This window comes from Sarcophilus harrisii, chromosome 6, assembly GCF_902635505.1.
Source record: "Sarcophilus harrisii chromosome 6, mSarHar1.11, whole genome shotgun sequence".
In the NCBI taxonomy this organism is placed as follows: Eukaryota; Metazoa; Chordata; class Mammalia; order Dasyuromorphia; family Dasyuridae; genus Sarcophilus; species Sarcophilus harrisii.
In genome coordinates this window covers 162960040-163248397 of record NC_045431.1, presented here as the reverse complement: position 1 = coordinate 163248397, position 288358 = coordinate 162960040, and the positions used below count along the sequence as shown (strand labels likewise).

The following is a 288358-nucleotide window of genomic DNA, read 5'->3' as shown; positions in this document are numbered from 1 at the left end:
TTCTAGATGTAAGAGACAAAGAGAAAATAAGGAAAACTTTCCAATTTTTCTAAAGAGTAATATTTTAAAGCAGGAATGACTAGTTGCATGCTTAATTCCCTTCAATTAGAATTTTGGCTGTTCTGTAATTTAAACATTTATTTATGATGCAGCTACCAGAAAGGAATTTTGCAGGTCACCTGGGTCATTCGGTAAGTACACATTTTAATGGCAAAATTTATTAAGATATATTCTTATTGAAAGAGAGAAAGTAAAGAGTTTTAAATGTAAGCCCCTTATCCCCCATAGTCTGCAATGAAACAAAATTATTTTTCTTTGGGTGACTAGTTTTCTTGCTTCCATCCTGGGCAATTTATTTTATATAACTTAAAATATTTTTGAGAGTTGTGTTACACTAAATATTTATTCTGCTTTCTGTAAAGATGTTTCCAATGGGACGTTTGATCGCTGAAGGACCAACTCAAAAAACAGAGAAAGCCCCAGTAAGTTTTGGTGATGGTGGTTTGTTTTGTTTGTTTGTCCTCTGCCCATAACAGCTTAACATTCTCTTCTTGGGGGGAAAAAAAAAACTTTTCTAACAACCATTTCATTCATGTCTAGCTTTATCCAAGAATGGTTTACATGCCCTATGGAGCAAATCAATTGGTAAGTACATGTTATCTAGAGACATCATCCCAAGTAGGTGTATAATCAACATTTGTTGAAAACTGTTGAATGTCTTAATCAGCAAAGTGAAGTAGAAAAGTCTGTTTTTCTAAGAGAAGAAGATCTGAAGTCAGGAAGCTTAAATTCTGATTCAAATACATACTAGCTATGTGATTCTAGACAGATCACTTTAAAACTCTAGTTTTATTTAGAGGGAATTCTAGTAATTCCCTTATAAGGTTATTGAGAGACTAGAATAAGATAAAAATGTCTGTAAAACCACCAGAAACCTTAAGGTAATAAATGAATTTTGATTGAATAATTGTATTATTTCTATATAATGCATCATATTTATATCTATAATAGTATCTATTCTAATATATATAAATGTATATAAAATCTATTATTATATGACATTGTTATTGTATATAATTGTGTTATTTTATATCTTATAAAATTTTCTATTAATATAGTATCTCATTCAACAAGCATTTATTATTAAATTTTTACTCTGGTAGTTTTGAGAGTACTATGATAGACATGGAAAGAGATACAAAGTTTATATAAAATAAGGTCCCTTGCCTCATCAGTCAATAAGTATTTATTAGATATTTAGCAAAGTACCTGACACATACTAAGTATTTAATAAATGTTGACTGACTGACTGATTGAAATAATCATTTCAAAGTATTATGTGTACTTGACTGGAAATACAGAAGTAAATGGCTCTTATCCTTGGGGAGCTTACAGCTAGTCAAGGAGTAATATATAAACTCATACAACTAAAGTATTAAAAAGGATATAATAATTACATTAAGAAGTACCCAAAAAGTTAGGTCTGAAGAGACAATGAGGCAAAAGTTAACTTTGAGTTCTAATCTTTTCAAGAAGATCATTCAGCAAATAATTCCTCAACTTCCATTTGCCACTGTACAAAATAAATCAGTTAATCAATTCAAATATTAATATGTTATATTGTATAGTGGTATCTGCTCTCTATCCAGAGAGAAAGTGTAAACCTGCATTAATAGAGTTCCCTCACTTGGGAGTTCCCTATATCAATGAATTACAGATAAATCACCAGGCAGTGATTCCTTATCATTGCAGACAGGATTCCTTATCATTAAACTAGATGAGGCACTGGGATACCGAGGTTAAAATGTTGGAGGCTTATCCCTGCCCTCAAGGAGCTTCTTCTTTATGCTAGTCTACCTAAACAACTTCCATATTAAAGTCCAAGCAAAAGTGAAATAGTTTCCAATCTTCACTCTTCAGTGACTAAGAATCAATCCCTTGAGCAGCTGACAAGATTGTTTCATTATTTTCTTTGAACAGAATGCCCCAGGAAGATTTGGCATGCTAAGCTCTGAAGAAATGATGGTAAGTGATTCCCTCCTCCTTAAGTCAACATTCAGATGAATCTTGTCAGCAATTTGGAACTTCAGACCATGGTCAGCCGTGTTCTCATTTCTATTAAGCCTCAAACTTGCAGCTATCGGAGTATATCTATGTTTTCCCTCCCGCCCACAAGAGTTCACCCAGACGTCCAAGAAAGCTGACAAAGGATTTTATGTTGCTATTTGATTGGATATCCTGTTGTTATATCTGTCAGGTGCTCCAGATCTATGGAGCTATGGATGTCTAGAATTCCCCCTTTATCCTAAAGATCTCAGATTTCAGATATTTTCTTCATAACCAAAGGAAACATTTGTCTCAATGCAGCTCAAAGCAAAAAGGGGAAGATTTAAAATCGCTCAAAAAAAAAAAAAAAAAAAAAGTTTGTCTTCCTGTCAATTTGCAAACATTGGTTTACATGATTTGATACCTATAGTTAAAATGTCCCAAATGAGCAAGATATATCTTGGTTGTCAACAGGCCAAGTCAACAAGCATTTTTGAAGCACCAACTAGGTGCCAGACCTGTGCTAAGACATGGGAATACAAAGACAAAAAATAGTCAAGTCCTTGATAACAAGATACTCACAATTTAATGGAGAAAATATGATGCTAGAAAAGAGATTCCCTGTTTTGTGTCATATGCAAATTAGGCAGGATCAAATGAAAATGCTTTGTGAACTCTAAAGCTATATAAATGCTAACTATTATTACTATGTAATAGAAAAAGAAAACAATGAATCAAAAAAATTAAAATCACCTAATTTTGGCTTGAGTTGTTAAGCCTATTTGGTTTAATCTATTTGAATACATTATTGAGGACCCCCAAAATTAAATTTCAAGATAATCACTAAAGTTAAAAAGATAGTTTACTAGTGAGGGAGCAACACTGAGAGAATCAGTATTTCTGAGTATAAGGTCAAACTAACTTTTCTAAAGAGTTTTTTTTGTACTAACAAAAATAGAAAAAGCAAAGGAAATGCTTAGTCTCTTCTGAGAGGCTACATCAACAAGGTATTTTTCCATAACAAAGCATTTTACTAACAGGATTCAGGAATAAAAAATCTTCTCCTTCTTAAGAAACATCTGAAATAATTGGGAGTAAAAATTTTCTCATTATTAAGAAACCCCTGCTTAAGTGAAACATAAGATAGTGTTCAGAGAATGATATCAGGCTGTATATTATATCTCTAAGTGACTAATTATAGCTAGGATTTGGGGTAGAGAAAGTTTTTTTCACAGATAAACATTGCTATGCATTCTATTTCCCCAACAAATTAATAGCACTTTTTTTTTGAGATTTCTTAAAAATCAAAATGGAGTTTATTGATCCAAAGTTAAATTCCTTTTCACCATTAACTTCAGATCATAAAGAAAAAATAGGAAAAATTTAAAAAAGAAATGTGTTTACACATTATAATTGTTCAAAGAAACTAACATATATATACAGATGTGTTGATTGTGTGCATAAACCTGAGCTCTACCTAATAATATTATTTATCACTTTTGACCCATTTTCTACAGGAGGGCGCTGAGTAGTCAAGTCACTTAACCTCAGTGCCCCCAAACAATGCTCTGTGTACAAAGAAATTATCAGTCTACATTGATAACAAAAATTCTTCACTTGGATGTAAGGAATATTGATAAACTCACAGTCCAATTTTTTTAAATGGTCTCTGCCAGGCTTTTTGTAAATGTATGTACCATCCAGTTTGATAGGAAATGTGCTTTATAGAGCCCTTTATTAGAGAATCTAAGACTTTGAAATACAACATTTATTGCACTCTTCCAAGTGGATTTCCTGACCTTCAGATTGAATATTAGCCAAGGCATGGCGTGGTAGGATGTGATACAATTATCTTTGTCCTCTGATTCTTTTCAGGGAGGAAGAGGTTCCCCCATGGGTTATGGTGCCATGTTTCCAGGAATGAAATCTGGCTTTGGGGAGATGACACCAAACCCAGCCACGGGAGGAGACTTCACTCTTGAACATGACTTACCAACTGGCAACAACAAAACCCCTGGTGCAGCGGAGGGTGGTGCCCAAGGCTCCCCCGTGGCTGAAGCCAACCCAGAAAATCTTGACAATCCAGATTTCCTTCCAGAAGACTTCCCCTGGGTGCAGGGAGGGATCCTGAATTTCCCTAAAGGGAGAATGTCTAAGCTGGGGAGAGGTCCAGCTGGGCAGATTAAGAGACCCCTCAAAGGCACTCCACCAACCTCTGAACCTGGGATGACTCTGGGTACAGCTGATTTTACGGATACCTTTGGCACTGATGTAACTACTCCCCTGGCCAACCTGGAGGAAGGTCCTTTGGATGTTACTGTGGAACCAGATACCCACCACACATCAGTACAAGGGACTGGGGTTCGCCAGTCACAGATTATGGAAGATGTATGGCATTTCCAAGAACCCTGAAAGGCTTGAGAAGTCAATCACCCTCTGTATTTATGGGCATGTTTCCCAGTTATGTCTGATACAAGATCTTTTGTCTAGAACATTTATTATTCTACTGCTATGGCAATTAGCAATAATGGAATTAAATATCCAAATAACATATGCAAATATCTAATGATAGCTGTGGACTGAGAGGATTTAATGATCTTTGTGGTTCACACCAGAATGAATAAAAGGGCTCTGTCTTTAATATTTTCTTTTGATTTTCAACTATTTGAAAATAAAACAATTCCTAATGCATTATAAAACTCTTAGTATTAGAATGGTATTAGCTATCATATCCAATTACAAAGCTGCTTTTAAAATTTTTTCCCGTAAGCAACCTGGAATATTCTCAGAAGTAAATAATATTTTATCCAAACCCATTTAAGTGGGGATTCATGGGAATTCTTTTACTGGTGTGGGTGTTTAGGTGTACTGTATGGATTATAATATAACACTTTATAGAATATGTCATTTCATTGGATTAAAAGTGCCTTACTCATTTAAAATAAAGATTTACTCACTGATCACAGAAAGTTGTTCTCATTCATCCCAATTCAACAAGCATTACTCAGCAGCTACTTTAGCTGTTTGGGATACAAATACAAAATCTTTTAAAATGCCTCTCTTCAAGAAGATTACTCAAAAAATGATTTTTTAAATAACAGAGAACATCATATGTAAAATAAAAAGGCAAGAAACAACTGGAGAAAAATTTTTGTGATAAATGTGGCAGCTAGCAGCCTTTGAGCCTAGGGCAATCTAAACAAAAACTGATACACCTTTGCTCTGACCAGGCTAAGTCGAATGCAATGGGTTTGAATTCACTTTAGATTAAATTCTCTGCAAGACTCTCTAGTTGGGTGGGCTCTCCCACGCAGGATCAAAAGGCTTATACCTCAGGGATTTGGGCAATGACATCCATCAACAATGTCCTTCAGACACTGACTTGGCCTAGTAAAGAATAAGTATCTCAGAAGGGGGGAGGGACCTCCAATACTTGGTTATTTAATAATCATTTGTCTAAGTTTTAGTATTTATTAATTGTTCCTTTATTTACATTATGCTATATCATCTTCTCCTGGGCTACTTCCCCAATTCTCAAATACACTAGCCACCCAAAACAAATACTTCAAATACTTCTCCTTTGAGGATTCTATGAGTATCTATGAGTGCAAAGGATATGAACTTTTCCAGGACTGAGATCATGAGCACAAGCTTGCTTTTCATTATTCATGAACTTTCTAGCCAGCTCTAATTAGCTTTAGAAAAAGAATTTAATATCACCCTCCCCATTACCAAAAAAGCAAACAAACAAAAAACAACCAGAAGTACACTCTCCCTCATCCACAAATAAGGTCCTTGAGAAAGTAGGCTCAAATGGAGCTAATGCATGAAGTCATCTAGTTCTTGATAACTGAAAGTCTTTTTCTTCATTCATGGAGTTCTCAGGAAATTCCCCTTAGGTGTAACTCTCTGAAAGACTCTGTGGATTCCTCAGTATATTTAGGTTGTCCTCAATGTGTGGTAGATCCTCTCAACATGCTATTGCTGGGAGGACATTGCCAGAGTACCTAATGGTCACAGCTTTGAAAGTCTGAGAGCTGGTCAGACTACCTGGAGTTTCCCCTTTTCCAAGGGTCTTGCTCTTGATGTTTAATAGACTCTGAAATAAATCCAGTATGGTGGCTTCCAGGGAGAGAGCACGCAGAACTAGTCAAGGTAAGAATAGAGTATTTCTGGGATTTCATTTCAGAATGTTTAAGTGACAAAGGAGAGGTACAGAAAAGACAATGCAGGAGGGAGGGGGGGATAAGGAATCTCATGTCAACTATGCACCCTCACTCTTTTGCCTCAATCTGATCATCTCTCCTAAAATGACCATAAATGAACCAGGTAATACATGAATAAAGGTATGATTGATTGCCAGGGATGCCCAGTCATTTTTTTAAATTATGAATTGAAAATCAACAACAAACAAATGTTTAAACATACAAAGAACAGAAAAGAAGTGTGTATAAAGTGGAATCTCTTTTAAATATACCTCCATAAGTATATATTGCCCTTCTTTTTTATCAAACTAGGTAATGGTTTATTTCTTTTACTGTGCTTAAAAACACTCCTTGTTTCTTTCATGTATTTTTTGGGGGAGCCAGCTGTTAAACATTTATCAACACACCACTGACATTCCTTTATGTGGGGATTTGCCATGTATATTACAGGGGAGGGAAGGGTATGTCTTAACTTTACAAAGAGATGAATTTCAGAAAAATGGGCTAAAAAATTAATCTTCCTTTCTCATCTCTATCTCTCAGACTCCTTAATATTTACTTTGTGGTTCAGCTCACATGCTACATTCTCTGTGAAGCCTTTCTTCACTACTAATGTTGTTAGAGATCTTTTCCTCCTCAAATCACTATTACTTATCTTTGAATACATCTACATATATGATTTCTCCTCTTCACAACAGTAGAATTTAAACTTTTTGAAGTCAGGTACTGGTTAGTTTTTAATCTTCATATCCTCAGCATAGCACAGTGCAAATTTAAAATGTTTAATGACTGTTTGTGGAACAAATAAATGGATTTTTTCTTTTGGAAAAAAAAAACTCCTAGTTTTGTTTATTAAATTAGTGATATTTTGTCTTATTTTCAGAATTTCTATTTGTTATTTAATTGAGTTTTATAGTAATTGATTCCCTAAGGGTTTTTTGTTGTTGTTGTTATGTTAGATCCATTAATCTCTTATGTAGGGTATATGTGGCGTAGACAAATAGCTGTTTTCGGAACCTGCCCAACCGGTCTCCAAGGTAAACTGTAATTTCTACCTTTTAGAGAAGTAGAAAAAGGGCCTTGGCAGAAGTGCTATAAAGGGTATTAGAACAGGATTATATATATTTATCATATTTCAAATATTGGTAGTCTGGGAGTACAATACTTTGAAGTGCAAGAAAATGTCAATTTCCCTGATTGCTCTCAGGAAAAAGGTAATACTTAGCTCATTGTGGCCAGCTTAATTTTCTCCCATCAAGTGCTAATTATACAAGTAACCATCATAATGAGTTAATGAATCTCTTCCCCAAAGTAGGCAGCAGAAGTTACATAAATTCTGGAAGAAAATAGAATATGTCAAGTCAATAAACTTTTCAGTTTGGGAAAGAGATAAAGCATTCCTCAGATGAAAAGGAATGTCTTTCTTAGGCAGTCTATAGAGTTTCAAGGACTGGAAGTCAAAGGACACTCTGGTAACTGGCTCCCCACACATCTACAGCTCCAGGAAGATCTGCCCACCATTCAGAAAGCCACCTTTTTCAAGACTACCTCAAGACAATGTCCTCCAGCTATCTAAGGAAATCCCTCCTGCAGTCATACAATGTTGTGACTCAACATTTTCTGTCAATCAGAATTCACATCTCCCTTCATATACACAGCATACAGAATCATTTCTTTGGGCTTTTTCTTAGAAATCTGTTTATCCCAAGAGGATTGAAGTATTACATTTGTTTCTATGTTTTATAAATGAAAATGTTTTGAGGTATAAATTTTCCTTGTTGCTTTGGTTATGAGCAATGTGATTTAGTATACTGTCTCCTTGAACACTATGATAAAATTATTTATTATTTCTATGATTTATTCTTTGCCTCATACATTCTTTAGAATTTATTCTCCACTTAAGTTGGAATACTTGTTTCAAATTTCTCATTAAAATTTCTGGGAAAATTGAACAGCAATATGGCAGAGTTCACATCATACACCACAAAAAGCTCTAACTAGATACAAGGCCTAATTTTTAAAATGTCATATCATCATCAGAATAAGATAAAGAGATACTTTTCACAACCACAGAGAAGAATGCTTGACTTTCAATCAAGGAATAGAGATAGTTATAAAGGATGAATTGAACTCTAGCCCAGGGCAAAATTGAAAGGAAAAAAAGATTGCACAAGCATAAAAATTAGTTATAGTAATAATAACACTCATAATAGTGTCATATTGTCAAGCTACATGAAGGATACTTAATTGCATTAATAACAACTTGTCTTAAGAGCATAACTGTTAAATGTCTTAAGAGCAGTAAATGTTAACTGCAGAAAATCTTTGTACCAAGATTCTTTGATAAATGTTTGATAGCCAAGATATTAAGGAATTTCATACAAATACATAAAAAAACCAATCTCAATATAAAACAGATCTGAGGATTTGAAAAAAAAAGAGCAATTTTCGAAAGAGGAAATGTAAACTCTCAGAAACCACATGAAAACTGTTCCAAATCCATGATAAAAAGAGAAATTTATATTAAAATGACTTTGATGTTCTATCTCACATTCATCAGATTGGAAAAGATAACAAAAGAGAAAAATAGCATTTTTTAGAGAGTTATGAAAGGACAGTCCCACTATTGTATTGTTGGTGGATCTGTTAAGTGAGTCAACCATTTTGCAAATAAATTTGGAGTTATATCCAGAAAGTCAATCCTAGACATATACCTTAAAAAAATTAGAGACCAGAAAATGACCTATATATACAAAAATATTTATAGCTACACTTTATATTGTGACAAATAGCTAACAATAAATTAGGTACTCATCAATTGGGAAATGGCTAAGAAATAATGGCATATGAAAATGGAATGTTATTGTGATATAAAAAATGACAAATAGATTTGGCAACTATATATATCCTTTTATGCCTCATGTATTATCTAGTATTAAAGGATCATTATAAAGGATTATTTTTGTTGTTATATATTTTAAGAAATTTTTCATGAATGAGACACACTTCGTTGTAAAAGACACCTTATTGTAAAAAAGCAAATCTTGTTTTACCATGTTGGATGCTTTTTTGGTAATCAATAAAAAATAAATAAAATGAGACCATTTCGTGTGAAGAACAAAAATGAGCATCACACAAAGGGCCATGATGCATTTGAGCAAGTTAATTGGAACACACAACAAATGAAGTACTCTAAAGACTATCACCCAGACTACTCCATAGCCACCACCATTACCATCACTATCATCACCATTACTACTACTGCTAGTTCAACTAAAATAATAATAATAATGAAATTTTTATAACATTTTAAGGTTTTCAAGGCAATTTTCAAAAATTGTATCATTTTTATCCTTACAACAACCTTGGCAGGTAGATGATTTTATCATCCCCATTTTACAAATGAAGAAATTGAGGAAGGTAGAAAGTTAGTGACTTGTCTTAAGTCACAAAGTTAGTAAATGTCTGAAGTTACATTTGAACTTGGATCTTTCCGACTCCAAACCTGTCTGTCCACTACCTCTAATATTGTATATCATTAGATAATTGTATATAATTAGATAATTAATTAATTCCCAAATTAACGAGATTTCTTTAATACTCAGTAATCTCTGTGTACTGAGAAAGGATATGACAAATTTTGAGAAACCTAGCTAGTGTAATATGAACTCATACAGAATTGAAGTGAACAAAATTAAGAGAGCAATTTATGTAATGTTTACAATATTATAAAGGAAGTCAACTTTTTAACTAACCAGCCAAGATGGTGGAGTAGAAGGAAACAATGTATCCAAAATCATCCAGTACTCAACAAAGAGAACTTTCAAGCATTTCTAATTAAAAAAAAAACTACAGCTGAATCAAAAATTTGATATTCAAATACAAGACTCGAGTAGTATTAAAGAGGTATACAGAAAAGAGATATCATAAGGGAGTCAATAAAGTTAAACTTTATAATTCTATATGAGAAGATGATACTTTTAAGAACTTTCTCATTATTAGATCTCTAGAAGAAGTATACATAGATGATGTTGCAAGTTGAATATGATGGAATAATTATCTTTTTAAAAAATTAAGGAGTGAGAAAGAGGAGTGCACTGAAGAAAGAAAAACAAATTATCTCACATAAAAAAGGCACAAAAGAGCTTTTACAGTGGTGGGGGAAAGAGGGATGATGGGAAGGAGTACATAAATTTTGCTCTCATCAGAACTTCTTAATAGAGGGAGTAACATATACACTTAGTTGGGTATAGAAATCTGCCTTACCCTACAGAAAAATAGGAGGGGAAGGGAATAGAGATAAGGGAAGGGAGTGGGAGGCTGAAAGAAGGGATGGTGGATTAGGGAAGGTGGTAGTCAGAAGCAAAACAGTTTTCAAGGGACTGAGTGGAAGAAAAGAGAGAGTAGGATAAATAGGGGGGAAATATTATGAAAGAAAATACAATTAATCATAACTGTGAAAAACTTTTATAGCAAGTTTTTCTGATAAATGCTTCATTTCTCAGCTATATAGAGATTCTCCAACTGAAAAATGGTCAAAGGATATAAACAAGCAATTTTAAGGCAAAGCAGTAAGGGCTATCTATAGTTACTTGAAAAAATATTCTAAATCACTATTGACTAGAAAACAAATAAATACAAACAAAAGAGTTAAGAGAGAATATTTCTCTCAACTCTTTTGTTTATATTATTAAGAACAGTAAGATATTTTATAAGGATGAACTAATTACATCCTCATGGAAGAGAAAAGAGACCAAGGCCCCTTTGAATCTTAATATTATATTAATCAAACAGGGAAATGAATAAGACCAAGGACTTGGGAATAGTTTTTATTATGTTTCAATAATCATGAAAATAGAATGTAAATGGAGGAGGAAGGATTTATGTTAGGGCAAAAAGGGGAGAAAGGGTAAACAATTTTATCTCACATAATCAGGGACACAAATAAAAAGTTATAAAAAACATGGAAGGGGAAGTGGGAAGAAGAGGATGCATCACTGGAGCCTTACTTTCATCTCATCTGAACTGGCCTAAGGAAGATAGAACATACATACATATATACATTGCATAAAAATGCATGCATTTACTAGGAAAATAGGAGAGAACAAGAAGAGAGGAAAAGGAAGAGATAAAGAGAGAGTAGATTTAGGGAGGGATTTTGAAGAGTTTTGAAGAGAGGTTCAAAAAAAAAGAAAAGAGCTTTGATAAAAAGGCAGTGGGGAACAAAGACAAGAAAAAACAAAAATAAGATGGAGGGAAATATGCTATTAAAAATCATAATTGAATAAGAATTGGATCATCTCATTCATCAAGAATGACTTAGAAAGCAGAGTCCAACATACCATTTACAAAAAAAAAATTGAAACATGAAAATTCACACTAAGTTAAAATAAACGTATGGAACAAAGTTTATCATACCATAGTGGATTTCAAAAGAACAGAGTCAAAGGTACATCAAAATACTTTAAAGGAAAAAATAAATTAATTACAGGAAGAAATAGTAAAATATAACATTAGCAGATTTCAATATACCCCATTAAAGCTAATAAAATATAAACAGGAAAGAAGTTAAAGACCTAAGTAGAATTTTAGAAAAGTAGTAAGACTTGATAGGTAGATAGTTAGACTGATATGATATGACATGACATGATATGACATGATTTGATATATGTTATGATATAATAACCACTGGATATTGTTAAATGGGAGTAGTAAAGAGAATACATATAACACAACAATGCATAGCACTGTAATAAAAATTTATTATTTTAAGGCTTAAAAACTTTACAGATAAATGCAGAAAAGTAGAAATATTAAATATATCTTTTGAAATTCATAATGCAATAAAAATTTTATTCAATAAAGGGCCTTTAAAGCAAAAATTAAACATTATTTAGGGACTAACGATATTTTTTTTAAATGGATAAGAACAAATCCCAAAGAATAAATCATAGAAACAATTAACAATTCATTAAAGATAATGGGAAAAAATGAAGCAAGATACTCAAAATTGGTAGATGCAGTCAAACCAGTCCTTAGGAGAAAATACATAGCATTTTCAACAATAAAAGTATAAAGGAATAGCTTAATGATTTAAGCATGAAGTTTTTTTTAAAAAAAAGTTTTAATAGTATTTTTCTAGTTTCATGTAAATTTAACATTCACTTTTTATAAAATTTTAAGTGCCAAATTTTTTTCCCTTCCTCCCTAAGGAGGCGCGAATTTTTAAAAATATACCCAAAAAGAAAGTGAAAATAGTAGGCTCTGATCTGTATTCAGCCTCCATCAGTTCTTTCTCTGGGTGGGGATAACATTTTATTTCATGAGTCTTTTGGAATTTTCTTGGATCATTGTATTGTTGAGAAGAGCTAAATCAATTCTAGTTGAATATTACAGTGTTACTGTTAATGTGTACCATGGTCTCCTGATGCTGTTTACTTCCACTTGGCATCAATTGATTAAAGTCTTACAAGGTTCTTCTTAAGTCATCCTGCTTGTCATTTTTTATACCACTGCAGTATTCAACGACATTCATATTCCACAGCATGTTCAGACATTACCTAATTGATCATTCCCTCAATTTCCAATTCTTTGCCAACACAAGAACTGTCATAAATATTTATGTACATGTAGGTCCTTTTTCTTTTTTATGATTACTTACTATGATTTTATGATACAGACCAAGTAATAAGTATTGAGGAATCAGTATGCCCTTGAGCATAGTTCCAAATTTCTCTCCAGAATGGTTGGATCAGTTCACAACTCCACCAACAGCATATTAGTGTTGCAATTTTCCACATCCCCTCCAATATCTATTATTTTTCTATTCTATCATAATAACAAATCTAATAGGTGTGAGGTGATACCTCAGAGTTGTTTTCATTTGCATTTCTCTAATCAGTATAGATTCATATTTTTTATATGACTATAGATAGGTTTTGACTTCATCTGAAAACTGCCTTTTCATATCCTTTGACCATTTATCAATTGGGGAATGGTTTGTTTTCTTATAAATTTGATTCTATTTTCTATCTATTTGAGAAATGGGGCCTTTATCAGAAATTCTGGCTATAAAAATTGTTACCCAGTTTTCTGCTTTCCTTTTTATCTTGGTTGCATTGGTTTGTTTGTGAAAAACTCTTTTAACTTAACATAATCAAAATTACCCATTTTATATCTGATAATGTTCTCTATCTTTTTTTTTTTTTTGGTCATGAATTCTTCTTTTCTACATAGATCTGACAATAAATTATTCCTTGCTCTCCTAATTTGTTTATGGCATCAACCTTTATGTCTAAATCATGCACCCATTTTGAACTTATCTTTTTATACAATATAAGATGTTGGTCCATTCAGTTTTCCATTTCCCCAGAAGTTTTTGTCAAATAACAAGTTCTTATTCTAGAAACTGATGTCTTTGGGTTAATCAAACACTAGTTTACAATGGACATTTAATACTATTTCTTATCTTTATTTCTTAACCAATACCAGATAATTTTGATGATTGCTCTTTTATGATATAGATCAAGCTCTAATATGACTAAATCACCTTCCTTTCCTTTTTTTTCATTAATTCCCTTGATATTCTTCTCCTTTTTGTTCTTTAGGATAAATTTTGTTAATGATTTTTTTCTAGCTCCACAAAATAATTTTTTGATAGTTTGGGTATGGCAATGAATAAATAGATTAATTTAGGCCAAAATGTCATTTTTATTATATTGTCTCAGTCTACCCATAAACAACAGATTTTCTTCTAGTTGTTTAGATCTGACTTGATTTGTGTGAAAAATATTTTGCAATTCATGAAACATTTAAAAAGTTAGAGAACCAATTTTTTTGAAACTTAATTTTTTTGAAACTTAAATCAAATACCAAAATAAAAATCCTAAAAGCCAAGAAAGGATTAATAAAATTGAAAGCAAAAAAGTTAAACAATAAATAATATTGAAAATTGATTTTAAATTAAAACAGCAAGATAGATAATCAAGTAATTTGAATAAAAAGAAGAAAAAATTAAACCAAATGCTAGTATCAAAAAGGGAAATTCACAACAAATTAAGAATATTATTAAAGACTGCTTTTCCCAAGTATATGCCAACAAAACTGAAACCCTAAATGAAATGAATATTTTTTTAAAATATATAAATTACTCAGATTAACACAGCAAAAAAAATTAAAATATCTAATATTAGAAAAAATAAGTAAGCTATATCAAACTCCAAAAAGAAAAATCCTGGGACTAAATAGGTTTACAAGTAAATTCTATCAAACATTCAAAAAAAACAATTAAAATATTGCAAAAACTGCATGCAAAAATTGGAAAAGAAGGGATCCTAACAACTTCCTCGTAGATACAAATATGATCTTGAAAATAAACAAAACTATTAACTAACTTCATTTTAAAAAAAAAAAACTAATATAAATTAAATTAATGAATATTTTTACACAAATATTTTTAAACAGGAAATAGAAGATGCAAGTGACCTAATTAAAAAAAAAAATTGAACAAACCATGAGCACACACACACACACACACACACACACACAAAATGTCTTTACTTACAAACAATATTCAATTACAATACTACTCAAATTTTGAAAAAACAAAGAAAAAATCCTTCTATTACTTATATGGACTTTTTACCTAATATCAAAGAAAAAAACAACTATAGACCATTGTCACTAATGAATAATATTGTGGAGATTTTAAACAAGAAGAATATAACAATATGTCAAAAGGTCCCCAGAGAAGAAGAGATCTGTGATTCACCCTCAAGCAAGAAACAGGGCTTCACTTCAGTCACTCTGATCCTGGATAGGATAAATTTATAACAAGAATGCAAGGCTGATTCAGTATTAAGGAAACTATGAAAATAGTTGAACATGTTAATTTAAAAAACAAGAAAATCATATGATAGTGTCAGTAGATACCAAAAAAAAAAAAAAAAACCACCTAGAAAACAGGAATAAATTGAGCTTTCTATAATGACTTAAATCAAAAGCATTATCTGTAATAAATCTGTAAAAAAAAATTATCTGTAATTATCTGTAAATAATCTGGGCTTATTTCCAGTGGGCCTTTCCAATAAGTTCAAGGACAAAGCAAGATATACATAACCACCACTATTCAATATAGTGCTTAAAATGTTATCTATACCAATAAAACAAGAAAAGAAAATTGAGGGATAAGCATAGGCAATGGAGAAATAATATTATTATTTTTTTCAGAGATGATGGTTCATTTAAAGAACCCTAGAAAGTCAGCTAAAAAACTAATTTAAACAATTAACAACTTTAGCAAAGTTTCAGAATATTAAAAAAGATTTATAGATAATTAGCACTTCTGTCTATTACCAATAAAATCCAACAGGAGGAGATAGAAAAATTCCTATAATTTAAAATTCCGAATTACTTATAGAAGGTATAAAATATTGGGAATGTGCTCCCAAGATCCACATGGAAACTATATGAGAAAAACCTACAAAACAGTCTATAAACAAAATATTAAGAGAAATATTAATTGTCGCCTGAACCAATATAATAAAAATAAAACATTACCTAAATTAATTTACTTAATCCATGTCATACCAACCAAAATACCAAAGGATTACTAGGAAAAATTAATAACAAAATGTATTGGTGGGGGGGAATCAAGAATAGCAAAGAAATTAATGGGGGGGGAGGAAGAGAGAAGTGAGAAACAAAGAGGACTTAGCAATACTAGATCTCAAACTATACTACAACGCAGTATATAAAAGCAATCTAGTATTGAGTAAGAAGAAATAGAAAAGTTAATCAATGGAACATATTAGGCATGTAATGCAGATAGAACCAAACTAGCACAGTAACTTAATATTTGATAAACCCAGATCCTAGTTATTGAGGCAAAAACTTAATATTCAACAAAACAGAAAGCAGAATGGAAGAAACTAGATATAGGTCAACATCTGAAACTGTACACTAAAACAAGCTAAATGGATGATTCAGATATAAATGATTACATGAGCAAATTAGAAGAATGTGGAAGAAATTACCTGTAAGATCAGAGGGAACATTCATAAGAATAGAGACAAAAAGATTCACACAGGTTACTTGGACTATTTTGCTTTTATAAAATTTAAAAGTTTTGCATGATCAGAACAAACTTGAAATTAGGAGAAGCAAATAAATGGGGAGTGGGGAATCTTTGCAGCAAGTTTCTTTAATAAATAGGTGGCACAGTGGATAGAGCACCAAATCTGAAGTCAAGAGGATCTGAGTTCAAATGTGACCTCAGACACTTAACACTTCCTAGCTGTGTGACCCTGGGCAAGTCATTTAATCCCAATTGCCTGAGCAAAAATAAATATGTATAATATTTATATATACTATATATATATATATATATATATATATAATAAAATAAGGTCTCATTCCTAAGACTTCTAGGGAATTTACTCAAATTTATAAGAATAAGAGCCATTCCACAACTGATGACTCCCAAGGTAGGACCTTTATGTCAGGAAGTGTTCCAACCACTTTTCACCTCAAATGATATGAATAGGCAGCTTTCAGAGAAAAAAATCCAATCTCTAAGTAATTACATTTTTAAATGTTCTAAATAACTGAAAATTAGAGAAATGCAAATTAATACAACTTAAGTTTTTACAGCACACTTCTCAGATTGGCATAGATGATGAAATAGAAAAATGAAAAATGTTAGCAGGATTATGGAACTGTGAATTGAACTAATGATTCTGGAAAGCAATTTGGAAACTATTAAATGGTGGATACTCTGATCCAGCAAATATTATTATTAGGTCTGTATACCAAAGAGATCAAAAGAAAAGGAAAAGAATATATATATGTAATATACATATTATATAAATATATTTATTAAAGCACTTTTTGTGGTGTAAAAAAATTGGAAACCGAAAAGAAATGGGTGACATGGTATATGAATGTGATAGAATACTATAACACTGTAATTAATGATGAAGAGGATCGTTTCAGAGAAACTGGGAAAGACTTGTATGAACTAATGCAAAGTGAAGTGAGCAGAACCAGAAGAACAATTTAAACAGAAACAGCAAAATCATAAAGATAAATAATTTTTTAAAATGTTGGTACTCTGATCAATTCTATGTTCAACCACAGTTCCAGAGGAAACTATGATGAAAAAAGATTATTATCCTCTAGATGAAGAAATGATGAACCCAAACTACAGAATGAAACATACTGTTGGTTTGAGATTTTTTTGAACGGGATTAATGGGAGGATTTGTTATGCTTGATTATTCTTGATTGTGACAGTATTTTTTTTTCCTCAGTGGGAAAAAAGGAAAGTAGGTGGAAGGTGAGGGAGGAAATGCAAATCTGAAAATTATTTTAAAATTCAAGAAGAAAAACTATGAGATATTATCAAGGCTAGAATAAGAAATATAGACTACCCCCCAAAAGTATACTTAATGTCCAATAAAATCAAAGTATCATTTTATGATTAAAGAAAGTATTAAAACTTGAGAATCCAAATGATATAAAACAAGTGATTCAGGAAAAGGAGGATATATTACATGTGGAAAATATTTAAAGATGTTAAGGTTTAATTTGACTCACTCCTTTTCTCAGTCACTAGACTTTTTGTTACTGGCTGCCTTTCTACCCTGGAGAAAACTCTGCCCTTCTCCCTAATTGATGACTCCCTAACTGGGACATTTATTTCAGGAAATCTTCAACCATTCTTCATTTTGCTCTCCAGATATTGAACTCCTCTCCTCCACTCAGGTGCCTTTCTCCTCCATCCCTATTTTCCTGATCCCCTTTACATGTTGTCATCCTCCATTAGAATATTAACTTCCTGAGAGTGGGGACTATTTTGTTTGTATTTGTATCTCCAACTCCCCTCTAATTTATCTAATTTATTGTTCTCTTGCTGTTCTTCCTTTCGCTCCAGTTCATTTTGTACAATTCTTCCCAAGTATTAATCTATTCCTGATACTCATTAATTCTTACAGAAAAAAATTGTATATTTGAAGAGAGATCTGGAAGTAAAAGTCTAGATCTAATACATTGGTTGTCAAATTTAATTAGTTATCAGCAGACTTTTAGACTCTTAAAAATTATTGAGGACCCCAAGGAGCTTTTGTTTATATGATTTATACCTAGATATATTTATCATATTAACATTTTTAATGTTTTAGTATTATGATGATGATGATAAAAATGGCTTTAACCTTCTGAACCCCCTGATAAAGGAAGTCCTTGGACCACAGTTTGAGAACCACTGAACTAACTTCATCCATTCCAGGAACTCCAACTCTAGGAACAAATCCTTTGAATCCTGTGTGAATCCATGAGCAAATATTTAACCATGAGCAAATATTTGATAAGTATGAGACTAAAATATTTTGGTGTCACCAATTTCCTAAATGTGTGATGAAATATAATTTGATGTCTACATATAAGTTGATTATGCCAATTTTGGAAGAGGAAGTACACAATTTAGTGTCTGGGGAAAATGAAGCACATAAAAATGTACTGAACACATTATTAAGATAAATTATATACTATATATATAATTTTAAATATTTCAATCATGCATTTTGTGGCTTCTTTGTTTAGAATATGCTGTGTTGACTTTTTAAATGATTTCCAAAAGATTAGTACTATGTATTTATAATGCCAGTTAATAAAAGAATTTACAATTTTGTAAAATTGCTGTGAAACAATCATAGGATCACAATCTTTAATAAACAAACATCAAAAAAAGATGAATGAGCTTTAGGTTTCTAATATGTCTATTTAATAATGCAATAGCAACAGTTCCCTTAGTTTTACATCCTAAATTTAGAATAGTCTAGAAAATTCCATATTATAAATTCAGGCTAACCCATTGCCCATTTGTGAAATACTTTTTTCAAATTCTGTTCATGAATTTTGACATGTGAGTACAAAGATTACGTGTATACCCAAATATAAAAGCAAGTACAGTATTAGTATTAGTAAGCAATCTTACTCTGCTGCACAACATGCGTAAAAACTTTGTTTTCTGGATTTACAAAAGTAGACCCCAACAAGTTTTGTATACTTCATGGTAAAAATACTAAGGCAAATAAATGCTTATTCCACTGAGAAGCACTGGAACAGATTATTGAAAACTGCATCCTTTGGTTTCCATTTCTGGTGCTGTCAATTGACCTGGGATATATCACTTATTTTCAAATTTTTCAAAAAAACACCAATAGTATTTTATTTTCCAGTTATATGTAGAGTTTTCAACATTCATTTTTGTAAGATTTTAAGTTCCAAATTTTTTTTCTCCTTTACCTTTCCCTTCCTCAAAATGGCAAACAATCTGATATAGGTTTTATATATACACAACACACATACATACATATACATATGTACATTTGTATGTATATGTATGTATGTATGTATATATATATTCTAATACTTTTAATAACAAATTGCATATATCCATCATAAGTGTTTGAGCTTCCTCAAAGTACCATATAAATATTGAGAATTATTTAACAAGGTGCTGTCTAAGTTACTTGTATTTTCTTAAACTTTCATAGATCAAACCCAAAGAGTAAAAGCTGTTCCAAAGTGAATGCCATCTTATTGTTAAAGTTTGTATTGTTAAATTGGATGTAAAGTCAGGCTCAGAATCAGAAAAAGAACTAGGTTGAAATCCTATCTCTGAAAAATATTAGCAATCTGACCCTGAGTAAGTTAAGTAAGATCTTTATTCTTATAGAGGATGACAACACATGGAAGGAACCTAAAAAGGGAGAGCTGGAAGATGAGAGGGAGAAGGTACCCTTCAGGGCCCTTATGGAGAAAGCCTAGGGAATCAAGAGTAGAATGCGGTAAGAATTAAAACATGTCTGGCTTGGGTATTCTCCTTAAATCAAAAGTTTTGGGAGAAATCAGTAGACCAGAAGAAGGTGCTTCAGGCACAGAGTAAACTTCCAGGGTAAGAAATGTAATTGTAACGATCAGTCTTAACCTAGAAAGAAGATGAGAAAACAAATCTCCTTTCATTGGAAAGGTGGGGGACTATGGATATAAAATGTCATATACATTATTAAACATAATCTCCATGTAAACTAATTTTTTTGTTGCAAAAGAAACCTCACAGGGTGAGGGATAGAATATGAAACAGAACAACTGCTCTCTTATACTGGGAGAGAGTTTCCTCACTCTAAGTTCCTATACCTATAATATTACAAATCTAATTTTTTTTTAAATTGAACTCATTTTTTACTATCCTTTTTCCACCACATGAGAAGATGACATGTTACCAAGGGATGGATGATATTAACAGGTTTTTCTCTCCAAGATCGCCTCACCTGGCGATTAAGACTCTGAGTGAGTCCTTGTCAACACTGAGAAAGCCTTTCTGAGACTTAAACGTGGTTAAATAACTCCAATCATATTTCCTCATCTTATTTGTGAGCAGAATGGATCTGCTCTCAGCACTTCAAGTCATCCCAGATGTTTCTGAAACATTTCTCTATAATCCTTAGCTATAGAGTTCTCCTTCTGCCATTTCCCTTAACTTCCAAAAGTACACAGCCTTTCAAGGATTAATTCTGAAGGTAGCACATGACTACTGAGATGATGATTCAAAGCAACAGACCAACCAGTCTGTACTTTTGAGAAGAAATGAGTTGTAGTTTACTGAACTCCTTTGAGCCATAACAATAGAGATGGAAAGGAAAGAAGGATAGAAGCAACAGCAGCTTAGCCCCACAGAAGCCAGACATATAAATTAGAAACAAAAATTCCTGGTTTCGAGAAATAATTATTACCAAACATGTTTGTTGGATTCCTTTTGCTGATGCCTTTAGTTCCTCACTTTGATCTTTCCCTACATTTCAGCATCTTTCTGACTACCCTGACAGTGGTTTAACTATCACTTTTGTAATGACAACACCAAGCTGGAGAAAGCCTATTCAAGGAAATCACTGTGGGCTTGCTAAAGCCCAGGAGGATTTACTTTCTAATTTATTCACCAACTAGGAAAGTGTAGGTGTCATCCACAGTCAGTCTTTGCAAAGCATAGAGAAAAGAATTAAATTCAAAACTACAGTTATATCTAGGGTGGTTCTATCATTATCTCAGTAACTGTCTTAGGTTGGACAGACTATAAAATAAGCAGACAAATTTCAATGATGTCAGAGATGGCAGAGTACCACAGTGGATAACAATGGTAGGTCATTACTGGGAGCCCTCCAACTCATCCTCTAAAAAAAGGAGGGGGAGCAATTTGGATAAAGAGGTGTCTGGATGTACTGAGCCACTAGACAAGTGCCTAGCTATTTTCTAGTGTAGTCCAGTAATGTGTATATTGAAAGATGGCATGGTATAGTGGATAAAACGCTGGACTTGGAGTCTAGAAAATGTGGGTTCAAACTCTATCTCAGACATTTATTATTTCTGTAATCTTCATTGGGTCAAAAAACCTCTCTCAGTCTCTGTTATCTCCCTTTGTAAAGGGGGATTTTACTCAATGGCTTTCAAAGATCTAAATCTATGATCTTTTCCTCATACATTTTATTTCCTGTCTATCTTTCTGTGATGTTTCCAGTAGGACTGAAAAAACACCATTGGATTCAATAGGGAAGAGATCATGTGGATTACTTGGACAAAACAGTTCTAATTCAGTACTTGAGTTAGAAACTAAACTGAAGGCTATTGAGGTTTAAGAAGTTAAAAGATGAACTCAAATATTATAGATGCTATATAGAAATTGCCTCTGAAATGGAAAAAATACATGATATGATAGGGAAAATCAAGTGAAGGATTTAGAAAGCTGGAGGAGACCTGGGCAATGTAAGGAAATAGGGACTGAAAATTACCCTGGCATGGGTTCTGTCAATAAAACTTATAATTATTTTTTTTAAAAAAAAGGAAATAGGGACTGAAGATTAGAGAAAGGCCAAGACTTTTGCTTTGCCTACAATCTCTTCCTTTTGCATTCTCAGCTCCTTGGCGAATCAGGTCATCTCTGCACTATTGGGTCCCTCAGGATTACTAATGAGCACATTTTATCAAACCTAAAACTTGTATTACTGCCACCATTCATCTCCTTCACTCCTCATATATATATATATATGGAGATGATGGAATGGAGGTAAAGGAAGTCACAAAACAGTACTAACAGGGTACACTATAAATTTATGCTACTTAATCTCAATCAAGGTGATATGGTGGGTACCAAGTCTGGAGTCAGGAAGACTCATCTTCCTGAGTTCAAATTCAGTCTTAGACACTTGCTAGGTATATGATATTAAGCAAGTCATTTAATACTGCCTTAGTTTCCTGGTGTGTTGGAGAAGGAAATAGAGATCCCCACCAATATTTCTGCCAAGAAAACTCCTACAAATTGGGTCACAAAAAATAGGGCACAACTGAAAATGACTATACAACAGCAACAACAACAATATCATCTGGGTCCTTACAGCATCAAGGTAATCCTTCTACTCCTCTCCCCCAGTAGATTCTCCATCCCACTATCAAAAGCAGCACCAAATTCTGTTTTCTCCTTCAGTTTCAAGTGGCACCCCAGAATATTTATTGAAAATTCTCTTTTCTCCCCTTCTCTTCATCTCACATCTCCTAATATGATAATGAGCCCATCTATCTCTTCCTTCACCCCCCCCCATTCTTGAAAGAAAAAAAAATTTTTAAATAATAAATCAACTAATTTTCTTATCTTTTCTTACCCTCCCCAGCTGATGCAGAATCAGACTGTCCAATTTAACCCCTTAATTATATTGGTGAGAAATTTGAGGTTCAGAAAAATTAACTAACTTCCCCAAGATCTCAGTTATTAAGTCATAGAGCTCAAGCTTGAACTCGGATCCTCTTGGTCCATTTTCCTTTGCATTAACTGAACACCTTGAAAAAGCCATTTATCCTCAACTTCCTTTCTTGTCATGCTTTTTTTTCTTATCCTTCTACCCTCTAACTTGTAACAACATTTGAAAAGAAACTTCTCTTCCAATTCACCAGTAATCTCTTAACTGTCAAATCTAATGGCCTTTTTTCAATCCTCATCCTTCTTGGTCAGTCTCAAACTGCTGGCCCTGCTGATCACCTTCTTCTTTTGGAGATTCTCTTTGGGTTTTCATGATATCACATTCTCTTGACCATTCTTTCTCCATCTTCTTAGCTGAATCTTAAATCATTATCACATCTGCTAACTGTGGTTGGCCCCCTGAGGCTATGTCCTGATCCCTTGTTTCTTCTCCCTTTAAAACTATATTGATTGACATTATCATTGGCTAGCTCTAGTGGGTTCAATTGTATTTCTATGTTAATAAATCCCAAGTCCATCTTACTGCCAGACATCTGGATATCTCAAAGCCTACTGAACTCAGCACACTCATTTAGCATTCTCCCCTCCCCCCCACCCCTCCACCTCTCCATCTCCTCATCTTCCCCACACCCACCTAAGCTAGGTGGATAGTGTCAGTCCTGGAGTCTGCAAGACCTGAGTTCAAATTTGACTTCATATTTATCACCTTGGGCAAGTCATTTAATCCTATTTGCCTCAATTTCCTCACCTATAAAATGAGTTGGTGAAGAACATGGTAAACTACTCTAGTTGCTTCATCAAGAAAACCCCAAAAAGGGGTCATGAAGAAACAGACAGAATTGTAAATGACTAAACAACAACATTTTGGGACTGTATTTACAATATTCTCCCAGACGTCCTTATTTCTGTCAATAAGATTGCCATCTTTCCAGTTATCTAGGTTCACAACCTTAATTCTGCTTTCACCCCTGATATTCTATCATTTGGCAAATGTTGTTGTTTATATGTCCATATCATCTCTCTGACTCACTTTAGTAAGACCACCATCTTAGTAAGACCCTCATCACCTCTTATAATTGGATATTGCAATAGCCTCTTTCTTGATTTCCCTTAAATCTCTTCCCAATCTGATCCATCCTCCATACATCAACTAAAGTGATCATACTTTGTCACTCTCTTAGTAAATTTTGGTAGCTCCCTATTATTTCCAGGATTCTATGTTTGACATTGAAAACTCTTCACAACCTGGTTCCTTCTTATCTGTCAATTCTTCTTACATATTACCCACATCCTTCCCCTATGAACTCTATGGTCCAGCCATGCTGGGATACTTGCAGTTCCTCACATACAACACTCCATTTCTCATGCCCATGCCTTTGTAAGGGCTCACTTTTATCGTATCTATTTTTGTCACGCTTTTTTTTCTTATCCCTCTACCATCTAACTTATAACAACATTTGAAAAGAAACTTCTCTTCCAATTCACCAGTAAGCTCTTAACTGTCAAATCTAATGGCCTTTTCTCAATCCTCATCCTTTTTGGTCAGTCTCAAACTCCTGGCCCTGCTGATCACCTTCTTTTATTGTATATTTTATTTATATTTATCTTATTTTTTCTTTTTCTTTTTTTGCTGAGTCAATTGGGGTTAAGTGACTTGCCCAGGGTCATATAGCCAGGAAGTGTTAAGTGTCTGAGGCCAAATTTGAACTCAGGTTCTCCTGACTTAAGGGAGGGTGCTCTATCCACTGTGCCATCTAGCTGCCCCCAGTTTCTCTTAGAATCCCAGAATTCTTTAAAAACTCAGTCTAAAAACATTTTTAAAAGAAAAGATTCAACCTAAATATGAAATTCTTCAAGAAGTCTATCAAGTGTCTCAACTGCTGGTGCTTCCCATTCAAGGTTACTTTCCACATATTCCATATAGATCTTGCATATATTCCTTTATTTACCTGTTGTTTTCCTCATTATAAAATAAGTTCCTTGAAGGAAGGAATGAATGTTTTACTTTTTCTTTGTATTTCTGAGCTTAGTACAGTACTTACTACATGGTAAGGACTTAATAACTTTTTGTTGATTGATTGATCTAAAAGGCCATATAGAGATCTATTAGCATCAATAAAGGGCCACTTCTTCCTCAGAGAGAGAGATGATAGCAAAGGAGAAGTGAATTGGAGATACTGAATACAGTTTCAGGTATAGAGCAGGGAAGAAGAGAAAGCTCAGTTAGGTTAATCTCTGGTTTTTTGTTTGTTTGTTTTTTGGTTTTTGTAAGGATGGAGGCAAAGTCTTCTTACATAAAAGCTCAGGGAGAGGTGGTATATAAGAGATAGGAAAAGAACCTCTAGAAAGAGAATTGATGACCTTTGAATGAAAACTGAAATATAATTTTCTTACTTCATTTTTCTTGTTTTTTAAATGTAACTAATATGTTTTTACATGACTTCATATGTATAATTAATATCATATTACATGCCTTCTCAGTGAGTGAGAAGGGTAAGAATTTGAAACAAAATTTAAAAAAATGTCAAAAACAAATAAATAAGTTTAAAAAGAGAGAGAAAGATGGGAAAGGAGTAAAGTATTTAAGATAACTACTATTTAAAGTGTGATAGTTAAACAGGGAAGATAGAAAGTTGAAGATCAAATTAAGATTTGAAAACATAAATTTATAATTAATTCAGTTCACACACTAGCATGATTTTCTCTAAGAGAATTTAGCAGTACATCAGCAAAAATGGGAAAAAAAACTGCTTCTGAGTTTCTGAGATTCTAAAATTGACATTTTCTACTTCTGTTTTTTTCTCTCTTCCCCACTTCTTTTTCTTTCTTTTCTTTTTCTTTCTCTCTCCTCTACTGGCCCAATGGTCTGTATCTATTGTACCACCTAGCTGCCTCTAAAAAAGGGGTAGGGGGCAGGAATAAACTTAATACTATGTGATTATAATGACCAAGCTTATTTCCCCCAAAAAGAGATAAAAAGATGCATTTCCCTTTCTTCTTTGTGAAGTTAAAGAAATTATGAGTGTGGGGCATCATATAACCTGCCAGACTTAGTTAAAATATGAGTTAGTTTTGATGAAGTGTAGTAATGAGTGAGGTTCCTTCTCCTTGGAGACTCGAGTTGGGAAACTAAAGTATTCGCTAAACCCAGAGGTTATGGCAAAAGAGGGGGCTTTATCGGTTAAAAAACACCAAGAGGCATTCTCTTAGCAGGCATATCTTTCTCAATGGAGAAAGACCTGCAAAGAATCAGTTTTAGGAGACCTATTTTATGTGTAAGTCTAGGGAAGTTTGATAATTCTCAATTGAATATGAAATTTTTTCTGGGATTGTGACTTCCCGACAAGATCAATAGGAGTTTGATTTGCTCTTGAATGGTACAACTTATCACACTCTGAGAGGATATGAGACCATTTGGAGCTATAGATCAAAGGGGACATGGTTTCTGTGATTTTTCATAATTTTACAGAGTTCACTCAGGTCATACAGAATTCCCTCACTCAGTTTTACTGAACTACTTTTTTTAGTTCTTTCTTTTTTAATTTTTTGTTACAAGACATGGATCACTAAGTAGAGGAGGAAGAACAAATATATTTGGAAATGAAGGTAACATAAAATCAAAATATACCAGTAACATTATTTTTAGGTAGCTACCCATCAGTTGGGGAATGGCTAAACAAACTATTCCATACAAATGTAATAGTATATTATTGTGCAATAAAAATGAGAAATATGAGTAATTCAGAGAATCATGGTAAGATGTAAATTAATCTGATGCAAAAGGAAATGTTAATGCAGAAAAGCAATATATATGATGAATACAACTATGAAAGTAAAAAGATCACTGAAAAAAGGAGGCAAATATATTTTCTCATATCTTATTTGGAGATAAAACACTGATCCTTCCGGTATCAATGATCCCAGCTAAAACTCAAGCACAGAGGAGTGAGAACATGTCTTTGTCTAGATGACAATGAGACTCCATCTCAAATACTTAGCTTCATCTTTCATTTCTTGGGTTTTTTCTCTCCTGAGATCAGGTTGCTGGATGTTATATCTGAAAAATGGATTCTTTCATTAGCCTTGAAGGTAACATCATGAATCTGAATGTTTGGGAGTGTCTGAGATGATAACTGGTCAGCAGGAAGCATTTTCTATAACTATACCTTTTCTAAGAGGAAAAAGAAATGATCACCAACAGAATCATCTTATATCTAGTCATTTGAGGGTTTCACCTAACTAATTAGAAGATCTGACTGTAGATCAGGCTGTAGTGAGAAATATGAAGATTTTATTCATCAGTTCCACAAAATTGTCTTGCTTCCCAGAAGAATATAATAGGTGTGATAAGGGTTTTCTTTAATGTTTTAAGTATTTGTTAATATGTACTTATGAATCTTTTGTGTATCAAGTATTTCTTTTGTTCTGGAGAAATAAATAGCTATATTTTTTGAAACTCAAAATTAAAAAAGAAAAGAATATAAAAAATAAATAATAAGTTTAAAAAGAGAGAGAAAGATGGGAAAAGGGTAAAGTGTATCTATTTTGTACATCAAACCTTTTTTTTTCTAGAAGAGGCCTAGTTAATCCCTTTTTAGGGAAATTCTAGACATGACATGCCTAGCTTTTTGTTAGAGATTTCTCCCAGAGTCCATCTCTGATATGGGAGCATAACAAGTCCTCTCTTAGAAACCAGATCACATTTTTCTTTGCCTTTGCATCGACCCAGTTTTACAATCATGCTTAATTATTTTCTATCACCTCACTTCAATAATTCAAAAGTTTGTTTATGTTTTTGTTGTTTTTTTTTACTTCATCCATGTACATATTTCCTTCACTGGCAGAGACAAAATAGTGCACTGGAAAAGGCATTGAATTTTGAAGTCAGAGGAACCAGATCCTAATTCTGTTATTCACTCAACCATTCAGTGACTTAGGAAAAGACTTTTAAACAATGTGACTGAGTAATGGATACCACTGCCATTAACCTGAGCAAAACAGGGCAACTGAGGACTTCTCAGAATAATCACTTTTGTGAGGGATTGTGTGGTTTCTCATAAAATCACTAACTAAGGTAGACTAAATCTACTATTAATGTATGAAGTAAATTGATGAGTTTGGGACATGATATTCTTTGTATAAATATCATGATAAAGAACTTAAAATAGTTTAAGTATTGTGACCAGCTAAGCTTGAGCAAACATTTGTAATAAGTCAACCATATTGGTTTGAGTGAGCATTGTAACAAACTGGAATGTACCAAACATTGTAACACTTTAACTATGGGTGAAATGGGAAACTGAGGACTTCTCAGAATAATAAGACTGAACACCAGGGATTTAGTCATTAGGCTCTGGGAAAAAGAACAAAGACTTTCCAAGAGAAAACATTTAAGAGAGAACTGCTTAGAGAAGAATCTGACAAACTATTTAAAGGCCTGGAGATTTTCAAGAAGTCTACAAACTGGCTAATCTCTATTTGTTGATGGAGGAAAGCCTGAAGTAAAAAACCAGATCTTCTTAGAAACCACTAAATTGATTATTAACCTTAGAAGCAAAACAAACTCTTTCTTTCTTTTGAAACAGGTAACCAAGACCCTAGTACCCACCTATATTCCAGATACAAATAAAGGAATAAAGATCAAGTTTGCTAATGATTTTAGGAGGATGAACACAAGATAGATGGGTGAATAGTTTCTGTAATTTTTTTCCTGACCATTTAAATGATCTCTCAGACTTTGTGAAACTGACCTCTTCTCTCAGAGACTCTGTCCACTTCTCACAAGATTCTAATAAAGCTTCTGTTCTTCATTTCGAGATCCGTGAGTAGTTATTTTGAGTCAAGACTTGCCATCTCACAGAAACCTGATGACAAAACATCAGTGAAAATGGCACTGAAATTTGGAGTCTATGGACATGGATTTGAATTGTGGCTCTGACTCTGCCTGTATTATCTTGAGAACATTATTTACTGTTTCTAGGACACACGGCATATTTTACAGCAGCTACAAGAATCATCACTATTCCTACCAGCGTTAAAGTATTTAATTGACTAGCTACACTATACAGAGGGAATATTAAATGATCTCCAGCCATACTATGATCCTAGGCTTCATTTTCCTCTTTACAATCTCTTAGTTTTCTTATCTATAAAATGAAGAAATCAAACATGGATAAGGTCTTTCCAGCTCTAATTCTATGATTCATTGGTGATCCTCTGAGCCTTCCTGAACTTTCCTAGTGTACTTGAATGAAAGATATGTGGTCATCATTGGACATGTATTTGAAGCCTTTCTAATTTGAAGAACATTTCACAGATTAGCATCCATTAGCAAAACATAGAGTCACCTATGATGACACATTAGAAGAGGCCATCTGTGAAAGTTCTAGGTCACTACCAAGGAAGGGTTGAATTCTTCAGATCTTAGGAAGCAAAGACTAGCAGTCTGAACCCACCAAAACCAGTTTTACAGAGAGGTCAATGGAGAAAGAGAAAATCATAAGCAAGTGTACAAGATCATTAGCAAAGATACTGAGTGGGATAGGTAACCTGAGATATGAGAATTGTTTAGGGGGAAAAAACATTAACAGCTCTGCAAAAAATGATTAGATGCTGTCTGGGAGAAATGATGAGATGAGCTTAAATTGGTTAGACTTACTGTTATTTAGTAATCTGCTCTTAAGTAAACAGACTGGCTGTTAAAGTTGATTCATCCATCCAAGTCTGTGCTGCAGTAAATTGCTCTTCTTCCAAAGTCCCTCTCATCTGTATTCTACTGGACACTTCACAAAATGCTGTAGCCTGTTTCAGAGTTGAAGAAATTGATTCATAGAAATGTGAAGTAATTTACCCAAATACACACAGGTAATTTAGGGAAAGAGTCAAGTTTTGAGGAAAGAAAAAAGGATGACTCTTTAGAGGAACATTTTTTGTTTGACTATGCATACTTATTATATGGGCTATATTTTTATTATTCAATGGGAAGAGTAGATGGACAGGAAAATAAATGCTTATAAATGGGAAATTTAAATTAATTGAAGGAGAGAAAAGAAGGAAGAATGAGAGCAGTTCCTGGAAAGGTTGCAATGACTGGTGTTTCATTATTTGGTTTGGAAAAAGCTTGTAAAAAAGTGAGCCTCCTGGAGATTTGGGTTTGATTTGGTTTGATTTTAATAAAAACAAATGTCACAGAAGTCTGTATACTATTATAATACCATAAAAATAATCAAAAGAATGAAAAGAAGCATGTGGAACAGATTGCAGCCAATAAACTATAACAAAGGAAAAAAAGGTACTGCCTTCTCAGTAGCTTCTGACTTCATTGACCATACACTTCTAGTTAAAAATGATTTGTTACATTGAAACTGTCTCCTTTTTACTATGTTTCAATAAAGTTGTTTGCTTGACTTCTTTTCAGAATCTCCTTCACTTCATCCAGTGTTGGATCTATGTACCCATCAAATCCAAATATAGATATTCATAGAGACACATCTGAATTCAAGACCGGTTATCCCAAAAGATGGAGTTGATGGGTTGTAGCACTATTTTCTGTATTTTCTGGTCCCGATCATAGTTCCGAGTTCTCCATGTGGAAGAAGTGGAACACACTCAAAGAATTTTGAAAAAAGAAAAAGATATTTCTCTCTTTCTCTCTATACCCACCATTCCCTCACAAAATTTGTCTAATCCAATACCTCACCTGAACTGTAGAAATGGATGGATTATCATTTCTTGACCACTAACAGTATCTGTTACTAAACAAATAGTGGGAACCAATGTGAAGCTTAGGGGCAAAGGTTGATCTAGCCTGTGTAGACAAGGCCAGAATAAGAGATTAAGCTATGCTACCATCCCCAAGGCACTCCTAACAGCATTTGGAAGGCAATAAAGAGGTGCATTTTGTAGTAAGGTGCATTTAGCTCTGCTAAAGCCATAAAGCACCCTGAAGGAAAGACAGGAGACTGTGTTAACAAGCTGGTCAACTATTACTACCCCTTCCCCAGGAAAGAATAGCAACATCCATTAGATCACCAGCCCTGCTTCTAGGCAAATAGTTACAACCATCATCCAGGGGTCAATAACCAAGGAGATATAACCTGATTTTGCAGGTGCTATAGCTCCCGCATCCTTAGTTTTTAAAGACTATTTTAAAAGAAAATTCTTCCCCCAAAAGTTTGGTATTGTCAAATGATTCAATACCAGACATTGATGTAGTTTTTATTGTGGAAATGCACTGCAGTCTACTCTGCCTCTGTGCCGTAGGCCTTTCTATCTGTCTTTCAGCTGAACTGAATTGCTATATTACTGGTACTATTCTAGGCTCTAGGAATTCAAAGAAAGGCTAAAAGTCCTGTTCTCAAACGGCTCACACTCTAGTAGGGGAGATATACATACAACATATATTCAGAGTAAATGGAAGGCTGGGTTAGGGGGAAAGGCATTATTAGTTAGAGGAACTGGGAAAGGCATCCTGCAAAAAGTGGGATTTGAAGAAGCCAGCAAAACTGGCTCTCCTTTTAGAATGGGAGCTTTTTGAGGACAGGGATAGCTTGCTTTTCTCCTTATATACCTAAACAGGGGTCTTCAAACTACGGCCTGCCAGCCAGATGTGGCAGCTGAGGACGATTATTCCCCTCACCCAGGGCCATGAAGTTTCTTTATTTAAAGGCCCACAAAACAGTTTTTGTTTTTACCATAGTCCAGCCCTCCAACAGTCTGAGGGACAGTGAACTGGCCCTCTATTTAAAAAGTTTGAGGACCCCTGCATGCTTTAGACATTGTAAGCTCTTAATAAATGCTTTTTTCATTCACAGACATATATGTATACACATATATGAATCATTTGTATAGTGAAAATTATTCCCATATGCCCTACAATCCAACTGCACTGGCCTATTTGCAGTCCCACTCCTATCTCCATGTCTTTGCACTGGCTATAACCCAAACTTGGAATTCTCTTCTTTCTTCCTAATCTTTTTTAGTTTTGCTGGCTTCTTCAAATCCCACTTTTTGCAGGATGCCTTTCCCAGTACCAAAAATGGGCAATAGAACTCAAAATTAATAGAAAGAGTGAGTTAGTTTATCTTTTCAAAATTGCCCAATTTTTTTCTTGTGAACCCCTCCACAAACTTCTCCCAAAACAAAAAACATATTGTATGTCAATATTCTTGCACTGATATTGTAATTGTCACTTTTCAAACATTGTTGAGTCTGTCTTCACTTGCTATTTTATCAATTGCTACTGCTTCTATCTTCCAGGAGACCAAACACCTTTTAAGAATCTCTGTGTTCTGTGTCATTTCTGTGGCAAACCAAAGCAAGAGAAAAATTGGCTGACCCAAAGAAATAAAAACATAGAACAAAGAATATCATGTCCCTTAATCCAAATGCATCCATGGCAACAAGTTTTATTGGCTCATTTTTTGCTGGTGGCCATTAATTTATAATAATAGTATCTAAAGGATATGTATTTACATCTGATCTTTAAACAGTTAAACTTTTGTTGATATCTTTTTATCACTCACATTTCTCAATATGTCTCATTTTTCTCTCCTTCACAGACAGTTGATCTCTTAAAATTAAGAACAAAAGCAGGAAGCGGGGAGCAAAACTAACCAATAAATTGAAAACTTCTGATGTTATATGCAATGTTCCATATCAATAGTTCCCTACCTTGGAAAAAAAAAAAAAGGAGAAGAGGGCCATTGTCATGTAACCTCTATGGAGCCATTTGACCATTAAAATTTTCCATTCATTTTCTGTTGTTTAGTTTCCATTTCTTTCCATTTATATTATTATAGTTGTATCTATACTGTGCTCCTGCTTCTGCTTAATACATTCATTTAATAAGCATCTACTTAAGTATCTACCATATGCCAGAGACTGTACTAAGCCCTAGGGATATAAAGAGGCAAAAGACAATCTATTCTCAAGAAGTTTACGATCTAATGGGAGATACAATATGCAAACAAATACATAAGCAAGCTATATACAGGATAAATGTGCAATAATCAAAAGAGAGACACCACTAGAATTAGGGGGGATTAGTAACAATTTCTCATAAAAGGTGGGATTTTAGCTGGAATTTGGGAGCCATTTATTATGAATTACAGACATAAGGAACAGCCAAGGAAAATTCCCACAACTGATTTAGTCAAATAAGTTTCTTTATACTTTTCTCTATTCATCCTTTTCTCCATTTCTTATAACACAATAATATTTTATTACATTCATGTACCATAATTTGTTAAACAATTCCCCACTCGATGGGCATCTACTTTGTTTCCAATTCTTTGCTACAACAAAAGTGCTACTACAAACATTTTAGTGTATAGGAAGTCTTTCTTTTTGGTCATTGCCTAGACAGTGTCTAATATAGCAGATATATTGAAAATCCAAGATCATCATTTGATATCATCTTTCAGATGCTACTGCTCTAAGCTCATTTTCCTGGCCTGTTATTACACATAATAAGAGACTTGATTTGAGAGTGCTCATAATAACACATTGTCAACCTTACATAGGATGTATTTTTCAACCTTAAACCCTTGGGAGGGTATAACGATTTTTCTCAATGCCGATTGGTTGTGCAGGTCCTTAATAGTGCTTTAAATTTGACCTTGCTAATCCAACTTTTCCATCAAGGAGAAAACTCTCTAGATTTTAAGACTTTTCTTATATAACTCCATACCCATATGAAGAATACTTTATTAAGAATTAAAGATCATTCATTCCTCAAGTTCTCCAAGACTTTTGAAATCATACTGTTATCTACTTTATACTTTTGATTGTGTTTCTGAACAAGACCAAAAAAATTTTTAAAAGTTCACATCCCAGGGTATTCCATTCATATTGCAGCTTCGAACTGGCTTTTGGTGAGTATTAGATACTAAACAAGAAAATGAATTGGTGCTTTCTGCTAGGATCAATTCATACATTGTTATTGATTTAATTGCTATAGTATCTTCATTGCAAATAGAATAATTATTTGGTAAAGCATTTAACTTCAAATATTTATAAACATTCTTTTCTTTGAATTTCTTTCCTTCCAGTTCATTAAGAAATCATTTTGTAAATTTCTCAAAATGATAATAGTCAAGACTTGCCAGTATTACTCTGAAAATTTTTTCTAACATGTGACTGTTCAAATTTTCTTTTATATTAACTATCACTCTACTCTCAAAAGTTTAAGATGATTTGTGATTTGGGGGCTTCATCTATGAAACAGACTTTGATAAGATGAAACAGGAGTCTTAAAAATGTCTTTACGTGAAATTGGAAAAAAACTATTAAAAAAAAAAAAGAAAAAAATAGAGGAATCTTGAATTTGCCTGAAGTAATCCCTACTGATATCTCTGTCATTCATAAATCTCTTTATTTCCAATTTTTCTCATTTTGGCTCTATTTTTTTTCTCAAGGGCTTATGAAAACTTTTCTAGAAGATGTTGCTGCTTCAAGGCAATCATGGAGCATTTTCTCCTGAACTAGATGATGTGGTGAGTTTTCCTATTCGCTTTCTCCAATGAGAGAGGATATTTTGCACTAAATATGAGCAGAATTACACTTAGAAAGGCAAGATGGTTGTTACATGTGACAGGGATTCAACTAATAAGAGAATGCAGAAAAAATGAGAGAGATGGCCCCTCCATCTTCATAAATTAAAAATATGACTACTGCTTTCAATTTATCAAAAAATAAATTAATGATTTTTTGCAATATTTATGGAATAAAAATGGTCATTTTTCTTCATGTTTATACTATCAGTATACAGTTCTTGGTAAAAAAAAAAAGCATATAAAATTATAAACATACTATAGCTGAAGAGTGATGAGATACAAAACCACATTTTATTCCTTATACTTAAACTGTAAGTTCCTTATGTGGGAAGTGGTGAGTCAGTAAGTCAACAAGCCTTTACTAAGTATCTACTACATACCAGTTACTATGCTAATGATAAAAGAAAGGTAAAATACAGTTCAAGCAATCAAGGAGCTCACAATCTAATAGGGGAAATAGTATGCAAAAAAAAAAAAAAAAAAAAAACTATGTACAAACCAGATAGATATGTACAAACAGAAAGATAGATGAATGGATGGATGAATGGATGGATGGATGAATGGTATCATCTCAGCAGAAGGTACTTGTATTAAGGGGGAATCCAGAAAGCCTTCTTGTAGGTGAAATTTTAGCTAAAGCTTGAAGGAAACCAGAAAATAGAGATGAGGAGGGAAAGAATTCCAAGCAAAATACAGAAGCCGGCATCACTGGATTACAGTGAATGGATTAAGGTGTAAGAAGACTGGATGGGTAGGAAGGGGCCTAGCAGATTCTAGACTTGATCCTGGAGCCAGTAGAGTTTATTGAATATTGAATATTCCCCTATTGAATAGGGAAATGGACTTGCACCTTAGAAAGATCAATTTGATAGCAGAGTAGAGAGTGGACTGAAATAGGGAGAGATTTGAGGCGGGGTAACTAATCAAAAGAGCTGTCTTATTTTTACTTGTATCCTCTGTCCCTTTCCTTACCCTCCCACCCCTACTTCACAACACTTAACCTACTGCCTTGCACATGATAGGATCTTAGATCTAGGGCTGGAAGGGACTCCAAAGGCCAACTGCTCTCTACCAATGAAGAAAATGAAATTCAAATAGGTTAAAAATGACTCCCAAGATCACACATATAATAAGGATAAAAGACATAATTTAAACCCTTTTTCTCTTATTTCCACATCAGTGATCTTTTTGTCAAGCTTCCTCTTTGTTGCTGAATTAAGAAACAGAGATTTTAAAAGTTATTTTAATCAATGATACTAAAATACAGTCAAGGAAATTCTTTTCCAATATTAGTTTCATCCTAGCATCTATCTCTGTGCTATGGAATCATGCACTAAACATGATTGCACCTGTCTTTTCATTTTTGAAGTGCTGAGCTGCCAACCATATTTGATCAGCAGGAAGGGCAGATATTGGCTGTTGCTGCTTTTTGCTCTGTGAAACACTCCCAATTTTTTGGTTGACAGAATTTAATTGATTACTACAATTTAAATTGCAAAGGCTCAGGTTATCCTGGAGGATGGATCATTGGCTTTGGAGTCAAGATCTGAATTCAAAACCTGCCTCCAATCACCAACAAGCTGCTTGGTCCTGGAAAAGGGAGATCTGGTCCTTGTAGCAACTGTTCCCTAGGGGAATTTATCTTCACTAAGGAGAGTGTTGATCTTTAATGTATTCTTGTATGCTATTTAGAAATAGCCTAGAAAAATGTAGCCATTAAAATATTAAAATTATTTAAAATTAATATTTAATTTAATTAACTTAAATTCTTTATTTAACATTAAAATGCATCACCTAAGCTATGTTGTTCCTGCTAGGGGAAGTTTCCAATAAGATTGGTATTAGTTTAACCTATCAAATGTATTCAAACTAAGCTGAAATGAATGGTTAGTAATCACCACTAAAGAAAGTCATTCAGGATCATAATCATAAAAGGAGCATTTATATGTCTGCAAAATGTTTTACATATGTTATCTCATGAATAACAAAATGGCCAAAAAATAAGTGTAGATGGAGACAACAGAAAAGTAAATAGAACAGAGTCCTGAAAAGTCAGCCTCTTGAAAAACTGAGTGAATGTGGTGTGTTGAACTTGGAGGGCACCTTCTTTTTTTTCTTGTTTTAAAAATGGAAACCTTTTTTATCTCACCTTCATTTCCAAAAACATCCTTCCTCCCTCCCCATAACTTTCATTTGTAATAAATAGCAAACCTTCACTTGTAATAAATAAATAAATTAGGAAGAAGAGAAAAAAGCAGTATAAAAAAAAACAATTAACACTTCCAATGTGTCTGACAGTATATAACATTTCCTGCCCACAATCCTCTGCCTCCCAAAAAAGATATAAAGATACATTTTTGCAATACTTCTTGGAGGGTACTTTCAATGAGATTGTGGATAGAGATTGTCCTAAAAGTCTTAGTGCAATCTTAAGCCTTAATAAATTGCACCAAAATTTTGAGGACACCAATGACCTTGCACATTCTTAGACCTGCGAATGAAGTCCATAAATGACATTTAGCACTCTTTCTCTATATTATTTCTGTTTCATTCTAACCTTACAATCATCCATAGTGATTACATGGAGTTATCCAAGTGATGTCCTTAGCACCAGAGAAAATGACTAACTTATAGTCTCTTGAGTACTTTACTATGTTAAGAAGGTATCTTGGTATAGTGGATAGACAAATGGTTTTGGAGCCAGGAAGACCTGGATTTAGGTCCCCCCTCAGCCCCATCCTTAAAGGGTGACCCTGGGTAAGTCACCAGTATTTAGGGTATCTTTCTCAGAAAAGCTGCCAACCTTCAGTAGTAGAGGGAAATTCCAAAATCATTGAAATCACAGGTCTATATGACCCCGTCAAGGTTAGAGAAACAGTCAATGATGGAAAATCATCCTCAAAAATAGATGTCAGTTCAGATCTCTTACTCATTCTGGCTGTGAAACTCTGGCCAATTCTCTAAAATTATAAAATGTAGAAAAAGCACTAGTCTTTGGGTTGAGAAATAGAATGAACTCCCTACTATCAATGAATGAACAATCAATGAAATCATAAGTCTAATTCTAATTTCATCAAAATGAGTCCTTCTTCTTCCTCTGCCCATTGCAAAATAACAATTCCACTATAACTCAGCAGATGGCCTTCCAGAGCCCCTATGACCAATATACTCATTGCTCATGGGGAACCCAGAGAGGAACCTCTCCAGATCCAGCTATTCTGGTCTGTGAATAGCAATTACAGATGGGCCATATTCCAAGACCTTCCAGCTCAGTAGATCCTACCAGAGGATTGTTCCTTAGTATAATCTTTGAGACTCAGGCTTACCCCCAGGGCAAGATGACCTGAAGAAAGTGTTAGATCTATGCAAAAACTAAAGCTAAAGGTACCTAGCTCTCCCATATCACATCATCAGAACTCCTCAAGTCTCTGCTTTCAGATATAAATCCAATTTTAAGTCAAATTCATGTTTACCTTCTTCCTAGAAGTATTCAGGTTCCACCTTGATGCATGCTAACTATGTGATGATGGCCAAATCTCAAATTCCCAGTATTCTAGGTACTTTTCTAAGACCATAGGTACTGACATGAACTGGTAAAGGGAATTTCTTCATCTGGGAGTCTCTTCTTTCAGTGAAGTTACATATTCAATTCCTCTTCTTTATCAGTATATGAAATAACTCCCAATCTCCAGGAAAGAGTACCCCAAACTCAGTGAGGTATGTATGTATACATGCACATACCACATATGTATATGTTCATATGTACATATATATGGAAATTCCCAGTTAGTCAAGAATATGAGAAGTAATACAGTAAATTCAATGAATACAATGCAAGACAACTTGCTTGCAAGTCAGAGGACCTGGTTCCCAATCCTGTCTCTGTTGCTTCCTGTGGGACCTTAAATAATTTAAGTTCTCCGAGCCTCAGTTTCCTCAGCTGAAAAAAAGGATGGATTAGATAAGGTGGTCCCATCCCTTCTAATTCTAAATATGACTTTTCAAGTTTATGAATTCTCTAGAACTTATTCTTCTTGGACTTTTTCTTTTTCTTTCCTTTTTTTGTCATTTGATTATTTATTAGCAACTCTGCCTAATAAGACCCTAGCAAAGTGAATACAATAGCAGGAACACTTACCAACTGCCTTCTCCAATATCTAGACTATGGGTTAAAGACTATCTGCAAGGGTTCCTCTCTCAAGGTCTAAAGATTAAAAATCACCATTGCTTCATAGGTACCAAGGGGAAAGATGAAGACTCTCCTGATGTTTCTCAGTCTGTTCAGTTGTTCCATTGCTATGCCTGTAAGTAATGAGGTTTACAACTTCCTTTTCTTCGGGTTCTATGTTGGGAAGACATCATGTTGTCTTTATGACAGTATGTTTTGCTGCAAGTGCCAAGGGTGCTCTCTGTCTTCCAGATGCATATGCCTCGCATGGGTGGATTTGGCAGTAAGAGCGAAGAGGTATGTGCAGTCTCTTCTTACAATAAAGTTGCATTGGGTAAAGGACTGGGAAGTCCTTCTGCCCAATGCAAGGTAGAGGAAGGGTGAAAGGATCATTTCAGAGATCTGCAAGTTCAGAAAGGAGAAAACAAAGGAGACTATTGAGATCACTTGCTTTCCTAATGAAGTTAATCAATCATTTACAAGCATTTGTTAAGTAATTACTGTGTGCCATAAAGACAGCTAGATGGTACAGTGGATATACCCTGAGCCTGGAGACAGGAAGAATCATCTTCCTGAGTTCAAAAGCAGTCTCAGATACTTTTAACTGTGTGACCCTGGGCAAGCCACTTAACTCTGTTTGTCTTAGTTTTCTCAACTATAAGAAGAGCTGGAGAAGGAAATAGCAAATAGTCCCAGTATCTTTGCCAAGAAAACCCCAAATGGGCTTTCAAAGAGTTGGATATGACTGAAATAACTAGACAACAACAAATGTACCATATACAATGCTAGACCCTAGAAAATACAAAGACACAAATGAAGCAGTTCTTGTCCCCATGAAGCTTACATTCTTATCAGGAAAGATGCTATATACAAATAAAAGGATGTATAAAATAAATATGATATCAGTGGAGGACCAACCCTAGCCCCTGGTCACTGGCAGTTGAGGAAATCAGGGGTTGCTCTTTCAAGACCTAAGATCACAAAGTATTTTGCAGTTTCCCTGGCATTACCTCACCAATGAGCCTAAACTTTGCTCTATATAGGGGGCCATCTTTAAGTCCATTTAATATTAACCTCTCCACTGAGGTTGCCAGAAAAGTTCTCCTTTTGTGACATTATCCACATGGCCCAACTCCCTTAAACATAGGGTAGGGCATAAAATTGCTTTTTGTTATGTTCCAAGAAAAGAATTGTCCTTTGCCCAACACAGCTATTTCTAAATGCTTAACAGAAAGTCTGAGATTAACATGTCCATAGAGACTTTCAGGAGAACCAAGACTTAGGGCAGGCAGTCTGTAGAAAGAGCTGAGTTTGGAATCACAAGACCTGGATTTTAATTGTGTCTTTATCATTTATTGCCCATGTAATTTTAGGCAAGTCATTTAAATGCCCTAAGCCTCAGTTTCCTTATCTGCAAAATGATAAGTTTGGACTCAGTGATTTGTGAGCTCTTCATCTAAAGGGCTTGAGTGCAAGAGTCCTTATCTTTTTTTCATCATGAATCCTTTGTCAATCTGGTGAAACTTTTAGACTTTTCAGAAACATGTTGTTAAATATATAAAAATAAAATACAGATGATTATAAAAGAAATCAGTTATGTTGAATATAGTTATCAAAATACCTCTTCCCATTTGGTGCCAGGCAATCAGGATTAAGTGACTTGCCTAGGATCACACAGCTAATAGATATGTGAGGCCAGATTTGAAGTCAGGTACGCCTGATTCCAGGGCAGGTACTCTATCCATTATACCATAAAGCTGCCTCTAAAATATTTCTCTAAAACAAATTCCTCATTTTCAAATACTAATAATACTTATAGGATTTTCATATAAATAAAAAATATTTTTAGAATTAATTTCAATTTTAATTTTTTAAAAATTAATTTTAAAAAGTTTTTAAAGTTCATAGACCCTTTAAAGAATTTTTGTTCTAATTAATACAATGGATAAAATGCTTTGGAGTCAGGAAGATGCAAGTTTACCTTTAGCTTCAGACACTAACAATTCACTTCACCTCTTTGTCTCAGTTTCCTCAACTGCAAAATAGGGGATAACAGTGAATGCCTAGTACATAGTAAATTATGCTTAATAAATGTTTATTCCCTTTCTCTCTTTCCATAAAGTTATTTATGACAATCCTTGTAGAGATAAGATTCTATCTCCCAGTGCTCCTGGAATTCTTTGATTTCATTTTTTTAATCCTGCCATTTTCACAAAATGGTGATGGTTGCTATCACATCTTGAAGTCATGTCACTATCCTGGTAGAATGGGGAAATTGGGTGGCTAGTTAGAAAAAAAAGAAAAAATTTGCATTGGGCCACTAACAGATTCTTTGCTAACAGATGATGCGATATGGACAATACAACTTCATGAACACACCACAGGTAAGTTTTCTTTTGAAATGTCTTTGACCATCTTCTCTTTGTATTCATATTCTTCTTTAGGAAAGCTCTTCTCTTCCTGACTACCTGTTTTAATGGTAATACACACAAGGACCAAGTTGCAACTAGAAATTCTTGCCCCTGGGGCAAATTTAATTGGAAACTGGTAGAAAGTTCAATTTTCTCGAATTAGGTATAGGGAGGGCAGTCTTACCAAGTAACCTACAAGAAGAGAGCCCAGGGGGAGAAAGGACAGATATATGCAAGGGAGAAGGACAGGACCACTGTGGTACCACATGGTACAGAGCAAGGAGAAGACCTAAAAGATTGCAGAAAATGACAAAAGACTAAAAGGGAATCTCTGAGTCAGGAGGAGATGGATTCAAGTCCTGCCCCTGAGACATCATGGCTACATCTTGTTAGTCAAGAAAACTCTATAAAACTGGAAGTTACAAACCAGATGGCAAGGTGGAATCTAGGAGCCTATGATTTTTCAAGTACTCAGTCTAATTTTCTCTGAATACTCAGTCTTAGCCCCTCTTTTCCCTGTTGTTGGTTTTTGATCACTTCAATAGTCATTTCATTACCAATGAAAACACAGGTTTATTTAAGAGAAAGAAAAATCCCTGTTTATCCAGTCTTTTAATCTCTTCCCCTTTATTGCTTTTCTCCTTATTTTATAGCTATCACATTGTATAATATTAACTCAGCACAAATTCTTCATGCAATCTTAATTACAGAGCCTGAAGCAAATGAAACCAGCTGGTAAAACCACCAACCACAACAGAAAATCTCTCATTCTTACCCCCTCTTCTCTTTTTTTTTCTTTCCCCCTTTTTTGTTCCTTAATAGCTGAAATGAAACTCTCACAGTCTCCTGCAAAGACTTCTCAACTGAAAGCACAAGACTTTCTGGTAGCCTCTCTCTCCCAATTCAGGTTTGGGGGGGTTGACACACTAGGGAATAGGGGTTTGTTCTCTACACTCTTCGAGGTCACCAGATGTCATGATGATCTAACTGTTGGGAATCTTCATCTTCAGCACCACATCCCTCCCACCTCCCTCACTGCTATTTTTACACTTCTAGATGGCACACTTCAGTCCTCTGTATGGATACAATATACGACTTGCCCAGCAGTTTCCACAGCTCCAGATGCCAATGTGGCCTCAGCCACCACCAAACACATGGCTTCCCCAGCAGCCCATACCGCCAAATATACCAAGACCACAGATGAAGGCAGGGGAGGGCCAAGAAACTTCAACGACCAGTCAGCCACTGCCAACAAAATCGATGATCCCAACAATTCCAACAAAGCCGGCTGTGAAGAAGTCCCCTGAGGGTCCTCCTCGGCAAAAAGAAGAGGATGAACAGCCTCCAGTAAATATTTGCTACTTTGGTCATTCATTGAATGTTAAGAGATCTTTAGAGGGAATGAGGAAACTTCATTGTCCCTTATTCACTCTGATGCTCCTTCTGGACACAAGTTTTATATATATATAAAGCTATATATATAAAATTATAGTTATATATATATATATATAACTATATATAATGCCTAAATTATCACATCTTTAAATAATAACAATTACTATTTTTATAATTATTAATAGCATTTATATACCACTGTAAGGCTTGCAAAGTGCTATATATATATATATATATATATATATATATATATATATATAATATTATATTACTTGACCTTCACAACAATCCTGTGAGGTAGGTGTTATTATTGTCTCCATTTTACAGATGAGAAAATTAAGACTGAGACCCCTGAAGTCATTTGTTCAGCATCACACAACTAGTGTCTGAATCGGGATTTGAACTCAGATCTTTCTAGCTGTAGAATCAAAGTTCTATCCTATTTCTGTCATTTTCAATTCTCTGTGACCTCATTTGGAGTTTTCTTGGCAAAGTTACTGGAGTTTGCCATCTTTTTCTCCAGCTCATTTTGCAGATGAAGAAATTGAGGCAAACAGGGTTAAGTGACTTGCCCAGGGACATACTGGTAACTATCTCCAACCAGATTTAAACTTAGGAAAAGTCTCCCTGACTCCAGGTCCAGCACTTTATCTACTGTGCCACCTAGATACTCACCTAGAAGTGTCCTAAACTTTCTACACTACTAAAAGTAGTACTGAAGTCATTTATTTATTCAACAAGTCAAACCATTTACTATTTAGAATCATGTTACTCAAATGAAATTATAGTGATTCAAAGATATGTCTTTATCCTTTAAAAAATATATAGAATTATGCAGGAATTTGTCTTGCTTGGTAATAGAGATTTACAATGAAGATTTTGTTCTTTCTTTCTCAGTAGTAAGAGGGAGAAAAGGTGAATTTTCATTAATCAAAAAAATTAATTCTTTTAAATGTAAATTTGCCTGTCATATTGGATATATGCAATGGACTAAAATTTCAGAGATCTCAACTGCTGATTCTGCTGTGTGACTCCCAGCAAGTTACTTGAATGACCTATGACTAAGTTTCCTCATTAGTAAAAATAAGAATTGGCCATCATGATCTCTAAATTTCCCCATAATTCTAAAATCCTATGAGCTAAAACTATTAAACCTAGAATTATGTCTAAGAAGTTCAACATGCAAGGCATGGAAAAGGGCAATATGCCATATCATTTGAGTGGGGTCCTGACTAAAGGTAGAAAAGTAAAATAAAAAGATTGGAGAGGGAGGAGGGTCTGAAATCATGAGTTAGGTGGAGACCATACTCCCTACTTCCCTAGTGGTAGTCCATACTTCCCTAATGGTAGCAAATAATAAATAGAGATCTTTAAGTCAGGAAGACCTGAACTCAAATCCTGCTTCTGACACATACTGACTGTGTGCCATTAAGCAAATTACCTTACTTCCCATTACCCCAGGAAATTCTCTAAGATGCATGAAAGGAAATAAGGATTTATTAAACACTTTGTGCCAGAAACCATGTTGAACATTTTATAAATACTATTTCCTTTGATCCTCAAAACAAACCTGAGAGGCAGGTGCTACTATAATTTCCATTTTATAATGGGGAAACTGAGGCAGACAGAGATGAAATAATTTGCCCAGAGACACACAGCTAGCAAATGTCTAAAGCCATATTCAAGTTCAGGTCTTCTTGAGTCCAGGCCCAGCTCTCTATCCACTGAAACATCTAGCTGACATTAAGATTACAGGAGATTTGTGTTTGATTAAATCATAAAATAGGTAAGTCATAGATAGGTAGATACATAAATAGAATAGTCATATAGGTAAATGGACAGGATAGAAAGAAAGACAGATAAATAAACAGGATAGATAGACAGACAAAAATATAAATAGACATCCAGACATATGAATAGAACAGATAGGATAAAGACAAACAGAAAAATAAATAGTGATAAGTGATACATAAAGAAATAGATTAATGAAAAAGTAAATGAATAAATCATAGCAAGCTAAATGAATAGATAAATAAGTAAACAAACAGAAGAGTAAGACAGATGATGGAGAGAAGAATTAAAGAGTAAATAAATAAATGGAGATGACAAATGATAAAGAAATAAATAAAAATGTCAATAACTAAGTGATATGCAGAGAGATAAACATAAATCAGTAAATAAATAGAAGATAAATGAATAAGCAAATAGATGAATAAATAATCAAATCGATAAAAAGTAAATGAATAGAAGTATAGATCCATTCATTGATGTTATTTTTCACTGGCCATTCTAATCTTTTATTTTTCTCAAACTCTTTCTCTAGCAATATCCTCCGTTTGGTAATGGAATGTTTCCTTTTCCCCAACCACCCTGGCAATTTCCACAGGTGAGTCCCATTTTTTTAAACTCTCATTAAGGAAGATTAGCACTTTGCCTTCTAAGTTAATATGAGCTTCTCAGACAATTCAAACATCTTAACAGAAACATGACCCTCTTAGGATAATCGTCAGCAATTTAGTCAAAAATCCTCAAGTCAGATACCTGGCACCACATAGATTTTTTTAAAAAGTATTAGTTTCCTGAACTTTCAGCTAATTGAATTGACATCATATAAAAGCAACAGATGGAAGAAGGGCCTGGCTTTGGGGTTAGGAGAAAACTGAGTTCAGATCCAGGCTCTGGTGCTGGATATGTGACTTAGGCAAGGAATTTTTTCTGAGCTAAGCTTCAGCTTCCCCATCAGTAAAATGGGATTAATAATTCTCACAATTAAGAACTTTGTAATACTAAAGCAGGTACATGGGAATTACTATTGGGTAAATAGACATAACATAAATTTTACCAGGGACATGGATAAAATTCAGTGAACAAATGAATGAGCATTTTATTTACAAAACCCTAAGAATACAAATAGAAAAGAAGCTCACATCTGGCAGAAGGAAAAAACACTCCCAGATGAGGAAATTCTCTCTTCCAATGTAGGTCATTATCTTCTCTAAAATTTGTGATCTTAAGAAAGTTGCCTAGAACACTAAGAGTCAGTCAGTCAGTCAACTAGCATATTAAGCCCTCTCTATGACATATACTAGGAACAAAGAAAGTGGAGGGAAATCTAATAAGGGAGGAAATGTGCACATAACTAGGTTATCTACATAATATATAAAGTAGAGAGTAACTAAGAGATGAAGGACAGTATTCTGGACCTAGAATAGCCAAATAGCCAAAGAAACCGAATTCATGTGAAAAAACTGCCCAACAGAGACAACCTTGGGTAGGGATTGGGAGGAGAGGAGTGTGAAGATACAAGTAGGCTAGAAAGGTCAACAGAATTATGTATTGGAAATACAGAAATATTTATATTATATTAGAGTATAAAATTATATATTAGAAATATATTGCTATATAAATATATAAGAATATAGAATTATAGGATTATATATTAGAAATATATCAAAATATAGAATCATATGTTGAAATATATTAGAACATAGAATTGTATGTTAGAAATATACAAATATATTCAAATATATAATTATATATGAGAAATATAACATATATTGGGATACAGACATATTAGAAATAAAACAGAATATAAAATTATAAATAGAATATAGAATTATACATGAGAAATATGTGACATATTAAAATACAGTTTTCCATATTAGAAATATGTTTTAAACTATAGAATTCTATATTAGAATATATTTGAGTAATTATGTTAAAGATATATAATATATGATAATATAGAACTAAAAGTGTACAAATATATTTTTAAATACATATTCGAAACATGTTAGATGTAGAATTATATATTTGGCTAGGTAAATATATTAATAAAATAGCATAAAATCATTTTGTAAAAATAACACTGATTTGGATTCCCAGTGACCTTCATACAAAAAAAAAAAAATATATATATATATATATATATATATATATATATATATTCCTCCCATTGTAATTTGGTTTTGCATCACTGAAATTTTTTAAACATGCCATTGAAACTCTGAGAACCAGGAAGTGTAATAGAAAGAATAATAAGTTCAACAAAGGAAACTTGTTGATCATGTCTCAAGAAGTAAGTAAAAAGTAAGAGTTAAATTATTGTGACTTTTTTATAAATCGTGGCACTGGTTTTTCTCACTGACAGATGTATAATCCAGGAGGATTTCCATCACCACCAAACCACCCATTTCATGGAGTAAGAATTTATTCAGTTCTTCTTCTTTGTTGTACTTAATTAAGTAATATGTTCCAGTGGATGGACTTGGAGTCAGGAAAGCCTAAATTCAGGTCTCACTTTTGTCATATGTGTATTACATGATCTTGGGGAAATCCTCTGACTTCTTAGTACTCTTAAGACCACAAATGGCAGTGTAGATGCCAGTCTACCTTAGTAGGTGAAGTTTTTCTCATCTGAATTTCCCTACATCAGTGAAACCATGGGCTCAATTCCCAACCCTATAGATGTTGAATATGATCATGGAAGACTGGTCAATGAGGCCAGTCCTCATCAGCCAAAGAGATTGTGCCTCTTCAGTCAGGACTGGGCTCTTTGTCCAGTCTCTGATCATTCTATTATTGTGCTTGTTTAACAGTGTCAGATAAAATAGACTCGGGAGATCCAGGAATATAAAGCAATGATACCTGATGGGATTACTTACCCCTAAACCCATTGCTTGGGGCTATCAGAAAGAGTGCAATTTCTCCAAAAGTGGTCAGTACTAGGAATCTGCTGGTAGTTCTCTTTGGTTTTTACTGAATTTCTTTTAGTTGACTTGACCATGTTTTTTGCCCTTTCAGGGTATTCCCCCAGGGTTTGGACGTCCACCAGTTAGCAATGAGGAAGGTGGGGTAAGTACAATTCAAAACATAGATCAAAACATGGAAATAACCTTTTTGCTAGTATTCTCCTCATGTTCAAGAGCCCTCAGACACTTATCCAGCAGTGTGACTATAGGCAAGTCATTTAACTGCCGCTTGCCTTAATTTCCTCAGCCTTAAAAAAAGGATAATAATAGCAACTACCTTACAAGTTTGTTATAAAGATCAAATGAGATATTATTTGTAAAATACCTGGTATATAGGAGGCATGAATATATATACATTCAAGCTATATTTTATTTTATTATAATTATAAATATTATTATTTTTAATGACAGAAAAACTTGAAGTTATGTTTAAACCAGACTGGAAAATCTATAGTATACTCTTTGTTCCAACCCATTAATTTCCTCTGTGGTCTTAGCTCTGTTGTCCACCTGTCTGTTTTATTTTTCCCTATCTATATAATGAGAATAAATCTATCCCTTCCCAAAATATTTTTACAGCGGTAAGTAGAATTGTAGCTCAGCCTTCTGGCTAAGATCAAATATATGTACACAAGGAAACCAAATTTCTAGTTCTGACTATTTCTATTACTATGGATATGGGGGAGTCCTCTGAAAATTAGTCTAACCTCATTTACATTAGGTAAACTCAAAGATCCTTTTATTCTGGGATTCTATGAGTTTATGATTCTATTCCCTGCTGAAAGCACCAAGTGTTAAATTAATATTAAACAGTAATATCCTCTGACCAAAAACATTAATAAATCAGAGACAGTTTTACACAGAGTAGGCAGTTGCCTACCTGATGTGATTGTAGGAACTCAGGAAGATTCTTTGTTTACCAGAGTACTTCCCCCTTCCATGCTCACCAGTGTTTAGAATTTCTTGGAGAGGAGACAATTAAGAGCAAGATTTTAAAAACATATGCCCTCAGGAAAGGTAGCGACCAAAAAATTGATGCCAGAGTGTTAGTTGATAGTATTGGCTCCTTTCCCAAGTAGGTTTCCTGGGAGTGGAGAAATTGGTGCCTGAAAGATATGGGGAAGATGCTGAGAAAGGGAGAGAGGATATACAAAAAGTAGTCTGTGGATGCTAAAACAAATTCTGCCTACTACACAACTCTGCTTGGGACTGGTCTCACCAAGGCCAATGTGATATTAAATTGAGAGAGTAACTCATGGGATTCCCTCTTCAAATTAAAAGTTTTCCAAGAAATGTTGAGCAATAGAGAAATTCCTGATTTAATTCTTTCTCTCCTTAGAATCCTTATTTTGGCTATTTTGGGTATCATGGATTTGGAGGGCGAACCCCATATTATTCAGAAGAGATGTTTGAACAAGATTTTGAAAAGCCAAAAGAGGAAGATCCACCCAAAGTGGAGAGCACAACCTCAGCCCCTCCTGCTAACACCACAGTCCTTGAGAATAATTCGACTCAACCAACTATACCCAGCCCAGGAGGGAGTCAAGGTGGGAATGATACCAGCCCAACAGGAAATGAAGCTCAAGCTCAGAACCCTGGGAACAACCAAGGAGTATATCCTGGAGTTAACTTGGCTCCTTCTGTTAATGTCTCAAGTTATGATGTACCAGGAAGCCAGATTCCTCAGGTCTTAAATCAGCCAAATGTTTTTGAAAACTCTCCAAACCCTAATTTTAGAAGTTTCCCTGTGAACAGACAATGGAGCCAAACAGGACTCCCTCTGGGGCCTAGAATTAATGTCCCTTTTTATAGAAATTATCCCAATCAAAGGATTTTTCCATGGCATAATTTAGCCTATGTAAGCAAACAAATAGCTCGCCCAGGAAACACAGCTTACCGAAAAGTTTATCCTGTCATTCCTAAGAGCAATTCTCCCAATCAGGTATCAAATGCAGCAAATAACAGGAAAAAACCCCAGAGCCCAACCAAAAACCCTGAAGAAACAAATGGTGGATCAGCAGATCCCAAGCATGACACTGTCCATAGAGATGAGCAGACTCAAAACCCAAAAGAGAATCCAGTGACCGAGAAAGAAAGAACAACCTTTCCAACAAGAATTCCCACCAGTACCTGGAGAAACTCACAGGGTTATGAAACTAACAAATCAAATTATAAATTACCTCCTCCAGAGGGCAACCCTCCAATACCAAGTGTCAATTCAGTTGACCAACATGAAAATTCTTATTATCCAAGAGTAGATTCCAGATTTCCAGCTGGCATACAAATACCTAATTTTCCTAAGGGAATCATTTCAGAACCAAGAAAAGATCCATCTGATGCTGAAACTAACCCACCAGAAATGAAACAAGGAACCCACCAGCCTCCATATGCTGAGGAAGACCCCTATCTTCCAAGAGAACCCTTTTTTCCTGCAGCTAACACATGGAACCCCCAACAAGGAGCTCCAGTTTTTGAGGATGAACCTCTGAGGCAGGAAGGACCTTTACTTTATCCAGCCTTTGGAGTAAGAGGAAATGTCCCCTACCCTGAATACATTCCCTATGATCCCAGAGGGAACTCTCCTTATGCTAGAGGTAGTATGTGGGATGAGCGAGATGACTTTCCCGGTACTTTCAGACCAACAGGAAAAGCAGGAAACCCATCATACTCTCCGAACACTCCTCCAAGTCAGAGACGCCCATCAACTAATAATGAGGAGGATCCAATTGACCAAACAGGTGATGAGATTTACCGGAGGCCCAATGCATGGGGGAAGGAATCCAATTTCAAAGAAAGTCAAGTTAGGTACCGTGAAAAATATCTGTATGCCCCAGGTCGTCCATCTGAGCCAAAGGACTACCCCCAACATTCCACAGATAATTTATTGAAACAAAGAAATTCTCCTTATGGTGAATTTTATCCCTGGCACCCAGAATATATTCCATCATACAATATGGCTCCTCCCCTAACCCCACCAGGAGAAAACAATGGGTATTATTATCCTGCTAATGCCTTTGAACAGGAAGAGAGAGAATCTTGGGATCAAAAGAATTATGTCCCAGCACAGAAAGGAAGAGTGCCATATTACAGTAGAAATTTCTGGGGTCTGGCCACCAGTTTACAAAAATCCACAGCAAATTCTCTGAGTCAAAGAGAAGATCAGCCCCTCTCCAGCAATTTTCCAGTTGGGCTTAGAGGAAACCCAACATACCAAGAAGCAGAGAGCCACAACTATGGCAGCGAGCAAATTAACAGGGTAAATTTATCAGACAAGGGACAGCTTGCTGTCACAGAATCTGTGATTCCAAACAGCCCAGTAAATCAAGAAGAAGCAGATTCATATCCCCCAGCCAGCCAAAGAAATCCCTGCTGCGCTAGTGACCCAGCAGGGTTCAAAGATATCCCTTTTGTACCACTGGACTACTTTCCACCCTTCGGTCTTGTCTCAGAAGGAGAAAGAAATTCATTTTATACAGAGAGCAGTCATACTAAGCATGCTAGACATATCATCTATCCCCCAGGCATCCAATCCAACCAACGAAATAGTTCAGAGAAATATCTACCTGAAAAAGAAGAAAATCCAGACGCCTTCAGGGATGATTCGTTCACCCTGAAAAAAAACACTCCGTGTTCTAAAAGGAATGAAGTAGAACAGACGGGAAGTAGGGTTTTTTCTGAAGCTGACTCCCTCCAAGCAAACACACCCTGCTTCAAAAGTCACCTCAGAGGAGATGGGAACGACGTCCTGACAAAAATCTTTGGCACCGGCCAGTTCGATGAAAGAACAAATAATCTTATTCCTGAGGAGCTCGAGGCTCCTAAAGAAAGCCCCAGGCCAGAAAACATCGAAAGTGAAGGGGGAGGAAGTGAGGGTCGCATGAAACAGAAAGGAGTGCCGATTATCCAACAAGTACCATGTCTCCACTCCAAACTGGAAAAGCATTTCCCTTCCAGTACGGGTCCTCCACTTGACAAGAGAAGACCAGACCTATCAGACGGAGAGCCAGAAATGGTCTCTGCCCAGCCCAGCAGCACATTGAATGGATTGGCAGCCAGGGAGCAACTTAGTGGTACCAATATTGACCCATACATCGCCTCAGAGCCGCCTCTTTCCTTTCCATCTTTTCCAAAAGAGATTCCAAGAAATGCAGAGCTTCAGGTGCCAGACTGCCTACTGCTTCAGAGCTAGGGATCCTCTGTGGGAAGACAAATGGCAGTGGTCCCCATACTAACTTTTCATTGATAGGACTCCTTTAGAATCAGAACATATCTGATGACTGACACCCTCTCCATATACTGCAAGTTTCCTGGTCACAACAGCCTTCATGGTGCTGGGGGAAATCCCTAGCCAGTCAGGCTACTCATAGAAGACCAAGGGAAGCTGGATCTTTTTCTACGTGACAAATTACAGGGGTACCATCAAGGCTTAGAGAAGCCATCTTACCTATCTTAGCTACCTTTTGCTTAATGACACATCCCATTTCTCTGAAGATGCAATATTTCTGCAAGAATTGGAAGCCTCAGGAACTCTCTATTTCAGTTTGGAATTTTCTGCCCAGGACAGTCTGATCTGTGCACTTTTAATTTTTTCTGATTTGGTTTTTTGTTGAAATTTTTTCCTATTTCTCTCTATTTAAGATTCTCTTTGTAGCAGGAAAGGCAATGCTGCATGGTGGATAAAGATCTGGTCTTAAATTCAGGAAGACATGAACCTGATCCTGGTTCATTGAGATAGAGGCTCTGGGCAAGTTTTCTGTACTACCTAAGCAATTTTCTAAGGCTGTAAGGTGCTAGCCTTCTACATTAATAGGAAGAGTTTCTGATATTTTCCTCCTCTGTCTTCTTTAATTTATTTTTCTTTCTCCTGTTTCTAATTTCCTCCCCTCCATTTTTCTTCCTATGTAACATAACTTCACAATACTTTCTATTGTCATATTGAATTCATTCTCTCACCTCATGAACTCTCACCTTCTTTATAGCCTTTTCTCTCTGAGCTACTATTTCATAAATTACATTCTGTCTCTTTCTGTCCCAGTTTGTCTCTCTCCGCTGTGACCCCATTTTCCTTTTCTATTCATCCCATTCTCAAATCTCTACATCTTTATACTCTTTTTTTTTAAAAATCTCTTCCTCGCTCTCATTTTCCCCCTGCTCAATTGCTGCTACCTTAATAATCAGTAACTTAAAATAAACTTCAAGATTGAGTAGATTTCAGGAAAAGGTAGACACAGACTCCTGTTTTTTTCTTTCAGTTTTGCTATCACCTCTTTAAAGTAGAATCTTCAAAAAAGTCATGGAAAAAGGTGGAGAGGAAATAGATTCTTTCCAAAAGTAGCAGTTCTTTCTTTCTATAGAGTAGATGAGCTGAGTAGCTTCAAAGAAACACTCTGCAGGCCAGGCTTCATTGGGAGAGGAACAAAGAATTGAAAAGGCTGCCACTTGGGGATTCAGACATCCAAAAACCAAGGTCATAATCTTCAGAGATGTGCTCTCCAACCTATTCACTCATAGTCTTAAGGATTCTGGAGCACATAGTTTGGGAAACATAGTCTGAGAAAAACCAAATAATACCCTGTCACAGAATAAATGGCTCTGTGGAGATCAAATTATGATACTAGTAACATAAAGGATAACCTCCCTTCGTGTAGAACAGTTATTCCCAGGTACACTGTCGTATTCTGCTGGCTGTATAAAAGTTTGATATCTGGTAGGCATTTCTATTCAATTTTATTTAGATGTTCTAGATGTTGAGATTAATGGACAAGATCCTTCTTGCCTAAAAGAGCTATGGAAATAAGTGAATTACCAAAGAGCAACTGTTATCTGAATTAAAAAGTTATTTTACTTTTAAACATGATCCCAAAAAAGCTAGTCATTAGGAAAAAACAGACCTCACCTGCATTAATTTCTCTGGGCAAGTCAAGCTATTATAAGATCATATTTGTAAAGCATTAGCCCAGTGCCTATATTAGTAGGTTCTTTAATAAATGCTTCTTTCTTCTATACCTCTTGTAAAAGCATAATATTAGATTCATGATAGATTGGGAAATGCCATTTTATTCTGGAAATATCAATATCTCCATCTTTGCATTTGTACAGTACTAGAATTGTAATCTCTTTGGGACAGGGATTTTGTCTTATGTCATATATATATATGTACTATATATGTGTGTGTATATATATATATATTGCCTTGCACATAGTAGGTGTTCAATAAATATTGATTGGTTAATTGATTGATTGAAAATCTTCTTTTAATCCATATTGTATTCTTTTTTGTTGTTGTTGTTGAGGCAATTGGGGTTAAGTGACTGGCCCAAGGTCACACAGCTAGGAAGTGTTCATATTGTATTCTTTAGGTAACAAATCCCACTGATCAAGACTACACTGTTAGACGACACTTAATATGGTTTTTTGATCATTACATGCACAAAAAAAAAAAAACATTAATGAAATGAAGCAATAGAAAGAATTATGATTTGAAGGCTAGAGGACCTGGTTTCAAATTTTGCTTCATTCACTTACTAACTGTGTGACCCTGTACAAATCTCTTAATCTCTCAGCCAAGATTTCTCCACTAAATGATGGAACCTGTTGATTTTTAAGATTCCTTAAAGGCCAGGGATATGCTAGTAAATGTTTAACAAAGGACTCTCTGAAGGGAGAAAAATAATGTTCAATACATTTAAGATTAATTTGCATTAACATTTTCTCAATCACTTTCTTAATTTCAAACAATTAACAAAATAATAAAGCAAACCCTGATTAGTAACATTTGACCAGTGTCTGACATGTAAATGCTCACTAAAAACTTAATGAACATTTCAAGTAAGTTTTTATGAGCTGTGTATAGCACCCCTTATCCTAAGATTTATTTTCTAGGAATAATCTTCTCTGCTTTGGTTGTAACTCATCTCTTAGAATTACCCCAAGAAAATAATGTTCTCTTTCATTGTTTTCTTTTTTACAGAATTTCTTTATAAATGATATTTTAAATATTTTGTAATAAATATATTCATTCATTTTTTTCCTTAAACAAAAAATGTATATGCAACCACATGAAAAATCAAGTGATTTGCTATAAATGTATGCAGAGTTAGAAAACAGGATCCTATTAAGCTTTTTTTTTCAATTTATGAATGTCTTTTTTTATTCCATTGTATATCTCTCCATATACCTACCACCAGCAACATAGTTTGTAACCAAGAAAAATAGTTCAATAAATCAATTGACACAACCACCACCACATAGGAGAACATATCAAATGTTCCATATTTGTAACTCTGCTTCCCATGAGTAAATGGGGCTTTGTCCAAGGTGCTAACTAGGATGAAGGATGGCATTTCTCAGGGAGAGGATGCTCCTTCTCACAGTGGCAGAAGATCACATTCTTTACTTATCCCTTCTCCACTGCTCTTTCATCACTTCTCAGTGAACAAGATTAGGTTATTGCAATTAATCTGAGTCTGGTTGCTTTTTAAAATTACTTTTGTTTACACTATTCAAGGCTGGTTGTTGTCCTTTATTCTCAGAGGACCGAAATGACATCACTATATTGAAGTCAAGGTACAGTTTATCCAACTGTGGCTGATCAGACCAATATGAGCTCAAAAGTCTTTACCACGGGTCAGACACAAATAGTCCACATGAACATTTGGAGTGGAAATATATCTGAATTTATCCATCTCACTTTCTGGTCTACATCTTGCTTACTCCCAATATATTCTGCCAACCACTTCCTTGGATATCTCCATCATACCTGGAATTCTCTCCCTTCTCATCTCTGCCTCCTCACTTCCCTGGCTTCCATCAAGTTCCAATTATCAGGAAGAACAACAATGATGATGATGGTGGTGATGGTAACAATAGCTACCATTTATATATGTCATATATATATATATATACATATATATATATATATATCAATTCATGGTATCATCACAACCACCTGGGATGAAGCTATCATTATTATCTCCATTTTAGAAATATGGAAACTGAAATAGATGGGTTTCTTAACCAAAGTCATACAACTAGTCAATGTCTGAGGCTGGATTTTATCTCGGCTCTTACTGACTTGACTACCATCTAGCGGTCTAAGTAAAATCCTATCTTTTACAGAAAGCCTTTTCCAATTTTCCCTAATTCTAGTGCTTCCTTATAATGCTTTTCTCTAATTTATCCCATATATTGCTCATCAGTATGTAATTGTATGCATGTTGTCTGCCCCCTTACTAAGCTCACTGATAACAGGAGCTCTTTTTTTCCTAATTTTCTTTGAACTCCCAGTGCTTAGCACAGTGCTTGATACATAGCAGGTACTTAATAAATGCTTGTTGACTGTCTGACTGATTGACTGACTGTTGGAAAAGTTTGGGAACCATGACAGGGCAAAGAGAAATTGAAAAATAATTTTATAGAGTGTTTCTGTTGTTGTGTATCTCGGAATTTTATGCCTCTGAAAGAAGATACCATGGTGCAGGAGAAAGAGAACCAGACTTGGAGAGATCTGGGTTGAAGTCCTGCCTCTGATATTCACAAGCCTGTTACCACAGTTTTGACACTTCATTCTTTCAAATCTGTTTACTCTTTTATAAAATGGGAATACAAACATTACATATCCCCAAAGGCAAGGCAAAGCAAGTCAAAAAGTTTTTCTAAACACTTATAATGTGAAACACTTATAATTCCTTAGGTTCAGGAAGATTTGAGTTCAAATTCTGCTTCTGAGACATTCCAGTTATATGACCATGGACAAGTTGTGCTTTAGGTGATTTTCTAATATAAATGACAATGGAGATAGTGATCTGCACTAATACAGGGAATTTGTTCATCAAGAGATCAACTAATTTCACCTTGGGTAGTGGAATTACATCCACACCCAAAAAGAACCCACCTCCCAGAACTGCTGGGAAGATCAAAAAAAAAAACCCACTAAATGTAGGTATACTATCTATCTAAACGTCCAGAATTATTATCATTCTGAAATACCAGCATCTCTCACCAGGGTCAGGGCTAACTAAGCAAAACTGAACTAATTAATGTTTGTCTTCAGGTCTACCAGAGCTGTAACTAACACTGAGTAAATGGGGCTTTGTCCAAGGTGCTAACTAGGATGAGGGATGGCATTTCTCAGGGAGAGGATGCACCTTCTCCTGGTGGCAGCAGATCACATTCTTTACTTATCAATTCTCCACTGCTCAAAGACCCACCGTCATGACATTCTCTTTCTGGGCTACTTTCCCCCCACAACTTACTTAAGATCATCTCTGGAATGGGCTACTCCAACTCTCATCATCTCCAGTCAAATTGTCCTCTGAATCACTACTTCCCCAGTGAAATTTGTCCCAAGTACTAGAACAGCTAATTACAGTTTTGGTGTCTGCTACTCTCTTCTTTGGACAATATCCCCTACCATTGTTCCCTTTCAATCACCTAGGACCATTTGCTTCAGCTTAGTACTATTCTAACAATTCTGCTGTTAAAACTTTTAGGACTATTTTATCAGTCCTTTTTTTGATGATCTTTTTAAAAAACACATAAATGTTTCTAGTGTTTGCCATTATTACCACCATTTATATCTGACCTTTGATAGGAACTTAGAACTTTTCAAACTCAGAAGGTAACTATTATCCTGGATACATCATCCTTAGTTGCTCATCTGCCTAAAACTAGGGAAGAATGAACACAAAATAAACAAAGACAACAGGTTCCTTATGTGAACAAAGTTGGGGAGTCCAATATCCTCCAGACTCTGAAACTCACAGAGTTCTCCTCTGGCCAAAGTGAGGGAGAGAGAAAAATACCTCCGTCACAGTCCCTGGTAACTCTTCCTCAATTGTTTTGTTTGAATATCACAGTTATTCCAAACTCTCAAAGGATTCATGTTCTAATGAAGTTGATAATTTATAGGCACCCCACAAGACATGTCCAAGGTTTCTCAATTTATCTGAACACAACTTTTGTATAAAACACCAATTTCATAGATTTAATATAAATCTATGATAGTGATTGGATGCTTAACATATGGTTAAGAAATCAGATCATATTGTCATTTATTTTAAGTGGAGTAGAATGATTTGATCGAGTAATTTGATCAATCTCACCTTTACTCCCAAAAGGAACATCAGACTGAAAATCAAGAGATCTGAATTTTGATCCTGATTCATTGATGTTATTCTGTTGTTTCAGTCTTGCCCAACTTTTCATGACTCCATTTGGGGTTTTCTTGGCAAAGATACTGGAGGGTTTGCCATTTCCTTCTCCAGCTCATTTTACAGATGGGGAAACTTTGGTAAATAAGAATAAGCGATTTCTCCAAGGTCACACAGCTAACAAGTGTCTGAGGTCAGATTTTAATTCAAGAATATGAATCTTGGGACAGTGTGGTAGTGCAGTGGATAGAGCACCAGCCCTAAAGTCAGGAGAATCTGAGTTCAAATCTGACCTCAGACATTTAACACTTCCTAGCTGTGTGACCCTAGGCAAGTCACTTAGCCCCAGTTGCCTCAGAAAAAAAAAAGAATATGAATCTTCCTGACTCCATGCTCAATACTGTATACATCACCCTATCTAGCTATCCAAACCATTGGCTAGTTAGCTATAAAATCTTTAGTAAATCACTTCCTGTCTCTGACATTCAGTTTCTTCATTTTTCTGTCTAAAAAATGAAGCGCACTGAGATGAATTAACCCCAAGGTTCTATTCAGCTTTAAAGTTCAAGGCTTCTTTGATCGGAGGCAAGCCCTTTAGGTTGCTTTTATTTCCCTCTCCCCTACTAAACCTGCTCTTCAAGAAATAACTCCTGCAGGATTTCAGAAAGGCCTGGAGAGACTTACATGAACTGATGCTGAGTGAAATGAGCAGGACCAGGAGATCATTATACATGGCAACAACAAGACTATATGATGATCAATTCTGATGGACATGGCCATCTCCAGCAATGAGATGAACCAACTCAGTGCCAATAGAGCAGTAATGAACTGAACCAGCTACACCCAAGGAAAAAACTCTGGGAGGGGACTATGAACCACTACATAGAATTCCCAATCCCTCTATTTTTGTCCGCCTCCATTTTTGATTTCCTTCACAGGTTAATAATACACTATTTCAAAGTCCAATTCTTTTTGTACAACAAAATAACTGTATGGACATGTATACATATATTGTATTTAACTTACACTTTAACATATTTAACATGTATTGGTCAACCTGCCATCTGGGGGAAGGGTGGGAGGAAGGAGGGGGAAAATTGGAACAAATGGTTTTGCAACTGTCAATGCTGAAAATTTACCCATACATATATCTTGTAAATAAAAAGCTATTAAGGAAAAGAAAGAAATAACTCCTGCTACCCAGAACTATGTAAGCTTAGCCTTTAGATCCAAGTTCATCTCAGGAGACCAGAAAGAGGAAAAGAAATTGCAACTTGAATAATAATAACCCTGCTCCTTCCTTCTTTACAGAGCCACAAAAGGTTTCATGGTGACTCAGGTCAACTGCCACAGCTGACATTAATCAGAAAGCAAGTTTGATGGGGTAATGACTAACTATGACTTATTTCACAATAAGATTCAACTTTTTTTGCCTAGAAGATTAAATATGGAAATTCATTAACTTCTTTCTTCTCCTTTCCCCACATTTTCATTTTCCTCTATGTCTATGAATTTGTAATCAACAAGATTTAGAAAGCAGCATTAGCATATGTTGCTAAAGGATTCAATGACAGAGAGGAGAAACTAACTCTAACCTTTATCAAGGGCTAGGCTTTTTGAGGTGTTCTTGAAGGATATTCAAACAGTTCATCACTGAGCTTACTGAAGGTGGATCTTGCTTCATAGATGGCTGATGTTTAGTCATTTCAGTCATGTTCAATTCTTCATGACCCATTTTGGGGTTTTCTTTTTTTTTACATGCAAAGATAGTTTTCAACATTCACCTTTACAAAAACTTGTGTTGCAGATTCTTCTCCTTTCTTCCCTCATTTTCCATCTCAATATAGGTTAACCATGTGCATGTCTTTTAAATATATTTCCATATTTGTCATTTTATGCAAGAAAAATCAGATTAAAAGAGGAAAAAACACAAGAAAGAAAAAAATAACAAAAAGTTGAAATACTAAGTTGCAACTGACATTCAGTCTTCATATTTCTCTCTCTGGATACAGATGGCACTTTACATCCCAAGTCTTTAGAATAGTCTTGAATCACTACATTGTTGAAAAGATCCAAGTCCATCACAATTTATATATTCTATTTATATATTTATATATTCTTGTCGTTACTATGTACAATGTCTTCTTGGTTCTGCTCACTTTACTTAGCATCAGTTCATATAAGTCTCTCCAGCTTTACTGGAGAAATCATCCTGCTGATCATTTCTTATAGAACAATAATATTTCATAACATTCATATATCATAACTTATTCAGCCATTCCCCAAAAGCTGGACATCCACTTAATTTCCAGTTCCTTGCCACTACAAAAAAGGCTGCTACAAACATTTTTGCACATGTAGGCCCTTTTCCCTTTTTCATGATCTCTTTGGGATATAGATCAGTAGTGAGCCTGCTAAATCAAAAGGTAAATACAATTTGATAGCCCTTTGAGCATAGTTCCAAATTACTCTCTAGAATGGTTGGATCCATTCACAAGTCCAGCAACAATGTATTAAGTGTCCCAGTTTTCTTACATTCCCCTCCAACATTTATCATTATCTTTTCCTGTCATCTTAGTCAATCTGAGAAGTGTGTAGTAGTACCTCAGAGTTGTCTTAATTTGCATTTCTCTAATCAATAATGATTTAGAGCATCTTTTCATATGATTAGGAATAGCTTTAATTTCTTCACTTGAAAATTGTTTCTTCATATCCTTTGACCACATCATTTGAGGAATGACTTATATTCTTATAAATCTGAATCAATTCTTTATACATTTTTAAAATGAGACTATAAAAAATTTCCCCCCAACTTTCTACTTCTTTAGGATTTTCTTGGCAAAGATACTAGAGTAGTTTGCTAATTCCTTCTCCAGCTCATTTTACAAATGAGGAAAGTGAGGCAGAGTTAAGTTAATTGACCAGGTTCACACAACTTTTGGGTATTTGAGGTCAGTATTCTGTCCACTGTGCTATCTAGCTACCCTAGATTCTTCTTTACCAATACCAATTCTCTCTTTTTTTATTATTATAATAACTTTTTGTTGACAGAACCCATGCCAGGGTAATTTTTTACAACATTATCCCTTGCACTCACTTCTGTTCCGATTTTTCCCCTCTCTCCCTCCACTCCCTCCGCTAGATGGCAAGCAGTCCTATATATGTTAAATATATCGCAGTATATCCTAAATACAATATATGTGTGCAGAACCGAACCATTCTCTTACTGCACAGGGAGAAATGGATTCAGAAGGTAGAAATAACCCAGGAAGAAAAACAAAAATGCAAACAGTTTACATTCATTTCCCAGTGTTCTTTCTTTGGGTGTAGCTGCTTCTGTCCATCATTGATCAACCAACTCTCTCTTTATTGATACAAGCTTATCTGTTATTGTCTTCATAGTGTTCCAAGATGAACTCAAATACTACCTTCTCCATCAGGACTTTTCTAATCATCCTTGATGGTTAGATCTTCCAAAAAAATTATCTTGAATGAAGATACCCACCATGGGAGCATTGTAGAGAAAGTTTCAGAGAGTCAGAAGAACAACTTGGAGGAGAATAAAGACATAGCTGACCTGGGTGTCCTCATTAAAATGAAAAATCTGAGAAGAATCAGCCAATCAGAAGGGGAGGTCCTAGGGGAAAAGGATATTTCCATTGTGTAAAATCTAGGCAGGGGTGGAGTGAGTTTTCAGGTTGAGAATATTTCTGGGGCATCATTGAAAAAGCCCAAGAATGAAGTCTGGAGAGACACCAAAATAGATATTTACATTAAAATGTTATGATGCATAAAATGCATGAAAACCTGAGTTTGAGAGAATACTATTCAGATCAGGCCATCCTCAGCAACAAGATCAACCAAATCATTTCTAATGGAGCAGTGATGAACTGAACCAGCTATACCCAGAAAAAGAACTCTGGGAGATGACTAAAAACCATTACATTGAATTCCCAATCCCTATATTCATGCACACCTGCATTTTTGATTTCTTTCACAAGCTAATTGTACAATAATTCAGAGTCTGATTCTTTTTGTACAGCAAAATAATGTTTTGGTCATGTATACTTATTGTGTATCTAAGTTATATTTTAATATATTTAACATCTACTGGTCATCCTGCCATTTAGGGGGGGGGGGGGGGGGGGGGTAAGAGGTGAAAAATTGGAACAAGAGGTTTGGCAATTGTTAATGCTGTAAAGTTACCCATGTATATATCCTGTAAATAAAAGGCTATTAAATTAAAAAAAAAAAAAAAAAAAAAGAGAGAATACTATTCAATCAACTATTCTTCCTCATCTTCTTATTCAAAGAATATTTGATAATGAGGACTGGAGGATTTTGACATATCATTCAGTAAATACCTTCCCAGTTTTTTGCACCTTAATCTATTTTCCCAACCCTGGCTCCATACCTGGAAAGTTTTCCCTGCCCATGTTTGTCTCCTGATTCCCACAGCTTCATTCAAGTTTCAGTCAAAATCCTACCTTCTGAAAGTTGAGAAAAAATTTTCAGCCAGTGTTTTTGATAAAGGCTTCATGTCTAAAATATATAGATAACTGAATCAAATTTATGAGAAAACAAGTTCATAAATTGATAAATGGTCAAAGGATATGAACAATTTTCAGAACAGTTGATTTCTAGTGACATGAAAAGATGCTCTAAATCACTATCGATTAAGAAATGCAAATTAAGACAATTCTGAGGTACGACTTCACATCTCTAAGATTGACTAAGATGACAGGAAAAGATGATAAATGTTGGAGGGGATGTAAGAAAACTAGGACATTAATCCCTTGTTGGTGGAGTTGTGAACTAATCCAACCATTCTGGAGAGTAATTTGAAGCTATGCTCAATGGGCTATCAAATTGTGCATACCCTTTGATTCAGCAGTGTTTCTACATCCCAAAAAGATCTTAAAGGAGGAAAAGGAACCCGCATGTGCAAAAATGTTTGTGGCAGCCCTCTTTGTAGTGGTGAGGAATTGGAAATGGAGTGGATGGCCATCAATTGGAGAATGGCTGAATAAGTTATGGTATACGGATGTAATGGAATGCTATTGTTCTCTAAGAAATGATCAGCACAATGATTTCAGAAAGGCCTGAAGAGGCCATTGTGAACTGATGCTAAGTGAAGTGAGTAGAAACAAGAGAACATTGTACACAGCAACAAGATTATACAATGATCATGTCTGATGGATGTGGCTCTTTTCAACAAGAAGGTAATTCAGGCCAGTTCCAATTGACATTCAATTGTGATGAGGAGATCCATCTGCATCCAGAGAGAGACTGAGGGAACTGAATGTGTATCACAAGATAGTATTTTCACTTTCTTTATTGTTGTTTGCTTGCTTTTTTTCTTTCTTGTTTTTTCCTTTTTGATCTGATTTTTCTTGCACAGCATAATAAATATAGAAATGCTTTTAGAAGACTTGCACATGTTTAACCTATATTGGATTACTTGCTGTCTAGGGGACAGCAAGGGGTAGAGGGAAGGGAGGGAGAAAAATTTGGAACACAAGGTTTTGCAAGGATGAATGCTGAAAACTCTTTTTGCATTTTTTTAAAAATAAAAATCTATTATAAAAAAGAAGCTATGGTATATGAATGTAATAGAATATTGTTGTTCTGTAAGAAATTATGAACAGGCTGATTTCAAAAAAGTCTGGAAAGACCTACTTGAACTGATGCTGAGTGACGTGAACAGAAACAGCAGATCATTGTACACAGTAACAGCAAGATTATGTGATAACCAACTGTGATGGACTTGTCTCTTCTTCACAATGTGATGATTCAAAGCGATTCTAATAGACTTGGGATGGAAAATGCCAATCACATCCAGAGAGACAACTATGGAGATTGAATGTAGATAGAAGAATAGTATTTTCACCTTTTTGTTCGTTTTTTTTTTCTTTCTCATAGTTTTTGACCTTTTGGTCTGATTTTTCTTATACAACTTAACAAATATGTTACTATGTTTAAAAGGAGAGCACATATGTAATCTAAATGAGGTTGTCTTGGGCAGGGGGAAGGAAGGGAAGGAAGGTTAAAAATTTGGAACATAAACTCTTACAAAAATAAATGTTGAAAATTATTTTACATGTATTTGGAAAAATAAAATGCTAGCAAGATAACTGTATAAATATGTATACATATATTGAATTTAACATATATTTTAACATATTTAACATGTATTGGACTACCTGCCATCTAGGGGAGAGGGTGAGAGGAAGGAGGGGAAAATTTGGAACAGAAGATTTTGCAAGGTTCAATGTTGAAGAATTACCCATGCATATGTTTTGTAAATAAAAATCTGTAATATTAAATAAAAAAAATTTAAAAATTTTTAAAAAGAAAAAGAAAATGCTAAAGAAAAAAAATTCCACTTTCTACAGGAAGTCTTTCTCAATCCCCCTTAATTCTACTGTATTCCTTCTGTTAATTCTTTTTTTTTAACCTGTGCATAGCTTATTTATACATAGTTGTTTGCATGTTTCTCTCCCATTGAATTGTGAGCTCCACAAGGCCAAGCACTGTCTTTCATCCTTCTTTGTATCCCTAGTACTTAGCACAGAGCTTGACAAAAAGTAGGTACTTAATAAATGCCCACTGACTGACTTCAAACCATGGGGACCACAAGTTTCCATCTTCTATTAAGATTTGATTTCCTCTTAGACCGAAGAGAAATACTTGCTCCAACTATTTTCAATGATAGCAGCAAAATCCAATCCTACATTACATATTGTCACTGATTTTCCAGAGGTCCGTTAAAATACATTCCATAAAATTTTGCTTGATTACACATATTTGCTATAAGGATTCAGGTTTTTCTTTTCTTTTTCCCTGAAGTTTGAATAGCCATAGTAATCCCCGACACAATGCCCTGGTCACCCAAGAAAGTTTGTAAAAGATTCAAGGAATATGGTAGTCCTCTCTAAGTATTTGAAGGGTATATTATTTCAAATCAGGCAGTTCTTTTAAAAACTTTGTTCATATCCTTGATTCAGTAATGTATTAAGAAATAACTTGATCTTATATTTTTGAGTTAATTCCCTGCACATCTTAACAATCTCTTCGTGACATTTTTCAGAGATATTTGAGGCAAAGATTTTCTTCCCATTGAGACTTTCTTTTCTATTCTAAGCATTTTTCTTTCTTACCCCAAGAATTTTTCTCATGAGAACTGCTCTACAGTTAATTGTACCCAGTCACTAACTCTTTGTAACATATCCCTATTCTTAGTTGGGTAACAGAATTTATCTTTCTAGAACTTTTGTATAATTGTTCTCTATTATAGTTTTTCTATTTGAGTACAACTGCATGTTTAGGAACCATATGTTTGAAATGCCACAGTAAAATGATAAGACTGTTATAATTATTTCAAGGGCTATATCTACAGATGCAATAACCTATATTTCTTTTCTTAAAATTCAAAATTTAATGAATTTTATTTTTTAATGAACTGAAAACCATGCTTTCTTTTTCTCATTTCTTTGTATATTTATCATTATTTCACCCAAGAGCATAAAAAATTAGGTCCATGTATAGTCAGGGTCTGATGGTGAATTTCTGCAGACCACACAAGTTATTATACTGTGCCCTGCTAACCAGACACATTTCCATATGGAGACAAATTGGACTGCTATTTCTGGGTAGGTTCTGTCATTATATCCTTGTTGCATATCTTTGCTGCATTAGAGCAAAGTAAATCTCCTTTTATTAACTTCTCAATGACTTGTATCTTATTTCATCCTAACATTGAACCTCAAGAGACTGTTGACATTAGGCTTTTTTCCAAGTCATTGATAATAATGCAAGATGATATAAGTCCATACATAGTTCCAACTTGACATTGACTCATTAACAACTAATTCTTGAGTCTAGTCATAAATGACTAGAAGGAATAAATAAATAATAAATAATGAATAAATGCCAATAAGGAAAAGGCTAGAGAACACAATTTCAAAAATGTTGATTTTTGAAAATAGAAAAGATAGAAAGAAATAAAGTCTGCAAATTGTAAGTCAGTGAAGAGAGTTGACCAGTTCCTAAATCTTGACTAGGATAAATGTGAAATCTTATTGCAGTAGTAAGGCAGGCCTAATTCAGACCAACCTGATGATTCAGACACAAGAATAAAATTTTTAAAATAATAACTAACATTTATATAGAGCTTACTGTGGGCCAGGCAGTATACTAAGCATCTTGTAATTATTATCTCATTTGATCCTTACAATAATCCTGGGAGGTAAGTGCTATTACTATCTCCATTTTACAAATGAGAGAACTGAGACAGAAGTTAAATGCCTTCCCAGAGTCACAAAGCTAGTAACTGAGATTGCATTTGAATTCAGGTCTTTCTAATCACAATCTCTGTCCATTGCACTACCTAGATTTCCCAGTTGCATAAAATGAGATATTCATAGCTTGTCTCGTCAGTTAATAAATGAAGACTGACTCAGTAACAGCATGGAAAGGCTATTCAGTAAGGATACAGCAGTGATTCAGCTGGGTATAATTTCTCTTCTATCTGAGTTGGCCATGCTGGTGCATCCATGTCAAGCCCAAGGAAGGAGCCTTTGACTCCTCATGTTCTGGCTATTAGAACTTGAGCCAGCAGGAAGCTACATCAGTGGCTCCAGCTTTGGTGCCCTAGACCAGCTAAGTCTCCAGAATCATATTAATACCTTTTAGGGAATGCATGGGATAAATAGGACAGATAGCTCTGTGTCATGGCTTTTATAAATATTGTTCTTACTGTACATATTCCCCCCCAAAAAAAAAACAATTTTACAAGTAATAATGGGAGAAACTGGATTAGATGGCAATTTGTTTGAAAACACGTCTAGAATGTAGTAACCAATAAGGTAGTCAAATAAATGAGGATTTATTAAGTGATTACTATTTCCAGGCTCTGTGCTAAGCAGTGAGAATACAGAGAAGAATAAAACAAAAAACCTTCCTAACCTCAAAGAGCTCATATTCATATGGAGGAACAACATGTATGTAACCAACTAAGAACACACAAAACATATGCAGGATGAATTGAAGATAATCTCAGAAAGTAGGAGTGGAAAATAGAGGAAGGAGGACTTGGAAAGGTCTCTTGCAGAAGAAAGGAATTAAGGGGAGCAGTTGGTGAGGGGAGATCTGGGAGAGAGGTTAGAGGTAATTTGATCTGGGACTGCTTTAAAAGAGACATAACTTCTCCCTAGTCACTCCACAACTTGAATAATGTTTGGGAAGCTGCTATTTAGGAAGAACATTGATTAGCTGGAGAGCAACTAGAGAGGAAAACCAAGATGGTGGAGGACTGTGACTCTGAGTCATATCAATGGAAGGAATTTGATATGTTACATCTCGAGGCAAAGAAACTCAAGGGAAATGATGGCTATGTCGAAATATTTGCAAGGCTGTTGTATAAAGAAGGGATTGGTCTTGTTCCTGTTTGATCTGAAAGAGCAAAACAAAGAGCCATAAGTAGAAGCTGCAAAAAAAAATCAGATTTAGACTCAACATCAGGAAAATCTTAACAACTACAATTGATCACATGTGGGTGAAACTCCATGAGGGAGCAATGGGTTCTCCCTCCATGGAGATCTTCAGGCAAAAGGTAAATAACCATTTGTTAGGTATTATTTTATAGGTATGAAATGTCCTTTATTGCTGCTGAGGTACCTTCCAACACTCAAATTCCATGACTGATGACAGATTGATGAGGAAGAGAGAAAACAGAAATAAATGCTTATTCACTGATTGTTGATTGATTGATTGTTAACACAAAGGTTTCCAAACATGAGAAGAAAAAGTCAATGGCCATACTAGAAGCAAGTTCGATGAATCAGACAATAAACTCAGTTTGGGACAGGTGAAGTTTTAGGTACTTAGAGAATTTTTATGTGCATATCTCAGCAAAACACAAAAGGAACCACTAGGCTAATGACTGGATCAAAATCAAGCCAAAATGATCCAAAATGATCAATTGCCGTCCATTTCTAGTTAATAGTAAGATGCTTTTTTTTTTTTTTTTTTTTTTTTTTTTTGAGACTAGGTCTCCCTAATTCACCCAGGCTGGAAGGAAATAGGGCAGCTTCTCAAAGGCTTCCTTCCACTGTTAATTTCATGTAAACTTTGACCTGATCCATTTTCTTAGAAGTATTTACATGTAAAGATAGTTTTCAGCATTCATTTTTGTAAGATTTTGATTTTTTTTTTGTAAGATTAAGATTTTTTTTTCTCCCTCCTTCCCAAGACAACAAACAATCTTGATATAGGAGACTTGTTCTATTTCCAACCTGGACCAATTCACCCTTCTTCAGATGACCTCCCCACTCTTCAGGACTTACCATCTTGATGGCAGATGTGGTGTGGGCATCCTATCAGATTTTAGCCATGCTACAACTGAGAATCCCTTAGGTCAAGAGATCTACCAGCCTGAGGCTCTCCATTAGCAGGAATTAAAAGTGTCTGTCACCTTGCCTGTCTTTCTGCGGGCTTATAAAAATCAGGACATAAGTCAGAATAGGCTATGGCTGTTGCCACCTCAAGTCAGGGACACCCACCAACACACATGAAGTTTGAATTCCTTTTCTCATTTTCCCTGAGTAACAGTTTTCTAAGTATGAGATCATATACAACGTTTTTTAAATCCTCTAATTGAATCAAAGGGCACTAATCAATCAATAAACAAGAATTTATTAAGTGTTTACCATGTACAGGGCATCCATGATTTAAAAAAAAAAATAGGAGAGGAGATGCAATATTTTGCCATAGACAAAACTCTACTGTCTATGTATTATAATAAAGTATATGCTCATTTATTCTTGGTAAGGCTATCAGGGAGAGAAGGCTCTATTTGACCCTGAAGGGGGAAAAAAGGAAGAAAGAGAAAGAAAGGAGAAGGGAACAATAATCATTTATAAAACACCTACTATGTGCCAAGCATTATTCTAAGCACTTTGAAAAATCTCATCTCATTTGATCCTCACAATAACCCTGGCAGGTAAGCACTGTTACTATCTTTAATTACAGTTAAATAAAGAATGAATGATTTGCCCAGAATTACATAGCTGCTAAGTGTCTGATATCACACTTGAACTTCCTGGCAAGGCCCAAGTGCTATCCACAGCAGCACCAGCTACTTACATTTTTTTGTTTGTTTGTTTTTGCTTTTACTATTTTATGGAAATTACAAAAATTCCATTTTAGGCTCAATGTCAAGGAAATGTTTTCGACTACTAGAGCTAACCACAAGTGGAAGAAGCTGCTTTAGTTAGTAAGTTTCTCCTCATTGTAGGTCTTTAAGGAAAATTTGAGTGGTAAGAGCGAAAAGATCTGGGTATGATTAAAGTAGAATATTAAAGAAGTTTAATTTTTTCTTCCCTAAAAGAAAAGTTTCACAATGAGATGATTGTTTTAAAGTTTGGGCCAGTCACAGTAATTTTATGATGAAGAGAGCAATTTGTACCCAGAGAGAGGACTATGGGAACCGAGTGTGTATCACAACATAGAATTTTCACTTTTTTGTTGTTTTTTTGCATTTTGTTTTCTCTCGTTTTTTTCCTTTTTGATCTGATATTTCTTGTGCAGCATGATAATTGTGGAAATATGTATAGAAGAATCGTATATTTAACATATATTGAATTACTTGCTATCTAAAGGAGAGGTAGAGGGGAAGGAAAAAAATTTGGAACACAAGGTTTTGAGGGGTGAATGTTAAAAATTATCCATGCATATGTTTTAAAAAAATCAAAAGCTTTAATAAAATTCTTTTTAAAAAACATAAAGAGAGGGGAAAAAAGAAAAGTTTCACACAAGGTATATGCTTCTGAAATGTTTTAATTCTTAACACAGTGCTAGAGGATGCATTTTTGGAAATATGTATTCTTAAGGATTAATTAATCAAACACAGATTACTCCAGATCAGAATTTTTTTAAATAACTTGAGGATCCTTTAAACATTTTTCACTCAAAAAAAAAGAAGACGACAATTTTGCATTATCCATGGCAGTCCCTAGATGAAAGCAAGATGCAAGATATAACAGATGGCAATGTAGAGATTTCAGCGTTCTAATGTTAGTTTTTTTATTAAATTAGAATTTTTTATTTTTTACAGGATAAAAATATGTCTCAGAGACACCTGAATTACTAATTTTAAAATGAATCATTTTTAAAATCGATTATACAATATAACTGCCAACCACTTTATTTTGGTGAAAAATATGTCTTTGTTCCATGTGATATTGTGTTTCTTGTTTTATGTTATTTTCATATCAATAAATACTTTTAAATGTATTAAGGTTTACCAATTAGTATATTGCTAATAATACCATCAGATGGAATCATATTTGCATATCTATTTCCTCAATAGTACAAAGATGCAGTCTTTTTTGGGAAAAATAAATTGGCACATGCAAAGCAAAAAAGAGAGAGAGAGAGAGAAAGAGAGAGAATCAACATGTACTTGTATCTTCCAATTTGTCTCTCTTGGAGGTGATGTCATCAGCTCTATTTTTATCTGTGTGAGTAACATATTTGAGGAAATTCATGCCCCATGTTTCTAGACACTAGGTTAGGCAGTAGGTACAGGGCAGAATTGATCTCAATGGATGCAGATCTGGAGGGATTTCTTCTAGAGAATTTCTTCTCAAGGAGCATAGTAATTACATCATTCTAATGGAATGGGAAAAAAATAGGATGTGGAACATTCTACCAACAATAGTTGTGGCTATATGCTTGGTGAACATAAAAATGTGCAGTTTTAAAATGGAGACAGAGAGCTCTATACCATGCAGAGAGACATTTTGGTCAGTGGAGGTTTTCAGTTAGTCGGAATAGCAAGATTCTGGGGTCAATGCTGTTGTCACCATTGTGCTCTTCCCTCCCAAATCAAGCAAGGCGGTAGACGTGTAACACTTGTTTCTGTCATAAGTGTAACAGGTACCACAGCTTTCATCCCAGTTATTACTCTGGGTGGCAGTAACAATCTCATTGCCCAGCTCCAGTTCGATGGGGTCTCGCTTTTTACAGCTGAAAAGTAAATACATGCATTAAATACTGGCCATTCAGTGAAATCCCATCACAGAGGAGAGTAAATAGTCATTTGTAGCTGTCCCTAATTGCATTTTCTCATTAAAGTTTCACTGGATCTTACAACTCTGAGCAGAAATAAGCAAAGACAGACTTCCAGCTTTCTGCATCATCATAATAAAATACAACCAATTTAGGATTTATTTAAATATGTAACAAGCATTTATTAAGCACCAACCATATGCCAGACACTGTGGTAGGCATTTATTTAGCATTACTGTTTCATCTATGCCTACATCTTCATAATATCAAAATAACCTAACAGAAAATAAAATTTCAGTAATCTGCTTTTTTTGTCTACAAGTTACTTGATTTATTCTTTTCCCACACCAAATTAACTGAATGACTAGTTTAGGTATAGTTTGAATTAGTCATTTCCAATTATTCTCAAAACACAGAGAAACCCAAAGTCAAATAAAATGATACTGGCTATTAAATATTTGAGGTTATGTGGTTTTTAAAAAATAATAATAATTTTCTTAAAACTGGATCTCCCTTTCCTCCCAATGATGGAAGTGCAGGTATGTTGTCAGCCCTGATCTGCATGGGAGCTTTAACTTGCTCCATTTTTTGACTAGGATCTGTTAATCCCTTTTTAGGCATTTCAGTGGCTTCAGGCTCCCAGGATTCACCAGGTTGTTGCCTGACTTAGTGTGGATATCTGATTGGTTTTATTAGGGATAAAACTTAAACTCTAGTGATCCAACAGCTTCAGTATCCCCAATAAGTAGCCAGGATTTCAAGTATGTACCACCATGCACATTAGGTTATGTAGTTCTCAAAAAAAAAAAAAACCCACCCACAAATTTGCCTGCATTTTGTATTTAAAGTCAAATTCTTCAGACACTAAGATTTGCTCTTTCTTCACTGGCAGCAACTCTTTCCACCTCAGCAGTGAGGAGCCATAATTATTTATTTAATGTGTTATTTTAGTCTGAGACAAAGGCACATGAGTGCATTATAAACAAGGCAAGGAAAGGAACTATTATGTTTTCATTACCTATATGTCAACATTTTTCCTAGAAACATTGTATGAATTCTTTTTTATTTTCTAATCTTTCTTTTTCACAAATTTCAGCCTCCAAATTAATATAAAATAAAAACTCTTACAGGTTAGAAAGCCGGTACACGAAGTTGGTTCTCACAGGAGAATTGGGATCAGAGATATTCTCTCTGTTCTTCAGTGGTACTCTAAAAAAGGAGGGAAATTGTCCAAAGTCACTAACATAAGAAAAATATGTTCCTGTTCAGCACCTAGATACCAATTAATTAGCACATTATAAGATAAACTAAAATTATGATAATTGAAATAATGTGAATGAGCTCACATAAAAAATTACATATTTTCCTGATCCACTAATAAAATAAATTTATTTGGCACTTATAATGTGTTATCCTCTATGTCTTATTAAAATGCTACATTTGTATTTCTATTAGAAATACTTTTAAATAATTTCAGGGTAGAAACAAAATGGTAGAGAAAAGGCAGGAACTCACCTGAGATCGTCCAAATTCCTCTCCAAATAACTTTAAATGATACCTCAAAACAAATTCTGGAGTGGAAGAATGCACAAAAGAATGGGGTGAAGCAATTTTCCAGCCCAAAGCAACTTAGAAAGCCAGGAGAAAAGGTCTATCACCCTGGGATAAGACTAGAGTAAATTATGCCAGTATAAGCTGTGTCCTATCAAACCAGCAACAGCTTTAGAAGTGACTGAATCAGGTGGTAGTGGCTGCTTCCAGAACTCTCAGCCTACAAAAATGGTAAGGGGGCCATACAAGTGGTCAGGAGATTACAAACGTCCCTTTGCTGGCACTGGATATGGGACTGTGTTGTATTGCCCATATTCAGATCTAGGTCACAGTCCTCAGTTATAGTCCCAAAGCAAGGAAAAATACTAACATGCCAGAGCTTCTGATTCTAGAAGAGTAAGGACCCTATCACAGTACCAGAACAGAAAAGAATACTTGTGGCCATTCACAGACCAGAGCACGGACTTTTCTTTAGGTACCACTTTGCAAGAACTGAAAGCTTAGAGACACCCAAAACTTGCTGCACAAAAAAAAAACAAACTGAAACTTAAGACAACACATCTTTCACCCTGGAAGCAGAGTCTAACTTAAAAGTCAAGAAATTGGTAGGAAAAAATGAGAAAAGAAAGAAAGAAAGAGCGAGAGAAAAAGAGAAAGAAAGAAAGAAAAAAAAAGAAGGAAGGAAGGAAGGAAAGAAAAGAAAAAAGGAAAGAAAGAAAGGTCCTGATCATAGAATGTTACTATGGTAACAAGGAAACTCAAAACACAAACTCAAAGACAACAAAGTCAAAACTGCTTCCAAAGCTTCAAAGTAGCCAAAAAGAATTCCTGGAAGAGTTCAAAAAGGATTTTAAAAATCAAATAAGAGAGGTAAAAAGAAAAATTGGGAAAGGAAGTAACAGTGATGCAAGAAAATGAAGAGTCAACAACTTGGTTAAAGAAGGCCAAAAAAAAAGTACTTAAGAATTCAGCAACATAAAAAACAGAAGAGCCCACATGGTAAAAGAGACACAAAAATTCAATGAAGAAAAGAAAGTCTTAAAAAGTAGGACTAACCAAATGGAAAAAGATATACAAAAATTCACAAGATATCAAGAAGCAATAAAACAAAATCAAAAGAATGAAAAAAAGTAGAAGAAAATAACAAATATCTTACTGGAAAAATAGATCCAACAGAGATCAAGAAGTATTAGACTACCTGAAAGTCATGATTTAAAAAAAAACCTAGATATCATCTTCAAAAAAATTATAAAAGAAAACTCCCAAGAATATTATAGCCAAATTCCAGAACTCCAAAGTCAAGGAGAAAATATTGCAAGCAACCAGAAAGTAACAATTCAAATTGTGGAACCACAGTCAAAATAACATAAGATTTGGCAGCGTCTACATTAAAGAATTAGAGTTCCTGGAATATGATATTTCAGAGGGCAAAGGATTACAACCAAGAATCAGGAAAAACTAAGTAGAATCCTTCAAGGGGTGAAATGGCTAATCAATGAAATAGAAAACTTTCAAGTATTCTTGCTTGAAATTCCTGGGGGGAAAAAAACAGAGTTGAATAGAAAATACAAGACTCAAAAGAAGCATAAAAGGGTAAACAGAAAAGAGAAATATATCATAAGGGATTCACTAAGGTTAAATTGTTTACATTCATTCCTACAAAGGAAGATGATATATGTAACTGCTAAGAACTTTCTCATTATTAGGACAGTTGGAAGGAGTATGCATAGACAAAGGGCACAGGTGCTAGTTAAATATGATGGCATGATTATCTGAAAAAAATAAAATTAATAGATGGGAAAGAAAACTGCACCAGGAAAAGGCAAATGGGAAAGGTAGAATGGGGCAAATTATCTCATATAAAAGAAGAAAACAGGGAAGGTGGGGAGATTATGTAAACCATTTATTAGAATTGGCTCAGTCAAGTATAGAAATCTCTCTTATCCTACAGGAAAGCAGGAGAGGATGGGATAAGAGAATGGAAGTGGAGGATAACAAAAAGGAGGATAAATTGTGAAAGGAGGTAGTCAGAAGCAAAACACTTTTGAGAATAGTATAAACGGGGAAAATGGGATGGAAGAAAAAACAAATTAGTAATCATAATTGTGAAAAAATTATTGTAAGTTTCTCTGATAAAGTTCTCATTTCTCAAATATAAAGAGAACTGAGTCAAATAATACAAAATAAATAAATAAGAGACATTCCACAATTGATAAGTGGTTAAAGGATCAATGTTATATATGTCTAAATCACTACTGCTCTAAATTGCTATTGATTAGAGAAATGCAAATTACAACAACTCTGAGGTACTACCTACCCCTATTATATTAGCTAATATGACACAAAAGGAAAATGATGAATGTTGGAAAGAATTTGGAAAATTAAGACATTAATGCATTGTTGATGGAATTGCTAACTGATTCAACAATTCTGTGCAGCAATTTGGAACTATGACCAAAGGGCTATAAAACCATATATATACCCTTTGACCCAGTAATATCACTACAAGGTCTATAACCCAAAGAGAAAAAAAAAAAACAGGAGCTATATGCACAAAAATATTTATAATAGTTCTTTTAGCAGTGGCAAAGAACTGTATATTGAAATGATATCTATCAATTAGGTAATGGCTAAACAAATTATCATATATGACTATGATGAAATGCTATTCTGCTGTAAGAAATAATGATTAGGATGTCCCCAGAAAAATCTGGAAAGATGTACATGAACTGATGCAAAGTGAAATGAACCAAAAGAATAGTGTACACAGTGACAGAAATATTATATAATGATCAGCTATGAAAGATTAGCTTTTCTCAGCAATCTAAGACAATTCTAAAGGATTTAGGATGAAAAATGTCATTCCCCCCCCCAAAAAAAAGAACTAATGGAGTCTGAATGCAGATCAAAGAATACTTTTTTCAATTTTCTTTATTTTTCTTGGGGGTTGTTTGTCTGCACTGATAAAATGGAAATAAGTTTTGCTTGACTGCTCATGTATAAACTGTATCAAATTTCTTGCCTTCTCAGTGAAGGGTAAAGGGAAGAAAGGAAAGAATTTAGAAGTCAACTTTTTTAAACGTTAAAATTTGTTTTTATACATAACTGGGAGAAATAAAATGTTAAATCAATAATTTTTTTAAATCTAAAAAAAAATAACATGAGAAAGTAATAGGATAGTGAAACCCGATTTTGATAAATGCTATTTTTCAGAAATGACAATTACATAAATTAAAACATGTACTATACATTGTATAAGAGCAAGATCATCCTAACAAACATGATGATACTATCTATAGTACAAAAGAAAGAATGCTATTTTTGGCGTTAAACAAGACCTGTGCTTCTGAATGAAAAACTACTCCCTTCCACAAGGAAGTATTTATGGCATCATGGGCATAGCTAGGCATCAATAATAAATTCAATTCAGCAAATACAGATTCAGATAGTCCTTGACCTCATGTTTTCAGTCTAGTTAGCAAAAATTTTCATGCTCAAAAACCTGTCAGTTCATGTCATTTTCTTCCCTGAGTTCTTCTTTCTTTAATACCTAAAGAAAGGTTGGCCTTAGATCTATCTTATCTATCAAAATTAGAAGTCAGAAGAACCAAAATCTCTCCTCTCCTTCCTCCTTATTTCTCATCTCTTCTCTTTTTCTTCTCCTCCTCCCTTCTCTATCTCTATCTGGTGTGTGTGTGTGTGTGTGTATGTGTGTGTGTGTGTGTGTGTGTGTGTTTCTGGCTCTCTTTCTCTCTCTGTCTCTCTCTGTCTCTTTGTCTCTGTCTCTCTCTGTCTCTCTCTCTGTGTGTCTCTCTTTCTTTCTCTCCCTCCCTCATTTTTCCCTCTCCCTCTCCCCCCTCTGTCTTTCTCTGTGTGTGTCTCTGTCTCTCTCCCTCTCTTTTTCTTTCTGTCTCTCTCCTCTCTTTTTTTCTTCTCTTCTTTCACTCTCTTCTTATTTTCTTCCTTCCTCTCTTGAGCCCTCTCATCTTTAGTTCGTTACTTCTCCCTCTCTGTCTTTTACTCTTTCTTTTCTCTCTCATGCTTTTCCTCTCTGTCACACTCTGTCTCTTTCTCTCCTTTGCCCTCACTCCCTCTCTCTTCCTCTCTCTGTAACTGTCTCTTTCTTTTGTTCCTTCCCTTGCCTTCTTACCCACTCTGCTCCAGCCATCATTTAGGCACAAGGCAGTGGCCATAATAGTGAAGAGAGAATCCCATATCAATGGGCCTTGGGGTTCAAGCTACATAAATAAGAACCTGACACCACAAGTTCTGGCCCTGCAAGGGATATGAAATATCTGGAAGAGTGTCTACAAAAGCATCATCATATCAAAGGGGATTTGGGGCTCCAATTTGACCTGAACAGAGAGATGAATACAGATTAATGCTTGGGTGAGAGCCAAAACTTTCACCGACTTATGCACAGCAAAATGCTCCATCTCCAGTTTTCACGAGGCATCAATCTAAAGTTTCAGTTGGCATTATACACAAACCACAGAAAACTCGAGTTCAGGTTCAATTAGCCTTATATGGGCAGGACAGACGGATTGCCTGGACCAGATCAGAATTTTCAGTTGCTTACTAGACTGATCTGTGATGGAAGAAAACATCTTTTCTCACTGTTATTTGGCAATGAGCCCAGAGGCTTTCAAATCATTAATACAGTGACTTTCTGTTTTCTCTAGGACTAACCTGACACAGACACAAAACTTTCTAGTTTTAGGGGATGCTATGTATAGGAGCACATTGAGTGTCCCGGATTAAAACTTCTGTTCTTAGGCTCCCAAATCAGAGATCCCCAACTAGAGATGATACAAAAAGCTAATCAGTGAGAACAATAACTTTATGATGCTATAGAAATTAATCTGTTTTATTTCTTGTCAACATATGCATAGTAAATGCTAGAATTTCATTTCATTGATATTAAATAGAGAAAGGTGGGAGTATTAATGAAAGAGAGAGGGCATAGGGATTAAAAAAATTGTGACAAACTCCTGCCCTATATCATTAACCCTATTAGGTGGCACAATAGATAGAGTACCTTAGTAGCAGTTATCCTGGACAAGTCACTTTACCATATTTGCTTCAGTTTCCTCATCTATAAAATGTGTTAGCGAAGAAATTTGCAAACCACTCCAATTATCTTGCCAAGAAAATCCTAAATAGTGTGACAAAGAGTCAGATATGGCTGAACAATAACAATTCCCAGCCTTTCGTTCTAATTGTCAATTAAAGACCATGATTATGATGTTAGTAAACACCAGAACAAAAATTAAGTTTGGATTTTTTTTATTCCCAGGCCAATATGCTGGACAGTGACCCACTTATGTCATAATACTACTACCCCTTGCCATAAAGTAAATTGTAAAGAAAAATAATAATAACTAATGTTTACATAGAATCTATAATGTGCCAGGTACTATAACAGGAATTTTACCATTATTGCTCCTGTTTAGTTATTTACACTATATATTAAGTATATATAATTATTAGTTGATTTAACATTATCTCATTTAATATGTGGGAAATTACATACATGAGTCGAATGTTTCTCTCCACAACTTCCACTTCTGGATTATCTTTAGAAGGAACTAGTCTGGAAGTTACTCGGACACACTGACACTTGTTGTCAACAAGAATTCTTCCTTCATCTTCATCCTCAAACTGAGCTAGAAATAGAAAATAGGAAAAAGGAAAACAAAGAGGAAAAAAAGCAAATCTGATGAACATTTGCTGTTGAGTTGATTTCAAATAGAAGAAGGAATTGGTCAAATAACTGATTACCAAACATTTATTAAACCCCTACTATGTGAAACTATGGTCACTGGCTCTATGATCTTGGCACTATGGTCTTGGTGGGAATTCTAATATAAAGAATGAAATGATCCCTGTCCAGTTTGGGCTTTCTCCCTCTATTCTTTGCTTCAATCTAGGAAAACTAACATGAAAGAAAATACTTTGGGGCAGGAAAAGGGAATTCCAGGAATTATTTTGGAGAAAAACAACTGAGTTCTCTACAAATAACAAGAATCAGAAGTGTTCTCCTAGGTTTAATCCAAATGAACCAAGATAAAGAGAATCCTATAAGCTCACTGTCATACAAAGACCTGTTTTGTCAGTAGTGGTTAACCAAAAATCAAGGCTGGGGTCAATGAGTGCTTTTCCTATTAGATCAATAAAAACCCATTCTACCTTTCCAATCTTTTCTCCCACTTCCCTCTCTCTGTTCCAGTGAAGTTGGTCTTTTTAGTTTTCTCCAAATGCAATATTCCTCATCATCTATCTGTCCATGTATCTAGAAGTCCTTTTCCATCCAAATCCTCTCCATCCTCTGAAGTCCTACTTCCTCCATTAAACTATCTCTTTATTCCAGACCACACTAATCTCTCCCTTCTGTAAATTCCTTACAAGTATCTGAATTGCCTTCCAGTTGTTCAAGATGTATTAGCTTTGCCTCCCTAACCAGACTGTAAATTCCTTGAAGAATTTCCCAAGTCTTCTTTTCTTCAATCTAAATATGTTCAGTTCCTTCAATCCATCTTTCTATATCATCAATTGTTACATTACATTTCTTCATTCATATTTTAATTTCTCCATCAATTCATAACTTCCCTTGAGATCTAGTCTCTAATAAAGCATTAAGGCTATGTTTATATGATGCTCAAATAGCAAGTTTATTGTGGTAGTGGGGAAATTAGTCTAATGAATTAATTTCTTGCAGACAAAATGATAGGAATAGGAGACTGATTTTTCCCTAATTTACTCCATTGTTTTGATGTGGCATTGAAGAAATGAATGCTACCAGTGCCAACAAAATTAATCTAGTTATCAAAAGTTTTCTTCCTATTTCCCAGTCTATAAAATTATTTGTATTTTGTACCACCTATTGTTATTATACCACTTAGCAAAACCCACTTCTAAATATTAATTTAACTTTGGCTAGCTAATTGATATCAATTGATAATCAATGGAGGAACCAAAATAGTTGGAACTTATGAATTACATATAGTTCTAGAAAAACCACCCCTAAAAACCTCAGGGTCTTCTAGCAACCTAAAAGGGACTCAATATACCAGAGGAGATAAGGTTTGGAGAATTATCCCAGAGGGTATAGCAGCTGTAATACATGAACACTGTTGGACTTGGACATGCATAAGTAACTATTTGTTCATTTTGTTCACTGATTGATATATTGATTAAAAAATTGAAAAGCTTTGCTTGGTTTTCTCCAGCTCCTGTCCTGTCCTATTGTAGTATAGTATATAGTATATATAATTCTTAAAAACTAGGACAGCAAAGCTTGGGCTCTGATAAGTTCTACCAAGCAGGAAAGGCTTCAAGTATAGATCTGGCAACGGTTTTTGTCTGATCACCTTAGCCAAATGAATCTATCTCCCATTCTGTTTGTATTTATGTAGTTATATATTGCCTCTCCCATTAGAGAGGCAGGTAGGTGGTGTGTGGTGGACAGAGCATTGAAACCAGAGTCTTGACACAACCTCCTGAGTTTAACTCTAGAACCAGGCACTTATTAGCTGTGCGACTCTGGGCAAATCACTTCACCAGTTCCTCAAGGAGAAAATGAGCTAGAGAAGGAAATGGTAAACTACTCCAGTATCCTTGCCAAGAAAACCCCAAATGAGATCACAAATAATTGGAAACGACTGAAACAACTGAATGATCCCCATTAGAATATAAACTTCTTGAGGGAAGTAACTATTTTTGTATTTCTTTAAACCCTAAAGTTTAGCACAGTGCTTGGCACCTAGAGAGTTCTTAATAAGTACTTGTTGATTGACTGACTAATCAACAGAAGGCTAACTACCAAATAATTGGGGAGGGAGGGTTAGTCATAAAGACTAACTACTAATGTCGAGGAAAGTTTGAATATGAATTGGTGGGGAAGTTACCTACATTTATGAAATCATATTGAAGTCATAGGTCTACATTGGAGTGACTATTAGGTCCTTAGACCACTTTAGAAAGTTCTGTTCTAGAAGTATTTGCAAGGGTCTAAAGAAATTACCCATGCATATGCTCTGTCAATAAAAACCTATAATAAAAAAATAAAATAAAAAATAAAGTTGGAAAATCTTCAAGGCCATTTTCTAAGGTCCTAGCTAGACTTTGGAGAAGTTGATTAATTTCATCTTATCTAGAGAAATACTTGTTTCTGAATATCTTTAGAATTATTTTCAGGAATTACAAGCATCTTCAAGTTGGAAGGAACCTTAACAATTTTCTAATTCAAGCTGATCTCACAAAGAATCCACTTTGCAACTTTCCTAGCCTCCAACTAAAGATCCTTGGCAAAGCAGAACCAATCAAAATATCTTCCCAAGAATACTACCCTTGAAGATTTCCACCTTCATTATTGAGAAGTTTTTGCTTTCATAAAGCAAAAATCCATCTCTTAAGTTGTAGAAGTTTTTTTGATAGTTATGCAAATTTTAATGCTAAAAATTTGCCCAAAGATTCATATGCTTGCAAGCCTTCATTAAATATCTTTCTCCATTAGAAGAAAAGAAAGAAAGTTTTGTTCTGAATGTATTCTTCTGATCTAAAAGAGTCCTTGTGACTCTTAAAATGCCCATAGAAATACTAGGAAATAATTTCAAAACTGGGCAAATTTAGTAGATTATTTGGAAATTTTGTATACTCATATTAACTATTTTATTAATCTCAAATCCTATGATAAAGTGGCTTTAGGAAAAGTATGTATATTTAAGAGATAGTTTATCATGTCCTTTTAAATATGCATGAAATTATTCTGTTATACTATAATGAATTTTGTTATACCATGTTAATATGCTATTCCCTGAAAGTAACTAAAAAGTTAAGTACATTTGGAAGAAGACCACTGTTAGTCTTATTTGTGTGTGTATTATTGTATATGTATATGTGCATATATATGTATGCATATGTGTATATATGTATATATGTTTACAAATGTGTATATATATTATATATATTAATGCTGAAAAAAATTCTCCTATTCTACAACTAATAAAATAAAGGGCTAATTAAGTATGTGAACAATGAAACAGTAAAAATAAATACCTACCCCTGTATAGGAAACTGAGGCTATAGCCTTGTCTAAAAAGGCTCAGGAAAAGAGAGAAGATAGGGAAGAGGAAAAGAGATTTGTCTGGGGGTTTTTAAACATCTTTTTATGATAATATTCATTGCAGACATTGATAGTAATATTAAAAAAACAAGTGTTATTTGCATTCATCTAATTCTATAATGCCTATGTTTGAACTATTTACATTATTATATCATTATTTAAAACAATAAATCTTCTGATAAAAGACTATGTAGCATAATTAAAATAATAATAATGCCTAGTAGTCATATAGCTGTTTAAGATATTTAAAGCATCTCACAAATATTATCTCATTTGATCCAGTCAAGAATCTTAGGAAGTACGTCATATTGTTCTTCCCATTTTACAGGTAAGGAAACTAAGGCTGGGAGGGACTAAGTGATTTGCCCAAGATCATATAGCTAAGTATCTAAGGAGAGATTCAAACTCTGGTCTTCTTGACTTCAAGAGAAATTTCATGAAACCAATTCAGAACAAAATATAAAAATAAAAGACCCAGAAAAAGACACAAAGAGAAGTCTTGAAGTCAGAAGACCTGAGTTTGAGGTCTGCTCCCTCTATGCATTCTGGCTTTGTGGTCGTGGGCTAGTAATTTAACCATTTAATGCCCCAGGAAAAATGGACTGCCACTTTGCATCAGCAGAGGGAGTTTCCATACTAAGAGTTCCCTACATAGATAAAACTCCTGATTTTCCTAAAATATCTAAAAGTAATATCAATTCTTTTAATCCTTGTTTTTTTTCTTCTAAATATTTTTTCCTAAAACCCATTTATCTAATAACTATTGTGAGTACAAGGAACTATTTTTAAAATTCATTAATTAGAGGATGCTATTTGTTGTTCCATTATAACCAGAATAATTATATCAGCTCAAGTGAGATTCTTGAAGACAAATGTTATCTGAACACATTAATTGAGCCTCTATACTACTGGCAAAAAATTTAAGACTCCAAATCACCAAAATTGTTAAATTCATGTACTGGCAATAATTATTGTCATGAACCAAAGAGATCTCGATTCAGTTAAGTAATCAGAGTTAAGCTATGCCCAGAAAAAGAACTCTGGGAGATGACTAAAAACCATTACATTGAATTCCCAATCCCTATATTTATGCACACCTGCATTTTTGATTTCCTTCACAAGCTAATTGTACAATATTTCAGAGTCTGATTCTTTTTGTACAGCAAAATAACGTTTTGGTCATGTATACTTATTGTGTATCTAATTTATATTTTAATATATTTAACATCTACTGGTCATCCTGCCATCTAGGGGAGGGGGTGGGGGGGTAAGAGGTGAAAAATTGGAACAAGAGGATTGGCAATTGTTAATGCTGTAAAGTTACCCATGCATATATCCTGTAAATAAAAGGCTATTAAATAAAAAATTAAAAAAAAGTAATCAGAGTTAGCAAGAGATATATGAGTCTAACTTTTTGAACTTGCCTAAAAAATATAAAATTTTTCTCCATTTAGACACATCAAAAGATAACCATCTCACCACCAACATTTTTATAGTTGAAAAAAAATTTTAAACCTCTGTTTTATAAAAATAAAGGATTGTACTAAAGAATGTCAATTTTTATAATTAGGTCAGAGGATCTGAAGCTAAAAGGCATCTTCATATTATTTATTTTATATATATATAATATATATTATATTTATTATATAATTTATAGATGAGTAACATGTAATGATCTCCAAAGCCCTTTCAACTAGAAATTCTATGAAATCCATCAAATTATAGTTGTCTCTCCAATTTACCTCTTTCACAAGATAAAATCTATAGGATCAGTATATATAGTAATATATACATGTGTATCTGCTATAAGGACCGTTGCATAAAAAGTATAAGCATGTTAGAAATATGTATCTAGCTAGCTTGTTAGCCAAGGAAACTTATACAGAAGTACTTACCTGCCACAAGAATAGCTCCACAAAGCCCAGCCAGAAGCCCAAAGAGGAGCAAAGATCTCTTCATCTTGCCTCGTCTGTCTTTTGAAAGATTTGAAATTACAGGACAGTTTGAAGTTGTCAAAGCTATAAGGGATGTGCAAATGATAGAGCTTCTGGTTTCCTAAAATAACAACCCAAACTAGAAATAGGGGCAAGTGTGGTTCGACTACTGAAACCCAAGTGCTTCTTTGGAAAAAATTTTGATGCTACACTAAAAGTAACTTCTCTCAAGCAGTCCCAAGAGGATAACATTTACTGTAATTTTTTAATACATCTATCATACATTAGTAAAACAGAAGCAAGAGGAGGAAGAATTGCAAGTAAAAAGGAGGGCAAGTGTGGTTCGACTACTGAAACCCAAGTGCTTCTTTGGAAAAAATTTTGATGCTACACTAAAAGTAACTTCTCTCAAGCAGTCCCAAGAGGATAACATTTACTTTAATTTTTTTATACATCTATCATACATTAGTAAAACAGAAGCAAGAGGAGGAAGAATTGCAAGTAAAAAGGATAGTTGTACTCAGAATGGCAAGCTCAGAATTCTAAATTCTTTAACCACAATGTCAAAAATTTGAAGGAAAAGAACAAAGGTTTTCTCTCTATTTGAAAATATTCATGTTTGATGATGTTTGTCAAATATGGAATAACAAAAATGGAAAAATTAAGAAAAAGGGGGGGCAAGTTTTTTAAAATTTCAAATAATTTGGTTTGTTACTTTAGGAACCAAGAAAGGAGAGAAAAGAAATTGGTTATTAAATAGATTCCTCAGTGGAGTTCAGAAATAACCCTGAACTATCTAAATCTATGTCAGCAAAGTCCAAGACCTGCCTGGTCCTACTTAGCAACAAAGTCTTCAGGAATCACATACTACTAGCTTGAGGGACAAAGTTCAGAAAAGATCTACAGTATGATAAATTTTTCAACCATAGCAATCCAAAAGATACTCTATTAGAGAATGGGGGAGCACTCTCTATGTTAGAGAGTAAACATTTAAACCAAGATGGTTAGGGGTACTAAAGTATTGAATAAGTAACACTTAACTACATATTATGTAAAACTTATTTTTTAATTCTTTTACCTGTTGTTATTCAGTCATATCTGACTCTTTGTGACTCCATTTGGAGTTTCCTTGGCAAAAATATTGGAAGTAGTTTGTCATTTCCTTCTCCAGCTCATTTGACAGATGAGGAAACTGAGGCAAAAAAGGTTTAAATGACTTGCTCAGGGTCACATAGCTAGTAAGGATCTGAAGCCAGATGTGAACTCAGAGTCTTCCTGACTCCATGCCTGGAGCTCTGTGGTACCTAACTGCCCAAAACATCACATCTTTCTCATACAGAATTCTTAGAGAAAATGGAAAGAGTGGTGGAATTGTAGTCAGAAGGAAACTTGAATTCAAATTCTGCCACAGACACATAATATCTGTGTGATCATGGGCAAGTCACTGAATATCTGTGAGCTTCAGCTTCCTCATATATAAAATGAGAATAATGGCCATAATATTTACCTCATGGAAGTATAAATCACTATATAAGTATCAGTTATCATAACTGAACATAAGGGCATTTGATCACCTTAGAGAACAAAACTTACAGAGCAAAGGATAGAAATGGCTGTCAGTCCCTGAATCCCACCATTTCCAGGCCTGAAAATGACTCAGTTGTTGGAACGCCAAAATAAATCTTTGTACTACTACTACTGTACAACAAAATAGGTTGATAATTCAAATAACAAGTATTTTATTAGTACCAGGCACAGTGCTAAGCGCTGGTGATAACAATGACAAAAATGCAGCACTAGCTGTCCTCAAGGATACATTTTAGAAGGAAGACAATATTTACACAGATAAATATATGAAAAATATGAATGACACAAATACAAGGCATTTTCAGCAAGGAGACCCTAGTAACTGACGGAGTAAGGGAAAAACTAGTTTAGGAGTTGATATTGGAGATGAATTTTTAAGGAAATTTGTATTGAGAGAAGCAGAGATTTGGGGAGATTGCATTCCAGACATGGGAATCAGTCTATACAAAGTTTATGTGTGAAAAATGATAATAAAACTAATCTGACTGGACCACAAAGTGCACGAAGGAAAATAATATATTATTGGCTTGGAAGGATAGGCAGGTACCACATTGTAAGACTTTCAAAGTCAAATAAAGGAATTTGCATTTGATCGAATCCAGATATAAGAGGGATCCACTGGAGTTGACTAAAGAGGGAAGAGACAGGGGGTGATACCATTAAAGAATCTCCTACATTTGTGATGGTCTTCATGTTCCATATCCTCATCCTCACATGTGAGGATCTGGCGTTCCTATACTTTGAGTTTGGTGTCCAGGAGATCGGATCCACATGTCTATATTAAGGTGAACATGGAGACGTCAATTAATCAGAAATTAACCAGTACTTATTAAGAATTACCTATGTGTCAGATACTTTGCTGAGGGCTGGAAGTACAACTTCAAAGAATGAAACTATCTCTACTCTAAGGAACTTTCACCATATTGGAAGAAATAAGGACATATGTATATAGAATAAGTATAAAGAGAATAAATTCAACTAAGTTAGTAAGAGAGAGCACTAGAAATTGTGGGAATCAGCAAAGGCTCCATGTAAAAAAGCACTATCTTTTGAAAAAACAAGATTCTCTGAGGTAGATGGGAAGCACTACAGAAGACCAATGAAAGACCATTTTGGATGTTATCACAATGTGAGAGGGAGTTATATGTCCAGAAAAGCTGAAAAGATAGTATAGTGCCAGGTTGTAAGGGGGTTTCAAAGTGAAATGAAGAATTAATGTTGCATCCTAGAATCAATGGCTTTACTAGAGTTTATTAAGGAAGTGACATCATCGGATTATGGTTGGGGAAAAACCACTTGAAAGCAGCGGGATGGATGGAAGGAGAGAGAGACTCGTAGCATGGAGATGCATTAAAAGACTATTGGGATGTTTTAGATCCTGAAAGTGATCGACTGCATGAGGGAGGAGATCAGATATCAAAGATGCTCTGGAAGTAACAATGGTATGATTTGACAACTAATTGGACACACATGGTGAAGGAAACTTAATAATCTGGTGGGAGTGGTAATGGTAGTATTGGGAAGGAGCCTGAATTATGATCTTGTTCCCTTAGACCCTAGGCTCTGAGGATCACATGACTGAGTTATTTCACCTCCTGATGATTCAGTTTCTTTCTTTGAAAAAATAAGGGTTTTCAATTATATGATCCCTATGATTGTTTTCAGTTCTATACCCTAGAAAACCTAAAAAGTCATAGAAGGAAGTAGCAAGTTGAAAAGTTACTCTTTAATAATGTTGATTTTGAGAATGCTAATTAAATCTAAAAGCAATAGGACTTGTTCTCTGCAAGGTCTTTTTAGCTGTATACAATTGAGCACCTCCTCTGTGCTAAGCACTCTGGATACAAAGAAAGGCAAATGATAGTCTACTCTTGAGAAGTTCATAATCTAATTGTTAACTTTGCTCCTCCAGGGTCTCCAAAAAAATACTAAATAAATATTTGAGGTTCAAAAGCAAGTATAGAGAGAAGTAAATCTTTAAGAAGAGACAAGTTTTAAATAATGAGCTCTACAGAAGCATCAGTAAAAAGACCAAGTAAGATGTTATAGGGTTTCTTCCAGAGCCAGAATCAAATGCAAAGACTTTGTAACTATGACATTTCGAGCCAGGAGACCAGCAGTGGATCAAGAGATCACATATTCAGCATGATATAACTATCTGACAAATTATCAGCCCAAAACTTTCAGTCTTTGATAGTTACTGTTTACAATTGCTGTTAACATTCATGTCTTCTGACAAGCTGGTGTGGTCCTAAACTACATCTACCATTGTCTCCATAGTTTCAGTCACAAGAGTAAGGCCATGAGCTTAAGCAATCATGGCTCTTGGAAAGTGTTATACACACCATAATAATTGTGGAAATATGTATAGAATAATTGTACATATTTAACATATATTTAATTACTTGCCTCTAGGGGAGGGGAGAGAAGGGAGGGGAAAAAAAACTTAGAACACAAGGTTTTGCAAGGATGAATGTTGAAAATTATCTACACATATGTTTTGAAAATAAAAAACATCAAGAAGGCAGGTAGGTGGAGCAGTGGATAGAGCACTAACTCTGAAGTCAGGAGGACAGGAGTTCAAATCTGGTCTCAGATACAACACTTCCTAGCTGTGTGACCCTGGGCAAGTCACTTAACCCCAGTTGCCTCAGAAAAGAAAAGAAAAAGCTTTACTAATAAAAATAAATAAAAAAAAGAAAGTGCTGTGCACAGATAATCATGATTTCAGAGGCTTGAGGACAAAGAATGTTACCCACTTTCTAAAAGAGGGATGGATTCAAGGTGCAGAATGACACACACATTTTTCTGCATAACCAATATAAGAATTCATTTTCTTGACTATTTGTAGCTGTTATGAATGTCTAGTTTGGTTTGGGGATTTTTTCCAGAGGAGAGGGGAGAGGAAGTAGAATGAATAAAAAATAAATTCCTGTTTATTGAATAAAAATTTTAAAATTAAAAAAATCATCTAAAATCCCATTTTCTACAGGCCTTTCTTGGTGCCCTCACCGCTGGTATCTTCCCTTTGAGATTACCTTCTAACTTCATGCTTTTATGCATGTACTTATTTATATATTTTTTCTCTGTTAGACTGTGAGTTCTTTAAAAACAAGGAGCATGGTTTTTGTTTTGTTTTGTTTTTGCCTTTCTTTGTATCCCCAGGTCTTAGCATAGAACCTAACATATAGTAGGTTCAACATTTGCCTGTTGACTGACCCAAAAAAAAGTGTACCATATAGAAGATGCTCTTTAAATGTTTGCTGAATTTGATTAAATATAATTTGAGCCTGAATGCAGTGACTTGTCCAGTTTCATGCACCTTATTATATGGCAGAGGCAAGTCTTTTCTCTCTCCATTCTATCTGCTTTTCCTCAGTATCTCTCCCATCATTAAGGGTGTCGTTAATGTGTCAACAATAGTTTCTTCTATAGATTAGAGAATTATTTTAATAAAGAGTTCCAAAGTTCAAGTTCAAGTATTCAATTTTCTTCCTTAAGAAATATTACCACCAACTGGAGCTGGACCATCCTTGGACTTTGGGATACCACAACTAACATGCCACAGACACCTTGTGGCAGTTATTGAAATTGCACATTGTTGTCCAGGAAGAAGTATTCTCTAAAGAACAGTCACATCAACAAAGCATTTATTACACAACTACCATGCACACAGCTTTATGCCAGGAGCCTCCCAAATACAAAATGAAAGCCAGAGCCTGCCCTCAAAGAGCATACATTCTCCTGGGGTGATACAACATGAAAACAATTAAGAATATAAAGACCAAGAGAGAATTTTGGAGAGTAAGTGAGCTTGTGCCCACTAAGGAACAATTTTATAGCTCATGACTTGAATAATTCCTAAGCCTATCTCCTTGACTCTCGGACACCAGGAACCAAGAAGATAGGTGTTGTGGGGCCTCCAAACAAGGAGGCATGCACATGTGTGCCCACTTCCAGGAGAAGAAGGAACCCTTTAGATGGCTGGAGAGCATAACTTCATAGCTTTTTTCTGTATAATACAGCAATCTGATGAAGCCACTGGTCCCCTTCTCAGAAAAATATTTAAATGCATAATATAAAATAAAGGGGATAAATATATTGGATCACAATTATGTTGAAATATATTTATCAACATACTTTTAAAAAACATATTCATGGGAAAAAATCTAAAATGTTCATGGATCCCAGGTTAAAAATCTCTTCTTCAGGCAAAGGTCCAACTCTGAAACCTAATTTGGATTGTAAGATCATAGATTTAAAGCTAGAAAGGACCTTAGACGGTCATAAAGTCCAATTTTACAGATGAGGAAACTGATACAGAGAGATTTTCTTTCTTTCTTTCTTTTTTTTTTTTTTTTTTTTTGGCTGAGACAATTGGGATTAAGTGTCTGTAGGAAGGGTTTTATTGTGCAAACCTTGCTTCACCCTCTGATTCCAAGTGGTGCAGAAAATTTCTAACATACCCTCTGATTCCAAGTGGTGCAGAAAATTTCTAACATGTCATCATATAGATACAAAGTTGAATCAATCTACATATCGCTGAATTACAGAATCACATAGTTTGAAAACACCTCAGAAATATTACATGTAGCCTAACTTCCTTTTATTAAAGTTGCATTAATTGCAGGATTAAGCAAACAGATTTTCTTTCTCTAGCTTTCCTTCTTCCATGTTACTTAAAACTCATGCCCATAGTCAAACTCCAGCACACAGATAAAAATATTTTAAATAGGACAAATCTTTGAGTATGACTCCAACAATTGTCCTCATTTTAACTGCAAATAATCAATGGGGATATGCTATATTATAGAACCAAGAAAGAGCAATGAACTTTTGCTTGGTGCTCGGTCAAATCAGAATTAACTAACTTCAGGAGAAAGTTCTTACACCAGAGAAGATGATCATCAATAAAGGAAGGAGCTCAACATATGACCTGGCTTGTCAAAAGACCCAGCTCTGGAGGAAAGTTTAGTTGACTCAGAACTGTGAAGAAAGCAGCCTTCAAATTGCAAATTTTAAAGATTTCTTTAGTTAATGTACTGTTATGAATCTTTTTTTCTTTGTTGTTTTTTATGTGTAAAGGAAATAATTACCCTATACCTGAGCTACATTATACACGTACTTTTCTAAGACCACTACCCCCATGCAGAGACCCTAGACATGAGATAAAACTTAAACTGTGAGTAATTTTCCCAGAAGTACAGGATCAAGGTATAAAGAGTCAAAGAGTGCAAGTAAAGGCCTATTCCCCTGGCATAAACAAGGTCTGTATACAGATCTGAGAAGGTCCCATTAGGGTAAAAAGAGGGGGTAAAACTCCCCAGACACTGGGCTTAGCAGAGTTAGTTATTATTGAATATATAATGGTAATATTCATGTACCTTAAAATAAGAACTTTTACCTACTCCTAATTTTTTATCATTTTGGGTTTTTTGTTTTACTAATTGTAATTATAGAATTTTATACCTAGAAGAGGCTTCAGAGATCTCATTTTACAGATGAGAGAAATGATATTAAGAGAAATTAAATGATGACTATGGTACACAGCTAATTAGTGATAGATTATAGAATTATAATCCAGGTCTCCTGAATACACTATACCAGAGCTTCATGGGAATGGTATTGTTATTCAACATTATACTATAATTATATTTTTATATCTTAAACCTGTTCTTTTCAAGACTTTACCAAAGATTGCTTTATATTAGGTCACTTGAGTGAATTTGAAACTACTTTTAGATCCCATACTGGCAATAAATGGAAGAAGAAATTACTTCAAAAGGAGGAATTTTATCCCAAACTCACTAAGCTAAATATATATTAATTAAGAACAAAGACACAAAGATTAACTGAAGACTGTCAGATCAACCTAAAAGCTAAACTGCCTTTTTCCCATCCACTTTCCAAACAGGCCTTTTAAAGTTTCATTTTGTGGTTAAATATTTATGAGGACAGCAGCACCTGTGTTGTGGTCTGCTTTTAAATAAACTCACACCTGCAGTTGTTTTCATAAAACTGTTATTCAATACACATAACAGTTGTTCAGACAACACATTAAACTTCCAACCATTTATAATTACCGTATGCCAAACTATCATCACTTAATTATCTAGGAAGGCCCCAATTTTCAAAGAGGTTATGTTCAAGAAGTTCATTTATAATTCAGTTGCTTAGAATTCAAAATGTTTGCCCATATAATAAATGTTACAACTGTTGCTTGGATTCTCAGGTTAATCATAAATCTGATAGGGATTTAGGATGTGTAATTATCCAGTCTGACCAGCTCTCCTGTCTAACTTTTCTAATTCAGTCAATGGTCCCTTCATTCACCAAATTATGCAAATTAAAAATCTCAGGGGTCTTTGGTTCTTTCCTCATCTTAAAGAATTACTCCACTCAGAGGCATTTGTGCTTTGAGATTATCTTCCATTTATCCCTCTCATACCATGTTTGTATATGGTTGTTTGCCCTTCCTCTCCTTTAGAACGATAATTACTAGGTCTTTTGCCTTTCTTTATATCTTCAATGCTTAGCACAAAGTCTGATACTTAATGTTTCTTGGAATGTTGATTTACTCTAAAATGCAACAGACTTGAAATTAAAGAGACAGATTAAAGGTAGAATTTAAGACATTAAGAGGTTGGGGGGAGGTTGGAAGAAGGACATTTTTTTAATCAGGTAACTTTTGAAGCACCAAGGAAATCACATAAGCAACTGCCTAATCTGCCTACCCAGAGGGAAGGCAGCGCAGATACACATGGAAGGCACAAAGCAACATAGAATTTTTTTATCCTTGTCACTGTAGCAAAACTTTCACTCAGTTTCTGAGTTTAGGTCTTATAAACACAAATCCATTTGATCATTATCTTTTCATATTCTGATAGTTATTGTTTTCACACCCTATATATATATATATATATATATATATATATATATATATATATATATATAAGTTGAATTTCATACAGAGCTGACTTTTAATTATCCTAATGGAAGGAAAATTTGGTATGAATGGTCCAAATTGGCAGTTAATCTGAAAACTTTTGACATATTAACAGCCTGATGACTGGTCTCCTTGTCTCTGATGCTCTTTCATCTAATGCAAGAAAAATTATCCTTATAACTGGGAACTCCTTTCCCTACTATCAACTATCAAATTTAACCAAAACGCCTAAAGATGTTCACTCACCTCAGGCTCCCAAAAACTCAGTTTTCATTTTCAAACCTGGTTCAAATAAACCAATCTATTTTAACTTTTGTTGTGTGCAACTCTAATTCCCCATGCTATATTTCTGTCCTTGACATTTTTTTCACCTAAAATGTCCATCTCCTTCTAAACCCATCCACAATCATAACCTCTTCCAAGATGTGATTTATAATTCCTAGGAATCCTTCCCTAAGAAATCTGATAGAATATTAATTTATTCTATATTTGAATGTGCATATCTAAGGGAAATCAAGTTAGGACTTCATTTTCCACAATGTATAGATTAGATTATTAAGCACAATACACTTATGAACACTGTTAAATACTTAAATATTTAATGTTTTATAAAAAATGAAACAAGATAATATTCAATATAACGCTTGTTGGAATATAATTATTTTTTAAAATAACAGGTTTTTTTATTTTCAAAATATATACAAAGGTAGTTTTCAACATTCACCCCTATAAAACCTTATGTTCCACATTTTTTCTCCCTCTTTTTCCCTTGCTCTCTCTCCTAGACAGCAAGTAATCCAATATATGATAAAAATTTGCAGTAGAATATAATTATATGGAAATATGTTTAACATGATTGTACATGTAAGTCTATATCATATTGCTTACTACCTTGGGGAGAGGGAAGTAAGAAAAATCTTACCCCAAAATGAATGTTCAAAACAGTCTTTATGTAGGAATACATTTACATAATTGAACAAAATACTATTAAGTGAAAAAATCATTACAATATACTTTTGAACTGGCCGTAGATGGAAGAACCTGTCTAATAACTAGGCAAGGAGACTAATCATGAGAAGATTCAGAAGCCAGGTTTTAAAAGGAGGATGGAAAAGTCATAGAAATAAATGGCTAAATGTGGAGCTATGGTTAGGAAGAGAAAAAGAAAAAATTGGCCACATGGGGCAATGGTCAGGGTATCTATTAGCATCATGATAACAATGATTATAGAACCAAGGTGAAAACTGTCAGCCATTCTTCATTCTGCCCGAAATGACTCCTGGGAAGGATTCCAAAAAAAGCAGGCTAAACTATGTGTTAAATATTCATCCCTAGCACTCTGAGTTCAAAGTAACTGCATTCTCCTATTACACAGGAGAATTAGAGGAAATGAAAAGGAATTACATTATGTTACTCAGGATGCAAGAGATTTGCATTCCTTTGTATATGGATGCAGAGAATGTTCATTGCTTATTATTTGTGTTGCTTCCCATTTTAATTAAATGTTTTTGCCATGAGATTCAAATGTCCCTTATACATCTAGGAGTAAAGTGAACCATTAGACTGGTCAGCCAAGATGAACCTGAAAGTAATCTAAGTGGAATATTACATATATATTTGGTTTATACCACATACAGCATAGTACAGCAGACAGATTATTGGATTTGAATATAAAAAAGACATAGTTTCAAATGCAGCCTGTGATATTTACTAGATGTGTGACTATCAAGAAGTCACTGAGTTTCTCAGGCCTCATTTTTCCCCTCTGTATAAAGGAGATAATACATTTAGCACCTGCCTCACAGAATTGAGGATGAAAGGAAATATTTTTAATAATATGCTTCATAAACCTTTTTTGCCAGCTATTATTATTTTTACTTTGCATTTCTTGATATATTGAAATGAGTAAATAGTTCTGTTATCCAAATCTCATCTATTTCTTATAAATCTTCCCCAAAAAATTTATCCAAAATACTTGAAACCTCTTCCTAGTTCTTATAATATTTCAAAGACACAATTCACAATGTTCATTTATTGTTGCTATATTGAAATAATTTATAAATAGGGACAGCTACATAGCACAGCAGATAAAAGGCCAGACCTAGACTGTTTTAAGTGCAGAATTCATTTGAGTTCAAACATCTACTAGCTGTGACCTGGGCAAGTCACTTCATCTCTGTTGCCTCACTTTCCCCATATGAAAAAAGGAGATCAGAAACACCTCCCTCCCAGGGTTATCATGAGGGTCAAATGAAATAATAATTATACTGCTTTTAACAAATTGCCTGGCATCTCTATATAAAAGGTAGTTGTTTTTATTATTACCATTACCATCATCTCATATTACAACTATGTGATTTCTCTCCCCAATTAGATTTGATTGGGTTATTATAAAGGTATAATAATACATCCTATAAACATTTTGATAGAGAATTGAAACAGCAGATTTTTCATGGATACAGCATGGTAAATTTTATGACAGCAGTTAGTAAATTAATAAACATTTATTAAATGCCTACTGTGTTAAAGGCATTATGCTAAACTAAGGATACAAAGAAAGACAAAACAGTCCTTGCCCTTGAGGATATTGAGAAGCACAAAGTTCAATGGGAAAGACAACACTCAAGCATCTACATACAAACTAGCTATAGACAGGATAAATAGAAAATAATCCATGGAAGGAAGATATCAATCAACAAGCAATTATTAAGCACCTACTTTGTACCAGACACTATGCTAAGCAATAGGAGTGCAATTACAAAGAATAAAACAATTCTTAATCTCAAAAAGCTTAGAAAGAGGTGGAGAAGGAGCTTTGTATAACAGGACAAGTCAATGAGAACCCCACCCTTATGAACACATTCAACATGATGCATTCCCCCCACTTTGGAGCATCCAAAATTACACTGTGGCTATTTCTGGATCACTTACCACATTATGCCGACTGACCAGAGCAGATCATACCTACAAAAGGCACCAATGACAAAACCATGCTCTCTTTTCCTTCCTGGTTTCATTGCAATGAAGGGGCAATAACAGTAATATACTGTACTGAGTTCTGAGAGCCTCATCTTGGGGCTTTCGTCAGTATCCCATACATTCCTCAATTCCTGCCCTTCACCCCAATTTCCCCTTTCCCTTGTGTCCAGGCCTTCAAAAGTGGGTAATTAAACTATCCAATTGACTTGTTATATTGATATACTATCAGGAAAAAGGCACAGTTCATAAGACACATGTGTATATTAACAAAGTCTTTCGAGACATAACAATTGTTTGGTCTTTCTATCATACTTCTTCAGCACTTCAAAAATCAGTCATTTATTGGGTACAAATAAATAAAATAATTAACATGTATGAAGTGATTCAAGCAAGATGGGCTTAAATTCTCTCCATCACCAATATGTAATATACATATTATATATATAATGTATCTCATGCTCTAAGAATATTTATCCCTCCCTCACCCAATGGTTCATCTCTCTTAAACATCTTTAAGCAACAAGATAACAGTAGTCATAATGGTAGGCTTTAAATTTTGATCCAGATGCCTCATCTTTTGCATAAACCAAGGAGACATAGACATAGTAAATATGTTTAAGAAACATGCAAATGAGCTTTAATGAATGCTTTTAGAAAAAGAAGATAGCTTAATGATTTATCTATTGTCATTTAATTGATTTTTGTGGACTTGTGGACTTTTGTGGATTTTTGTGGACTTTTGTGGATTTGTCTCATTGACTTGGGCTAAGCACTTGAGCTGTGCTTACTTCTTTGCTGAAATTTATTAATTTCCTTTTGATTGATCTTCCAAGATCTACTCTCAACAGCTATTACATCAAATAACTATGGCTGCTTACTAATTATTTCTCAGCAATATGTTTGAAACAGCAGGTGATAGTTAAAGTTTTCAAGGAGATTTACATAAATTATCTCCTTTGATACTAAATACCCAAGTTGTTTGGTTTTTTTTCAAAGATACAATCACTAATAGTATTCTGATCTCATGTTTTAAAAAAAACATGATCAGAAAATTCATTAAATCTTATTTATTAAGCATTAATACACTTTTGAGCATTATTAAACACTTATATGTTTAATATTTTACATGGTATGGAACAAGATAAGATTCAAAAAAAGACAAGAAACAAATGGTTCTTGTTTAAAAAATGACTACATTATACTTTTTCATTAACCAGTGGTTTGGGAAAGGAGGCAGTGCTATAATTTTGTCAAGAGGCAAAATTTTTACTCCTTTTAAAATAAGGACTATGGTGCTGTATCACTATCAATTAATAGCTTCAAGAGTTTGTTCTGTTTCTCCTATATTTTCCTAGATGCATTTATTTTGCTTATTTAAACATTTAAAACATTTATCAATATTTTACTTGTGAACCACATTTTTTTTTAAAGAGACAACAACTTAGTTTGCAACAAGAAACTTGGAAGTGGCAGAAGTTTCAAAGTGGTTTCTAGTTTAAAATTAAACAGATGTGTAAAAATCACACTTCATCTCTTCCTCTTTCTTTCTTGCACCTAAAAATAATACAGAGAGTTTCTATGACTGTAAAACAAAAAGGTCACCTAAAACAATTTTTAATCTATTATTAACCCTAAAAACAAAGTTTCCCGTTACTACGTAGTATTAAGGAAAAAATACAAAAAATAAGCAAAGGAAAGAAAAAGAGTTAAAAAAAAAAAGTTTTTTCCCATTTTCAAAACTGCTATATAGTTTATACATACTACCAAAGAGGTAAGTGAAATCCCTACTGTCAAGTGCTAGTGGAGGAAATCTATAGAAAAACCCATGTTGTGCAATTCCCTACTTGCCCTTCCCATTTTGTCCTTAGCTTTGGGTTCACTAAAATATTTAAAAGATTATAGAGCTATAAACAGACATATCTGGACCTTCATCCCCAGATAACCTATCCATCTGTCTAGACAAGCCTAAATAGATAGCTGTAGGGACACATCTTCACTATTTAGTTATATCTAGATATGTAGATCGTCTAAGGAAAGATTTGAATTAAAATTTCTCTTAACTCTTATTTCTTCTTGCATTTCTCAGGCTTCCTAGGGAACACAAGGAGATGGGAGCTGCACGGATACAGATTTATTCCTAGCTACCTCTCCATTTTTCACCTTCATCTTAAATGCTAGATGAATCAACAATCCTTTATTCAAGACTCATGTACTTAGGTGGTCCAATAAATAAGAGTGCTGGTACTGGAGTCAGAATGAACCTAAGTTCAAATTCAGTCTCAGAGACTCCCTAATTGTGTGACCCAGGGCAAATCCTTTTAAGTTTCAGCTTTTTCATCTATAAGATGGGGATAACAATAGATCCTATCTCCCAAGATACTTGTGAGGATAAAATGAAATAATGTTTATGAAGACTTTGCTCCCAAATAACCAAAAGCAAAAGGAAAAAAACAAAAAGAACTTCTGTAGGCACATGCTGACGGACACAGCTGTCCAGTTCACAATCACTCAGACTGGCAAAGATGGCAAAAGGGAAAATGTCATTTGTTGTAAGTGGAAGGACTAGCATCATAAAGCACTATTGGTAGGACTATGAAGTGATCGAATCATTCTAATGATTCAGGAAATAATTTCTAACAATACCCTGAAAGTGACTAAATTGTACATTATCTTACTAGTGTTTTAAGGTATGTAAAGAACTTTATAAATCTCATTTGATCCTAACAATACTGAAAAGTAGAAGCTATTACTATCTCCATTATATGGATGGGGAAATAGGCAAGCATTGTTTAAATGAATTGATCAACATATTCCTAGTTTTTAAAGTAGGACTTGAACTCAGATCTTCCTTATTCCATGTCAAGCTCTATCCACTTTGAATTAACAGTATCTTTACTAGGCTTATATTATAAAGAAATTTTTTTAGAAAAAGAAAAGATGATGGGGCATTAGGAGGAGAGGAAAGAGAACAAAGCAGTTTTTGTTGTAGCAAAGACCTAGAAACAAAGTGGGTAGTCATCAATTGGAGAAGGGTTTAAGAAATCCTTAAATATAATGGAATATTATTGTGTCATAAGAAATGACAAAAGAAATGAATTTAGAGAAACATTGGAAGATGTATATGAAGTGTTGCACAATGGGCAAAACCAAAATAATGATACAATAATTGCATTTTTATAAAAGAAAACTGAAAAACTTCAAAATTTGTGATGAATGACCAACCATAACTCCATAAGACTGATGATGAATCCCACTTCTGGCAGACAAGCAATGAACTATAGGTACCAAATAAGTCATACAATTTTAGACACACTCAATGTGTGCATTTATGTTACATGATTATATTTATTATGAAAAAAAGCTTCTATGTAGGGAGGGGACAGAGAACTGGAGACATTATCATGATACTAAAAGATTGATAACCTGGTACCTACCACTGCCAAAGCCATATGTAGATAAGGAGCATTGGCCAAGATAAGAACTAGTATAAATTGTGAATTCACAAGAGATTGGAAGTTTTTATTTATTTTTTATATTTTTTTATTATTTTTTTTATTTACAAGATATATGCATGGATAATTTTTCAGCATTGACAATTGCAAAACCTTTTGTTCCAATTTTTCCCCTCCTTCCCCTCCCCCCTCCCCCAGATGGCAAGTTGACCAATACATGTTAAATATGTTAAAGTATAAGTTAAATACAATAAATGTATACATGTTCATACAGTAATTTTGCTGTACAAAAAGAATCGGACTTTGAAATGGTGTACATTTAACCTGTGAAGGAAATCAAAAATGCAGTCAGACAAAAAATTGGGAATTCTATGTAGTGGTTCATACTCATTTCCCAGAGTTCTTTTGCTAGATGTAGCTGGTTCAATTCATTACTGCTCTATTGGAACTGATTTGGTTCATCTCATTGTTGAAGGGGCCACATCCATCACACAGTATTGTTGTTGAAATATATAATGATCTCCTAGTCCTGCTCATTTCACTCAGCATCAGTTCATGTAAGTCAATCCAGGCCTTTCTGAAATCCTCCTGTTGGTCATTTCTTATTGAACAATAATATTCCATAATATTCATATACCACAACTTATTCAGCCATTCTTCAATTGATGGGCATTTACTCAATTTCCAGCTTCTAGCCACTACAAAGAGGGCTGCCACAAACATTCTTGCACATACAGGTCCCTTTGCCTTCTTTAAGATCTCTTTGGGATATAAGCCCAGTAGTAACACTGCTGAATCAAAGGGTATGCACAGTTGGATAACTTTTTGTTCCAAATCGTTCTCCAGAATGGCTAGATGTATTCACAATTCCACCAACAATGTATCAGTGTCCCAGTTTTCCCACATCCCCTCCAACATTCCGCATTATCGTTCCCTGTCATTCTAGCCAGATATTGGAAGTTTTTAAAAGACAGGCAGTTTTCCTCCCGTCTGAAAGACTACACTCTTGAGAATTATTTTTAAAAAGGCGGGGGGGAGGGGAGACATTTTATCTCCATGGATCCAGGGGTTGTCTGTTTGCTTTTAACCAGCAAGCATCAGGAGAGATAAAGGGGAATATTTTCTGACACCTGAGCTGCTGCCACAATCATAATCATGGAGCTCAACCATGTAGACATATGATTTGCATGAGTTTGCTAATAATCCCAACAGTACATCTATGCAAAAAAAAAACAACAAAAAAACAAAAAAAAAAAAAGATGTCAGACATGAGTATCAAAGAACCAAGAATGGAAAAGAAGAGGGAATTAGCCAAGTTAATTTTGGAAAAAAATGTTCATTAGTTTTGTATAAAATATATTCAACTGGCAAATATTCCAATAATCTCAGTCATCTGATTGGTCAAACAAGAAAATCTATTGGAATGTCAATGTCAACTAAAGAGAATAAAACTCTTATTAAAGAATGCCAAAGTGAGCCATGTAAAAATAGCTGTTGTGCATCTTATTAGTAAAACACCAAAAAAAATTCATAGTATGGCTTTTATCACTGAATCATTTAAAATATGTCCCTTTTTCAGTAGGTGAGAAAAAGACAAGAGGGATAGAATTTGAAACTGAAAATAAAATACAATTGAATTTAGAAAACAAAAACAGTATTTTTATATTAATTGGCTATTTACCTATCATATATCACTTTCTATAAATGCAGTCTCTAGAAAATAATCTCCTTTTAAATAAAAGGAAACAAAACTCATTGCTAAATTGTAGTTAAGGCATTTATTCTTTTAATATTATATTATTTGAATATAATAATTTTTAAAATATTTTTCAGTTATTATCAAATGCCAAGGACTGTACTAAGGGCCTATAGACACAGTACAAAGAAGTAAGAAATGACTTGCCTTCAAGAACCATATAAGGGGAAATAGAAGTGTGAAGCACTGTGGCATGGAAATGGAACCGGATGGAAGCCATGGAGGGGGTTCGGGCTTGGACAAAATAAAGCAAAAGCTCTATCTAAGCAGAGTGCAGGAATAGGTCCCAGGGAATATGTGAGGTGATGGCCAAATTAGCAGTCAATAAATCAGATAAGATTTATAACAATTTTAAAAATAGTTACAAAATTTAAACTGGCAAATTAGTTTATGATGCATCCCTAACTTTGCTGTTTATTGTATAGTATGACAGAATTATCTTATTTTCTGAATATTTCCTTTCTAAATTTACGGCTTCAAAAGGAAGGACCTAAACCAGGAGAACAAGCCCTAAATCCTAGTCTACGTCTTCATATCCATATCCATTGAAGAGCTCCTCATTTAAATTCATAAGACAAAGTAGCCTGCTTTAATCAAAAGATAATTACTATCTAGTATTGTAGTATGTTCTCTAGTATGTTCTCTCCAGTAGTTCTCATGAGAACAAAGCTCTGGATTTAATTTACTTGTTCTATGAACAAAAAAGAAATCTTGGAAATCCACACCAGCAATTATAAATTTATCAAGTATTAAAATCAGTTTTATCTTTTCAGAGTAAGGAGCAATTTATGTGTTCTCCAATAAAACTTTAACAACAGTAACTCACTATCATTTATCTTCGGGTAAATGTGTAAGATCTGTTTCCTTAACTTCAAGGTCTCTTTCAGTTCTCAAAATCTAATGATACAATTATCTTTTGTTATCAACAGTTAAACTTTTCAAAAAGCAGTCAGGGAGAACCTCTCACCTCTCACCTCTCAGATCAGCTAAGATGACAAGAAAAGAAAATGACAAATGTTGGAGGAGATGTGGGAAACTGGGACATTGATACATTGTTGGGGAAATTGTGAATGAATCCAACCATTCTGGAGAGTAATTTGGAACTATGCTCAAAAAATTATCAAACTGTGCATATGTTCTTACTGGGCTTATATCCTGAAGAGATCTTAAAGGAGGGAAAAGATGCACATGTGCAAAAATGTTTGTGGCAGCCCTTTTTGTACTGGCAAGAAACTGGAAACTAAGTGGATCCCCATCAGGTGGAGAATGGCTGAATAAGTTACAGTATATGAATGTTATGGAATGACAAGAAGAAATGACCAGCAGGATGATTTCAGAGAGGCTTGAAGAGATTCACATGAACTGATGCTAAATGAAATGAGCAGAACCAGGAGATCATGGTACATGGCAACAATAAGATTATACGATGATCAATTCTGATGGACGTGGCTCTTTTCAACAAATGAGATAATTCCAGCCAGTTCCAATGATCTTGTGATGAAGAAAGTCATCTACACCCAAAGAAAGGATTATGGGAACTGAGTATGCATCACAACACAGCATTTTCATTCTTTTTGTTATTTGCTTACATTTTTTTTCTCATTTTTTTCCTGTTTAATTTGATTTTTCTTGTGCAGCAAGATAATTGTATAAACACATATGCATATATATTTCTACCATGTTTAACATATATTGGATTGCTTGCCATCTAAGGGAGAAGATAGGGGAAGGGGAGGGAAGATTGGAACATGGGGCTTTGTAGGGGTTAATGTTGAAAAATTGTTTATACATGTGTTTTAAAATGAAAAGCTTTATTGAATGGATGCCCATCAATTGGAGAATGGCTGAGTGAATTGTGATATATGGATGTTTTGGACTATTATTGTTCTGTAAGAAATGACCAGCTGGATGAATACAGAGAGGCTTGTAGAGACTTGCATGAACTGATGCTAAGTGAAATGAGCAGAACCAACAGATCATTATACATTTCAGCAATAATACTATATGAAATCAACTCTGATGGACGTGGCCATCTTCAACGACGAGAGGATCCAAATCAGCTCCAATTGATCAGTCATGAACAGAACCAGCTATACCCAGCGAAAGAACACTGGGAAATGAGTGTGGATCACAATACAGCATTTGTACTCTTTCTGCTGTTGTTTGCTTATATTTTTATTTTTCTTCCCAGGTTATTTTTATCTTATTTCTAAATCCGATTTTTCTTGTGCAACAAGATAACTGTATAAATATATATACATATGTTGTATCTAACATATACTTTGTTAATGTTTAACATGTATGGGACTGCCTGCCATCTAGGAGAGGGGGTGGAGGGAAGGAGGGCAAAGTTGGAACAGAAGTTTTTGCAAGGGTCATTGCTGAAAAGTTACCCATGCAATATGTTTTGTCAGTAAAAAGCTATAATAAAAAAAAAGTATATTTTCTAGTAAAAAAAGAATTTTGAAAACAAAAAGAAAATGAAAAGTTTTAATAAAAAATAAAAGAAAGAAAAATAAAAAAAGCAGTCAAGGACTAGGCAAGCCCATGCTCTCCCTAACATATGTATATAGTTGATATTGCTGCTGGGATGGGGGGCAAGGAGGTGTTTCCCCCTTTTCACCTTGCTGGAAGTTTGAGAGATAGTGCCTGGGTATCAAATAAAATACTCTTTAAAAAAACTGGGAGGGAGGGAGGGAAAATAAAGAGGTGAAGGTGGGAATAAAGAGGATGAGAGGAGAGACAGAGACACACAACTATAGAATGAAAGACAGCAGTAGAGTCACAGAGACAGAGGCAGAGAAAAAGAACAAATAGAGTAACTCCTCTTAAAGTCCAATTTCTACTTTATATACAATCCTCTTTTATGTCTTTTAAAGTGAAATGTTCATGTTTACCCATATTTGTTATATATTGTTACAAGATGGGATAACTATACATGTCGAATATTTCATATATTTTCAGACTTAGTTGATGTGGTTTTGCTGAACTGATTTTTTTTCCTTTGTCACAACAGAAAGCTCACTAAGAAAAAAAGACTATACTTGGAAATGAAAATATAAAAATTAAATGTGACAAAAACTAAAAATTTAAAGTAGCAAAAAAATGGGGGAAAAAATTAATATACTACTGCATGCATTATCTTAAGAATAAGGGAGGAAGATGAGACCATCAAGGAAAAGAAACAATGATGGCCATGGAAAGAACCAGCAAAGTTATCCTAATTATTAACTGATGATAAGAAAGGCCTAATATGAGATTCTCTATAGACATTCAGTCATTAGAGACCAAATAATCTTGATTTAGCAAGAAAGAAGTTATCAGAAGCCATGTGTGACCTCTGAAGGGGACTGTAAGCATATATGACTCTTTGCTCCCATGACTAAAATGAGTCAGATAAAACAGTAAGGCGCTGGATATATGAAAGTCATAAGCATTTATTAAACCTCTTACTTTCTTTGTAACTAAGTGAGGGAGTTTAAGGAAGGGGTGACAAAAGACTAGACTTTGAGGAATATTCCCAAAGGTAATAACAGAAAACTGCTCAATCATCAGAGACTAAAGAGACCGTTAGCCCTCAATTAGTGACTGACCATAAAGACCATGGCAGAGGTACAGAAAAAGAAGGAAGACATTCAGGAAAGAGGGAACAATAATGAGAGGCTACATCAGCAAACAAGGGAGGTTCATCCATATAAAGAGATATAATCAAGAATTGAGCAGCATGCAACCACAAGTTTGCTCCCTCCAAATGTTAACTTGGACTAGGCAGATAGATTCAAGGCCTCAGTGACCCCCAGTGGCTGGTTCCAGAAACAAAGCTTAGGCTACAATAATGAAAAAGCACAATTTGCATCATGGGGAACTCATAGAATGTGACTGGATCATGATATATTATTGTCATCAAAATTATTACCTATTATCAGTGACTGAAGTCCAAGATGAAAACCCTTCAGACATTTCACCTGAGCATGCGTGGCAAACGGGCATACCTTGGCTGAAGAGTGGAGGGGAAGTCTTAAATTCTGGATTCTAGTCCTGGCTCTGATTGGTTAGATTATATAACCTTTAAAGTGTCTTTCCATTCACATTACTTATTCATCGATATATGAAATTTACCTGTAGGAACACAGTAAGTCATAACCACTTTGTATCTAAGGTTGCTTCTCTGAAATGCTAGCACTGAAGGTATAAGACAGTCCACACACTCAAAGAAAGGAAGAGAAAAGGGAAATGGGAATTATAATTGCTTTTCAAGTCCACTGATATCATCAAAGAAAAAAAATTTTATAATCCAGTCAATGTCGTTTTCCCCCCAAAAAAAGAATAACTCTTAAGAGTCTCTTTTTTAAACTTGGCAATAGGCACACGCTCTGGAAAAGAAATGTAGTTAAAAGTTATTGTTTATAAAAGAGTAAATATTCTGGCAAGGAATAATTACACATATTTACAGTTAGCAACATCTTAAGGACATTTATCACATTCATTTCTTACCAATTTCTACATATTTTATTGATTTTAGCCATGTAGTTGGTCAAATTTAATCATTAAAAGTGAACTGACTCGTTGAATTATAATTAGCCAAAGTTTCTAGTTCTATAGAAAGTGCTTCTCTCTTCTTTTCATTTGAAGAAGAAAAAAACTGGGAAAATAAAGTCTGTCCTCAAGATTCAGTGATGAGGGACTGGGAGGGGAAGGCCAGTAACATAAAAAATTGAAGAAGAACAATCTATGTATCTGGAGGAGACAGTGATGACAACTAGGAGAGAATAGGACTTTCTTCTCTCCCATCTCCTTAATTTGCACCAGGAAATGGCATTAAAATGTAACCCATATATCAGTCAAGGAAAGAATGACTACGTATTTGGGAATTTATCAGCAATAATATCATGTCTCAGATCTGCAGCAAGAGAGTATGTCCTCCAGAAACATCTGGCCTTGGCTCTTTTCTAGGTCTTCTGCAGTTTTCAAATTCCTTGTAAGCACCAAACCAAGTCATAGGAACAAATTTATTAAAACAAACATTAATACAATAATCAATCAATAAACATACATTTATTAATCACCTATGTACTAGGTGCTCTGCTAAATACAGAAAGAAGCAAATTTATTACATCAAATGAATGAAGAAAATTTCCCTTTCCATCCACTTTTTTCCTCATTCTCTAGACATCTTTCCTTACCCCCACCAGCAACTTCCCTTCCTGGTGATAGCACTACTCTGAAGTCCCCTATTCTGTTGAGTCCCCAGTTCAAATCACCATTTAACAATGCACAAGTCACATTCACTTCATATTCTTATTCTATCCTGTTCCATCTTCTTAGCAGCAGCCTGGCCCTTCACTGCTATCTCCCTCTCAACTTTCTGGATCCCCTTTATGTGCTATTCCCGGGCCAGGGGCTTTGGGCATCAGCTCCTCTTTTTGGCTATTAATCATGGGAATACAGATGGGTTAGCTCATCAAGAAGATAAACATGAGGGGCTGCAAGGTTGTAATTAATAAATGACATACATGGGAGATTAGCCATATCTCCCAAGTACTATCCTTGAGTTTCAGGAGGGACTAGTTTCTGCAACATACATAAGTAGCCAACGGATACATGATACATTCCTTGAGAAGTCAAAGTGAACTTTCCTAGAGAAGTCAATTAAAAGACAAAGTGAACTTTCCTTGAGAAGTCAACTAAAAGACAGAGTGAACTTACTCAGGAATAGGGAATATTCCTTCAGGACTGCTGAGGCAGACACAGAAACAGAAGGAATACCATGTGTGAGAACAACAATTAAGGGAATTTGGTTAGATGAATGAGGGATCAGAAGAGTTCATAAAACGATTAATGTGTAATATCAATTTTTCTGTAGTAAAAACTTTTTTTAATTTACCCCATGCCCATTGGAAATATTTCCAGAATTTACCTTGCAAAGACTTTAAAGCATGTAAAACATTCCATTTTATTTCACACATCCTCACTAGGTCTGCTAATTATGCTAGGCACTAAAAAATACAAAGATAAAAACAAAATAGCCTCTTCTCTGTCTAGTTTTTTTGGCCAGAAAAAAAAAAAAGTAAACTCAAACAATTGTGCAGCAAGGTAATTGTATAAACATGTATGCATATATATTTCTACCATGTTTAACATATATTGAATTGCTTGCCATCTAAGGGAGAAGATAGGGGAAGGGGGAGGGAAGATTGGAACATGGGGCTTTGTAGGGGTTAACGTTGAAAAATTGTTTATACATGTATTTTAAAATGAAAAACTTTATTGAATGGATGCCCATCAATTGGAGAATGGCTGAGTAAATTGTGATATATGAATGTTTTGGACTATTATTGTTCTGTAAGAAATGACCAGCAGGATAAATACAGAGAGGCTTGTAGAGACTTGCATGAACTGATGCTGAGTGAAATGAGCAGAACCAACAGATCATTATACACTTCAGCAACAATACTATATGAGATCAACTCTGATGGACGTGGCCATCTTCAACGACGAGAGGATCCAAATCAGCTCCAATTGATCAGTCATGAACAGAACCAGCTATACCCAGCGAAAGAACACTGGGAAATGACTGTGGACCACAATACAGCATTTGTACTCTTTCTGCTGTTGTTTGCTTACATTTTTGTTTTTCTTCCCAGGTTATTTTTATCTTATTTCTAAATCCAATTTTTCTTGTGCAACAAGATAACTGTATAAATATGTATACATATATTGTATCTAACATATACTTTGTTAATGTTTAACATGTATGGGACTGCCTGCCATCTAGGAGAGGGGGTGGAGGGAAGGAGGGCAAAGTTGGAACAGAAGTTTTTGCAAGGGTCATTGCTGAAAAGTTACCCATGCAATATGTTTTGTCAGTAAAAAGCTATAATAAAAAAAGTATATTTTCTAGTAAAAAAAATTTTGAAAATAAGTTTAAATAAAAATTAAAAGAAAGAAAAATAAAAAAGCAGTCAAGGACTAGGCAAGCCCATGCTCTCCCTAACATATGTATATAGTTGATATTGCTGCTGGGATGGGGGGCAAGGAAGTGTTTCCCCCTTCTCACCTTGCTGGAAGTTTGAGAGATAGGGCATGGGTATCAAGTAAAATACTCTTTAAAAAAACTGGGAGGGAGGGAGGGAAAATAAAGAGGTGAAGGTAGGAATAAAGAGGATGAGAGGAGATGGGGGTACCCTCACCAGAAACAGAGAAGAGGGGTGGTTTGCCAGAGGCGAGGGAGAAATAATAAATTCCATTATGTTCACATTTAGTTGGAGTATTCAATGTCCAATAAAGAATTGGTGATTCAGGAAATTAAATTCAAAAGTAACTGGATGTATAAACCTGGGAACCATCTACATATAGATGATATTGAATCCAAGTGTTAATTAAGTCACTAAAGAAAAGTGAAGAAAACTGAAGATGGAGCTTTTGGGTATGTCCTGACATAGGGGATGTATTCTAGATGATGATCGTATACTGAGAAGGATCTATCAGTGATATGAGAAAAACTAAAAATATAGGGGAAAAAAGTGTCTGAACAGATTGGTGTGATCAATAGTATTATATGCTATAGAAAAGGCCTAGGAAAATTTGCAAATTAATACATCAATAGTTTGGGGAATTCGCTCAACATCTTGGGAGAGGTATTGATGTTAGGTCAAAAACAAGAGGCTAAACTCAGATTCATCAGAATGCTAAGGAATCTGCTCTCACTGATAGCTTAAAATACACAATCAGCAGGATTTTGCAGCAGGATGTAAATCATTTTATAGGATCGGCAAAGGGAGAAAAAGAGATAGCCAAAGGAAAAAAAGATGAATATTTGGAGTGCAAGTAGCAGAATTTATTATCAGCATCAAAAAAAATTCCCTGTTCAAAAACAGGGAGAAAGGATAAAAAAAAAAGATAAACTTTTACAAATATGAAAGCAGTCTTTTTAGACAGTCTCTTATCCAAGGACAGCAAGTAAGTGTATATGAGATCTTCACTGTACCATGTCACCGTGAATAGAGGTTAGAGATAGTTTTTTGCTGATAAAAAAAAAAAAAAAAATTAATGACTATGTACTAGAGAACAGAAACAAGGTCATTAGGAACAGAACAATAAACAAAATTTTGAAAATATGGAGACGATATACATAATGAGTGTATAACATGACCCAAGTCAGAGCAGTTTTAAGTGCTAGTAAACTTACAACTGTACTAGGATTTATTATTAAAACTGAGAACTTTTAATGCAGGGATGCTAGATGGCACAATGGATAAAACACTAGCTATGGAGTCAGGAAGATCCGAGTACAAATCTGCCATCAGACAGTAGTTGTGTAACCCCTGGCAAGTGCCTTCACCCGGTTTGCCTCGATTTTTCTCATTTGTAAAATGAACTGGAAAAGGAGATGACAAACCACTCCAGTATCCATGACAAACCACTCTGGTATCCTTGCCAAGTAAACCCCAAACAGGGTCACAAAGTCAGCTGATTCAACAAGACTTTTAAACTAAAAAAATTAAGATATTTTCCGTCTTTCTTACACTATTAAAGCTTCAAACATCACTAAGACTTTGGGGATTCAAAGAAATCCCAATAGACTATGGACAAAAAAAAAAAAATCCCACCGGCTGCATCCAGAAAAAGAACTAAGGAGACTGAATGTAAATCAACACATGCTATGTTCACTTCTTTATTTTTTTTCTTTAATCCCTCCCATGGTTTTCCCTTTTGCTCAATTTCTCTCTCCCAACATGTTTTATAAAACAACGTGTTAAAAATAAATAAAAATTAAAAAGACTTTTGTGACACCCTAGATGCTTTTAAAAGAAAGCTATAAGCAAAATAGATTAGTAGTTTCAAGCGCGATCTTCTTTTTTCTTCTAATGGGGGAAAATGGGTCTTAAGTTCAGAATTTTAAAAAGCAAAATTTTAAATATATTTAAATATATTATATATAATTATATATATATATATTATATTATTATATTATATATATATATAATTATATATTATATATATATAATATAATTTAAATTTTAAATATAAAAAGAGACTATGAGAGGGCAGTCTATCATGATGCTAGTTCAAAACCAGGAAAAGGCAAGAGCTTTCTCTCTGACTTTGGGTCCCTCAGAGTGGGTCGCCTCGGCTCCTCAGGCGGCAATCTGCCCTTGTGAAGGGACTTTAGAACTTGTCCTCACCTTCTACTTATTTTCCCCGAGTCTCGACTAAAACCCCACCTTCTGCTGGAAAACCCCTGATTATTTCCGGTTAACCTGGGTTGTGCTTGTTTGTACACAGCTGTTTGCCCGTTGTTTTTCCCCATTAGACTATAAGCTTCCTGAAGCCTTTCTGGGCCCGTCCGGGGGCTTTAGCGCATGCGTGGCACAGAATAGGCACATAAAAAGTTTCGGTTGACTACTAGTGACTCGCCAGGCGCAGGACTCGTTCCTTATGTGGGTTTCACTCCCAAAGCCCAAACTCTCCCGCAAACGTGAGGGCCGAGTCGGCGGGGAGCGACGGGCCTGTCCACTTAAAGATACCACAGACCGGGGTTTTTTTCCCAGAAGCCCGCAGGGCCCCCGGTGGACAGTGCAGTACCGCTAGATAATCGACAGCCCGCTGGTCCAATGGTGTGGAGGCGCTGAGCAGGGGGAAGTCTCTTATCAAACCCTCTCGCCGCCGCGACGCAGCCTCGGTCTCTCGGATGTCCCACCCCACCCCCTCCTGACGTGACTGCGCGCGCTCGCGCAAGAAGCGGATCTGGCTTCTCCGCCAGGCCCATGTGGAGCGTGATTCGGAGCGCGCTGGAAGGCCGGAACGCTCAAGGGTACGTGGACGGAGATTACGTCAAAAACGCTGTTAACGGAAGTACTCTAGGTACTCTCGCCCCGTGGAATGCTGGGAACCGGAAGAGGAGGAACCTCGCTCTAGAACTACCGGTTTCCCACCGCGCGGCCCTTAGAAGCTTGACTTGGTCCCGGAGCTGCTGCCGCCGCGATGGGTAAGGCTCGGAAGCGTGGGGCCGGGATGCGTCGGCCGGCTCGGAGGCAGGAGCAGGAGGAGGAGGAAGAGGAAGAGCAGGGACCGCCGCCCTCCCCGAGCGACCCCAGTTACTTCCAGGACCAGGTAGAAGCCTTCCATGAGGCGCGGTCGCAGGCGGCTCTGGCCCCCTTGTGGAGCGATGGGGAGAGCGGGGCAGAGGACGCAGACGAGGAGGAAGAGGTGCTAGGTCTGGATGAGCACGAGGAGGAGGAGGGAGAGGAAGACGAGGAGGATGAAGAGGAGGAGGAGGAGGAGGATGCGGGCAGTGTAGGGGGCAGCTCCGTACTCAGCGACGCAGATGACGCCGACGCCGACCCCAGCCTGTCGTGGGGCCAGAGGAAAAACCTGTACTACAACACGGACTACCGGGCCTCCAAGGGCAAGAGCCAGCAGGAAGCCGACGAGGAGGAGCGGGAGGAAGAGGAGGAGGCCCAGCTCATCCAGCGGCGCCTGACGCAGGCCCTGCAGGAGGATGACTTCGGGCTGAGCTGGGTGCAGGCGTTCGGCAAGTCGGCGCAGCCCGTGCCCGAGGAGGCCCAGACCCGCGTGGTGAAGGACCTGGACAAAGTGCCGACCAAGGAGAAGCTCAAGATGCTTCGCAAGGAGTCCCCGGAGCTGCTGGAGCTGATCGAGGACCTGAAAGCCAAGCTGACAGAGGTGAAAGACGAGCTGGAGCCCCTGCTGCACATGGTGGAGAAGGGGCTCATCCCTCCCGGGAAGGGGAGCCGCTACCTGAAGACCAAGTACAGCCTCTACCTCAACTATTGCTCCAACATCAGTTTCTACTTGGTGCTCAAAGCCAGGCGAGTTCCCATTCATGGGCACCCTGTCATAGAGAGACTGGTCACCTACCGAAACTTCATCAACAAGCTGGCTGTCGTGGACCAGAGACTGTCGCCCGAAATCCGGTGTCTTCTTTCACAGGTCGATGGGGATGGAAAAGTAGCTGCGAAGCTAAGGAAACCCCCCACAAGGCCCAAACCAAAATCCCTTCCCGAGGCTCTCGATGTCTCTGCTGTTATGGGCCCTGCAGAGGACTCTGATTTAGATGAAGAAGCTGCGCTGAAACACTATAAAGAAATGGAAGAGAGACTGAAATTAAAAAGAAAGAAAGAAGAAGCAGCAAAGGGGGAGGAGGAAGAAGAGGAGGATGAACTGCCGGATTCAAATGCAAAGAGAGCTATTACCTACCAAATTGCCAAAAATAAGGGACTTACACCCCGAAGGAAGAAAATTGATAGGAATCCTAGAGTTAAACATCGTGAGAAGTTCAGGAGAGCCAAAATTCGCAGAAGAGGTCAGGTCCCTCAGGTTCGCACAGAAGAATACAAATATTCTGGTGAATTGTCTGGCATTCGTGCTGGAGTCAAAAAGAGTATTAAGTTGAAATAAAGTTAATGTACTTCGTTTAAGCTCTAAGCAGTATATTTTGAAATAATAAAATTTTCAATCCAGTTACAAGTTGATTTTCTTTTTAATTTTCTAGGGTGTGTAGTTTTGTAAAACGTTTTTAAACTTTAAGTAATTTTCTGATTATTGCTGAACTTTTTATCTGCTCAGGTTAATTTCTTGGCAAAAAGTGTTTTGTTTCCAAGAAAGAAAAATTTATTTAGAACCTAGTTTTTGAAAGTTAAGTTTGTAGTTATTTGTGCAAGTTTATTGCAGTAAGACCTATAATTCCTTATATAGCTTTGCTTAAGGGAAAGATGAAAATGGTGTCTTTTTATGCATGGTCAAGGGATCTTTATCAGGTTTTCCCATATTGATTTCATGATTGGTTTGCTGGCCTTTTAATGATCTCCTTAAGGGACAACAATCTTACCCCTGCAAAAAAAAGGGGGGGGGGGGGGGGGCGAAATTTTTTAAATGTCTGCAAATTTTTTGCCTTGCCTAAAATTCCACCATTTCACTTCTTTAAGATGATTATATTCCACTCTTCAAATGCAAATAATATTGAAAATTGGGTTTGCCTTATGCTAAATTTGGTTACATCAGATTTTCTTTTTGTGGAATCAGGACAGAATGAACGTTCTTTGGCTAAAGCTTTGCCTGAATAATAGCATGGTTTTAATCCTGAAAAAGTTTCCAAAGTAGTTCAGAGATGGTTTCATTTAAAAAAAAGCAGGATCATAATTTATGAACTAGTTTGACAAGGTATCTGCTTAAAATTGAGATCCTCCAAAAGCTGTACTTGTACAACTAACTACTCACTTTGGGTAAGTAAATGTTTAATGAGTAGGAGAAAAACTGATTTAATTTACTTTAGTACTTAAAACCTTAGGGTAGAATTGAGGGGAAAAGGAAGAGATGTGGGCATTTACTTGAAAGGTAGACTAGCTTCCCTAATAAAGGGGGAGAGGAGTTCAAACTTGATTGGAAAATGTTCTGTTATCCATTAACCTAAATAAACATGAGGCACACAGTTCCAATGGTCTTGTGATGAAGAGATCCATCTGCACCTAGAGAGAAGATTGGATCACAACATAGCATTCTCACTCTTTGTTTGCATTTTTTTTTTTTCCTTTTTGATCTGATTTTTCATGTGGAGCATAATTGTGGAAATATGTATAGAACAATTGCACATCTTTAACATATATTGGATTACTTGATCTCTACAGGAGAGAATGGGGGAAGGGAGGGAAAAAATTTGGAACACAAGGTTTTGCAAGGGTGAATGTTGAAAATTATCCATGTGTTTTGAAAACAAAAAGATAGAGCACACATAGTAATAGCTCTAGTGAATGTAGTTTGAGTTTGATTTGAGATGTTCAAATGAGAATGTTTTTAAAAGAAGGGAAATGATTTAGTCATTTTGGCCTTATGTACCAACTAGTTTGCTCATCTCAGGGATATGAGGATAAAAGAAAATTACTGCATGTCAAAATACTAAGTGAATGAAATCACTACATACCCAGAAAAAGTTTGGCAAAAGGGTCATAAGATTTCAGATTTTTAGCTGCAAGGACCCTCAAAGGATATCTTATCCAGCCACCTTTTCAGATAAGGAAACCCAAGTCTAGCGAAATTGAGGGACTAAAGTCCTACAGATAGTAAATGTCAGAGGGAAAATGCCAATTCATCCTCTGGCAGCAAATCCAATGTTCTTTATTCTGTACCACTCTTTCCCAACATTCAACGGTAGATGTGGGGAATTTGGGAGGTGCGCAGTAAGAGGGGGAATGCAGTAATGTGAGGTCAGTTGTGTTGTAGTCCTTAGCCAAAACTCCCATTAAAAAGACTTCAAAGTATCCATTATTATATTTGAAGGGCCATGAAGAATAGATGGAATCTTTATTTTCTATCATTCCTGCTCTCATTTTCTGTTTGCTAGTTCTTTCCTCATTATTAATAAACATAATTAGGTCTCATCTTTGTCCTTGATAGCTCTCCAGGGTAATTTTTTAACTGCAAAACCAATTGGCTTTTATTTTGGATCTTTATGACTTTTGATGGTATCACCACCACCATCCCCATTTTCTGAATACTCTTTCCTGGTTTCTGTAACTTGATATCTTCCCACTTGTCTCACCATATTTTATCAAGCTTTTGTGCCAGGTTTTTATCCCATCTCACAAGGGGTACTATCTTGATCTAGAATTGTTTTCTCCATATATGTTTTCTTCCCTTGCTAATCTCTTCTTCCATGGATTCAATCATACTATTTTTCTTTGCATATACCCAAATATCCTTAAATATCTCCTGGACATCCTGTGGTATCTCAAACTTTATCCAAAACGTCATTTTTTTCTGCTTTAGCCAAAATTTCTATTGAAAGTACTCCCAGCCTCCTAAACACCTAGCTATGTAGGTTTTATATTAACACATTAGTTGACAACTTTTCATTCTGCCTCTCTGCACTCTTGGAATTGTCTTCTCTTAATTTTTAGCTGCTATTCAAGGTCATTCCCCTATTCAAAAACTTGCTTTCTATTGCTTATATGAAAAAGTAAAACTCTGTGCAAGACCTTTTCCAGTTCTTTTTCATTCTATTCCCCTGGACCTACTTGGTTTTCCACCTTAACTTTTCTGTCCTCTGAAATTAACATCCAGGAATCCCTGTTCTTTTTGCTTAAGACATCTCCCATTTCTGGAGAGCATTCTTTTCTCATATTTTGGGATCTTTATTTTCCTATAAGGCACTACTTCAAACCTTCCTTGATTCTCGTAGGGAAGGATATTGATAGCCTGGAGTGAGGAAGACCTGAATTAAAACCTGGCTTCAAGTTAGACTAGCTATATGATCCAAGGCAAATTACTTAAATCTGTCAGTTTCCTCAACTATAAAATGGAGATAATAATAGCACTTACCTCTTCCTCCTCCCCCCACCCCAGTTGTGAGAATCAAATGAACTATTTGTAGATATTAGCACAATGTCTGGCACATAGTAGATGTTTAATAAGTAAGTGCTTGAGGTTTTTTTCCTACCAGATTGTTCTATTGCCTAAATTTACTTGTTTTGAATTTATTTTGTATACATGATATGTCCCAGTTAAAAAAAAAAAAAAAAGCTCTATATGGGCAAGTGGGCAAGGAGCGTTTTGAAATTTGTCTTTATATTCCTAGTACCTTGAATGTGTTAGGCACATAAGAAATGTTTGACATTAAATGAATTGAAAACAGATAACTGGCAGATAAAAACAAAAGATCAATTAAACACTATTGTGACATTACCTTTTATCAAGTTGCCAAAAATGGTAAAAAAAAAGTTAAGATAGTCAATGTTGAAGATGTTATAAGAGAAAGGCCTATGTGCTGGTGAAGCTGAATTTGTCCAACTGTTGTAGATAAAAAATTTGGAATTATGGGAAAAAATTATAATTCATACTATGATCCAGTGGATCCCAAAGATATGACAATTTCATGCTTCCTGACTTGTAGCATTTTCTTTGGCCACCCACTCCCATTGCGAAAAGCAAGCAGTATTCTAATCCCCATCTTTCCCAGGCCAGTTCTGTCCTATTCATTTCTCACTCCAATCCTGCCTAGCCCAGCTCTTTCATTATACCTCCTAAAATTCCTATTCCATAATGAACACATTTCTATTCATTCTGAACTTCTTCCATCTGCTTTCACTAAGACCTAATTTCCCTCAGACTATACTAGCCAGCTGTCCTCTCCTCTGTGACCAGTGTTCTTGTTGGGGTGAAGGATAGGAATGGGTGAAAGGGCAGGGGGTGGGGGTTAAAACAAGGTGGGATTTGGGAAAGCTTGCTCCCAGGAAACATCGATTGTGAAGCTCCCTTAAACTACTTTAATCTGCATTGTCATCTACTCTTGAATTTCTCAACCCTTTACCAAAAGGCTGAGTGGCAGCTCATCCTTTGCCAAACCCCAGCCATACATTATTCCTTCTTCAACTACTCACATGTTGCTGTGCAAAGATTGGAGAAAATCATGCACCCTGAACTCTTGCTCTCTTAAATAACTATTCACTATATCCTATCTTTCTCCCCAACTATCAATCATATAATTTCCCCTCCTTTTTTTAGCAAAACTCCTGGGAAAAAAACTTCATTACCTCCACTTTCTATTTTCACTTCTCAACTTTTTCAGTGTGGTTTCTGATCTCATTAGTAAACTGAAATTGCTTTCCCCTGAGTTATCAATGATCTCTTTGTTGTCAAATCCGTATTTTTTTGGTTGCTTTTTAAATTTTTATCTATTTCTCTGATTTGACTTCTTGGGCCATCCTTTCGTCACCCTTTCTTTCCTAGTTCTCCTAGCCATCAATACTCAGTGTCACTTCAGAACCATCATATCATGTTCTCTCAATGGTTCTCCTACATATTTAACCAATTTTCAGCCTCCTTTGTTGGATCATCATCTATGTATAACCCCACAATTGTCAGGGTTCTCGCCTCTTTGTATACTCTCAGAAATATCATCTCCCATGAGTTCATGCAGATGATACACAAATCTATCTCTATCCCTAGTCTTCTCAAGCTTCAGTCTCATATCACTAACGGACACTAACTAGATGTCCAGAAACATCCCAAATTCAACATGTCTAAAATGTGACATCTTTCTCCCCAGAATCACCTCTTCTAAACTTTTTTTTTTATCTGTGGAACCAGATGATTGCAGTTTCATAATTATATTATTACCCTGACTCATTCTCCTTCACTTATAAGCAAGTCCCAGTTGCCAAACCTTTCCATTGCTATCTTCCATGACCTTTCATACATCTGACCCTGATACTCTACTCACAACCATCACCATAGTTCAGACCTTTATGACCTCTGGCCCAAACTATTGAAGTGCTCTTTTAATTGGTCTTCCTAATTCAAATCCACTCCACATTCTGGTCCATTTTCTATAGCACTGCCAAAATTATTTTCCTGTCCACATCTAATCATGCCATTCCTTTAATCAGCTCTGTTGGCTAGGCCATTGCCAGTCATCTTGACTGAATTTTGTCTTGCTACCCGACTGACTCTGGAGGAGAGAATAAGCCTGATGACTTTGCACTATCTCAGTTGAATCCTATTCACTTGAAAGTCAAAACATCTCATGATGTCATTGGTCCTCTTCAGGAACTAAGGAACAACAACAGCTCCCTATTGCCTCCAGAACTAAATAGAAGTAACATTGTTTAGTTTTTAAAGCCCTTGACATCCTGACTCCAAACTACTTTTCTATTTGCCCTGGATATAACTGTTACTTCTCTTCCTGTATTCTTCAGTTTAACCAAACTGGCCTTCATCTCCCACCTCCATACTTTTTCACTGTTTTTTTTTTTTTTTTCAATTCTGGAATGTTCACCCAAGATGCATCTCAACTGCCACTTTATACAAGAAACCTTCCCTGATTCTCCAGCCAACTGCTGATACCCTCCCTCTCAGAATAACTTCTAGGTACTTTGTATTTATTTGTACTTTCTTATTTATATTCATCCTAGTTATATTTATATAGTGCCATCTCCTCAGAATTTAAGCTCTTTGAACAGAATGAAGGTCAGTGGAAAACAGACAAGCAGGACAGCTTTGAAAATAACATACTGGATTTACTATGTACTTTTAAAAGAAAAGCAAGTTGATCATAACATAATTTCAGATACAAGTAGTTTGAATAGCTCATTATATTGATTGTTGTCGGTAAGTATTAAGTGCTTACTGTGTGCCAGGCATTGTGCTAAGTATTGCAGATTCAAAAAATGGATTTGGGGGAAGAGGAAAGAGGACAAAACTGACCCTGCCCTAAAATCTAAACTGCAAATGATACTGTACATAAAAGAGAAAAACAGTTTAATGGCATTATCTTTAAGGAAGACCAGAAAAGGCATCTTACTGATGGTGGAATTTTAGCTGATACTGGAAGAAAGTCAGGAAACCAGGAGTTATAGGATTCTAGGTATGGGGGAGAGCCAGTGAAAATAAATCATCAAGAGATGTTTGTGTAAGGAGCAGCAAAAAGGCCAATTTTCTGGACTAGACAATATATGAAGGCAAATAACACCGGAAGAAGGTAAGGGCCCAGTAAGGAAGAACTTTAAAAACCAGATTTTATATTTGATCCTGTTGGTAAAAACTGAAAAAAGAGGACTTTGAATGTTGAGTAAAGGGATAAACTGGAGAGATGAGGCAGGGAGGACAACAGAAAACTATTAGAATAGTTCCAGACTCTTATCAGAATATTGATTTTTTTAAGCTTGAAAAACAATTCTTTCTCTCTGATGGAGAATAACAACTAATTGTGATATATGTGTTGTCCATTAACCAGAGAGAGTGCCTTGAAGGAAAGTTGCTCCAACAACTAGGGGCTCAAGTATGCTCGGTTCAGTCTTTAGGTATCCAGACCCCAGAGAGAGAATATCAGCTTTTCTCATATTCTGGTTCACTGTTCCTACTTTGAAATACCCTCCCCCCCCAAAAAAAAATCTCTTAAGCTTATATTGCTCATGCCTAGGATCTTTTAGGTTCTCCCTAAGGAGAATTATAAGGGTTTCTTCCATTCTGGAAGTCCAAGGGAGAGCTATATTTCATAACAAGGACCCAATGGGGGTCCAATTCTCCTTATTCTGGTGAACAATTGGGAGCACAGCTTAATTTGTCCATCATCTTTGATGCAATCCTTTAGGCATAGGGACCAATGAGCAATATTTTCATCAACCCAAATGACAAGTCCTTCAGTTTTTACCCAAAGCCTACAACTTACAGGAGAGGAAGTGATAGGGAAGTAAGGAAAGAAGTAGGGCCTTTCCTGAAATAGTAAGCCAGGATTAATAGTCACCAATGAGTACATCAAGTTTCCCAAATGGAGGCTCAGGAGATGAAATAGTTTAAAACTCTGGGCCATAGTCTTTGGATTGTCAAGGAAATAATAGTTGAATAAATAAGTCAATAATATTTATTAAGCACTCACTATGTATCAGACATTGTACTAAGTGCTGGGGATACAAAGAAAGGCAAAGATAAAGGAGTTCACAATCTAATACGGGAAAAAGACAACATACAGGTAACTATACACATAAAAATATATACCAGGTAAATTGAAGAAAATGTCAGTAGCAAGTGTCAATAGTTGTGAGGACTGAGAAAGATTTCTTGCAGAAGGTAAGATTTTGAGGGACTTTAGCTGAGACTTGAAGGTATGGCAAGAGATAGAGAAGACATGGAGGGAGACAGCGAGTGAAAATGCAGTTTCCTGTGCAAAGAATAGCTAGTATCACTGGATCATAGACTACATGAAGAGGAATTCTAAAGGAGGGCTGTGAGGAAGGAGAACATTACAGGTATAAAGGGGAAATGGAAGGTCATATGTGAGGAACAGGGCATTCAGTTTAGCTGACTGACAGTGTGAAAAAAAATTATATAAGAAAAGTGGAAAGGTTAGTTTGGAGCCAAGTTGTAAAAGAGATCAAGTATCAAAGAGAGCATCTCTCCTCTGATCCTGAGGTGATAGAGAACCAATGGAACTTCTTAAATGAAATCAAAGTAACAAAAATAGTTGTTCAGAACAGAGAAATATCATTGTTAGAACTGTGCTCTGGAAATATTCTCTTGGCAGCTGTGTGGAGGATAGGCTGTAGAGGAAAGAAACTAGGCAGAAAAACCAATCAGGAAGCTACTGCAATAATCCCATTTAAAGGTGATGAGGCTCCACTTAGGGTCATAGCCATAGAAGTAGAAAGAGTGAGGATGGATGAGAGAAATGTTGAGAGCTGACAGAAGTTGGTAATTGATTGATTATGTGGGTTGACCCAGGGAAGAGTTAAAAGATAGTCATCTTTACATGTCTGAAAACCTGGAAGGATGGTGGTGATGCTCTCAATAAAAGCAAGAAAATCAGGAAAAAGGGAGGGATTTAGACAGACAGACTGATTTTGGTATTCCTGTGGGATGTCCAATTTGTAGTGTTCAAGCCTTAAGAGAATCTTTTAACTTTAAAACACACACAAATTGAATCTTCTGTTCCACTTTCCCAATATGTTCTACTGTGGTTGTTTCTCAAAGACAACCATTACATCAGAGCAGTGAAGCCATGACATGCAAGTGAATTGTATTTGTGTGAGGGAGGATTATACAAAGTCACCACCAGCCTTACTTTCTCCTCCAGAGTCATCTGGGACCAGTGGCCCAACAGATCAGGATGACTAGAGATGGCCTTGGATTCAGTGAGAGATCTTGGCCTTTGTAAACTAAGGTCTTTAACAGGTCAGTTTTACCTGCTCATTCAATGATTAGGGCTAGGTAAGAAAAAAAAATGAGGTAAAGAATGACTTTTTTATGTAATAAAAAAAATAATAAAAGTAATCTGGGAGGGGAAGATTTCAGGTTTTTGGTCAAAACAAACAATTTCTATTCACATTCACTCTGAGAAAATCTGGATCCAAACAAAGCCCAAATGGGCTGGATCTGGGACCTTTTATTGGCCAATAAATGAGAGACACAGTAATTTGGGCTTAAGGCCTCACTTTCTCCTCTGGAGTCATCTGGGTCCAGGGATCAGACAGTACATATAGAAAGGGGGCAGTATGGAAAATCAAAGACAGTTTTTGTGCAATTTCTTTATATAGTTTTCTAGAGAAAAATATTTTAAGCTAGTCACTCTTTATCGCCTTCCTTTATTTTGTGAATATGTGTTTTATGATGAATAAAACTTAAAATTAGATCTCTTAATATTTCTTAGTTCTGTATCTGACATTTGCAGTTTTCACTTGACCCATATTGCCTATATAGGAAGGTAATGCTAACTACTAAGCCTTCCTTCTTGAAGAAATATGAGGAAATGTTTTGTGTTCAGGAATTTCTGATCCCTGTATATCCTCTATGCCAGTCTCATTCATATCTCATCATACTCTTATATCCTAAATAGAAGAATGAATAAAAAGATATTTATTAAGTATATATATTATTAAGTATATAATTAGAAAAAAGTAAGATAGTCCCCGCTCTCACAAAGCTTATTCTCTAATTATAAGAGATAGCACATGAAAGAAAGTTCCATTTTAGAGTGGGTGAATATGCCTTTCTGTTCTCAATCAGAAACCACAAGAATGTTATATTTATATAATTCTAAAATCCTATTTATATACTTTTTGTTTTCCTTTTAGTTAAATTTGTCTAGGTCTGAAAGGTGTATACTGATATCTCTAATTTTTATAGCTTTGCCATTCATTTCTCCCTGTAATTCAGTTAACTTTTCCTTAAAGTACTTAAATACTAGGTCATTCTATGCATAGATATATTAAGCATTACTATAATCTCTTTAGCTATGTTTTTATCATATTTAATATAGCTTGTTTGTTTTTCTAACCATGTCCATATTTGCTATTGACTTATCTGAGATCATAGTATTGTCTGGTTTTGGTTATAGTTGAATGAATGCCTAGTTCATTAATCTGTTTTTTCTCCCTTTCTCCCTTCTCCCTTTGATTAATATTGAGAGCTATAAACTTTCCATTAAGGACTGCTTTGGCTGTTTCCCAAAAGCTTGGTATATTGTTTCATCATTATAAATGTTCTTGGATGAAATTACTAACTTTTTATGATTGTGTTTCTTCTACCAATTCTTGAAGATTAAATAAGACTCCTTTTTGATCTGGAAATTTCTATTTAAATATCTTTTAATATAATTTTGATGAAATTGTAGTTATTAAAGCATGTATCTTATAGTTTTGCTTTTCTGCATTTTAAAAAGTATTTCTCTTTTGGCCCTCTTTTCCTTTATGCATATTTTATTGTTTTTAAACTTTCAATAAGGGTGGAGAGGTATGTTCCCAACTAGGCCTGATTCAGATAGGTTTACTGAGTTCGGTTTGCATTTGGAATGAAATAAGACACTCCTAGATCATGCAGGGGTCCTCAAACTACGGCCCATGGGCCAGATGCGGCTGCTGGGGACGATTATCCCCCTTACCCAGGGCTATGAAGTTTCTTTTTAAATTATTTTTATTATAACTTTTTATTGACAGAACCCATGCCTGGGCAATTTTTTTACATTATCTTTTGCATTCACTTCTGTTTTGACTTTTCCCCTCCCTCCCTTCACCCCCTCCACCAGATGGCAAGCAGTCCTATACATGTTGAATATGTCACCATATAGCCTGGATACAATATATGTGTGCAGAACCGAACAATTCTCTTGTTGCTCAGGGAGAATTGGATTCAGAAGGTAAAAAATAACCTGGGAAGAAAAACAAAAATGCAAACAGTTTACATTCATTTCCCAGTGTTCTTTCTTTGTGTGTAGCGAAGTTTCTTTATTTAAAGGCCCACAAAAAAAGTTTTTGTTTTTACTATAGTCTGGCCCTCCAACAATCTGAGGGACAGTGAACTGGCCCCCTATTTAAAAAGTCTGAGGACCCCTGTACAGTATAGTATGTTACAAAAGTTTAATAATAGCATAGAAAGGATATTCAGCAAAGATAATTAGTTCTTTTATAAGATGACTTTTGATCTCATTTCTCAACTGAAATATAAAAGATAGGACATCCATATTATAAACTGAGTAACATTTCTAGAAGAATCATATTATACATATTTTGAGGATACTCTAGACATGAAGTACATTTAGGTCTCCATTAAAGCACTTAGATATTTTCCCAGAGTAAATCTGTGGACCTGAGGCAAACTCAGAGGAAGAGAAACCTAACTCCTCCTTTGGGGTCACCTTCACAAAAAAACACACACAAATACACAGACCCCCATGCTCCGTTTCCCTCCTCATCCTCTCCTCCTCTCCATCCCCCATCCCCAGGTCTTAAAAGTCTAGAACTCCTTCCTTAGAGTATATAAAGCAATGAAACCTCTCAGAATGGAAATGTACATACTACCACTGTCCATACTGTAGATGGTGCCCCAGAATCACTTTAGATTCACAATATATCTTTGAAACTGAAAAAGTGAGTCTCATTGAAGTTTTGCTTTAGTTTGGCTTTTGGTTTTTCATCATTGAAAAAAGTTATTAGAACTTCTTTTTGGACTAAATGTGATGATTTATACTGTAAGTATCTGTAAAGACCAAAATTTGTAAAATCATCAAAAAGAAAAAAAATACTGGAGGACAAGATTCACAAAATGGAAATGTGTTCTATTTTGTTCCATAAGAGATAAGTGAATTATACTAATTAGCATTTGTATACCAATAAGAACTATTGTTGGGCTCAACTTTTTACCCTTTCCCTTTTCACTAAGGAGCCCCTCTCCTCTGGATCCATGTATACAGTGACTAGATTCACTTCTGTCTTTTAATGAAAGGTGCTAACTTTCTTTTCTCACACTTTTTGACCTTTTACATTCCATACTTCAGAGCCCCTGAGAAAATTACTTAAAGTTTACCATTTGGTTCATATGTAAATGATGCAAAATAATAGGGAGCAGAAAAATACTTAATGTATAATATCAGGTATGGGACAGCTATTTAATTTTTTTACACAAAACAAATGCTAAACACAAAGTCACATAAATACAAATTAAAGAATTTTAAAAACAAATAAGACTCTCACATAAGATTGATACATCAAGATATTAATTTCTTATTCAATTAATATTTTGCCAGTTACATTTAAAACAAATTTTTTATATTAAAAACCCCAAAAATTTTGAGTTCCAGATTCTCCCTTATCCCCACCCATGCAAAAAACATTTCCATAAAAAGTTTTTAAAAACTCAAGAAAAATATATTTAAAAAGAAAAAGAGTATGATTCAAACTGTATTCAGACATAATCAGTTTCTACTCTGGATATGGATAGGATTTTTCATATTAAGTCCTTCAGAGTAGTTATGGATCATTGCACTGCTAAGAATAGCTGGTCATTTCAGAACATTGTTATTACTTTGTATATAGTACATTTCACTTTGAGTTCTTGGAGGAATTTCCAGGGGTTTTTTTCCCCCCAAGAGCTTCTACTCATCACTTCCCATAGAACAGCAATATTCTATGACAATCATACAGCCATTCTCCAATTGATGAGCATCCCCTCAGTTCCCAGTTCTTTGAGAAGAGAGTGATCTATTAAGATATGATTCACTTTGTTGGTCTTCTGAACAGGCCTTATACTTTTCAGCTTAGCGCTCTGCATTGTCCAAATAATATCTTCTAAGTACATGTCTTCTAGCAAGCCAGATTAGCTTTTCCCCTTATTTATTAGTGGTCTTTCTTATCATATAGAAACCCCCTTTGCTACCAGTCAACCTGTATTTTCCTGGAAGTGGCCAGGTCACAAGATTAGCATGCCACAAACCAGACTCTATCACTGCCTACCACATTTCCCCCCAGTTAAACACTTGCTGTCTTTAGCAAATAAAGTAAATGCACCTGGTGCATTTGTCTCTTTCCAGTTCTGGAAAGTTTTGCTAGGGTCCTGCTGAGGTGTGTGTATTGTTCTTTCAAATTCCTTCCCTAGACCTTTTCAATAAAGATTCCTAAAAGGTCTCATGGATCCCTAATGCCATATAAAGAGATCCATAAATTCATTCAGCACAGTAACTAAACAAAAGAAATATGTACAGACTAATTATGCACTTAGGTTAACAATATTTTTACGTTAGTACCTGCTTGAAGAGTAACGAGGCAAAAAGCAATGTAAAAATATAAATTTTAAATAAACCCAGGGAAGCTTTGGAACAGATTTTTATTGCATTCCGTAGAAAAGAGAAAAGGAATAGGACCATTTTCCTTTTTAAAGTCCACTAAGTCAGAGGCCTTTCCAGTTCAGAGGAAAACAAGGGGATAATAGCCCTTCAGCTCTGGAAGTTGCCAGGGCACACTCCATGAGGTATACCCCAAACTATCTGAATAATAAATAGCCCCCTTAGTTTATAGGGACAATAATATGGTCATATTGATGATATTAATTTCAAGAAAAGGAATTGTGTTTTTATTACATGGTGGGGGAAAATGTCTAGGGGTTATATCTGATAGACCCATTTCTGGCTCTCTTTAGGGAAATAATTATTTTATATGGAATTAAGAAAACATAATGGGAGTTAGAATAGAATTAGTATGAATTAAAAATGAAAAGCTTTAATTTTGTTTAGAATGGGCTAAATTATATCCTTTTTAAATTCCCTCCTTCTCTGGGATATTTGAGATGGGAGTTTCAAATGAGATGACATCTGAGATACCCACTCTCCTGGGTTTTTCCTCCTATTTATAACTTTTCTTTCAATCTTACTCATTTTCATATTACTTGAGTGATTTCATTGTATAATTTAACTCCCAGATGTATTTTTCCTGTCCTGCCCTGCCCTGTCTCCAAATCACAAAAACAGAAAAGACTTTAGAGGCCATCTAATCCAACCTAATCCAATCTAATCCAATTTGCTATGCAAGTATCCTTTGCACTTGATTTCCTACAGGAAGTCTCCTGCCAGTAACTCCAATACAACATGTCCAAAACTTACTATTTTTCAGAGAAATCTGCTCTTCCTCCTCACTTTATTATTTAAATGGAACCACCATTCACCCAATCTCCTAAATACAAAATGTTTTCTCTCTATTTTCCTAGCCAGTTACCTCTTCCCATTCATTCTACCTCTACCATCTTTCTCATCCTCTGTATTTCCTCTGCCATCACTTTGATACATGTCTGATGACCCACAGCAGCCTCTCAACAGATCTTCTTATTTCCTCTCCTTCCTATCTATGCCATCCTTCATAACACTAACAAACTAATCTTCCTTCCCTATGCACAGCACTGGCTAAGTTACTGTTTACCCAATGAGTAAAAGATTCCTTTTCTGAGCATTTAAGGTCATGCAAATCTGGTATTGCCTGACGACTTGATTTTGTACTCCTACATATTCTACATTCCTACAAAATTAGAATAATTGCTATCCCCTTCCTATCCCAACCCCTCTCTCTCTCCTTACCAAACATATACCCACCTCATCCTAGCTTTTTCTGATTCTATACCAAACATTGATGATCCTTTTCTATTCAACTTCACAATCTAGACAAGATGATCTTTAAGGTTTTTTCCACCTAAATTTATAATATTTTGAGAAATGAAATTCCTCAGAATTCTTTGGTGATAGAAAAGTTGGATTTGAATCCAAGTCTTTTGACTTCAACTCTTTCCACTACAATATTCTACTTCTCTGATTAAAAATCCAAGGGGAAAAAAACAGACTTCTTATATGGTAAGCTTAAGTTCTGAAATAAATACTATTACAGCATCTGCATGGAACATGGTCATCCTTATACTTACTTTCTGGGTTTACTTGCCTACCCTAAATTATGTCCACAAATCTAGGATTCCCTCAAATGGATCATCACCATATAGTTATGACTAAAATTCTCAGGGTTCCTTAGGGATAACAGTGTACAGTGAATAGAACCTCAGACCTGGAGTCAAAAAGACATGAATTAAAATCTAATCTTAAATACTAGCTTTGTGATCCTGAGTAGGTCACATAATCTTGCTGACTGCAGTTTCCTCAACTACAAAATTATCAGAAGATGGAAATAACAAACCACATCAATATCTTTAAGAAAACGCCAAATAGGTTCACAAAGAGTTGTATGCAACTGAAATGATTGGACTACACTTACTAGTAGACCTATGTGTTAATCATTTACATAATATTCAATAAGCATTTATTAAGTATCTTTGTACCAGGCACTTTGCAAAACATGACACCATTAACTCTTTTTTTTTTTTTTATAGCTTTTTATTTAGAAGTTATTTGCATGGGTACACCATTAACTCTTGAGCATTTATTTAATCATAAGTCAACTGTTAGCATTTGTTAAGTGCTTACGAGGTACCAAGTGGTCTAAAGGCCCAGGAGTATAAATACAAGTTTAAAAAAAAAAAAAGATAGTATCTGTCCTCAAAGAACTTATATTCTAATGGTGAAAGAGGATACTTAAAAGAAAACTGAAAGAGAGAGGGGGAAGGGAAGAAAAAGAAGCCAACGGTATCCAGCCTGAGGACTTGGTATTGGAAATCAGCCCAGAATGGGTGTTTTTAGCATGGAAACTAGACCTCCTTAAATAGAGGTACTGGGAGAAACCATTCAATCGGAAGTCTACAGGGTTTAAGGGAAATCCTAGTAGAGCCTGGAGAAGAATGAAGAAAAAGCAAGAATTAATATAAACAAACAGTTCCTCAACATAAAATCAAATTCAGGAATAATTCAAATATCACAGTCCACCCATAAGCCTAGTTCATATTCATGGAGGAAAAGGTACCATATTTAACTAACCTGGCAACACTGTGAGTGGGGAAAACCATGAGTTTAGGGCATTAGGGCAGTTTATAATTTCAGACTGCAGGTCTTGAGCCTTAATCCTTAATCCCTTCAGGAACAATTTGGCTACAGGAAGATGAATCTCTCCTAGATATTCCCTTCTGGTCTTTACTAGTCTCTGGCTACACAAAATCTCACTACTCTCCAGCCAGAGAAACAGTGAGAAACACTTCCTATTGTAGGCACTTCTTTAAAAAAAAAAAAAAAAAAAAAAAAAAAAAAAGAGAGAGAGAGAGAGAGATCGAGAGAGAGTCTCTGTTTTTATCCTTTCTGTGACAAGCAGTTTCCTTAATCCAGAGAATGGTTCTTTTGGTCTGCAAATAGAATGTCTTGTCCATTCATCTCTTAAGTGTCTTCATACAGAATAGCAAATCAAAAGTTCTCTGGTTGACTCTGGATGGACAATGCAGACAAGCTTAACTAGCTCCTTCCTCAACAGGACTGTGCATTGTCTAATGAGCACCAAGTTTCTTCTTATAGCAAAGTAATTAGAGTCTCTCTCTTCCCTTTTTTTTTCTGTGTCACACCAGAAAGGGAATTTGAAAGCAACCGGATTTCTTTGAGAAGTTTCCCTCTCCTATGCTGCAAACTGAGCCATCGGATGAGTCCAAATAGCTTTAAAATCTAGCTCTCTTCCAATGAGCTTCAAACCTTTCACCAGTCAATTAGGAAAACAATGGTTCTCTCCTGATTGGCTGATTCTCAGAACAGCAATTGAAACCTTTGTGACTTGCATCGTCTTATTGTCTTATATTTTGTCTTGTATTCTCCTGCTTATTTTTCCCCCATAGCCGCCTTCAAAGCCAACTTTTTTGAAACACCAATGTCTCAGATCAGAGCTTCCTGATGGTCAGTAACTCAGGTAAAATAAAGTAAAAATCTACCTTTCAGTCAGTTATGAAATCAGTCTTCACAATCTTCCCTCAGTCCCCAAACAGTCATTTGATTTGTCAGTTATAACTTTTACAACTCTTAAAAGTAGTCATGTGGGAATGAGCTGAAGAACAAATAGCCTTCAATCACTGGTTACTTCAGTCATTTCTTCCTTCAAAAAAAAGTCCTTTTGATTCATTCTTCTGAGGGTAAGTTCTCTTTACATTCTTCCTCAGTCTGCGTCTGTCTTTTACATTTTATCTGAGAGATTGTGTTTCTTTCCAAGTAGATTTTTACTTTTTACTTATATGTCTTGTCTTTTTCTACCTCTGTCAGCAACTGAACTCTTCATATATGAAAGGGACAGTATATTACATAAATGGAGAAATTTAAACATTTTTATCATGGAGGTGGAATCAACAAAACTTGGTAAATTTTAAGATGAGGTGTCAAATATTTAACTTGTATAGGACTGCTTGCCATCTGGTGCAGGAGGTGAAGGGAGGGAGGGGAGAAGTAGGAACAGAAGTGAGTGCAAGGGATAATGTAAAAAAAAAAAAAAAAAACTACACAGGCATGGGCTCTGTCAATAAAAAAGTTATTTAAAAAAAAAATGAGGTGTCAAGGAGAAATATGACTGAGCTTTTTGGTCTGAACGACTGGAAGAAAAGTGGTACCACACAACTTAAAGCTTTTAGTGCTAAAATAGTAAGAGTAATTACTTTGTAGAGATAAATGGATTTGTATTCTTCTGATAGTCCCATTGGGGACATTTGATGAAAGAACATGAAACTACTCATCTCTCTGATGCTAACTAAAATAGCTTCAAATATTCATACCTAACTCTCCCATAGAGTCTCAGAAAAGCAGGTTTTTTGTTGACAGTACTAAAAGCATACATTAAAATGGAATTTCAGGACACTCTAGAACAAAATGTTAGCTATTATAATTGGAGCAATTACTTCACTTTTTAATTATGATTCATTACATTTTTTCAATAAAAGCAACATGGAGAGGATAGTTATCAATTCAGTTTCAAAAAGAAATAACACCATTTCTTTTTAAAGCTTTTGCTTTAAACATCTAAAGTTTTTCTTTTTTTTTCTTTTGATTTTTATTTTGTTTAATTCCCAATTACATTAAAAAAAATTTTTTTTGAATTTTAATATTTTATTTTTCCCCAAGTATATGTAAAAATAGTTAACTTTGAGGGGTCGGGGGTTTGTTTTGTTTTGTTTTTGTTTTTACAATCTTGAATTCTAAATTCCCAGGAAAATCTGAGTTCAAATCTGGCCTCAGATATTCACAAGTTTCCTTCATTTCAAATCAAGTAATTGGCAAAAGTTGATTTTTTAAAAATGGAAATGATGAGTTTTTAAAGTTTTAAAGCCTGCAACTTGACAGATTAATACCATTTTAAAAAGTCATTTTAAATTGTGAAATTAAAAAAAATCAATAAATATGAACATGTCAATATGCAGATTGAAAAGGAAATTTTATATAAAATAACTTCCATTTTATACAGGAGTGTTTTTTCACTATGAACACATTTTGGATTTTTTTTTTTAATTTTTAAATTAAAAAAAATTTTTTTTCCAACAGTTCCTTGTTTGACTGTATACTCTTCTGAACTAACTTGTTTTTCAAAAATGACCATTGATCGTTTTTTCTTTCTTTTCTTCCTATTAAAACTATTATGATCGCTATCCCTGATTACCCAAAAGAGAAATTAAAAGACCTGTAGCAAATAAATATATTTATGCAGAGCATATCTACACATTGGTTACATCTGAAAACATATCTAATTCTGTATTTTTAGACCATCACCTCTTAAAGAGTGACATTTGTCATAATTGCTCTAGAGTCTCCTTTTCCTATCACCATTTATGACTTACTAATAACTGCCTTTAGTTCCACCCCTGCAAACAGGGTCTTTATAACCATGAAAGGAACCAACCAGGAAAGCCAAAGTAACCACACCTCATTCTGAATATAGCTAGTAATTTGCATTGGGACTATTCATAATCTATTTTAAAAATCAAGATTAGCAAGATTCTCTCTCACTTATCTCATGAGTCCCTAGCCAGGATGGAATCTTGTTGATTTAGTCTAAGGGTCTGAACTTCCATCTCTGTTTGTTTTCTAACACTTTGCCAACTCTGATTTTGCAATTCCCCATTCATCAATGATGAAATAACACTGATCAAAACAGGTTCAGTGATGCTATTAATTAAAATAAAGTCAGAATAAATTCTAAGAACAGGAAAACTTCATAATAAACATCTGTTCACTTAGAGAGAAGACAAAGATAAAACAAATCACTATACTTTATCCATTTTCCCAAAAAGAAAATTTCTGCATTATCAGCTCCAGCTACACTATTCCTCAGAGACCTGACAGATAGAGGTCCTTATCCTCCTCTATGTTATTCCCTGTTTCTCTCCTACTCTCTCATTTCTCTTTCTCTCTCTCTCTTTCCTGAAATCTTTGAAAGAATTCCCAAATCAAAACAAAACTGAACACAAAATTTCCCATGCTACCTTGCTGGTAATAGTTTAAAAATTCTTATAAGAAAATGAATTCTATCCAATCACTTCTACCTGTGTACCTCCTTTCTTAAGGAGAAGCCTGTCAAACTAAGAGGTTTCATTAGAGCCTGAAGAATTTCATTATTAACATGCAATTTCTCTTTATCAGAAATACCTAGAATTACACAATGATCATAATTTTTAAGTTTTTTACAATTTTCTCCTTTATAGTGTGTGGTCATTGTACAAATTCTGATATGTGTGTCCCACCTAGGTCTCTATCCCTTTCATTGTTTCTTATGGATATAGGAATTATAATTATGAAATGATATTTCATTGAATTCTTATGACATATTTGTTTAGCTATGACTAATTAGAAAATCCACTTTGTTTCTAGATTTTTTGTTTTAACAAAAGTGTTGGTATAGCTTTGTATGTGTATAGGCATATTGGTGCATCTTTTCCCTTTTTCTTTGATCTCTCTGTATAAGTCTAATATTGGTATTAGTGGCTCAAAGGGCACATACAATTTAGTGGCCTTTTGGGTATAATTTCAAATTGCTTTTCAGAATAGTTGGATCAATTCACAGAACCACTAACAACACGTTAATATTCCTGTCTCCTAGTGCCCCTCCAACAATTGTCCTAAGCTTATTTTCAGATCTTTGCTGATCTGATAGGTGTGAGATGGAGCCTCAGAATTATTTTAATTTGTGTTTATTTTATTATTAGGTGCCTCCTCCCAACTTGACTACTATTTTGTTATGGTGGAAGGGCTTGCATAGCTCAGTGACACTCGACTTCTATCATGCAGGTATAGTGGAGAATTCTGACAAAAGGTGATCTACTGGAGAAGGAAATGCAAACCACTGCTGTATTTTTGCCAAGAAAACCCCATGCATGGATAGTACTAGAGTCATAAAATAGATAATGTTGGAAGATGAGCCCCTCAGGTCAGAAGGTATTCAATATGCTACTGAGGAAAAACAAAGGATAATGACAAGTAGTTCCAATATTTATACCAGTACTACAGTTGAAAGGAAGTTCAGCTGCTCAGACATCTGTTGACAAAAGGAAAGTCCAATGCTGTAAAGATCAATATTGCATAGGAACTTGGAAATAAGGTTTATAAACGAAAGTAAGCTGGATATGGTTAAATATAGAAAGTTTATAAGTTGACACATTGGATGTCAGAAGTTAAATGGACAAAAAATAGGTAAATTTAATTCAGGTCATCATTTTATTTATATATATATATCACTGTGGACAAGAATCTTTAAAAAAAAAAAAAAAAAAAGGAGTACCACTCATAGTCAGTAATAAGGTTGAGAAAAGCAGTGTTGAAGCATAATCTCAAAAATGACAGAAGGATATGTTTTCAAATTGAAGGCATGCCATTCAACACCATAGTAATACAAGTCTTTGCTCCAACTACTGATGCCAAAGAGGCTAAAGTTGAGTATTTCTATGAAGATATACATCATCTGCTTGAAATGACACCCCCCCAAAAAGATGTCACATTCATCAAGGGAATTTGAAAGCTAAAGTAGGAAATCAAAAGGTAATTGGAATAAACTCCAAGTTTGGCCTTGGAGTACAAAATGAAGAGTGCAGATATTAATAGAATTTTGTCAAGACACGTCATAAAAAATCACTCCTTTTCAAAAACCCCAAAGGTGACTCTCTACATGTATATCACCAATGTGGAAGTAAGACTATCTTTGCAATCAAAAGTGGAGAAACTCTATACATAAGTTAAAAACAAGACCTGGAGCTGATTGTGTCTCAAATCACAAGTTTTTATTGCAAGATTTAGATTTAAATTGAAGCAAGTAAGGAAAATCATCATAAAACAACTTTCTTCTTTCAGTCTATGACGTGAATTTGAAGCATATTGTGTGCATATGGTGTGAGATGTTGTTCTAAGCCTAATTTCTGCTTTCTGGCAGAAAGGTGACAGATATTTTAAGATGCTGAATGAGAAATGCATGTTGGGCATGACCAATGTTCATACTTGTTGCTTGAGTTTCCCCCCCCCCTTTTTTTTTTTTTCAAATCCAAGTGAAAATTGAGATGAAAGAAAGAGGGCTGGTAATAACTGCAAAAAAAGAAAAGAAAAAGGGTAATTGAAGCATTTAAAAGAATATGCACACATGTTTAACCTATATTGAATTGCTTGCTGTCTTTGGGATGGGTTTGGGGGAAAGGATGGAGAAGAATTTGGAATATAAGGTTTTTGCAAAGGTGAATGTTGAAAACTATCTCTGCATGCATTTAGAAAAATAAAAAGCTATAATAAAAAAGTAAAAAAATATATAGAAATTGGTGGTTTAATGACTTCAGGAAGGTGATACCTAACATGCAAATGAACTAGATTTTCGTGAGGGAGGGCTTTCTCAACTCTGGAAGCATTTGGGTCCAGGGGCCACATATAGATCAAAGTGCCTGGAGATGGTCCTGGAGGCAGTAGGAGACCTAGGTTTTTTAAAGCGAAAAGCTTAACAGATCTCAGTCTGACTGAGACAACTATCCATTCAGTAACTAAGGGAAGGTCTTGAAATGAGGCAGAAAATGCCCTCTTTACCTAATTAATAACAATAACAAAATATCTGAGTGGGGAAGAACCTATGAGCCCGAGTCCGAACAGCAAACCGTTTCTATTTACATTCTCACTGAGGCAATCAGAGCCAAAGCAAAGGCCTAGGGGTCTTGGCCTGTGACCTGTTGTTGGCCAATCAATAAGAGGCAGAGTTTGGGTTTAAAGTATGATCCTTAAAGAAATCTAAATTGTGAATTCCAAGGAATTGAGGAAAGAAGGGAAGGAGGGTGGAAGGGAGGGAGGGAGGGAGGTAGGGAGGTAATGCTATATCATGCAATAAACTGGATTTGAGTGAGGGAAGGAAGTGTAAAGTCACCAATCTCACTTTCTCTTCCGGAATTATCTAGGTCCAGTAGCCATATATAGATTGAAATGACTGGAGATGGCTCTGGATGAAAATAAAATACCATCATACTGTAAGAAATGGCAAGCAGGTGTATTTCAGTAAAATCTGAAAAGATTTACATGAAATGATCCTGACCAAAATTAACAGAATGAGAATAACTTTGCACATAGTAATAGCAATGTTTTATGTTGATCACTTATGAATGACTTAGGTATTCCCAGCAATATAGAAATCCAAGACAATTTGAAAGGTCTCATGAAGAAATAACTATTCATATCTGGGGGAAAAAAACAAACTGATGAAGTCTGGATGCAAATCAAAGCATTTTTTTTTCACTTTTTTTTAAGGCTTTTTCTCCCCCTTTTCTATTTTTTTTTTTTTTAATAACAGGACTAATATGGAAATATTTTACATGATTTCAATTGTTTAGTGTCTTGGGGTAGTGTGGGAGAGGGAAAAAGAATTTGGAAATCAAAATATTGCAATAAAAATTTGTTTTTACAGATACTAAAAAAATACTATTAAAAATCTCAGCAAAAAAAGAAATTGGTGGTTTAAAAAGACATACATAAATAGTTGCAGATCATTAAATATTCTGTTTGGTCAAAAAAAAGTACAAAAGAGAAGAAAATTCAGAAAGAATCACGTTGCAAGATAGCCTTGAAAGTAACATGTTCAATTTATTATATACTTTTCAAAAAGCAAATTATGTGTATATGTGTAATAGAGATTTGAGGTTTTGTACACAATCACTTTCTGTTCTGCCTTTTTTTTTTTTTTGTTAAAAATTAATTTAATGCAGAAAATTTTTTTCTAAAGTTAAATGACTCAGCTGGCTGATTTGTTAATGAGCAACACACTAGTAGGGACTCAGACACTTTAGTTGTAAGAATATCTAATGTGATCTATGATGTGGGGTTTGGCACCAAAAGTTGGGGTTCAATCATGTGAAGAATTCACAATGGCCATTTTCTTTGGCAAAAGATAGCTTTTTTAAGGAAAATAGGTTATAGACAAAATGAAGGGATACAATAGACACCAGGAATGATAAATATGAAATAGAGTGGGAAAGCATATGAAAGACAAGTTCCTCAGTGGAACTCACAATTTATCCAGTAGAAAAGGAGCACCCCATGAGGTTGGGGTATACCCTTAGCTGGCAGGCTAAATCCTGAAGGCCTTAGCACCCTAAAAGAGTTAGGTAGCTGTAAGAATTGGGGTTGGGACATAGTGGAATTACAGGAGATACCACATGGCATGGGGCAAAGGAAAAGGGGAAAGATAACCACAAGGTTGAGGTGCTGACTCAAAAGAAAGTAGGAGCAAAGCCATGAGCCATAAATTGTTTTAGAGGGAGAATTTAGCCTCAGGCTCTTGACATAACTTGGATTTCTGACTGGATTACCTTTAGAGGGTGGGACCAAAAACAGATCTCTATTATAATCAGAGCTACCTTAATGCTTAAGGGTTAATTTTTATCAGTTCCTCTGCTAACCATACCTAATATTGAAGACATATCTATCCATCTGTTACTCTTAGAATTTGGAGATTTATAGCAATTTTTCCCTCTAGGAAGCTGCAATCTGCCATCAGGGGTAGATTGGAAAAGTAAGCATTCAGAAAGAGTAGAGGCAAGGAGGAATGACCACCTTATAACATACAATATCACAAATCAATAAAGGCATGGATAATTATTTTCAATCTTTTTATTGTGCAAAATACCCTAATTACCTCAAACCTGTGGTATACAGACAACTTTACCAGCAATTTGAGAAGGAAAAATATGCCTATAAAATACTGCATTATTTTCTCTTCAAGTCTAATCAATAAGCATTTATTAAACAATTACTATGTGCCAGGGACCGGGCTAAGTGTAAAGGATACAAAAAAAAAAAAAAAAAAAAAAGGCAAAAGACAATCTCTGCCCTCAAGGAGCTTAAAATTTATTACCACTAGAGTTTACCATCAATAAAACAAATCAAGCCCTGGTTTATAGCTCTTACTGATTTTTGAGGTGTCCCCTACTGAAAATTTAGTAAACTCTCCTACTGGAGCAAGATTTGGCTCATCCCTGCACAAAATTTGTCTAAATCTCCAGTAATTTTCTTTTAACTTCTCTGAAAACACAGTACCACACTAGTTTCTCTCAAAATGATAAAAGTTCGTTTTCCGATGGATGAAAATAACTTCATAGTAAGATATTTTTGCATCTCTTTTCTTTTCTGCCTACATCTTTTCCAGGAAAATAATCTCTGTAGTGAATATACTCAAAAAGGTTGCTGTTTTTAAGCAGTTCCCAGACTAATGGCAGGAGGAGGGAAGAGACAGAGAAATCACATGCAAATAACTATGTGCAAACAAGACACAGGACAAATTGCATAAGATTACTCAAGAGAGAGAAAGCACTACCATTAATGGAGCTAGGAAAAACTTCATATAAAAGGTGAGATATTTCAAAGAAGCTAGGAGAGAAATGAGGAGATATGGAAGACAGAGAAAATACCCCCAATAGGAGATGGAGATGAAATCTTTGTTATCATGTATTTGTATTAATTCCAATGGGGAGGATAATATCCTTAAAGTGTCATGTGAGGAGATTAAGGTATGAGATAGGAACTTTCAAGTCATAAGGACTTTCTGAAAGCAGGATTTTATATATTTGGTCTTGCCCAGATAATGAGCCTTTATTATTTCTAGACTTTCAAATTGGAAAGGCCATGGAGAGTTCAATTTTTGAGGCAGAGGTTAACTTGCCCCAGTCAAAGCCGGAATCGGTATCTGAACTCGGTTCTTCTGTACTCGGAATCCCTCCTCTACACCAGGCTGCCTTGGTGTTCACCCTTCCATGGGTTCCACTGCACAGCATCATCAAATGATTGAGTATCATCAGCAGAGCACCTCTGCAACTGTTAATCATCATTACTTAAGAGATTTGAACGAACTCGCTGGGTGCTCTGGTTGCCTTTGAAACAAGGGCATGTGGACATTTTATATCCATTCTCCAGAGAAACCTACGTCGCCTCCCTACACATGGACGCTGCAACAACACAAAAGCGTTTTAAACGAGAGCACATTGTGGGGGGAGGGGGATCGGGGAGAGGAGAATATAGCAAACGTGAGTTTCCCTCCCATTAGTCCGTATGGACATTTTTTTTGTCATGGAGGGAATCCATGTTCCCCCCCCAAAAAAAAAAAAAACAAAAAACCTGGTATGTTTAAAGCCCACATTAATTGGCAAAAGATGAAATTTTCAGAGAAACATTTAACGTAAAGCCTGGGTTAATAACCTGACATTACGGAACAATAAAAAATGATTTTTAAAAATTTTTTTAAATTCTGGTTTTGACTCTTCGCCCGAAGTCCCAGAGTTTAGCACAGTGACTGGGTCCATCAAGAACGCTTAATAAACGCTCGTTGACTACAAACTAAATAGACAATTTCTTGTGATGTGAAAGTAATCCTATTGATCAGGGTATCACGTGATTTCCAGGGAACAAAAGGAGGGGAGGGGAGGACACCACCTTTACCTTACATCAGGACCAACCCCTCCCAAGCCTCAGGTTAAAAGATTTAACTTAAAACGAAACCACAGGAAGGAAGGTTTTCCCACTCCGTCCTCTCAAGCAGATGAAGTTATTAGGTCTACAGCACAAAGGTGAATTTTAGAGGTAGAGGGGTGCTGTCTTTCCTAAACCAGGTGTATAGAGACTTGGAGGCAGAGGCAGGGTCCAGAAGAGGGAGGAAGAGAGGGTCCCGTCCCACGTGGGGAGGCGGGGCGTGTCCCTTTTCTTGGAGAAAGGGAGGGGAGAAACTCGGGTGGAGGAAAGGAGAAGGGGGAGGGGAGAAGAAAAGGGGAGCAGCCTTTGAGCGGCGGACGGGGTTCAGCTCAGCTCTTAGGAAGAGGGTCTCCTCCCTCAGTTTCCTTCCCCTATCGCTCTGGGAGGGAGGGGCCAGGCCTCGAGGGGAGGTGGTGGAGAAAGGCTCCGGGCGGGGCAGCAGAGGTAGCTCCTCCTCCTCTCCCTTCCCCTCCATTTCGTACCTCCCCAGGTTTTCTCCCTCCCCCTGTTTTTTTTCCCCGCCCCGCCCCGCCCCCGGTGGGGGAGGCCGGGCAGCTAGCTCCTCGGCTAGCTAGTTCGCTTGCCCGGGGCTGGGCTAAGCTGGGCTGGTCGGGGCGGGCCGGCGCTCTGAGCGGCCACGATGGCAGAGTCTTCAGCTCCGGCTCCGGCTCAGGCGGCGACGGCGGCGCGGGCCGAGGGCGCTGGGGAGCCCCAGCGGTCCCCGGCCGGCGGCAGCCCCGAGCCCGGATCGCCCGAGCCCGCGCCCTTCTTCCTTCTGTATCCGGGCGATGGCGGCGCGGGCTCGGGGGCGCGGCTCCACCACCAGCCGCAGCCCCCGCCGTGGGGCTGGAGGACGCCGCCGTCCCCGGGCTCGCCGCTGCCGTTCCTGCTGCTGAGCTCCCCGGCGCCCGCCGGCACCAAACCCCGTGAGTACGGGCTGGGGGAGGGCGGGAGGGGAAGGGACCCGGCTTCCGCGGGCTCGTGCCGCTCCCCGAGGTGCTGCCGTCGAGGCCGGACCCCCGCCCCCGCTCCTTCCTAGCTGAGCACTGGGGACACCTCCCCTTTCTGAGCTCCAGTTGGGGCTACCCGGCTCCGGACCACTCCCCCCCGCTCCTTTCTAGGTGGGGCTAGAGCCACCCTCATCTTCCCTACACACGCCCCGCTTCTGCCCCCTCGCCCCTCCTAGAGGAGGCTGAAGCCAATCCCTTCTTCCAGGCGGGACTGCCCGTCCCCCGCTCCCCCCCCCGCCCCCCTTCCCAGCCGCGGCCCGCCACCACTCCCCTCGCTCCGGGGCTCCCACAAATGCCCCCGTACAAGTCGGGGGCGGGTGCTCCCCGGGGCTGCCGGGAGTGCTCCCGAGCCCCGCGAGTGCTGGCTGGGACGGGACCCGGCCCAGAGGCAGTGAGCGGGGCCTAGCGGGCCCGGCGCAGACGGGAGCTCCCGAGCAGGCAGTGTGGTGCCGTAGAAGAGGAGGCTGAAGGGACTTGGGGGCGTGACGGGGCCCGAACAGCGTGGGGCGGTGATGGAGAGGCTGGCCGGACGTGGGGGAGTCAGGGGGCCTAGCTCTGTCCCTGACTCCGGGCCCTCTGTGTGCACTCTACCAGTCCGGGACTCTAAGGGGCTGAGAAGCCGATGGTCTCCTCACCTGGAGAGTCCCTCTACCAGGGAGTCACAAGGCAGCCTTCCCCCACAGGGAAATCCGAAGAGATCCCCAGCTCTCCCCGCTTACTGCCTGCTGAAACGCTGAAATCCGTAGGCACTTATTAAAAGCAGGTTGTGTCTGAGGATAGTTGAGACTCAGACTGCTTCTGTGAGGCATTCTCTAGAGGGCAAAAGTCAGCCAGAAATCCAAGGGCAAAGCTGTTTGTGTTGGGCATTTTCTGTCTTGTGGAATCAGGTGTTCACTGTATTGCCAAGCCAGGTGCTTGAATGGTAGCCGAGTGCCTTCTGTGTACAGGAGCGGACCTTGGATGCCCCCAGGAGAGACCCTGGGTGTGGGCAGATACATCCGAGAGGGAGGAATTTTCTGGAAGCCCCCAAGATTGGACCCCATCACTGTAAATAAATCCGGAGGTCTGGGTGGATGCCACTGATCACCCTCCTGTGAGACACTCAGTTTGATCTTCGTGTGTGTCATAATACCAGGCAGTGTGTGATGTGCCAAATGCGTAGTACAGATAGTACCGTAGGAGTTTGGAGTGCTCTCTAGCTTGCCAAACAGTGATATAATAAGCTAAACAAGGAAAGGGGCCCTAAGACAGAGACACAGATTCCTCCACTTGGAATTTAAGGCTTTCCACAATCTGGTTGCAATCAGCGATATTTATTAATTTTTTTTCACCAGCTCTAAGCACACCAGTGTCTTCCACCTCCCACCTCCATTTATTCACATACAAGCTGTCCCCCTTCATCTCTACTTCTTAGAAATCTCATCTTCCTTTAAACTTCAGGTACTTACCGTTGAACAGCCTTCTCCGATCCCCCAAAAGTTAGTTTCTTCATCTTTGTTTCTCTATCCCCTCCCTTATCCTTCTTTTTCTGTTTTTCTCTTTTCTTGTCTTTTCTTTTCTCCTTCCCTTCCTCTCAGTCTCCCTTTTTTCTCCTACTCTCCTTCCCTCACCTCAGGTTACAACCTCTGTTCATAGTTATAGTATCCTCTTGTTTATTTTATTATTATTTTTTTTTCCTTTGGGTACCATTTCCTCTTTTTTTTTTTTTTTTTAATTTAATAGCCTTTTATTTACAGGATATATGCATGGGTAACTTTACAGCATTAACAATTGCCAAACCTCTTGTTCCAAATTTTTACCTCTTACCCCCCCACCCCCTCCCCTAGATGGCAGGATGACCAGTAGATGTTAAATATATTAAAATATAAATTAGAGTATCCTCTTGTTTCATCATCCCACTGGAATGTAAGCTCCTTGGAGGACAGGGACTTTTTTTTTTTTTTTTTTTTTGCCTCTCAATCCTAGCATCTATCAGTGCCAATAATTATTGAATTTATTGTTGAGGCATTCATTTAACCATTAACCATTCATTTAAGTCTAATTCTTAATCCCCCATGGACCATACTGTCAGTAGAGTTTTCTTGGCAAATATACTGGAGTACTTCACTTGACCATTTCTAGTCACAGAGTTAAGTGACTAGCAGGATCAGACAGCTAGTAAGTGATTGAGGCCACATTTGAATTCAGGTCTTCCTGGCTCCAGGTCCAGCACTCTATCCACTGAGCCACCTAGCTGCCCCTAATTTTTTTTTTTTTATTAAAGTTTTTTATTTTCAAAACATGCATGGGGATAAATTTTCAACATTAATCCTTGCAAAACCTTGTGTTCCACTCCCTCCCCTAGATGGCAAGTAATCAATATATGTTAAACATGGTAAAAATATATGTTAAACCCAATATATGCATACATATGTATATAATTATCATGCTGCACAAGAAAAATCAAAAGGAAAAAAAATTAGAAAGAAAGTGAATGCAAGTAAACAATAACAAAAAGTGAAAATGCTATGTTGTGGATCAGTTCCCACAGTCCTCTCTCTGGGTGTAGATGGCTCTCTCTTTATTACAAGATCATTGGAACTGTCCTCACTCATCTCATTGTTGAAAAGAGCCACATCCATCAGAATTGATCATAGTATAATCTTGTTGCATTATATGATGATCTACTGGTTCTGCTCATTTCACCATTTTCATTTTCATTTCATCAGTCCAAGTAGGTCTCTCCAGGCCTCTCTAAAATCATCCCACTGATCGTTTCTTACAGAACAATAATATTCCATAACATTCGTATTCCATAACTTAATTTAGCCATTCTCCAATTCCTGGGCATCCACTCAGTTTCCAGTTCCTTGCCACTACAAAAAGAGCTGCCACAAACATTTTTGCACATGTGAGTCACTTTCCCTCCTTTGAGATTTCTTTGGGATATAAGCCCAGTAAAAACACTGGTGGGTCAAAGGGATGCATAGTTTGATAACTTTTTTGAGCATAATTCCAAACTGTTTGAGTGGTTGGATTTGTTCACAGTTCCACCAGCAATATATTGGTGTCCCAGTTTTCCTCCAACATTCGTTAGTCAATCTGAGAGATGTGTAGTGGTATCTCAGAGTTGTTTTAATTTGCATTTCTCTGATCAGTAGTGATTTAAAGCACCTTTTCATATGACTAGAAACGGTTTTAATTTCTTCATCTGAAAATTGTCTGTTCATATCCTTTGACTATCAATTGGAGAATGACTGCCCCATTAATGGATTGCTATTGTTAAATGTACTGTACTGCTAAGTCAGGGGTAAACTAACCTGGCTTCTGGCTTCCTGTAGTCTCTCAAAGCTCAACTGCAAGTGCTTGATAGGATAATCCATAACAGTCTTACTGTTCTATTTTGGGTGGTGTAGGCCTTTTAAATCCAGAAGGATCATAGAAGAAAAAACAAAAACAATAGATGCTTGAGTGAAGAGCATATATTTTTTATGGCAGCTGTTCAGTTCTCAAAGTGTTTTGGGGACTCCATTTCAGGGGAGGCTGATTCAGATTAAAACTTTTTATAAGATATTTTAGTTTTTAATAGGGTGAATATTAATAGATATAAGCCACATAAACAGAAGCTCTTGGGAGAAGGACTCTTAAAGAGTGTAGAGGAGATCCTTAAATCAAAAATTTGAGGATTGCTTTTTTTTTTTCCACAAAAGGCAGAAGTTGTACATGCACCAGTGTCTCCTCAATCAACAAGCATTTACTAAATGCTTATTTTGGACTAGGCATTGTCCTAACTTGTGGGGATATGAATAGCAAAAAATATAGCCCCCGTACTCTAGGAACCCACCTGTCTAAGAAGGGAGACAACTTGCAAAATATTGTACTTCCTAATGTTTATAGTCTAAGTGGCAGATAATTTGGACTTAAGGCTAGGGAATGGGGAGGGATGAGAAAGGCCCATGGTAGAAGATAAGAGTTGAGACAGATTTGACATGAGAATGAATTGGGAGTAGCATGGAATATGATGCCAAGATTGTGAACCTGAGGGATGTGGATGCCCTTGATAATACCATGGAGGATTGGTAGAGGAGTGCTTTGGGGGAAAGAGTGTTTTGGGTTTTGAGGTACCTCTAGGAAGTTATATTGGTTATGTCTGGAAGGCAGTTGAATTGAGAATGGAGCCTCAGCTAAGAGATTAGGGTTGGAGATTCCGATTTGTTTAACATTGCATATATGAGAGATGAGAACTGAATCCTTGAAAACTGGGGAGATGTTACTAAGAAGGGGACTCAGGGATAGAGTCTAGGGGGACAGGATCGGGTTTCTTTGATGCTGCTTCCTGTGCCCTTTCTTGGTCTCCTTCCATGGTCCAGGCAGAGGCCCCGAGAGACATCCTAAAGGGGCCCCGAGACATGACCCCTTTGGCCTAGGATTCTGGACTTAATCCTGGGAGTTGTCTCCAGAGGGCCAGTTTCTTTTCTCTTGCCTCCACTCTACACCTGGAATTTTTTCCAGGAAAAAAAATCTCTAAAATAAAAGTTTGTTCATTACTTTTAAATTTTTTTTCTTCAAACAGAAAAGGAGGATCCCAATTCCAGCAGTGTCCCCTTAGTATTCCATTTGGATGTGAGATAGCTATTATTATCATTATACCCACCCTAGAAAGTGTTTGAGATAGAAAAGAATCAATGCTGTCCACCAAACCCCTTCCCCTCTGCAGCAAAGGTAACTCATTGGGAAGAGGTGGAGGGCTGACAGACAAATATTTCCTATTCCCGTTGGAGTTGTCATTGCTCAATCAACTTCCCAGGAGAGCAGGTTTGGTGAGTGCTGGCTTCCTTGCCCCCTAGAATTAGGTCTTCACTTAGGAAGACCCTTTAATAAATCTTTCTGTAAGAATCATGCTGTGGAGGAAATCTTACAGGAAACGGAATTCTTAAATCTCTTCAGAACTCCCTTAATTCTTGCTCACCCTGGTCTCTGCACTCTGCTCAGAAAAAGCCAGAAACTTCCCTCTCTGGTTTTCCCGGTCCTGTTCTTGCCTGTGGCCATTACTGTTTCAGGAGGGAGGGCACCCCTCCCTTCCCTTCTCAAACTTGCCCCCACAAGCCCATGTTTTGCGTACTAGGGAAAGAGCCACACTCCCTGCAGGAACCTGACACCCCCTTGTTTCCCCCCCTTCCCCCTGCCAATCCCCTAAGAAGCAGCTGCTCTCTTGGAGAACCAAATTCCTGTATTCTTCCTGCTGTCCAGGACTGCACCTGATTGGGCCTTTCGAACATGGCACTTCCCCCCATTTGTTGTCAATGAAATCTCCTTATTAGGACAACAGGAGCCAGCCAGCTGGTCAAGTTTCCTAGGGCTAGGCTTAGGAGGGACAGTTAAAGGGAAAAGGTGTGTGTATGGGGGGGAGGGTGCAAGGGGAGGGGAGTTGGAAAGGAGAAGGAAAATTGAATATTGGACTGTTCCAAGCAGATTGTCAGGGCTGAAATGCTGGGTTTCACTAACTTGGGTAGTGTACCTATAGGTTACAGAGGAATATTGGTGGGGCATAGCACCTTGTGGCCCTTGTTAAAGGTGACCACTTTGTAATTGATTTTTCCGATGCCAGGATAGATTACATCTAAAAATCAATTAACAGGAATTTATTAAATACTTATGCTGGGCTTTGCAGATACAAAGCAAAAACAGCCCCTGTTCCCAAAGATTTTGTGTGCTTTTGGCAATAATATGTACAAAAATACAAGTTTAGGTTGGCTCAGTGGTTTGGGCAGATTTGAAAAGGAGAGGGTGACATTTGCCCAAAACTGTTGGAATCACGCAGGCTCACCTTCCCGAGTTCAAATCCAATATGAGACACTTAACTAGATGTGTTATCCTGGGCAGGTCACTTAACCCAGCAAACTGGGTTACAGTTCTTCTGTAAAGTGAGCTGGAGAAACCATGCTAGTATCTTTGCCAAGAAAACCTCAGAAGATATGGACATATTGGGGGAGAGGGGAAGTAAAGAGCTTTTTAGTTTAGATCCCGATCGGCCCCAAAGTAGACAATCTTAGGTATGCTTTTGGAGCGGCTGTTATTTTAATTGTTTAGTGGTGCCTAAAAATAACTCAAGAAAATGAATCTTGTATGAGAAGAGCAGAGGCAGATCATGACCTTCCAGCAGTCACATGTGTACCTTGTGTACTTACTGAATGTGAAAGAAGAAGTAGATGACAGCGGTCATCTCTAGGGATATGACCTGAATGGTTTTAACCTCAATTAAATATTCAGTCCTCCTAAATCAGTGATATAAATGCAAAACCTTGTGCTCTGCTGGTCTTCAGAGGGAATAAAATGAAATCTCAAAAATTTCTGTGGGCTATTTGACTTTGAATCTTTCCCCAAAAATCCGTTTATGTTGGGTGACTCCATGAACCAAAGAAGAAGCTTTTATTTAATCCTAGAACCATGTGACACTGACAGAGGATAGTTGTGACCTAATCCTACATTTTAGGAAATGAATGGCTTTGGAATGGAAGGAGAGCAGAAAAAGAGTTCTTTACTTATGGATCTTTTTGGCAGTTCAGTGAGGCCTTTTTATCAGAAAAAAAAATGTTTTTAAATGCATAAAGTAAAATTTGTGATCAAAAAAGAAAACTAATTCTATGGAAAGGTAGTTAGCAAAATATTTTTTTAAAAGTTGCTGGATCCCAAGTTAACCCTTGGACTTGGTCAGGGAGTTCAGTAGACTGTGTTAGCTCTGTTAATGAAGAGGAGTGAATGTTTTTAAATTAGCCATTTGAATTTGGATTTATTTTGTTTTTAAATTCAATGTTCAAGTTTTATCTTGAGGAAGAAATTAGGGTTATGATTGGGCACTGATCTCAGAATTGTGTAATAAGTACATGGGACACCAAGAGGGGGTGGGAATATTCTGAAGAGGAAGTGTCTTTTCTAAATTTGGACTTTTTTCTTTTTTGGTTTGACTGGACTATCTTGTTACATAATGGGTGACTTTTCAGGTGGCATAGTGAAACTTTCAGGCTCCTAACTTGGTTGGAACTATTTCATGGTAAAAATGAGGTCAAATTGATAAATTTGAACTCTGTATAGATTATATGTATGGGTATGTATATAATATATATGTGCTATATTTATATATATATGCATTCCATATAGATTATGTGTGTGTGTAACATACACACATTTGTATATAGCTATATATGTGCATATAAATAGTATATGTGTATGAGCTCTATAGAGATTATTTTGGGGGTGTACGTATACATTATGAATGTATTATGTATTCATGTATGTAAATGAGTTCCACATAGACTTTATGGTACAGCTGTGTGCGTACATATGACATATGTGTGTGCATACAATAACCGGGTGTGTGTATAATATATGTATTACATACATGTAATGCATATTACAGTTATACATATACACATGTACAGCCATGTGCTTTCATTGCTTTAGGAGAACCTCCCAAATATGGAAATTCCCCACAGTGCATAAACCAGCACCTGTTTTCTAAAGTCCCTACCATTTGAGACAACTTTCCTGCATGATTTGTCCCTCCTTAATCTGCCAGGATGTGTCCGGATAGGACTTGAATCCGAGTTAGCTCTCTGTACTTGTACCAGGACCCCTTTGGAGCTCCATTTACAAGGAGCCATGACCCCTGTCTTCTGCCAACTCTCCTCCCGACTCCCCTGGGACATGGGGTGAAAATGTGAGTTCTGTATGACCCGCCATGGTGTACTTTGTCTCACACAAATTCATTTATATGGAATTTTGCATCTGGGAAAACCGTCCTTCATCTCTAAAGACTCAGCAGATCATGATTGTGGCCCTGTGGTTAACAATACCTTTTCTCTGTCCACCTTGGTTTTCATTCTTGGTACTAAAAATAACCTGCTTTAAAAATAATTCTTCCCAAAAAGGGGGAGAGGGGCAGCTATAAATGGCACAATGGATAGAGTTCAAATCCAGCCTCAGACACTTAATACTTTTTAGCTGTATGACTCTGGGGAAGTCACTTAACCCCAATTGTCTCAGAAAAAAACATACAAATAATTCTTCAGACTATTGTAGATGTTGGAAGAACTCCAAAACTGGGAATAGCCAGGTGAGGTTTGCTTCTGGGCTTCCTGAATCAAGAGTTTTCACTTCTTTTGTTATTGTTTGCTTTCATTTTATTTTTTTCTCATTTTTTCCCTTTTTGATCTGATTTTTCTTGTGCAGCAAGCTAATTGCAGGAATATTTTTAGAAGAATTGCACATGTTTAACATATTGGATTATCTGCCGTCCAGGGGGGGAGGTAAGAGGAAACGAGGGAAAACTGCAACACAAGGTTTTGCAGGGGTGAATGCTGAAAATTATTCATGCATATGTTTTGAAAATAAAAAGCTTTAATAAAAAAAAAAAAATTAAGTACTCCGTGGCCCTATTGTGTTCAGAGCAAACCACCACCATTTCCCGAGGGACCCCAGCCAAGCTCACTCCTTTCCATGATGGCTGGGGACTCATTCTCTGGGTCTTTCTTTGCCCTCCTACCCTTGGATATGGCACCTCATTCTCTGCTCACTGGTAAATCTTTAACCTGAACTCAGCTTCACCCTCACTTCCCCCCAGCCTCAAATCCTGGGTCTTCTCTCAAGAGGTAGGAACTGGCCCTCTTGGCTTGTATTGTCATCTGGATGCCCAGTACCTCGCCACAGATAAGTTAAAATGCTGTTTGTTATTTTAAGACAACTGTGGTTAGTCATCCACCTAGTCTATTTAAGAACCAGTGCTTACTCAAGTAATGATTATCAAGTCCCTGCTGCAAAGTATTATAAATTAAAGAAAATAAACCAGATTTGAGATGAAACTTTTACTTTGGGCAGACTATTAGGTGAAGTTACGCCCCATTCTGGAATCAGACTAGATTTGGGGGAGATGTGAGATGAAGTATAATCCAATGTAAATGGGTTAATTTCAGGAAGTATCATCGGAGCATTGTTCTAGTCCCATGGAGGATAGTGGGATGGTGAACCATGATGAGAATAGTAATGAAATTCTACTTATAGATAGAACATTAGGGTTATATAAGGCTTTCCCTAGCAGAGCTCCAAAGTCAGAATTGCTGGATGGGAAGAAATCTGGATCAGGGAGATGGGTTGTTGATGAGAAGTGGATGGAAGTAGAGAATAGGTTTGACTTGTTATTAAGTCATGGGGAAACCAAGCTATTTATTGTTTCTCCAACTTCAAAAAAACTTAGTTCAGTGCCTAGGACCAAGGAAAAAGTTAGGCAGAAGTCTTCCAGATAGTGTATTGGGCCAGTTGGCTTTGAAAGGAATGTGTTTGGAACCAGTGCTGGATGGAGGTCAGGAGATGGATGTTCTTATGAGCAGAGAGGACATTCTGATGTCAGATCAAAGAATCCCTCTACCGCTCTCTGGAATCTGGGAGACTATTGATCACATTTTCTTCCTGTCTACATTTTCACTACGTTCTTCTCTTAGTGGTTGTCCTATTTGTGTGACCATTCCTTGGTCTCCTTGATTGGATTCACCCAGGCCATGTTCCCTAACTATGCGTGTTCCCCAAAGTCTATTTTAGACATATAGCTCTATGTGATCTGTCTTGGGGATCTTACCAGCTTCCATGGAGTCGAATATCTTTATGCAGGTGACATACAGGGCCTAACTCTTTGTTAAACTCCATTCTTACGTCACAAACTGACTTTTTGGGACATTTAATGTATCCAGAGTTGAATTCATAATCACCCTTCCAGAAAACAAATCAAGAACATCTCTTCCCCTTCCTAACTTTGCTATACTGTTAAGGGCACTACTGTCTGAAGTCAACAACCAAGGGGTCATCAATCAACTCACTCACCCTCCCAATATCCAATCCAGTGCCAAGATCAGTACTTTCAGTTGTTTCAGTCATATCCAACTCTCTGGATCCAGATTTGGGGGGAGATGAGGAGGCAATTGGGGTTAAGTAACACAAGGTTTTACTTGTTATGTAAATTACACAGCTAGGAATTGTCTAGTGCCTGAGATCTAATTTGAATTTAGGCCCACCTGACTCCAGGGAGAATGCTTTTTCCACTGTGCCACCTAACTGCCCCAATAAATGTTTTTATTTTTAAAAAAAATAAATACAATTCCCTAGCTTGTAGACCTATATACTGTGTCTACCTCTGTTTAAAAAAAAAAAAAAAAAAAAAAAGACCCTCAAAAAACCACTAAAATTATTTCTCACCCAATGTTCAGAACATTTTTTTTTCTGTTGAAAATCTGCAAAACAATTTTGTGTATATTCATGATTTTGTATTTTTTTGGGGGCGGGGAGATTGTTTTGATTAATGATTATCCTGCCTATCTGTGCTGTCTCTGAAATACCAAAGCATATTTTGCCTTTTCAAATAGCCAGCAATAGGGTTTCCCCACCTTTTTATTTATTTTTATTTTAACTCTGAGAATTATTCATATAAAATGAAGTCTGGCTGCCACAGTTAGCCATGTTTCCCAACTATAGAAGAATTCGCACCCACAAAAAAAATGTAAATAGCTTAGCTGACATTTTTAGCTCTTATCTCACATAAAGTACATAAGGCAATATTGTGCTCATCCATTGACATTTTTTAATATTCTGCCTCATTAGTCAATAAACATTTATTAAATACTCAACTATAAACCCAGTACTGTTTAGTTGCTGGGAGGGGATATGAAGCCAAAAATGAAACTTTCCCTGCCCTCAGGGAGCTTACAGTCTATCTGGAAAACTACAGATATATGATCATAAAATCTAGATAATTTGAGGTGTGCAGTGGGATGAAGAAAGACCCCTTGAAGTAGATAGCCCTAGCCTGAGCCTTGAAAAACAGCAGCTAATGATTTCAAGAGGTAGAGGTGAGAAAGAATTGTATTTTATAAATTCCTATTAAGGTTGGAAGAACTTCCTTAAACTTTCACCTTCTTCCATTCAGTTCAAGGAAAGTTTATACTATATGTTGAGGGACCACATCTCCTATTTCTTTTTAACATGATCATATTTATAATATGTCGACTAATGGACAATATTAAAGCAAAACTTACAACTTAGCTTGGCCCTGTACTGTTGTTTTTAGGGTGTTCTAGAAGTCTTAAGCTCTTAAACTTATTTATATAATAAAGTGACCATCTTATCTCTTGTGATCCTCTCTCTCCCCTGTTTGATCAAGAACTTTCTCCCTATCTAGGGTTGTGAAAGAGCTTTCCTTTATTTCTCTATATTTGTTGATGATGTGACCTCATGTATTCAATTGCTGATTGTGGCCTAGGGTATAATTCCTGCAGACAGCCTGAAATTTTTCCCAGCAGTTTTTCTCTTATAGTCCTTCCCTCTCCCATTTGATATTATGGATGTTATTATACTATGCTGTTATGTATGTTTGCTTTTCAGTGATGTGTACCTAATAATAATAATAATATGTTCCATTGTTCACTTTTTCTGTTTTTTTATTTGGAACTAAAGAGTTCCCCCCTTCCACCATAGCAAATAAACATAGTCAACAAATGAACATTTGCCATTTCTGGAAATATCTCATTCTATATTTTAAGCTCAGATGTCTTGGATCTACAGTGGATAGAGCACCAGATTTGGAGTTAGGAGCTAGAATTCAAATCCCTGCCTCCAACACCTAATACCTGAATTTCTCAATTTCCTTATCTGTAAAATCAGGGAAATAATACCTTATAAGAATTTTAAAAATTTATTTGTAAAGCATTTTGCATACTTTAAATCGCTATGTAAATGTTAGCTTATTCATCTGTTCTCTAGTTGATTATTACATTGATGAGAATTAAGTCATTCAGAATTTTTTTCTTTCCTTTGTTGTCAATGTATACTTCATTTTCTTGGTTCTGAATACTTCATTCTGCCTCAGATCATACAGGTTTTCCTAGGTTTCTCTGAAACCATCTCCATCCCTTCCATCGTTTCTTCCAGCACAACCTTATTTCATACGTGTATAAATCATAATCTGTTAAATTATTCACCAATTAAGGAACCATTTGCTTTTTTTCCATTTCTTTTCTACAAGAAAAAATGTTTCTGTGAATATTTTTGTACATAGTTTTTTTCCCTCCTCTTTCTTTGAACTAGTAGTGTGATATCTCTTTGTCAAAGGATATACCTAATTTAGTGACTTTAGAGGGACTTTCCAGAGTGTTTTTCAGAATATTGGACTAGTTTATAGCTTCAGAGAGGGGGCACCAGTACTCCAGTTTCCCTGTAAATCCTCCCAATTATTATTTTCCATCATCTTTAACTGTTCTGATAGGTGTGATATGTAACATAAGGTTTGTTTTTTTTTAATTTAGATTTTCTAAATATTAGTGGTCTGGAGCATTTTTCCATAAGGTTTTGATCACATGGATATCTTCTTTTAAAAATCATCTGCTTATTTCCTATGATTATCTACTGGAGAATGACTTTTATCTTTAAATCAGTTTTTTATATGAATTGTATATCAGACCTTTATCAAAGAAGTTTCTCTTAAGAATTTTTTCCCCATTTAACTCGTCACTTCTGATTTTAACTATTAATTTTGTTTGTGAAAATCTGAAAAGAGTTTTATGTAATCAGAACTGGTCATTTAATCTTCTGTAAACTTTTCTATCGTTTCTGTGGTCATGAACTCTTTCTTTATAATTATGTGACCTTTTGTATCTAGTTCATATATCCATTGGGAGCTTATCTTGGTACATATTATGAAATCTTGATGTAAATTTCATTTCTTAGGGAGTATTTTTAAGTTTTCCCAGCCATTGTTGAATAGTGAATTCTTATACCATCCAATACACTGTTACTATGTTCACTTGCTTCTGTAATTTTTGTATCTAACTTACTCGATTGATAAACCTCTCTTTTTGCAAATAAATCATATTATTTTGTTTATTCCTGCTTACTAAATATTTTGACATTTGATATTGCTAGGCCCAGAGGGCTTTCTTTTTTTTGTTTTACATTTCTCTGAATTTTGTTATTTTGTATAACTCTATAAGGTAAACCTGTCCTATTGAAGCTGTGAATTAATTTAGGTAATATTATCATTTTTGTCATATTGGCACAGATTAACCATGAGTACTTAGTAATTCTCCAGTTATTCAAATCTTTATTTCTGTGGAGTGTTTTATAGTTTTGTTTATATAACTTGCATTTTTGGTTACTAAATTCTCTGTTTTATACGTTTTCTAATTATTTTGAATGAAATTTCTTTGGCTTTTGTTGATACTTTTAGAAAGGCTGATATTTGTGAGTTGTTTTTTAAAATCCTATTTCTAATTCAAATAATTTCTAAATTGAATTTTTAAAAAATTCTCTTAGTAAGTCAATATCATCTACAAAATTGTCTTTCCTTTTTGTCTGGTTATTACATCAATTTCTTTTCCTTGTCTAATTACTATTAAGTAGCTTTTCTAGAATTATATAAAATAATTGATATTATTGATATCAAAAAAATTACACCAAATAATTGATATTATAAATACTTGCTTCACCTTTACCCCTATTAGAAAGACCTTTAGTATTTCTCCATTACAGAGAATGCTATTATTATTACCATATCAAGAAAAGGTCCATTTTAGACTTTTTATAAGTCTAGTCCATTTTTTTCAGTCCATTTTAGACTTTATATAAAAAAGTTGTATTAAAAGCTTTTCTGTGCCTAATGATATAATTTTAATCTATTTTACTGTTAATGATATATATTATATTTATAGTTTTTCTAATATAAAATCCTGCATTCCTGATATATAAATCTAAGTTGATCATAATATATAATCTTTTAAAGCATATTTCATTATCTTTGTTATTGTCTTACTAAATATATTTATATCAATATTCTTTAGAAACTGATCTTTTTCTTTATCTCTCCCTGGTTTAGTTATCAGGAACGAACACACACACACACACACACAAAATTTAAAGACTGGATCTCCCTATATCCTCCAGGATAGAAGTGTAAGGCTACTTATGCACCCAAACTAGTACTGATAGGCAGGACAACTTTGACCAGCTTTCTTTGTGATCTGAGCTTTTTGCTTCTTCCTAAGGAAACTGATTCTTCCCTCCATTCTCAATATCCCCAGAACTCACTATATTGATTCCAAACCACACATAGCCCTCTGCAGCTTATAGTTTCTGAGCAAAAGAAATCTGCCATACTCAATCTCCCTAGTGGTTGGGTAAGGATTACATGCATGTGCCTCTATTCTCATATTGTGTCTTAGAAGAAGTTTTATAGGATTTCTTTCTTTTTCTGTTTTTCCAAGTAAATCTTAAAATATTGGTATGATTATCTTTTGAAAGATTTATATATTTAATTTATTTGTAAATCCATCTGGCCCTGAGTTACTTTTTTTTTTATGGGGATTTGCTTTATGGCCTGTTGGCTTTGCTTTCCTTTACTTAAATTATTAGTATTCTATTTCTTATTCTATTAATCTAGGTAATCAATATATTTGTGGAATTAATTGATCAGTTATCCTCACATATATTGAACAAGATAATTTTGATTACTTATCCTTATTTATTCATTTGTGGCAATTCTGGTATTTTTTTGGTTTTGGCTATTTAATTTCCTCTTTTCATCAGATTAACTAATGGTTTAATCTTTTTTTTTTTTTAAGATGTTATTTTTATCTGATTTACTTAATTTTTGTTGTTGCCAGTTTATCTCCTCTGATGTTTCAGAATGTCTGTTTTGTGTTTCATTATGGGTTTTGATTTGTTGTTTTTCTAATCTTTTTGGTTATTAGCCCCATCAGTGATTTGTTATCTCTCTGCTTTGTTGGATGAGGGATGTAGTTTCCCCCTAAGCACAGCTCTGGCAGTCTCCCAAAAGTTTTGGCTCAGGCTAGCTTCCCTGTGCTCTGCCTTATACAGGAATCCCTCCCTGGCTTCTGCCTCTGTCTCCTGGTGGCTCCATTTTCGATGTTGGCCTGAGCTAGGCCATTTCCTCCCTGTAGAGGCTCCAAATGGATGTCATCCATTTAGTAGTATGTAAATAGTTCTTCTGCCACACCCCTGGTGCTTAGGAGAATAGGAGTCTCCACCTGTGGCTCTGTTATGGGTTATTTTATTGATTATTTTATGATATTTTATGGTGAAATGTTCTCATTTGCAAAGTTCAGAGCAAAGAAAAAAGAAAAAGAAAAAAAGTAGTTTTAAAAAATAGGGAAGAGTGACTATGACCACATTCACTATTCAAACAAAAATTCTAGCTCTTAAAAAAAAAAAAGTGACTTATGTTTCTCATTTCAGTAGTTTCTCTCCTAGTCTGAAAGTGTCTTCTGATATTTTAGGGGCAATTCCTATCTGAAAGGTTTTTAGTAGAGATCTAATGATGGGAACTCCATTTCTGTCATCCCAAGACCAGCCTAGCTAGCTAAGAAAGGAAGGGGGCCCTGCTGGTTACAGGCTAGTGAATTTGTTATCTCTGACCTAAGTGTATTAATCATAGAGAGATTACAATCAACATTATAGCAGGCTATGAATACTTATCCTTATGTAAAGGATGAATGGCTTCTTAAAAGAGTTGAAAGTCTACTATTTATACAATTAAAATTAGTAAAATGTTTCTTTTTTAAAAAGTCACTTTTCCTTCAGATTATTATTCCCTGCTCTTCCTTTCTTAATCCACATTGCCAGAGTACTACTGCTGTACATTTGTTATTGTTGGGTTGTTTTGTTTTGTTTAAGTTGGGATGTCCATTCATAAATCCAGGCCTCTGAACTATTATCGTAATATGAGTTTGGGGTAAGAGAGCTTGGGTTCCAGTCTGATGGTAGATAGAGCATTGCCAAAGCCAAAAAAAAATGCAAGGTCAAAAGTTGGCTTTATACACTCTTTTTGAGTTCAAATATGAGGTAAGACACTTAATAGTTGCGTGCCATCAGCAATTTACTAACCTTGTTTGCCTCAATTTCCTCATCTTTGAAATGAACTGAAGGAAATGGTCAACCACTCTAATCTCTTTGCCAAGAAAATCCCAAATAGGGTCATGAAGAGTTGGATGAGCCCTAACAACAAAAAAGAAAGGTTTTGTTTTTGTGTTTTTCAGTTTTCATAAGAATTTATAGCAGATTTTCTTTAATTATGACTTTATTTAAATTTAAAAATTACCTTTTAGATGTTACTGGGGACACGGGTCATTTAGTTTTGTGTCTTTACAGAGGAGGAATGGATGGTCAGGTAGGATAAGTGACTTATCCAGAGTTATATGACAGTACTCCTAGTGGTCTGCTTATCTGATTGTCTATTTGCATTCACCTCTACTTAGTTACAAGGAGGAAATGATAAAAATAGTAATTTTCATAGCACTTTAAAGTTTGCAAACATATTTAAGTGCCTTCTATATTCCTTCTTTTAGAATGTACAGTGTTGGGGGCTTGGGGCATGTTGTAAGGGCTATTGCTTAATAGCCCTTCAAAGAAAGCTCTGGGGCTTTTTCTCATATTATTAATTGTCTGGGAGACAGGGTTAGGCAGTTTGTAAAAGGAAGTTAAAAGAGACAAAAATCGTAATGTAGGTTAAAGGACCCAGATTTGAATGGCATGTTTTTTCTCCACCCCAGGGGATCAAGTTATTTTATAATTGTATATTATTTTACACAAGAGTAATTTCACATGATGAAAAGGCTACGAAGAAAAATTGAACTTATTGTGCATCCTTAATCAGGAAAGTTTGGGGATGGTCTTGAGCCAACTTCTCTTTTATGTAGCCTTTTAATATTATTTATAGTAAGTGGAGGTAATAACTGCCCGTGTTTATGTGATCCTCTAAGACCCATAAACCCCTTCCTCCCAACAGTGACGCAGAGCGCATGGTTAAAATGTAAAGTTAAACCAAATCTCAAAAGCAGAAATCTGTTTTTACGGATCTTAAGATAACAACGCTATCCTTAGAATCGGGCCCTTCTACAGAGAGAGGAGCTCCTTGGGCCCTTGTTCCTCCCGCAGACGACATGCTCGCATCCATTTATGGGGCGGTTCTTCCTAGAATAGTTCTTTCTAAATGCGGGAACGCTTGGGGATTTTTAAAAAGCGGCTGCTGCTCACGTCCCCTCCAAAGAGTCTTTTATTCTCCACGCCGCTCCTGCCCACACTGAGAAGGCAGATTGAGACAGCTCGTAAAGGGAAGCTGGCGGGAGAGAAGGAAATCTCTGCTCGGCGGTTTTTAAATAGACGCCGCCTGTGTAAAGCTGGGGCCGATTCCCTGCATATTGGGAATCCCACCGCCCCCGATCCCGGCGGGGGGGGGGGGGGGGGGATGAGGAGGCTCCCGCTCCGCGGCCAGATTGACCAGCACGGCGCGGCGGGCGGGAGGAGGCGGGGGAGAGCATCCTGCATCATCAGCATCTATCCCTCCATCCAGCATCCTGGGAGGCGCTTATCCTGCGTGCGCTCGCTCGCTCGCTCCCTGGGAGCAGCCGCCGGTCACATGAGCCCGGATTTTCAGGCCAGCTCATTAGTCAGCCATCTTGGTCACCACCCTTGCTCGCAGCCTGGCCGCCGCGTCCTCCCGGTGCCTGGGCTTCCAGGAGCAGAGGCCCGCCGTGACCCGCGAGCCCGGGACCCGTTCTTTCTCGGAGGCCGACAGGAGCCCCAAACGCCTTTGGGGGGCTCTGCTTCCCCTGCCCTTGGGCCCGGTTTTTCGCCCTGCTGAGCAGAGGCCAGGCTTCTGAAGCCAGGCGGGGTGGCCGCGGCCCAGCGGGATTGTAGCCCGCCCGGGAAAGCCTCGGGAGCCGGGAGGGGAAGGAGCGCGCGCAAGGCGGGCTGGAGGAGACGGGCATCCTTGGCTTTTCGCCCGTGTGGTAGGGGCGAGCCCAGAGAAGAAAGCTAGCTCGGCGTTGTTTATTTCTAGGGATCCAACCTTGCCCTCCAAGGGGTTCCTTCTTTGCTGCGCCGGGAAGCCCTATTCTAGTGAGCTTGGAATTTGGGTGGGGCTGGTTTGGGGAGCCTGGGTTTGGATTTTTTCTTGGTGGGGGGTGGTGCTTTTTTATTTTTTTATTTTTCCTCTGTGTGTTGTGGTCCCAGCTGAGTCATCATGTCCGCCCTGACACCTCCGACCGATATGCCAACCCCTACCACAGACAAGATCACACAGGCGGCCATGGAGACCATCTACCTTTGCAAATTTCGGGTGTCCATGGATGGAGAGTGGCTATGTCTCAGGGAGCTGGATGACATCTCCCTTACACCAGACCCAGAACCTACCCACGAAGGTATGGCCCCTACCCCCGCCCTCGCACTTCCCCACCCCCACCCCCACCATTGTTAAAGCAGTGAAGGTGAGGTAGGAAAGGGAAGAGCGAAAAGGGCTCCACCTGCTACATTCTCTTTTTCCCCCGTTCTAATCCCTTTTTATACCCCGTATTAACAGATTCTCTTTTTTTTTTTTTAAGATTTTTTATTTTCCAAACATTTTAACCCTTGCAAAACTTTTAAGTTCCAAAATTTTTTTCTCCCTCTCTTCCGCCCACCCCCTTCCCTTAGAGGGCAAGTAATCCAGCATAATATTAACAATTCTTACTGGAATTTTTTTTATCCTTTTTCCTATGAGCATCTCTTTCCAAGTTGGTGCCTATTTAGGGGCTTTTGATATCCGAGGAATTTGATGAATATCTCACATATTAATGCCACCTAGCAGTCAGTGATTTGTATAAATAGGGCTAGACGCTGTATGGTGTCAGCACCACAAAGACTAGCTTTCCATAGGATAAATTAAGAGGGCACCTAGAGGAGAGGGAGGGAGCCTCCATTTGAATTCTTAAGTGAGCTGAATAGAATTTAATTGTAGGGTTTACTTCTAGAAAGTCCACTTTGGAAACCCGCCTTTAATTAATATAAAATCAATACTGTGCATGATGTGATCTAATTAGATGAGAGATCGGTTTTACGTTAAAGATCTAGTGATGGTGGAGTTTTAAAAAAAAATGTTTTTATGTATCAAGGTCAACTGGTAATAGTGATCATTAAACCCCAGGGATTCCTTTGAGCAATTTCACTTTCATCAGATATTAGTAGCCACAATTTCTGCTAAAACATGGCCCTTGTTGAAAGTAAAGTCACCGCCAGTTTCTTTAGTTGGGCATATATAATTTTGGGGAGCATTAAGGGACTCCATTAGAGAGGTCATTGGTACAGGGAACTTACAGATGGGGAAATTCCCTACACCTATGCATGTTGGCACTCCCACTGCAACTTAGAGTATTAGAGTTCCCTAGAACACTGAGAGGTTAAAGTAAATAATTCTAACCCAGGTCTTTCTTACCCTTGAGGCCAGTGCTAGAGTTGCAGGCAGGCAACACTTGAACCATGTCTTCCTGGCTTTCAGCCAGCTCTGTCCTCTCTGCTTTCCTGTTTTCCTGTTCTTTGGAAGCCTATATAAACAACAAGGTATTTCTCCTCTTCTGTTCTCTGCTCCCCAAGGCTCCCTCCTTGAGTAAAAAGCTGCTTTTAAATTCCTTAATCTCTTTACAAATTACACTGAACATAATTGAAGGTAAAAAACTAGATTTGTTGATTTAAGTAGAAAATTCATTTCTAGCATTACTCCCATTGATAGTTTGCTCTTTCCTGGTAGAAAGTGCTGCCAGGCCAAAACTGAAATGAGAGAATAAAGCTTAGAGTGCCTCCCTTACTCCATACTGGTTTGGTTTTGTTTATTTATATATCTTAAACTCTAGTTCGCATTTTTAAGGAAAATGTCTTGGAAATTTTTGTTTTGGGGGAGGAGGAGGCAATACAGACTTTGGATTTCTTGGATGCAAAGAATTCTTTAGGGGCAGGATACACCTACATCAATATAGGTCGGCATTTGTTCTTCTATTGAGGCCTAAAGTTAATTGACTGTGACTTCTACAAGTCAGATGACTTGAACCTGGGTTTTCCTGATTGTTTTTTGCACCGGCATGCTCTCCATTATCCCACCCTTGCCTTGCTGCCGTCGTCTTCATCTTAGGCCTTGTAGGTATTTTAGAAAGTTGGTCTATTTTTAGAAATGCCAGAATTGTTCATTATCCATTTTAAAATCCTGCGAAATTCCAGGATCTTTTTCAGACACACTATCCAGAGATTTGGGGAAGCAAATGATTCTACTTTTGGAAAGTGACCAAGATGAACACAAAGTACAGATTTGTTGAGTCATAGGATTCTGAATTTACAGAGACTTCCGAAGGGCAATTAGTCCATAGGAACATGGGCCTTTAAGGGGCTATGTGAGTAGTGATCCCAGCGGGCTGCTGATTGACTTAGTTTCAAAATGTAATATTATCTACATTTTTTTGCCAATTATTTTGTTAGGTATTTCCTAATTTTCCTAATTTTCAGCAGATTGTCTCCTACCTTTTTGATCCAGTATCTCCAAGCTAGATTCTTGATTTGGGTTCATTAGGCAGTCTTCTCTCATTATTGAATGTTTATGCCAAAATACTTTTTATTTAGTGACCATTGTTTGATTTTGAAAAATATATTGGAGAGTCAATATAAGTGATGGGTTCACAGTGGTACTGTTTGATTTTTCATGGACAAATCCATGGAAATATTCCCCGCCACCGGAAGGACATGTCACAGTTACATATAGCCTGAGCTCTGAATTATGGAAATAGTAGCTAATGAAGAACACAGTGAAGAGAATGGGAAAAATGACATGTAGGATAGGGGGAAGTACCCTAAGAGGATAATTGGGAAATTGGAATTTTTGTCTTATTAAATATAAGAAAGGAAGCCTTTATTTCATATATTACAAGAGAAATGAAGGGGAATGAGAAAAAACAAATAGCAAAAATGACTTAGATATTATAGAAAAGGGGACAACTGAAAAGTGAGACTTAAAGGATTTGGGTGTAGCATATATTTTTTTCCTCTTTGAGCAGAAACTCTTCCTAAACTGTGTTGGGGCATTCTCAAAAGGGTTTGTAAATTTTGGCCCTTTGGATGGGGTCCTCTCAACCCTGGACGGTAGAACAGGGTCTGGAATGAGGCTGCCCTGGGGTATGTTATTAAAAACTTAGCGTCAGAGCCCAACCCAACCCAGAGAGTTGATTTATTGGTAGGGGAAGATGTGACCAAGGCTGTACTGATACATCTAGGTGAGTTGAATTTGTTTAGGTAGAGTAGTGGAGAGAGGATGTGGAGTCTTTTGAGACCTTAATTAGAGCCCTGGACTCATCAGTTACTAGTTGTGCCAATAAGGCTTTAAAACAAGAAAAGGACCCTAGGGATGGTCTGGGGTTTTTTGGGTTTTTTTTTGTTTTGTTTTGTTTTGTTTTGTTTTAATCCACTCATGACCCCTTTTCACCCAAGAAATTTTTATGTGACCCTGGGTATGTAGATATATAAAGCAGGAATACAAATCAAACATTTACTGATAATAAATCATCATTTTTGTGACCCTTACATTCAGTGTGAGGTTGTGTGGGGATTATGAACCAGTTAAAGAACTGGAATCTAGGCTGTTCCCTTCATTTTACAGACAGGGAAACCGAGGCCCAGAAAGGTCAGATGACTTGACCAAAGTCACACAGTTGGTAAGTAGCCATGCCAGGATTTGAACTCACATTCTTGGATTCCAGATCTATTTTCTTCTCTGAACTTTTGAGCTACCATTTATTCCATTTCCTCATTTGTGCAATGGAAATAACCATTCTTCACAAGTAGGTAAATATTTTTCTAAGGCTTACAGTGCTATGTAGATGTAAGCTGATGTTATAAAAGATACCTTCAACCCATGGGAACTTGGCTGATAATTTTGTGTAATCTTACTTGTGTAGCCCTAACCTAGAACTTACTTACATTACTTACCTCCCCTGGTTCCCTTTTGCCTCAAGCATCAATGTAAAATTCTCTGTTGAGCATTTAAAGCCACCTGGCCCCTTTCTTCTTCTCTGTCTGGTCTCCTTATCCGTAACTCCCTTCATGTTCTAGCCGCCTTACCTTTCCTACCTGGCTTTTTCTTGGCTGTCTCTCAGAACTGGGTTAGCTCTTGTTCTTTGTCCTCTGCCTTCAGATTTCCTGGCCCTTCTCCAGGATTTATCTCTCAGTCCCTTCTCTCCCTTACTTTGCATTTTACACTATCTGCATTCTTGTTTGTTTGTTGGACATTGGATTGTGCACCTTAAGAAGAGGAAGGCATGGCTTGTAGTAGGCATTAACTCAGTTGATTGTTGACTGACTGAATGGAAGTGAAACCTATCCTCAACTCTGATTCCTGACTTTATAAATTCTACACTTTTCCTCTGGCCCAGCAGTAATACTTCCTTGTTCGGCTCAGATACTAATCCTGCCTCAGATAGCTACTAACTGTGACTTTGGGCACACATCTGATCCTTCTCATTAAAATGGGAATAATAATAGTACCTACCTCTTGAAGTAGATATTTTTGAAGCATTTTATAAACCTTATTAAAGTACTGTTATCATCATTAACAAGTTACTCAGACCTGCCTCTCTTTGCTGCAGCCCAATGCTCCAGCATGCCCTCTGGGACAAAATAGATCCCACTCCCATACTACTGCTGCCTGCTGCCCTGATGTGGTTTTTTTTCCCTTCTGTAAAACTTCTTAAGTTCTTTTTAACTTTTCCTGATAGGAGAGTTTGAAGTCCCCCTTTTGCAGTCCAGTATGGTGACACTCTCCAGTCGGTGAGTGCTGTCTCCCAGAAGGGCAATCCTCAGGAGGATCCCATCCACCTCTCTCAAGTTCAAGGTCAGGTTTTGGCTAGTCATGCTGATGATACTTAACCTAGAGTAGAAGTTGAAGAAGAGATAGACACATTTGAAGGGTTGCTCCATCTGAGGAGAAGTCTGACCTATGTTTGCATCAGGAGTGGAAGTAGATGGCCTCAGGGGGCCATAATTAATAATAACATGTGATTTTCTAGCTAACATGCTGCATGAGATTGTCTGCATTGGGATCTTTCCTGGTCCTTTCCTGATTTCTGAAATCTGCTTTCCCCAATCCTAGAGGGCAATCTGACTGTTGGCTTTTCCCTTTCTTCTCTACTGCAGTCTCTAAAATCGCTTCTTTCAAATCCAGGATGCACCTCAAACTGCCTGGCTTTTGCTTTCTTATCTGTTGTAGCCTCCAAGGATATATAATTTTTTTCCTAAAAATTTCCACCATATATCCTAGTCTTTATACAAGTCACAAGCAGGTCTGGAATTGGAGATACCTCTGGTCCTTGCTTGAAGAATAATGAAGCAATCAAAGAGAAATGGTCAAGGACTCTTCAGCTACTCTTTTGAGCATAGAAAAACCTCCAATGGATAGTTCATAGTTCACGTTCCCCAATACTAATGCTTCACGATCTCAATCTGCTCCTAGAATTTACTCCCAATTTTAATCCTTCTGGCTGGACATTCTACAATTACCCTGCCACTAGAGGGCTACTTCTCTTTCCCTCTCTGTGGGTCCTCCAAACTCTGATGCTTAGATTTCCACACTGGAGTTTAAATCTCGTCGACATAATGATTCTATTCATTTTCTCATTTGCGCCTTTTGAACAAGGTTTACTGTCCATTGCAGTTTTCCAGATGTGGGTCTGATGCTACCAAGTTGCAGTTATATCTATGAGGTAATATTTGTTCTTTCATAAAGTTTTATCAGATTTTTTTTTACCAGGTTTATAACCAACTTTTTTTTTTATACCAGTTATGTGCTTTCATTGTCAATAGTACGCATGCCCTCAGATTTCTATACGCATTTGTATTCTCTACATGAATGCGTATAGAAATCTGAGGCCATGAGTATTATAATTGCCCCTTTTCCTGGATATTGTCTTCTGTGAATTCCTGGCCTCCTCCACTCACATTTCTTCCCATTTCATGCCTGCTGTTCCATGTGGTATCTTACTCAGAAATTGTTATGGCCGAGGTTTTCTCTTCTGCTTCATTTTCAAGTTAAAGCCCTTTTGATCTACAAGTCTTCAAGCAAAAATGTTTTTGATGTTCCCTTTGAGAGGTGTTTTATATCTGCCCAAACACCCATCAGGTTTGTGTCTTAAACCCTGGTTCTGCTTTCCAGACCCTGTTCTCTTTGACATCATCACCTTAAACAGCTGTCTAGTTCCCAGTTCCTGCTTTCTTAAATCCAGCCTTCAGCTAGAAGCAATGAAATCACCTTTTCTCCTTAGGTTTTGGTGGTATCTGCCCAGGACTTTATATTCATGATGGCCAAGTCCCTCTTGGTATCGGTTCATACCACTCAGAAGAGAAATTTGAATTATATCCAATTTATCACAGTATTATGTATGTATGTTCCTAATTAAACAGATTTCATTACAATGTATTCAAAAGAAAATATATATATATATATATACTTTTTAAATTTTTTGAAAACAATTTTTGAACATAGGGATATATTGTAATTTCAGGGTAGAAATAACAGCTGGTGGTTTTCTGAAACATTGGTATCAATCTCAAATAGAAAGGAAAGGGGCCACAAATTGGTTTATCCCTTTGGGCAAATGTTGATTTAGTTTTAAAATGTAATATTATTTCTGTTCTAATGTATTTTATGTATTTTTATTTTATCTTCATTTATTCTTATTTGTTTTGTTAAATATTTTCCAATTATGTTTTAATCTGAACTCTGGTCTGTTTGATACTACCAAATAGTCTGTGAATTTTTGTTATTTGTTTTTGTGAATGTGAAAAATGGGGAAATTTTGACCTTTAAAGAGCCATACAATAATTATAGTAGTAAAACCATTGCTGAGATAAAAACTGAGGTCAACATGAATTAATGAAGTTTTTATGAACTTTTTGCTAGTTTGAACCTGATTTTCAATTGGATTTCTTGGAGTAAAATTTTCTCGGTGTGACATGGGGGTGGAGGAAGAAATCTTCATTATTGGGATTTCATAGTGAGTGATGCTTTGGGTGTTTTTTCTCCCAAAACAGTCAGAATGGTGTAGTGAACGAACAAAGTACCTTGGTTTTAGAATTAGAAGGCCTGCGTTCATATCCCAGCAATACCACTTGACTACCTGGTCAAGACTCTTTAACCTATCTGGAGCTCAATTTCCTCATCTGTAAAATGAGGAATTGGACAAAATGACTTCTGAGGTTCCTTCCAGCTCTCTCTAATACCAGGGGACAGGGCTAGTCACTCCTCCCAAGGACGAGCCTGTCCAGTTTCAGCAGGGCACCCCCAAGGAAGTGGTGTCTGCCAGGTGAGTCAAACCACTGGCACCATCCCCCTTCACACCCAGAAGAGATAGCTCCAGAGCCTTGGGAATAGCAGTTCTTCCCAGACCCTGCAACCATCAGGGGACTGGGGAGAAGGCTGACCCCCTTCTTCCCACTCTACAAACCATGTGCCACAGATGGGCAAGTGTTCCCACCAATCGTGTTCAGGACCCTGATGGAGATGGGGACTGCCAGTAGCAGTGGATGTTTCAATCACAGCTACTGAAGACCCTGAAAAGAATTCTTACCTACCACAGTCACCAACATCAAATGGAAATAGTTAGCTTGTTATCAGTGAAAAGCATGTTAACAGAAGAGGCATGAGGGACTTCTTTCCTACCATCCTCAAGGGCCTGGGACTCACTATCTACCTTGTACCTGCACCTTTCCCTCCCACAAGAATATGAACTTCTGGAGAGCATGGACTGTCTTCCTTTTCTATGTGTATCCCCACAGGCTTAATAAAATGCCTTTTCATTCATTCTTCATATAGTCCTATGATCTTTTGTGTTAGCAAATGATAAACCAGAAAACTTCAACTGGGATGATTTAGTCACTCAATTAGTCCTTTAGATTTAATTGGCAATTTGTATGTTGGGGGGGGAGGGAAAGCTTAAGTTTTTTTTTTCCCCCCCCAAATTCCTTTTAAGGTGCTGGTAAAGAATGAAATACTGAAACATCTTGGTATCAGTAATGATAATTGTATTGCTTTTGAAAAGACAAAAGTATATTGTGTTCTTCCATTCAAAAGGAGGTGTAGTGTTAGAAATCGGGTTCCATGTTTATCCTATTGGTCCTCATTGTTCTCCTTAAAACTGGGCAATCCTCAAGTTTTTTTCTTGACCCCCTTTTTACAGCTTCTACCTTGGAAGTATCATCTATTCATTAATGCCTTGTCACCTTAATACTGTCAGTTGCTACATCTGTCTTTCTAGCCATGATCCTTAGCCTTTTATTTTCCATTGACTGTGTCCCCACTTGGAGGTCTCAATAACTTCCTTAAGTCAGTATTCCTCGAACTCAACGTCTTTTCTTCCTCTTTCTCCCAGATTCACCTTTGTTTCTGATGAATGATACCAGCTTCTCCCCATTTTCCTCCACTTGAAACCTTGATATGGTCTTCAGCTCTTTTCTTTCTCTAACATTCCACCATACTCTTCTTTCCTTAGTCTTTGTTGTTTCTTACCCTGATTATTTAGTGACAGTTAAATTTTGAGTGAACTCAAAGTTCTCCATAACCTCTAGTCTCTTACCTTATTTAAGACATTCTTTGTACTGGTGCTGTGTATAATCTTAATTTCATTGTTCTGTATGTCTCACTTCTGTTCAAAAAAACCTATGGTTTTTGATATTATTAGTAATATAGGCTTAAGATAAGCAAGAATGGCTTTGGGAAACGTGTGAATTGATGAACATGCTTACACAAACATTGTTGAATAAAGTCTGTGATGCTGGCATCAAGAGTGTGTCGAAATGGGATAGGTAATGGAATTCAGTTTAATTACGGGACTGTTGCCCAATATGAGCATGTCATGTCATGTTTGACCTATATAGAAAAAGGAATGCCAGTGTGAATGGGAGTAAACAGTGTCCTGAAGATCCTGAGTCTTACCAGTGGGAACATGTAAAAAGAGCACTGGGGTTGTGGTCAAAGAATCACAGAATTATCAGATCTCAACAGTCTAGGTAGTCCAACTTCTACCAAAAAGAAATCCACAGAAAGAGTGAGGATGACTCTCCTCCAAGAATAGGGAGACTTGTCTGTAACCTGTTGAAGCCACTTGGGGAGAATCTCTTTAATTTTTAAGAAGCTAGCTTAAATCCATTTCTTTGAAATTTCCATCTGGCAAAGGTGGTCCCAAATTCTGAAGATATGCATTTCAACCTTTGGTACTACTTGGGTGAATTTGGATAAACTGCTTACATAAAGGTCAAATTTTCCTTGTTTTAAAATAAAAGTCTAGAGTCTTTTCTAGTCCAAGTCTTGGAATTTCTCAGAAAGTCAATCCTTGCTCTCAAGGACTTTATTAAATAGTTTAATGAAGGAGCTTGAATAAATAAGTTTTGCAGTTTAAATTTGGGGGGAGAGGAGGGAGGAGGTAGGGCTGAAGAGGGAGAAAGAAAGCAAGGTACTGAGGACTTAAAGCCAAGCTTTGCTAGCTCTTGATTCTTCCTCTCCATTCTTTTTTCTTTTTTTGGGGGGGGGGGTTACAAAAATTTAGTTACTTAAAGAAGTAAGATAATAAAAGCACAGCAAGATTATAAAACACAAGATTAGCCTGAGGCTATGCTCTCGGGTCTGAGGCCTGAGCATAGGTATTGTAATAAGGAAGGAGGATGTTAAGAGCAGGTCTGAAGTTCGATTGATGAAATGGAAATTATGAGTCACTCAGGGGTGGGGGGCTGCTGTTAGATGAGGCCAAGAGGAAAGGATGAGTATTTTTAATGAGCAGTTGGTTGTTAATTTGCAGCTCCCAATAACTGGTATTTGTGGCTTTTTCCACTCTTATCTACAAGAGTCACTTCCAAAGAAAGGCTATAAAATCAAAACCACCTGCAACCTAAAGTCTAGGATTTTAAGATCCATTTCAGCCAACCCCCTCTTACAGGGACCAGAGCCCTAATTGACTAGCACTTGGAGAGTAATTATTGTTTGATTGTCTCAGGTTCTTCAGCTGGTGGGTAGTTAACTCTAGGTTGGAATTGAAAACTGATTCCCATTCTAGCGTTCCCGACTCCCCCATAATCTAAGGCATTTAAATTTCTGTCATTCAAATGAGCATATGAATTCTCTAGTTCCTATTATTAGTAAAATAAGTGCAAAATCATCAGGAAGTCTTTGAACATAAATATTGAACTTATACTTAATAGTAAAAGTGAACTATATGTAATAGATTCAGAGCTTTGTGAAGTGCCATGAGCATTAAACAAGCATTTAATAAAATGCCTCCTTTGCAAATCGGCTACAGTGCTAGACAATAATTAATAATAGCTAGCGTTTATATGGCTGTGTGCCAGGCACTGTGCTAACCTCTGTATAGGTATTGTCCCCTTTGATCTGTCCTAGCAGGTAGGTGCAATTTGTAGTTGTCATTTTACAGTCGTGGCTTATTCTCTGTGACCCCATTTGAGGTTTTCTTGGCAAAGATAACTAGAGTAGTTTGTCATCTCCAACTCATTTTACAGATGAGGAACTGAGGCAAAAAGAGCTAAGTGACCTGTCTAGGGACATAAAGGTAGTAAGTGTCTGGGGACACAGTTGAACTCAGGGAAATGAGTCTTCCTGACTGACCCTATCCACTGTGCTGCCTAGCTGTCCATGGTGCTATTATGCCTATTTTGCAGATGAGGAAACTGAGGCAAATAAGAGACCTTGTCCAGGGTTACACAACCAGATGTGTTTGAGGCCAGATTTGAGCTCTTTCAATCTATTAAGGATATAAAGATAAAGACTGACTACCTTACATTCTTTCACTAATGTATCCATATAAAAGCAAAATATATAAAAGATATGGTAATTTTTTTTCCTGAGAATGGGAGGTTAGGAAACAATTGTAAGGCTAAAGGGTAGCCTTTAAAGAAAGGTCTTTAAGAGATGGGGTTCCAAGAGGTGAGAAAGGAATGCCTCTCTATTAGCACAGTACCTGCCACATATGAGCATCAATATATGTAGACTGACTGACATTGAATCCAAGAAGGTGGGGAGGGGACGGTAGCTTGTGCAAAGACCCTGAGAATTTTGTATAGGAAGTAGCAAGGACAATTTGGCCCAACTATATGATGGAATTATGTTGCATAATCAGAATTTATAGCTGCCATAATAGGCCACATTTTATAGGTAAAAATCCATGACAGCAGGAAAATCAAGCTATTTAGAGGAAGTTTTAAGTGAATTATTAAAGGAAATACTCAGTGAATAAAGCAGATAATTCATGGTATTTGTTTTATGTATGAAGAACTTAATTAAAGCAGGGCACAATGAGGTATGGGGTGGCTTTATTTATATTGGAAAGTTTGATTCTTGGTATCTCTGCTCTTCTGGATCAGAAAAGAGAGATTTTACAACTATTTGTTCCTTGGATTAGATTCTTGTGAGAGAAAAAAATTTTTTAGGAATTAAAAGTCAATCCTGTCTTGGTAATCCTTATTTAAAGGGAGAAAAAGAAAAAAGGAATGGAGAATAGATAAACCCTTAGGATCTTTCTTCATAATATCTCAGGAATATTATTTTCTTGGGGAGGATGAGTCTGGATAAAGTCACCTTTATCTTTCTAAATTACCCAAGGTAGGGTTCCTGGAATATGTGGGACTGCCAGCCAAGATAGGGGAGTTTCAAGGTCATAGGCCATTTTATCTACAGTAAGAAGGGTTCTGATTTCAGGCTCCTGGTAGTTTTAGTTGAGTTATACTATATTGTCACCAGATACTTCCCAGTGCCTTTTAGACTTTGTAAGGTACTTGTTTCATTAGCACAGCCTGGGGAGTAGTGTTCTTTGTTGCCTGCTGGATCTTCATGAGGCATTTCTAACCTTGCTGCCCCTGCTCATATTAACTTATGCCTCAGGAATAAGATGGGAAGTCTCAGGTACAAGAGGATTCTGGAAGGATCCCCAGTTAAAAACTTTGAAATGAACTTTTGAAGTGTATTCATCATCCCTTTAAAAAAAACTTAGGACAAGTTTCAGTGATTTGTGAACAGCAACACTTAAAATTGACCCCTGTTAACACCATTCCCAATTCCTCTGTTTTCTTCTTGCCATTGATGCCTGACCAATACTTGTGATTTGTAATTGATTTGGGCACTTAAAAAAAACCTTGCACCCTTTGTGTAAGTATAGGAAAAAGGAACTTTTATTAAAACTAAATCTATACTTTTTTTTTTTTCCCCGGAAATCTAGGGTTACAACCCGTGTTTTTCTGTATCCTTTGGTGGGTGTCAACCTCTAGTGTTAGTAATTTATCCTAGATTTGAGCAAGATTAAAATGAAATTTCGGAAGTATTTAACAAAATAAATAAAAATACATTACAACATAATGTTAATTTGTGACTTTCTAAGTTGAATCTGGGTCAGCCAATATGAATTTTCATCTACTTTAAGAAAAGCCTTCTCATTTTTCTCCAGCTAAGTAGGTTATCTGTGTTTCATGTAATCCTCAGGAAGGTACTCTATCATGAGGCATTATTAACTTTCTCATTAAAAATAAAAATACATCATGGCTTCTCTATATCTTTTTTAGGTAGCAAAGCATGTTTTTATTATATGCTCAAAGAATTAGGTTTGTTTAATGTAAAGTCCTTGAGAACAAGGCCTGCATCTATTTTGTGTGTGTCTGAATACATACATTTATGTATGCAGGTATACAAGCATATGCATTGCATATTGATGGGGGGGAGGGGGTCAGAAGCATAACTGAAAGATGCTTCCTTTGCCTAATTGCCTTTTGCCTTGCCCACACCTTTCTTTCATAAGCATTTCAAGATGGTTCTACCTTCTGCCAAATTTTTTTTTTGAGAACTGGGTTTTGTTTTGTTTTTTGTACCTTTGTTTTAAATGACTTTTTTTTTTTTTTTAAGTCTTGAGTTTCTTCACTTATGTCTCTGGCTGCTGGGAATTTTTTAGATCTCTGAAATATTCCCTTATCCTTTCTCTTTCCCATCCCAGAGAGGCATTCTGTGTGTGTGTGTGTGTGTGTGTGTGTGTGTGTGTGTGTGTGTGTGTGTGTACCTACGTACGTACATAAAAAGCTACAAACTATTAGCTCTGTGTCTTTAGAACCTCTTACAGCCTCAATTTCCTCATCCATAAAATAGGGATAGTAACAGCATTTACCTCCTAGGGCTTGTGATAAGGATTAAATGAGATAATATTTGTAAAGCACTTTGCAGACCTTGAAAAATGCTATGTAAATGCTAGCTTATTTTTTAAAATTTAAAATATTTTCCTAATTACATGTAAAAACAATTCTAACATACTTTTCTTTTAAATTCTGAGTTCCAAATTCTTCCTCTCTCCTCCCTTGTCTTTGAAAAGGCAACCCAGTTGATATTGTGTATGAATAGTTGTGCAAAATATGTTTCCATATTTAGTTTATTTAATTACTCATTATTTAGTGTATAATAGAAATACACATGGTAAGACACATTGAGTTGAATTTTACCTATTTGAAGGGAAACTAGTGTGTACAAGTAATTTATTTTTAGAGGCATCTCATCTCGTCCAAAATAGATAATAGAATAAAATAGAAAGAGCCAACTCAAAGCTTGTTAGGTCATGCAAATCATTTATACCTTCTTAGCCTCAGCTTCCTCATTCCTAAACTAGTACTTGTGGTACTTGGCTCATAGCATTTTTATGAGAGCCAAATGAAATGAGGCATATAGAATGCTTTGAAAATGAAAAGTGTTTTTAATAAATACAAAAATAATTATGGGGAAGCTAGAGGGTGGAGTGGAGAGAGTGCTGGACCTGGAGTGGAGAAGTTGGAATCTGGCCTCAGATACTTACTTATCTGTATGACCCTGCTCAAGACACAGAGTTGTGCCTCAGTTTCCTCATCTGGAAAATAAGCTGGAGGAGGAAATGGTAAGCTGCTTCCAAATGAGGTTACAAAGAGTTAGACGTGCCTGAACAATAACAAAAATAATGGATGTAGAATGCTTTGTAACTCTGAAGCAATCCGGAGGTCAGCTTCCCCCTTCTTTCATTATTGCTAAATAGGGCACTAATCCCCTAAAAGTGCCCACTCTTTAGTCATTGGGTTTTGGCCAGTGTTCTTTCAGACTGTCACCCATGTTGTAATTAAACCAGAACTTTCCAAAAAGTGTCTTTGCAGACGTGCTCCTTTAAAAAGGCTTTGGAAGTTATCTCACTGTGTCTTATCCCACTGTGAACTGAGTGACACTCTCAAGTAGGGGCACAGCCCCTATGTCACTGGTATTTTTGAGAGGAAAATTGTTCCTCTGCCAGTTAGGCTGGAGGCTCCCTAAAAAAGTGAGTGAGTGGGATGGTCTCCAGTTCCTTCCTTTAGAAAAGTTGGTCAAACAATTCCAAAAGACTTAGGATAGAAAATGCCATCTGCCTCCAGAGGGAAAACTATGGAGACTGTGAATCGAAGCAAACTGTTTTCACCTTTTTACTTTTGTTTGCTTTTTCTTGTGGGTTTTTTTTTTGTTTGTTTGTTTTGTTTTGTTTTTTTCATTTTGTTTGCTCTCCTGGGGAAGGGGGAGGTAAGGAAAGGAGGAAGAAAAATTTGGAACTCAAAGTCTGACAAAAATGGATGTTGAAAACTACCTTTACATGTAACTGAAAAAAACAAAATACTTTTGAGAAAAAAAAGAAAAGTTGGTCTCAGATCATGAGCTGAGAGGACCCTGGGATGTTACCTTGTCTAGTCCTTTGCATTTACAGATGAGGAAACTGAGGCCTACAGAATTTGGTAATTTGCCCAAAGTCACTTAGCCAGTGAAAAAGCCAGAACTGAAATTTGTGTCTTGGTATCAGAACTAAGAAGAGTGACAGCCCCGCTTGGGCAGAGTTAGGTGGCAGCCCAAGAGAATAGGAACCCCAGTCAGTTAGTAGGGGCTTCATTATCTTCTATACAAATCACCCCCAAAAGCCCAACCCTTCCAGTTTTCATGGAGTTCTTTTATGAGATTCATGTAATTATAAATGCCATAGACATGATTTAGACAGGATGAATTGGAGGTGGTTTTAGAGGGAAACCACTAAGATTAAGGAGGTCTGGGAAAGGCCTCTTGAGAAGGTAGGATGTGATCTGGGGCTTAAAGGAGGCAAAAACGAGGAGGGAGAGAATCCAGACATGAGAGCCTGCCCATGGAAGTGGCCAGACTGTGGAAAACCAGGGATTTTATGTGGGGAAGCCTGGAAAGGAAGGGCTTTAAAAGGCAAACAATTTTATAGCGGATCCAGAGGTAATAGGGAGCAATATCCTGAGTAAGATTTTGACACGGTCCCTTGAAGAAGATGGACTGGAGTGGGCTGAGTCAGCTTGAGACGCTGAGACTGATGAACAGGCTGTTGGAATAATGATGAAACGAAGGTGGTAGCAGGGTCAGGAAGAACTCCAATGGATACAGGAGATGTTGTGAAGGTAGAATTAACAAGATCTGGCAGCTGATTGGATACAGTGTGAGGGAGGGTAGAGGCTGACAGCTAGCTTGTATGCCTGCTTATCTAGGAGGATGCTAATAGGGAAGTTAGGAAGAGAAAATGTCAGTTGAATTTTGGACATTCCTTGAAAAGGTGATTATGAGACTTCCAGTTTGGAATGTTTAAAAGACAGTTGGAAATAAGAAACTAGAGTTAGAGCTGGATTTTGAGAATCATCAGCATAGAAATGAGAACTGAATCCACAGGAGCTGATGAGCTTTCCAAGTAAAATAGTATAGGAAGGAGGAGGAGAAGGACCAGGGCAGAATCCTAGGGGACAGACAGTTTGGTAAGTGATCTAGCCTATAAATATTGGTTGGATAGAATTGAATGGGTATCCCTTTACCGTCAGAAAGAGCAAGAGGCTAGCTAGTGTGACCCTCTGTTTTTCTGTTCCCATCCTCAGAAATGCTGCAGCATTTTCTATCCCTGATTATATTATACATCATTGGCATCATTTTGAGCAATTCAGCTGCTGCAGGTGTTAATGCTATTTATGGTACCTTTATTTTCTTTGCTTATTATCACTTTGTTTCATCCTATGAATTGTGTTCTGTTGGTAGCTATGATATTTGCAGGGAAATTGGTTTGTGGAAATCCAGTTCTGGTTTGTTGGATACACTCATTTCTTAAGCATTTAAAATTCTGCATTTACCTAATTGTAGGGTTTGTGCTTTCCATCTTTTCTGTAAGTGCAGCACCGGGGACTTGGCAAAAGCTTTGCTAAATTCGATGTGCAGTATTTTATAATGTTAAAAAAAAAAAAAAAAGCCCAAAGGGGAAAAAAAATAGTATTTGTCACCTCTTGCCATCAGACAGTGATTCTAAAATGTGAAAGGAGCCTCGATTAAGTACACACACTTTACAGAGTTCCTTTGTACTACTGGCAGTGGGGTTCTGAAGTAGGTAGAATGCTGGGCTTTGAGTCATAAAGACCTGAGCCTCAGATACTTAATAACACTAGTTTTGTGACCCTGGGCAAGTCACTTAATCCTGTTTGCTTCAGTTTCCTTATGACTTGTGAGAATCAAGTGAGATGATAATTATAAAGAGCTTACCACTATGCCTGGCACATAGCAAGTGCTTTTATTTCATTGTTGTTCATTTTTATGTATTATTATGGCTCTTTTTTGAGCACTCCAGTAGTCTAAAAGTTCCCTCTCATCTCAAGTCTAAATTTGCCTCCTTGACACTACAATCATTTGTTTAATTTACCCAAGACCAAGGGGAACAAATATAACCCCGTTTCCATGGAACTTTCTTTTAAATGGGTGTCAAGGGACATCCATAGGCCTTTCAAGACTTTTCTTGACAAGCCTAAATATATATAGCATGAATACCCTTCATGATCCTGATTGTTTATCTAGCAAGAATATTCTGTAACTAACAGATTTCATGTTACAGTATTGATTCCTGTTAAGTGCTTTTTCACTTGAGTGCTTAATGGTATTCTCCATTTTGTACTTGTGAAATTGAATCTCTTTTTGTTCTCCAATACATTTAGCTCTATTGAAGTTCTCATTAGATGCAGTCTAGGACTCTGGTATGTCATGATCTTTTGGGATCTTGATCTTCATCTAGTTGGTTAGCTATCTCTCCCAGCTTTGTGTCATCTGAAAATTTTTTATGTATGCTTTCAGTATCTTTTGTCATTATATTAGAAATTTTAAATGGCCTAGGGGTAAGTCTGGATCTTTTGGGACACTGTCCTGGAGACCTTATTTCAAGTCAACATTGACCCATTATTGACCATTCTTTCATCCAGTTCACAATCCACCTAATTATCAGCTCTCTCCACTTCCCAGGAGTGTCATGGAAATGGTTAAATGTTATTACTAAAATCTTGGTAAACTATATAGCAGTCCCCTAATTTTCCAGTTATGTTACTCTGTCAGAAAAAAAAGAAATTAGATATTTCTTATATTCCTGACTTTTTAGACTACCAAAACATGTATTTCTTTCTTAGGAAATATGTTTAATGTGGGCCCAGCTACCATGTAATTGATAGATAATTGTCTGGTTAGCCTTGGCATTCAGTTTAATTCAGCCACCCTGTTAAGTCTATTTAGCTCCATCATGGAAATGGCCATTTCTATTGTACTGTTATCTTCTTAAACTGCTGTTGCAGCTGCATTTGTACTGTAGGGAGAATTGACCTAGCAGAAGGACAGCTGGCTACAAGGTTAGGAAGTGAGGGTTCAAAGTCATTTCATATCTCAGTGTACTAGGCAACTTTCCAAAACTAGGTTGCAAAACACTGCAGATCTGCACTGAAAAAGAATCTCCTCATATGTACTTCCCTACAAGGAAAAAAAAGATTTTTATCCCTTGTCCCATATTTGAATGACCTTTAGCTTTTGTTTATCCCAATCCAAGTAGCTTTACCAGCTCTTAGACTGCTTTCTTCCATCCATTATCTGTGATTAGTGTTTAAGAATTTTTAAAAAAAATTAATAAAAACTTAAATAAAACAAATAAAACGGAGGCCATTAGAGAAGCTGGTCTTTTTGCCAGGAAAAGCTGGGTTCAAGTCTTGCCTATGACACCTGCTGGTTGTGTGATCCTTGACTACTCACTCAATTCACAGTCCTCCAGACAGAGAGAAGGGGCAGTCTTCAGCTCTAAAGTGAATTTTTACTCTTTGGACGTTCCTGGGCCAATAAATCATAGGTCTGTTTCACCACTCTCCTCCCTTCCTCTCTTCCCCCAAAGTAAACAAATTAGACAGATAATTTGGTCTGTTAAAATCATCTCATGTTTCAATCAAATAATTTTAGATTATGCTACATGCTGCCTTCAAGGAGAATTTGCCATAGGAAATTTTTTCTAGTAAATATGAGGTGTTTTTTTTTTTTTTTTTAAATCACTTAAGGTTTCAGGGGGTGCATGCTAAGCATTCCTCACTGAATATGTTAGGAAAATATTAAATGGTGATTTCACTCTGTGCGTAGAACAAGTACTGTCCTTTATGCATGAGGCTATCGGGACTCAATCTGCCAATCAGAAGGCATTCTGCTAGGCTCTGCATTAGAAAAACCAGGCTCCAATCACCAGCATCCTACTAGCTGTGAGGGAAACAAAAATACATAAAATGCAAAATAACTAGGACAGGGGAGGTACTACCAAGTGTGGGAATTAGCAAAATTCTCACATGGAAGGTGAGTTTGACCTAAACTGCAAAAAACCAGGGATTCTAGGCATAGGTAAGGAAGGGGAGGATGGCTTGAATTAGAGGCATGGGGGTACAACCTGCGTCCTCTCATTGAGATAGTGTGGAGATAGGAAATGAGCTGCAGTGGGTGACAAAGCCTCCAGAGTACAAAGGGCAGTCATTTGGGATGTATGGGAAAAGGGTAGATTAGAGCCAGACTGAAGGGCTCTAAATGCCAGACAGAGGACTATGTATTTGATACAGTTGGAAACCTCTAGTGTATATATAAAGGGAGCAATTGTGGAACATACTGTGTTTGAGGTCCTTAAAGGATGCCCTTTCCAAGCATCTCGGGGTGCATTTGGAGTACAGGGGACTAGAGATGGACATAGAATATGGCCGTCCTTCAGATGGAGATGATGAGGTCTGTGGCTGCAGCCAAAGTCTCCTAGAGGGAGCACAGAAAGAGAAGAGGATCCAATAAAGGGGGTACCCACACAGGGAGGGACTGGGAAGTTAATCCAGGATGGGAGATTGGAAAGACATGGTTAGAGAATCTAGATGGAGAGGAGTCATGATAATACTGAGAGGAGGGAGTAGAGAGGGAGATGAAGAATGGTCCAAAAAAAAAAAAAAAGAAAGATTAATTATTGGAAACTTCGTAGAGAGCTGTTTCATTTGGTGAGACCAGGACTAGATTGCCAAGGATTGAGAAGAAATGAAATGGGCTACAAGAGTAGGAGGCATTTCTAAGGAGTTGGATTGTGAAAAGGGATGGAAAATAATGCTGGCCATTAGACTAACTAACATTTATGTAGATCTTTACATTTGCAAAGCCCTTTTTACAAATATCTCATCTTAATCTATCAACAACCCTGGGAAGTGGGTGCTGTTGTTATCCCCATTTTACAGATGACTCTCATGTTTTACATCTTGCAAGATAGTGGATGATAGCTTGAGGGGACAGGACAGATGGATAGGAGGGTCAAGGAAGTTCAGGCTCTCCCCCTGCATCCAGAACTATCTTCACTTTTCTGGCCTGTGTCTGGATGGCTGGACCTAGATGACTCTGGAGGAGGGCGTGTGGCTGGTGGCTGCTCAACCCTCCCTCTCTGAAGTCAGCCCCTCCTGATGGGCTTGGTCTTAGTGGAGGGAAACCACCAGAGCAATTTCCCCACAAGATGAGGACACTTGGACTTGTGTGCAGGCAGCTGAAAATGAACCAGAAGAACAGAGGAGCTCAGCCCTTGTAGAGCCTTGGGCTCTTGCAGAAGAAGCACCTCTTCTGCCCCCAAGAGTGACATAAAGATGAAGAGAAAGGGGACACCCAAGAGGAAAAGGGACAGGGGCAGCCCAGCATGATTGGTACCATAATTACTGCCAGAAGCATGCTTGTTAATTATTGCCCATGTGGTAAAGTACTTTTTTTTTTTTTTTTTTTTTTTTTTTTTTTTTTTTTTTTTTTTTAATATAGCTTGTTATTGACAAAATATATGCATGGGCAATTTTTCAACATTGACCCTTGCAAACACTTCTGTTGCAACTTTTCCCCTCCTTCCACCCCCTCCCCTAGATGGCAGGTAGTCCCATACATGTTAAATATGTTAAAGTATATGTTAAATACAATACATACATATACACACACATATTTACACAGTTATCTTGTTGCACAAGAAAAATCAAATTTAAAAAGGAGGTAAAAATAATCTGGGAAGAAAAACAAAAATGCAAGTGAACAACAGAAAGCAAATTCTATGTTGTGATCCACACTTATTTCCCAGTGTTCTTTCGCTGGGTGTAGCTAGTTCTGTTCATCACTGATCAGTTGGAACTGATTTGGATCCTCTCATTGTTGAAGATAGCCATGTCCATCAGAATTGATCCTCATATAGTATTGTTGCCATGTACAATGATCTCCTGGTCCTCCTCATTTCATTCAGCATCAGTTCATATAAGTTTCTCCAGGCTTTTCTGAAATCATCCTGCTGGTCATTTCTTACAGAACAATAATATTCCATAATATTCTTATATCACAATTTACTTAGCCATTCTCCAGTTGATGGGTATCACTTCAACTTCCAGTTTCTTGCTATTACGAAAAAGGCTGCCACAAACATTTTTGGGCATACAGGTCCCTGGGAAAGTACTTTTTAAAAACTGCAGATAAGTAAATGGCATGATTATTGCCCTAGTACATAGGAGGAAACTAATGCACACTGAAGTAAAGACCAGAAATTAAATTCTATTTTTCTGATTTGTAATGTTGTGATCTGCCTAGTAAATCAGTGGTTAGAGGAGTGTGGCAATTCCAAATCATTAGTAGTCATATGATAGAACTTCCATCCTTGCCTGTCCTCCCAGTCTGAGCTGTGCCCCTAAATAGATTTTCCGAAGTGCGATATTCTACACCATAGGATGTGCTATCCTGACCTTTTACTCCAGTTTTAATCTGAATTTGGAATTTATTTTAATTTTCATATTCTCTAGAACAGGGCTTGTTAAATTTTTTCCACTTATGACCCCTTTTTGCCCCAGAAACTTTTACATGACTCCATGTAAAAAATAGATAAACAAATGATCATAATAATTACATCACCCTCAAATTCAGTTGTATGACCTGATGTGGTATCTCAACCTGCAGTTTAAGAAGCTTTGTTATAAGGACATAGTCTCTTGATAGAGGCCTGCCAGGTATTATCTTGCTTCCAGGTTAGTTAAGGATTGGGAGAGGAATTATACTTGTAATTTCGTTAATCTAGGAAAATCCTGCCACTGAGACAGATTAGAATCTTCTCTGATTTCCTGCCTTCAAGCCCTGTGCTTGTTTAGTGACTTGGGTAGGGTCTCCTTGCCAGTCTGTGACAGGCAGGCACTTCAATCTAGGTCTGCTTTCAGTAAGCAGATCATGACCTGATTAAAATCACTCCAGATTTCCTGTTTATACAATTCCCCTAAAAGAGAGGGAGGCTTGGGGTGGAGCCAAATCACTTGCTGAATTCAAGTGTTTTTTCTTACTTAAACTGGTGCTTGAGTCAGTCTCAGCTTCATTTGTTAATATGTGTGTGTGTGTGTGTGTGTGTATACACATATACATATACTATATGCACAAAAACTTATTAACTTCATGTCCACATACGTCCCTTCCCCAACCCCTTTAACAAAAGAGTTTTAAAAGAAAGAAAAGGAAAGAAAAAAAGCTTTTCAGCAAAATAAACCCTGAGTAATAAGACAAGCTGTACTCCATTCCTGGCTCAAGATCCCCAGCTTGGCCAATGTTGAAGGCAGGTTTGCTTCCTTAAAAAAACAAAAACAAAACAAAACAAAAAAAACCCTTTATTTTCTACTTCTTATTCTAAAAGCTTCCTCTTTACTCTGGGAAAATAGTATTAAAAAAAAATTCATGACATTCAAGATAAGAGTAAATTATCTTTGATAATTAACCTCATTTATGCCATGTTGGCTAGTTTCTTTAACATTCTGGAGGTGGTCAAGAATTAATATTCAGGGATGTGTAGCTTGTTTTTATTTTAATAATCATTTTGCACTCTTAACAGACTTTGTAATCCCTATGCGTTTTATTTTATGCATATGTATATATGTCAGGCATCCCCAAAGTCTTACTGAGATTTTAATCTTAGCAAATTTAAAACTATATTAAAACATAGGGGACATCTAGTAATTTAAATATATATTTTATGCAGTTATGCCTTATTCTGAAAAATGGTCTGTAGGATTCTCCAGATGGGTTCAGAATACAAAAGAAATGAAGAACTTATGGTTCAGGGGCAGCAAGATAATTACCAAGCTCTTAGCATACCCCTGGTACACAGTAAGTGCTATGTTAATGTTAGCTATTATATTATTTTGCATTTTGAGGCAATTCAATAGCTTTCCTGTCTTTGGACTTAGTCCATTGTGGCCCTGAATACTTGTTTGCCAAATTAAGAAAAAATGAAGTGTTCTTTCTAGCTTTACTTAAACTGAAAAGATTGTTCTTTGGTTGAAAGAAAATTGTAAATTAGGGAAGGGAAGAAAATCGGTATTCCTATAGAGCCTACTGTGTGACAGGTAACTCTGCTAAAATCTTTTACAAATATCTCATTTAATTATTCATTAATATGGGTTGTTGTAAAGTAAGCTTATTAATGATAAAGCCTGTATATTGCCTCCAAAACACTGGTTTTTTATTATTTCTGTTTGGGTGGGTTAAGAAGATGGGGAGATATATGGATTTTTATAGGGGAATGGTCTGGGGTTTCCCGTTTTCCAGTGTTGGACCCAGGCACCAAAACTACTTGGCTATATTTTTTTTTCCCTCTGGGATTAATTAAGAGAGATGATGCCTGAAGGTCAAGGTTATTCTATCCTATGCTTCTAAATTAACAGGACATTATTAAACCAAATAAACATAGTTGTGTTTTGATTTTTCTTAATAGGAGAAATGTGCAACCTTTCTTTTGTTAATCCTTGAATCAAAAACATTTCTCTTAGATGCAGAATATACAACTCTACCAATGTTAATTTCTAGATTTATGTGACTTGTTAAATTAAACTTTCAGTCCTTTAGAAGACAGTTGGTGATGGGAGACCTAGAATGAAGTTTGAGTCCTGAGAACCTTCCAGTTTCAGTTTCCAGTTTCAGGCTTTGACTTTTTTTTTCTTTCTTTAAAGCAGTTTTCTTTGGATCCCAGCTTGCATGACATTTTATCTTTCTTTTCCTTTCTTTTTGCCGTTTGCAAAGACTCTTGGGAGGATTTGACAGAGTTGGTGGAGCAAATACGTGGCGATACAGAAGGTGCGTGCCACAGCCAACATCTTTCCAGCTGTTGTTTTCATTTTCTAGTGGAGGGCGTCCTTTGCCTTAGGTGTTGCTTCCAGTGGCAGTGGAGCTGTTGATACACACAGCCACAGCCGGCCTGATTGGGTCATAGGGTTCTTATCTAACCTGTCTGCTCTTGTCTGTTCCTTACTTTCCAAGAGAGGCCTTAAAGCTTTGGGAAGTACTGCTTTTTGGATATATGTCCCAAGTCCCATCTTAAAGGGTGCTGCTTTCAGAGCCTGAGATCAAATCCTCCTAATTTTTCCCTAGCCCTTTTCTTCTCAAACCATAATCATCAGCTTTGTGACTTTGGGCAAGTCACTGTAAAATGAGGTTAGACTAACACCCTTCTAGTACCCTAATTTGCAAATTTTTTCATTGTCCATGTAAAAGTCATATTTTTTATCAAGCAATTCAAGCAGATAAATATATGCAAGGCCCATAAATGGTGAGATAAGTAGTAATAATACCAAGAAAGAATGAAAGCAGGAAGGTTCTGCCCTTAAGAAATTTAAATCTTGGCATTTGGATGCCACATCAAGAGGAACTCAAAACGCCTCACAGATCTTACAAATTAATTTCTGTTGAGACACTAAGAAACAGAGAAACAAAATGCCCGGAGTTCAGCTCTACCCTTCCCGTAGTTCCTGGAGAAGCTGAAATCACTCGCCTTTTTTCTGAAGGTGGCCCAGCACAAATCCTCTGCTCCAATCAAGCTGGTCTTTTCACACGTGCAGTGCTCATGCCCATCATGTTTCTTGTTTGTACTGTTTGCCCCATCTGGCATGCCTTCCCATTGCCCTTCCCCCATCTATACCCTGTCCATCTTTTGAGGTCTAGCCTAAGTTCCATGTGCTCCATTAAATCATCTTTCCCTATTTTAGGCCATGGGGATCTCTTCTCTTTGGAAGCCTTTAGATGGAACAGTTAGCTGGCTTATTGGATGCAGCACTGGACTTGGAGTCAGTAAGATCTGAGTTCAAATTCTGATTCAGAAACTCACTATCATTGTCAGTCATTCTTTACCTCAGTTTCCTTATCTATGTAATGGTGATCATCTGCCTCAAAGGGTTGTTATGACAGCCAAATGAAATATGTAAGACACTGTATCCATTTGGTATAGTGAATAGGTAGCAGGGCTAGAGTCAGGAAGCCTGCCCTTCCTAAGGGCAAATATAACCTCAAGCACTTACTAGATATGTGATCTTGGGCAAGTCTTTTAACCCTCTTTACTTCAGTTTCCTCGTTTGTAAAAGGAGCTGGAGAAGGAAATGGCAAACCACTTTTAATATTTTTACCAAGAAAACCCTGATGGGGTCATGAAGAGTCAGACATGACTGAAGCACCTGAAAATAATAGCAAATCATTTTTTTTATTGCTACCTCACTGAAATTTTTTTAGATTTACCATCTAGTTTCACGTGGGACAGTGTTGTCTCATTTTCTAGACTGTCAGCTCTTTTAAGACAGCTACCATGTTGGTGCTTCTCCGTGTCCCCCATAATATTGGGTCCTCTAGACCTGGGTATTTGTGTGCTCACTACTAGGAAGATTAGATCTAGAGAGCCAAGTACTCTTGGTTGAACTTCCTAGTAACTGTGTATCTCAATTGACCACAGGGCCTCTGATTATACCTCTTCATTCATGCCAGAAACTTTTCTCTCTTTATGTCTTTTCTCTTGAGAGCTGTTCTTTATGAAATAGTCATTTCTGTTTCCTTTTTTTTTTTTTTTTTTTTTTTTTTAATATATTTAATAGCCTTTTATTTACAGGTTATATGTATGGGTAACTTTACAGCGTTAACAATTGCCAAACCTCTTGTTCCAATTTTTCACCTCTTACCCCCCCACCCCCTCCCCCAGATGGCAGGATGACCAGTAGATGTTAAATATATTAAAATATAAATTAGATACACAATAAGTATACATGACCAAACCGTTATTTTGCTGTACAAAAAGAATCAGACTCTGAAATATTGTACAATTAGCTTGTGAAGGAAATCAAAAATGCAGGTGGGCATAAATATAGGGATTGAGAATTCGATGTAATGGTTTTTCATTTACTGTGTTTCCTAAAGGCAAAATATTTTTTTCGTTGGTTTATCTCTTGTTTTAATTTAGTAAACAAGGTGAATAATTGCTCTGATGAGAAAAGTAGTTTTTAAAATGGGTTTTCTAAAAGCCAAAAGAATATATTGGCCATTGTTGAATATTGTTTGCTTACTTTTCATGTAGTGCAAAGGTCTTTGTATATGTAAGTCACTAAAATAGGTATGGTATGTGATACAATGAGAAAATACTGGATTTGGAAGGTCTGAGTCCTCAGATCCTTTAGTTGTATGAGCTTGATGAGTAGTTTAGGTGCTTTGGGTCTCAGTTTCTTTATCCCTTAAAAAAAAAGGGAAGGTGCACTAGATAACTTCGTAGATTTTTAGACTTAGAAGGGACATCAGTGAATGGCAATCTAGTCCAACTCCTACACAAAAGGGGTCCTGAGAATACCATAACCAACAAATGGTCATCCAGCCTATGTTTGAAAATCTACAAGGAGGGTAAACCCAACACCTCTCCTAATTAAAATTTTAATTTATTTTAATTAACTAGCATTTATTTCCCTTTCCCTTCCTGACCAACTAAAGAAAGGGAAAAAATCCTCATAACAAATATGCATAGTCAGGCAACACAAATTCTCACATTATATGTGTTGTATTGTACCTTGAACCTCATCGTATCTATTTTTAGGTCAAGTAGCATGCTTTATTGTTAGGCTTCTGGAATTTTTTTTTTTTTTTTGTATATCATTTTGTTACATTGATCATTTCAAAAATGTTTTTCTTTATAATGTATAAATTGTTCTTCTGCTTCTAATCACTTTACTCTGCATCAGTTCATATAGTTCTTCAGTTTTGTCCATCATTTCTTCTGGTACAGTAATATTCCATTACATTTATATACCATAATTTGAGTAGCTGTTTCCTCAGTAGATTGTCAACTCTTTATTTTTGAGCTTTTTGATACTGCACATATTTTTATACCCATGAAACTCATTACCTTTCAAGTTAACCTTTCCTAATAACTCTGGTCTAAATTTCTCTTTTTAAGACTTCATTATTCCTATTTCTGTCCCTTGTGGCCAAACAGAAGTCTAATTTTTTTTCCATTTGAGAATGCTTCAGATACTTAAAGGCAGCTCTCCTGTTCCCCCAAATCTTCTCTCCTCCATGCTTGACATCCCTGGTTCATTCAGCTAACACTTGTAGCCATCCTGATTGCTTCCCTCTGAATTCTTCAGCTTCTCCGTGTTATTCTTATATAGTGCCCCCAGAACTGAAGACAGGGCTCCACGTTAAGAATAAGTAGAACTCTTAATGTTTTGCATTAAGGATTGCCTTGGCATTTGTGACTGTCACATCTCACCACTCACTCAATTGAGCTTGTTGCTCACACTAAAATGCCCAAGTTGCTCCCCAGAGAACTGCCTGTCTAACCATACTTTCCTCATATTGGTCAAATTAATTTTAACACCCAATTATATGCACCCTATATATCTTATTGCCCTATTGAATTTCTTGTTGGTGGATTCTGTCCAATATTCTAAATTATTTGGTTTTCGGACTGTCAGTATGTTAGCTAGCCTCCCCACCTTTGTGTCATATCAGTATTTAATGAGCATGGTATCCTTGCCTTTTTCCAAGTCATGGATTAAAAATGTAAAGAATGCAAAGCAAAGCATTCCTGGGGTATTCCATTAGAAACCTGCCTTGTTGACTGCAACCCATTCATTAACCCATTCATTAATGGTTGAAATTGGCTATCCAAACAGTTCTAAATCTATTTTATTGTATTATTGCTTAGCCCACAACTTTCCATCTTTTTCACAAGAATAATATGAAGTATCTCCATATTTTTTGCAAAAATCTAGGCAAACCATCTCCACAAATTTACTCTCTCCTGTTGATTTAGTAATCCTGTTGGGGGAAAAAAATGAAGCATTCAAATAAAACTTTTATTTTCATGTCTGCATTTTCTCCTTTACGCTTTCTCCCCCTTCCCACCAATTGAGAAAGCAAGAAAAAAAATCCCTCTTATAAATATATATAGTTAGGCAAAATATGACATGTGACCTGTTTCGGAAGAAGCCATATGGCTTCATTGAAATTCTTTTCTTTTGTCTTTTGATAACTTTCTACCTGTAACGAATAGAGTCAAGTAAGAGAAAAATCACATATTGTCTTTCTTTATCCGGCAAGTATGTCTGATACTGCTTCACCATTCTGTCACCTCTCTCTCTATTAGATAGGAAGCATGTTTCTTCATCACTCTACTGAAGTCACAATGGGCCATTGGATTGATCTGATTCTTTGAAAGTTATTTTCCTTTGCATCCTTGTATAAATTGTTCTCATTTGTACTCAGTTCACTTTGTATCAGTTCATAAGTGTTTCTCCAAATTTCTTTGAATCCATTTTTTATTATTATTTTGTATGGCATCAGTTTGTTTAACCTTTCCCTTGCCTTTTCCCATGTTTTTCCCTGTTCTATATATAACAAAAAGTACTGCTGTGAATATTTTATACCCGTATCGTCTTTCTGTCTTCATTATTTTAGGGATATAGGCTTAGAAGTGATATATAATATGTACACTAAAGTGACTTTTGCAGTGTAGTTCCAAAGGGCTTTTGTAGAATTCTTGTTGTATTTAGAAATGGATATATCTAAATTCCATTCTAAATCCATTTCTAAACTCCAACAAGATATTAGGGTAGCTGTCATTCTAAAGTTTCTCCAACAGATTCTGTTTTCTGTTTTTGTCATTAATCTGACAGGTGTGAAGTTAAACTTCAGAATTGTTTTATTTTATTTTGTTTTGTTTTTTAGTGAGTTGATACATTTTTTTAAAAATGGTTTTTATTTTGAGAATTGCTTGTTTATGTCCTTTGATCATCTATCTTTTAGGGTAACATCAAAGCTTTAGCTATCAAAGAAACTTGCTGGAAAGATTTATTTTTTATGGTCAGTGTTTCCTTTTTAACTCAACTTTTGATTTTGCTTGTGCAAAAAAGCTTTTAAGTTTTATATATTAAAAATTGTGTTTTATCTTTTATGATCCTGTATCATTTATTTGGTCAAGAACTCTTTTCAATCTGTCTTTGTGAAAGATATATTTGATGTGACCTTTTATATCTAATTTCTTTATGATATGACTTTTTATATCTAGGTGATGTAGCCTTTTGGGGCTTATTGTGGTATATGATATGAGATGCTGAATGCTTTCCCTTTTCCCCAGAAATTTTTGTCAAAAAGTTATTTTCATCCTCCTAGTTGGTGTCCTAAGATACACTATGGTACATCAACAAAGTCCTAATCTGCTCTCTTATCATGATGTGATGACCTTTACTTCTTGTAAGGCTATATTTACGGAAAAATTGACTCCAACAGTTTCTACTGGTCTGCAAAGGCTTTATTCCTGATAAAAGAGCAAATCTATTTCCTGAGGACCATCCCAGAGAGGCACAGTGACCCAGAAACGGGAATTTAAAAATACATACATACATACATAAAAGCTTTTTGTCCTATGTGGCCTTTGGGCTACATGTCCTTTGGCTTCTACAAATATGTGGTATCATGACATGAAAGTCACACAGTTGTTAGATGCTCAGTAAAATTCAGTTTGATTTTTGATACTCTAAAACAGAGAACTCAGTCTTATGGAAGGTAGTGTGTTGCTGTAGGTACTGAATCTTATCCATTTTGACATTCTTCTTATTAATGAAGCTAGAATTTGCAGCTCAGTGAGTGGAAGGCTCACATGTACTTTTTGGAGAAGTAAAAGATTTGGCAGAGTGTGTTTTATTATAACTCCAGAAGTTCATCAAAAAATATCATTTCATGGGCTATTTGACTATTACCTATTTTTAAAAAAAAACACCTTCAATGAAAATAATTGCAGCTTACATTCTAGTATCAGTTGCTAAGTATGAAGTGATAGAAAATTCCTATGAACAATTTGAAAATAAACCTCCAGGCCAAATTGATAGACTGAGTGTTGGTAACTTCATTGTAATGGTGGGAAAGGATAAGAATGGGGAAGTATATTTTGAAAAGTGTATTGTTCATAAAAAAGGAATTGAAAGAGGTCAGAAGGCTATGACCTCCTTCTCATTGTCATGAATCCTTTAGTACTGAACCTAGCAAGCACAAAGTAACACCATAAAGAACAAAATTGATTGATTTTCACCGAATGTTAATTCATTTTTTATAAAATTATTTTTAGCATTCATTTTTTTCTAAATTTTGAATTCCAAATTTTCTTTTCCACCTGTTGAAAAAGCAAAGGCTATTTTTTAATGTGGGAATTGTCTTTAAGTATGGGCGGGCTATTGACTTATCAGAGCTAAAATAAAAATGAAAAATGGACAACATAAACGGCAGTGTTGCTGACTATATTCATTTTATCCAGAAGTTTAATCAGTATAAAATTAATATCTAATATCTATACCAAGGAGCCAAAAGTCCAGAAAACATCTTGGTCAGCAAACATGAAACTTATTTGCCAGGTGGAGAAGAAGAAGGCTGCCAATGGTAATATTAGTTTACAATTTAAACTCTTAGGAGGAAGATAGACTATTATGTGCAGTACCATTCCAAATAAAATAGAAACAATGGAATGGAAAACTAACTTAAGGCATGTCAAATATCCAACTTAGAATCATTTCGAGGACATTTAAGGATGAAAATAGAAGGATTACAAATGAAAGAAAAAAGGAAAAGACTGGAAAAAAATCACCTTCATAAACAATAATCATTTTTCTCTGTGTAGCATAGTAGTTCCACCAGTTAGACTATATCATAATTCCAGTTGTATTTAAAGCTGCTCTAAATAATACCAAAAATGGAAAGGGTAGCAGCATTCTACGAAATAATTATATGGAGAAGGTGAATGCTAAAGGTTATAAAATTGTGGGGGTATTAAGGGACTGATTTTTTTTAAAAGGAAGAGAAGAGGAAGATATCAAAGACATCAAAAAATTTCAAACCATATTTAAGAAAAAAAAAGTGACCAAAAGAACATTACTAATTACTGACTTTTAAATCTCCTTTCTCATCTATACAGAATCATGAGTCTTTAAATTGAAGGCCTTGATAAGTGCATTAATATTCCATATGCAGATTTTTTAAAGTAACATGCAACAATGGACCACATCTTTATTTTTTCACAATTACCCAAAAGATGTAGAGAATATAAGGTCTGGTTGTGCTTATTGTTTGTTGAATATGAGAAAATATTTGACTTAGAATAGAATGTGGGCTTAGCAGCTCTTTTATATATATATATTTTTTTTAATTCCATTTTTTTTTTCATGATTCTCTTTTTTTTTTTTTTTTTTTTTTTTTTAATTTAATAGCCTTTTATTTACAGGATATATAATGGATAACTTTACAGCATTAACAATTGCCAAACCTCTTGTTCCAATTTTTCACTCTTTACCCCCACCCCTCCCTAGATGCAGGATTACCAGTAGATGTTAAATATATTAAAATATAAATTAGATACAATGTATACATGACAAAAGTTATTTTGCTGTAGAAAAAGAATCAGACTCTGAAATATTGTCAATTAGCTTGTGAAGGAAATCAAAAAATGCACGTGTGCATAAATATAGGGATTGGGAATTCAATGTTGGTTTTTAGTCATCTCCCAGATTTCTTTTCTGGCATAGCTAGTTCAAGTTCATTACTCTCCATTAGAAATGATTTGGTTGATCTGGTTGCTGAGGATGGCCAGGTCCATCAGAACTGGTCATCATATAGTATTGTTGTTGGTATATAATGACTCCTGGTCCTGCTCATTTCACTCAGCATCAGTTCATGTAAATCTCCAGGCCTTTCTGAAATCATCCTGTTGGTCATTTTTACAGAACAATAATATTCCATAATATTCATATACCACAATTTATTCAACCATTCTCCAACTGATGGACATCCATTCAGTTTCCAGTTTCTAGCCACTACAAAAAGGGCTGCCACAAACATTCGTGCACATACAGGTCCCTTTCCCTTCTTTATAATCTCTTTGGGATATAATCCCAGTAGTAACAAGCAGCTCTTTTATAACAAGGTATCTGCCCGCCATCAAGATCATTAAAGATTCCTTTGAAGATGTAACAATAGAAATAATCCCATTTGTTGACCCTCTGCTGATGAACTTGAAGTGAGGCTTAAACAGGGAGACATGCTTGCCAAAGGTGTTTGCTACCATGATGGAGGAGATCCAGCACAGAATCAAGGTCAAAGAGATTTCCTGTGGGTGGTAAGTTTGTACAGATGCTCCCAATTGGGGATGACATTTTGCTGATTAAGTCAAGCTCCAGAACATTACAGGACTTTCTAGAAGAGGTCTGTAATCACAAAAGGAGTTTAGCTTGTCCATCCATAATAGGAAAGACCAAGTGATGTATATCTGTAATACACACACACACACACACACACACACACATCTAGAATAAACAGTACAGATAGAAAATGGGGTGAGGTCAGAGTTGAACAGGAATCCTTTCAGGACATTGTAAAACTCTTTGGCCCCAGCTTCTGAAGATGAGGGTAGAAAGAGTCCAGAAGAACTATACTACATATCACCCTCCCAGAATAGCCTGATGTGATAGGCAGTGTACCAAATCCTTGGTCCCCTTCCTCCATAAAGAAGCATGGGAAGGTGCCATGTTCTACCTATGCTTTGGCACCAAGGTTGGTTATTACGATTGGGCAAAACTCAGGTTTGATTTTTGTTCTTTCTAGTTGCATTGTAGTCACTGTATACATTGTTTTCATGGATCTGTTTACTTGGCCATCTTTTTAATACTGTTATTTTACCATAACTACATGACATTGAATTGTGGGACATCACCTTCCAGACCTACAGGTGAGTGTTGCACATGGGGCAGTGATGGGTGAGAGCCGACTGAAATCTGAAGCTAGGAAGGAGCTGTGAGCCGGAGGAGCTACTGGCTATGGGCAAGAGGGGCCAACTGGCTTCCTTATGAGCTCCTATGAGCTCCTCCTCTCGGGCAGTCCTGTGAGCACTTGTAAAGAATGGTGCCCTTGTCTTTTTGTGATTCTTATGGCGAGGAGGAGGAATGAGTGCTGGGAGGAAGGGAGACTTGTAGTCTACCAGGAGGACCCCTTTGGTGACTTCTGTGAGGGCTCTGATAAGAATCTCAATTTGGACCAGCATATGCTCTTGAAAGAAATTGTGAAATTGATGAGATCCAAGAGCAGTTTGAGTTTTTGAGAACATTCTACCATGTGTGATTCTTGTAAGTCTTATATAGTCTTGTGTGTTCCTCTGATCAGCTTTTTTATTTTAAATAACAGAAAGTACTAAATAGTTTGATGAGTTCTGCTTTGTAATCTTGAGATCTGATACTGTTCCTTTCTTTCTCTGTTTTGTATTTTTTCCTTTAGATTTTTTCTTTATACCCTTTATTTCTCCAGATGAAATTGTTGCTATTTTGTGTAGTTCTGTAGAGTAATCTGCTATGGTTTGACTTACACTGAATTTAGAAATTAATTTACATAGTAATATTATTTTTTGCACAGCTAGATGTTATAGTGGGTAGAGCCCAGAACCTGGAGTCAGGAACACTCATCTTTCTGACTTCAAATCTGGTCTCAGCTACTTCCTGTGTCCCCTGGGCAAGCCACTTAACCCTATTTGCCTCATCAAAAAAAGTGAATTGAAGGAGGAAATAATAAACCTGTCCAGTATCTACCAAGAAAACTCCAAATACAGTCCTGGTCAGTCATGATTAAAAAACATGAAAACTATTTTTATTATATTTGCATGGCCTAATTATGATCAGTTAGATCTCTCCAATTACTTTTTATATTTTTGTAAAGAATATTCTGGGGTGGCTAGGTGGTGCAGTAAATAGAGCACCAGCCTTGAAGTCAGGAGGAGCTGAATTCAAATCTAGCCTCAGACACATACTTAACACTTTCTAGATGTGTGACTCTGGGTAAGTCACTTAACCCCAATTACCTCAGGGGGAAAGAAAATAATATTCTTTATATCTTGATTTATATTTTCTAGCCACTCTCATAATCTTTGCAACTAAACTATTCTATTTTTTATTATAGCTTTTTATTTACTATATATATATATGCATAGGTAATTTTTCAGCATTGACAGTTGCAAAAGCTTTTGTTCCAATTTTTCCCCTCCTCCCTCCCCCAGATGGCAGGTTGACCAATACATGTTAAATATGTTAAAGTAGAAATTAAATACAATATATGTATACATATCCAAACAGTTATTTTGCTGCACAAGAAGAATAGGACTTTGAAATAGTGTACAATAAATCTGTGAAGGAAATCAAAAATGCAGGTGGACAAAAATAGAGGGATTGGGAATTCGATGTAGTGGTTCATAATTATCTCCCAGAGTTCTTTTGCTGAGTGTAACTGTTACAATTCATTACTGCTCTATTGGAACTGATTTAGATCCTCTCATTGTTGAAGATTGCCACATCCATCAGAATTGATCACCATATAGTATTGTTGTTGAAGTATGAAATGATCTCCTGGTCCTGCTCATTTCACTCAGCATCAGTTTGTGTAAGTCTCTCCAGGCCTTTCTGAAATCATCCTGCTGGTCATTTTTTACTGAACAATAATATTCCATAATATTCATATACCACAATTTATTCAGCTATTCTCCAATTGATGAGTATCCACTCAGTTTCCAGTTTCTGGCCACTACCAAGAGGGCTACCACAAATATTCTTACACACACAGGTCCCTTTCCCTTCTTTAAAATCTTTGAGATATAAGCCCAGTAGTAACACTGCTAGATCAAAGGGTACGCACAATTTGATAACTTTTTGAGCATAGTTCCAAATCGCTCTCCAGAAGGGCTGGATGTTAAATTATTCTTTTCTATGGTCTTCAGACTTGTATTTTTTTGTATAGTCATTTTTTCTTCTGGGTTTACCTTTTGGGTTTCTCTTAAAACATGGCATTTGCCATTTCTTCCTATCTCCCTTTCTAGATTGAGACTTTGTACCAGGGTTAGGCCTTTATTCCTTCTTTTACTTTTGGATGGAATTATGTAAGCCCTGTTTGGCCCTGCTTCCTTTGAAATCTGAGTTCTGGCTGCCATTGTAATTCTGCATGTGGTAGTTGGGACTAGGCCAGGCCCACTCTTCACCTATTCCTGGTTTCTACCTCCTCTGTTAACCTCTTTCTCTGATTCCTCTTTGCATGGTTCTCAATTGGTCCCATCATCACAGATATTGCATATTACAATGGTCTTGGGCCTCTTTTAAAGGTCCTTACACTAGATGGTGTAGCCTGCTGTTCTTTGGTTTTCTAGATTACTATTTTTTTCGGGGTCCCTTTTCTACCTTTGCTGCAGTGTTTGTGGGGAAGCTAACTTGCCTTTTCTATATTTTTTGCTCACTAGCATTTTTAACTCAAAAAATAATCTCTTTAATGATCTATTGTACAATTTTCTACGTGATCAAAGTCAAGCTTACAGGTAGAATCCTTTCTCTTCCCCTTTCTGAAAATTAGGACATCTACCCTTCATTCTCCTGATTATTTTCCTATTTCATACAATCTTTTAGATATTACTGATTTAGCAATCACAGCCTCTAGTTCTTTCAGGCCCCAAAGATATAATTCATTTGGATTAAGTGACTTGAATTCATCTTATTTTGGATATTCGCTCCAATTTTAGTAATTTTTGTCTTCTCATTTTAGGTACAAGTGTCATTACTCTTGATAGAGAAAACAAAACTTTTGAGCAGCTCAGTCTTCTTTCTGTTTTCAGTTATCATTCCATTCCAGAAAATGATCTTATCCCTTCCTTGATTTTTAACTAATATAGCTAAATGTGCCTTTTTATGGTTTTTATCTTCTCTTGCTAGCTCATTCTGAGTTTTGACATTCTTGATAATGTTTTTTACAGGATCTGGCTACTTGACCTTCCATATTTTGGATATCTTTTTTTAGAATTGTAAGTTAGTTAATGAGCTCGCAATAATTTTTTATCGATCTCTTAAGAAAAATCCCATTTTATTTTGAGTAGAATTGTTTCCTTCCTATGTCTCCAGAATTTCATTCTAGAGCACCTTCCATCTCTCCTGGGTTGACTTCCTTGTTGAGTATTAGCTTTGGGGATCCTATTTAACCTTCTTTTGAAACCTCTGAAATGTTTTCTCCAAATTGGGGGTGCTTGTCAGACTGTCAGCCTGGACAGCTTTTGTTAGCTGGTGGGTGTCCTTCATTCTCGAAGAGGACCAAATGAGGTCACTATATTGGAACTGAGTTACAGTGTGTCCAACTGTGGCTGATCAGACTAGTACATGCTCAGAGTGCTCTGCCACAAGTTGAGCACAAATAGTCCCTATGAACATTTGGGGGGTTTCTTTAACTTTGTGTATCTCATATTTCTTTTGGGTTACTTTAATTCTGCTTGACTCATAGGGCACAGCACCTCTCTGATGAGGATTCCCCAGGTTTGGTACAAATCTAAGAGTGTGTGGTCACTTCCTCCCGAGATTCTCATCATTCACACCCTAGCAATTTGTTTCTCTTTGTTAGTAAGAATCAGATCTAGAATAAAATTTCTCTTTTTAGTTCCTCCTGTCTTTTGGTGGCTTAGTGCATAGAGTACCGGGTCTGGAGTCAGGGAATCTCATCTTCCTAAGTTCAGACACTGGGCAAGTCACTTAACAGGTTCCACATCTACAAACAAGCTAAAGAAGAAAGTGACAAACCACTCTTGTATCTGCCAAGAAAACCCTTAAATGGGATCACAAAGAATTGGACAAAACTGAAATGACTGAACAGTAAAAACAACCTTTTTATGGATACAATTGTGACTAAGGCAAGTCAAGAAATGATCTCCTTCTTACCCAGGGAGAATTCAGCAAAATGCTTGGATAATTGAAGCTGCCTATCCCTACTAGGTCTACTTCTATGCCAAATTTTTCATCTGTTCACTCTTTCTTTTCCAGGTGACCTGGAGTCTATATACTGAAAACAAAATCACTTTTGTTTCTTCCTCCATGACCTTCACCATGTGTTCTCAATCCAGATTTTGTCCCATTAAGTCACCCATCATTACAGTTTCATGTCAGCTATAATATGATCTGTTTCCCAGAGTAGCTTCTATTTCTCCTTCACCCAATTTCCCTTCTTTATACTTCTTTTCCAAGCTTTGCATTCCTTCTCATCCCTGGAGGATGATTGTAGGATTATTGACAATGCAAGCCACATAAATGTATATTTTCCAGGGAGCCAAAGAGAGGAATTGCATGGGGGGTAATTCTTGAATGTGAAAGGGCCAAGGTGATGGCCGAGGGGGTCCTGAAAGGATCAGCTGGCAAGGAAATAGGGGGCTTGGGGTTGAGGCAGATTGGCCCTGGGAAAGTTGATTGAAGGGGAAATAGTATAACCTTCTACAAATCAGTAATACCCAGGAGATGAAAAGCGCCTCCTTGTATTGGTCATCTAGGGTTTTTGTTGTTATTTTGTTGCTTTAGTGTGAATATTTATGCATAGATCTGAGGCTAAGGGACTGCCTCCTCCTCCAGTTTTTTCTCCTGCGAATTTGGCTTCCCTTAACCTCCTGCTGCTGCTAGCCCCCCCTCCCCCTCTCTTTTTAGTTCAGAGCCCTTTTCCTTAAGATGATAAGACACCTGGCCTCAGCGGACTTCCTTAATCGGCTCTATCTCTAGGCAAGAATCTTTCATTCTGGTTCTTCATTTAAGGGTTTTTGTTTATGACCTTGGGAGCACACATGAACATTTCCTTGCACAAAGAGCAGAAAAAGAGTCATCCAGGTGGTAAGAAGCCAGGTCGAGGGAATTTCAAATCCAGCCTCTGACTTTGGCTTCAGTCACTGAACCCCTGACTTGTCTTAATTTCCTCCTCTGTAAAATGGGGATCATAATCGTACCAACCTCCCGGTTGTTTCAAGGATCAAATGGGCTTTACATTATGAAGTGATTGACACAATGCCTGGCTCACAGTAAGTGTTTTTTATTATTATTATTATCATTACCCTCCATGGGGACAATTTCCTTCTAATTTTTCAAAAGTCCTTCTCCCTTGACTCTCAGGGAAACTCTCAATCTACAATCCATGAAAGAGCTCTAAAGAAGAAGAAGAATCCCAGAGCAGGCCAGCCTTCTCTTAATGAATGTATTTTGATCCAAGTTGTCTATGGGTCTTTCTTAATAATAAAATCAGAAACAGATGGGAGTACAGCCATTACTAGGTAATATCCAGTGAGATAGTTTGGGGTCTGTATTTTGAAGTTTTAAGGAGGACACCTCTGATTAGAGGGCAGAGCAGGGAGCTCCTTCTAAAACTTCCAATTAAGGAAAACAACCCAGGGCAACCACCTCTTTTCCCCATTAGACTATACTTTTCTCTGTCTCATACCTCATCTGGAAACCACTTAATCCTTCAAGATTTCCTCTGCCCTGGAACTCATCTCTACCCTCTGCCCTAGAGTTCTTTTGATTAGAGGATTCTTGGAGCGATTTTCTTCAGGCAAAATATGCCCAATTCCACTGGAAAAGTTTTTCCATAGTTGACATCAGGTCACTTAATAGGAATATCCTTTGAGTTCATCCATCCAACTTCCTGTTCCAAACTTAATTATTCTCCCATCTATTTAGGAAGACCAGCAAGAGAGATCCTGTCAAATTCTATACAAACATCTAGATAAATTATAAAATATTCCATTGCTCTGCCTGTCTCATGATCCCTAACTCAGACTGTCTGCTCTGTCATAAGGAGGATTATTAGGTCAGTGATCACCACCATGAAAACACATTGGGATTTGTGTCTTGCCCACGGTAACCAAATAGTAAAATTTTCATTCATGAAGGAGAAAGTATTTAACATTGTAACATATAATGATCATACCCCAAAACTGACTCTCTCAGCTTGAATCCCATCTACCTGGTGAGATAGAAACAAAAATCTTTTAACATAATTGTTGACAAGTAATTCTTAATTAACTAGATGGACAAGTTCCCATGAATGATAATCAGAAATGAACAATTCTATTGATTTAAACTAATACTCTCTACCTAGTTTAAAGGAAGACCAGGCCTTCCTTCCACCTCTCACAGTTCAGCACTATCTTGACAATTCAAACTAGTTCTCCTCTCATCTCCAGTGCAACATTTCAGAAGGGGGAAAGCATCATGGTATATAATGAGAAAGAGGCTAGATTCAAACCTTGGTTTGGAAAACAGCCTGCCTCTGCATCTTATCTCCTCTCTGGACCTTGATTTACTCATCTGAGAAAAAAGAGGGCTGGGTTGAAATTTATTCTTGTTTTTTATAATCCTGTTATAATTATTTTTAATAATCATAAAGAGTTTGGGCAAAAGGGGATAAGATATTTAAAGTCTCAGTAAGTGCTGTTTTTCTGTGTTTAGTGATTCAAATGTGTAAGTGGTTAACTTTTATCAGCATCTTTGATATACCAGTTAGTTCAGGAAATAGTTCAGGAAATTATACTGATTTAATGCAAAGACTTAGGTATATGTATCATGGCTTAAAATAACATACATGTAATGGAAAATCCTAAAATAGGGGCAGCACATTCTGATCTGTGAATTTCCTATCCCTCTAGCTTAAACTTTTGAATTTAAAATATGTTGAAGTGTTAAATTGGAAAGTATACCAAGACTTAAGGGAAGAATGTAGAGAATTGGAATTAATGTCCTTCAAGCTATTGCAAAGTTGGTGAACCCTTAATTTTGAGGCAAATTAACTTAGAATGTAATGATTTCATTCTGCCCATTTATCACTTCTGGCTTAAATGATTTTTGTGAATAAAAGTATGATGTGAACAAAATCACAGGGAGCAGCGTTCACACAATACTGTATTATTGTCTGCTAAGTAGCTTGTATTTTGAGGAGTTTTAAATTTTATGTTGCACTTTTTTTTCCAGTTAACAAGCATTTTTGTCTTCCTTTTATCCCCTTCATTAAATTTTAAAAAAAATCCTTTGGAATGGATATGCATAGTTAGACAAAACAATTCCCTCATAGGCTGTGATGAGAAATTTTTCTTCATCTTAAGCTTGATAGATGACATCTGAAACAGTTTTTTAAAAATCTGCTGTTACAACCAATTCCTGTAATTAACCATGGAACTTTCATTTGTTCATAATAATAATAAAATAAAAACTCTCCCCCATGAAAATAAATCCAGAATGATCCCCAAAGTCTTAGTGCAGCTTTAAGTTTATATAACTTATATAGTTTATTTAAAATTATATAGGTGTTCTATATGTGGATATGTATCTATATGTGGCTTAAATAGTACATAAACACACACACACACACACACATATATGTATGTATGTATAGCCTAAATAGCTTACATAAATATATAACATAGCTTAGAATTGAACTAAGGCTTTTGGGACACCCTGTGGTTACTTGAAATCTAGAAAGAATGTTGCAGCTTGGTAACATTGTAGATAGTATACTGAACCTGCTGACAGGTTAGCTGAGTGAGATAAAGAGCTGAAACTCTTGAGTTGATGCACTGAGGTAGGACAACCAAGCACTTAAGGCTAATTATCCATTGGACAATATTCTATTAGCATATGCTTGGAAAATGGCCCTTCCCACTATTTTGAGCTGGCTTGATAATTGGTGTATACAGAGAATTGTAAGAGGGACTGGGGGTGGAGTAAGACTGGCCAGGATCACCCTGAGCAGGAGACAAAGAAGGAAGGTCGAGGAGATTCTGCTTCCATCCAATTTACTCCTACCCCTAAAGACCAAGGACTTTTGCTTATCCTGACTCCAGCTGATTCTAAGGTATCCAGGGTGCTAACTTGGTCTTCACAAAGTGACCTTTAGCAAGTCACCCTCTGTCTCAGTTTCTCCATCTATAAAATGGGGGTATCGTTGTACCTGGCTTCTATTATTATTGTAAAGAACAAATAAGATATTTGTAAAGTACTTGGCAACCTTTAAAAAGCTCTATATAAGTGGTAGCCATTACTGTTATCCTTAGAGTAATACTATTGGCTATTATTCTTCAGTCTTTATTGGCAATGTGTCATAGCCAGCCCACATAATTATGTGCTGCTTGCCCTCTGTGATAGTGTAGCCACACCTTTAAAAGGTTTGCCTGAAAAAGATGAACTTTCTGGAGCCAGACGCTTAGTTTTTGTTTGTCAGTTTTCTGAAGGAATTACTGTTATCATCATTTGGGCTTTGTTCGGAGTTCTGCTATCTTTCAAAAGTTATCTCCCCTCATGCATTATCATAATCTTTGCAGAAATTGTTCTCCTGGCTCCCTACCACCCGGGCTTTTCAAACTCCCTTTTTCTCCTTATTTGGGTTTACCTTATCCAATCCAATAACGTTTATCAAATGCAATAGGTACTGGGCTGAATACTGCAGATACAGTTAATAAAAAAAGAATCACAGATCCTCCCCTCAAAGACCTTGCAGTCCTGAGGAAAATAATAACCCTAACTTATTTTCACTGTTTTCAGTGTTGATAGTGTTGCCAATGTATAAAATCAGGTTATTTCATATAAACATAATGTAGTTTTGCAGAATGAGGTAGTAGCCAGGTGGCACAGTGGAGAAAGTGCTGGGCCTGAAGTCTGGAGGACCTGAGTTCAAAAGTGGCTTGAGTGAGACACTGGCTGAGTGACCCTGGGCATGTTACTTACCCCTATTTGCTTCAGTTTCCTCATCTGTATAGTGAGCTGGAGAAGGAAATGGCGACTCTGCCAAGAAAATCACTAATGCAGCCATGGAGACTGTATCATCTATCTTCCTAACTGTCCGTCCATCTACCTATCTAGATAGAGATGTAGAACAATTGATAATTAGACTCAGTCTTGCAGAAGATGAGATCAAAAGGGGCCCTCCCAAAGTATGAATAGGCCCACAATAATTCAATGCACATGTCTGACATTAGGTCAGTAACTTCATCCTTGGGTATAAAAAAGGACAGCACATTAGTGGCTTGTATCAGAATAAGTTCTTATCCATGAAACTAAATAATTTTTGGTTGTACTCTTCCTTCTCAGAAGGAATATCAGGAATTTGATTTCATCTTTTTCTGCTCTGTTGAGTCCATAAACTTCTTAAGAGCCGGAAGAACTTTATTAAGCCAGCTCAGCAAGCAGAGTGTTTATCTCTAATCCAGTACTGGGTTTTCTTTTCCCTCTAAAGTCTGGTTTCATTTGAAGATGTTTCCCCTCCTCTTCCCCCCCCCCCCCCTTTTTGGTTTCTGTGAAAACTTCCACTTCCTCTAATACAGGATGTCCCTAAAGTCTTAGTGCTTGTTTACCCTTTATCATTACAGAGCTATCTGATGTAACCGTGACATATGCATTCTTAAAAACAATACAAATCACACAATTAAAAACCACAGAGTTTATGGGGGAAATGGGGTCAGGAGCACAGTGCTCAAAGGCTCTAACGGTGACAAACATAAAAAAGGTTGCTGGGGGGCAGCTAGGTGGCCCAGTGGATAGAGCACCGGCCCTGAAGCCAGGAGGACCCGAGTTCAAATGTGACCTCAGACACTTAACTCTTCCTAGCTGTGTGACCCTGAGCAAGTCACTTAACCCCAATTGCCTCAGGGGGAAAAAAAGTTTCTGTGTTGTTTCAGTTGTATCTTAGTCTTGATGACCTCACTTGAGGTTTTTTGGGGCAAAGATATTGGTGTGGATTGCCATTTTCTTCTCCTGCTCATTTTATGGAGGAGGAAACAGAAAAACAGAGTTAAGTGACTTGCCCAGGGGCAAGCAGTTTAGGATGTGCCTGAGGTCATATGAATCTTCCAGATTCCAAGCCCAATTAGTGTTCTGCCACTGTACCATCCAGCTTCCCCTAGATACTAATAGGTAGGAACCTAATGAAATTGCAAGCCCATTTTTATACATGTTAAATGGTTAAGAAGTAGTACCCCAGGGTAACTTTGAGCACAGAGGAAAGCCAGGGCAGAAGGGGCACAAGTGATGTGCCTCCCGGGCCTTCTAAGCACTCCACTACTGCATCAGCTTTGTATGGATAAAGACCTGAAATATGCTTGTTAGAGTGGCCAAGGTTGCAGCCCATGAGTTATTCTATAGGGAGCACTTTTCTCAATTCTCTGAATTTTCAGTAAATTGAGAAGCAAACTGAAAATTCACTTTACGCTCAAACTATTCCCTAGAATACATTATACAAGATTCGAGAATCTTTACATGCCGGCCTATTTAAAAAGTTACAAAGACTGTGATTGTTTATTTGGTTTTATTGTTTAAAGGGGAATTCATAATATTTTTTTTTCAGTGTTCTTCACATACCTCTTGGGGCGTAGGGTAAGGATGAGGAGTTGTTTCAATTGATTGAGCTGTTCCAAGTGATGATGTAAGATTAGACTATGCCCGGGAAGTAACAAACTCTAACCTGTATCTTAATTAACAGTAATCCCTTTTACAAGTAGACATACATCTTGGCTCTATTTGGAGAGTTCACTATCCCTAGAGGCACTTTTAGCTAACTCTATTAGGAAAAATTTTTTTATAATAGTATGCTGTTATTTGTAACTTTTAATTATAATATATTTGACTGATAAAATATTAATGTGCATGTATATGTGTATACATGTACATATATTATAGCACTGTGTATGTCTGTGTCTGATCTCATTTAATTCTTACAACAACATTGAAAAGGAAATAACTCCATTTTACAGATGAAGCAGCCACACCCTGTCTAGGGTCGCCCAGCTAGTTAAGTGTCTGAGGCTAAATTTGAACTCAGGTCTGCCTGCCTGACTCCAAATGTGCTCTGTCTCCTGAGCCATCTATATTATTATAGGAATCACAGAATTTTTGTTTAAAAATAGCAAAATATCAGTTTTTTCCTACCATTTTAAGAAAGTTTCAGAATTAGAGAAAAAATTCTTGATGAGGCTTAGTTGATACGTTTTGTGTAACCATCTCGCCTACAAATAATAATTTTTTTTGTGGCATTTTTCCAACCCCTGGCACTACAGAATTTGAATAGAACCATTCTATAAGGGCTTGGAGGTATCTTAGTGGTTGTTACCCAGTACTGATCTTGATCTTACTCATGTCCAGAGCACAGAGAGAGCTTTCATCTATTGAGGATCTAGCTTTCAGGCCTACTTCGAGTATATCTTTAATTAGCAGCATTCTCCTTTATGGGAGAGGCCAGGGTAGAAAAAGGGAGAGATTATTCCAGGGAGAAAGGGGGAGCTTCTGGGGAAACATTTGCCGTGCAGCTGACGTGGTTTGTTATCAGAATGAGAAGATATTCCTTGTTCAAGGGCAGGAGACTGGGGGGGGGAGGCAGTGACCAATACTTTTAGAATTATGAAAGAGGTCCTTTTGACCAAGATTGCACGGTTGGAATAAGTCTTTAGACCAGACTGCAATTGTCTCATTTCGAAGGATAATAATTGATTTTTACAGCAACTGTATCCTTTACATGGCCTATTTTATTTCTTCTTCTGCAGCAGTTGGGGACTTTATCTCTAGGTCGTCCCCAGTTTGAATGGATGCAGGGATCTCTATGTTGTTAATCAAAATGTCACAAAATGATTGTGATTTTTATTCCCCTTCTCCCCCCCCCCCCACTTCCCCATTCAAGCAAATCTTTTAGGAGGGCTCTTGGAACAGCCCCACTATTCTGCTACCTTTCTCAACAAAACCAAGTTTGCCCCATGCTTTGATGGTGATCTGGGTGACATAATCTCCTCTCTTCTCAAGAACCTGTTTCTATAGTAGCTTTCTTTTTTCTTTTTCCTCTTTTTTTTTTTTTGCTGAGGCAATTGGGGTTAAGTGACTTGCCCAGGGTCACCCAGCTAGGAAGTGTTAAGTGTCTGAGACCAGATTTGAACTCGGGTCCTCCTGACTTCAGAGTGGGCTGGTGCTCTGTCGACTGTGCCACTAGCTGCCCTATCTATAGTAACTTTTTAAAAAACTTTCATTTTGTAAGCATTTCTATAGAAAACTGATAAATTTTTACTATAGCATCATTGATCAGTTATCACAAAAACCCAGGAAATGACCCAAACCCCACTATTCCTTAGCATGGCAGCTCTCTTGACCCGTCTTTTGGGTGGTTCAGGCTTATTCTCAAACTCATTGCATTGAGTATTTCCTCTGCTTGCTATAATGTGAAAAAACATCCTGCCCATGCAACTAATGTGTTGAAATGTACCTATTTTCAAATGGGCAATTGTAATATCCATCATTCAGTTTCTTCAGTTATCCAACTCTTTGTGATTCTATTTGGGGTTTTCTTGGCAAAAATATTGGAAGGGTTTGTCATTTCTTTCTCTAGCCCATTTTATAGATAAAGAAACTGAAGTAATAAGCAAGATTAAGTGACAACTAGGAAGTGTTGGAGGCCACATTTGAACTCAGGAAGATGAGGTGCTCTATCTCTACCTCAATGTCCTAATTTTAAAATTAGGCAGAGAATTTTAATTGTACTCTTCTTCAAGAAGAGAAGCTTCATAGCAAAATTACTGGGTAAGGTGGTGGTGGTGGTGGTGAGGTTATATCGCTCTGTGATTTCATCCAGGTAGGAAAGACCCATTGTGGAAGATCATATTATCAAGATGGATTTCTGATGCTTTTATCATAAGATTTGATCTTCTGATTTTTCTTGCACAGCATGATAAATATGGAAATATATTTAGAAGAATTGTTCATGTTTAACCTGTATTGGATTACTTGATGTCTAGGGGAAGGAGGGAGAAAATTTGGTATATGAGGTTTTTCAAGAGTGAATGTTGAAAACTTATTTTTGCATGTATTTTGAAAAATAAAAAGCTATTATTATAAATTTAAAGACTTAATCTTAGAAGGCTTTCCTAGGGCCCTGAAGAGGGAGGATCACAGAGCTAGTATGTGTCAGGCAGAACTGGAACATGGGATCTCCTGCCTCTGAGGCTTTTCCTTTGTCCAATATGCCAGGCAAGTTGGCTTTCAGCCTAGAGAGCAAAGTGTTTTTATGTTCTGATCCCCTCTACCTGGCAATCTCATAATATAGACCCCTTCTTAGAATTATGTTTTTAAAAACAAGGGACAGCTAAATGGCACAATGGATACAGCACTAACCCTGAAATCAGAAAGATCCAAGTTCAAATGTGACCTCAGTTTCTTATTAGCTATTGTTATAAATAAATCAGTGCAGAAAATAAAAGGCACAGGATTTCAAAGGAAGTCAGTTACATATAAATAGTTATTTAAAAAAAAAAAAAAGCAAATTAAGTGCATGGACTAGATTAAGAAACCCCACTCTAGAATGAACTATTTCGGTCTATCTAAATTCAGGGGTCCTCAAACTATGGCCTGCCGGCCAGATGCGGCAGCTGAAGGCTATTATCCCCTTCACCCAGGGCTATGAAGTTTCTTTATTTAAAGGCCCACAAAACAAAGTTTTTGTTTTTGCTATAGTCCGGCCCTGCAGCAGTCTGAGGGACAGTGAACTGGCCCCCAATTTAAAAAGTTTGAGGATCCATTCTAAATGATTATTTCTCATTTACAGAATTACAGAATATGTGAGACAAAGGATCTTAGTGATAACTTAGTCCAATAGTACTGACTTAAAAGAAGAAAGGAATTTTTAAACAAATGGGAAGAAATAGAAGTCTAACAATCATATCCATGAATATGGATGGATTAAACAATTTGGTAAATTTAACACGAGTAATAGTCTGGATAATGGGACACAACCCTCCAGTTTGTTGTATACATTAAATGATTCTAAACAAGTAAGAATTATAATCATACTCTTTAGCAAAGTAAGAAATAAAAATTCACCATATCAATAGATAAATCTTATAGCAATAAAATAAAAATTTACAATATCAATAGAAATAATTCCTATAGTATAGGAAAACCTTACACTTAAAAAAGAACCATACACAATAAACCAGTATCAGTACTAAGCAAATATAACAAATGACAATATCAAAATCTCTCATGAAAATGTTGCCTGAATGACCCAAAAAAGATATAGGTAAATAACACAGTAATAGAAAGAAACTTCAATGTTCCTCTCAGAGAATCTAGAACTCTCAACAGAAAGTTAAGCAAAAGGGGACATGCAGGACTTAACTGGAGAATATAGAACTGAAATATTTATGGTGATTTCTAAAAGGAAAACATTAAAGAATATACATATTGAGCTCCACATAGTAGCTTTACAAAAAAGAAAAAAAAGGCCATGTGCTAGAGTGTGAAGACATTTGAAATGTAAGGAAGTTAAAATGCTAGGTATAGATAAGGAGCCATAAAAATGGCAATTCAAGGAACACAAGCAAAAGATAGAAGATGAAGATTTAATATGACATCCTTAGTGGATGGAAGGAAAAAAGTTAACAGTAGCTGCATGTGAGAGAATAACAGTGAGACAGCCTACAAAAATGTATACTGCATAGCTAAAACAATCCTCAAAAGAAAAATTAGATCCCTAAAAACATGCATTAACAAAACAGAACAAGAATTAATCTGGAACTTAGGGAAAAATACAATGCCAAACTTCAAGTAAAAGTAAAAGAGAAAATTTTTAACAAACAAGGAGAGATATGTAAATTAGAAGTATGTAGAACTGATAGAATTAAAACTAGTTCTTTGAAAAATTAAACAAAACTGATAAATCTTTAACTTCATTAAAGAGATGAAGAGAAAATAAAATAGAATAAAGTAAAAGGGAAGAAATAAAAATGTCTGGAACCTACTAAATAATTTAATAAAAGGAAATGAAATGATCAGTAAAGTACTTATCAAAAGGGGTGGGGGTGGGGGTGGGGAAGGTCCCAGGTACTTCCTCAAGTAAGTCGAAAGTGAAATTTTTATTTTTGTTGCCATCATTTTGATTAATTACTTTAAAAATACCCAAAAAAAATTATTTTCAGTTCCAAGTTCTGTACCTTCCTTCAACCACACCTCTGCTAATTGAGAAGGCTAGCAATATATGAGGCCCATTATACATGGGCAGTCATGCAAAACACTTCCACTTTAGCCATGAGAACGAGGAAAGTGAAAGAAAATATGTTTTGCACTCAGTTCATTAGTTCTTTCTATGGACTTGGATAGTACTTCATATCATGAACCCCTTGGAATTGTCAGTAATTTTGTGGATTAGAGTAGCTAAATCTCGTAGTTGATCATTATTACAGTATTGTTATTACTGTGTTCAGTGTTCCCCTGATTCTCATTTCACTTTGCAACAGTTCAAATTAGTCTTTCCATGTTTTTTGAAACCATCTCTCTTTTCTTTTCTTGTTGTACAGTACTATGTCACAATCATAAAACACAAATTTCAGCCATTACTCAAATGATTGTTGTCTCCTTGATTACCAGGTTTTTTCCCCTACAAAAAAAGAGTATTGTAAATAGTTGTGTATATCTTGGTCCTTTTCCTTTTTCTATGATTTCTTTGGAACATAGAACTGATAGTGATATTTATGGGTCATAGAGTATGCACAGTTTCTGCTCTTTGGGTATATAGTTACAAATTGTTAATCAAAATGGTTGGATTAATTTATAACTCCATTATCCCCTCCAGCATTTGTCAGTTTTCTTTTCTGTCATTTTAGTTAATCACTAATTTCCTGATTGTCTTGAGCTTTTATTCTTCCAGGTGGGCTTTATTTTTTTTCCTAACTCTTTAAAATAATTCTTTGGTAATTTGATTGGCACTAAGCAAGGTGATTTAGTGTTGTAATTTTTATTTTATTGACTCAGCCTACCCATGAGCAAATCATATTTCTGCAGTTGTTTAGATCTGTCTTTGTTTTTATTTGTGTGAAAAGTGTTCTGTAATGATGTTCATATAGTTAATCTTTGTGTTTTGACAGGTAAATTCCCAAGTATTTCATGGTATCTGCAATTATTTTAACTGGAATTTCTCTTCCTGCTGAGTTTTGTTGGTAATATATAGAAATGCTGATGATTTATGAGACTTTATTTTAATATCTTGCAACTTTGTCAAATTTGTTGTTTTGACTAGTTGTTTTTTTTTTTTTTTTTGGTTGATTCTTTAGGGTTCTCTAATTATATTGTCATGTGGTAATTGTCTGAAGCTGGAGTTGAATTTGGATCTTAAATTCTTGCCCTGAATGCCATCCGTTGCTCAAACTAGTTTTGAAAACCTCAAATGAAAAATGCTTACTAAATGAGACAGACTCCTTTGATATTCAGTGCCATGAAAACAGTAAGAGAAATACCACCATCCATAAAGTATTATTTTATTTATATTATGTAATATTTTAATTTTTAATATAATGATCAGAATACCAGTATTACAAATATGGGCCCAACTTTAAATTCCAGAATTTATAGAACAGCATTCTATTGACTGCATAATGTAGGATTGATTTTCTTTGTGAAGTTGTTTTTTTTTTTAAACTAACAGTTAAATGTGGATGATCAGCTTCCCGGAAAGTCTTCAGTTATTCAGTCATTGTAGTTTACCACCCTCTGTAACAAGAATCCTATCTGGATCAGGCATCATCATTTTTTGTGTCATGGATCTCTGGCAGCCACCTCCATCTCTCACACCCCTATAAAACATGCTTTTTCTCAGTTTATGCTTTTTCATAGTTTATAACAATGGAATGCTAAATTTCAGTCGGAGATTAGTGAGAATAAAATTGATCTATTCCCTTTCCCATCTTATTTAATGGCTTGTGTAGTATTGTATCTGTGCATGCACCCCACATGAGAACCTGATTTAAAAATTGACTAAAATTTAAATCTTCCTTAAAAATACAGAACTCTCCAACAGTTTCAGGTATAGAATGAACTGATGCACAAATATTTCTCCTGACAAAACTATTTAGTCCTGACTCTTAAGAATTACTGTTTAAATTTCATTTTTAAAATGCAAGTAACAGCTCCCATAGGCAAAGGTGGGGGGAGGGAGGGGGAGGACATTTTTGTGTTAGGGAGCCAAGGATACACGAAGAGAGATGATGCTACTTTTTTCAACAACAAAAAAAAATCTTTTGTGCAAATTGTTCTTCTTTTTTAAAGGGAATTGTGGCCGAATTTGAGCTCCTGAGTCCAGGCCCGGCTCTATTCATTAAGCCATCAATACAGGACACTAATATAAATGGTGTCATGAGATTAAAATGGCCAAACTTGCCCCTCCAAAACAAATTAAAGAATGCACCCCCTTCCCTTCGATGCTAGCTGAGGACTGTGGGCAAGGAACCAGCGCGGAGATTTGGTCGGTCTGTTATTTGGTTCTGCTGAGCTTCGTTGGGCGTGTCAGGCTCGATCGCTGGAGGAATTTAGAAGTTGCCCCCTCGGGAGACTTTGGCCCTTGCGCAGCTGCTAGATTTGTCGGACTCGGGTCCGTTTCTCCAAGAAAGGGCCGAGAAACCCCGCTAGGGACTTGGCAGAACTCGGCGCTTCCCCAAAACTTCTTTTACAGAGGTGTTGCAGCTGATGTTGGAATGCCTGTTCAGGGACGCCTTTTTGCTCAGAAACCGGGGGTTTGTCTGTCCCGCAGTTTGCCTTAGACAGTTCTCTCCACCACTCGTCCCCAGAGCAAACGGGGGACAATGAGAGTGTTCGCATCGAACTGCCTCCTGCAAAGGGCTTTCCCCTTCGCGGGGGTCCCGGAGCTCGCGGGGGTCCCGGAGCTCGCGGGGGTCCCGGAGCTCGCGGGGAGGGACTTCTCTTCGGCCCTTTCCTCCATCGGCGAGGCCGCGAGAGAAGGGCTCTTGTGCCGGCGCTCGCCTTCCAGGAGGCTGGAAGCCGGAGGTGGGGCTGAGTAACTGGCGGAGGAGCCCCGGGGCAATGCGCTCCCCGAGGCTGGCACATCTGGAAGCGAACGCAGGGCAAGAGGCCATGTTGGCTTTGGGGTTCCTTCCCCTTCCTCAGCAATGGAGGGGGCGCGGAGAATCTAGGGACTGCAGATTTCCAGCGTTCCTCTCTCCCCCCTGAGAATACAAAGTTTTCCTCCTTTAAAGCCCTTTATGAGCTAGCTTTCCCTGTCTGGCCTTTCTCCTCCCTTCCCCCTCCGGTATACTTGGTCAGCGCCCTCTCTTCGGGCCCTCCATACCTGGAATGCTCTCCCTCCTCATCTGTACCTCTTGGCTTCTCCGAAGTCCCAACTAAAACCCCAACCTTCCATAAGAAACCCTCCCCCAAATCCCTTCGTTCCGGTGCCTTCTCTTTTATTCATGCTCCCTATTAGGCTTTTTGTCCTTATTTATTTGCTTATTGTCTCCCCACTAGATTGTGGGCTCCTGGAGAATAGGGGCTGGATTTCGATTTTCCTTGTACACCTAGTGCTCACCTGTTAAGGGACAGGTCAGTTCTCCCAGAGCCTCCACAACTGTGGATCATAACATCTGAAGGACCTGCAGGGCAGCCTTTACTGACACAGGTGTGGTGGGCTGGGAAAATAAATTGGAGGCAGAGGGAGGTCAGACACCTCAGCAGCCTCTCAGCCTTGTAGCATGCTCTCACACGAGGAGATCCATTCTGCAGGTCTGGGTTGGATCTCCAGCAGCCCTTCACTTACATTAGTCAGGTGGCTCCCGAGTATTCCAACACTTACCCCGGTGCTTGTGACATAGGAGGTTCTTAATATATACCTACTGACTTTTTGAACCCTACTGCAAATGTCTGGTTTCACTAGCCAGTCCTTGGCTTCCTGGAAGTCTTCCCTATGCTGCACTCTCTGGCAGTGTTTGGGTTTTTTGGAGTGCTAGAGGGTGAAGTGAGGGAGGGGGGAGTAGAGTAGGTTCCTTCCCTGGGTCCATAGCCGCAATCTCCAGGTTTTCCAGTTTATGGATTAAGAGTTTTCCCCGTGTTAAATCTTCTGGATCTAGGTTTTCTGGCCCAAAGTCTTTTCTTAATGTCCATGGGCTTTTTGTGAATCTGGGGCAAAAAATGCACTTACTGACCTTTCTCCTTGGATTTGATAATTATTAGTCAATTTGGTGGTGATCATCTTTTCTAGGGGTAATTATATAAGCAGCCATTTTTCTGCACACTCTGGGGCTGGGTCCCCCCCACTTTAAAAAGCTAACTTTTTAAAAATAATTTATTTATATTTTTGATCGCTATACATTCTTCTGGTTTTTGCTTGTTTTAAGTTTGTATTAATACTCAAAAATCTGCCCTTTTTCCCCAGGATTCCTTATGTTTCCAATTTCTTACTGTAAAATAATTATTAATTTTCAGGTTATCAAATTGTTAATAGATGGACTTTTGCTTCTAGTTTTTTTCCTACCGCTGAATGTATTCCTATAAATAATTTTTTGGAGAGCTTTGTGACCTTTCTGCCTTTATTTTTTTTTTTTAATAATAGCCTTTTATTTTTCAAAATACATGCAAAGATAGTTTTCAACATTCATCCTTGCAAGACTTGTGTTCCAAAATTTTCTCCCTCCCTTCCCATTTCCCCCTTCCCCTAAACAGCAAGTAATGCAATGTAGATTAGACATGTTCAGTTTTTTAAAAGAATTTTTCACATTTATCATGCTGCGCAAGAAAAATCAAATCAAAAAGAAGGAAAAACTGAGGGGGAAAAAAGAAACAACAAAAAAGGTGAAAATACTGTGTTTTAATCCATATTCAGTTCCCACAGTCCTCTCTAGATGCAGATGGCTCTCCTCCAAAACAAGTCTGTTAGAATTGACCTGAGTCACCTCACTGTTGAAGAGAGCCATGTCCATCAGAATTGAGTATCGTATAGTATTGTATGTATAATGATCTCCTAGTTCTGCTCATTTCACTCAGCATCAGTTCGTGTAAGTCTCTCCAAGCCTCTCTGTATTCATCCTGTTGGTCATTTCTTACAGAACAATAATAGTCTATAACATTCATATACCACAATTTACCCAACCATTCTCCAATTGATGGGCATCCACTCAGTTTCCAGTTTCTAGCCACTACAAACAGGGCTGCCACAAACATTTTCTGCCTTTATTTTTAACCTCCTTGAATTATATATCTATAATCATGAGATTGCTGAGTCAAAAGATACTAATAGTTTATTAACTTTTTTCCAAAGTAATTTCTAGAATGAATGGAATATTTGAGAAGTTGACCCATAGTATATTCTCACATCCTCGTTTATTAACTTTTTTCCAGAGTAATTTCTAGAATGAATGGAATATTTGAGAAGTTGACCCATAGTATATTCTCACATTCTCTTAGATATTGGCTAACCTGGTTTTTTGTCACTTTGCTCATTTGCTATACAATAAGATAAAATCCCAGTTGTTTCCATTTAAATTTCTTTTCTAATTAATAAGTTGTGACTATTTCATATGGCTATTGGTAGCCTTTTGTAATTTTTTTAAAAACTGCTTTCCTTTTAACTTTTGGAGAATGGTTCTTGGTCTTAAAGGTATAATGAAAGCAATCCTACTAACATCTTATTGGATGTGAGTAGTTTTAGTTTAGGACCTTAGCACCTCTGGAATAAATTATTTGGACAGTCTCCTAGTTAGTCTCCTTCCCTCAGTCTCTCCTTACTACTAGTCCAACCTGCATACTGCTGCTAGTACTTTGTGATCCAACCAAATTGGCCTTCTCTCTTCTCGGTCTTTCAGATTTAACAGACCTTACCTCATCCTCTTGCCTTGGCAGTGGTCATCCCCCTCTGCCTGGAATGCATACCCCTTCTTACCTGACCTTTATGATACAAACTTAATTCCTACCTTCCTTTCTTCCTCATGAAGCCTTTCCTGATTCTTGCCCCCCACCAGCTAGTGTTTCCTTTTTTAACAGCCTTGTATTTAGCTACTTCTTTAAAATGTGTATTTTATATAGTCTAGGTATCTTTGTCTTCTTGTTGTGTCCTCTTCTCCACCAAAAGTTGTAAACTCCTAGAAAGTAAAGGTTGCTTCATTCTTTGTATTGCTGATACCTAGAATCAGTCAGAGCTTAATCATTCCTTGTCAGTTGATTAGTTGGTTGGTAGATGGAGTTTTAACTGCTTTGTCTACTAGTTTTACATATAGCAAGAATGCTCATATTACAGTAGTTAGATTGCAAGCTCCTTGAGGGAAGGGATTGTCATTTCCCTTTTTTATTCCTGCTATTTATCATAGTGTTCAGCCTACAACAGGTGCATAGTGAATTTTTGCTAGTTGGATTGTTTCGCTACCCAGCATATCCTGGACTATTTACTGGTCATTGGACAAGGAGCTCCTCTTTGAAGTTAAATGAATGGCTGTAGCTGATGGGAAATGGAATGATTCCTTCTGTCCTCTCTGCACCAACCTGACTTTCTGTCCTCATCCCTGAGGAGCTGGAAGGTGGCTGTCCAGAACAGAGGGCTGGCCATTTGTGCTCACTCCATTGGCTACTGTGGCCAAAGCAGTCAGCCATTTGTAAGCAATTGCTTATTTGGTGCCTTCTATCCTTGGCTGGTCTGGTCTTAAGGCAGGGGTAGACCCAGAGCTCATCCCACTTGATGGTATTGTTCTTCCATAACCTTTGAGAATCCAATATCACTTCCATCTGTTGAAGAGCAGGATTTTGGCATTAGCTTTGTACATTGTAGATGTTTAGTAAATAATTGCTCAGTTGGGTTATGATCTACGGGAGAAAACAGATAGCAAGTAAAATTATTTTCAGGAAGATCTGAGTTTGAATTCTGCCTCACTTTAATCAGCTCAGACAGAGCAAGTCACTCATTCTTTCAGTCTCAGTTTACTGATCTGTAAAATGGGGATAATAATAACTCCTCTTTCACAGGCTTGTTATGAGAATCAATGAGTGTAAAATGTCTTTGCAAACCTAAAAGTGCTATATGTAAAAATCATGCTGAAAAGTGTAATGTTAATACTAGCTTTTTAAATGTTCTGGAGCTTTCAAATATAAATATTTCTATGTGGTTAACACAATCTTTTTTTTTTTTTTCTTTCTTATTTGACCTATACATCTTAGGCAGCTTTTAATACATATGTCCAAATCTTAGAACTTTTTGACCTTGAAAAAAAATAAATTTTTACTGAAAAGCTGCTATAGTCAGAACAATAGCTTTCCCCTATGCAAATTAAACTAATTTTTCCTTACCAGATACGTAATAGACCCTGAAACTTGATTGTCCCAGAGACTAAAAGATTCAGATTGTTGACATGCCTTCTTAGTGCACAGGATAGGAGGTCCAGGCTTTCTGTGATCCTTGACAGACCAGTTAGTCAGTAAGCACTTACTTTGTACCAGGCACTGTTCTAACCTCTGGAGATACAAAGAAAGCAAAAGGCATCAGATTGTTCCTTGTCTATTGGGAGAGGCAGCCACATATAACAAGATAGAGTCCAGATAAATTAGAAGTATTCAACCCAGGGAAGCACCAGAATTAAAGACAGGCAATTCCAGCAAGGGGTTTGGCTCCCTAGTTGTCATGCGTTGCCCTTGTTGCATAACCTTTTCTTGTCATGCCTAAATCAGTCTTTTATTAATTGTTTGAATAAATGTGTCATTTCATTCTGACATCAGACATAAACTACAAGGGCACTAAGTCAAACCTAGCCCATGTGTGCCTTATCAAGGTTGCCGGTCAGTCAAAATATTATTTTTGGTTAAGGATATCAGAACATTATGGGAAAATGTTAAGGAAGCAAAGTGAGTGTTATTTGTATGTTTCTAGTAAGCCCCATGTGTAGTCATTGAAAAATGGCCATTCGCTGGAGTGTCTGGCTTGTTAATGACTTTTGAGATCACCAAGTCCTATCTCTCTTCTTTTGTTTACAGATCCCAATTATCTGATGGCCAATGAGCGGATGAACCTGATGAACATGGCTAAGTTGAGTATAAAAGGGCTGATTGAGTCAGCACTGAACCTGGGCAGAACTCTGGACTCAGACTATGCCCCTCTCCAGCAGTTCTTTGTGGTCATGGAACACTGCCTGAAGCACGGCTTAAAAGGTAGGGCATGGAGAGAGCCTGAGGTCTGTTCTGTAAAGACCAAGTGGACATTCAGGGAGATGGGGAAATCCTACAGTCCTGCCTAGACAGTTATACCTGGGGTTGTGGATCCTCTCTCTCTTTCTCTCTCCCCCTCCCTCCCTTTCTTTCTCTCTCTCTCTCCCCCCTCACTCTTTCTTTCTGTCTCCCTCTCTCTCTCTCCCTGTATATCTATCTACGTGAATACATATGCATCCAGATATACACACACACACACACACACACACACACACACACACACACACACACATCCGTATCGTGTGTGTGTATACATACATGCATGCAATCCCAACTAATGATTACCAGCTTTAAAGCTCAGTGCTCAGGTTTCTTGGGGAATGAAGTCCTGTCTTTAGCTACATAAAATGTACCTTGGGAACATTCTTTCATGGACTTTAGGGGCTAGAAAGGATGGTACCTAGTCTAACTTTCTCATTTTTACAGACAAACTAAAACCCAGAGGACTTATTCAGGATCACACATTTACTAAGCAGTAGAACTGGGATTTGAACCTAGATCCTCTGACTAAATCTAATATTCTTTCCATACCCTCATTTCTATAATGCGGCATGGTGGATAAATTGCTGGACTTGGAATCAGGAAAAAACCTGAATTCATATCCTGCTCCAATATTTCTTTACCCTGGTTAAGTCCCTTAGCTGCTCTGTGCCTCAGTTTCTTCATATGTAAAATGGGAAGAAGAAGAATAATAGCAGCTCTTTTGTAGAATTATTATGATGATCAAATGAGATCAAATATGTAAAAAGCTTTGCAAGTCTTAAAATGCTGTAGAAATCTTTTTTGTTGTTTAGTTGTATTTGGTATATCATGACTCCATTTGAGATTTTATTGGCATTTCTTTGCCATTTTCTTCTCCACCTCATTTTACAGCAACTGAGACAAACAGGGTTAAGTGACTTGCCCAGGATCACCCAGTTAGGAAGTGCCTGAAGTTGGATTTGAACTCAATTCTTTCTGACTCCAGGCTTAGTACTCTGTTCACTGTGCCACCTACATATGTCCATAGAAATCCTTGCTCTTAGTATTAGGTTTAATTTCTCATGAATGCTGACAAATTTAATACTTAAAGGATTGACTCTCCCCTGTTCAAATGTCTTGGTTAGAGGCCATTAGAAAATTCTTGGCCATCAGATAAGCACTGTCTCCTGCATCAGTTGTTGTACAGAAACAAGTCTTTAATTTTTTATAGTTCTGAGTTAAAAGATGTTAAAGAGCATCATAGACTGAGCCCAGCATCAGATGTCATAAGCATTGAGGAAATTAGGCAGGGTGACCACTGATGTCTCTTCTACAGTTTAGTAAAAGGGTAGGGTATGACTTTGTTTATGATATAGGGGAACTCACCACAAAATTTTGTTCTGCAATTGTAGAATAAAAAATTCTGTAGCATTATAGAGTCATGACTGAAAGAGACTAAAGCCAAGTCATGATTCAGACATGGATCCTTTTATTCCCAAACTTTTTATATACACACACACACACACACACAGGCATATATATAATCTTAATATAATCTGTCAGGTTAAAATATATTCTAACCCTAGAAAACTCTTGTTCATCTGTTAGAGGAGTAAACAAGACTTTTCAAAGGGTTTGAAATTGTTATCTTAATATCAGATTGATATCTTTCAAGAAGTATCTCCTTCTAAAATAATCAAACATTAAGAACAGAACAACTAACATTTCTTTTTTTCAAAATGATGGATTGTTTAATGGTTCTGAATTTTAAGTGAGTCTTTTAAAAACACAAAACAGCTATCTTAGCAGAAATGTTCCTTCAAAGGCTATTGCTCCTTTTAAAATATTTTGTTGCCTTGATTTCATTTGTATGATTGATAGTGCATTGCTTGCCTTCTCAGAGGGTGGGTTGTAGAGAGAGGGAAAGAAATTGAAACTCAGATTTTTTTTAATGTTAAAAATTAAGTAATCATTTTTGAAACATCATGTTAACACACACACACACACACACACACACAAATTATTTTGTAACTTAAAAGTGAATGACTTGATTTCCAAACTAAAATGTAAAACAAAAGGGAACTTTTTTTGATCATTTATGATTCACAAGTAGAAAAGATTTTTAGGTGTAAACACTAGGAAAGAAAAGTCACTTGATCTAGGTTAGCAGGACTAAAAATACTTGAGACAGTAAGCTAAATAACGGAAATGACCAAAAATGAGGAAGAAGATTGAGTAGGATGATGACTAAAGTTACTAAAAACCAGTTAATAATTGCAACAATAATGAATATTATAGGTAACATTTATGTAGTACTTATTATGTGACACTATACTAAGTGCTTTCCAAATGTTATTTCACTTGACCCTCTCAACACTTGGGGAGATGGGTGTCATTATCTCCATTTTACAGAGGAGGATAAGGGCTAAATGACTTGTAAGCTAGTAAATGTCCTGAAGTCAGATTTGAATTCAGGTTTTTCTGATTCCAACCATTGCTCTCAGGCACTGATTAAATCTCTTTGTATTTTTGTTTCTGTTCTACTCTTTTAATCTTTCTCCCTTTTTCCTTTTTCCCCTTTTCCCATATAGAAAAATTATTGAATGAGTTAACCTTCATCCCATATCTTTGATAAAAATAACATGAGTAATTTTAGCAAGTTAGCTCACTCGTTGGATTAGCTCTCTGAGAACAGTATTTTTGAGGAAAAAATATATGTTTAGTGGGGGGAAAAAACTTTTTTCTTTTCTGTTTGCCTTAGCTAAGAAAACTTTTCTTGGGCAAAATAAATCCTTCTGGGGCCCACTAGAACTGGTGGAAAAGCTTGTTCCTGAAGCTGGAGAGATAACAGCAAGTGTCAAAGATCTTCCAGGCCTTAAGTAAGTAAAATATCAGATTGTTAACTTTCCCAAATTAAATCTATAGTTGTTCACTCCCAAGCTGTAAAGTGAGATGGTATCTGGTAATCACCATTAGCCAGAATCATTACCCCTACATAAGTGTTGAATGCTTGTTATGACTAGACACTTGGGGAGAAGAAGGAGATGAGGGAATTGATAATGTCCACAACTAACACCAGATTGCTGCCTTTGAGGAAAAAGTAACATTCTAGTTCAAGTAGATTGTCTTCATGTCAAACCTTTCATACCCTTCTATTTTGAGAGGGTGGATTGTTGATTAGAAACAGTGAATTTTAGTAAATTGGAATTATAATGTGATTTTTCTGGTTAATGAAAAAAAATAAGAAATAAGTGCCCAAGAATTGATAGCAGACTACCAAAAAAAAAAAGAAAAAAAAGAAATCTAGCCTCAAATACACAGAAACACAGTAAATATGTAAAGCATAAGTTCAGTAAAAAAAAAAAAAATTAAATCTTAATTCACCCCAAAAAAGAAAGAAAGAATCAATAGCAGAAAATTGAGAACATGCAAAATTATAATTTAAAAAAATTCTGAACCATTCCAAGAAAAACACCTAACATTTTCTCTTGACTGGACTTCCAGGCAAGATAGGAATGGAAAACATGGTAGAGAAGCATAGCTCTCCCCAGCAAATACTGAAGAAGAATCCAGAAAGACTATCATGGAATAAAGAAATCTGAAAAGAAATAGAAGGAAGCTGGAGCTGGAGCATCCACTCTAAAACTGTGCCCCCAAAAAGATCAGGAGATCCAGGGAGAACTACTGCACCAACCCTAATTCAAGTAAATGAGCCCCAGGTGATGAGAGAGGAACTGAGCCAGTAATGCTCCTGAAATCTTTTGCAAATAGAATAGTAGACCATCAGCCAGACCTCATGGGACTCTCTGGATAAATGATATAATTATATCAATAGATATTTAAAAAATATATATTTTGGGTGAAATTTTAGATCTAAAATTCAGTTACTAAGCAGTAATCATGAAAACATTTTGGTCACACTGGTTAAAATAGAGAAGTTGATCATGAGAAGCAGATTAGGGACATGAGATTGAGAAGCAATGGAACATAGTAGCCTAGTTCAATAAATCTAAGGATTTTGACTATTCAAGAATAAACTCAAAATCTGTCTAGAGCTAAAAGACTGTATCAAAAATTTAGCTTTATACTTTTATCTTAAATCATGTAATAAAATAAATTTCAAGTAGATATACATGATCCAGACATGAAATGCCACATAAACAAATTAAAAGCAAAGGAAAGAAGAATATCTCTCATAATAATAAAGAGGGAAAGATTTTTTGATTGAATAAAGGGTAGAGATTAAATGGATACAGGAGATTAAATGAGCAGTTCTGTGAAAACTTTAAAGTTTTCTCAGAAATAAAATGCAGTGAAAGTTAGATGAAAACATCTTTGCAGCAATTTTCTCAGATTAAGATTGATCCAAAATATATGGAATTATAGAAAAACAGAATCCCTTTCGAAAAGATAGCCATAGAGTATGAACAGGCAGTTCTCCAAAGGGAAGATGGGGGAGGGGAAAGAAATAAAACCAGGTTATGAACTTGGTTCATAGTCAATGATCTCTAGTAATTTGATAACTGCAAATTAAGATAGCTTTGAGGTTTGATTCACACTTACTGGATTGACAAAAAAATGATCAAAACCAGAAGATAACAATTGTTGGCAGAGCTTTAGCAGGACATGCACACCAGTCCTCTGTTGAAGAACTATGAAGTAGTTCAACTATTCTTGTAAGCAATTTGGAGCTGTCCCCAAAAAATCATCACATAGTATATATTTAGGGTTTTATCCCAAAGAATTAAAATGGAAAGGACCCACATGTCCAAAAATACCTATAGCAAAAATTTTGTTGTGTCCAAGAACTCCAGACTAAGGAAGTGTGCCCATTATTTGGAAAATGACTGAGCAAATTGTCATTTATGAAATGTAATGGCACATTATTCCATTATAAAAAATGATATGAGTTCAATTTTAAAAAAACCTGGTAAGACTTCTATGAGTTGATACAGAGTGAATTGAGCAAAAGCAGAAGACAAAAATATCATTAAGGAAAACAGGTGTAACAGACAGAGAGAGAAAAGGAGGGAGGGGGAGAGAGAGCGTGTGTGTGTGTGTGTGTGTGTTTTGATCGGATAGTGATCTAAAATTAAAAAGGAAAAAAGAGTGTTAATAAATCTTGTGTTAAAATAATTAGAAAATAGTAGAAAGACAAGGTGACACAGATCTATTTTCTTAGCTCCCCCTAGTAACTTCTGGTCAGACATTTGGAGCCAGATGGTTTCTTTGTACAGATCTAGTCTCCATCTCCACAATGAGGAGTCTTCTTCCTCAGTCCCTGAAAGAGGAAGAATATTCTTCCCTAAGTTATTTGGTGGAAACCACAGAGAAGTGCACTGCAGAGAGAATGCCCATCTTCCAGTGGTTTCTGGATAGAGTTGCTGAAGTCAGGCTCCCAGATGACTGAATGGTAACATACCTCTCACCTTGTTTTTACCTCTTCTTTAGGACTCCTGTGGGCAGAGGGAGAGCCTGGCTCCGCTTGGCATTAATGCAGAAGAAGCTCTCGGAATATATGAAAGCCCTGATCAATAAGAAGGAGCTTCTCAGGTGAGAGTCACACCTTGGAGAGCTTTGCTCCTTGTTGTGCCAAAGTTCCCTTTTTAATGTGACCCAGGTTCTCCAGTTGTCCTATTCAGTTATTCTGCCTTAGGTTATAACCTTTCCCTCTTAATGTTTGAGATAAAGGTTTTATATCTTTAGGTTATAGACTTTTCTTCTTAATGTTTGACAAGATAAAGGTTTATCCATTTTAGATGTCATTAGAATATCAGTAACCTTCCCCACCATTAGGTTATTCCCCATCTAGGTGCCTCCCCTACTATGTCATTATTCTTGTTATCCTATAAAAAAGCTTGTTGTCCCGATACTCGGGGGCTGGACTCTTTGAGATGATAGTCTCGTTTAGCCCTGGGATCAAACATGGATCCATTGATCACAGTATTTCTCTTCATTTAATAAACTTTGAATTGGTCTCTAATCTCTTGTCTTGCTCAGTTTCCTCGACATTACACTCCTTTTGAGGGTACTTCATACCTGAGAGATAGAAATAAGTACTTTTCATTCACAATATGCCTGGCATTCTAAAGTGCACATCTCTAGACAGAAAGGTGTTAAGTTTAAAACAAAACTGAACGCTATATAATTATAATGACCCACTTAGCCCTAGTGAAGACTCAAGAAAGTATATTTCCTATCCTTCTTGGCAGACTTGGGGGACTCTGGTTATGTTGTTGTGTTGCTGTGTTGATTGATTTTATTAAAATGCCTTTTTTTTTGCTGCCTTTTTTATTTGTTATTACTTTGTTCATTCTTTCTTTTTTCCTCCCTCCCTTTTTTCTCTTTCTCTTTCCCCTCCCTTCCTTCCTCTTTCCTTCCTTCCTTCCTTCTTCCTTTCCTCATCTAGATTTTCCCTATGCAAGTGAAGGGAAAAGGACATATTTTTAATTGAAGGCTGTATAAAAAACAAAAATGTCAATTAAAATGACTTTTTAAAAAAGTTGTCCATCTCAAACTTCTCACCTTAGAATAAGGAAGGCTTTTGGAACTATTTATTATATAGGTGGCAGTATAATAAGATTTTCAGAAATCTGAGAAAAGTAGGCAGCTGAGAGAATGTTAGAGAAGCATCTGGAACTGAGCAGACACCTGTTTAGGCCAGAGACAGAGCAGCCTAGTACTAGTGGGCCCAGAGCCTGGGGGATCCACCTGGGCTTAGATATCACCGTCTGTGCTAGAGAAAATTCAGCCAAGATTGGACAACCCAGGCCCACTTGCCAGGCACCCTGACTGCACTCAGTGGAAGAATGAAAGTATTCTCTCCCGAGAACATTGACTTGAATTGAATCAGGAGGAGGATCCATCCACAGGTCTCCAGAAACAAGTTTCTCCTCTACTCTCTTTACTCTTTTTTTCACCTGAGATAATTCTCCTCCAACTGAACCGGCAGATATTTATACAGAAGCCTATTGTGTGCTAATCACTGAGGAATAAAAAACAATGATCTTTCCTAGTTTTTGCAAAACAAAAACAAAAAACTTACATATAATTAGGGAGGAAATACTTAACCAACAAAAACTATTGATAGTGGTAGTGTATCATACACACCATAAATGCAGTAGAAATTCAGAAATTGGATGTGAGCCTAGAGCAGACCCCTCAGCAGTGACAGGTAGGAGGTTAGTCTCTTGACTTTGGGACATCATTGGAACTGTATAAGTTTCAAGCTAGATGATCTTTTCTCAAGATTCCTGGCTTGGCCATATTTTTCTGCTTTCTTTAACTGTATTTTATTGGGGGGGGGGGGGGAGAAGAAGAAGTCTCTATACAGTAATGTTAGTTAGCTAGGACAGAGTCAAGATTTTTTAGCTTTTGAAGGCAAGAATGCTAATGCTAGTGTTCTCCACTTCTGAATGTGTAGATTATTCAGGTTTTGAAGAGTTATTTGGAAAATAGAATGATCATTTAATACTGAATGAAAATTAACTTTCCCCTTCACTGGTGTAGGGAGCTGTTTGTTTATCCAGTTTAGAGTTCTGCTACTTCCTTTGTTTTCTTCTCCCTTTTTTTGCATTGCTAAATTTCAGAAATTTCCCAGCTTGCTAAAGAAGAATCACTAAGCTAAAGGAACAGAGAGAGGAAAATCAGATCCAGGCCAGTTCAGATTATTTCCATACAAATAAAACAATTAGGTTAAATTAAGTGTTCAGATTCAACAGCATGCTTTTTTTTCCCCACCTCAGGTTTAATTAAGATTTTAGAGTTCTTGAGAAGTTTATGTATGTGAGTTTCTCCTGGATTTGTCTTGCAGTGAATTCTATGAGCCCAATGCCCTGATGATGGAAGAGGAAGGGGCAATCATCGCTGGATTGTTAGTGGGTCTGAATGTCATCGATGCTAATTTCTGCATGAAAGGAGAAGATTTGGATTCCCAGGTATATAGCTACAGACACCCTATACATCATTCTGGATTAAATGATGCTTTCAGTATCTGGGTTCCATCAGTCAAATTAAAGAGTGTTATAAGAATTATAAAGAAGAGAGGCATAATTAGAAGTCCTTTAATTAATTCTGTTATGAATCTAAAAAGGCTCTTTTTATTTTTTTAAAGTGCTTTCTAAAAGCCAGCATTTGATAAATGGTCTTCTCTCTCCTAATTTACACTGCATTGCGGCAAATCTTCTTTGCTAAATAAAATGCTAGAAATGAATCTGTCGTGTTTCCTCATGAAGGAAGCAGAATTCAGGATTGAAGGAGGAGGAAAGAAATGAGTTAGTATTTAAAAGTGAAGACAGGATACTTCTCTGACCTGAATTTAAAAAAAAAAAAAAAAGCAGGATAAAAGGAAATGAGATTTTATTTTCAATTTTTAACATTTTTTTGTTTTAAGTTTTGTGTTCCAAATTCTATCCATCCCTCCCCCATCTCCTGTCTGAGATGGTAAGCAATCAGATATGGGTGATGTTATACATGTACAATTATGTAAAACATTTCCATATTAGTCACTTTATATAAGAAAATTCGAATAAAAGAAAAAAATGAAGGAAAGTGATTCAGTCTGTATTCAATCAATGTCAATTCTTTTTCTGGAGGAAGATAGTATGCTTTATTAGTCCTTTGGGATTGTTTTGCTGAGAATAGGCAAGTCATTCACAGCTCTTCATTGGATAGTATTGCTATTACTATGAACAATATTCTCCTGATTCTTTTCACTTCACTGTGCCTTAGATCATGTAATTCTTTTCAGGTTTTGTGAAATCATCATCATTTGTCATTTCTTATAGCACAATAATATTCCATTACAATCACATACCATAGCTTATTGAGCCAATTGATGGATGTCTAATTCTTAGCTACCACAGAAAGAACTGTCATATTTTTATACAAATAGGTCCTTTCCCCTTCAATAGATGGGGATATAGTCCTAACAGTGCTATAGTTGGATCAAAGGGTACTCATAGTTTTGTAACCTTTTGGACATTTTTCCAAATTGCTCTTCAGAGTGGTTGGATCAGTTTACAACTCCACCAGCAATGAATTACTGTCTCAGTTTTTCCTCAGTCTCCTCCAACATTCTACATTTTCCTTTCTTGTCCTATTAGTCAATCTGAAAGATGTGTGGTGGTACCTCAGAATTGTTTTAATTTGCATTTCTCTGATCAATGGTAACTTAAAGCATTTTTTCATATGATTATAAATAGCTTTGATTTCTTCATCTGATAACTGCCTGTTTGACTATTTATCAATTGGGGAATGAATTGTATTTTTGTAAATTTGTCTTGATTCTCTCTGTGTATTTGATAAATGAAGATACTTGTTTCAAATCTCCCTCCCCCCCGCCCCAGTTTTCTTCTTTCCTTATATTTTGGTTGTATTGGTTTTAATTGTGAAAAACTTTAGTTTTATATAATCAAATTTATTTATATTATTATATTTTATAATATTCTCTATATCTTCTTTGGTCTTAAATTCTTCCCTTATTCATCAATCTGACAGATAAACTATTCCATGCTCTCTTAATTTGCTTATTGGTTTCACCCTTTATCTTTAAATCATGTATTCATTTTAACTTTATCTTGGTAGATGATGTGAGATCTTATACCTAGCTTCTGCCGGTTCTCCTACTAGGTTTTTGTCATATAATGAGTTTTTGCTCCCAAAGCTTGGATCTTTGGGTTTATCATATATTAGATTATTATGATCATTTACCATAACGTAATTTGTACCTAATCTATTCCACTGATCTACCACTGTATTCCTTAGCCAGTACCAGATTGTTTTAATAATAACCTTTATAACTACAGTTTGAGATCTGGTGTGAGTAGAGCATCTTTCACAGAAAATGAGAATCTTCAGTCAGTTCCAGTAGACTTGCAATGAAGAGAGCCATCTGCACCCAGAGAGAGATCTATGGAGATTGAATGTGGATCCCAACATAGCATTTTCACACTTTGTTGTTGTTTGCTTGCATTTTGTTTTCTTTCTCATTCTTTTTCCTTTTTGATCTGATTTTTCTTGTGCAGTATAAATGTGGAAATTGCACGTTTAATCTATATTGGATTACTTGCCATCTAGGGGAAGGAGGAGGTCGAGAGTGGGGGAAGAAAATCTGGAGCACAACATTTTTCAAGGGTGAATGTTGAAAACTATCCTGTTTTTAAAAATAAAAAGCTATTGTTATTTTTTTAAAAACAGAAATCTTAGTAGATTGAATTTCATTAGTAGGTAACATCTTTTTCATCATAAATCACCAGTCTTCCTCATGCCTGACAGTATAGTAAATAGAGCCTACCCCCTGGAGTTGGGAAAACCTAAGTTCAAATTCCCTCCAAGAAACAAGTTTTCTGACTTTGAGCCACTCACTTTACTGCTATTTGCCTCAGTTTCCTCAACTTTACTGCTATTTGCCTCAGTTTCCTCATTTGCAACATGGGGCTAATAGTAACTCCTGCATCAGGCTTTTGTTGTCAGAATAAGATGAGATATTTGTGAAACACTTTTTTAAATATGAGATACTTGTTTTGGGTTTTATTATTTTTTATAAGTTTTTTATTTTTCAAAACACATATATAATTTTCAGCATTCACCCTTGCAAAACCTTGTGTTCAACAACTTTCTCCCTCCCCACCTTCCCCCTCTTCTAGACAGCACATAATCCAACATATACTAGATATGTGCAATTCTTCTAAACATTTCTACATTTATCATGCTGCATAAGAAAAATCAGATCAAAAAGGAAAAAAAATGAAAAAGAAAAAAGCGAGCAAATGACAACAAAGTGAATGTTGTGATCCACATTCAGTCTCCACAATCCTCTCTCAGGGTATAGATGGCTCTCTTCATAACAAGATCATTGGAATTAGCCTCAATCATCTCATTGTTGACATGGGTCATGACCATCAGAATTGATCATTATATAATCTTGTTGTTGCCATATGCAATGATCTCCTGGTTCTGCTCATTTCACTTAGCATCAGTTCATGAATGTCTCTCCAAACCTCTCTAAAAAGCATCCTGCTGATTGTTTCTTACAGAACAATAATATTCCATAACATTCATATACTTATTCAGCTATTCCCCAACTGGTCAGCATCCACCAAACATGAGATACTTGTAAAGAATTTTGCAAACTTGAAAAGTGACATTTAATGTTGGCCTGATTTTTTTCTTTCTCATCCCCCTTACTCCTGGGTAGCAGGACCCAACATGCTATCTTCCATTGGCCAGAGATACAATTCTCTTGAGACTCAGGGAAGGTGCCATCTCTCCCACAGAAGGCCAGATTCTCCAACCCTAGTTGTTTATCTAGATCTGGTGTGTTCCTCCTTTTTCCTCCCAATATAATATAAACTCTCTGAGGATAGGTATAGTTTCCTTTTTGTTTTTACATCCCTTGTACCTAGTCTAATATTTTAGAGTATGTTTAATAAATGCTTTCTGATCAAATGAGTGAATGACTGGCTAAAATTTGATTTGGAATCTTAGGAAACTCTTAATTTCATATTTTTGGAAATTATTGTTGCAGGTTGGAGTTATAGATTTTTCAATGTATCTTAAGGATGGGAACAGCACTAAAGGTAGTGAAGGGTAAGTAGTACAAGAAAAAGTTAATTTTTTCTGTTCTTAATATTTTTGGTTGTTGGGAATCCATCATAAAAGGCATGGTAGGTAGATCATTTTCAAAATAGTGGGCATGTAAAGGGCAACCGTGACTAAATTCTTATTTAAAGGGCATTATTTAAATTGTAATTTTTTCCAAACTTTGTGGTCTCAGGGACCTTTTTATGCTCATAGCAATTATTAAGGAATCCTCCAGAGCTTTTGTGGGTCATAGCTATTGATATTTACCATATTAGAAATGTAAATGCTTTAGGATTATTATGAAAATAATTTTGATCTTTAGGAGTCCCTAAAAAGTTTTCTAGTCCTCTGGACCATACTTGAAGAACCATTAACTTAAAAAGATATGTTTACTTAGTAGATTGTAATTGTTAATCAATTTCAGAAGACAGTGCCCCCCTCCCTTTTATTATTAAAGTGTAATAAAAGTTTATTACTAGACTTTAAAGACTATTGTACTTTCTGAAATTTATGTTCAAATAATACATTTTGAGCATAGAAATAGACCAAAAATAGGTGCTCCATGTTTAGCTCATAAATTAATAGGTGTGAAAGTTATACAGATGTTTTTCACTGTGGTTGGGATAGCTGCTTTATTGTGGTATTTCCTACCAGAACTAAGAGGCATTTCCATCATAATAGAAAATCCTCAGTCTGGTTCTGATTATGACCCAGGTATAACCTTCTATAAATCATCTAATCTTTCTGATATCCATTCCTATAATGGGGAAGGATGGATGGCCAATCTCCAGAGTCTCTTTCCTGAAGTTCTAAAATTCGTAATGGCCATTGTATGTTTTTGGAAAATGATACGATGTTACTTTTTTTTCCCCTAAATTAAAATTTGGGCATTAGAACATGAGATATAGAAAATTTAGAAACACTTCCACTCCAGATGTTCACAGGAACTATTTGTGTCAGATTTATGGTAGGATCTTCCTAGCTTGAATTGGTCTACTCATCCATAGTTGGATGCACTGTATCAGAACCCCCATGTAGTAATATCATTTTGGTTCTCTCTGATTACAAAGGACAACAACCATCATTATATCATTATAGTAAATGATGATCTTGGAAAAAAAATCACATAAACCTGAGTGTCTAGCACATAAGTATTTACTATTTATGGATTGATTGGACAAAATAGAATAGATCTTAGTACAAGTGGGAAATGGACTATAATTAAATTGTGGCTGTCAAGATGGAAGTCCTTATTTTCTAGGAGGAAGCAGTTTGGTTAAAGAATTAGAGAATATTTCCCTCATATCAACCAATGACCCACACTGTTCAGGTTTTTAAAACAATACAAAGACTTTATGAATTGTGGCCACTCTATGTGTATGTGTGGAAACTCCCTTTTGTCAACATAGGACTGATCGTAGTATATCAGAGACTGGACTTGAACTCAGATCTTGCCAATGATTTCATGTTATGGCATATTGTTTCCTAGTTCACTGGACTTACAAGGGCATTGCATTCTGATATCCGGCTCCCTTTTATGGACCTGTTTCTGTGTCATGTTCCCCAAATTTTTTGTTTTGCAAAAAGGAAGGAGGGGAATCCTCATTCTTGTATTTTTAAGTATTTATTATATGTACTATTTATGATATTATTATTATTTCTTTCCCAGAGATGGCCAGATTACTGCTATTTTGGATCAGAAGAACTATGTAGAAGAACTCAACAGACATTTGAAGTAAATAACGAATACATAATATTACCTTAACCTAAAATTTAATGGAGGGAAGAGAACAGAGGGAAAGGGAAGATAAGTGACTTAAAGGTACTAGGATGGGTCATTCCTCATTTAAAGGTGCTCCAGCCAAAAGCATCTCACCATTGTTGGTAATCTCTCCAAAGGACTTTTGATTTAAATGTGCTTCCATTATACATGGAACAGTCCCTAGCTCAGCCCAGGTGGAGTCTTTTTTTCTTTTGGTGGTTAACTGTTACAAAAAATAGTTAAGCATTTTTTATAAACAGGTCAATTTAGTCAACAAGCATTTATTAAGCACCTGTTGTATACCAGGAACTGTATTAAACCCTGGGGTTATCCTCCAAAAAGAGGCAAAAACCACAGTTCTTACTCTCAGCAGTATTCTAACAGGGAAGATGAGATCCAAAAAAAAAAAGAAGGTCTTTTCAAAGGGAGGGCATTGGACATGGAGACCCAGAAAGACCTCTTGCAGAAGGTAAGCTGCAGTCTTGATCACTTGACAGAAGCCAGAAGGTAGATAGGAAGCCATGGGGAATGGACCATGAAAAGACAGACTGGAAAGGAGGAGTGGCCTGTGGAAGGGAAAGCTAGATTGTAGGGAGCCTGGTGAGAAGGAACCAGATCGTGAAAGGCTTTTCAGAGCAAGAGAGGACTTCATATTTGACTGTTGAGGCACCAGGGAGTCAGTAACATGCATGGAGTAGGATCAGTGACATAGTCAAGTGCGTGCCTTAATAAGGTGGGGAGATAAGTATAAGGCTATTGCAGTAATCCCAGCTGTTGAGGGCTACATGAGGTGTTGTGAAGGTACAAACCATCAGATTTGGGTCTGTGGGATGAGGTGAGAGAGGCTTCATGAGTAACCATGAGATTAGGAGCCCAGGGGACCCAGGAACAGAAGGGTGCCCTTGATAATTACAAGGAAATAAAGACAAGGGAAGGGTTTGAGAGTTCTTGGGGGGAATATTGAGCATAAGATGTCTATGGAATATCCATTGGGAGATGTGAGAAAACAAGTGAGTTGAGATAAACAGATAAAAGAGACAATGATTAAACTCACAGGATCTGATGAGTTTTCCAAGGAGGAGACGAGTCCTCCAAAGGAGGAAGAAGAGAGGGCCTGGGAAAGACCCTTGAAGGATTCCTACAGTTAGCAGTGAAGACCAGACAAAGACCCATCTAAGGAGACTGAAGAGCACAGCAGTGGCATGAAAGCCCAGAGGGAAGAGAGCATTAGGGAAGAGAGAGTGATCAGCAGGCAGCTCTGAGGATGAAGATCAAGAAAAGGCCTATGGTTCAGTCATTCGGTGGTTGGCAACTTGGGAGAGAACAGGCCAGAAGCTGGATTGTAGGGGACTGAGAAGAGGGAGAGGAACAGAAGCAGAGGCCCTGATGAGAGAGTGCACAGAGGGCAGCCATTGAAAGAGTAGGGAGCAATGAGATCTCGAGTAACCGAGTGCTTGGATCTGGGAGGTTTTAAGGATAGTGGGCAGACAACATACTTGTAAGAGGTGAGAGTGGGGGTGCTAAAGGGGGTAGCTGGGACCTGGGCACACGTAGAAGGGGGCTGCCCCCTTCTACTTCCCTGGGGGGTGGGGGGTGGGGGGTGGGGGAGAAAGGCTACCTGTTTGATGGAGATGGGCTGAAGGAGGAGCTGGAAGGTGGAGGGCATGTGACTGTGGTGAGGAAGTTGGGGGAGAGGAGGGGAAAGGTTTTCGTCTTGAGAGAGGTGGAACAAGGGACTCCCAAGAAAGGAGAGGTGAGAGGGAGGTGCTGACCCGTGCAGGGCTTGTGGTCTGGGAGAGAAAGTCCTGGTGCCATAAACATGGTTAGGTTCAAAGGTCAGAAGGAAAGGTGAAATGGTAAAAGGTAATGATTAGATAAAAGCATTTTGCAATCATGAAGAAGGAGTTGTGGAGTGCTTGTGGGTAATGGCAAGTTCAGGTGTAGAACCATCTCCATAGGGCTGAGGTACATTAGTGATTGAAGAACAAGGCAAAAGGGAATGGCTGCCCAGTTTCTGTAGATACCTTACTCTAGAGGGAAAGGCATCAGGAAGACTGCCTTCACTCAACTGCTTCTAAAGGAGACTAAAAGAGGGAAAAATCTTGACTTTAAAACATTTTTTCCCCTAGCAAAATAACCTTGTCTTTAGTTAATTTTTGAATATATATACCTGAACATACTTTAAAACATACATGTTGTCTGTTCTGATAGAATAGAATCCTCTCCAAGGGACTATTGAATTTTTCTCCTTTGTATCCTTAGTACCTCATACATGATGGGCACTTAGTAAATGTCTGTTGTGTTAATCATTTCTTTTTTATAATCGCATCTGTGGAACTTAGTCCCTCTGGCATTGTTGTTTTACCCCAGTTCTAGGTTTGTCAAATCAATTAATATATGGTTTTCCTGCCCTTTTCAAGGGATTATTAAGGGTCCTAATAGAGTTTTATTGTGTCCCCCTACTAAATTATGTTCTCTATGAGGGTGGAGACCAACCTCTTATCACCTTCCTTACACTATGCACAATAATATGCATAGTCATCATATATGTTAAATGAAAGGACAATGATTTTAGTAATAGATTCAGTAGCTTCTTTTCAACTTTGATTATGTCTTAGAATGGAGTGACCTAGATCTCCACTAGTGTTTCTTCAAGAATACTATTCTTCAAGACAAAGTTCTCACAAATAATCATTACTACTTTTAAGAGCTGATAATAGCTTTAGTGGAAAACATAGGCATGATCTTTTGAATGACTTTGTTGATCATTCTTCTCTAATGTGGGTTGGTTGTATTGTAATTGACTTGGGTGGAATGTTTAAGTTCAATGTTGAGATAAAGTCATGCTCCCTGGTATATGATAGTTTTTTCAAATAATAGCATTCAAGTGTGCCTTGTCTGTTTGTTTTTCTGTTTGACAGTGCAACAGTGAACAACCTACAGGCCAAAGTGGATGCCTTAGAAAAGTCTAACACTAAGCTGACAGAGGAGGTAGGTGTGTGGAGGCATTTCTGGGGCAGGTGGGTTGAAGCATTTCTAACCTTCACAGAACCAAGAACCTTGGTATAGGTGATTCCTCGTGGGTTCAAGTTAGATTTACTCTCCTTTTGTCAATTTTGAGTTTGTGGAACTTCCGTTTTAATTTTTCAATCTAAGAACATGTGTATGGGCTCAATGGAACATGTAATGGTTGGTCAATTTGAAAGCTACTGATTGTATTTACACTCATAGTTTTGTCAATTTGAAAGCTGCTGATTGTATTACACTCATGCCAAGAAGAGAAGTACTAGTAATTTATTTTGACTTTCATGCAAGATAGATCTAACATTGTTTCTGCTGAATTAATGCTTTTGGTCAGACCTTACATGAGTAATAATAAGAATATATGACATTGAACTTTAGAAACCATGAATAATAAGAGTATATGACAATGAACTTTAGAAGCTTTTCTGTCATTTAGTCATTAATCCCACACACCCAGCAAAGAAAACCTTATAAACCTCTCTCAATCTTAGGCTTATGAGATAAAGTACCCCCTAGAAAGGTGACTTAAATCTCTGGGAAAATCTTATCTGCAAATTGGGAATAATTATTCACATAAAATTCATACTTTGTTGTGAAGATCCATTGAGAAAATGTGTAGAAAGTGCTTTGCACCTTAGTATGCTTTTTAAATATGATCTCTTGATTAGCTTTATCATCAAAACTCTTTGGCAAGAAAACTTGGAGCTGCCCAGTGAAATGTATTCAAGTGTGTTGACATCAACTATGCCATACACCAGACTTTACAGTCTTGAGGATACCATATTTCTTTCACAAATAGCAGTAGAGAAATACTCACAGCCTTAACAATGTGAACTGAGGGGGTAGGGCAGAATCAGCAAAAAGCTCTTATGCCTGATTTTGTCTGTGCCTTTTTATACAGAAGATCAATCTAAGAGGTACTTTCCAAGCCTGGAAAATTAAACCCAAACATGCATAGTCTTCATTTTGAAGACTGACTCAAGACTTTGGCCAGTCCCATGCTTTATTAATTAAAGAATGAGACACATATTTCAAATTCAGAGTTAATTCCCTGTTCCTGGGCTTAGCACGAAATAATTATCCAATGAAATGGGAAACTATTTTGGGTGCTTTGATTTCCTCATTAGGTCTTTATGATTTGTTGGAGAAGGAGGAAAGAAAACAGATTAAGAACAAAAATTCATCTGAGGTCTTTGGAAATGATGAAACCCTTTCTATTCTGAGTTTTTCACTTCCCTAACAGAAGAAGAAAACAGCATGGTTTGCAGATTTAGAAAAAAAAAAAAAAACTTCTTAAAATTTTCCAAAACAAATAGGTAGCATAGAATTAATATTGTAGGTTGTATTTCTTCATGAGGAGAAAAATTAAAGTAGAAAGAAATTTATTACAAATTAAGTATATTTTAAGAATGTATTTAAACTTTAAAACTTTTTTAATTAACTTTATAAAAGCAAACAGAAACATTGCAAGAAAGAAAAATTCCCCAATCCTTTTCTCTTCCCCTGCCCTGGGGCAAAAACAAGGAAATTGGTTTTGTTCCATTGTCTCCTCTAAACCTGTTGTAGATTCTTCTGTCTTTAGCCTGTTTTCCTTCCTAGAAGAACTTAGATTAGTTAAAGACTGGCTCTTAGAAATTCTGAGTAAGGAACTTCTATGGGGCAGAGAATTAAGAGACACAAGTTATACTCCAACAGATCACAGCATTTAAACTTCTTTAGTGAAAATGTTTCTATTTTCCCTTGTTCTTGAGCCACTTCCAGGCTGGTGATATTCTGTGCACTGTTCACCCACAGGTATGCCAGAACATAGTGACTCTCTTTATCGTTTATTTTTTGGGTTGAGTAAACCCAAATCATCAAAGTAGGCTCGAATAGTATTTTTCCACTATGTTGTAAAGAAAAAGCAATTAATTATCTTTGGTGAAGATCTGTTTTTCTAACATCAGGACAGTTACTAAGAATTCTACTTCAACTTCTGTGAGAAAAACGGGAAAGGAAGGAAGGATTTGAGCAGAAACACAAAGAAATTGTGTTAGTGATTTTGAAGGGCAAACCGTGGAGGAGGGAGAGTTGATGGAGAAGAAAAATAGTCTCCTAATGCAGAGACTGGTCTAGGTTCCAGTTCTGGGTCTTATGAAAGAACAGAATCAAGGTTTAATGAGTTTTGATTCATTAGGTCTTGATAAAAGTCATTAAAGACTTTATAAAAATGAAAGTTGATTAAGAAGGAAGGCTCAAGAGGTAAAAAATGTAGTTTTCAAGAAAAGACAAGGTGAATAAGAAAAAATGTGGAATATTATATTCCCAACACTTAGTGCACACAGTGTCTGGTACATAATAGGCTCTTAATAAATGTGGATCGTAGTTGTCAAGATGTTGCAACTGAGAAAACAAAATTGAGGAGATTATCATTGTCAACGCTAATGACAAATAACCAAAGAATCACAGGTTTTGCAACCACTGTTTACTCCAGAAAGACCAAAGAGCTTGCTTACACAGGGTAAAAGTAAAAAAGCTTTTTTGTTCCATTAAGGGAGAGAACTGAGAGAGACATGTGTTGGGGCCATCTCTAGTAGAAAATTTGAGACAATGGGGCTAAACCATAATTTGTAATATCTGTGGCTAGAACAGGTGCAACAGCACTGAGATAAGATTGTTTAATGACAAGGAGTCTGTTCAGAGGTGAGGGACCATCAGCTTGGGGCTTTAGCTACATCAGTGTTCATCCAGAGGGTGAGTGCAAAGTTATTGTGCCAAGCTAGGATTCAACTCTGGGAAACAGGGTGTCTGAAGAGAGAGGGTAGTCTTGGTACTTGACATCATATGGCCAAGAGTTGGTAACTGGCTGTCAGCTTCATAAGCAGATCTCAGGGTTGAGGTGGAGCATCCACAAGCAGTTTGGAAAAAAAAAAACAACAACAACAACAAAAAATCAAGTTTGGAAATCGAACAAAGATGATAGTAGGGGGGAATTTTGTCTCTTGACTTGGATCAACTGTATGATGTCTGGATTTCTGTCACAGCCAAAGGATGACTCATTGTTTCAAACATAGACTGGTTTTCCTTCTAAGGAACCCTCTGGGTTATGAGGGACAACAAAGTATTGCTAAAGCAAATGAAAACAAGGGGAAAGGGGATCTTGAGGTGAGGAATAGAAGACTTTCACTTTATTTTGTTGGAAAGTGGAAGAATCTAACTTACCCAAGGTTGGAAAGAAGTGTTCACTTGTACACTTTGATCAAAAGCTGACTGAGACTTCTTAGCTGGAGATGGTAGGCCCTGGACCTTCTCAGAGGAGTAAGGCCTTTGTGATTAAAAAAATTATTTAGGTAGGGATGGAAAGATGGGAGTGGGGTTGCCTAGTAATTATCAAAGAGAGAAAAGAATCACCAATTATTGGTGCCAAGATACCAAGGTAGCTCTTTGTAGACCTGAGAGCAACAGTAGAGAACTTGGTTCTCTTCCCAAGGTGTGATACAGCAGAGAACTTCCCAAGAAGTGTCAAAGACAACTGGGGCATAAGAGATACTGCCAGAATCGATCAATAAACATGAAAAGTGTTGCTAAAGATTATGAATTTGGGGCAAGAAAGTGAAAACCATAGTGGTACAGGCTGGGTTTTGTTTTGTTTTGTTTTTTTACTATTTCCCATTGAAGGTAAGGATTGAGAGAAAAATCAGTGTTGGGAAATAATTATAAAAGGTTGTCTGAGAATGGGATTTGGTCCTCTGAACTGTGTCTTAAAATATAGGGACAGCCATCCTAGTATTTAAAATAAAAGAGGATCAAATTATTTAACATATTTAAAGCATTCTGTACATCCTGTATCTCAATATGAAGGGGAAATCTGCAAAGTTTTGTTTTTTTTTTTTTTTAAATAAACTTTTCAGTATCAAAATAAAAAATATAGGGACAGCATATTTTTGGCGAGATAAAGTCTACTTGCTAAGTGTGACAGGAGTACATTTTTCTGGAATCTCGTGAATCTTATCCAAAAGGCCTTAAACTAATAAAGAGGAGGAAAAAGATTGCCTGTGTATAACCTCAGTTATTGAAGCTTTTTATTTTCTTTTTTTTTTTTTTTAATTTAATTTAATTTTTTTTAATTTAATAGCCTTTTATTTACAGGATTTATACATGGGTAACTTTACAGCATTAACAATTGCCAAACCTCTTGTTCCAATTTTTCACCTCTTACCCCCCCCCCCCTAGATGGCAGGATGACCAGTAGATGTTAAATATATTAAAATATAACTTAGATACACAATAAGTATACATGACCAAAACATTATTTTGCTGTACAAAAAGAATCAGACTCTGAATTATTGTACAATTAGCTTGTGAAGGAAATCTAAAATGCATGTGTGCATAAATATAGGGATTGGGAATTTAATGTAATGGTTTTTAGTCATCTCCCAGAGTTATTTTTCTGGGCATAGCTAGCTCAGTTCATTACTGCTCCATTAGAAATGATTTGGTTGATCTCGTTGCTGAGGATGGCCTGATCCATCAGAACTGGTCATCATCTAGTATTGTTGTTGAAGTATATAATGATCTCCTGGTCCTGCTCATTTCACTCAGCATCAGTTCGTGTAAGTCTCTCCAGGCCTTTCTGAAATCATCCTGTTGGTCATTTCTTACAGAACAGTAATATTCCATAATTTTCAAATACCACAATTTATTCAGCCATTCTCCAACTGATGGACATCCATTCAGTTTCCAGTTTCTAGCCACTACAAAAAGGGCTGCCACAAACATTCGTGCACATACAGGTCCCTTTCCCTTCTTTATAATCTCTTTGGGATATAATCCCAGTAGTAACACTGCTGGATCAAAGGGTATGCACAGTTTGATAACTTTTTGAGCATAGTTCCAAACTACTCTCCAAAATGGTTGGACCCGTTCACAACTCCACCAACAATGCATCAATGTCCCAGTTTTCCCGCATCCCCTCCAACAATCATCATTATTTTTTCCTGTCATCTTGAAGCTTTTTATTTTCAAAACACATGCAAGTATAATTTTTCAATTGACCCTTGTGTTTCAGATTTTCTCCTCCTTTCCCCGACCCCTCCCCTAGATGGCAAGTAATCCAATATATGTTAAACATGGTAAAGATATATGTAAATTGAATATAAACATACATATATTCTCTGCACAAGAAAAATCAGATCAAAAAGGAAGAAAAATAAGAAAGAAAATAAAATGCAAGCAAACAACAAAAAGAGTGAAAATGCTATGTTGTGATCCACACTCAGTTCCCACCGTCCTCTCTCTGGATGCAGATGGCTCTCTTCATCATAAGATCATTAGAACTGGTCTGAATCACCTCATTATTGAAAAGAGCCATATCCATCAGAGTTGGATCATCATATAATTTTGTTGATGATCTCCTGAACCCCAAATCTGATACCATAATAAGTACCTACAAAGAAAGAATGAGCAAATAAGTTACCCAAATGTTCATAGGAGATAAACCGCCCAAAAAGAAGCCAGTAGTCAAACCCCTGGGCTCAAATGTTCATACAAATGCCCATAGTATGGTTATCAAGACAGCAGTTCTAATCCAAGAGGGCAGAGATGAGGGATTGCTGGGATTTAGTCAGCTGAAATGTATATTAAATATGGCTCTGAATGAGGGGATGGCCTATTCAGAGGAAACAAGAACACCTAAATGTTAAGGTGGCGAGTAGCATTGTATTTTAAGAAGCTGTGTTCTTGTCAGAGAGTGAGTTCTTATCCCAGTAGCTGAGGTCTTTGGGTTTATCAGACATTAGATTACTGTAGTCATTGACTTTTGTGTCTTGTGAATCTAACTTATTGTAGTGATTGACTACTTGGCTCCTTAGCTAGGACCAAATGGTTTTGATGACCGTGGCTTTCTAATAATATATATGGTTTTAGGTCCAGTATAGTTAGGCCACCTTCATTTGCATTTTTTCATTAATTCCTTTTCTTGACCTTGTATTCTTCTAGATGAACTTTGTTATTCTAGCTTCATAAAATAATTTCTTGGCAGTTTGATTGGTATGGCCCTGAATGAATAAATGGATTAATTTAGGTAGAATTGTCATTTTTATTATATTAGCCCAGCCTACCCATGAGCACTTAATATTCTTCCAGTTGATTAGATCTGACTTTATTTGTGTGAAAAGTGTTTTGTAATTGTGTTCATATAGTTCCCAACTTTATCTTGGCAAATATTTTATGTTTATTATCCACAGTTATTTTAAATGGAATTTCTCTTTGTATCTCTTGCTGCTAGACTTTGTTGTAATATATAGAAATGCTATATACATATATATATATATATATATATATATATATATATATATATATATATATATATTTTGTATATATATGTATGCATACATGTTATATAATGTACGAATTTATTTTCTATCCTGCAACTTTGCTAAAATTGTGAATTCCTCGTAGTTTTTTAGTTGATTCTCTAGGATTCTCTAAGTCCAAAATAGCATGTTTCTGGTAGTTTTTTAGTTAATTCTCTAGGATTCCCTAAGTATACCTCCATATCATTTACAGAGATTAATAATTTGGTTTCCTCATTACCTACTCTAATGTGCTTAATTTTTTCCCTCTCTTATTGTTAAAGCTAACATTTCTAAAGCTAATATAGTATTGATTAGTAATGGTGATAGTGGGCAACATTGAGAATGGTTCTAGCTTATCCCCATTACATATGATACTTGCTGGTGGTTTTAAATATACCCTGCTGATCATTTTAAGGAAAAGTCTATTTATTCCTATGCTCTCTAGTGTTATTTTAATAAGAATGGGTGTTGAATTTTGCCAAATATTTTTTCTGCATCTTTTGATACATGATTTCTGTTGGTTTGGTTATTGATATAGTCAGTTACGTTAATATTTTTCTTAATACTGAATCAGCCCTGCATTCCTGGTATAAATCCTACCTGGTTATGGTATATTATCCTGGTGATAACTTGCTGTAATCTCTTTACTAATATTTTATTTAAGATTTTTGCATCAATATTCATTAGGGAAATTGGTCTATAATTTTCTTTCTCTGTTTGGACTCTACCTGGTTTAAGTATTAGCACTATATCTGTGTCATAGAATTTGGTAGGATGTCTTTTCCCCCTATTTTTCCAAATAGTTTGCATAGTATTGGAATTAATTGTTCTTTAAATATTGGGTAGAATTTGTTGGGTAGAATTCACTTGTAAAAATCCATCTGACCCTAGAGATTTTTTTCTTAGGGAGTTGATTAATAGCTTGTTCAATTTCTTTTTCTAAAATGGGACAATGTAAGTAATTTATTTCCTCCTCTGTTAATCTGAGCAATCTATATTTTTGTAAGTATTCATCCATTTCACTTATATTATCAGATTTATTGGCATAAATTTGGGCAAAACAGCTCTTAATGATTACTCTACTCCTAGAGACCTGGAGGTATAGAGGACATTTATATGAAGGCCAATGGAGGAAGAAAGAGTAATGATTAAAATATACTATAGGCTACCTGGATAGAAGGATGGAAGAGATGAGCAGGTTGGGAACCAAGTAACAGGCTTTTCAAAACGACATCATAGGAGAATAATGGGTAACTAGATTATCTACAAATATACTAGAGTTCTCATGCATAGTGGCTAAAAATATCCTGTCTTGCCTTACTAATAAATTCAGTCTTTAAAAATGGAGGGACAAAAAAGGGAAGCTTCTCTTTTGGGTTTACTCTCACTCATATGGAAGAAGTAATTTCTGGAATGGAAATGATAAGATACTTGCAATGAAGTGACCACAATCTCTTAGAGTTTATGATAGAGGAGATGAAGTTCAAACATAGTCTAACATTCAACCTAGGTTTTGGGGAAGCAGCTGATTTTAGAGGGTCTAGAACAAGGTTGGGCAACCTTTTTCACCAGTCATACAGAATTATCAACTTAAAAACTCAAGCAGTGGTGGAAGGTTGTACCTAGCTTTTAGTTCATTACAATTTATGGTTTCCTTGGCAAGGCCAGGCCAAATGATTTCCCCAGCCTTATATGGCCCCATGGGCCAGATGTTCCCCACCCCTACTCTAGAAGGATAGAAAGAATTCCATAGATGAAAATTTTGCAGAAGTCAGGTCAAGAGGGATGTGAGATATTTTAAGAGTGATATTCTGAAAGCACAAAATGAATTCATTCCATTGAGGAAAAAATAAAATATGCCTGAGAAGACTAATATGATTACATAGGAAACTCACCAAACAATTTATATTTTTAAAAAGAAATGTACAGGAAATGGAGTCCAGGTCAGATAACAGAGAATAAGTGTGAGAATAGAACGTTCCATTAAAATAATAACATGTGCTAAGCAAACAATAAGCTGGGTTTGGCAAGGGACACAAAAGACAACAAAATCTTTTTTAAAAATCTTTATTTGGAAAAAATGGTGGGCAGAGAAGGGAAGAGATCTTTGTTTGGTGTAGGTAGGACAGTGTTAACCAGTAATAGAGAAATAGCCAAGTTCCTTGATTTTTGTCTTGTTTTTCTTTTGCAATTTTCTTTGCTGAAGAGATTGACCTTCAGAATTTAGAAAGACCTTGGTTGCCCAGAACATTGGACTGAATCTAATGATGAAATTCAATAGGGATAAATATCCTTGTGTACCCAGAAAGTCAGCTTTACAAGTATAAAATGGAAGAGGCATAAATAGGATGCAGCTTATCTGAAAAACAAACAACAACAAAAAACCTGGGGGGTTGAGTAGACTGCAAGTTCTGTGAGTCATAAGAGTAATGTGCCAGCTTAAAAATACTAATTCAATCTTGTACTGCAATAAAAGGGTCAGCTTCCAAGGAAAGGAAGGTGGCCAGCCACTGTGCTCTGGATAGATCTCATCCAGAGGACTATGTCCTCTGCTGTCAAAAGTTTAAGAAGGGCATTAATAAGTAGGAAGAGTGTCCCTAGGAAAGCAGCCAGGTGAAGGTCCTTCAGTTGCTCTGATATGAATAGAGTATCTCCCTGGGCGAGTCACTTAATCCTTCTTACCCCAGTTTTCTGTAAACTGAGCTGGAGAAGGCAAGAATACCCCAAAATGTTGTGGCCCTCTTCAATAATGAGATGAACCAAATCAGTTCCAATAGAGCAGTAGTGAATTGAACCAGCTACACCCAGCAAAAGAACTCTGGGAGACGACTATGAACCACTACATAGAATTCCCAATCCCTCTATTTTTGTCCACCTGCATTTTTTACTTCCTTCACAGGTTAATTGTGCACTATTTCAAAGTCTGATTTTTTTTTTGTACAGCAAAATAACTATATGGACATGTATACTTATATTGTATTTAACTTATACTTTAATGTATTTAACATGTATTGGTCAACCTGCCATCTGGGGAAGGGGGTAGAAGGAAAGAGGGGAAAAATGGAAACAAAAGGTTTTACAATTGTCAATGCTGAAAAATTACCCATGCATATATCTTGTAAACAAAAACCTATAATAAAAAAAAAGAAAAATACCCCATAATGGAATCACAGAGAGTGGACACAACTGAACAGGGATTGACGACAACTGAGGATGCTTAGCCAGAAGAGTTGAGGAGGGATAGAGTTGTCTTCAGGGATTTGAAGGACCCTCTTGTGGAAGATGGTTTAGATTGACTTGGGCCCCAAGAATCAAGAGCAAAGGGGGAACTAAAGAGGGAAGTTTAGATTTGATTGGAGACCAAGCCTCCTAGTAATTAGAGAGTGACTACCTCAGGCACATTTTAGGGGAGATTCTTCTTGGGGATGGCTTTGTCAGATGGTTGCCAAGGGTCCTCTCTTAGCTCCTGTCTTTAGCTCTGCTCCTAATCCTCAGTACAGTTTCTTCAGTAGCCATGCTGTATCATGGACTCTTGAGTGAATTTCAAATGTCAGCTGTTCTCATATCCTTGTGGAAGGAGGGACGAGAATATGATGATCCCCATCTGTCCCAAAGGCCATGAATTTCTTTGTTCCAGGTTCTAGGGGTAGATCAGCTTCCTAGATTATGTGGTACTGCCTTTTGCTTGTGGATGTAGTGTCTATAGTGATAAATAGAATGAGCCATACTTAATCATGTCTTTTAAAAGGACACTAGACAGTATGCTGTATCATTTTGAATCATTGTGTCTTAGACAGAATTTATCTATTCCTAAAAAAAAAAAAAAAAAAAAAAAAAAACAAGCAAGAAAAAAAGGTTTTTTCTTCCTCTAATTTTAATTTTCTTTTTGCTTGAAAATCAGGCCTACTCTATAAATCACTCCTAATATATTTTAGGAGGAATTTCTGAATATTTTATATGAGTAATACTCAAATAAATGTTTTTCATAATCTTACTTCTAAAATGTAACTTTACTTCCCATCCCACTAACTCATTCTGGTTGGATAAATTTCATTGAAATTCAGTTATTTCAAGTTGACCATTTGTCCTGGTATGTTGCAGAGAACATCTTTGTTCAGATATAAATTGGACCAAATGGTCTCTGAGATTTTTACCAATGTAATGCGGGAGAAACCGAGTAAGATAGAGATTAGAGAACAATTTAATAATTTATTAAATGGAGAGATTTCCTGGGACCAAATGGATCCGTGTTTGGTCCCAGGGCTAAATGAGAATGTTTCCAAAAGCAGTGCGTGTCAGATACAGATTCTTTTATAGGGTTACAAGAACAATGACATAATGGGGGATGTACCTGGATGGGGATGACCTAATGGGGGGAGGCACCTGGGATGACATAATGGAGGGAGGTCCTGGAGAAGCTCCCAATATTCTAATGATGTCTAAAATGGATAAAGACCTTTATCCCAACAACATTAAGAGGGAATGATTATAGCCTAAGGCAGGGGTCCTCAAACTTTTAAAATAGAGGGCCAGTTCACTGTCCCTCAGACTGTTGGAGGTTCGGACTATAGTAAAAACAAAAACTTTGTTTTGTGGGCCTTTAAATAAAGAAACTTCATAGCCCTGGGTGAGGGGGATAATCATCCTGAGCTGTCACATCTGGCCTGCAGGGGCCATAGTTTGAGGACCCCTGGCCTAAGGTCTAATATATAAGACCTTTATCCTATCAAATATTAAGAGGGAATGGTTATAATGTGAGGCAGAGTAACTGAAAAAGACAATTAGGGAAACTGGGTCAGGACATTAAAAGGGAACTGTGGCACAACACCAATCCTGACAATTTGGCATTTGTGGTTCTCTTAATTCACTAATCAAATTTAGTTGAATCTGATTTTCTGCAAAATGTACATTTCTACTGGCATCCATTTGCTATACAACTCAGACGCTAGATTTAATTTTTAGAAGTCATATACCATACACTCTAAAGTAGAAGAGGAACAATGTAAATAGTGGATAGCCAATTAGCCTTAAAGCCACAAAGACCCTAGTTCAAGTCCTGACAGATCTTACAGACTTTTTGACACAGGGCAAATCATTTAACCCTTTGGTGGACTAGGACACTTGTGTTTCAACTTGAGCTAGAATTTGAATAGAATTGAATGAGTGTCTCTAGGCTTGATCTTTAATTCTTTGGGAAGCTTAATCAGTAGTGAGGGTTATCAGTGGGGTTGGTGCTCATCACAGGATCTTTTATGAAGGCCAGGATTCAAGGAGAATCTGTCCTTCAAGGAGTTTTAGAGAGACTTGCGGGGCTCCCCTCGTCAAGACCAGTTCTTGATTTTATATATTTGTGCTTTTCTTTAGATCTTGACTATCATACTTTAATAGAGATATTAGTAGAAAACAATTTTCTCCCTCCCCCCCTTATTTTAGTTGCCTTAATTTTTTTGTGTGTAAATCTTTTAAATTTGTGATTTCCTTTATATCTCTTGTTTATTTTGAATTTTTCACTTAAATCTATTTGTAGAAACTATCTCCTTCCATTCTTATTTGAATTTTTTATATATTTTACCTTGATTTAGTTTGTCTGTTTGAAGATTATTATACTATATGGTATCTGTATGGTGTAAAATGCTGTCTAAACCTATTTGCTTTCAAATTCCTTTATAGATTACCTAAGAGTTCTTGGGTTAGTTGTTTGTTTTGCTGAGGTAATTGGGGTCACACAGCCAGGAAGTGTGTCTGAGGTCACATTTGAACTCGGGTCCTCCTGACTTCAGGACTTGGTGCTCTATGCACTATGCCACCTAGCTGCCCCCCTTAAGAATTCTTGTTAAGTGAATCTTTGCTTTAGTAATTTGTGTTCTTAAATTTATTGGACATTGCTTTGCTATGATCATTTGCTTTCTAGGCCTTATTTATTTACCTAGTTGGTTTCATTGAGCTGTTTTTCTATTTTTTAAGTCTAATACCAGATAGTCCTCATGAATGTTGCTTTATTTTTTAGTTTGCTGTATGGTAACATTAGACCCCTTTCATTCCTCTTTTTCATAATTTTCCTTGAGATTCTAGATGCTGCTTTTAAATCACATATTCTAGTAATTTCCCTTAAATGTTCCTTATAGGGTTAACAATAATTTTCTCCCAATCTTTATAGTGAACCGATTACTTCCCCAATCAACCCATCCTTTTCCCACTTGTTGATACATTTGTTATAAAAGCCTTGTTTTTGTTTTAAGGGGAATTAAGAATAGTACTTAGCTCTTATAAAACACATATTACCCAACAAAGCATCACTCCAAAGGAAAGCAAATTAAGCTAACAGCAGGGAACATGGTTTTTGACTGTTCAAGTCATTAGATAATGTGAAGTTTGGCAGAAAGTGATATATAATTTTCTACCAGATGTGAGTAGAAAATTAAATCCATAGAATATCTTGTATAATGCCTACTTTGAAACTCCAGGAATCTTATCAGTGATAAATGGTTAAAATTTTAATGCCCAAAGTCATATAAGATTTTAGGAGCACCATCAGATTAACCTATGTTCTACCTGACAATTGTTTGATTTCATTCACAGCTGGCAGTTGCCAACAACAGGATTATCACACTACAAGAAGAAATGGAACGTGTCAAAGAGGAAAGTTCCTACATATTGGAATCTAATAGGAAGGTGAGTATTGTGGTACCTATAAAATGTACAAAGAATTCTAGTTCTGCAAGGGCTTCAGCATTGCTTAAACTTGAACAATCCAAATAAAATACATGTGCATTAATTTAAGTGGAAGAAAAATTTTGTGTTTAACTGTAAGGGCTTAGAAGCACCTGAAACATACTAGTTGTTTAATAAATGCTTATTAATTGATTGGTTGATGAATGGAGAAGAATAAGATTATACCTAAATTGTGAGTGATACAAGGGAAAAAATCATATTCTCAAGTGCTGTTGTAGAGTAATTTAACTCTAAAAGGCCTCAGATTTTTTTTTTCAGTTTCTGTGTTTATTTTTTCTTCCATATCTCCCTTATCAAATGATTTCTGTAATTCCTTACTATATTTATTATGGTATATATTCATTATATATTCTACATTCATTATAATAAAAACATGCTTCCACTTTTCTGAATTTTCTGTGTGTACTGTAGAAAAGCATCAAACCAAATTTCCTAGTATGGTTAAATAATGAATAATTAGCTGCTGAGTAAAAGTTTGTTTAAAGGAAGTGTAAAGGAAGAGGCAAAAAAGACCTGTGAGTATAGTATGAGATCTACATAAAAAGAGCAGGAAGGGACAACTTTCTTGGCTCTCTTATGCTGTAGACAGTCATTGATGCCATCAGGTAGATAAGTAAGGGGTTGCTGTCAGCTCATATTCTCATCACTGCCTGATTTGGAAATTCTTTTTTTTTTTTTTCTGACAAATTATCCTTGGATCTTAGTATGGCAGAAAACTTTTCATCTTTTAAATATATCGTTTTACTGGACTCTTAAAAGATTTCTTCACCATAAACTTTTAAATATAAATATAAATGTATATGGAGGGGAGAGAGAATTATATTTGAATTGGTTTCCTTTGTAATACTATATGTTTTATATAGTTAAAAATATTATTTTGAGATGGAAGTCGTAAACTTGACCAGATTGCCAAAGATATACAATCATTTATACAAAAAAGTTTAGGTAGCTTTGCTCCTAATGTTTCATTTATCTGAGTGTGATCTTTGCCATCATTAGAATGATGACCCCTGTCTGCATGCATTGAGTTATTCATCTAAGGTTCTGACTGCTTGCTATTCTTTTAATGCTTACTGGTTCATTGACTTTTTTTTTTAATTTCAAGGGCACCAAGCAAGATAGAACTGCAGATGGGCAGGCACTGAGTGAAGCTAGAAAACATCTAAAAGAGGAGACACAATTACGACTGGTAAACTAAACTTGACTGCTAGACTTCAGTTTTGTGTTCATGTCTGACAGCTTATCAAAAGGCCTTTTGGATAGGTCCAGATCTGGGAGATCATACATGTATTCTGTTTTTATAAACTGTTTTTCATATTTTGCCTTTTTTCTACTACGGTTTTCTTTTCTATACAGTATAATGGAGAAGAAAATGTGATTGTAATATACATTAATAGATCTATTAATATCTGTTAATATTATATATTAGTAGTATAGTATATACATTTATGCAAATATGTATATATCCAAAAATTTCATGTACACACACACACATATATATATATATATATATATATATATATATATATATATATATATAGAGTATGGTTTCCTTTGTAATCATGTTTATTTTATTTTATGCATTTAATAACATTATTCTGAGAAAAAGCCCTTAGGCTTCACCAGACTGCCAAAGAGGCTAAGAATCCTTGACCTATATCTACCTATATCTACTTATATCTACCTGCCTGCCTACTTATCAGTACACATTTTTGTAATTTATAACTCGTGTAACATATAATGGATGTATTATAGAGGTGGCAAGTGGTTGAATCAGGAAGACCTTAGTTCAAATCTGTCCTCAGAACACTTGACTATGGGACATGGACAAAATACTTTTTACGAAATGAAATTAAACTTTTATTATATTTAATAAATTATTATAGTTATTTATAAACATTTTATTGTATTTTGTAATATACAGATTTTAACTATGTGATAACAATGTCATAATAGATTTTTCATTATTGATAAAAATCTCATTTCACTTTCATATTGATAACAGAATTAATAGCCATATATCAAAGACTTCTGCCCTTTTTGATTTTTGTCACGCATCATCCATTCTTTCCATTTTCCCTTTTACATTGCTTCCTCTCATAAGTTCCAAGAAATCCTTGATGAAGTCTTTGTCTTTGGACTAAAAGAAATGGTCAAATGACCATTCTTTTTAATAACCTATTGGCCTTTTTAATAAAATTATTAAATTCCTCCCCCAAAAAATAAAAATTATAAAACAATAATGATCTTATTCAATTACCAAAAAGTCATTTTTTTTTTCTTATTTATGTTAGAATCTACAGAACATTAAGTATAAAAGAAAAATAAGATAATTTTGGGCAAAACACTTAATTCTTTATTTGTCTTAGTTCTCTCCTATGTAAAATGATGATAAAAATAGCACCTACTTCCCAGGATATTGTGAGAATCAAATGAGATAATAGTAGCTCAGCATAGGGCCTGAAACAAAGATGCCAAAAAAATGCTTGTTCCCTTCTTTTGTGTGTGTGTGTGTGTGTGTGTGTGTGTGTGTGTGTGTGTGTGTGTGTGTGTAAATTTAGGCTGCAGTGTGAAAATGTATATATACTCACATGCATATGTATATGTGTGTATATATCTCTTTCCTTGAATATATGTAAATAAGGTTTGTACATATCCACATACATACACATATATATGTGCACACACATAAAATAGCTTTTACTTATAATTTTAAATTATACTTACATAATTATATTTATATATTTTAGTATATTATATTAACTAAGAATTTATATTTAATGTATTGTTTTAATAATTTTAACTAATTTTAATTATACTTATATATACATATACCTTTTAATTACACTTAATAACTTTATTATCTGCACTAAATTTTTTGGAACACTATATGTTTCTCTATATAGATAGAGACAGTATCTGTATGCAAGAATTTTTTGCCAAAAGATAATAAACAGCTCAATTTTGTATACCAAAAATACACAGCTGATAAAGGTTTTTCAATTAACTAGAACAACCATTCTTGTTCATCAAGATACATTCTGTTCTCAGAAAACATAACACTTAATTCAGTTTAAGTTTTTAAACTTGTCAATTCATTTGAATTCCACATATACCTGCTGAATCCTTATCATGCAACTAGAACTAGTAGGATATAATTCATACAGGATCCTTGTGTTCCTGGAGTTTCCCATCTAGCAAAAGAGAGATAACCATTAGTGACTCATAATTTAGGCTGCAGTGTGAAAATGTAGAAAGAAAACTATAGAGTTATTTGAAAGGTCGGGGTGGGAGAAGGTCAGTTCCTGGTAGAGGCTTGAGAGAAAGCTTCTTAAAGAACATGATTTTATAAAGTTAAGTCAGAGGAATGAGATGAGCTGGGATAGTCTTACTGGGAACACTACCAAGAATGAAAATTATTTTTAAAAATAGGTCTCCTTTGACTGCTTGCTCAAGTGCTCCAACTTGTAGCTAGCAGTTTCTTTGGATTCTATTTAGTTATCACAAGAGGAATGTCTAGTATAAATTGGATTTTTATTCTGTAATCTTGACTTTTTTTTTCCTCAAGGATTTGACTCTTCTTTTATTTGCAATGGACCTATTTGCTTATTTTGCCCTTTTATTTGCCTTGGGATTAATGCTTTACTTTTTGGTCAGGATGTGGAAAAGGAATTGGAGATGCAGATCAGCATGAGACAGGAGATGGAGTTAGCTATGAAGATGCTCGAGAAGGATGTGTGTGAGAAGCAAGATGCCCTTGTCTCTCTGCGGCAACAGCTGGATGATCTCAGAGCTCTCAAACATGAGCTTTCCTTTAAGCTACAGGTGAGGGAGAGGGCCAGAGAGGAACAGAGGTATCAGTTGTACAGAAACCTGTCATCTCTACAAATTTTTATTATAAATTATGAAGGAAAGCCTGAATTCTCATTAGGAGGCCCACCCTTTAGAAATTTTACTAATTATCAAAAAGTCCTTTATTACTTTAAAAGTCATGATCACTTTTTTTTTTAATAACTTTTTATTTTTCCAAATACATGCAAAGATAGTTTTCAGGATTCACCTTTGTATTCACCTTTTCAAAACCTTGTGTTTCAAATGTTTCTACCCTCATTCTTCCCCCTTCCTCTAGATAGGAAGCAATCCGGTTAAATATGTGCAGTTCTTCTGACCATATTTCTATATTCGCATGACCACTTTCCAAATATAGATAAGAAAACTCTGTCTAACCTCATCTCTATTTTTTGCTGCACCTTTCTCTTCTTCCTCCACAAAATCTTTCACATTCATCCTGCCCCTTCATTCTCCACACAGCCGCTTTTCCTAGAGCATAAATCTGAGCACTGATACTCCCTCCTCAGCAAACTCTAGGGGTACTTCTCAATGTCTCCAGGATTAAACACAAACTGCGCGGGTTCTACTTGATCAAGTTACAGCCCATCTTTACTGTACATGCACAGGGTGAGCCAACTGATCCGGTCTTCTTGTTGTTCTTCAGCCCCAGAGCTCCATCTGGGTCTTTGGCACAGTTGTTCCCATCTCTAGAATGTGTCTCCTTCTCAGCCTCTGCCTCTGAGAGTCCCTGTTCTTCTTCAGGGTTCAAGATGGACTGAAGTCTCACCTTCTAAATAAAATCTTTCCCGATCTTTCCAGTTGTCAATCCCTCCCCTGTTTCATAATGTACCTAATCATTCCATATGTCCCTTGCCTAGAGGAGCCAACCACCACCCAATAGGTACTTAACATAGTGACTTTTTATTGCTTTGGTTTTTCTTTTTGATTTATCTTTTGCTTGTGTATCACTTTTATTTCCATAGAGACCCCTCTCTAACCTTCACCAAAGAGCCATCCCTTGCAATAAAGCAAAAAAGGCATTTGAGAAAACTATTAACCAGCACATCTTAACATCTTTCACACAATTTGTCCCTCACCACTAAAAATATGAGAAATGTATCTTTCTTATCTAGGGTCAAATTGTCATTTTAGTTACATTGTTTTTTATATTTATTCTTTGCATTCTGTTGTTGAAATCATTATGGATGTAGATTGTTGGTTCTTTGTCCATCCTGAATCAGTTCATAGAAGTCTTCTGATGCTTCATTATGTATACCCTGTTATCATTTTTTATATTGCAGGAATATTTTCACATTCATATTCATTTAGGAATATTTTCACATTCATATTCATTTAGTCATTCCCCAGTTAATATACATCATCTTTGTTTCCACTCCTCTGCTGCTGCAAAAAAGTACTTTTTAATCAATATTTCAGTCTAGATTTGATTGACCATTTAGTATGGTAAATTTACTACTAAGAAAAGATCCAATCTCCTCTTTTCCTGTAATTATTCAATATAAAAGGCATATTTGATTTATTTTTTAGTGTTTTATTTTTCCTAGAGCTTTTTTAAAGATGCTTTTTCTAATTAACAGAGTTCAGATTTGGGAGTCAAACAAAAAAGTGAATTGAACAGTCGCTTGGAGGAAAAGACCAATCAGATGGCTGCTACCATTAAACAACTGGAACAGAGGTAAAAGTGATTTTTCTTTAACAAAATACTCTGGGCTCATTGGTCATGTTAAAAAGGGTTGTGAACTTCAACAGATTTCTTAGCCATTGTTTTCCCAAATACCTAGAGAAAGTAACAAAACAAGTTATTTCAAGTGTGAGAAGTCTAGTTGATAAGTCAAACATTTGTCAAATGATTAAATCAAAGGAAACAAATTAAGATAACGACCTTAAACTTCATTTGTGACTTCTCCAAGAGGTTTTGTTGAAAACATTCTTAAGAAACAATGTATCCATGGATGTTTTCTACACTATAATTAATAGCAGTATTAATTGGTGGAATGAGTTTCGCTTAGTGCTTTCACTTGTTTCAAGAGACCAAAGTTTCTAACAGTGATGAAAATGATGGTTACTATTCAGAGAAGTTTGAAACATACTCGTTTATTTGAATTCATATGAAATTCTTAAAAATAGGCAACAATATCTAGTTTGTGAGAGTGAATCACTTCTCACGCTGCAAAATGACTTGTGGTATGTCACAGCTTCCCATGAGAAAACTTTTTTTACTAAATCAATGAGCAGCTCAGTTTAAGAAACTAAATCACCTGCTCTACATTTGCTGGCCAGAATGTGTCAGGGGCTGGTTATGAGCTTCTGGCCCATGTTCTAAGCTATGTTTTGTTGCCTCTGCAGTTCTGTGATACTGAGATACATTAATAGTGGTGTGCAAAGAGATTGCAAAAAAGCTAGTTGTTAAAAATTCTTTATATTTCTTTGAATAAAACTGTCATCAGCTTGAAGCCTAGAGCAGTGGTCTCCAAATATTTCTGATGAAAAAAATTTTCTTAAAAATTTGTGCACACCCCCCTCAGTTAAATGTATGCTTATTTGTAAATATACAAATATACATGGCATTATTATGCAATACATGCCATATAAACATACAAAAAAGAGAAACTTTAAAAGGATGAGACAAAGATGAATTGTACATGAATGATTCTCACCAAAAATATTAATGTCATTATATTTTAGCTAGACCAATGTGGTTGAATAGGAAGTCTTTGTTTAACACTGTGATACAGACAGTTTAATAGTCTAGTTCTAATTTCAACTTGCGGTTTATTGGTATCCTAGTTGGAAAAAAAAGATAGACATACCTCAAAAACAGATTTAAATGCAAGAAGTACATCTTAAGCTGATGCTGATTTTGTTATATATCCCCTAAACATGCATAAGCTTTAGTTGAAATTTAGTTAGTTAATTTCTATCACCCTTTGTGTTAGTTTTTTTCACAAACGAATTGGAAGATGTGGCATTTTTCTATATTAACAAATAAGTTCAAAATCCACTCCTTTTCGTAGAAACTTACAAACTGGTTAGAGGATTAGGTTTTCTTACATTTTTAAGTGTGCGTCTATGAGGCGTTTTTATAGATGATACATTTTAATCACAGAGCTTAGTTTTTAAGCATTTTTCTAATCATTATAGATTAATATCTCAAATCATAATATTCTCTTATAGTGAGGTTCATTATTAACAGTTATGTTGATAAAACTAATTAAAATAATCTTTATAATTTTGAAAATTTTGTCTGACCTTGCCTAATCAACATTGTTCTCATAAGTCTGATACCATAAATCTACTTAATGTGGTTTATAAAATTCTCTACTTTCATTTGTAAGTCACCTCTTAATTCCTGACTTCTTAACATGTGCTGCTTTATTCATTACCACCTGCTACTTGAGTCATTACCCTATTCATTACTAAATTGCAACAACTCCATCAGTTAGTGATTAGTTTAGGGCCTCCATTCCAGCTTGTTAATTAACTGTGATTTATTTAACAAACCGGAGAAATTTCTTTTCCTGTCAGCAGCTATCTATCTATTATCTCTATCAAAAAAAAAACCAAACCCCCCCCCCCAAAAAAAATTATCTCTTAGAATTCAATAAATATTAACACTGCTAGTTGTATAATTTTTAATGAGGTAATTGCTACAAAGATAAATATTTACAATGTTGTAGCTATGAGAATGATCATACTAGTGTGACTTCTTATCAATACTTAAACTGTTGAAAATAGTTTCTCCCTTCTTCTGGAAACAGTTCCACCATTCAATTCATTCAAGATACTAAATAAATAAAATTTCTTAAGATTTTTTCATCATCTTAGAAACATAAAGGTAACTATAGTTTTATTAGGAAAGAAAATGCCTCCATCTTCTTTTCTCTGAATTTTCCAGCTGTTTACTAATCATGATAAAAGTTTCCTCAGTTTCTTTCAAGCCATCACTCTGAATAGATTTTTCAAACTGCCATTTTTATAAAAGTCCATCTTATTCTTGTGGGAGTGAATTAACTTTCACATTGCAAAATGTCTATTGGTATGTTAAAGAGTATGCTATATAGTCAAATAAATGAACCACTGGTGATCCCTTTTGCTCATGGAAATCTCACTCTTCCTACCTGCTACTTTGTGTACTAAATTTATGAAACATAACCATCTGACCAATACAAACTGAAAGGATCACTAGGGTCAATTTATTAAATATTTGTATAGAATAATAATACTAAGGGGGAGTTGTCCTTTTAAATTAAAAAAAAAAAACAAACCAATAGAAGCTCTAACATTTTCTTTCCCACATAGTAGTGGGTTGTCTTATTTGTCCCCACTTTGGAGACCATTGATTTATATAGCATCGGTATTTAACTAATGGTCCCAGATTGGTAGAGAAATTTGAAACACATAATGTGAGTGGCATGAAGATCAAGAAAACCCTTTGGAATTGAATTCTGACCAACAAGATGCTTCTGGATATGATTTGTAACCAGATTGATTTTTTTTTTTTAGTATCTTATAGCCTTGAATTATTGAATCCTATCAATTTTGGTCTGGTATGTAGCAGATGAAGCTGAATAACAAGAAAGTTTCCATCTAACACTAAGCTGACTTGATCTTTTTTCCTCTTCCCTTTTTTTGTTCGTTTTCATATTCCTTTTTCTCTTCCATTTTCATTATGATTTCTTCCTAATCCAGCGAAAAGGATTTGGTGAAACAGGCAAAAACCTTAAATTGTGCAGCCAGTAAGCTGATTCCAAAGCATCATCATTAGGGATTTTGCAGCTGGTCACCTCACAACTCTCACAACACAACTTAGTTGCAAATGAGGGAAATTGGAGAATCTGTTATAAGTTTAAACTTGGCGCTCCTGTGTAAAAATGTCATCCAAACTTGACTTGGGATTTATCAAATTTTAAAAAATCTTTTGGGTTGGGTCTTCTTTCTCTTCTTTTTTTTTTTTCCAAGAACTAGAAAATTTGGTATAAGTTCCCTGATTATTTGTCAATAAACTTTGTTAAACGACATCTGAGTTGGCCAGTAAATAAATACACCAAAATAAAAACCAACAAAATAAGGCATAAGGAATTGGAGATTGTATGTATACTGTTGATGCACTTCACCGACATCACAGTCTCTAACGTTATCAGACCCTGGGTGCAGCGTTCATGTCAGGAGCGGTAGGCCAGGTCATGGACAACCTGACTCATATTCTCTGTTCTCCCATCCCATCGTTTGTTATGAAATAAGAGATGGAGAATTTGGAGCCTTGAGTGTTTCTGGGACTAGTTGTGTGTGTGTGCGTGTGTGTGTGTGTGTGCGCGCGTGTATCCTAAATCATTATGTTTTTGCTTTTTGTTCATCACCTTTAATCAAGTAAGAATCAGATATCTCACCACAGTCCTGTCCTCCATAACTAAGACTGCTCGCAACTCTTTTGCCTTAGTGACTTCAAACAAAAAAAGGAGAGCATCCTTAACATTCCTTTACAGTGCTTAGAGACAAGCTGTCATAGCTTAGGTGTCTTAGAGTAACATGAACATGGAAATTTCAATAAGTCCCTTCTTACCTTTGCCTCACCTTCTACCTCTCTTCCCTCTAGAAACTACCGCAGTTTTTCCTTTCTTCAGGAATCCCACGGAGGGGCTTTTTACCAGAATTCTCTTCCAGGAGAGGGGCAGGCTGCAGACGCTCTCTGTTATTTCTCCTGTGCTCAGGAGGACCACTGTAGCCTCAAGAAGGGCCATTAAGCCACAAGTCCTTGTCTCAGAGCAGCCGGCAAATCATAGGGGAAATGACATTGTTGCCTTTCAATCAGATATTTCTTACTTTTTGGCTTTTGAATTTCTGTCGCCTATTAAAAATAGAAATTTGCTGGGCTTCCTGGCAAACTAACAAAAGTTCATTTACCTGTTAGGCAAACATTTCAGATGTTAACACAGGAAAAAAGGAAATTGCAGAGTTTTAACACTAAACTGCATTTTTCCAAGTTTATTAACTGGAAACAGGGATGGAGGTGGGAGAATCCCCCCACTCCCAGTAGGTTTCCACAAAGAATATTAACAGATCTCTTCTAATGTTAAAAAGAGACTACAGACCAAGGCCCTTTTTTTATTTTTAATAATCCCATAAACAGAATGCTTTGAGAAATATGGTTTGAATTTTGGGGTGGGCTTTTTTTAGGTGTTTTATTCCTTCAGCCGGTATTGGTGACATTTTTTCTTGGCCTGATTTTGCTGAATGTAAAGTGAGAGATGTACAGAGCTAGAATACAAAAGAAGTCCTTGTCTGGGGCATTTCAACTCCCTTTGGGGATTGGGAAAAGGCTCTTTTATGTCCCAGTGTTTTGGCCCATACCTTTTCCTAGGTTATTCCATGGGCATAAACTTGTGGTCGTATCAGTTGAAAGGAAAGGACCCTCTTGGGGAGAGAGCCTTTGGTCTTGAGTTTATTTTATTTCATCCCTGTAGTTTTAGGGGAGGGGGTAGATACTACAATAAAACTCATTTCCTTAGTTGTCCTCATCAGCCTTTTGTGGTGAATTTAAATTAGCTTCAGTTTGAAGTGTATAGTATTGGGGGGAGTGGAATCAAGGAAGAGAAAGCATTGAAAGTACAGACTATTTCATGTAAATCTTTCAAGATGATGGGCATTTGGCTCAGTTAGTTATTCTATAGGCTCTCTGATACTTCTCCTCAGTCAGTACCCTTCAGGTGCCAAGGAGAATAAAAGCCTTCATCAGACGGTCTGGAGAGGCTCTAAGGGGTGAAAAAAGGGTTTTCCTTTTCAGTAGAAGAACAAGCTTCCTGACAGAACCTTTCTTTATATAACTATCTCTCAGCCCTATAGGTTTTTGACATAGAATGGCCAGTAAAGTTAACCAGGTGTGATGATTGGGATCCAGGTGCGGGAGTGTCTAAGAAGGGCCGCCTACTGTTGCAAGTTCTACCTACACTTGTAAAGCTGAAATGTAACATAGAACCATAATAGAAAATAAATTAACAAAACAACAAATTTAGATTTGACTTTACTGTGTATTTGAGGTTTGCTTTGGATATGGATTTTTTTAAAGTGATGTTTTGTTGTTTATCATCTAATGGCTGTAAAATGTAGTAATAGAATAAAAAAATTCTTGGAAAATCAGCTTCTCTTCTGCCTGGTTCACCTATATCTTGCTTTCTTCAGAATGTTTTTTCGTCTTACCCATTGTTTTATTTTCATTTTGCCCATAACTTATCCTTTACTCCCTTCTGTGACTCTTGACCTTGTTCTTTCTTTTCTCTCTTTCTCCCTCCCTCTCCCTTCCTCTCTCTTTCCTCCTTTCTTTCTCCTTCTCTTCTCTTTCCTTCTTTGTCTTTTTCTCTTTCCTCTTCTTCCTCCTCCTTTTCTCTCTCCTCCCTTCTTCTTTCTCTATTTTTCTCCTCTCTTCCTTCTCCCTTCCTCCTCTTCTATTTCTAGTTCTTTTCTACTCTCTGTTTCTCTCCCCACCCTCTCTGAGTTGTTTTTTATTTTGTGGTCTGTGCTTGGTCTTCCTCCCCACCATGGCTTTTGTTTTTTATCTAAGTTCATGTGGCTCACATCCAGATTGCGCCAGGCTGAGCGAGGCCGCCAGTCTGCTGAGGAGGACAACCGCCTTTTCAAGCAGGACTTTGGGGACAAGATCAACAGTTTGCAGCTGGAAGTGGAGGCACTCCTCAGGCAGCGGTGAAGAGAGGGATCTGGAGTCATGGGTTGGAAGGGTGGTCCATGGGAGGTCAGTGGCAAGGTAGTGGGAGTTAGGGGAAGATGTAAGGAGAGTACAGTCCAGTTCAGGGAGCCATGAAGGCTCTTTCTCCAAGTTCAGAAGATTTCAGCATACTTTGTTCATTTAACCTCTAGCTAACAGCAATGGAAAGCAAAGACATAAGGAAACAAGGGTAAAAAAAATGGCCAAATTATTTATATTCCTAGAACAAAAATATGTCAGATACACATGAGAATACAGTGGCAGTCTCAGCTTTTGCCTGTGGTCAGGACTACAAACTACACAATTAATTTGGGGTATTTGATATATAATTCTTGGGGAGAAATTTCTTTAAGAAAAAAAAATTTTAGTGATATAAATGCTATTTTCTTATCAAAAGGTCTACATGCTATTATAGAGGGCCTCTTAACCTCAAATTTGTGTATGTGTGTCTGTCATGATTCCAGCTCTCCAACTTGGCAATTTGGTTAAGTCTGTAGACCTCTTCTCAAAATATTGCAAAAATAATAAAATTCAAATACATAGTTTAACAAAAGAAACCAGTCATAATGAAATAGAGTAATTAAAATTATTTGAAAGGTTGTAGACACCATGCTAACACTAAAAAAACTGAAAATTTAAGAATATCTGAAAAGCCTGAGTTTCATTTATTAACACAGCACATTTTATTTTAATCCATAAGAATCCAAAGAAAATAAAGATAGTGAAATGAAGATTTTTATCACAAATAAACTATATATTTTTTGCATCAGATGACATGCCTGTTCTTTTTAGTGTTAAAAACCCTTGAGTGATAAGCTTCTTTACCTTCTGCATTTTTTATCCCATGGTAATGTTTAGTGGCAGCCCTAAAGCCCTTTGAGATCTTCAAATGGCTTTTGAATCATTAAAGAAAGATTAAATTATGTTCAGTAAATATTTTGTTGTTTCCTATTAGTTATAGAAGTTTCTCACAAATTGATATGTCTCTAATCACTTTTTCCTTATTAGAATCTATGATTAGGCAAAACTAGCTAATGGGCAAACTCATTGTACTAATCACAATTTGAGAGAAAGAGTCAATACACTTTTTTAGCACTAAGAATTTTTTTTTTTTTTTTTTTTGGTCTAAATCCTAGGACACACTTTGAATGCATTCGTTTATTTCCATTGCCCTCAACACATCATTTCTAAATAATAAATTTCTCCCTCTAAGGGGAGAATTCATTTTTAAACTATGTGAATGTTAGGGAGAAGACTCTTTTTCATTGTAGAAAAGAAGATGGAAGAAGAAACTGGAGGGTAGTTTGTTAGGTGAATATGATCTTTAGGTTTTGGTTTTGGGGTTTGTTTGGGGTTTTGTTTTATTTTTTTTTGATGAACATGATTTGTTGAGCTGCAGAAACCCAGTCTTCTCATCCTAACCATTCTCTCCTTTTCTACCAGGAACCAGCTTGAGCAAGAGCTGAAACAGGAAAGAGAAAGAAGATTACAAAGTAGTCAACGTTTTCCAGAGAAAGTCTCACCAAAGCCTGTACCCAAAATGGTAATCCTTGTAGTGATAGCTTCATGTTTTAGCTTTTTAGCTAAACACGTAAGTTTAGTCTTTTTTAACAACCTCTCTGTGAGGATGAGGAGAGTCCAGGGAGTTGAGAGGGAAATGAGAGTGCAGCGTGTCTAGTCAGAGTCATCAACTTTTTTTCTTATGGCCATGAGTATGAAGGCAACCCTTCAGAATCTTTACATGAAGAATTATCCCATTCCTATCTGGGTCCTCTCTTTCTCTCTATCATGAAACCAGGAATGTTGTGGAACTTTCAATCTTTGGGACATTTAGAGAACAACTGTGTCTTCATAAATATAGTATTTATTTTTTTCCCCAAAGTGTGATCCATTTTTATTTACTTAATAATATTTTATTTTTTCCAATCATTTATAATTTTTAATATTCACTTTGGTAAGATTTTTGAGTTCCAGATTTTTTTTCTTCTCTTCTTTCTTTTCCCTTTCCCCAAGCCATCTGATAATTCTCTATATATTTTAGAAATGAGGCCTTTGTTAGAAACATTGGATGTAAAAATCTTCCCTTCATTTTCTTCTTCTCTTCTAAACTTTGTTTGCATTGCTTTTGTTTGTACAAAAACTTTTTAATCAAAATTATTCATTTTGTTTTTCATAATGTGGCTACAGATTCCTTCCTTCTCCACAGATCTGAGATGTAGACTATAACCTATGTTCTTCTAATTTGCTCTAATTAGAGTCTAATTAGACTCTTTATGTCTAAATCATGACTCCATTTCAACCTTATCTTGGTATGTGGTGTTAGGCAGGCATAGAAACTATGCCTGGTTTCTGCCATACTATTTTCCAATTTTCCCAGCAATTTTTGTCAAATATTGAGTTCTTATCCCAGAAGCTAGAATCCTTAGGTTTATCAAACACTAGATTACTATAGTAATTGACTGTTGGGTCTTATGAAACTAACTTACTCCATTGTTGGACTACTCTCCTTAGCCAGTATCAAATGACTTTGGTGACTGCTGCTTTATTATTATAATTTCTAGGCCATATTCATTTGCATTTTTTTTTCATTAATTCCCTTGAAATTCTTGACATTTTGTTCTAACAGATAAACTTTGTTGTTATTTTTTTTATCTAGCTCTATAAAGTAATTTTTTGGCAGTTTGATTGGTATGGCACTGAATGAGTAGATTAATTTAGGTAGAATTGTCATTTTTATTATAATCATTTGGCCAACCCACAAGCAGTTGATATTCTTCCAATTGATTAGATCTAACTTTATTTGTGTGGAAAGTGTTTTGTAATTGTGTTGTGATATGATTCCTGACTTTGTCTTAGCAGGTAGATTCCCAAATATTTAATTTAATCTACACTTATTTTAAATGGGATTTCTTTTTGTATTTCTTGTTGCTGGACTTTGTTGGTAACATATTAGAAATGCTGATGATTTATGTGGGTTTATTTTGTGTCCTGCAACTTTGCTAAAGATGTAAATTGTTTCTAGTAGTTTTAAGTCAAAAGACTTTTTTTAAAAAGAGGGGAAATGGGGCAGCTAGGTGGAGCATTGGATAGAGCGCCAGCCCTGAAGTCAGGAGGACCTGAGTTCAAATCTGGCTTCAGATACTTAACTCTTCCTAGCTGTGTGACCCTGGGCAAATCACTTAACTCAATTGCCTCAGCACACACAAAAAAAAGAGAGAGTGTGGAAATGTAAGATATCTCAGAGCAAAACAATTAATTTGGAAAATAAATCAAGGATAGATAATTGATGAATCATTAGACTACTTGACAGCTGTGACCAAACAAAAAGAACCTAGACTTCCTCTTTCAGGAATTCATAAAGGAAAATCACTCAAATATCTTAGAATCTGCAGGCAAGGCAGAAGATACAGCCTTGTAACAAGCAATGACTAACCAGCAAAACTGAATATTATCTCACATTATAAAGAGACAGGGTTAGAATCCTTACAAAGTGTTAAGTCATTAGAATTGATAGAGACAATAATTATCTAATTTATCATGGTTCAGTATGATTGATCTGATCCTACAGGGAGATGTTATGGGCCAGAACCTGAAACAAGGTACTAAGTGGAATTGATAGAAGCAAGTTCCCACATTAGAGAGTTCCCACATTAGCTCGCACACATTAGTTCACAAGTTTGGAAGATTCACAAGTGTTCACAAGTATGGGAGATACACAAAATTAGTTTTGTAACTTTGTGAATTCACACCTCCCATAATCCAACTCTCGGAGGAGTCAACCTTTGAGAGAGCATAAAAAGGAGCTGAGTCAGTGAAGTCAGTTCAGTTCAAAAGATTGCCAAGGGTTGGAGTTGAACTAGAAGCTGAAGCTGGCAGATAAGCTGCAAGAGCTCTTGGAACCAAGGAGGGAGAGAGGCCTCTAAGAAAGCTTGAAATCAGGCCCAAGGAAAGAGACAAGACTTGGAAGGAGAAAATAAACGTTTGGATTTTATCAGCTGACTGTATTTGAAGTGTGATTATTACTTTGAACTGAAACTAAGGCTGCCTCCAGAAAACCTCCCCAAGAAACCTGCTCTCAGAGAGAAGATCATATTATAAAAAAGAAGAGAACACCACAAGACAGAAATACATTAAAACAGATTTTTTTGTGTGTGTGGCGGTAAAGTCTTAAAGTCTGTGCATGATTTAGGGAATGGCTGAACAAATTGTGGTATATAAAGGTGATAGAATACTCTTGTGCTGGAAAAAAAGATGAAGGGATAATTTCAGAAACCTAGAAAGACTTGTTTGAATGGATGTAAAGTAAAGTAAGCAGAACCAAGAGAACCTTGTGCCCAGTAATAGAAATATTGCAATGATGATCAGCTTAGAAAGGTTTCAGAGGCCAGAATAGCACAATGATTAACCATGATTACTATGATATGAACCATGATACTAACCCACCTCCTGATAGAGAAGGGAAGAATTCAGAGCACAGATTGGGATAGTTGATTCTGAAATATATTTTGCTGAAGAATTTGAAACATGTTAGAAAAAAACTATAAACTTTAGGGAACCGAATGCAAAGAAGCTCTGCAAGCCCCTCTGGGTGTATACACCTTGACTTGTGCTCTCAGTGCTTTTGCAAAAAAACCAATTAAAAATTTTTATTACTGAGCCCTCCTATTTATCAAAAGGGAACCACCCCAAGTATATAAGTATAAGAACCTGAAAGGGAAGCAGGATGATGGCAAATAATTGTAGCTCTCTGTCGAATGATGGTCAGACAAATGACACTTTCTCTAAGAGGCTTTGCCGAATCCCCCCATTTGCCTTGCCTCTTCCTCCACTCAGCCCCCATCGCTTTGTAATACCTTATACTTTTGATTCTCGGATGGTCCGTATTTTCTCCCTTCATTCAGCAGTTCAGTTAGGGTTGATTGTTCAGTGTTGTGATAGCATTTCTCAGGATATAGCACAGATGAACTCAAGTGTAGATTGCTCTTTGCTCTGGAGATTTCACTTTTGGATTTTGGATTTCTGTCCTAAGATGATTGAATTCACATTCGGATTAAGACACATAGGGGAAAAGTAAAAAAGGTCTGCGACATCACTGTATACTGTCCTTTTTAATTGGTAAACTGGCTATTTTCTTTTGGCAGGACGGGAAGCATAAAATCCAAGAGGAAAATGATAAACTAAAAAAGCCCTTGGAAGAAGGCCACACAATTCTCCCTACCAAGTATTGACTAAATTATAAAACTCTTGTCTAATGGGGGTTTGGGATGGAAGGGGGGGGGGTCTATTCATAGTTTTTCTTGCAATAAACTGGGATCTGACCTTTCTGCAAATGTTTATAAGCCAGAAAATTATTTTGGAGATGTGGGAAGTAAATAACAAACTCAAGAGAATGGTGAGAGCTGGTCCCCAGGCCTCAGTACTCACTCATACCAACCACCTCTTTGTGTTCGTAAGAGACAAGAAGGCCACCTGGCTATTCCCCCTGCTTCTGGGCTTATTTTTATGCCTGTCCCCAAAGAACTCCTCAAGGACCCTCAGTAGGTGTCAGGATGGAACTTCTTGGGACTGTTTGGGGCCTACAGCAGTCACAGATCTCCGAGCCTGAGACTTGTCCCTTTAGGTAAAGGAACTCGTCTGAGACATAGCTGCTCTAATGTGGTCAGTGGACCAGTGCTTGAACTGTGGCTCCCTTTCCCCCCCCTTCCTCTAGCTCTCTAGAAGGTCTCTAGGCTGCTTCTGTTTTCTTGGCTTTCCATCTAGTTCAACCAAAAGGCATATTTGTTTTCTGTTGGTGGGGCAGAGAGAGTAGGGGCAGCTTTTCATGACTGTTCTATGTTCTATAAGAAAACTTAGAAACTGTAAGTGGGCTTTGGGAGTCCCTGGGCCAGTCATGGATATAAAAACAAGACAAAAGTCAGGACAAAGTTATAGGGTACTTATTCTGTCTCCCTCCTCTCCTTTCCTCCTTCCTTTCTCTTTTTTTTCTTCCCTTATTCCTTCTCTCTCTCGCTCTTTCCTTTAATCTGTAGAATTTCATTGTGTAGATAATCAATCAAACACATGATATTTCTCCGAGTATCCTTTGTTCTCTCAAAGCCCAGACTGATTCTAGAGTGCTTAACACCAGCCCCAAATATGTCTCTTTGGCTTCATCTTACTTACCCTGTCCTCTGAAGCAATGAGGAATACATAATTGAGAAGGAATTTAGAGAGGCCTTTATTCTGTCTGGAATCCCAAGGGGATTCAAAGTGGGGCCAAGGCCAAGATAAGGATATCCATATTAGGGTACAATCTGGCTGAGAACTTCAGTAATAATAATGGTCATAATACCTAGCATTGAACACCTATTATGGGCCAGGCACTGTGCTAAGCATTTTACAATAGGAGCTCATTTGATATTCCCATCCACCCTGGAGGGCAGACATTATTATCTCATTTTACAATGGAGAAAACAAGCAAGCAGGTTCCATGACTTGCCCTGGGTCACACAGCTAGGTATTGTTTGGGGCCCTGCCTCTAGCCCCTAGAACCTGCCCAGGTTTCCAGGGGGTAATGGAAATGGCATTAGTCCAGAGCTGCTGGTTCTCCTTAGATTTAGCCAAGTTAGAAAAAGCTGAAGCTTTCTAAATTTCCACTAGAGTTGGTCAAAGATTATAATCCAAGTTCATCCCCATTTCTGGTTCTTAAAATTATTGGTGAGCAAGGTTTCAGTTCTTTTTCAAATGAAATGCTTTCTATTTTTTTCTTTTGAGCTTAGACAACATCAGAATGTTTTCATAAAAACCCTGGGAAGGGTCTTGATGAGATTTCACTTATTGTTCTGAAAGTGCATTTGTTAACCTTAGAAGAACTGGGATTTAAGAATCCCTTCAAAGACCAAGCTGGGTTGATTGTTTCATTGCTTCCCCCCTCCCCCGCCCCCCCCTTCATGAGGCAAATAAAATAGCTTTTAGTGGGATGAAAATTTTTATTTCAGAGAAAATTATATTTTTTATATCAGCTGATGCACTAAGATTGACATTTTTAGGATGGAAGTTGGAGGAATAAGATAGCTGGTAATGGAAAAATTGATGACCAGCTTTTTAGATTAATTCCATTTTTTTCTCCAATTATTTCAATATTCTACTTTCTTTCCTCCATCCCCCACCTCTATCTATGGTGCTAGATCTCATTCTTTTCTATATCCTTTGTCAACAGAAAAAAACAGTATCCAAGATGACTTGTTCAGTAGGACCTTGTGGTTGCCTCACCAGGGAAGTAAAAAAGTCAGCCCCCTTAATCTAGAATCTTAATAATCAAGTTAGGAGCCTCAAATTCTAATCCTGGCTTTGCCACTAATTGGCTACTGGGCTGCAACTAGATCATTGCAGTGCTCTGACCTCAGAGGAATTGGAGCAAATGATCTCTAACCTCTCTCCCAGTTTAATGTTCCATGATTCTACAGAAAACTTGCCTTTGGAAGAGAAAGATAAGATAAAAATTGTTGTCAGTAGAAAGGGAGTGGGCCATCAACTCAGATTGAAAGGTGGAATATGGGCATGTGTGTTTGCTTCTCTGTGGGTGAGGTTAGTCTGAAGGAATCATGGTCCTGTCCCCTGGATTTAGAGCATCTCATTTCTTAACTTTTCTCGGCTGTCTAGTTGTGTACAAAGTTGCACTAACTCCCCTTTGGGTTTCTTCCTTTCTAGACTGCAGCCTCACTCTGATGATCAGCAGGTAACCTATTTATTTCTTGACCATGGAGTCCTTTACAACCCTGGCTAAAATCTGAAGTGGGATGGACTAGAGACGGCCGGGAGGCAAACTAGGGTGGGAGGGGGACCGCAGACTGCAGCCCACCACAGGGACCACTGCCGCTGCTCCACGTTAGGGATGTTAGCCAAACGAAGCAATCTCAGACCTGTTAGAAGTGGCCCATTAACCCTGAGGATTTCACTGGTTTGAGCCACTTGAACACTTACTATTTAGCATTTGCTATTTAAATTATTTACTTAAAATAATATGGGGGCATCTAGGTGGCGCAGTGGATCGAACACCAGGCCCGGGATCAGGGAGACTCATGCTGAGGTCAAATCTGGCCTCAGACACTCACTAGCTGTGTGACCCTCGGCAAGTCACTTCCCAGTCTGCCTTGGTTGCATATAAAACGAGCTGGAGAAGGAAATGGCAAGCAGTCCAGTGTCTGACAAGAAACCCCCCCAAATACAGCCACAAAGTCAGGCAACTGAAAAGTAATAAATTAATAATATAATAAAAACATAACATTTAATGCTTTATATTGTCATTTACTTGCCTATTCGAATGATGGAGTGAGATTTGTTATATTGTCATTATGATAAGTCATTAAAATGGTTATCATGCATTTTGCTTTAGAAAGGAATAGATCTGCATGGCCTGATCAGATTACTGACCTGGAGCATGTACCCCAGAATGAGACCGGGCCACCATGTCTCATATATTCCAAGGGATTTTAGTATTATTTAGTATTATTCCAAGGGATTTAGTATTAATGCACAAAAGACATCATGGTCTCTTAATGGTTCCATTCCTGGTGGAGTTGTAGAAAGGGCAACACCACCCAAAAGGAAAGTTAGGTTAATATTTAAAAATTGCAGTTAGGCAGTTTACAAGTTGATTTAAAAGATTTTTCCTATGGAAATTCTGCCTGTTGTTTCAATTAGTGGAAAGGATTGATGAACTCAGTTACTAATGGTTAATATACACTTTCCCTCCCCTAACAACAACCCATTGGGTGTCTGAGAAGGCCTAGTATAGGGGTCCGTCACAAAGCTGGAATGGTTGATTCAAACAGAGAAGGGATGATCTTGGATCCAAGAACAACTAACCCCTGTCCGTGTTGGTGCCTTAGGATCAGCCGTCCCTGTTGGGAAAGCCACAGAGGTGCCAGCTGTGCCGCGAGGAGGGCAGCCCGGCCAAGGTAACAAACTCGGGGAGCAGCAGGCAAGGCGCCACGCGCACCTGACCTGGGCTCCTCCAGGCCCCAGATACGCAGAGGGAAGGTGGCTCGGAGCCTTCCCGTGAGCTTGCTGTTTCCTGGGCAAACCATTTCACTGTTGAGCTGATCAGATCCTTGAGATTTGTCTTACTCCAAGCCCAAACCTGGTCCTGGGTCGCCCTCCCTCCTCCCCTGACATCTGCCCAGAACAGCTCTAACCTTCTCTGCGGCCCCGGAGACAAGGACCGTGTTCACCTGCGTCTCCTCCCCTCCAGCCCCCAAGCCTCCCCAGTCCTTCGTCCATTCCTCCCTTGGACGTCTTCCAGCCTTCATGCGTAGCCAGTCTCCCGGGCCTCTATTCTCAATACCAAGGAGATTACGTTACTGCTCGGGGCTCAGATTTGCTGGCCCCAAAAACCACGGTTGATATCAACCTCACATTTCATAAAACCCCAGATCTTTTTATACAAATCTTCCCCTAACTTGTACTCACGGATTGATTTGGAATTTTTTTTTTTTTTTAACTTTTTGAAACCAAGTATTCATGTTAAGTTTATTGGATTTTCATTTTATTGGATTCAGAAAGACTTTCACAGTTAAATTTTATCTCATTAGAATCAATCCTTTGTTCTAGGCTGAAGGTTTTTTGAAGGTTGATTTTTTTTTTTTTTTTTTTTTTTTAACCACCACGTCATTTAAATCATTGAAGAAGGTATTGAATACTTCAATCATGATGACTCTTACCTGGATTGTCCTTGGCAAATATTTCGTTCCCTACTAGTAGGCTGGCTCTTTCTAGTTCTAGTTGATATGCTTAGAAGTGGAAATTAATTTTTAATATTAACTAAAAATAAACCTAATTATATTCCCCCAATGGAAGGGGAGATAAGTAGGTGTAATGCATTAAAATACCAAATTTAAAAAGGTTAACTACCTGTTTGTACTGCAGTATTGCCTAGTGCTATTAGTAAAAATAATATTAAATAGTAATAATTAGATGATAGGCCCATCTGTGCTCAACTTTGGTTAATGAAATAGAAATAAATTGAGGTTAAATGATTTGCCTCGGGTCACAGAGATGGCCAGTGTGTGTGAGAGGCAGGGCTTGTACCCTGGTCTCCCTGGCTTAGGGGTGCTGCTCTTTCTACTCCTCCATACGGTCTCTGTGTATCATATTTTTAATTTGATAAAGGGTTTCCTCTGCCGTCCCTATCAGGTAGACACGTGCATCTTTCATTGGCAGATGGCACAACTAAGACTAGCTACTAGTGCAGCAGGACAGGCAGGTCTAGGCCAGACAAAATGTTTCCTGGTCTGAGTGGGCATCAGGGAGCCACGAGTCCCCCGGGGCCTCTGCCCGTTTGTCTGCTTCTTGACTCTCCCCTCTCCTCCTCTTCATTGCAGAACGTGTGCAAGAACTGCGGGGGTACCTTCTGCGGGGCCTGCTCAGCCCGCGAGCTGCCCCTGCCTTCCAGCATCCGCCCGGAGCGAGTTTGCAACCCTTGCCACGACCGCCTGCTCCAACAGTACTCAAGTCAGCCCCTCATAAGGCCGAGGACGGAACGGGAGGAAGCTCTTCCCACAAAGGCAGGCCTGAGTCAGCCAGGGTTGGGAGAGGGAATCACTGTGGTCATGGAGAGCAGGCAGGGACGCTGGAAGTTCTCAGAGCTGCCTTCCCTCCTTCCAAGTGATAGCAAATAAACGTTGAGTTGACCTTTGTCTCCTCTTCCAAGTGCCCTCCCTTCAAGAGCCTATTTAGCATCTAGGATGACTTTATCCGGACAGATAAGCTTAGGAACAGAGGCAGGGCCACTTCTCAGAGGAAACGTCCGGACCATGAAAGAACTGGGTACGTTCAGATGAGTTTCCTCTGGGACCTGTTGAATTGGCAGGCTGAGAAGAACAAACGATTAAGGCTATTTTTTCCCACCACCAAATGCTGCTGGGGTTCTTCCATCTCCTCTAATCATTTTTTTTGAAACTGTGAACTTGACCTCAGGGATACCAGTCATATATTCTGAATGTACTTGTCACAAGGTGGCAATTTATTTAATCTACTTTTAGCACCAAGACCTTCCTGCTGTGGCCTAAATACTGCCACAAGAGCAAAAGTAAAGTGGGGATAACTTTAGAGACATGGCTACACTTCATCCCCCTGAAGTCCCATTTAATTTTTAATAGGTCAGTCCCAGGTAAAAAAGATAGTTGCTTCCACACTTGTTGGGTTAGACATTATACAAAGTCCTTCAATGTGAACTTCACTCCTGAAGTGTCACACGTACTATCAGACAGTCACTGTCAGCTTTCCTTTTTTAATTTTGTTAGAGGACTGGTCACTGGCAGTAAAAAAAAAAAAAGACATCATTCAGAAACCACAGCAAAATGAAAATGCCTCAATTTAAAAACTGTAGGGAGAGTCAAGAGTACAAGGACTTTAGCTTGAGAATAGGGAACAAGTCTTGGTTAAACCAAGCATAAATTAAACCTGGATCTCAAAAGTCCATAGCTGAGAATGAATGACTGAAATTACTGGGATGTGAAATTTTAATAGCCACTTTCTCTACGTGGGGTCTGGAATTTAGATTTATTTTCTCCCCTGAGGCAAGTGGGGTTAAGTGACTTGCCCAGGTTCACACAGCTAGGAATGTTGTGTTTGAGGCAACATTTGAACTCAGGTCTTCCTGACTAAAGGGCAGGTGCTCTATCTACTGCACCACCTGGCTGTCCCTTAGTTTAGAACCATAAACATGTTTTAATAGCAGAAATAAGGATTTGGCATTGGTAGCCCCCTTTGACAAGTCACATGGAGACTACCCTTGGGTACAAAGAAAAGCAAAGGGAGGTAAGATGTGAAATGTTTTCCCTATAAAAAATTCTCTATGGGAGAATTGTGAGACAAAATTTTGAGTTTTTCTTGCCCCATTTGCAAGCTAACACAACATTCTGTTTGGGCTTAAAACTCTGGAGAAAGAAATTATGATATTTTTATAATGCTTGTTTGCTAAAAATAATATGGGGCTTGAGAAGAGTGAGGTGATCTTAAGGATTGTTGAGAGAATCCCTCAGAAAATTAGTAGTGCTACTTGATCATTGAAGATTCCTGAGGGAAGATAAACTATGGCTCAGCAGTTTTTTCTCTAGGTGATTATTACCGATTGATTTTTGTCTAGGCTTCTTGGGAAGTAAAAGTTATTTTAAAATGGCAAGGTATTTGGGATCTGTCGGCCCTAAAGAGGAGACAGTTAACTCATTGTTCAGGGTTCTATTCAATGAGGTTTTCTTTTGATTTTCAAAAAATGAAGCCTTTAACAGAAGTTGAGTGATTGTTATTAACATTACTGCTTTTCATTATGAACACACAGTTTAGTTGTGTCCTTTGTCTGTGGAGCAAATAACCCCCAAGTTAACATTTACAACAGATGCTTGAAGGCTAACATTTTAATAGTTGGCCTGCGACTCGCCACAGACCCATAAGAGTTCCATTTTGCACAAGATTACCTGCTGCTTCCTCTGCTAATGCATTAAAACAATCTAATCAAATGAGTTAGCAGTTAAGGAGAATGAAAATTCCTGCTTTTGTATACAGAAGCAATCAACTTTTTTCTTTTTTTGGCTGAGGCAATTGGGATTAAGTGGCTTGCCCAGGGTCACACAGCCAGGAAGTATTAAGTGTCTGAGGCCAGATTTGAACTTGGGTCCTAGCTGCCCCTGTTGACCAAGTTTCTAAAGAAATAATGTAGAGGTGTCACTGCAAAAACTTGTTAAAGCATATTAAAAGAATGAGCCCAGCCTTTCAGTATTCCAGAGTCTCATTTACAGTTTTCCAGAGTGATTTTCACTTGGGGTCTATTATATCCAGCATTACAGTAAAGTACCTAACCCTGGTTTTCAGATCTCAGCTCCCTGACAGCGAGGATACATTTAGGTCCTGGATAGGTGTCGCGTTCCCCTAAACTACCTTGCATTTGAAGATTGTGGAAGGGGTTTTGTTCTTAAATAAATATTTGTTTGTTGAACAAGTTTTCTGGCTGGTTGGCTTTTTCTCGGCTACATTTGTTACTTTTCTGCCTCAGCTAACCAAATTGCCTCCTATGGAGTTTTCAGAATCATTGTCTATACAACTGTTGTGGACTAGTTCTTTTTCTAAGGTCAGAAGGTAAAATGTTCCAAATACACACTTCCCTTCACTCATCTATATAATTTTACCTTCATGCCCTTGGACAAATAGGATGAAAAGCGATTTCGTTTTTGAAGCGACTTTAGTTTTTGAAGATTAGTATGAACAATTCTTTATTGGGCCACCATATCTTTTAGACCAAACATTGGTCCTATCTCAAAAGAGACTGTTCCGCCTGCATTAAGAGGAAAAGTTTCCACTAAGAATATGATTCAGCCTTGTAGGAAGGGATTGTCTGTCCTGAACACAATCCATGTCATATTTTATGTCACTTGTCCTAAGAGCCAGGGCAAGTTATAGCATTACTCGGGTTACTCCACCTTATACATTAATTCATATTGAATTAATATTTATCTCACAGGAGACTTGCTCAAAATAACCAGAATAGAAAAGGGCAATGGGCTCACAATTTCCCTCATCCAGTTTGGGCCCTTACTTGACTTTATTCTTATTTTGATAAACGTGTTTGCAAGTGGCTTGAATTTATTTGACATAATTAAATACAGCATAGTTAAACAGCACATTTCCACTGGGCTGGGACCAGTTACCATCCATTTTTTACATATAAGATTGAATAGTGTGAACTCAGCAGACCAATACTTAACACTGATTGGGCATAGTGTTGTCCTTCCCTAAATGCCTGGACATTTACAGCCAAGACCCTGTTCTTCCCACCACATTCTAACTTGAGAACTGGGACACAGCAGCTTCTTGGTGGTCTGCTCTCCCTAAACGAACTGACTGTGTCCCCTCCCCAGAATCAGGCCTTGGGAGGCTGAGGATGGGTTCTGTGTCCATGGACCTGGCATCCACAACCAGGTTGAGTTTTAGTTCCAAAGTGGTATTTATCAATGTCTAAAAAGTGATGACAAGCATTATGATGTCTGTAACAAAAGAGAGTGCCCATTTATTTCTTCAGCCGACAAACCTGAATATATGCCAAAGACGCCATGAACAAACACTCTTCAGCCTGAAATAAGCCTTCATTTATTGACTAACTTTACAGTACAGTGATTTGATAAGTTTAGCTGGTAATTACATATGGTAATGTATTATGTGAGAGAAGACAACTCCCCTCTTCCAGACACCATCTCCCACAGTCTTGGGGTAATTAGCTTGCAGAAACTTGATTGCATCTCCTGGTAAACTACGTGACTGTCATCCTGAGAAGAGGTGGTGCAAGCAAGGGGAAGAGGACAGCACACAGCACTTGGATTCACTTGGACAGCTGCACATCAACTTAGGTGAAGCATATAACTGGAGTTGGCAGCTTGAACTGATGAAGTGAAGGAGCTATTTAAAATACTAAACCAGAAAACACTGCCATTGTGAGAGGGAGAGTTTTTGTCTACCAGCCATTCTTAGGACTAATCAAATTCGACTTTCACCTAAGCCAGGTGCTACATGCACCTCTAGTTTCAAGATCACACACATGCACCTGTGCATGCAGAGCCAAGGAGGGACAGATGGACGGGAGCAAACACTAAAGCGTGCCTTGCCCAGGAGGGGCTACCTGGCCCACAGAAGACTGGGCTCGCTTGCCTGGCTACCCCTGAAGTGGCTGTCCTCCAAGGTCTGGCCTTGTGACCTCTTCCATTTTAATTGGTTCAAAACTAAACCCACCAGGGGTGTGCGCTTTTAGAGTTCAGGCACCTTTAAGATGAAGTTAAGATTCCCTTAATCTATAGTACTGCTTAATGACCATGTAAATTTACCAGGCACCAATGTTAGATATCATAAGGCTTAAGGGACCACAACATTTACACTAAGACCACCAGCCTCCACTAAAAACCAGGTACATTTTCAATTTGGTTCCCACCCCTCCTTGCTGGTTATTGTTAAACCTGAAAACCACCCTGTCTCCCCCAAGTTCAGAACTCTTTCCCTGCTTTGGTGAGCATCTGGTTGCAGTCGTCAATACAATGCTACAACTACAGCCTTCAAACTAGGAGTTTTGCATCGGGGTTGCCCATTCTTAGAGAACAAAACCTTTGTCTAAGTTATAAAAACAAGGTTAAATGAATAAAAATGAAGAGTAGTTGGGTTAGGTTCATTCTCCCCATCAAGCTGTGTGGGCATAAAAAAAAAAAAAAAAATCAGATTTTCAATCAGATCCTAGACAATATAAACAAAAATTTAAATGTGTGGTTTATTTCATAATCCCAAACTGAATCTTCTCTTTTCTAAACAGCCAGCTATGGAATTTTTCTTCAAAGCTATTAATTCCCCCCCTCCCAAAAAAAAAAAAGTTTTCCTAGACAAAGCTGCTGATAAAACTCGGGATTCCATGTCCAAGATAGGTGTGCAAATGAAATGCTTCTTGCTTCATCCTAAAAGTAAAACCAGAAGAAAAACATTTTGGACCTTTATTAAATTGAAGAAACACCGCTTAAAACTTTATCAATAAAACTGAAAAATGTATGGTTAAGTGCACCTCCCTTTTAAAGCTGTTGTAAGGATAATATTTGTAAAGTGCTTAGCACAGTGCCTGGCACATAGTTGTCGCTACATGAATATTATTATGCTGATGGCTGATATGAGATTAGACGGCCCTTGGAGGAAATTTTTACAGAAATCATTTTATATAATGACTAAAACTTAAGCTTATGAAGTTTAGCAAACAACACTAAAAGGAGCATTATAAAATACAATTTTGGGGGGGAGAAGAGAGTAAATAGATTTTAAAATCAAAAATCTCTTGTAACCAAGTGTGCTTGGCTGGCACACTGACTTATGCCCAGAAGAGTCAAGCAGCTCTTGCCTCCCATGTTTTCACTCCGGGAGGCTATTCCAATGGAGATTTCAGAAGACACACTCATGCCCCATCAGCTGTAGTTCCTAACCACTTGCTCACCACTTCTCCCTGGTCTTAAGTGCCTGAGAAATAATTTTTCTGCCCAACTTTAACTCTGCTTTTCCCTATCCATGGGGGATGCATCTTTTATGAAAGATTTACTAAAAAGCATGGATGAGAATCACAGAAGGTAAAAATGGTTGCAATCTCCATCTGTGAAAGATGCCTTCACACTACAGGGATCACAGATCCATCCATGGACATGACATGAACACAATATATTCCCTACCACCGGTTGCCAAGAGAAAGTAAATTTTGCATTCACACTGTTAATATGATATAGAATTAAACCTCACACAATTGGCAATAAACCATTCATCAAAGTGTTCTACAGGATTCTGCCCTAGCATCATGTTTTACAGACCTCATCATTAATGGTGGGCAGTCTGAGCTCATCAAAAAGAAATACTTTTTACCCTTGGTGCAAATTTATGGACATGATTATGTTACAAAAGAAAATATTCTTATACTAGCTGTCTTAAATTTACCTTCTATGGATTCAGTGGTGCTCCTGCCAACTCTTATTTTCCTTTTGGACAAGAATTCAGGAACAGCTCAATATACCTATGCTCTGAGGAGGACCCAAAAAAAATAATAATAAAGCAATGATTAAAAGGGGAAGACAAATAGATTGGCATTTCCTACTGTTCATCCACCAACCCAGACCTTCCTAAGACTTCTCCCATTTTTTTTCCTGAGAACCTGGACCAACGACTACTTTATACTCCAGATATATATAAAAAAATTTATTTGTCTTCTCCTAACTACAATGTAAGCTCCTTAAAGTTAGTGATTCTTATATATCCTAGGCACCAATTATTTCTATTAATAATAGCAGACTTTGTTCTTTCTATACGAACATATGTGACTGTATCCAGAAGTCTTTTTGTAATACAATAAATGCCACTGGGTTTTTATTCCATAAATAATGATTATACTGATTATTTTCCAGTGAGGTCTATCTAGTAATTAAAAGACTTAAGTATGAAAATTTTCTGATGCAAAAATATAATTATAAGTATTGTTAATAAAAATTATCACAGTATATAAAATTTCCCAATTTGGTAATAACTTTGTATTCACAAGATACTCTTTCACCTCAAGGACACAATTGCCAACAGGTTCAAAAACAAGTCTTTTAAAATCAATTTCCCAGTAGTGGTTAAATATGATCAAAGGATATGAGCAAATAGTTCTAAAGAAGAATAAACTTAACCATGTGAACGATGATTCCAAATCTCTAATAAAAGAAATACAAATCAAAATAAGACTTTTTACCCTATACTCAGCAAAGATTAACAAAATTGTTAATGATATGAGAAGAGCTGTAGAAATAAATCGATCAATCTGGAAAGTTATTGAGAATTATACTAAAAAATGACTATGGTTTCCATAACCCGTTACCTAGAGATATACTATATATATCTATATATTGATATATAGATATAGATATAGATATAGATATCCCAAGGAGGTAAAAAAAAAACCCAAAATATTTACTGCAGCACTTTTTTGGATAGCAAAGGGCTAAGAACAAAGTAGACTGAGAAATGGCCTTAAAAAAATTTACCCATAGGTAATATGTGACCCTAACAGAATACTTAATGAGCCCAAAAAGTGAGGAAGCACAGGCAGACTGCAGCAGTCAAGCAAGTCTAGGCTATGCTCCAAAGCAAACACCATGTGTCCATGATAATTAAGCTTGGCTGGTCAGGAAGGCTGACAAAAGTGACCTTTGTCCCCCTTTTGCTAATGATGATTGAAGTGGGGGAATCACTTTGGGTACATGATATGAGGCCTGCTCCCTGATAAAGCAGGGTATCTCTTAGGAGGTGGGAGGGACCGCTATTCTTAGTTACCAGGGATGATGGCAGGGAAGGATTTTCTATTTTAATGGATGCTGACGTATAAAAAAGATTATCAACACCACAAAAACTTAAATAAACCTCAAGAGCTATTAAAGCTTTAAACAATTGAGTGTTATAATATAATTTTGAACTGTGGTACATCCAAGCATTAAGTGAAGCTTCTGAAAGCACAATTACCATGCTGTATCACCAAGAGGACAGTTTTAAAAAGTAAAAAAACACAAGCACCCAAAGAAGGCCTGAGAGCCTCCTGAGCCTCTCTGGCAGAGTGTACAGGAACATCACTTACGCACGTGGGATCGATCCTTGCTCATCGCTGCTATGGCATCCTCATGAGTCTCGAAGTGCACATCAGCTTCACCTGTGGCTTTCCCACTTGAGCTGTATTCCATGGTGATACGAACAGGCTTCAGTGGAGCAAAAAACTATACAGAGAAAACAAGATACCAGAAAGCTAGCATCCATCTATCCATCCTTCCCACAGTCCTTCATAGCTTCTGTCTATACACTTGCTCACCACCTCTCCCCATGCTTTGGGTGCCTGATTTTTCTGCCTGACAGTAACTCTGCTTTTCCCTAACCATGGGGGATATGTCCTTTATGAAAGATTTACTACAGGGCATGGGTGAGAATCACAGAAACTAAAAATGGCTGCATTTGCCTGACAATTCTTTTCAACAACATGAATAATCTCACCCACCACCTTTCCTCTCACTGCTTGAAGCCAAAACTCAAAGTCAGCCTCCATATCAAGTTCAACAGCAAGGAAGAAGTCCCCATCTCCCGCATCTTAACTACTAGCAGAAAGGCACAACCAGAAACATTTTTTAAGTTGTGATGTCCTTGGAGAAAACACACACACACACACACACACATCCCACACACACCAGTTAACTGCCAAACAACCACATATACAAACTGAATGTGACAAATGATTTCTGTGTTGTGTGTGTGAAGAGGTCCTCACGGAGGGAGATGACAAGGTATGTTGTGAGAGCATTGTAGGGCCTTGCTACCAACTATCTTTCTTACTAATAACTACATTTCCGTGACTTCTCTGGACTTCAGCCAACCTTCCCTCTCTGGATAGTCCAGTCCCTCCTTCCTTGTCCTCAGGATACTATCATGTGCTCTCAAGCCTCCTCCAGGCCCAGATCCCAAAAGTTTTGGGTCTGTGGGCCCCTCCTCTCCTTTTTCTCTCTCCGTGGAAATCTCACTTACTTTATGGTTCAATTACCAAGCATTTGCTTCCTTACCTTCAGCCCTGCTGTCGCCTGAATTTGTCCCACATTTAAGTGGGCGTTAGAAAAAAAGTGGGAGCAAAAAGCAGCCCTGCCCTCCCCCAAAACATACCATGCAAACCTACTTTCCAACTACAGAAAATTAGATGTCCCAGCCCTGGGTGTCCTGTGTGTCCCCAAGGGCAGCACCCAATTTTCTCACTAACAAAGACCCCAAGAAGCATTCCTATAAAGGTCTGACAAGGTCTTGCTGTCACATACATTTATAATGTCTTGCGCATTGGCTTGGAAAGGCAATCCTCTCATGTGAACAAAATGCAGTGAAGGCAGGGTTCCAAAATCAGCAGCCTCAGGAGTCTTCTCAGGTGCCTCCTTGGGTAATTCTGGGGGGAAACAAATCCCCAGTCATTTCAGGACAAAAGAACACCAGCAAGGCATCCTCTACCTCCCTCACATAAAAACCCAAACTGGGTGTAATTACATCTGAGCATCCCAGGACCATAGACCTAGATCTGGAAGAGACCCGAGACATGAGACTTCACATAAAAATCCCCAATACTGCTAAACATAAATATATATAAGGGTCAGAGGACCAGGAAGGAAATGCAGGCAACCTAAAAATTCCAGTCTGCCAAAAACCATAGGAATGCCAAAGATGGTTTAGGTTCAACCACTTTCTGGAAGTCAATGAACCCAGCATAGGCCTGCCATTTTGGGATCACCTCTCCAATAGGGATGATGACAGGCAACAGGATTGCCGCCTCTGAGTTAAGAGTACGGTGGATTAACACTTTCTGGTTTACTAATAACAGAAAGTCAGAAAAAAAGAACTATTAAGTGACAGCAAGAAAATGAGTAAGTTCACCCTTAAAAGAGATGTGAAATGCTTATCTCAAGCCATACCTCCTGTGCAGCCCCAGCATGGCCATGAGGCAAGACTGTAACCTTGAATCCTATTACCTTCCCCAGGTTTTCCTGCTCACTTTATAGAGAAAGAACTCAAGAGAAGGTAGCCAAAGAGTATGAGGGAGCAAAGAACTCGGGGATTTTCTTCATCATCCCCCAGGAGAACCCAGGTTTACAATACCACGAAAACAAACACTGAGTGTTTCTGTCCCTTCCAGGGCACACACGAGCAACAAATTTGTCACAACCAAGTATAAACTAGAAACCCAAAAGATCCCTAAGGCTCACCCATTTCCTTTTCACTTTCAAAGGTTGTGATAGGTCGGAGTTCCTCACTCCCATCATGTTCTTCAAAGTTCAATTCTGGTTCAGTCCCGTACTTGGCCATAGAAGGCACTGCCTTCTTCCCTTTGTGAGACCCAACATGGGTTCGGACTTCATTTCTTCTGCTTGGGAAGATTTCTATGTACCTGAGGCAAAAGTCCACAAGAGCACATATAATTAAATAAAAAGATGCTTTACCTGGAACATGGAGACATTAGTCAGGGCTGCGAAAGACAAGGAGCAACACAAGAACAGGGGAAAGATTTATACAAAAAGGGAGGTCAACAGGACCAGAGCTACCAGAAAGCCATATCTATCAGCCCTGAGGCCCGTGTGGCTTTGGGTTTTAAAAGACTAAGATCATGATGATAGCCTGTGGCTGTATTTACACATACATACATACATACATACATACATAAACACAGCACACACATACATCCCTGGAAAGGGGACACAGGGAGGTATTTTTTGTTTGCTCTCTTGTTTGATTCAACTTTGTGAATGTTACAGATTTTATTCCTCGTGTTATATGTATATTTAATTATCTGCTTTTGTTGATTACTTTATAAAAGAGGTGGGTGTCCCTGAAGTCCTGGCACTTTTGAGGACATTTTTGGGACACACACTCCATATAAACACAAGCAAGAATAAAATAATAAACTAAACCCAGTCAGTGAAGCCTATATATTACTGAAGACCAAGAGATAATTAGCATAATCATCGAGGTAGGGAAGGGCTAGCCACAAAAATCCACCAGTCTGGACAACAAGAAAAGCAGCCCATGTGATGGCCCTGTAGATGGCCCATTGGGCTGGTCCCGCACTAGAGGGTAGATTGAACTCTGACTGGTGGGGGGTAGATGTGAGGAGAGAGGCCACTGATCCCATGGCAGCAGCAGAGCTCAGGAGCCTGAAGAGCAATTCTAGGTATTCATTAAATACAGAAACCCGAACAGTGCAGTTGTCTAATGAACGTACCACTCAGCGTCAGGCAGAGATCCCATCCCCAAGCTGTGCTCCCCAGCTGCAGCAACTCTCCTCTGTCCTGACACTTCAGGTTTAGTCACTGCCCACAAACTCCCTTACCTACCTCTGCCCATCCAGAGGTGACCTCACTTTCTTGACTAGGAAGAACAAAAAACCTGGGAGGGTTTGGGACCAGCCCACCTCCCCAAGTCCTGGGGGACAAGAAGGAAAAGTCCAGGAATATCAAATCTATAAGATAATAACACTTTAATGGCAGCTCCCTTCTCACCACTGAAAAAGTCCCTTTTGGGACTTCTAATTACAAGAGGCCACACAGCATTGGGCAGAGCATAGGACTAGAAGACCTGGGTTTGATCCATCCCTAACCCATGCTTTGTTGGTGAGCCCAGACAATTCATCAACCTCTGGGTCTTGGCTTCTTCTGGAAGACGAGTAAAGTTGGATTTGGATGATCTCTAAGGTCCTGTCCAGCTGCAAATCTTTGTTATACCTATATCTAGCTAAAAGCTTTCTACTTTCAGGAAAATGCAAAGGGCTCTCTGAAACCATCTCTTCCACTTGTCCTGCCACTTGTGAGGTTTGCAACAAAATTCAGTGAACAGGAAAAAAACAAGTTAAAATGGAAAAAAAAAAAGCAAAAGGCCACACATGACCAAAACATTGTATGAAATTTAATTCCAGTCCTACTGTCCTGAATAGCTGGCATTTATATAGTATTTTAATGTTTGAAAAAAATAAGTATTTATTATTGCAGTGGATCCTCACAACAGTGGGAGGTAGAGGTTATTATTCCCACTTCATAGATGAGGAAACTAAAGCAGACAGAGGTTAAATGACTTGCCCAGGATCAAACAGTTAAGATTTGAATTTAAGTCTTCCTGGCTACAAGTCCAACTGCCCCCCTTCTGCTCTGTACTTTGATATATTTTTTGTTGTTCTGGAAGAGCTGTCTGAAAAGCCAACAACCAGCTGAATGTATTTAGATCAAAACAAAAGCTTGCGAAGACAAAACTAAAAGCCAGATTTCTTTTCAAACCCAAGAATCTCTTTATTGAATCCTCCCCAACTGGTTATGACCCACTCACTCACCGGTTCCCAATTTCTTCCTTGTGTTTCAACAGAGCTTGGTTGGCCATTTCTGGTTCTTCAAACTGCACGTAAGCTTCCCCCGTTTTCCTTCTCCCTCGGTGATCCATGACAAATGTTATGTCAACTATATTCAGACCTGAGAACCAAGAAATTATTCCAATCTACTTTAAGCTCCTACTGTGTGTCTACCTTATAGGACAATTATGGGATAGAGTTTTGGACAAGCTAGCAACAACTAGCCATGGTCTAATGAAGGAAGGAGACCCAAAAGGCAGCTGGGCAGCCATCAATAGTTTTACCACAAGGCCACAGTGGGGATTGGTTTTACTTGGCTATGCTCATTTGTTACAGAATTTTTTTTTTTGTGGAGAGAATGACAATAGCAATATCCAAAATATGGGATCACAAAGAAGGGTCACTGTAGCATGTCAAAGGATGACAAAAGAAAACAGGACTCAAAAAGAGACAAGGACAGGATAAGATGTTTTTGAATTCAAAGTACTGAATTTTTAAAAAAGGATTTGACTTGTACCTAACATTCTCGTGGCTGTATGTACAATCTTTTTTTTCCTATTCTTGATATATGGAAATGCTTAAAATCGTGATTTCACAATACCACAAGACTAATCATTTAAGCTAAAAACAAATAAGATCCAAAGCTAGCCTCTCCTGTAGGAACCCGAGCTGGGCTGGGGATGCCAGGGGTGGCGCCTGCCACCTGCCGTTTCTTCCCAGCTCCACAGGCCAGCCTGTGGTGATGAGAACAAAGGCCTGCTCTCTGAAGCCCAGGTCTGACACTTTCACAGCTCTGCAACCCAGAGCAAGTCACTTCATTTGTGACATGAGGGGATGCAGCTGACCATTTCCAAGGTCCTTTCACTTCACTAGATTATGTGTCCTGTCTCTCCCCTTCTCATCTCTCCCTTGTCAATAACCAGGGAGATATAGCAGCTGTCCCAATTCAAAGCAACCACATAAGTGAGAGTTATATGGGAAATAAGTAGAGGTAGAAACTAAAGATCGATATTTGAACAAAAATAAAACATGGCAGGCCACTTCTGAATCACAAAACGTCAAGACACAGCCAGGCACCATATGTTCTGTCTTCTGCCTAACACAAGCAGACTCTCAAATCATAACTTTTCATAGCAGACTTCCTCTAGAAAATATAGTTAAATATTATTAAGTTCTACATGAACCTTTGAGGTTCATTTTTCTTGTACCTCCTGAAACTTCCTGGTATCTTAATATCATTAGATTTTTACTGGTACATTGTTAGTAATTTTAAAGGAATGGAAAAAAGTTTTGAAAATGTGAGAACTTAGTGCAAACAATTTCTTCTTTAATTGAAGCAAACAGAAAAATAACCCCCCCACACACAAGAAACAACTCTACAAGAATTAAAACAATGTCGAGGTCAGACTATCTATCCATCAGACTAACAAAGAGGATCAAAAAGGGAAATGACAATTGGTGGCTAAGCCATGGAAAGACAAGTACCAACACACTACGAGAGGAGTTGCAAATCTGTCTGGTCACCCTAGAAAGCAATTCAGGAAAATCACCAAGATGTACAGGGATGTCCCTTAATAAGCATATATCAAGAGAGCAAAGCAAAAAAAGGTCCCTAGGCCCAAAAGAATCTATAGCAGGACTTGTCATTGAAACAAAAAAAACTTGGGTGCCCATCAATTAGGGAATGGCTAACCAAACTGAAATATGTTAAAATAGCCAAATATTACTTGTACCACAGGTTGATTCAGAAAATCCCAGGAAGGTTTAGATGAATGAATGCAGAGTGAATTGAGCAGAACCATTAGTAAAGACCACAATGTGGTATAAAGGAAGACCTGAGAATGATGCCTGGTTCACCATGTATAAGTTCAGAAAACTGAGGATGACTCAGGCTCCCCACGTCTGGCAGAGGAGTAATGGACTGAAGGTACACGCAGTATGAGACACAATTTTAGGCTATATAATTTTGCTTTGTATGCCTATACTTTTTTTCTCCTTAATGTGGACATGGTAGGAGAACAGAGAGAATGAAAAGCAGTAACACCAAATTCAAAACCCCAATTTTATAATGAGAACAATTAATATTTCCACCAAAGGAAAATTAAACTGACCAATATTCTAAAAGCAACTGAAATACCAAATATGATTACTCCTATTGAAAATAAGCTATTCATCTAGGAAACACCTAGGGTGGAGAATGAAGAGGGAAGGCAGGTAATGAGACCAGGATAAGGCCCCAGATACAAGGTGAGAGGACTCAAGGCACCTGCAAAGAAATCCACAATGTCCTTCTCATTGCAGCTGTAAGGAAGTCCTCTCAGGCGAACCACGCCATCATTAACCACAGGGTTTGACTTGGCCTGCAGGCTCTTCATTAAGGCATCCACATCTTCATTGTTTATTTCATAAACTACAAAGGAAAAAATGCCAGAAGAGATTCAGAAACACTCAGCCCAACAAAGCCAGAGGCCACTGAGTCTGTGCTCTTCATATCACAGGAGAACTCCAAATCAGACATTCTGAATTTCTGATGCTCTGAGGCTCATAGGTTCTCACCCACTTTTAAAGATTCAAAAAGTAGACGAAACTAAAATTCAGCAATAATCAAGACAAGAATATTTGTCTCATACATTAATTTCTCCTATTTATCTAGAAACAGGTATAAGAAACAAAGGGGAATGTCATATTTTTTCATGACGTTCTGAAATTTCCAACTTCCTCAAATGGTTTATAAAGACAAAGGCATTAAATTAAGAGAGCAAACCAAAGTCATCAAGGAAGGGACAAAGAACACAGCTTATAAGACAGCCAGGGTGAGGGCCCACTTCTGATATAGACTAACTACATGACTCTGGGTCACTAATGTCTCAGGACTCTGGACAACTCTCTAAAAAGTAGCAGAGCAAAATGTTCTTGAAGGTAATTTCCTCATTAGGAATTGTCCCCTTTGACCAATGGAATTATAGGTCTGGTTGGGAAGGAAAGAAAATGATAAACAAGTCATCTAGGACTCCAAAAATAAACTAGTATTTGAGCCATCATAGCAATATTAAAAATGAATGAATAGCTTATTTAAAGTACATCCTCTTACAAGTTTCTGCTCAACTTTCCTTTTTTCTTCTTTCTTTATAATCAACTACTGGATTATAGTAAAATCCCTGAAAAAGAAATGAGACACCAGTTCTGGTGCCTGTTCCACCAAAGGTCATCTTGGGACTCTGGGCAAGATATTCAACATTCCTGGCTTCACCAAGAGGACAACCACCACAGTGCTCGTCTTAGTATCCCGTGACCCAGAGACTTGGGAAAATCAAAAGAGAAGGGGTTTCTGAAGGTATTTCCAAAGGACCCCTGTTACCACCCACCCACCCCCACACACATACTCACTCTCACACACAGCCATAGCTGCATCTCCCCTACCTTCTACATAGCGCTGACCCATGTACAGGTGGTGTTTTTCTAAGGCCTTCTTTACATCCTGTTCCGACTCCAGTTCAACTAATGCATCTCCCCTGCGTTTCCCATCTCTATTTAACAGGAAATGGATTCCATGCTCACCATTTCGAATTCTACAGTCTAAAAGTAAGACCAAATAATATAAATTAAGAAAGAAACTTAAAAATCTACCATTTGTTCCATCTCTATACCTAATTCCTATCTCCCATGCACAATTCCAACTCCAAATGAGATCTAGTCAAAATAATGATTTCCTTCCTCTCATGAATTGTATTTACCATAAAAACCTATGGGTCAAATCTTTTTTGTACAGCAAAATAACTGTATGGACATGTGTGTGTGTGTGTGTGTGTGTATATATGTATGTGTGTATATATATATATATATATATATATATATATATATATATATATATAGTATTTAAATTATACTTGAACATATTTTACATGTACAACCTGCCATCTGGGGGAGAGGATGGGAAGAAGGAGGGGAAAAATTGGAACAAAAGGTTTTGCAATTATCAATGCTGAAAAATTACCCATACATATGTCTTGTAAATAAAAAGCTATAATAAAAAAATGATAAATTTCATGTAATCAAAAAAAAAAAAAAAAAAAAATCCTATGGGTCCTACCATGTGGGTACCACCTCCAACCTTCTGCTTTGGCAAGTTTCATTAATTGTGACCAAAAGAACTCAACTCTGGGGAGGCTCGTGGGAGCGAATGTGTCTCTCTAGTCCTTGTACAAGAAACAGCTGCTCAACATAAGTAATAATAATCAATAATACACAACAAACATTGCTTAAGTACCCCTCCTTTATCAACGTAAAGGTCTTGAGAGCCTGACACAATGTACCAGAGCTGACTACACTCAGCTACCATGACCTTCAAGAACCCAAGCTCCACTTGTGCCTGGTCAGGGGAGGCTGCCCTGTCCCATACAACATGTTACTAAAGGTGTACACAGAGTCATGGTGTTTACATGTTCTCTCAGAGACACTCAGTGAGAGCAAATAAATTCGAGTGAACCATCTCCAACAGAAGGGAAAGGAAAATGCTTTATTAGCTGACCCAGACTTCAAAAGTTAATTCTCAATCACTTTTTAAAAAGGAACTCAAGCGTTTTCTCCCTTTCCTCAAATATTTTCACATATCCTTTTCAAATTATAAGGGAAATAATTTACCTACTTTCTCTTCTTAACAAGAATACCTACTAATTTTTTGTAATGGGACAGTTAGTGGACAGAACACAAAACTCTGCTGAAGTCAGGAAGACCTGAGTTCAAATCCAGCTATGTGATCCTAGTCAATCCCAGTAACACTGATTGCACCCTTCCCTGCAAAAGATATTGCTTTGGCTTTTTTTTTTTAAGTTTTTTTTTCTAATGTAGCAACTTAAGGAAAAGGACTGTTAAAATGACTATAATATTTAATTGAAACAAATATATGACTATCAAAGAGGTTAATATATTCCACAAAATTCTCAAAGCAATTTAAAGGAAGATCCTTCTTAAGAGCAGTACATTCTCCTTATGAGGACAACAAAAATTACGTTCCTAATAAACAGACTGAACACAAAAGAAAATTTTTACAGTGGGGACTTTGTATTATTTGGGATCTTATACTACTTGGCAATTATCTTGTATTCTTATGGCACAACTCCTTATAGGAAGTATTCTTTTGAGCCTAGTTTGTTACTCTCTTCAGTATGTGTGTGCATGCACTGGCATGTAAGAAAAACCCAAGAGCAGAAAAAAAAAAATAAAAGAAAATGCCGCGGGGGGAGGGAGGGAGAACCGGGGGACACTGATTTATCTATAATCTTCAATCAGAAATCTAAATGGATACTTCCAAGCTTCAGAAGAGATAGTGATATCTACATTGATGCTGTTGAAAAAACAAAAGCATCTTCTGAAGTGTTTAAAAAAAAAGTTCAATTATATTCCTCCTGTCACAAGGACCAAAAACTCTGAAATGAGCCAAGAGAAACAAACATGAGATAGTTTTGTCAAATATTCTTGCTAAGTAGAGCTGTATAATGCTCCAAATATCCTCTCACTCACCAAGTGTTAAATGTGGGTTGAGGTTTAAATGAATTTCATCACAATCTTATCCTAATAATAAATTGAATCATCATAGTAATTGTGAAAATTGATGACTATTTATAGCACACAAGGTAATTCTTAATTACTGCATATAAAGAGAACAACCACCTTCCCCCATGTACTGTTAATACTTAATGGCATGTCTCAAGGCATGTGAGATTTGTGAGTTTTTAATGGTACAAACTCAATGTAGACGCTACCTAATTAAACAGAATTATGTCTTTGAAACAGGTGTAAAATATACCAGAGAAAAATTTAAGCACATCTTCCACAGTGCAGGACCAAGGCAATCCTTGGGCGCGAATGAGATATATGTCATCCTCCTCCTCTCCTAACTTGGATGTAGCCAGGTCATACTCAGAGAGTGGTGGGATGTCTTCCAGATAGCTATTGGAATCCTTCAAAGAGAAAGGAAAAATGTATAGTGTTTCTGAGTAACCTTTTTGACACTAACATTTCTGGAAATCAAAGATCACAGATGGAGTTAATGGTCAAGAAACAAAATGGCAACACAAATGACTGATCTCTCCCTCCCTCGTTTCATTATTTGTTGCATATGAAATCACACATGGCCTAAATTTCACTTCAGACTGTTTTGGAATAAATAGCTTTACCATATTCCTGGGCCATCTAGGTGGTACAACAATCAGCATTAGAGTCAGGAGACCCTGAGTTCAAATCTAACCTCAGACACTCACTAGCTGCATGGGCAAGTCACGAAACTCCATAGCCATATCCCCCTCCCGGTCCCCCGACAGCCCTGGCACTTCAGCAAATTAAGGGAAATGGGTACAAACTGAAAGGGCAGGAATATGGCTCATCTTTGGCATATAAGTGCTGGGGATGGGCAAGGGACCTGTCCATGAAAGGAGTAGGGATGAGGCAGAGCTTCACTCATTTATTGAACAGACCATTTTACAAAAACAATTATGCCACAGTCCTCGACCTTTAAGGACACCACCAGTGACCAAGACAAGAGCAGTCCCAGAAACTTAGAAAGGCATTCTGGGAGAAAACCAGCCCACCAAGACCCAACAGCAAAATGCCAAGGAGATTCAAACCCACTTGATCATAGGCTTGGCGGGCCAGGACTGCTAGTGCGACCCCTGCTCTTCCCAGGGCTGTGAGCCTCCGTGCTTGGCTTCCTTTTGTTATTTTGCTTTTTAAGCCTCCTGCAAGAGCCAAGGCAGTGAGGAGGAAGCAGTGGGGTGTCCTGCAGGAATTCGGGGGTGGGAGTCCCCAAGTCTGAACCTCATTCCCAAGTCAGGCAACAAGCTCACTTGTTCTCTCCCATGCTTAGCTCAAGTGGAGCCACCTGAAATAGGAGAAAAGGTACTGGCCCTGGGTTCAAATCCTACCTTCAACATCTTGTATGATCTCAGCAAGTCACTTGTAAAATGAAGGAGATGGCCCTTGAACTTCCTGGGCCCCTATGTCCTTAATCAAGGGCTCAGGCTGGACACAGAGGGCCTTTCCAGCTCTGACCTGTGACCCCATGACCCTGAGCAGGGGTCATGCTGGATGCATCTCTGGGGTTCTTTCCAGCTCTGACCTGTGACCCCATGACCCTGAGCAGGGGTCATGCTGGATGCATCTCTGGGGTTCCTTCCTGGAAGGAGCCGGGATGCTACACCCTAAGGCATGACAACTACCTCAGGGTCAGGAGGGGCTCCGAAGGCCCAGAGAATGAATAAAGGATCCTACGGGGTGTGATGCACCTGGAATTTAGCAAAAAAAAAAAAAAAACCTTCCGGGGCACTGTGGGGAACTCCCGGTCCTAGAGGTATGGGCAGCACCTCATCTGGCAGCTTCCGGGTAGCCGTGGGGCCCTTTGTCCCTTAAGGTTTACAAATTCGGCCCAACTCGGGCCTCAGGCAGGAAGGGTAGGCCGTGACCTTAGCCCCAACTCCGCGCGCCCCCGCCCCTCCCCCTTCGGCCCCCCGCCGGGCAGCCCTGGGAGCGCGCCGGGCTGGGGGTGCAAGAGGGGCCGCACGCGGCGGCTCGCCCGGCGCGCTCAGGAGACGCAGGAGCCTCGAGAAGGAGGTGCGCGCCCAGAGCGGCCCCCTCCCCCACGCCAGGCCGGAGCTCCTCTGTTCCCCACCCCCCCGCCCGGCCGGCGCGGGCCGCATACCTGGCTGTAGCCGCGGCCTGCCGAGGGCGAAGGCGCGGCGGCGGGGACAGCGGAAGACAGCAGGGGCCCGCGCAGGGCCTGGAAAGAGGCGGCGGCCGCGGCCACGGCCCCCCCGGCCGGAAGAGGCGGCGAGGGCCCCACCAGGCGGCCGGCCTGCAGGTTCCGCGTCTGGGCGGCCGCGGCGGCGGCCGCCCCGAGCAGCAGCAGGAGGCGGCGGCGGCCCGACACCCCCGCGGGGAAGGCGCCGGCCGTCGTATAGAGCGGCAGGCAGGCGGCGCCCGTGCGCCGGCAGCTGCTGCAGTTGCAGCCGCAGCCCCGGAGCAGAGCCCCGAGCACCCAGCGCGTCCCGGCCATGGGCGGCGGGGCTGGCGCGGGCTCTACGGGCGGCTGCGGCGGCGGCAGCGGAAACTGCGAGGGAGCGGAATCCAGGGCCGGGCAGAGAGGGCCGGGCACATGCGCCGCAGGATCTAGGGGGAGCTGGCGTAAGCGACTGAGCGGCGGGCCCAGCGCGCGCGCGCCGGCACGGATCGCCGTGGTCCCGCCTCGGGTCGTCGTAGTCCCGCCCCGCATCCGCCTGGGGGCGGGACTTGAGGCGGAGGTACCGGCTTTGGGGGGCGGGTGAGAACGCAGAGCAGCGGACCCAGCGCGCGCGCGCGCAGACTTCCCCGGTTCCGTCAGGGGACGGGGCCATGATGGAGGAGGCGGAGCCATGACGGAGCGGGCGGGGCCGGGGGAGTTGGCGCGAGCGACTGAGCTCGCGGCCTGACTTGTCTTAGCTCCGCCTCGAGGGCGGGAGGGGGTGGGTGGGAAAAGGACGGGCCGAAGCTCGGAGCGCGCCGCCTATCTCAAAGCTGCTTGAGGAGGTGGGAGGGGCAGCGTCTTCCAGACCTCCCCTTTTCCTGCAGGTGGCTGGAGGGAGGGAGGGAGGGAGGGAAAATAACAAGCTGTGGGGGTCCTGCCGTTCTGCGGCCAGTCAGTCTGAAAGAATTAGGCGTCTTTTGTGTGCAAAGGAGTGCCCAAAAAGTAAACAAAAGTCCCTTCCGGCAAGAATCTTACATTTATCAGAGTGAATATTAATGATTATGAAACCCTAGGCCATTAAAACGATCCAAACACAAACATGAAACGATGCTTAACTGAAAGGATCCTAGATCTGAGTGAATGGCTGGATAGAGCCTTTATTAAGCCCTTGCTGTATGCCTAGGACTGTGCCAGGCGCCGGGGGTGTGATAGAGGGGATCCAAAAGGTGCCCAGAATCATACCCAGCATTAAGATAAATGCATATGTGAACATGCAAATATGTACACATACATATACACAAACGGAAGAAGAGTCGTTCTGACCATCAGAGAGCTCCGGAGAGGCTTCTATAAAAAAGGCTGTGCCGGAAGTGGACACCCTAAAAGAGGAGAGGGATTCTGGGGGACACAGATCAGCTGAGCAAAGATGGAATATCTTGAGAGGGGAACTGAGAGGGCCAGTTCACATTAACATAGAGAATGGGAGCGGGGACAACCCCCGAACTTCATTGGGGACGAGAAGGAAGTAAATGAAATTTTTTCTGATTGCCTCAATCTTTACTTCCCTTCTCAAAATAACTTGGATTTAAATACTTTGTATATCCAAGGCAATCCCAAGAAACTTTGGATAGAAAATGTCATCCGCACCCAGAAAAAGAACTATAGAAAGTGAATGTAAATCAAAATGTCATCTGCACTCAGAAAAAGAACTAGAGAGATTGAATGTAAATGAACATATGCTATATTCACTTCTTTTTTCTGTTTTTTTATTTCTAATGGCTTTTCCTTTTTCCATGGTTTTTCTGGAGGATCTCTGGACAGGTCTTGGTCTTAGGTTGTTTTTTTTGTTTGTTTGTTTGTTTGTTTTGTTTTGTTTTTTACCAAAAAAAAAAAAGTTTATATATATATATATATATATATAAAACCAGAAAAAATAAAACAAAAAAATTTAAATGCTTTGTATATATTTGTTTTTATCCACTTTTTATTTATAACATATCAATTTTTACATGTACTTGTTTTCCCTTAAAATGCAAACGCTTTGGAAATACAAATTTCTTTGTTCTTTATGTGTATTTGTATCCCCACTGGCTAGCAGAAAGTAGACCCTCCATAAAATCCTCCTCCTATTTATTCTGTATATGCCATTGCTGTCTGCCTCATTAGATTGTAAAGTGCTTGTGAGTAGAAATTGTTGCTGTCTTTGTCCTTGTTTCCCTGGGAATCACACCATGCCAGAGTAGTGCAAAATAGGAGTTTAATAAGCATTTGTTGATTGACTGATTGAAGTGAGGAATTATATAAGAGAGAAGAATCTGATTAAAGAACCACAGATGAGGTAACTCAGATTATATTTTATCTTCTGTTTTGGTTCTCTGAGCCCATCTTTCACACTGAAGTGATCACACGTTTTCCTAGAAAACCCTATTAATGTAAAAAAAAATTCCCCTTTTTGGGGAGGGTTGTCGACTGATTTGGGCTCTTGTACATGGCCCTGATTGCTGTGGAAGACCTTGGCCTTTAATCGTTCTGTTTGTCTAAGGCAACATCTATTCGGTGATTAAGAAAGACTAGGTAAGAATTGAGGCAGAGAATGGCTTCTTTTACCTAGTCCAAAAAGAAAAAAAATCCAATCTGTGAGAGGAAGATCCTTAGGTTTTGGCCAAAACAGACACAATTGGGAGTTACATTTTCTCTTGAGTCAGTCTGGCACCAAGTGGGGCTTGGTTTGGGACTTAATTGTTGACCAATCTATGAAAGTCTGAGAGACTTGAGTTTAAGGTTAGCTCCCAAAGAAAGAAATCTTGCCAGTAAACCCCAAGATATCTTGGGAAGTTTCAGTGATCAAAAAAATTTACATTCCTTTGGACAGAGCCAAAGCAGATAAGGTTATAAACCATAGGTGGACAGAAGAAAGGGAAAGATTGATTAGAAAAAAGGAAGATGAATTCCAGTTGGATCCCCAGTAGGTCAATCTCACAAAGGTTGCTCTTGACAATATCTTCTTTAAATTATTTTGGTTTTCAAAATTTCTGTCATATTTGACTTTTCATGGTACCATTCGTGGTTTTCTTGCAAAGATACAGGAGTGACCCTTCCCTTCTCCAGCTCATTTTGCAGATGAGGAAATGAATCAATAGTCACTTAACTTGACAATCAATTAAAAATCACTGAGGGGCCCAGGACTGGGCTAAGTGCTAAGGATACAAAGATCCTGCTCTTAAGGAACTCACAATCTAATTGTGTAACACAGTATATAAACAACTTAGTACAAACAAGTTATATATTATACAAGATAAATATGAAATAACCAGAAAAATTAAGAGAGATTTGGAAATGTTCTTGTTGAAGGTAAGATTTTAATTAAGACTTGAAAAAAGTCAGGGGACAGAGATGAGGAGAGAAGGCCTCCTAGGCATAGGAGAATGCCATAGATCTAGAACTGCAATTAGATTTAGAGGTCCAAAAGGCAAAACCCCTCCTTTTACAAGTGAAGAAACTGAAATTTGAAGTAATTCATGTTCAAGGTTATACCGGAGCTGAGAACCAAGCTGATCCCATGAATGTAAGATGTATTACATAACTTATCTGTCAGCCAACAAACATTTACTAAAACACCAGACTCGGTGTTAAATGTTGGGAATACAAATAAAAGCAAAAACATATCTACTACTATGCAGTTGCTCACATTCTATGTACCTATGTACCTATACAGTATATACAGGTACTATAGGAACGTCTATTCCAGACCTCGGGAAATTAGTTCTTCCTGTGTTCAACTCTGGCCTCAGACTCCTGGCTGTGTGACCCTGGGCAAATCACTTATCTGCCTTAGTTTCTTCATCTGTCAAATGAACTGACGAAGGAAATGGCAAACCACGTCAGTATCTTTGCTGAGAAAACTCCAATTGGGATCAAGAAAAGTCATATATGCCCCAAATGACCAAAGGACAAATATGGTAATAAACAGTGAAAATAGGAAGTAATCTCAAAGCAAAAGAAAAGTAGGGGGAAACCAGGAAAACCTCTTGCAAAAGGGGAGATTTAAGCTTGAAAGAAATTAGGGAAGCATGGAGGTGAGGAGGAAGAACATTTCAGGCTTGGAGAAAACTCAGTGCAAATGCATGGAGTCTGGAGATTGTTTTATGTGTTGTACAAGAAGTTCAGGATTTAGCCATTCTGGAGAACAATTTAGAACTATGGCCAAAGGGCTATCAAACTGCGCATACCCTTTGATCCAGCAGTGTCTCTACTGGGCTTATGTCCCAAAGAAATCTTAAAGAAGGCAAAAGGACCTGTATGTGCCAAAATGTGGCAGTCCACTTTGTAGTGGCTAGAAACTGGAAACTGAGTGGAAACTCCCATCAGTTGGAGAATGGCCAAACAAGTTAAGGCATATGAATGTTATATAATATTATTGTTTTGTAAGAAATGGCCAGCAGGATGATTTCAGAAAGATTTGGAGAGACACGAACTGATGCTGAGTGAAATGAGCAGAACCAGGAGATCATTGTACACAGCAACAATAAGATTAATATAATGATCAATTCTGATGGACATGGCTCTTTTCAGCAAAGAGGTGATTCAGCCCAGTTCCAATGATTTTGTGATGAAGAGAGCCATCTGTACCCAGAGAGAGGACTGTGGGAACTGAATGTGGACCACAATATTGCATGTTCACTCTTGTTGTTGTTTGCTTGCATTTTGGTTTTTTTCCTCATTTTTTTCCCTTTTTGATCTGATTTTTTTTTTTGTGCAGCAAGATAATTTATAAATATGTATACATATATTGAATTTAACATATATTTTAACATGTTTAACATATATTGGATTGCCATCTAAGGGAGAGGGGGGGAAAAGAGGGGAAAATTTGGAATACAAGGTTTTGCAAGGGTCAATGTTGAAAAATTATTGATGCATATGTTTTGAAAATAAAAAGTTTTAATAATAGTAATAAAAAAGAACTGGACACTTAAAAAAAGTTCAGAGTATCTAAAGAATAAGATTGGAAAGGTAAGAAGGAACAAGATATAGAAGTCATAATAACCATGGGAAAAAGTTTGGAAGTAGAGTGTATTGTGATTGTAGGACTGGAGAGAAGTGACTTGCATGACGGATGTTGTAAAGGTGGAAATAAAATTTGATAGCAGCTTGGATGTGTGAGATCAGTGTGAAGAGTCAAAAGTGACATAAAAATTGTGAGTCTTAATAATTGGAAGAATGGTGGTGTCCTTGAAAGCAATAGGAAAGTTGGGAAGTGGGGAGGAGGGGAGATGATAAATTCTGTTTTGGACATATTCAGTAGGACATGTCTATGGGATATCCAGTTGGTTAAAAAGGCAATTAGTTTTGTGGAACTATGACTAGGAGAGAGGTTAGGGTTGGTTTATCAATCTCGTGTATCATCTGCATAAATAATGGGAACTGCTGAGATCATGAAAGGTGATAGTATAGAAGTGGAAGAAAATCTAGAACAAAACTTTGGGGGACACACCATTAGTGGGCATGACCTGGATGAAGACCCAACAGGAACTGAGAAGCCCTCAGAAAGATAATTGGAGAATCAGGAGAGAGAAGTGTAATGAAAACATAGAGAAAGTAAATCACAGTGCTGCATCGTTCAGAACCATTTATATAAATTCTGAGAGCAAAAATAATGGGAAAACAAAGATACTTAAGAGTCTAGCTTTAGTGTATGAGGGTTTAGGAAACACCTATGTGCAATTAAAATATTCAGGTAATAAGGTGGTGCCACAGTGGATAAAGCATTGTTTCTAAAAATCAGGAAGAGCTAACAACATTTGGCATCAGAATTTACTAGATATGTGAGCCTGATCAAGTCATTCATTCATTCTGAAACTTACTTTTCTTATCTACAAAATGAGGATAGTAATAACATCTATGTCTTAGGTTATGGTGAAGATAAAATAACACTTGTAAATTGTTTTACAAACCTTAAAGTACTATATAAATGTTCATTATTATTTTGCTTGTAGGAAAATGTTTTGCAAATCCATTTTCTTTTTTTTAACCCTTCTTTATTTTATTTTTTTTTTTAATTTTCCCCTAAAGATCCTTCTCTTCCTTTTATTCCTTCCTCCCCACACCCATTGAGAAAATAAGAAAAAACAAAACCCCTCTTACAAATAGATATAATGAAGCAAAACAAATTCCCACATTGGCCATGTTAAAAAATTTGTAACAATCTGAAAACTAAATCCATCACCTCTCTTATTGGGTAGCCTGTTTTATCATATGTCCTCTGGAATTCGAGGTATTGAACCAAATTTTGAAGTCTCAAATTTATTTTTACAATATTGTTGTTATGATATAAATTGTTCTCCTGGTTCTGTTCACTTCACTTTGCATCATTTCCTGATGGGCACTTCCTCACTTTCCAGTT

The 288358-nt window shown here is 36.9% G+C and overlaps 6 protein-coding genes and 2 long non-coding RNA genes across 18 annotated transcripts in view; 5 read left to right on the top strand and 3 right to left on the bottom strand.

Annotated features, from left to right (window-relative positions):
* Positions 1-4979, top strand: part of AMBN (ameloblastin) — a 16693-nt gene extending 11714 nt beyond the window's left edge. Inside the window, exons 7-11 of one of the 2 annotated variants that reach the window (XM_031942256.1) lie at positions 153-191; positions 423-482; positions 601-645; positions 1981-2025; positions 3922-4979. In XM_031942256.1, coding sequence (XP_031798116.1) covers positions 153-191; positions 423-482; positions 601-645; positions 1981-2025; positions 3922-4458 — 726 coding nt within the window. In that variant the 3' untranslated portion in view covers positions 4459-4979. The remainder of the gene's footprint in view (positions 1-152; positions 192-422; positions 483-600; positions 646-1980; positions 2026-3921) is intronic. The other variant, XM_031942257.1, reaches the window with a different exon arrangement.
* A 29519-nt stretch (positions 4980-34498) lies between these two features.
* Positions 34499-52210, top strand: ENAM (enamelin). Its single transcript, XM_003772832.2, has 8 exons — positions 34499-34552; positions 38848-38916; positions 39033-39077; positions 41123-41164; positions 42248-42538; positions 44910-44972; positions 47390-47440; positions 48677-52210. Exons 1-8 carry the CDS (start codon positions 34499-34501, stop codon positions 51524-51526), a joined length of 3465 nt encoding a protein of 1154 aa, XP_003772880.1. The 3' UTR covers positions 51527-52210.
* A 17098-nt stretch (positions 52211-69308) lies between these two features.
* JCHAIN (joining chain of multimeric IgA and IgM) lies at positions 69309-83270 on the bottom strand. The gene is made up of 4 exons (XM_003772815.3): positions 83130-83270; positions 77644-77776; positions 71688-71768; positions 69309-70517 (listed from the first exon to the last, which is right to left on the bottom strand). Exons 1-4 carry the CDS (start codon positions 83191-83193, stop codon positions 70313-70315), a joined length of 483 nt encoding a protein of 160 aa, XP_003772863.1. The 5' UTR covers positions 83194-83270; the 3' UTR covers positions 69309-70312.
* Positions 83271-109457: 26187 nt separating this feature from the next.
* UTP3 (UTP3 small subunit processome component) lies at positions 109458-111371 on the top strand. The gene has a single exon (XM_003772816.4). The coding sequence runs from the start codon at positions 109873-109875 to the stop codon at positions 111307-111309; it is 1437 nt and encodes a 478-aa protein (XP_003772864.1). The 5' UTR covers positions 109458-109872; the 3' UTR covers positions 111310-111371.
* Positions 111372-116651: 5280 nt separating this feature from the next.
* Positions 116652-131823, top strand: LOC116419770. Its single transcript, XR_004230066.1, has 3 exons — positions 116652-116772; positions 119474-119571; positions 130750-131823. It is a non-coding gene; the product is annotated as an uncharacterized LOC116419770 (long non-coding RNA).
* A 5229-nt stretch (positions 131824-137052) lies between these two features.
* On the top strand, positions 137053-264801 carry RUFY3 (RUN and FYVE domain containing 3). 9 transcript variants are annotated; one of them, XM_031943923.1, is made up of 20 exons: positions 137427-137445; positions 155572-155759; positions 178787-178840; positions 210628-210801; positions 213581-213698; positions 216271-216372; positions 218633-218756; positions 222347-222408; positions 224072-224137; positions 227086-227155; positions 240103-240195; positions 241361-241444; positions 243913-244080; positions 245685-245782; positions 251683-251802; positions 253268-253367; positions 256966-257045; positions 259514-259541; positions 260695-260763; positions 262186-264801. In XM_031943923.1, exons 2-20 carry the CDS (start codon positions 155582-155584, stop codon positions 262480-262482), a joined length of 2085 nt encoding a protein of 694 aa, XP_031799783.1. In that variant the 5' UTR covers positions 137427-137445; positions 155572-155581; the 3' UTR covers positions 262483-264801. The 9 variants fall into 9 exon arrangements, with proteins under 9 accessions (XP_031799781.1, XP_031799784.1, XP_031799786.1 ...); XM_031943922.1 differs by lacking the exon at positions 137427-137445 and adding an exon at positions 154889-155457; XM_012551941.3 differs by lacking the exons at positions 137427-137445; positions 178787-178840 and adding an exon at positions 154890-155457 and having other exon boundaries at positions 262186-264800.
* Positions 192969-193396, bottom strand: LOC116420138. The gene is made up of 2 exons (XR_004230406.1): positions 193313-193396; positions 192969-193100 (listed from the first exon to the last, which is right to left on the bottom strand). It is a non-coding gene; the product is annotated as an uncharacterized LOC116420138 (long non-coding RNA).
* A 1121-nt stretch (positions 264802-265922) lies between the features above and the next one.
* Positions 265923-282493, bottom strand: GRSF1 (G-rich RNA sequence binding factor 1). Of its 2 annotated transcripts, none has more exons than XM_031943930.1 (10): positions 281935-282493; positions 280048-280201; positions 277662-277817; positions 276508-276651; positions 274227-274362; positions 272116-272297; positions 271183-271304; positions 269970-270105; positions 268301-268383; positions 265923-267288 (listed from the first exon to the last, which is right to left on the bottom strand). In XM_031943930.1, the coding sequence occupies exons 1-9, from the start codon at positions 282286-282288 to the stop codon at positions 268334-268336; spliced, it is 1434 nt and encodes a 477-aa protein (XP_031799790.1). In that variant the 5' UTR covers positions 282289-282493; the 3' UTR covers positions 265923-267288; positions 268301-268333. The 2 variants fall into 2 exon arrangements, with proteins under 2 accessions (XP_031799790.1, XP_023361432.1); XM_023505664.2 differs by lacking the exon at positions 281935-282493 and adding an exon at positions 281162-281266.
* Between the last annotated feature and the right edge of the window lie 5865 nt (positions 282494-288358).

Bases quoted from the DNA above. Each gene is read 5' to 3' on its own strand.
- JCHAIN (XM_003772815.3), bottom strand. From the start codon at position 83,193: ATGAAGAGATCTTTGCTCCTCTTTGGGCTTCTGGCTGGGCTTTGTGGA. The intron at 71,769-77,643 runs GTATGTAATTTC...CTCCTTTTTTAG, and splicing joins GAGAGAAACATTCGACTCAT to AGTACCACTGAAGAACAGAG. The intron at 70,518-71,687 runs GTAAGAGTTTTT...TTTACTTTTCAG, and splicing joins GTGTACCGGCTTTCTAACCT to CTGTAAAAAGCGAGACCCCA.
- GRSF1 (XM_031943930.1), bottom strand. From the start codon at position 282,288: ATGGCCGGGACGCGCTGGGTGCTCGGGGCTCTGCTCCGGGGCTGCGGC. The intron at 272,298-274,226 runs GTGAGTGAGTGG...CTTTTGCCTCAG, and splicing joins AAGGAAGAAATTGGGAACCG to GTACATAGAAATCTTCCCAA. The intron at 270,106-271,182 runs GTATGTGACAGC...TTCTCTGTATAG, and splicing joins ATGCGCAAGACATTATAAAT to TTTTTTGCTCCACTGAAGCC.
- RUFY3 (XM_031943921.1), top strand. From the start codon at position 137,160: ATGGCAGAGTCTTCAGCTCCGGCTCCGGCTCAGGCGGCGACGGCGGCG. The intron at 218,757-222,346 runs GTATATAGCTAC...TTATTGTTGCAG, and splicing joins GAGAAGATTTGGATTCCCAG to GTTGGAGTTATAGATTTTTC. The intron at 260,764-262,185 runs GTAACAAACTCG...TCTTCATTGCAG, and splicing joins AGGAGGGCAGCCCGGCCAAG to AACGTGTGCAAGAACTGCGG.
- ENAM (XM_003772832.2), top strand. From the start codon at position 34,499: ATGTTGCTGCTTCAAGGCAATCATGGAGCATTTTCTCCTGAACTAGAT. The intron at 34,553-38,847 runs GTGAGTTTTCCT...ATTGCTTCATAG, and splicing joins CTCCTGAACTAGATGATGTG to GTACCAAGGGGAAAGATGAA. The intron at 44,973-47,389 runs GTGAGTCCCATT...TTGCCCTTTCAG, and splicing joins CACCCTGGCAATTTCCACAG to GGTATTCCCCCAGGGTTTGG.
- UTP3 (XM_003772816.4), top strand. From the start codon at position 109,873: ATGGGTAAGGCTCGGAAGCGTGGGGCCGGGATGCGTCGGCCGGCTCGG.